Here is a 268,015-nt window from a genome sequence, read left to right as displayed (position 1 = left end):
TAAACCTCAATTTTAAAAGAACATTTGGGAGAAGTTTATTTTTTTTACACACTCTCCCACACCACCACAAGACCTGCAGGGCTGCAGGAGCATTCCCACTCATACAAAGCAGCCCTCTACTCTCACCAACACGGGCATCGCACAGCTCCTGGTGGCCAGGGCTGAACTCCCCCCACCCCACGCCATCCTGCTTCTGCCTCCAACATCCCCGCAGGAATCAGGCTGCATCCGTGGCCATATGGAAGCGGAAAAGCCAAAGAACACAAAGGGTGTCTTTGTGCTTCTCCTTGTCCCAGTACACAGGTAGCACACATCCACCCCTGCCCACCAGCATACCTGCTTGCTGGGGAAGCAGCCTGGCCACGGTGGCATCGGGGTGTTTTGCTTCTGCACCCTGCTCTTCCTCTTTCCTCCCCCCTTTCCAGCTGTTCAGGGCAGGCTGCAGCTCTCCTGTTCTGGCTCAATAGTGGATGAGAGCCTCCAGCCCTTGCCCTGACAGCTTTTATTACACCTAGCCCTTTCCTCAGGAAGGGGAGATCCCAGGAACCGCTGTGGAAAAGCCAAAGGAACACAAAGGGTGTTGAGTTCAGGGTTTGAACAAGCTGCAGCCCACTCATGGATTTAACTCAAAATTTTGACAATGGAACAAAAACATCATTGCAACGAGACAGCTGTTTTTACTATCAAAATCTCTCAGATCAGTTTGACTGCAAAGTGTGTTCCTACAGTCATAAGGAGACAAAGCTCCCAGCATCAGCGTGGAGCTGGCAAGCTTCCTAGCATGAGCTACCTCCTGCCGGCCTAGGAAAACCAAAGCTCTTTCAGTTGTTATTCCCCATCAGTTCTCAGCACTAACCCCGTGATTTCCCCATGGGTTCTCTGCAGCACTGAGCTTACACTGCTCTCACATTAAATGCTCAGGGATCATGGGTTCGGGGACCTCCTTGTTTCATTTTTTCTTGTAATCTTGTTGCTGGTGAGGAATCTCTGAGGCACAAGTGAGCATTCGGGTCTCTCAGGATCTGTCTTGGAAAAAAAAAATCTCTTCCTTTTCCCCCTGCCCTGCCCAGAAAACTGATTGCCACATTAGCTGCTTTTGTAGCTGGTCTTAACAAGTAAGTTCCTATATACTAATCATTTAAAAATGCCTTGCATGCAAAATTCACTCAACCTCTGATTTCACAACATATTTAAATATATGCTTAGTTTTATGCATGTGAATAGTCCTGTAACAATCAATACAATTATTTACTTAAGTGCTTAAAACCAGGCAGGTATTTAAGAGTTAGTATTGTTTGTGGTAATGCCACAGAAAGGCAGTCAGAGACCAGGACCTCATTGTTTGTACAGCACCCTGCACACAGAAAGACACTCCTTGTCCCTTTCAGCACAAGTAATTTTTGCAACTTGTGAATTGGTGCCAGAAACACCTTTTCTGAGCCTGTGGGCAAACATTATTTGTCTGTTCCAAAATCCCTTCTATTTACCAAAAACACTGTATGCAATATTTAGAAAAGCAGATAAGGGTGCAGTAGAAAAAGGGTGCGAAGAGGAAGATAAAGGATATACTTTCAATTAGGAATTTTAAGTATTTTCATCAGTGCTAGCAACCAGCAAAATGCCTGTAGTTCTTAAAGGTGGCAGAGAAAGGCTGGGAAACAAGCTGCTTTCTGCTCCATGGATGGGATTATGGATTGGGGTCCTCCTTGTGCTTCTTCCTATGTGCCATATAGTGAACAAATGAACGGAAATTGAAGAAAAGTCAGGTGTTCACCAAATGGAAGTGCTCCCAGTCACCGGGCTGGTACTACATAAAGTGTGTTCCTCCAAGTCATTCCACTTTTTGCTGTCCATCTCATAGTAGGATTGAACATGGTTGCATAAGAAGCAAGTTGGTATTTGGCCTACAGCAGGCTTTCTGACAGTTGAGATCTTGTGCCACTCTCTGGCACAAACCTAGGTGAGAAGTCCTCAAAAGGGTATAAAGGGTTTGCTGGGTATTGAATATTGGTAACCTCAAGCATAGAAACACCCCAAGTCAGACCTGGAGCATCACAAAGTTCTTCTACCAACTGTAAGACTGTAGAAGCAATGCATTCTGGGCTCTTGCTAATTGTTCTCTGGTCCATGGGATCATGTTTTCAATTTATCTTTGCAACCACAGTGCTGAGTAACTTACTTGTCTTCTCAAACTGAGCATCTTGCATCAAAACATGATGCCAGAGCTCAGGCTTTGTGAAGAGAAACCCTCACACTTAAGAAGACTTTCAACAAAATTGCAAAAGTTGGCAACCCCATTTCCTAACTCATTATTTTGTGGACTGCAGGGAATTTCATTCTCAGGCCTAATGGTCGTTTCCTTTCTGGTAAAGGCCCAGCACTGCTGCCACTGTTATGGCTAGAAGATTAATTTATGCACTGCTTTATAAACAGAGATGTACCCTGTCCTCATGTAAACGAGAGTGTAAATAACACAAGCTGGAGACTATTTTGATTCTTCTCTGTTACACAGATAAACAGAATTACTTTTAAAGAGCTATTTCATGTATTAGTGTTAAATCCTGCGAGGTGCTAAGGGTCTGACACTGGAAAGACTTGAATCATAATTTTAATACAGCTGGGCTGACCTCAGTATGATAAAGCACTTAACTGGGGACTGGCTGCTTAACAGGAGCTTTATGTGAGGAGGGGTAATGGTGCTCTGCTTGGCTGTGTTGGTGATGCCTAAAGGTTCTGCACCTAGTAGGGTGGATTCTTCTGGGAATGACACAAGAGCTGCATGAAGGCCCAGTGCTGACATCTTGGATTCTGTGCTGTCAGACAGTGTAAGATTTTCTTTTCTTTTTTTTTTTTCCTAAGAAATATTTATTTGCAAAGTCATAGGCCACAATGTTAAACAAATTGCTAGTTGGGTCCTTAGTACTGATGATGAACCAATATGTGTTGTTTAACCTCCTTTATCAAAATTCAGAACATTTGTAAGCAATAAACAAAGTGCAAGTTAGCTATTATAGCTCAAAATTAGGCAGGCAGTAAAAAGTAATCCGAGAGGACGACTGCAGCTACTGATACTATTGAAGCTGGTCTTAAACATATGGTTTCCAATCACTGACACAATGCACAAAAATATAACTCTGCAACTGAGGAGTGCCTGATCTTTTCACCACTAAATGATCAAATGCTCCTGTTTGTTTTTCAGTTTTATGTCCCCTTCCCCTTTCTGGTTTTTAAAAGTGGAAGCTTTCATTAGCTGAAGATTTGGCCCTTTGTACCACCTACAGATGGGCTTCATTAATCAATTTCCATTACTGGCTTGAAATGAAAAAAAAACAAAAACAAAAACAAAAACCACCACCAGATTTTTTGATTTTTTTACTTTTTTTTCTTTCTTTCTTTTTTTTTTTTTTTTTTTTTTTTTTTTTTCCTAAACCATCCCACTATTTTGCTTGGAATTTCTCCTGTAGAAACAAAAGATCTCTCTACTCTATCCTTCCTGCTTCCTCCCTGCTTTAACAGAAAAATGATTACCATTCTGAAGACAATGAACTGTCACAAGTAGCACACCTACTAATAAATATATGATCTGTTGCAGAGTGGGGTGCTGCCATTCCTTGCAGCAGACAGTCGTCCCTGAGAACAGGAATAAAAACAGCAGCATCTGTGATCACAATTAATTTTCATGGAAAGGTATTAAAATTGAACATTTTGGTGAACATTTTGGTCTTTTTCTCCACAAGCTCTTTAAATAGCAATGGGAGAGAAAATTTCAGAGTTGGGCTTCCTTACAAGCTGGTGATGGAGCATTATATGCAAGAACCGCTCGCTTCCTGCTGACTCACTGCGGCACATGCCGCTATGAACCTTGTTCTGACTGTGGGAAAAGGCCATGGCTCTGCTGGCAGGAGTTATGGTCTGCAGCAGAAATCTGAAAACCTGACTGGGACAGAGGTAGAGAAATATTTTGAAGATTTGATATGTTATTTCAATTACCACTAATAAAAAATCACTAGGAGTTTAGACATCGATCCGCTGGGAGAGGAGGTATACCAGTGTATTTTTTTGGTGCTAAAGCAGAGCTGGAAAATGGCCAGTTTTCAACCATAATCAATACGTGCATTGTGAGTCAGATCAAGAAAATTTGTATTACTTTTAAACAAAAGAATTTTCCCTTTGAAAAATAGGATGTGTTTGTGGCCCAAAAGGAAGACGCCTGGCTGATTGCCCTTTGACTGAACATGGAAGGTATTTGTCAGTTTTCTGCAGTTTTCTCAGTGGCTGCTAACTTCTTTTTTTTCTTATAACATTTCAAGAAAAGTACTTTGTAGACATCAGCTTCCTCCTCAGGGAGGACTGGTGAATTCCATGGGCTGGCAAACCTACTCGTAAATTTTTGTCTGTTTCTGTGCGATTAGAGCAGCACGCATGAGGCAAAATATAATTCAGGGACATCACCAGAATTACTTCTGTCCCCTATAATGTTTCATCTGCCTCCAGGTAGATGATATTTCAGTAAGCCAAAAAATGAATGTTGAGCAGGCACCAGGTTAGGCACTGGTTAGCTTCTGATGCAAAAGATCCAAGTCCCTCCTTGTGACAGCGGCACTGCTGGTACAGAGGGGCTGACCATCCTGCTAGGGGTCTTCCACTTAATGATTCCTCTAGAACTGCCAAACATTTTGGATTTTTGTTCACTCATGAGCCAGCAGCCATCCCGCTTCCAACTTTGCATCTGATTCTGACTGCAAGGAGGAGTTTGATTTTAGCAATCTGGATGGAAGCACTCTGGAACTTTCTTAATGTGCCTGCTTCTGCTTGGAATCAGAACTTATTATTATGCACACTAAAACTGATAATCAAAGACAAATACTTCAATGTTTTATTTTAAACTTGAAGAACGTTTACTTAAATTCAACCTACTTCTGTTCAAGAAGCTAACTTTTAAGTCACATTATACTTGATGGAAAAACTAGGGACAAATTCAGTTGTACTTTCAATGTAATTTAACTACACCATAGAAACAGGCTTTCAGACCTTTCATCGAACTGATTTACGAGCGGAACTAAGGCTTGCTTAGTACAACATTTTCACAGTAAGAGTTACATTCCCACCAAAGGGAATGCTGTCAGGTAGAATGACCATGAGTCAATTCTGCCAAACTAATTGCGTTGTTCAGATGGGCCAACCTACCTGCCTCAAAACTTTCTAATTGAAACAATTAATATTTAAATATTGCTCCAAAATTTGACTTAAATATTATAAACTGAGAATAGGTGCAGAAGGGTTTTTGCTGCTTTTCCCATCAATAGCATTGACTGGACTTCTAGATTTGTTTAACAAACTAATGTTAAATGCTGGAGGACTGGAAAGTAGGAAAGGAAATGTGCTTCTAATACACTACCTTACTACACTTACTGAATGCACATGACTGCAAACTGTAAAGATCCACCCCAAGTTAAAAGAACAAATGCTCTTTCTCACTGTCATGTAGATAAACAAATATAAAAAAATCATATCTAGTCTGATAATGCTAGGAAATAACTAACAGTCTATTCTCATGGGGTTTTTTGTTTGGTTGGTTTGGGGTTTTTGTGTGTGTGTGTCAAGAAGAAACACAATATTTCACTTGTTGATTATGGCTGAGATAATTTGCATTTTGTTAGTCCATGCTGAAGGAAGGAATAAGCCACATCCTCACTCAGTGAGACTGAGGGCTCCACGTACCCTTTCAATAACTCGTTGCTCACCCTTTGGAAGTGTAAAGCAAATAAATCAATATGATTTATAGTTTTGGGAGCAGACCAATTTACCTCAAATAATTCTTTTAAAAACTGACTCTGTTAAAATGTTTCCTATTCATTTTGTGCTCAAGAAGATAATTAGACTAAAGTGTTCCCTTATGCTCAAAAATGTGACCTTTTATGATCTAACTTTTACTTTCAGTCGGTGTGCACCTTTTTCTCACTACTGTGCAGTTGTGCAGCTGATGTTCAGGCAGGAGGCTGTCCTTTATGTCCTTAGGTAGAGGGCAGACAAGTGTCTGCTGTCAATGGCACAGCCCAGCATTCACCTAGGAGGACTTCTCATCTGCTGTGTAATAAGCAAAATAACTTGGGGCTTTTGTGAAGTTATTCCAAACTGTAGGAAGTAGTATGGTAAGATCTCCATCTGGCCTGTGGCAATTTGAGAACATCTACTGCCTTGTTTACACCACTTGAAAAATATAATGAATACAGTATGCTGTCTCAAAAATAATGTTGCATGTAAGGCCAGTAAATTTAGAATGAGAGATTTCATAAGAGTGTTTAGCACATCACCTCTCTGTAAATGTTAATTAAGTGTTCCTTGTAAAGCTTTGCTGAGATTCTATTACACCCAACAGGAGAAATGCAAGCAGCAGGGATGACAAAGCAGCAGCAGAGACTCAATCCAGTGGTGATTCAATCCAGTTGTCATACTTCCTCCCATGCATTTGTATTTTGATGATGGTTTTCCACTTCCCCCGAACTGTCATTATGGCTCATTTATTTCAGGGATCAGCAAATGCCAACAGCTTTCTAGGGACAGATGATGCAGGAAGCAAGTGTTACCCAGCACAGGCAGCAACAGGTACAAGTAGTGGAGCCTATTGCGTGTCCCAAACACAAGGGACCTTCCAGGGATCCCTATAAGGAGCAAACCAGAAGGGACCAGGGAGAAAACTGGAAGCGAGCTTGATCAGTACCTACCCAAGAGACGGGCTGGACAGGCATCTGCAGTCTAAGAATGAGATGAGTGTCCTGGAGCTGAGCTGAGCTAGAGGGTTCCATGTGGCTGCTCAGGGCAATTAAGGCTTCTTGATAAATTCAGGTCTGTACCAATAGTTGGAAAAAGGTGACTTGTAACTTTTTCAGTTTGTTTGTTTGAATATGGTGCAGGGCATGAGCAAACAAGCTGGGGCAAATGGGGAGCTCACTGACAACTTAGGCATAAGTCCAGCTCTTCAGAAGAAGGGTTTGCACACCTAAGCGCAGAGCTGGTTATCAGGTGTGCAGCAGCTGGAGCCTGGCTCTGTGCAGTCCAGACACCCTGCAGGAACCTGTGACACATTGGGTACCTGGTATCTTGTCACCGACATTTTATTGTGCTTCTCTGGACATTGTAGTCTGGGTGAAACTACAGATTCTTGATATCAAGCAAACCAGCTCTAAGGGTCACACTTATAGCTGAGACTTTACCTGAAAGGGGCAGAAGTATAGAGTAGTTCCTTTGGAGGGGATCTACAAAAGATAGTCAAGTCCACATGAGAAGGTCCATGTGGAGAAACTTGTTATATTAGGCTACCAAGGCTCCCTGTGCTGCATAAAGTCTCTGAGAAGAACTGGCACTTCTCTGATTCTCTACAAGTTGAGATCCTTTTTACAGCATGTGCTTGTACTGAGTGAGACGGATCATTTGCTGGTTTGTGCGATATCAGCATCCTTCAATATCTATTTATATGTATTTACACTCACTTATTTTTTGTCTCTTTGAGCTGATAGAAAATAATGTCTTTCTTTGGGTGAAAATGATTTCGCAGTCAGAATTCATGGGCCTTTTCTTATTCATTTCAAGGGCTGCCAGTTTTAACATCAGCTTCCAGAGGCCCTGTATACCCTGTACAATACAGACCAGAAATACTGAGTACATTACAAGTAGCAGGTTACACTTCAAAACACTTGGTTCACAGTGTTCAAGGCCATTAATCATTTTTATTACACTAAAGGACTGAAAGGGCTTAGAAACTTTGCCTAGGAAACAGTACGGATTCTGAACAGCTGCACTATGACTCCTGCTCACATTAGATTTTGGACAGACCACTGATTTTCAGTAAATGTTCTTGGCGGCCAGGAAGTGCTGAAACTGGCAAACTTTCTTTGCTTCTGAAATGAAAAACATGCTGGTTATTCTGATTTAGATCATCAGTATGGCCCAGATTTACCACTACATCACACCATCATAAAACTGGAGTATCAGGGGAATTTAGTTCCAGACCAGACACAAACCAAATCAATTGCAGGGAGCCTATATAATCTTTTTTTTTTTGTTGTGTGTTTTTGAGGCTTCATTAATTGGCATTGCATAAATAAACTTTGTTGTTGTTGTTGTTGTTGTTTTGTTGTGATGACAATTGTTAGTAAGGAAGATAGTTGATAGTATTTGTATGTGAATTAAATTTTCAGAATTGCAAAGCATTGCACTTCTCTGACAAACAAAAGGATTGGTGTCACCCACGCAATTGCACATAGGTTAAAACTACACTAATGTCTATATATGTTTTTGCGTACTTGGCTTGACAGACAAACACCATAAACAAAATTGGTTTGGACTTTTGAATGGGGAAATTAAATGCACGGGAATATTTCAGTTATATAAAAAGAGAAGAATCCTTACCCCCAAACAGCATTCAAATCAGATATTTTCAGCAGAGACAGGAGGAAGATAAATACCATTTTCCTTCTCTGCGTAAAGCAACTGTGTTATTAAGATCCAGAAGGATCTGTTTTGTAATTTGACTTTTCCTAAAAAAAAAGTTCTCACAAAGACAATTGTGTGTCCTCAAAAAGAGTAACACTGAGAAGTGCTTTATTGCAAAAAAAGCACTACAGGCTGCTTGCTGAAGTGCTGCAGCCAGAGAAATAGAAACATTCTCTGTATTTGGCATTTGCAGTTCTACGGAGATCTTTATGTAACAGATACATGGGGAAAAGTAAATTCAAGAGCATTTGATGCTATTTTTCAAATATTCAATATAAAAAGAAGCCCATTTCCTAGCTCTGTAAAAATAAATTTACTGTTTGTGGGTTTCTTTTTTGTTTCTGAGGAGAGGCCATTACACAAAAATCTGTTTTCTTTCTTTCCCTTTTCCCTCTTTCTTTTTAATGGTAGGGTAACTTTCCAGTTTCATTGCTTTTATAGCCCAGAACCCATGCATACTGAGTAGAATTCTCAAATCTCTCAACATTCATAACTTTAAAAATCTCATTATTAAATTAATGTTGCTGTTTTGCAATGGAGCAGAGGCCTACGCTCTTATGATTTATTGCACAGGCAGTTGACACAGCTGCAAGAGGGTATCAGACAGTAAGCCCCTCTGTCTTATTCATAGAGACCCACATCTATGGTTGGTGTTTCTGCTTCAGTAGCATTTGAGATCTCATTCTCCTGTATACTCACATGCGAAAATAGTGCCTTCCCAAAGAGCAAGATTTTAACAGACAGAAGTAGTAAGAGGAAATAGGAGGTTTCTCTGTTCTCTGCTCAGGTTCCCAACAGTAAAATTCATGTGTGTGATGCTGAGTCCTGTTGACTTCAAACTCCTTTCAGGCAGCAGTACTTCAAGATAGTACAGAAAAATAATTCAGCTCACAGTGTCACTTTGAAAGTAAGCTTGAGTCCTGACGATTTTCCACCAGAGCATGTCCAGCTTCCCAAACTGCTTTCTTTTGTTGATTTTGGGATGAACTTGACTTTCATCACAGAGAGCCCTCTCCTTTGTTTTCTAAGGCTTTTTCTGCCAAGCAGTGTAAGTGTATTTCTCATGCTCAGCTATCCGAAGGCACTGAAGCATGTTGAATACAGAAGAGTAATTTGTTCCCTCGGGCTGTATGTGTCTTGCTTTAAAAATTACAAGATGGGAATCTGTGGCAGTGCTGAGAGCACACACTGGATTTGTTGTATGGTGAGAAGAAAACAGGTTATGGCTTATCTTGTTCATTCACTGCAGATAAGAGAGGCACTGCCCTTTTCACTCTTTTGTTTCTTTGAGTTGGGATCAAATCCCCATCTGTCCATCAATGTGAACAATTGTGTCTGAGTCAAGAGCACTTTGATTTAAAATGATATGGTTGGAAACACCCTCTTTGCTAAGATGAAATGAACAAGGAAATGGCCCTCATGTAAGCTTCTGGGGGGAGACTGTCTGCTGAGCTCACAGGCCAGTCAAAATATGCTTTCTGGCAGGGAAAGTAATTAACAGAGCAGTTTCAATAGATGGAGATTCAAGGGCAAAAGACTAGTGTTGTTCTACTATTCTTTTGGGTTGAAACTTAAACCCAATTTTAATGAGGTCATAGGAGAAAATTAATTTATTTTCTATCTTCCAAACAATATCTTCTTTGTTAAACAAGAAGATTGGAGAGTTGTAGATTTTTTAATTTTTTTTTTTTTAATAATTATTGGTATATGCTTAAAAATCTGGAAATCTGGCCCCTTTCATTTCCTGAAGACAATCATGTGATAATCTTAAGTGGACCACATAAACGTATTAATCTCATAACCCCGTGTGCTATGGAGAATTCAGAAACCTCCACAGTTTGGATTTCCTCTGGGTGGGATGTCAATAATGATGTGAATGGAGTGGTACTGTAGTGAAAATACAAAACTGCTGAGTAACAGCAATGGGAGTACACAGTGTAATCCAGTGCATGTGGTGGAAACTCTGCTGTTCAAAACATCAGAACCCTATGAGTGCTGAGAGTCTCATAGTACCCAATGTTCTTCATAATCTCCAAGCATATTGAGAGTAACAAGCTATCCTTGTGCAGAACTTAGATGCGAGATTCTAAAAGATTCAAATATTAAGAAATATAAAGAAACAACAGTTCTGAGTTTAGCAGATCTGGCAGCTATAAAATTTGAACCTGCAAGTTTGTCAGTTCTGCAAATAAGGGCTTTGGCCAATGTAACTGCAGTGAGGAGGTGTCAGCTATGAGTGGTGGTGTGGGCATCCTGGGGTACTGACATCCTATAAACATCCCCTACTCCCCATCTGCCTGCACTCTTTGGCAGTGCCCAGGTATTTGGTGTATGTTTTTATGGATCTTGTGAGGCAGTGTGAGGTGCTGTCTGGGTGCCCAGTGTATACCAAACTGCCCTGGGATCCCCGTCTGGGGCTTGGCTTTGTGTCTGTCACAGCTGGGGTATGAATATCACCATTGTTCTTCATTACCATTTTTCTGAGTGCTTTGTATCATATCATAGTATCATAGTATCATAGTATCGTGCGAGTTGGAAGGGACCTTAGAGATCATCGAGTCCAACTCCCAGGTTTCGAGCCCCCTGTGTAGCGAAGCGGCACTTCTACCCCCTGCTCCACAGGGGGGATTCGAACCCGGGCCCTCCAGTGCCGCAAGCAGCAGCTTATACCACTGCGCCACTGGGGGCACACTATATGTTCTGTATGTTCTGTCTCTCACAAGAAGTGAACCTTAATGATTCTGTGCTTCTGTGAACTGATGGGAATGGAAGGCCTTGAGGCAGCCCATGTCTGATGGCTTCTCACTGTGCACAGGCAGGTAACACTTTATCACGTACATGGGTCTCATATGGATTTTGGAAGGAAATGAACTAAAGGGAAGGCAGATATTTGGATTAAGAGTGACATGATGGAAGTGCTGGTATAACAACAATGCATTAAATTATTCTACTGTGGTCAGGAAACAGTCTCTGTGTTCAGCAGTTTCAGATAAATCTCAGTGTGTGTCATTGCTTCAGACCCTACAGTGACTGATAATTTCCAGGAAAGGGAGAAACACGTTCTGCAGCTCTGTTACTATGAGTGCTTTTCAAGTGGCTGCAGTGATGCCTGGAGTTCATTTATGCACACCCTTCCATAAAATCCCTGCAGGATCTTGTGCCAGCAGCTTCATGGCCAGGGCACCATTAACAGTTTGGTGCTTGTGCAAATTGCTGCTATTGCACTGACAGCAAAGGGTGCATCCTCCTGGAGGACTTCGTGCAAATAAAAATGCACTTATAAGTAGACTGCTAAAATTTGATTTCCCAAAGGACTGAGGCAGTCCTGCTGGGTTATGAAGCTGTGATTCCTGACCAGGCTTCAAACCTGCTGTTTAGTTACTTAAGTCATCACATGGCAGTTGATGCCTGCACTAAATGGAAAAGTGTATTCTTTACATGCACATGCAGTTTAATGTCTTTGCCAAACTTTTTTCACCTCCTCTGCTACTCTAAGCCATCACCTGCTAGTGCTTGTGGCGTGCAAATTGGAGAGTTTTCTTTATGAGTTGCACATAAAATCCACACCTCTGGTCATGCATGAGAAACCACTGAAAGAGCTCGATACAGTCCTGAAACTTGTTCCATGTTTTATGGACAAGACCTTAAGGTTGTTTGCTTTTCAGAAATGCACCATGTGTCATGCCTGACCCTGCTGGCACTCACAGATACTAAATGACACACTCTTGGCAAGGAACCCAGCTGGCTAATTATGCATGCAGTTTACCTACGTACTGGCTTTAAAAGGAGCTCAATTAAATGATCCAAGGGGTCAGCAGGAAAATGAAGGCATTACTAGAGCAAAGAAACCATTTCTGCCTACCCAGGCAAGGCCAACTATATTCACAGTATTCAGGAAAAAAATAAAAGAAAGCAGATGTTTTTCCTTTAAAAAGAAGCATATCTTGCTCAGTATTGGCATTGAACGTTATCACTCTTGACATTCATTTTTATTATTACTGAAGAGATTTCCATATTATTTGGGTTTTATTTTACTGCTTATACTTTTCACATTCATTAGCTGTCCGTTTCCAGGGGGCCATTTTTAGAGAAGTGCTAGTTTAGTTGAACAAAGATAACAGAATCTCTCTCTTCTCTGCCTTCATAGTTGATAGTTTTATAGTTGGAATGGTATAACATTAGCATTATTTGTGGAATACAGTCGGCTTTCCAAATAAACCGGTCTCTTACTTAAATTGATCTATCCAAATTAAAGCTATTTGTCTAACAAAAGAACATATTGCTACGAATACTTATTACAAGTATTGTCAATGATAGGGTTCCAGGGTTTCTGTAAGACTTGCCAAGGGGCTTTGCCTGGGTTGCTGCCAGATGTGATACTAAAAGGTGCGCTGGTGCCCCACAGCAGTGTCCCATGTTTTGTAAATACCCGAGCATGGGCTGTAGTCCTGTCCCTGCAGGCCAGCAGCCACCAGCAAGCCCAGGAGCAAGGACTGTAGGGACATTTCCAGCATTAAAACATTCGGCATCTCACTTTTGCTCCACAGCAGTGATGAGTTTTCTCTGGAGGTTTGCCTGGCCTTTCTGTGGGATATACATCTTGCAAAAGAGGGCATGAACTTGAGTGTCTCTGGTTAAATCTTGTGGCATGCAGCCTTTGAGAGCTACCCAGCAAATGCCTCCTGCATTTGACAGTGGGAACTCAAAGGCAGATCATGCTGCTGCTGTCCATTTGAAGCATTTTTGCTTCTGGTGCCTATAAAATAACAGGGAAAACTTCTTGGGAGGGGGAGATTTTTGAAGTGAGATGAATTCCTGGAGTCATTACACTCGGTTAGTGTCTTTCACAACACTGCTAAGTTCTAGGTAATGGTATGCATAACCCTGAAAAGCAGAAACAGAAAGACAGGAAATTATGGCTGAACTTGTGTTTTTCTTAGGGTGTGTGTGCTCACTGTTGGAGCAGTCAGTGCCAAGTATTGTGAAACACAGTGAGAAGCCCCTTAACAGCTAAGTTGCTGTTTAAAACTCAACCAGATTGTAGTGAGATGTGGAAATCTCCAGAAGAGCTATCCTGTAAGGGCAGGCAGCTGCCTTGAGAAGTGCCACTTGCACCTCTGGGAGTCTCATGTACGCCCCAGCTGCAGCTCCAGCATCATAAGGAGGATCCTTGCATATGAGAAAATGTGAGCTGGTGTCTGAAGCAGAACTGATGTGCTCTTTCAGCCTTTAAGGGTTTATATCATCCTCCTAACTGTCATTTTCAGTATACTTGTATTTCAAATTAGATTATATCTCATTATCTACTGACATGATATTAGAAGTGTTTCTTTAAGGAGAACTTCAGATGTCACAACACTTGGGCAAAAACAGGGCATATTCCATCAGATAGTTGGCCTCAGCCCTATGTGTCTTATGAATCCCTCTTCAAAAGTGGTTCATGTGCATGAAAACTCACAGAAGTGTGAGTCTAACTGACAGACCTTGTTCCCACAAGTATGCATCCACCCTCTCCCCAGGACACCCAGAAGGTCTGGTGAGACCCTGGCTCACATTGATGGCTGATGTGCCCAGGGCTCTGGTATATGAGGTTTTGGTCCTGAGCCTTTCCTTGTGTATTCTGAAGCAGCCTGAATCACCTGCCATCAGTTTTCTGTGGGAGATAAAACACAGTGGGGTGCTATTTGCTGAAAGCTGTGTTAGGTGCAAGATGGATGGGCTGCTGATTTTCCTCTCTCTCTTATAGCACCCTCTGTGCCTTTCCTCTTCCTAGTATCTCCATTTGGCTTCTCTCTGCCTGAAATGTGTCTGTTTATGTGACTGGTCAGCCAACCCCTGATTTCTATGGCTTATTCAGGGCAGGAAAACAGCTCTTGCTTTGGATAGCAAGGATAGGGGAAGCAGCAGCAGCAGACTTCCAGTCCTTAAACCTTCACAAAGGGTGAGAAAATGAAAAGCAGCCGTTGGGCAGCCACGTGAAAGGGTTAGGTGAAAAAACAGTAAATTGCTCTGAAGTACGCATTGACAAATATGATCTCTAAACACTCTCCATTAGATGTAGCTTCTTCCAAATTCTGACAGAGAAATGGTGGCGTCTTACCATACCATTTGGCTCCAATTGTTCTGTAAGATCCTAATGTAGCATCCAAATCTTTTTATTACAGAACAGATGAGTCCTGAGTGGCCTCCAGAGCTGTGCAGACGAATACCTGACATAAAGTTTAGTGAGCACCATAAGGAACAGATCAAGCCCTGCTCACGCATGTTGTTCATTTACACCTTGCATCACAAGCAGCCCCACGTCTTCATCTAAGCTTTGTATTAAATCTGGACAATGAGCTTAATTCACCACCACATTCCTTTATTTTTACCTCAGGATAATTCCATTTAAATCAGAGTATGGACTGGACGAACACAGTGTTTTTTGTGCCAAAGAAATCAATGCTACAAGCCTTTGAGCTTCCTGACCTGCTGTTTTGCTTTAGCCTTCACTTTGGGGTTTTTTAAACCTACTTGGGGATCTTGATGGGTTCATATTTGTCAGAGGCTCCTCTGCTGTCTCAAGAGAGCCACTTAGGTGTTAGAATTAAATACCAAATGACAGATTTTTCATAGCATGGGAAGAGCGAAACAAAACAGCTGTCTGCATAAACCTGAAGGAGCAGGAACTGGGCTGCCCTTTAAAAATAAACCTGGCATTGGAGATGGTGACTGAGATAAAGTCATAGCCAAAAATGCTGAATATTTAGGATGCTCAAAAATATTCTTATGTTAGTGGTTTGCAAATGTGGAAACAATATATTCAAGCCTTATTTTCTTAAGCATGTTCTTTGGCTGAAAGTGAAGTTCGACATTCAAAATGACCATGTAATAATGGAACTCTTTTAGTCAATCCACTGTTTTCCTGTATTTGGTCGGATCCACTGCTTCTCGTGCCAAAAATAAGTTTTTACTGAGTTTTACTTCTGTTAGCCTGAATGAGTCAAAACAATGGAGAATGAACAAACTGAAGATTCAGTTATACATATCCAAGGTCACTAAATTCACCTGCTTAAACTTGCTAAGAGAGTGGAGTATTACAAACAATGATAAGATCTGACTTAGACCTACAGAATAATGTGAGATGAAGGTACATTACTGAAATAACTCACACGCAATACACAACAAACTTTAAAATTAGTAACTGGACTCTAATTAAGCTACATTTACTTGTAACATGCATACATTTTGATGCATGAAGGGATTCTAAGAGAGACTAAATACTGCAGGAAGGCCTTATCCCAAATCAGACTGACAATCTTTATGCAGTTTTGATTTCTGGTGCACTGCAGGTGTTAATTCCATATTGGAGATGATTTGAAAAAGATTCCATTTACTGCTCTTGTATTTCATTTCTTAGGATCTCCAGGAGTGTTTTCCAGTTCTTGTATGAGAGTGTCCCCTCTGATTATCACTCAGCTGCAGAGTACAGGGCCCAGATCCATAGGTTAAGCTTGGCTTAAGTTGCCATAATCAAATCACTGCGTGTCTAAACTGTCTGTTCCAGCCTTTGCTCAGTGGTGCAACACAAGAATGGACCATAGGTACACAAATCTTTCTGCAGGGTGGTGCTTGGATTGGAGGCCATGACAGAACACGAAACCAGATTAATTTCATACACTATCAAGTTTTCCTGCATGCATTTCATATGAGTGCATTTACCTGGGAAGCTGAATAAAACTGGAGAGCTGTTCAAGGTGAATTCTGAAGCAGATCTGAGACCTAAAGGTATTTCTCAAAACCACTGCTGATGCAAGAAATGGATGCACGTTTTTCTCTGTGTCTCACACATACCTCTGCTTTCTCTGATGTGTTCTAATATAGCTTAGATTAAAGTTTTAGGATAACAGATACTATCTAGTAGTAGCTGCATGCATATTCATTTAAGTCATTAAAGTATGCACAAAACTTAATTTACATTTCACTAATTTTGTTGAAATAGTTAATTAAAGATGAAGAACTCAGAAAGTGCAACAGTTGAGAATTAAGGTTGTAAGTTTAATACAACCCTCTTTTTTTCCTTACTTGATTCACTTAAATCATAATTATATTATACTGTAATGTCTCATCCACTGGATGCTCACTGGCTATTCAGCATCGTTATATCCCTTTTTAATATGAGGTCCCAGATGTTTTGTACTGCACATTATTCAAATGCTGCTGGAATATAAACTTAATTTACTTGTGTACATTTCCGCAGTAGCATCACCATCATATCTGAATGCTTCCTAAAGTCAATTACATCATCTTTGCATCAATGCTGCAATAGTCAATCATATTATTAGCTCCCTTTTACAACTAGGAAGAGAAGATAGCTGCTCAGCTTCCTCAAGTCTCCAGTGACTATTTGCAGACTAGGATTATTGAACTTCATGAGTTAGAGCTAGGCAAAGCATAATGTTAGGTGAAAGACCCAAACAGCACTGAGCTTCATTTTATTACTAAAAAGAGAATGGGGCAAGAACTTCCCAGTGAATGATATGTGAGATCTTCACAATATTCCTAAACTTCAGAGGCATCACCTATGTTGGTGAGCATGTCAGGATCTAAGTGGCAACACTTTTTGATCTGCCCGATGTGATGAAAAACTGTCACAGACCATAGTCCTGTGATCAGAAGAGCCTCAACTACCTCCTGAACCTGTACTGAAAGAGCAGGTGGAATTTATTCCAATATGTCTTCTCCAAACATAAAAGCAAACACTGAAGGATTCCACATCTGGTATTACTGTAGATGGTGCCCCATCTTTTCTTGTTGCCGTTGAAAACATGCTGAGCAGCGCTGACGAACACAGCTCATGTTCTGCTTTCTGCAGCTCTAGGGAGGAGGCACTCTGGCTTTCTGGATTAAAGCTATTTTCACCGCTCTGAGCAGAGTGTATTTCTTCTTGGGCAGCAGCCAGTTATGCAGCACATCTGCAAAATCAGGGGGATGCGTCGTTTGAAGCACTGTCACTGCTATATCATGTCCAAACTATTTGTGAATGGGAGCCGATGGTGGCACTTTCCAGGAAGAAATACCTTCTCTGAAGCTGCATGCTATAGCTAGACTTGTAGATTTCCAGAGGCTATTTAAGATTTTCAGTGTTTATGTGACTCTTATAACAGAATAAGAATGGCTTGGATTAGAAGGGATCTCAAAGATCATCTTGTTTAAACCTCTTAGCAAAAGAGAGATTTCTGACTCTTTAAGTAATACTAGTGCTATGCTATAGCATGCAAGTTGCATATAGATTAGCTGCAATAAATTATAAAAAATATTGAGAAGCCTGTTAGATTGTATTCTTTTGTCAGTATCTAATTGTCTCAAATAATGCTTTCTCCTATGTGATGACTTACTTCTACCCATGATTAGTATTAGTATCCTAATCAAGTATTAATATTAATCAAAGAAACATCCGGTCCTACTATGTACATGTCTAGATGACAGAGGAGCCAAACTGCTGACATATGTACCCCTTATTTGTAAAGGCATCCTTATTAGTAGATCCTACACCAAACATAGCAATAAGGGAGGAATTTTAGGAAAATAAGTTTAAAATAAACTTCAATAGACCTGAGCAAAATGGACTGACAGCCATTAGCCAGAGATTAATATGCCTGGTTATGAAGCTGAACTTCTGCTTTTGGGCAAATCAGATCACTGGTTTATTATGAAGTCACATTAAAAATCTATTTTCTCTTCTTTTGCCTTTGTGCCCCTTCACTGCTGATACAAATTCTGAGACACATTTAAGATTTGCTGACGCTGTGGTGCTGAAGGCACAAGCTATACTTCATCAGCAAGACCTACAAAGTGCCCTCCCAGCTTTTAAGTTTCTCAAGCACCTATATCTTGGCTGATAGAAATGGGAACATGTTATTTTTAACGGAACTGCTATGAATATAATAATGTCTGCAATAAATTAAATGAGAAGGAAGGACACCTGTGCTACCCCCTTGTTTGCTACAGGGCAGTGTCGGGAGGTGAGAGCAGGCATGGGGGAACATTTACGGTGCAGGAACAAAGACTCTGCTGACCCCTGACATCATTTAAAGCTACTTGATGCCAAGGACTTCCTCACTTTATACGGATATTGAAACAAATAAGTCATGGAAATGATGACTGACCCCAGCCATATGGGAACAGAGAGATTAGTTGCTAATATGGAAAGTTACCTGGCCAGCACTGAGATCAGTCCCAAGGGAAGTGGGAAGATCACAGGACGGGCTGCCGAAGCCGTGAGGTAATGTGGCCTCTGGTGAAGAGGAGCTGGAGGTTGAGACAGCTGAAAGACAAGAGGCAAAGGGTTTGCTTTGCTGCAGCCAACAGCGTTCGTAATAATGTGGCTGAATGACAGAGCTGCATGCAACATGCACATTTTAAATTTAGCAAATGATTATTGGTATGAATCACCTTGGAAAATAGTGAAACATGGTTGCAAGGAGGATCAAAGCATTAGAGATCTATAGCACTGGAAAAGCAATGAAAGCTTGAGAGAAAGAGAAAATAAAAAGCAAATCTAAAGTTAGTTCTCTACCTCTCACACTCGGGATAGACATGGTGTAACCCCACTAAAGATTCAACGTGTTTTCCTCTGACAAGGAATGAATGAAATGTGTGCACACTGGTGAAGGGTTGTGGCATACAAACCCAGATCCAGGAGGTGAGGAATAGCATGGAGCCATTCATGTGAATGATCAGAAAACACGTTGTGTGGTATAATATGTTGCAAGAGATTATACCTACTCTTTATGTGAATTATTTTAAGACATAAAGAGACTATGTCTATGTTTCTACCTGTCTGTCTGCACAGTGGGACTTCTGGTGAAACGGGAGACAGCTGCTGTATTTTTTTAGATAGTAAGTTCAGATGGATCTGTGATTTCTTCTCAAAAACATAATGAAAAATATGATTTTTGTTAGAATGAATCTTTGCCTTAGGACTGTTTCAAAGCCACTGTGTAGGTCACCGGGCAGCAAACTATCTAGATCTGTAAAGTAGATCGGCAGAGCAAAATGGTAAAGAACAGAAGCAGGTCTTAGACCTTTCACCTCTGCTGTTTTTCTTGTTTGCTTGCTCTTCAATTTTGATGATTCATGATTTTCTCTCCAAACACCGACTTATACAACATAAACTTTGTGCATCAATGTTAGCTTAAGTTTTTGGTAATCACAGAATTTTGTCACATTCTGAATTGCTTTCTGCTTCTATTCTTGTCTCTGACCTTGGTGGCTGATTTTTTTTTTTTTTTTTTTTTTGAATGTCATAAAGTTTAGGGTTGTAAAATTCATATTGTAACTTTAATAGCCACATCTGTTTTAAACATTCTTGTTTTAAGAACTCAATGTGAATTTAATGACAAGGCAATAAAAGTAAAAGTTGAAGGAAATTATCACAGATTTGTAAAGCCATAAGATATGTTTCTGTACTTCTGTGAGACTTCAAGTTACAAAGAAATAACCCAATTGCTTTTATTGTAGCAATTTTGCTCTTAAAACATTTCATAGCTTATTCTCTTAATAAGAATTAATGTTTCATTTACATTAGTATTAATAATGACAATTATACCCAGATGTAGGTAATTGTCATTAGCATTCAGACACCCATAACTTGCTTAGAATGAAAATACTTCTCTATAGTGCTGCCACTGTGTTTAACTGTTAGTAACTAATAATTTATCAGCATATTTTCTGTACCATCAGATGGATCTGGAGACTCAAGAATGTCACAAAAACCATTTCTATCTTCTGCCTTCAGTATCTTGCTACAATCCCTCCTTTCAAATGGAGTAAGTCAAAGTAACATGGCTATTTGCTGCTGCTAAGACCCCAACTGTATGACAGAATCATGAGACTGCGAGGTTAAAAGGGCTTTCTGGGCATTGTCTTGCTCAGACCTTGCTCAGACCTTGCTCAGACCTTGCTCAGAGCAGGCCACTCAAGGGCACATGCATTTGCATCTTGAGCATCTCCAAGGATGGAAACCCCATAGTTCTCTCTGGGAAACCTGGGCCAGTGTCTGGCCAATTGAAGTGCATTTTTTTTGGTATTTATTTCAACTTGTGCCCCTTACCTTTTGTTCTGCCACTGGATTCCACTGATCTGTTTGTTTGTCTACTTCTCCTTGGGCATTTGTACACACTATCGAAGTCCTTCAGGAGTCCTCTTTTTGCCATGACAAGCAGCCCCAACTGTCAGCTTCTCTTAGTACGTCAGATGTCCAGTCCCTCAATTGTATGTGTTGCCCTTTGCCAGATTTGTTCCAGTTGCCCATGCCTGTTGTACTGGGAAGCAGAGAAACCTTTAAGAAAAGGCTATCAGCAATTATAAACTGGATCTGATGTTCAGTACTTTTGACACTGGATCTCCTCGTCCTTCACTGTCTCTCCTTCTGGGCTTCTGTCTGATCTCTGACTCTGCTGATAAATGGGGAGCAAACGGAGACCTGTAAAAATCTTTCCTATGAATCCTTTTGCATTTCATGTAATGTTTATCAAATTGGAGTCATATAAACTCTTATGTAAATCAATTAGGAGCAAGGAGGCAGCATTCAGGATTGCTTTCGATATCACTTTCATACCTAAAACCTTTCTAGGCAGACCTGGTTAACACAGTCAATATGTTAAAAGCTGTTTCAGTGCCATCTTTTATGCTTATTTGCAAAACTCACTCTGGCAGAAGAAGCAAAGGGGTTTTAGAGCGGAAATGCAATGGCTAGAAGCATTGCATCAACCCATACTGTAAACAGAATTTCATCAGTGGCCTGGCACTCAGCCTCTGTTTGTGGCCGATCAGTTTGGAGGACTCTCCGTTTTCTATGGTATTTAATAAAGCCATTATAAAGACCTCTTTCTTAGATAAGATTTTGCAGAGAAACACGGCCTCTAACTCACTGACAGCTCTTTCAGATAAAGTGATTTACTAGGCATTTACTAGCAAGCTGTTGCTCCTGCTTTTCAGATCTCACCACCAGTTCAATTGCTAAAATTTTCTGAAACTAAGCTTGCTTGGGACAGATTTTAAATTGCTTTATACTGTAGATCAAAGATAGGAAAAGCAGCAGCAGTGTGCAGGTTTAGAGTGTACTATTGGAAATATAATCTCCATTTTTAGTCTTTATTTTATACAAAATCACAGGTCAAAACTTGCCCAATAGTGGGTCACAAAGTGCGGGAAAAAAATAGGACAATCAACTAAGTTTGTGCAAGATAGTGGAGTTACTCCAGCTCCCAAGAAAAGCGTTGTGAGCTCACTGGAGACAGCCACTGTTGTATAATGTTGTCATTCCTCATGCAGCAGTGTCATACTTAATGAAACAGAGAACTTATCCCTGATTAATATATTCTCCTTCAGAAATTACACTGAACAAAATAAGAGGCATACTGAAAGATTTCCTTTTTTTCCCTTGCTTTTAATGCTATTTTTTATCTTTAGAAAGCCTGGGATAATGCCTGCTGTATTTTAGGGGTGAAAAAGTGAAAATATGAATAGTGATGAAGTCAGGGCATTCAAAATAATTATTTTTGATTTATTTCATTGTTAAAGGAATACCCCAACGGCCACTCTTTCTGTTGCTGGCACTTGTATTTACCTCCTGACTTTAGGTTTTATTACAGTTTGAAACCAAGAAAAAAATTATTTTAATTGGAGAAAAAAAAAAAGTCAAAAAATTGCAGAAAGAAAAGACAAACTCTGTGACACGTGTTCAGGTTTTAGCAGTGGCAGAGGATTCATGCAGTATTAATGAGAAAAGAATTTGGATCTAAAAATATAATTTGGTTTCTTATTTCTCTCTTCTGTCACTTCCACTGAAGAAGCAGGCTTACAGTGCGTCTTTGCTTAATGCTATTGCTGATTGCCCAGCTGGGACTCTGAGAGACCATTAAGTGTCTATTGATTGTAATCAGTTTGCCTATGACAGATGAAGTTGGCTCTAGTGAGTTTTCCTCTTTTTTTTTAACCCTTTCTAGTACCACAAGCCAGGCTCTTCCTGCTCTTATCTACAGAATTACCGCTAATCCATCCAGTCTGTTTCTTAGCTAAATGTCAATTTGAAACTGTTCAGTCTTTAATTCATGTTTTTCCTGGAAAAAATAATGTTGCCTTCTCCCCACCCCTGGGGATAAGATATAAGGTCTGCTCAGCCTCCCCTCAGGTGGAAACCTAAGTCTTTGAGCAGTATTAACTACATTCTCCAACACCTAAAGAAATAAATGTGTTACAATAAAAATAGAATAGCTGAAGAATAGAAGTGTAAAGAATAGAAAAGCATAGAAGAGAAGAATAATAGAAAGTAGAGAAGAGTTAACTTTAAGTAAATCAAAATGGAGAAAAATTTCCTCTGGAGATAAAAACTGAGGCAGTAACAAACCCATCTGTGAAGAAGGAAGTCTGGAGTGACAAAATGATAAGAGTAGGTGCACTGGCAGGCTGTTTGGGACGAGAGCCTTTGGGATTGGGCTTTGTCTGGAGGAAGGCAAGGATGGGGGCTCAGTAACACACAGGGAGACCCGTTGACTGCAGTGTGACACCTGCAGATGTAAAATCTCCACAACTGGAAAATGTGTCCTGCTATCATTGCGCTCTGACCACTGTTGGTCAATGAACCAGCATGGTGTTTGTTGCTGCTCCCCACTCGCAACTGTTACTTTTTGGTCTCTTCCAAATGGTCTGTTCACATAATAGCTTGCTGATGCTGAACATGCCCTGTATAAACCTCATCCTTTTCTGGCTATTTCCTCAGGAGAGATGACTGCTTGCCCCGAAGCCCCTTGTTTTCAATGCAGTTGAAAAATTGTTGTAACACATTGAGCTGTGAGATCAGATTTCGTTCCAGTTCAGGGGCTGCACGGGCTCTCATGAGATGCCTTATTGATTCAAAGCACTTACAGTGACCTGCCGGACTCTGTGTAATGTAAGGTCTGTCTGTGTCAAGGAAATGTTCCATCTGTGTGTGCCGCCCTGGAAACATCTCAGTTGTGTCAAGGTCAATGGCAGTGGCTCAGCCTGCAAAGCTGTCGCTCATGGGTCTCTGTAGGTTGTTCCTGGAGATGCGTGTGGAGTGGGCACAACCAGCAGCTGAGTGACAACAGAATTTGGAGAGGAACCTGAATCTTTATAGCCATGATTCACACTTTGCTCTCAAGGACTTATCTTCACAGTGGCAGCAACTTAAAGCTGGATCTGATCTGAGATGCTCCATAGAGACCAAGTGTTGCATCGGGAATACAGTATGTAAAAATAATGGCCAGTGCTCAGCATGTACCTGACTGACCTGTGTATTGGTGCAACAGTCAGTTCTGAGCCACCGATGTTCTGACTCCCGACAGAGAACACCTTTTACAGAGCAAAGTGCAATAGGTCCCATTGGCTGCTCAGAGACGTTGGGCAGGGCATGGGCTCTGCCTCCTGCAGTGAGCTGCCCTGCTAGCCCCTCTCCTGAAGGGATTCCCAGGGTCTGACACAAACAGTAACATCACGCTCTCCTCCTCATCCACACCAGGCCCTCCCAATACCCTGAAGAGAAGGAGTGCATCAGCCATCTGCCCAGCACAGGTGTGGGTCCCCATGTCGGCACCCCACACAACCCAGCACCCTCACACACTGCCCCAATTGTTCCGCGGGCAGCCCCACTGCAATGCACAGCTGTGGGTCTGTGGCCATCTGCACGAGGAGGAGTGGCTGTGCATGCCATGGGCAGACCTCAGGCTTAAGTAGCAGCCATTCAAAAGCTGACACAAACTAATTTATGAGAAATTGCTTTTAGCAGGTGCTAACCTGTCTCGACCACGGATAATAGGGTGGTTGCTAGTGGGAATCAAACCAAAGAGCCATAAAAGCTTAATATTGTGCAGTTTGCCAGGCAGCACAGCTGTTGCACTGTCTATTTCTGTCCATTGAAGACACAGCAATTCCTGATGAATTCCAGCCAACCAAATGCCAGGAATTAGAGCCATGCAATTGCAGAATAGCACTTGCTGCTTCAATATTATTCAATTATATGTGTGTGCGTGTGCTTATCTGGCTACTGCATTGCTGCATGCTCCTGACACCCACTGCAAATCTGTTCCTTGCTTATCCATTCACTTCTATTTCTTTGCTAGAGTTAAAACAAGAAGTGAGCATTTTCCCCCTTCAATCTCACTATATATGTCAGTAATAAGACTTTTCAGAACTTCATCAGCCACCTTCTATAACAGCCTGAGGAATACTGTAGGGACATCTCTAGTAGCTGGATACAGGATATTGTATTTCTTAGTTTGTCCAGTTGAGTAATTACTTGCAGTAGCATTGTGGGCTTGTGCAACAGTTACTTGGAAGGAAGAGAAAAGCCAGTTGGGGAATCTAAATATTTCTAGGGTGACTTACAGAAGAATCAGGTTAAAATCAACTGGTCAGGGCTTGATTGAACATCATAAATTAGATCCCTGGAGGGAATTTCTTGGGTGGAACAATATTCAGCATTTTGAGTTCATTTCCACAAACATTGAATATTGATGCACTGTTTTTCACTATAAAAATCAAACACTGGTCCTGCTTTTTGCATCTCTTACATTTTACCTGCATGAAACTGTTGAAGGAAAGGTTGAGAATCAAAACTATGAAGCCCTCCCCAGGTTTTCTCAGTTATTCTAGAGAAGGCATTCCTGGAGGTGATACACTTTGACAGCCTTATAGTGTTGGATCAGTGAGCTCAATTCTCAGCCTGGAAATCATCTGTCTGCATGAAGGAGCAGCAGAGAGCTGAGACCGAGAGAAGTTTGCTTGGGCAAAAGTCTGTGCTGTGAGCGCTGAACTCTGCTCGTCAGTCTGGCATCTATCACTAACACCAAATTTGCTTAAAGGGTAAAAAAAATGAGGCTTGAATGTGGCTGAGAGCGAACATATGTTGGAAGTTCAGCTTAGGTAATGCAGTAAGCTCTTCTAGAGAGTGTTCTCTTTCTTCTCAGTGTAAATAAATACCCACGATAGCCCCAGACATATTCTTTTTCTTGTTATTCTCTCCCTTCCTTATCAGAGGTGGGGTCCTGTGTATTATTGACGCAAGCTCATTTGTAAGACTGTTCTTGTGTCCATATGAGCAAATCACTTAATAAGATGAGAAGCAATGTGTAAAATAACAGGAGTGTTGATGTAAAGTTCTCAAGTGGCCAGCACTGGGATTAATAGTTAATGGCCTATTGACACAGAATATTTATTGATGAGCAACATAAGAATGCCAGCATGGGCTTGTTTAGGAAGGCTGCACGCCTTATTCCAAGAAGAACAAAGAAGAAAAAAAGAAAGAGAAAAAAAAAATCATCATTTGATTGGAAACATGTATATTATTTTGTCTTCTATGAAGTCTCTTTCTACAGGTTCAGGGAAGTGTTCACTTTGAAACAAACAGTCTGAATTAAGGAAAGTCTTTCCATAATCACAGCAGAATTTTGAAAGTCCTGATGAGATCGTTACAGCTAATAACTCCTTTAGAATTGCTTGATGAGATCTTTACAAGGAAAATCAAATTTTGTGCTCTGGGGTATAAATTGTTTAACAAAAAAATCTTTCCCATGCACAGCTGTCTAGTTAAGTATTCAAAATGCAAATGCATGAGCATGGGAGTTAGTGTGATTTCCCTGTCCTTGGAAGCATTGCTAACAGCCAGCAGGAGCGGCAGAGTGGACCAATGCCATCCCTATGTGGTATCAACAGAGACAGGGGCACCTGGACCTGGAAAGTGGAGCAGCACCAGGCTGTGCTAAGGCTGTGCTGGCTGCCCAGAGGAGGAATGGGGATCCCTTCTGCCCAGGTTCCTCCTGCTCAGTCTGAATCTGGTCATTGGGAACATGCAGTGACCCTGTGTGTGTCCTGCGGGTCTTGATTTCTTTTTTGGAATAGCTGGAAAGTGATTCAAAGTCAGAATTTGACCCTTGTGAAAGGAAGTCAGCACCACGGCTTCTTCACTATTTTCTTTCTTTGTCCAGACTAGCTACTGTAAGAGCATAATTTTCAACAGAAGAAGCAGACTTGTAGCAGATGGAGAATATCTGCTGTAAGTTGCAGGAGACCTTAAAATGGGATAAATTTGTGGTACTTCTGTGTGCCTAAATTCAGGTATGAACTACTCATTGTTTTGCTTAGGAAATGAAAATGAAAAACTCTTTACCTCAACAACACGAGATCTGCTCTGCTGTGGCTGGTGGCATCCTACTGGTGTGTGCTCCCCGGCCCTGCAGCTCTCCTGGGCACCAACATCACCAGCGCTGAGGACATCATGTGAGTTAGCAACAACTAAGCACTATCCCCACTCCCAGACTGGAGATTAACTGTGTTTCTGTGGTGACTAAGAAAATTTGCACCAGCCTTGATGAAATGAGCTGGAGCAAATGGTTGAAGTTTTAGATGAACTCTTCCAAACTCAGCAGTTCCTTCAGGAAAGCATTCTCTAGAGTGGCTTTTTAAAGCAGTACACTTTACAAAAGTCTTTATGGCAAAATGCTCCCAGTACAGGTAGTTAACAGAGCCACTGACTCCAAAACTGCATCCATGTGACTAAGAGAGCAGGTCTGAAACAAAGGCTTCGTGCTCTGTAGGCGGCAGAAGGCTGATAGCGGCTGGGATGGGAAATGCAGTGAAAAGTCAGCTCCCCTTTCTCAAATTACTCTGGGAAGGCTGGTCAGGACTGCAGCAATGTGTACTTGGTAGTACTCTCTTCATCACTTACATAGATACAAATTAATTATCTTTACAGCACATGTGTATGTTTCCTGACCAATTCCTACAGGTTATATGCACCACTGTTTTAAGAAAAAAAAAAAAAGAAAAAAAGCAAAAGATTAGGAGAAAAGACTGACTCCTTTGCTGCAGTTAGAAGGGTGTGCTGGCACACTGAGGTGGGCAGGAATTATCAGGTATTATGTGGCTGCATGCAGGTAAAAGCACTTGACAGGCACAGATACATGAGTGCTAACAGAAACACACCTATACACAGACAGATTTTACAAATCTACAAGTGTCTACACACACCTATGTGCCCCTCTGTATTTAAAATGTGATACATGCATATTCTTGATTACAGACGTACTCAGGCCCTGGCACATATGCACAAACACATACGCAGATGCCATGTGTAATTTTAGACCACATAGCATATGCACACACACATCTGTTGGTGGGCTCTGAGCAAAGCAGGTATCAGCAAACTGACCCCTGAGGCTGGGCAACTGTGCTGAAACCCAGCAAGGCTGGGGCTTTTAGTGAAGTGAGTGGGAGAGGAAAAAAAAGAGAGCTTGAAAGTGCCTGGTGCTGTGATACATAATTGATGAGACTCCAAGCAGGGCTTTGGTGTCTAATAAATTATTAAACACTGACTCATTAGGGAAAGATTTCATTATAGGATAATTTAATTAAACGATAGGCAAAAAGAGGAAAGAGCTTTAAGGGACTTAAAGTCCGTCTGTTTTCCACTGTGACATCTATGATTTAAAGAGAGAGGAGGAGGTAAATGATTCTGGAGGTGGGAAAGTATTTACTGTGATTCTGAGCACGAGAGGTCTGATCCTCCATTTCCTCAGCGTTTCCATTTTTATTCATGGCATGTGTATGTGGGTTTTTCTTGCTCTGGTTTAAAGGCATTTTACAGACATTTCCTGGTGCAAAGGACTGGGCTCACGGTAGGGCAGCAAGCACTGACCGCAGCGATGTTGTCCCCACTAGGGACAGAAACAAGGAAGTCAAGTCCTTAATATCACTGTCAAGTACATCTGGAAGGCAGTGTGCAAGACTGCACAAGGTGTTGCTCAGATTGTGTCACACAGAGAATAACAGAAGGAGCAGGCAGGTTTGCAGTGTCCAGGTGTGTTTGGATCCAGTGGGCTTTTGTGTCTCTCTCAGCTTAAAGAGAATGAAGATAGCCTCTGGATCCCTGTAGGCAGACTGAAGGGACAGTGAGCCCTCCACTGAATGATGGGCATTTGCACTCACTGGGTTCTTCTCTCTCTTGTTTAAACAAGGTCTGAAACAAACACATCTCCAAACCTGTTGTGTTATTTCATTGCTTCACTCTGGATTGTGAGTCGGACAGTTGCCCAGCTGCTCTCCCCACACAAGGAGGTTTTAAAGATAGAACAGACAAGGTCAGGTGCATCCAAACTGATAAATAAAACAAGAACTTCCAATATGACAAGCATAGCAGAAGCAGAAAATTCTCATTTCCAAGCAGCTACATTCAGTATCTGTTTTACTTTGGACGGATGCACACAGCTGTCCAACATTTGCTCAAGCCCTCAATTTTGGGCCCCACTTCAATTCCATCAGGCTTTCCTAGAACCAGTATGTCTGAAAAGTCAGCTAAACTAAACTTAATTTTTGCAAAAAAAACCTGTTAGGGTACTGGTAAACCATATTAGCCTTATTTACCTCTTCTTGGTGCAGCACAAAGACAAAGAGGACATGAGAATATTTTTGATGGAAGGAATATGTTCATTTATTCACAGAGTAAACATGATGAGAGAAGGAAAGATGAATACAGAAGAGATGGGGCTGCATTAATGGAAGGGTAGCTGCCAGGCTGCAGAAAGTGATTATTTTGCTCTGCTCTGAGCTTCCTGGCTCCCCAGCTCAAGCCACTGGAGTGCACAGAGTAAAGGGCCCCCAAGGTGGGCAGGAAGCTGGAGCAAGTGGCTGAGGGAGAGCTGTGGAAGGCTAGTGGGCGTCTTCATTGCTTCCAATTGCCAAGCTCCTCACAGGGTCTGAAACAGGCAAATTTGTCCTTCCAAGGGTATTTCTGGCAACCAGGTTGCAATAAAATGCTCAGTTAGATGTGGTTCTTGAGTGTATGCTAAGTGGGAAAAATACCTTTGTCTTTTATCATGAGAAGAGGTAAATATAAGCTTATACTTAACTGCATTCATTCTCAAGCAGACTACCCACAGCTTTTCCCTAGAAGTGCTGATCTTCTGGGGGTGTTTGTTTGCTAGTTGTGGCAGAAAAAACAGGAAATGGCTGGGATTTAGTGCTGGAATGTGACCCTGCGGTGAGCATGGTCAGAAATTTGGGAAGTCACATAGAAATACCAACTTTTTCTTATTATTCAGAAAAGAGAAATCCAAGGGAAAAAAAAATAAAAAAGCCTTTCAGACAAAGGAGAAATCTGACAACATCTGTCTTTTTAAAATCACCTATAATTGCCTGAGAGAAAGGAAACCAGTCCAAAAAGCACTTACATGCACTGTGAGAAGAGATTATTCTGTCTGAGACTGACTGTGTCAGCCTTGGTTCAGAGTCTCATTAGATCCTGGCACAAAGCTGAGAATACGTATGAAAGAAAAAAGATTTAGAAAGGGCCTTTTCTGCAGAGAAAGTCAAAACCAGGCTATTTCATCTTAAAAAAATGCAAGAGATGATAGAAAGTATGAGCTGTTGGCTGTCTGGCAGAGCCTGCTCAGGTTATCATGGAGGCTGCTGCTCTGCAGGGCAGGGAGGCTCCAGGATGCTTGTGGCAGCCAGAAAGGCTGTCTGATGTGAAAAGTGAGGTTCTGCAATCGTACCCAAACCTGCCTTAATGATGGTTCAAAACTGAGGAACCTACTCATAACCCCAGAAAGTCCCTCTAACTGGAGGCATGGGAAATGAAGCTGGGATGCTTTAGTTCCACAAGTAAGTAAAAAACAATTAAACAAAAAGAAGGTGCATATTCCTTCCATTACTTGTGAGTGCAGTGGTGAACAGGTGAGGTGCCTGAGCTTGGCACCGGATGCTTTGCACAGGAAATTCACATCATATTTTCTTCACAAACTCTCCCTGAGTGAATTCAAAATTCTCTTTCTTCTGAGGTTCCTTGTGGGAAATTTCCCCTTCAGTGTTTCTTGCCAGTGTGTACAAAATACGTGTGATAAGAATGTGGATAGGTGCTACGGGCCGCATCTTCCTCTTGACAACAATAAGCATCAACCTCTTAATTTCAGGATGAGGTCAGATGCTCACCTCCCAGCTGACATCACAAGAACTACTTTTCTAGTTACTTTTACTGACTCTCAACAACAGCTCTGAAAGAAGACAGTCAATGAAGCTCAAGAAAACTGCCTTAATAACGCAAATAGATATTTTTGCATGGCTGCCCAAGTGCAGCACTTGCTCACTCTAGGAATTCAGTTACAGAACTACAAAGAGCTCCTTGAATCCCCCAGTTCTATGCTGTGATTTTTAAACTGCCAGAGAGGTGGATGTTTGACTCAGCCTATGTAGATGCTTGGAAGAAGATGCTCTCTTTGGACTGCAGAGGGAGCAGAAAATTGTCTGAGGAAAAGTGTTTCTGAGAAGAGCTTTGAGGAGATTTGATGTGTGGAATGCCTGTCTACCTTATGGACTACTAGGATAGTCCTCGGGCCTTAATGGAAACTAGGAGGGACGTTTAGCTGATGGAAGAAGTCATTTGAAGAGGTTTGGTTACCTAAGCCTCATTCCTGGCACTCCCTCAGTTCCACTGAGTGAACTTTAGAAAGCATATCCAATTCCTGCCTCAGTTTCTCCAAGTAGAGGATAGAAAAGTCTCTCATACATGCTGTGAAGTTCACTGATTGTCTAAAACTTACCTGGAAATGGGAATTCTGCCTTTTGTCTCATGCTCCAGCCAGGGAGGCCTCATGGTGCATGCGTCCCACTGCAGTGATCACACCATGTTAGTGATGTTCCCCCCCCCCCCAAGCTGAACTCTGATAAACTCCATAATGCCTTAAGAAACTTTCTGGGTGGAAGTCACGGTGGCAGGGTAGTCTTTAACGTTATTATTCTTCATTGTCATAATGATTGTTTTGAAAGATCGGGCTTGTTGTTTTTCAAAGAGATTTTCTCTCCGATATGCAGTCAGCCAGCCAGAGGGGGAGGAAGAGCCCTCCCAGTGACAGGCTCCCAGGCACAGCCCCAGGGCCGGGACAACTCACTTTTAATTTGCCAGCCTACCTGCTCTGTGGGCTGATGGCTCAGAGGGATTTAAAACCTCCCTGTCTCTCCATTTCAGAGGTGAAACATTGGGCTTTTTCTCTCACAGTGACCTCCAGGAAGCCTGGCACATTCTTTAAGTAAGATTGACCCCAAGTTCCTTTTTCTGCTGTTTTTGGATTAAGCCAGACTTGGCACTCACGTGGGCTGTGATACAGTCAGCGTTCCCCAGCTGCAGCACTTTGTCATGGGTCAGCACAAGCGAAAGTCTGTTCAGCAGAAGGTCGTGGTGCTGCAGCAGAGCTGACTGCAAATTAATGCTGAAATGTGTCAAAGAAAGAGAGGGGAGGCTGAAACCCTGTGAGTTCTGTGACACTTAAACGTATCCCGAAGTGTATTAAGCACTGGTTCATGAACACAGTACCCCATGAGTATTTCTGGCACCTTCACAGCCTGCACAGCCCCGCTGCTGCCTCATGCTGCATTGAATGGTGCATCTCTGTGACACAGATGGAGCTTCCAAAGGTGCTGAGTCCAGCCGCACACCTGCTGTTAATCACCCTACTTCTCACCTTGTTAGCCGTGGCTTTATTTCTGTCTGAATTCAGACAAGGAAAGCTGTTAAGTGCAGGAATAAATGCAGCCAGGAGTACAGCAGGAGGCACTGCTGTCTTGCTGTGGGATGAGCAGAGGTGGAGGATCTCATCCCCGTATTGGTTAGCCAGGTGTGGGGGCACAAGGTCCCCAGAGAACACTGCGCCATAGGCAGATATTAAGCCTAGACCTATGGATCTTAAGTGCTATTCAAGGAAGATTAGATTCTGCTTAGATGTATGTCACAGTGCTGGTGCATTCATGGCACCTTGTACTCTAGCTGACACAGGTTATGACTTCTACAGGTTATTGCTCAGTGATTGGCTTTATTTCTTTATTTTTCTTCTTACCCCTTTTTACTGTTAATTATGAAGCTACAAGAATTTTAGGGGTTTAATTTGTTTTGTGTCCGCTGTTATTTCTAAATTAAGAAACACAAAACAGTGGCATGAACGATCCTTTGTGGCTTAATGGTTAGTTTGGTAAAGCTTTTTTTATTTTTATTATAATTTATAGAGCTTGGAGTCCTTACATCTTAGTTGAGCAGTGGGAAATGCTGGATCTCTTTCTTCATTCACCACCAGAATTACTGTCATTTTGAGTTTGGAAATTCTGGGTAAAAGTCTCACTTATGATATACTTTCACTCTCCTTTTGTTGTAGCCTCTTCTTTCTGCACTCTTTCAGCACCTCCCACCCCAAAAGCACCTCAAAAGCAGAGGTATGTGTGTTGGTGAATGCAGAGCTTTGTTGACTCACTCTGGTCAGCACTTTATGTAGAAAGAGAAGCGCTTCCAGACCAGTTAATGCTTCAAGTGTAACTGCCAATACTAGGAAATATGGAGACTGGCACAGATATAGCACCTTAATCTCATTGCTGAGCAAAATTGAGAGCTCCAAACAGCAACTAAGGAGTTAAGAACTGAGTTTATTTTGCTATAGGCTCCTTGTGGCCAGGGGCAGCTGTGCAAGAAAGCACAGGTTCTGTATGGGATGGCTGGAAGAGTCTATGGCACTGAGGGAGAATCTTTCTGTCATCTGTGGAGACAGTTTGGGCAAAGGGTTGTCAGCTCCAGATGTGGAGACCTTGAAATAGTTTGGGTGAGGAAGGACCTGCTGGAAGAGGTGGAACAAAGAAACGAGTTCAGGTGCCTGTGAGCTGAAAGCTGGATATCCATAAATGAAACAATACAAAAACACGTAAAATGCAGCATGCAGATAAACTTAAGCACTCATTTGCTGTGACCAGAGCTATGGTTAACTACCTCTGGGTGACCCTGCCCTCCCAGGAGTTCTTCCTTTGCAGGCAGTGGGTTGACATCCTTGCTAGCTCTCTTGGTGGGGCTCACTCTGGCTCAACTGTTGCAAAGTGCCTTTTGTGACTTTTGATTGTTGTAAAATAAATGTGAATATGAAAGAAACAGAGCAAAAGGAGTGGAATCAGTGGAGAAGGGTGGGAAGAGGGCTCAAGAACTCCAGGGATTTTTCGGTTATTTTTCTCTGTCTTAAGAGGCACACAAGAAATAACTGTCACGAGCCCAGTTTCTCAGCCCTCTCTAAGTATTCCAGACCAGATGTATTTATTGATGGTGATTCTGCAGCTGAGTAAAATTTCACCATTTGTATCTCTTGGGTAGGTCAGTGAAAGAATAAATGCAAAGCTAAGGCTGGTAGACAGAGTGCAGTCCATAGCCAAGAAAGCTGCATTTCTGGCTCCAAATAGCATTTTCCAACCCTTTCCACAGTCAGAGACTTGCCAGATCCCCATTTAGCCTCTTAAATTATTGTATGCAACACCTGAAATCAAACGTAGACATGACTTTGTCTTTAAGCGGGGAGTCAGGTTTAAAATTATGGCACCTAGGAGCCAAGGGAAATTTTCTAGGTGCTAAGTTTGGCTCTGGAACTGCCATTTCCCAGCACAGCAGAATAGCTCGCCCCAATTCAGGAGGTCACAATAAAGCATGAATGAAGGTGTTAATGTAAAGCCCCAAATCCACAGACTTCTTGATTTATGGAGCTGACTTTGCTTTCTAGGAACTAAGAACAAGATTTGTTAGATATGAGGGTGGAAGAATAGCTTTCATGTTTTTCATACCACAAGGCTTAGATGTGCCACTTGTTGCCACCACTCCAGACACTGCAGGTGAGATGCTCTGTGGTGCTTTGTGAAAACTCCCTGGACTGTGGTCCTGGCAGGGCTGGAGAGGCTCTGCTGGGCACAGAGCAAGGAGAAAGAGGGAATAACAAGTCTATGAATGTGTATGCACACACAGATTAAGGCCTGCATTCGAATGATGGAAAGGAAGGTAAATAGGATTCTAAAGCATGCTTGCTATGGCACAGCGATGGGTCCCTCTGCATGGGTCTTCCCAGATAGAGCTGTGATGCTGAAATTTCCTGACTTTCTGACATCAACAACAACAGGAAAAAAACCTCCAAAAAGAGTTTTCCTGCCACAGATCCTCCTCTGCCCTTGGTATCTGTAAGCTATGGTGGCTGACCGCAGTGTGAAGGTAAACCTTGCATTGACATGGAGAGTGATGAATAGTTTCTATCCTGAAATCCAATCTCTGAAATTGATTGCACCATCACAGTAAATCCATTACCAGAGCAACCCATTTTACCAATACCACATTTCAATAATTTATTTCAGAATAAAAGGCTTTTTAAGTATCAGATGAAATTAAGACCAGTTCTATGATATCTGTAAATACTGGAAGCCCTACTTCAGATGGAGGCGTCATAGATACTTCCTGAAAGCAAAATTATATTTAATATGGCCAACTGAGGCTGGAAGAGGAGGTCATCTAGGTGAAAGGGGAGGAATCTCATTAAATGGGGAGGTCTAGATTGGATATTAGAAAAAACTTCTCTGAAGGAGTGGTGATGCTGTGGCACAGCTGCCCACAGAGGTGGGGAAGTCACCCTCCCTGGAGGTGTTCAAGAAGCATGGAGGTGTGGCACTGAGGAACATGGGTTAGTGGTATGCGGAGATGGGTTGATGGATGGACTTGGTGGTCTTTCCAGCCTTAATGGTTCTGTAATTCTATGAAACATTAGCAAGGATAACTGTGATTTGTATGAGCTTCCTGATTTTTAGTTTGTAACTATCTGTAGGACTGTTTACTTATCTCAGATGTAACCTGTGATAGCCCTTGGGAGTCTTATGTACTTCTCAGAAAAGTGCCATCTACAGATCTGCTAGATTTGCACAATCCAAATGTTGCTTTCTGATCCTGCATACATGCACGTTTGTTGGTCTGCATGGAGAAATATCTGCATCAGTTTTGAACAGCATGGATGAGCCCACAGGTCAGTGGCAAGACAGCAGGACATCTGTCCTCAATGTGGGTAGCGAACGGTGTCTTGTTGCCCTTCAGAACTTTGTGCTTATGTGAATACTTTCTGTTAGATGATAAAGCAAACATTTGTAGGGTTTTATGTCTTTTCCTGTAAGACTTAGTTTGAGACACAAAGCAGTCTGAAAGGAGCTGCAGCACCTTGCCTATGCACAAGCTTCTGCAAACACTGTTACAGACCAAATTTGCACTCTGCTGAGCCTGTCCTTTTTTCACAGTTGGTCCCTGGTTACACACTGACCTAAGGCTGTGTTGATAACAGTGGCCATTCCCTGTGCTATGGCACAGCTCCTCCAGGCAGAGCAGCACTGACCTGTTGTAATGAACTAAATCACTGCATGATGCTCTGCAACTATCGAGGTACTGAGTAAGGGGATCTGGATGTAGGAAGCTGAAAGAAGGGAGAATGCAGAATGAGATATGTATTCTCATACTTAATAAAGATGTAACATTTTATCCTCTTCCTTCTGCCTGTTTACAAATGAAATGAGCCCTTGGTGTGACATTCCTTGCATTTTTACATCAGCTTAACCCTGGAAAAGCCTAATCCTGGTTTAATGGTCTTTTAATAGAAGTGGTCAGTAGTTCAGTAAATGTTTAAGTGACAGTTTGACGGACGTGGAGCTAACACGTTAATCCTGGCTGCAGGCCAGGCGCTGCCAAGCAGGTTTGCCTCAGAGCCGAGCGGGGCGAACGTTTCCGGCTCAGCCTCAGCTGGGAGGAGGTGGTTGAGGCAGTAAGGTTTGTGCTCTGAGTGTTTGCAGGTGGAAAACGACTCTTGTCCCAGGCTGCCAAGAGGTACCTTTGGGTAGTGTGAGGCATTTCTATCCCCAGCCTTTGACAGACAATTTCCTTTTCCTTTGCGGAGTGTAATAACATTATTACAGGCAGTTTTGAGCTCTCTGTAGAGATTGTCTTTCTCTTGAACCCTACAGACTTTCTCTGTAGGTGATTGCTATAACATCAAGCAGAGCACTGTGTGGAAATCTCTCAGAAGGATCAGGAACTTACAGATGTCGTGCAGAATTGCATCTCCACCCACTGAGCATCCTGAATGCAGTTCTCGCTAAACCAAACACCCATTTAGAACTGTACCTTTCGGCAAAGCCTGAGCTGCACAGCCCTTGTCAGCCCACTGAGCTCCTGTCCCCACATCACCCCTCTGCATTCGTATCCACACGTTACCTATTTCCTAAGCCAGCTCCTGTCCCGTTCCCACACATCTCTCCCCACCAGGCTCTCCCAGCAGCACACAGCACAGGCAGCAGAGGACCAAAGTGAGGAGAGTTAAGCGAGACTGGTGCCCCAGCTGCCTTCACACTCTGCAGTTCTCTGCAGGGCCATCGGGCCTTTTCCCCTCTGCCCCACTACCTCAGTGCCCATGGGAATGCTGCAGCAAACCTGTAACCCCCGTCATGCCAACACTTGACTTAATGCAGTTCTTATGTCAGTAGTGTTCGGAGAAGGACTGGAATAATTTCTTTTATGCTCCAGACCATATTTTGCTTAGGTTGACCTGTTTAACAGCAAGCTGTAATTTTATGGGAACAGTATTTCTGCTTTCGGGGGGAAGAGGTTCAATAGATCCATTACTTGCTACTGGCTTACGTGGGCAGCAGACAGCTCGAGTGTATTTCAGCTGCTAGAAGAAACTTTATATTTCTTAAATTTACACACCATATTTTTTAGCGATGCTTTATTTTCCCCTTCATTTTGGAATTTACGCTGCTGTGATTTTTGTTATATGTTCAGCATCTGCGTGTGTGTGTTTTAATATACGTGTGTATATAAAGTATACGCAGCTTGGAATGACCTACTCGCAGAGGGACAGCTCTGAAAAAAGTTTCTCCCCGTGATTGACAGCTGCACTCAGACCGTGGGGATTATGGGGGATCAATGAGGATTATCTCATTTACTTTCATTAACCCTTGAGTTTACTTTGCTGGGTTTCCTCCACATGCCACTCACTGAATGTTAACGGTTTCTTTCAGCAGTCCTGGGTGTTGCCAAATCTGAAGGGTCTTTTTTAAAAGAGTGTTTTAAAGCTCTAAAGTGGTTACAGATAAAGAGATATTTAACGTTAAATGCCAGTAAGCACTGATGCACTGCACTGCTGTTAAAACCCCATTTCAGAATGTATCTATTTTACCTAATTAACACAACTCAGTGGAAACAGAATTTTAACTCCTATAACTTGTTTTTTTGTGTGTGTGTTCTTTTTTTTTCCCCTCCCTACCATCCCATGCTCTCTTAGTAGGAACTTTTGATATAAAATTAAACTGAAAATGTGATTCTGCAGCCCTGCAGCAAACAGCTCAACATTTACTTGGTTAGATTTGATACTTTCATCCTAAAAAATTCCTGTTCAAGCTACGCATCCAGTTTCTATTAGTGAGAGCTGAGAGGAAAAAGCCAAGCAGAGGGGATGGTTCTCAGAGGACCCATGTCCCAACCTTGTGAGCCTGCTGGTGGAAGCCAGGTGTATCCACAGGGTGGCTTTGTTTGTATTGATATCTATCCAGCATCAACAGCAAAAGAACCCTCCATAGTATCACCACTGCCAAAGCCAAATCCACTTTTGGCAGCATGGACCCAGAGGTCTGGGGAAGGAGCGGGTTCTGCACTTGGGGTCCTATTGGCAAGAGATATTCCTCCACACTGGTTTGAAGGATGAAGACTTAACAAAATGTTCTGATTCCAATTGTATGGAGTACAAATAACTTCCCACTTCTTTTCCATCCTTTCTCTCCTGAGAACAAAATCCAGGCAATACACGAAATGTGAAACTTTCTGGTGTCTTGGAAGAAATGAATTGCTTCGCTGAAGACTGTGCAGCACAGTTGCACATGTGACTGCATATTACATATATAATACTAATAACAAAACATTGAGAGAAAGCTGCTTAATCCCACTTCTGCTCCCATGTGACGCTGCTGGGGGAGCATCCAGTCTTGGAATAAGTGGAACTAAATGCAGAATGGATATGTATATCCACGGAGGCTGAGCTCAGCCCAGAATCCCCCGGATTAAAGGCTGGATATAATTTTCATTGTTCATGCTCTGCACAACTGTCTACTGTATTTTAAATCCTGTGTTATTCACTTGTAGATGTTGAGAGAAAGATATGGCTGGATGTGTCTGGACAGATGCTGACTGTACAGCGCTCCACTGAGAAAATGGCTTTGCACTACAAAAACCATTTGTATGCAAGTCAGCAGGAGCTTAGATTTTGGTGTGCAAAAAAAGTTCTAAAACACTCTTATAATGTACAAACAACATGCAGTATTAAAATTCATGTTGCTGTGTTATTTGATAAAATTGTTACAGCTGCTAATCTAAAATGATAAGGAAGATGGACAGGCCTTTTATTTTATTTTATTTTATTTTATTTTATTTTATTTTATTTTATTTTATTTTATTATTTTTTATTTTAATTTTAAGAAATTAATTAACTTTCAGGAATGTCTTTCACAGAACATCTTTTTATGAGCTAAGTGGCAGGATAGTTCCTGAAGCCAGTGAGGCGTCTTTGAAGCTAAGTGATGTTGAGTAATGTGTGCAGAATCACAGCTCTGACAGCTGTCCTGGTAAAACAGAGGAGATCCTTCCAGGCACACAGATGCTTTGTAATATTGCATAGGATTGTTTCTAAAACACAAGCCTGTCAAATATGCTTAAAAATAATGTCACTGGAAAATCCTAGTTAGTCACCTTTGGTATCATCTGCCTGTGTGGAGCTCTGCAGGCACACATGGAATTTCCAGGCTGCAGGAATTCTTGTGCCCCAGACAAACCTTGCTTTACAAATCAACTTTCTATTTCCAAACTCATCTCCAGTCTTCTTATTTTTAATTTTTTTTAATTATATTTGAAAGCAGTTGCTCTTTTTGGTGTTTCAAGTGCTTCCAACTGGAATTTGCAGCTACCTTTATCTAAGAACCTAGCTGCCATCTGTTAGGGCACGTCTTCTGCTTAAACAAATAAACCCAGGGATGTTTGGGAGTGAAGGAACTCCGGCTGTCACAGGCAGCTCCATGCTCTGGAGGAACTTTCAGTGTGGTGCTTGGAAAAGGACAGTGCCTGGCTGCTGGGAGAGGGTCAGCATTGCTCCTGATGAGTGCAGGTGTCTGCAGTGCCTCTGCGGTTAGGAAATTGAGAAACACAACAAAGCCGAACCATTTTCTGCCTTAGCAACTCATCCCAAGTGCAAGAAGTAGAGATTTCCTTCAGGTTACACAGTTACTTACACACCAGTCAACCAATTAGTGCCAGACAAGGCAGTGACATCTGGAGTTGGTTAGCAGAGCATTAGCTGTTCATTGGGATGTTTTGACTGGACTCTTCAATGGGATTTATTGTACTTTATAGTTGTTTATTTTCCAATCAGAGTCAGCCTTTAAGTCAAGATTGCTGCTTCAGCCCCTTCTGAGCAAAAAGAAACACAAAGAAAGAGTCTCCTCTGACTCTTAGGTAGAGAAGGTTCCTCAGCAATTATACATAGACTTAAAACACCGTAGTGCAGACAAATTAAACAGAGCGTGCTTGATGTGTGCTGATTAGCAAAGCAGGGGGATTGGGAGGGTGAGACACAGTCGTGGCCGGGCAGGTATGTCTGAAAATACATCTGGCACTTCTTGCTTCAAAACAAAGTTATTCATGTGAGGCTGGAAAAAATAAACACAAGAAATACTCTGATTTAAGGAGCAGCAGAAGCAAGCACAGTGTGCTCACACCTCTGCCCTGCAAAACCCCACATGAGGGAGAGTGTCTGCAAACTGCCCAGCTCTCCTCTGCACAGTGGCTGCCTGGGAGGTGAGCCATGCTGGGGAGATGGTGCTTCTGTGGTGGGGTCACCTCTTCGAGATTGCAGTGAATTCCAAGCAGCTTTCTTGCTGGTCGAGGCCGATGAGCAAGCAGAACCTGCAGCAACCACATACCCAGTGACCATGCATTGACTGAACACTGGCCCCATTCATCCGGCCCATTGTTTTGGTCACTCGACCCACAGCCAAAAACATGCAGTTCCAGATTCACCATGGCTACCTAGGATCCGCCAGGATAACAGAGCTCTCAACTTGTTTATGATTCAGCTCCACATATTCTGTCATTTTTATTTTTTCTTTTTTCATATGATCTGAACCAAGGTCCATCAAAATAGCATGTTTCTCTGCTGGCCTCATTTCAGTTCCTAATCCTCACTGTACAGAAAACCTTTTCCTGTCTTCTTTTTCCTTTTCCTTTATCCTTGTTTCCTTTGGGTCTGCATTGAGTTAGTTTGGTGATATCCGGACAAGATTAAATATTTTGCACTTAACATCATTTCTGCTACGTGTTTTCCTATAGGACTCAAACTGTACTTCAACAGCATCCTTGCTGGCCTTTTTCTATGTCCACTCTGAAATGAATATTACTGTAGTGTCACAAAGGGCAAAGCCCAACAGCATCTGAGAGCAGGTACTGAGACTTGACACACTACCAAATCCATTAAAAAAAATAGACTGAGAGTCCTGAGGGCATCTCGCTGGTACTCTAAATTGGGTAATAGATAGGACGTTTGTTGTTCACTCACCGCTGTGCTGGTAATTGTTGGTTTTATACCACAAATTTGATCGTGCGGAGCACACAGGGTTTGACCTCTCCCTTTCCTTGCTTCCAACCACTTGCACATGCTGCTCCATTGCGCTGGCACTGAGGGCTGATGTTAAGAGAGACCACATGGAGTGTTTTGGATTATAAGCAGCGGAGGTGATCCTAATTCGTTCTGATGTGCTTGTGCTTTCTATGTGTGTCTGCAATGTCATCAAGAGCTTCTGAGGGAAACTGCTAACCTTGCAACCTGTCATTTTTAATGGAGGGAATAACGAGTAAAATCACCTAATTTGCTATGAATGTGAAGTGGCAAATTAAAAATGCCTGTGTCATCACATTTGTCTGGAGGTATTTCCTGACCAAACAAAGACCCAAATAAAAAAGTGTATTCCAGATTTTTGCTAAATAATGTGGTTTGTTACATAATAAAGTCTCACTGCTTCTGGCCCCACTCGACTCTATAGGGAAACCTCTGGAGCTCAACTGTTTGGAGGAGCAGAAAGTACCTGGGTCTATTAGGCCACCATGCAGTGGAGGGGATCTATATATGGTGTAAATTTTATGGATTTGTCTTGGCCAGATTTATGCAGTGGCTTTGTCTTGCTCTTGGCTGCCAAGGGTTGGAAATCAGTGCAGTGCCTGCTACGAGGAAAAATGTTGTCCCTTGGATTCCCCCCCTCCATCCATATAGAAGCTGTAAGTCCTTATGTTTGAAATACCTAAATGCTCTGTTATTCAGACAGATGAGAACATGATCCTGGGCCTGAGCTGTGGAATTAATGTCAATACACTGGAATATTTCAACTGACCTAATGTGTGTTCGTTGGGATTATGCCAATTGTCAGGTATGTTTGCACATATAAGAAAATTCTTCGCTTTCACCAGAGTGGCTTGGAAATCTGCTGTTAAGACTACTGAAGGCTTTAGCTCTGAGCCTCTGATGGAGGGGTAGGACTCAGTTGGTGTTCAGCTGCACTTTGAAGATGCACTGGATATCCTTTGTCATGTCTTCCACGCTGCTGGTTATCAAAGCATTGTAAGCACAAGTTGTAAAAATGCTACCCCAAAAATAATTTGTGCTGTTTGATTATTTTTGCTTCTTATTTTCATTTCTGGAAAACCCCATCAACAATTACCCTAATGTGCCCACATTTACTTTGAATTAAATAATATATGTGCCTGCTGCAGGCTTCTGACAACTGCTCTCAGAGCTTGCTTGAAGAATGAAGAGAGAAACTGAAGCCATGAAAATAAGGTGTGTGGAGTTGTTGGCTGGTGGGCCCTTCTATTGAGGTGCAGCAGGGTTGGTAACCCTGTAAAGATCCCAGGGAGAAAAGGGTGTTAAGAAATTAGCACCTTGGTGCATAGTGATGGGAACATGTGCAAAGCATTGCAACTCAGCAAGTGTTTTGAAGCCTTGGTATGGAAGGAGGTTTCTCATGTAGAGCCTGGGGATCAGAACTCTCTGTGCTCTGTCAGGGTAACACCACTGACTTGAGAAGCAATAACTGCTGAGTGGCTGTGTGCAAATGGGGGCTTGGAAGGAAGATAAGGGGCTGTGAGAAATAAAATAAGGAAAAGAAGGGAAGAGAAGGAAAGGGAAGGGAAGGAGAAGGGGAAAAGAAGAGAATAGAAGCAAAGAGAGGATAAAAGAAAAGGAGAGAGGAGAAGAGAGGAGAGGAGAGGAGAGGAGAGGAGAGAAGAGGAGAGGAGAGGAGAGGAGAGGAGAGGAGAGGAGAGGAGAGGAGAGGAGAGGAGAGGAGAGGAGAGGAGAGGAGAGGAGAGGAGAGGAGAGGAGAGTAAATGAAAAATGAGATGGTAAAAATTTGTAAAATACACAGAAGTTCTCACTGAAATTATCTGTGTCACTGGGGACTTTGGACCACAGGGAAGTTCATTCCAGGGCGCTCTGAACAGTGTGAGAGCTATTGCTAACGGCAGCTTCACAACCACTGGAGTTTATCCATTGCCATCTGTCTTTATTTTGCACATCGTACTCGGAGAGACGCCACAAATCAAGCTGACCCGGTGCGTCATTCTGCTCCTCCCGCAGCCTGCAGGCTGTGTGGCTGGCAGTGCCCAGTGAGCTGCACAGCTGGGAATGGAGCTTCCTGAGTGGGATGGAGCCATGCTGTTGGCTCCACATCAGCTCCGTGGCTCTAAAGGTTACAGCAGATTGAGAATAGGAGCCCTGGTGAGTCGAGATGTTTAGACAGAATAGCTGGCTGCTTCTGACCTTTTCTGATTTTGTCCTTTTTTTTTTTTTTCTTTCCTGTGGTCTGGCAATGGGTTCCTAACTGTGAACTTCAGAACTTCAGCTGCAGGTGTGCTGTCACACCTCCTATGAGCAGCTGGCAATGAGCCTTCCCATCAGTCTGGCTGAAAAAACTCTATTTCGAATGAAGGATCTCTGATGGCTGAGGGAATGTGGCATACATTTTTCCCTTTGAAAAATCACTCTTGCACATGAGGTTGCCAGTGTAAATCCTCTTAGTCAGCATTTCTCCCGCTAAACATTAACTTTACTCTTTGAAAGAGTTGCTTTTCTTAAGATAACAAAATCAAAATGTTAAAAAATAGAAAGAAAAGCAGAGTAAGGCGGGGTGGAGGTTGTATCTAGAGCAAGCAGATGCAGCAGAAAAGAAATGGAATGCAGACTGTTCTGAACTGTTTGCTTGACAGAAGTTTGCAGATTTAAGGCAAATGATTTTGGGAGTTTCCATACAGCCACATTTCAGTATCTTTATTAGGTTGATTCTACTATAATTTCAGTGCACCTTTCCAGTCACAAAGGGTCACAAAGATTCAGTTTTTCAGAATCAGGAGGACTGACTGGTGGGATTGAGCTGGAACCTCAGCAGGGAAATGCTGAGGAAGATGTTACTGATGATGAAACCTTAGCTTCGAAGCCAACTGGTGTGCACATACCTACACAGCCAGCAGCTATACAGTCTCTTAAGGGTTCTCTGTTCACTAGCAGTGATTTGTCTTTTCTCTCAAGCATTAATTTTGTGCAACATAACTTGGGGAACAAACCCAATTGCTACATGCCAGTCCTTTTCCCCATCGCAAAATGACAAAAAGACTTTCTGAACTTGGAAGAATTCTTTTTCTGCTTCCTGGTTTCCTCTCCTATGGGCAGCAGGGTGGGGAAAAAGCACTCCTTCTTCTGTTGAAAACTGCACAGAAAGAACAATCTGCAGCCAGGTCCCAACAGGGGGAGATTGAACATGATGTTGCACTCCTGGCTACAGCAAAATGGCAAATTCCAGGGCAGATGCTGGGGGTGCCAGGCTGGACTGGGGAAAAGACCGACCCACAAACAGTCTGTGACCGCAGCCTGTGAGCACTCAGAGCCCCCAACTGCATGGAAAGGTCTGCTAGTGGGGATGAGGCAGAGTGCAGCAGGGCAGCTCCAGAGTGAGCCATGGGGCCGCCTGTGCAGCTCCGTGTGAGGAGTGGTCCTTCGTGCCTATCTTAATAAGTTTTAGCAAACCTGGAAATGTGAGCAGCTTCATAAATATCTCTCTTGCTTCCCTCCCAGATGTCTACTAAGCTTTTTAAAATAGTTTCCTGAGTAGCCTGGACAATAATTAAAGAATTCAGCATTATCACAAAGCTGACAATTGCTGGCTTGAGTTCCATTTTTTTTTTAATTTATTTATTTTTATTTTTTTCTTGAGTCTTCACCTTCTTTCTCCCTGCAAGAGCTTGTGCTCTGTCTGCATCACCCCTGCTGTCTCCATTTTGCGAATGTGCTGCCTTCACTACTTTTGCTAATTAGGCATCATGAACAGAAGCCTCTCAGACTAAGAACCTAGGAGAGTTTGTTGCCTACACAGGAACAAAAATATCCCTTCTGTCTTCGCAGTTGATGTTACTCCCATTGAATGATGCTCACAGGAGATGAGCAGCAGCCACCCTCCAGAGAAGAGGATCCCATGCAGCGCATGAGGAGCCTGCTAACCCTCACCCCTTCCTTTATATCCTATGGCTCTTTTTCCCCCTTACTCTTAAATTTCACATTAGCAGCAAATAATAATAATAATAATAAGCACTTCTAAACCAGGCTTCCAAATATTTAATTTACAAGAAGTGAATGCTTCAGCAAACTTCCTGAAGACAGGAGGAGCACCGATTGGTTGATATGTGCATACATGCATCAACACAAAGCAGAGAGAAAAGTAAAAAAGTACATAATGGCTGAGCCTCATCTTCTGCTCTTACTGAAGACTGTATTCAGCTGGAGGAGTGCATCCAAGTGCTGGTGTATGAGAGCATTAGAGAATGGAGTAATTCTTCCCCAAAGTCAGTTTGTCAGCCTGGATTAGTCAGCACTGAAGTAAAAAAGATCCTAAATGTTCTTAGACATGGAATAATACAGCAGTGCCAGCCAAAGAGCCTCCAGTTTGCTCTGCTGCCATTCAAGCATTATGAAAATACAGCCAGCTCAAAATAATGTTTCTAGCCCAGATTTAATTGTGCTGATCTGAAAGCCACACGGGTCCCTCCTGGCATTGCTGTCCCTGTGTCCTGTGGCAAGAGACCTTGCAGAACAGTTCCTAAAGTTTTTCTCTCCCTGCCTCTTATTGCAGCACCACAGGGACACTGCCGGGCCCTCTGCACAAACCATGAGCTCTGGAAGCTCAGCTCCTGAATCTTAGATAGGGAAGCTGAGTGCTCGAGTCAACACCTCAAATTTATTGAAGTCTTGCACAAATATTTACGGGGCCATTTCCTCCCCCTGTGGCAGGCAGAGAGCCAGCAAGTCTGCTAATTTATGGTGTATGGTATTTATTGATATAAATGTATAATTGCCTTAGCTTTATGGGGAAAACTGTGGGTGCTGTGGCATGGAGAAGGGATGCCCAAGCTGGGAGCTTGGTGAGAGAGGGAAGGAGAGAGAGGTCCTGCAGTCCTACATGGTTCTGCACTGTCCCTCTCCAGCAAGCAGTGCTGGATGGGGAAATAGGGGCTGGGTTTGCCCTGTAGAGCTCCAGAGATGCAAATCCCATTAGATCTGTGTAGGAACAGTGCCAGCCCCGTGTCAGGATATGGGTAGAATGGTGCCACGTCTCCCTGACGTTGGCACTGCCCAGCCAAATTGTTGCCTTCTTGCACGTGTCCAACCACAGGCAGAAAACAGTCACTGAAATGGTGTGTCATAATTCTATTAAAAAATGCAGTGATGTGGAAGTGTCCTTACAACGCCCCAGTTGAAGTAGATTCTTAACCAGCTTTGTTGCTGGCATGTAAAAAATAAAAGAAAAAAGCACAAGCATTGAATTGAAGCCGAAATAATATTACTGTAACTCTGCGTAGAGTGAGAGTTTCAATTTTAATTTTAGTTCATTATCTTTTTCCTTATTAAGAAAAGGTAAATCTGTTTTGCATTTTCATTATTTCATTAGCTCAAGAAACCTCATCAGTAACCATGAAATCTGCCAGCATCAATAGCGCAATTTTCATATGTGAGAAGGACTAATTTGCTTAACCACCTATTCAGCAGAGGCTGGAGCTAACAATTAGAGAGAGCAGCAGGGCTCAAAAAGAAGTTACAATTGATTGTGTTTCAGTGAAAACGAAGTTTGGAATGTGCTAATTGGATTTCACGTCCACATTGGAGCCGCAGTGAGCTGACGTGAGACGCGGGGCACCTCCCGAAAGAAGACTCTTCTTAGGAAATGTACAAGAATGGTTTAATGCAATATCTAAAACACAATTAAAGCAACGTGCTAATGACACCCTCACTTCTCAGAAGTGACTGCTGACATCGTCTGCTAAGATTAACTCCAAGGTGGAAAACTGAAGTGCTCTGCAGGAAGAGATGTTGTGTGCCCTGAAAGAGCTTATGAACAGATCTTCACAGTGAGTGATTCAGAGCACTCATAATTTTGGTACCTTTTGGGTCCTGATGCCCCTTTCCAACAACATGAGTTAGGCCCCCTCTGTCCCTGCCCTGTTCCTAGCAGGTGTGAGCCATCACGAGCCAGCAGCTCTCCTCCTTCACAAGCTGTCATCTACCCACTTTTTTTAGGCTTTTACAAAATATCTCTCATTATATTCTCTTTAACTTGTAATTATGGTCAGAAAAATGATACAGCACAGCCAGCTCCTGGGCCTGCAGGTGATCAGTGCTCTTTGGGGGTGGCCAGAGGTGATCTATTTGGGCTGCTGTGCTGCTGGGCTTCTCAGGGGATTGGCAGAGCTTCAGCACCAAACTCTTTGTTACCCTTTGCACTACGTGGTGGCATGAAGATGTCCTTACTGCAGAACAGCAGGGCCTACTGCATAACACAGGCAGTCAACCATCAGATACCAGCATCCTGCTCATGCAGCATAGAGCTCAGTGCAGTAATTCATCCTTGGCTGTCATTTCCACTTTCTCCTATGGCTGCATTTTGCTGCTCCCCTCCACCCTGTGAGTAGCACTGTCCTTTGGCCACAGGGCTCTCCCAGGGCTCTCTCAGTTAAAATGTAACTGAGAAGCTCAGGGTGAAATTTTGGGGCCATAGACTGACAAGGCTCTGCTTCGTGTCTGTGTGCGGTGCTGCTGTGACAGGCAGGACATGTCCAACCTGCTCTGCATGTGTCCATAGAGCAAAGGACAAGTCTTTTAGATGCTTTCTCAACCCTGTCCTGCCCTGGTCTGGTTTGGCTTCACCTGGAAAACTTAAAGTGATGTGAAAGAAGATGATGAGGTTGTTTTTCTCATTGCTTTATGGTAATAAATAGCCACAAGTAGCTGCCTTTGGAGTGGAGATACTGTTGGGCTCATTGGACTGCACAGGGAATCTACAGGCACAAATCCTGTGTGCATTAACTTTTTTTCCTATGCAGAGGATACTGAGACCAAGTCAAGGAGGTGTTTGTAGCTAATAGCTGTATGTGAAGCATAGAAACCCATCTGCTACCCAGAGGACCACCCACAGATCATTGTTTTGGACATTTAAACTGCAATTTTCTTTTATAGATGTCCTACGGTACAGACTCCACCAGGATTCTGGTCTCTGGCACATACATACATATTGAGCACACTGACAGAAACCTAATGACTTACATGGCTCAGCCATTAAGAAAATATTTCAGAGGTTTTTAAAGGAGAAGTCCTGAATTGTTGATGGAAACCTCCTTGGATCTACCCTTCCAGGAATGCATTATTTATTGTGCTGGTACCACGAAGGGGAGGGAGGGCACATGCCCTGAGGAGGAGTCTGAGCTCCTGTTGTGCTCACTGCCCTACAAAGCATGAGGGCCTGGTTCTGATCTTGTTCATGTCCATGTAAATCACAGCCTGTATGGGCTGCGGACATGTCCTCTTCTTGCTTAAGCGGTGCCAGGCCAGGTTGTAGCCTTCACTGGGATTCCCCAGAGATGCAGTGTTGGCAGCACACTGCCCAGACACACGTTTTGTTCAGGTGGGTTTTGATCAGCCACAGGAAGGTTTGTGCCCAGAGTTTGGGCCTCAATGGGTCTGTGCTGGCAGTCGGAACATGGGACCATGCATGAATTGGGGCTGCTTTTACCAACCACCCTCTGGGTACTGCTGAAGCTATGAACTGTCTGCTTTCATTTCCTCACTGCTTTCTGGCTGCCTGGGCTACAAATCTAATGCAGAAATAATGGCAACTGGACTGCAAGGTACTTCAGTCAAGAGCTCAGCTCACTTCTCCTGTCTTGCTGACCCGGGGGCAGTGTGTCAGCAGGAGAGACAAACGCTCATGGTGCAGTTCATGGGGTGAATGTGAATTTGTAGGAAATCTTGACATCCTTCCACCATATGCATTCATTGGCATTATGCAGATGTTGGGATGGGAGAGGTGACTGCCTACTGCCCATCATGCCTCAGCAGAAAGTCTGTGTCTGTGACACTACAGAGTCATGGAGATTAAAGAGCATTTGACTTCGTTGTTTTTTTTCTGCACGGCATTTTGTTTTTATAATGTCACTGCTAACTCCTTGAGGGCCCCGTTTCGTCACTACATTATTTCTTTTCTCTGCCAGTGTCACCTCGTTGGTTTCTGGATGTCAGGCCAGAGGGTTCAGTGCACCATGGAAACTCTGAGGTTGGCTTTGAAATGAAATCTGGGATTCAGCTCATTTGTTGTCTTGGGGAGCTTCCAGGCTGTGGTCACTCTGTGTGTGTTCGCGTATGCAGGGAATGAAAATTCTGCCAGTTGGAGGTTTCTTCCTGGACCAATGACAAATCTCACTGCCGAGCCAAGGCCCCGTGGCTCATCTCATGTCAGGTGCCTTCAGCATTAGCCAGACCAGATGTGGGTTTGTTAGGAAAAATGACTGCTTGTATTGATATTACTTCCAAAATTCTGTTTTTCTCCTCATTGTTTTGTGAAAAAGAACTGTCTCTGGCACCTCCTGCAGAAAACACAAAATAGGGAAAATGGGTTTGAAATTATGGCTTTGGTTCTGATTTTGGCTGTTTTTGTCTCCTTTCTTTCCTGCTATCTTGCTCCTCTGCTTTCCTCTCTTTCGTGCACTGAAGAAGTGGGGGGAGGCAGAGGGAAGGACCAAGTACTTGCTGCACAAAGTAGAACCAGTACATTCTAATTTCGAAAGAACCTTACTTTTCTCTTAATATAAATATATATATAAGGAAAATGGCTTTCTCAGAAAGAAAAATTGAGAAAATTTCCAAGCTGCTTAGCTGGAAATAAATGCTTGGAATACTAAACTCGCGGCATCACCAGGGTACGTTGTGCTGCTCTTTCCAAATTACCATCAGTGCTGCATAGAGAACCACACAACCCGGGATAAGGAGATCCCTCTTGTGGGGCAGCCTGTGTGGGAAGAGACCTTTGGCTTCCACCAGCTCAAGGGACAGGGACATGCTCTGCATGGGGACGGCACTGTGCTTGCACTGCAAATGCTGAGTAGTCTCCTGGCTAACTCCAATGGGGCCATGCTGTGGTCTGAATGTCTTATGGCTCAGTACTGGGGACACTGGGATACTGGTAGCTCCCAGGAAAGGACCAGTAAAGAAGAAAGGAAAATAAACTTCTTAGTTCCAACCACATTTCTGAGCATGAACCACATGTGTGCCATATGTCCGTGCGCTGTGTGAGTGCATGTTTGTATGTAACCCACGTGCTTGAATTCAGTTAGCATTAGCAAGCACTTGTGTACAGGGTGTGAATGTGCAGGCGCTGTGTGCTTTGGGCTGTGCTGCAGTTTGGGGCTTGGGCTGTGTGCTCTGGAAGCCCACGGAGTGAGTTCGTGGCTGCCTTTGTGGATGAGGTGAATAGATGGGAGTAAATGGATGGATGGGATAGTGTGAATGGGAGATGGGCAAAGCCTCATTCTGGCTTCATCTTCTGAGTTACATTGGGAGGTTATTCTTTGTAGCGTGCAAAGAAGGAAAAGAGGCAGCAGCTAATCCACGAATCCCTGCAGTTCTTTTACCTGTTGTGTAAGAATTGCCTTGTTGAAGGAAGTTTTCACCCCCAGTAGGTGAAGCATGTGCCGCTGTCTGAAGTTCACTAAGCCGAAGATGAAAGATAAAGGCTCTGAATTCAATTCAAAGTGTCAATATGTAACTTCGTAACAAATGAAACATTTTTCAATTAGTGGTAATATGAAACAAAAGAGTGGGAAATAGAAAAGGCAATCTTTTTAGGTAACCTGAAGGCCATTTCCAAGAGGCACTGTGCATTAACAAAACAGTGAACATTTTTACATCACTATTTTCCCCTGTGCCCATAATAGCATAAAATAAAAAGATTTTAGATAAGATTTCATTCAGTGAATCAATTGTGAAACCACACAGAGCCTTAGTGGGCATTCAGTCCTCAATCTAATGGAAATTTTTACGAGGATGTCAATGCTAAGTTGATTCCTATAGCGGAAAGCACATACAAAGGATCCAATTACAGCTGGAAACCTTTTGCTTTCTAAGAGATGTTATTAACCCCTCAAGCACTGAATATGCAAAGGGTTAGTGAAAAGTTTGCTGATGAACTGGATGCTGGCTTATGTTTCATCGCTTCCCCCCTGCCCCTGAAAGCTCTTTTTTCCTCTTCTCTTCTGTGAATAGAAAATAATGCCTGACGCTTGTGGTAATTAACAGTCATAGCAATGCATGCAGCAAGCATATTGGATCCTAGAGGGAAGCCAGAAGTTCTATTAACTGTAGGAAGTGTCTATCTATATGTTTGTAGCCTTAAAAGAGTATGGCGAATGTTAGGTCTTATGTCAGGGACTCCTCAGTGTCAGGGGAATTTGTAAGGTAGAAACAGAACCAGAAGCAGCAATAATTTAGGGAGAGAAGGAAGAGTCATAGCATCACTGCCTGGGAACTGTGCCAAAGCACCACAGGGCATACTGGGTTCCTGAGGTTCGTCCTTGGGGCCACATTCTGGAGCAGTTACTGCCAGGTCAGGGGTGTCCCCTGCTTACGGCTCTCCCCTCTGTTGTGTGAGCAGCAGAAAACTTCACAGTGGGTTTTAAAGCAATATGCTTGGAGCCTGGATGTGCAGGCTTCGAGTTCTACTGTTACAAGCCCACAGGCAGCTTTTCCTATTTTATATTAAAACGTTCATTACTTCACTGACAGTACAGAAGCAGTCTGCCTGCTGAAGTCTCAGACGTGTGCCTCCTGCTGTGAGTGACAAGCACAGCTCCAGAGCTGATCTACAGAAATGGGCTCACAAGAGAGAAGTCTGCAAGGTGTTCGTCCCAGGTCTGCACACACCGTGTACATAGAAATGAGCCCCTGTCCCTAAACGTGTATCTTACCCAGAAATGGAAAACCAAAACTAAGTGTCTGGTTCTATGAGCAAACTCAGTGCTATTCCCACTTGTGGTCAGGTCTAACTTTAACTTCATAGCAGTAAGTCTGATTCATGGCAAGGAGTGACCGTGGCAGAAGTGTTTATAAACTTATCTGCTATCTGAGATCCAAGAAATGGAAGACCAGCCACAAACTTCAGATCTGCATCCGGATCTCAGGTACTCCAAAGTCCAGGGAACATTTCTTTTCTAAAGAGTGGTGATGCAGTGGCACAGCTGCCCAGGGCAGTGGTGGGTCACTGTCCCTGGAGGCGTTCAAGAACTGTGGGGATGTGGCACTTGGGGATGTGGCCAGAGGGCATGGTGGGGGGGTTGGGATTGGACTTGGAGATCTTAGAGGTCTTTTCCAACCTTAATGATTCTATGAAGAATTTCCTGTGAGCAATACATGCCGAGCCAAAATGCAGCTCTAAGGCTGGCTTTGTCCTCATTAATCGTTGTGCTGGAGAGGAGGGAGGCTGGCATGTGAGCTCATTTGATTCCATGTGGACTTGATGACCTCCTGTTCCCTACCCTGCGTTTCTTTGCCTTGTCTGAGTCATGCTTTTTGGGTCCACTTACGCTTCTGTGACTGAAATGCAAAACAATCTTCAGTGTAGCACATACCTTTGAACCTCGTTTTTCTGTTCAAAATGACTTGCTGAGTTTTTATGCCAAGCCACTCTTCCAGCTTAATTTGGGCCAGCTTACATGGCCCAGTGTTGCTGTTTTAAGCTTTAACAGCGCTGTCCTTACTTGGGTGCACCAGCAGCATCAAAGTCTCTGTCAACACTCAATAAATAAGATAGCACACAGGCTGTAACTTTTAACGATAAATACTGCCCGTATCCTGTGATATGCTTTCTGGGGAGAGTGATGAAGCATATTGCCATTGTATCCAAGGTGTGACTATCCTGCAACTAAGAGCTGCTATATTTAGGAGGCAGCCAACTGCAGCAGCAGTGGGGAGTGCTGAGGTGGCTGTAACTGATACCCCAAAATGGGGGTCAGTAATTTGACCTTTCTGCTCAGCAGCCAAACAGCTGAGCCTTGCTGTTGTCTTCTTAGACTAATTACAAGAGCAGAAGAGCTGATGCCTGTTTAGAAATGCTCTAATCAAATTGCTATAAATTACTTGTTTTAGGGAAAAAGTATCGATAACAAAAATGCTGTGTTCCTCATGTGCAAGACAGACCTCAGTGTTTCTGCTGAGGGGTCATGCATGGCTGTTACTTTCTCCATGTTTTTACTTATTTTCATTTCATAGACAACTATATTGTGGGGAAAATGCTAAAAATGGAGATTTCCAAGCAAATATTGTCTTTCAGATATCCTTTGAATATTCTTGGTAACACCATGAAACAATCTACTTGAATTGAAATGTGTTTTATGAAGCCAAATGGCTTTGATTTTCCTGCCCAGTTTTAGATTGAGAGATGGGACACATTTGTTAGAATTTGGATTTTTCAAACGAAACATCAAAAGTAGTTCTGGTAATAATAATAATAAATAATAGGAAAATATCTTTTTGACATAACCCAGTCCTAGAATTTCTTTAAGTGATTGGAAGGGTCTTTGAGATCACAGCAGACATAAGAAGCAGTTAAACATCCCTAGAAAGCTCCTAATGAGGATGGTCTGCAGCTGTGCAGCCCTGGGGCTGCAGCTTATGGCAGCAGGGACAAAATGGTTGAGCAGCTTGCTCGCTGTCTAGGTGGCCTGTTCACTCCTTCAGTGTCCTTGCAAGAGGTGGTGGGGATATTTCTCAGTCCTTTGCTTTTGTGTGCAACTAAATGAATCCACTGCTGGAGTTTTCATCACTTAATTTCAGTAGTAGCTCTAGATATGATTTTGGGAACAAGAGAACCTCATACTTCGCTATTTTATCCTGCACCATCCTCAGCCTTGAGCGTGATTCAGGTACATGGACACAAGTAAGCAGAAATCACTGCCTATCCAAACAGGAAAACCCAAGGGTGATAGGTGTGCAAGAATCACACATGATTTCAGAAGAAATATCTGCTCTGCTTCCATCACGTGTTCAGTACATTGACTTTTCACACTGATGGATTTCTTACTGGACTTGTCTGTCCTGTGCTTTGAACGCACCTCGGCTCTAATATTGTACAGTGCACCTTGTGCAGCAGCTTCGCTGTCATTTAATTGCCCTGCGTGAGCATTGCTTTGTTTTGCTGCCAAGGTATGTAGGATATAACGCATTGAGCTTGTTTTCTTTTCCTACCCTCCTGGCCCTGAGCCAAAGAAATGCCTTCTCCTCATCACCTGCAGCTCTCCCTTCTAATATCTCTCATTTTAAATTAACCCTCGCATTTTCTCTCAGGCACGGCAGGAATTTTGCAGCTCTAACTCTTCAGAGAGATGGCTTTGTCAGTGCTAGGCAAGGACTTGTCCCTCCAGATGTCAGTGGTCTCTTAGCTTCCTTTCTGCTGCATGTGCATGGGTGAAAATCTGATTCCCGATGGGTTTTACAGGGACAAAATATGAACAGCACGTTCTGTTGGTGCCTGGATTCCTGTCCCATCCAGTGGGTCAGATGCTAAGAGCTGGGCTCTGCAATATTGCTAGCAGAGACCACACTCTGCTCCATCCTCGGGGATATTTCCCTCTGGTTCCAGGATTGTTGTGAGCCTGGGGTGGGCACAAATGGAGCCAGAGCTCAGTGTATCTCCTGTGTATACATGCTAGCACTTCATCTTCCTGCTTGATAATCCTGGCAAAAGTCTAGCAGTGAATGGAGAGTGTACTGGTGGCTACACTGAGTTAGAATTTTAATGCAGGCATCCAGAGCTGGGCTGGATCGAGCATGGGTTTGGAAAGTTTTTCTGTACCATGCTGGGCAGATATATGTTTGGATTCTCTTCTTGTTTATGTATTTTTCTTGGCCCCTGCAACCGCGTCTGCATTGTGATTAAAAAGTATTTAATTAACATACAAAAATAAAATTAAAAAGTGTAATAGTTATTGTAAAAATAAAACTGCACCAAGCCACTCAGGCAAACAGCGCCCTGGGGAGTTGGTAAGCTTGGAAAAGCTGGAAAAATACAACTACAACTGTAACAACTTCTCCTGAGAGGGGTACAACAGGCTAGAAAAATACAACCCACCATCAACTGCAGCCAACAGCCACCCTGAGGGCACAGCGGCAGGGAAAATGAACCACACACCCAATGCCAAAGCAAGAGAAGTGCCTTCCCCCTGCATACCTCTAAGCCTAGGAGCACAACCAGCCAGCAAAGCCAGTGTGGGGTTGTGATGTCAGGGGATGTGGGCCCTTCTGCTCTTTGTCTTGGTCACCCAGGTGCCAGAACAGCATAGTGGGCCCAGGATGCGGATCACAGCTCTGACATTCCAGAAGCTCTTCACTGCATTCTTATATTCTTCAGCTTTATTTTATTTTATTTTATTTTTTTTTTACACTGATAGTAGAAGTTCTTCCTTTTCAGTCCTGGCAGAAGGTGGGATTAAAATACTTTGAACAGAATTAGTGAATGAGAAACAGAGAAAGGCTTAGAGCAGGAAGCCCAGGTCAGGGAGATGGGCTTTGCAATTAGTCCTGCATGCTGTGAGTCCAGGCATTGTCATTATCTCTCAAAGACCATGGTCTTATCTTGAGTTCTTTGAAAGCCCATCCCAGGAGGAGCTGGGCCAGGAGGAGGGGGCTGAGTGTGGGTCAGGGACCCCCTTCTGTGGGCAGAAAAATCATAGAATCACTGAGGCTGGAAAAGACCCCTAAGATCATCTAGCCCAGCTGTCCACCTACCCCTAGTACTGCTTACTGACCATGTCTCTAAGTACCGCATCAGAGGACTCTGCTGTGTACAGAAATGCTTCTGTCATGTGATGTCTTCTGGCCCCTTGTGGTGCTCACTCATGCACCCGTGTGTCTTTCTCAACGGAGTGATTTAAACCTCTCTAAGTCCTGAATACATAAACTCTTCTAAATTGCTATAGTCACATTTTTACTCCCCTTAAAAAGCAAGTGTAAATTCCTCGTGGCCGGCCACTTTTTATGGATCCCTTCAGTGCTTTTCTGAGTTGCAAGGTCCTTGGACCCCAGCCATGAATATCAGGTTTGCAGCAACTGAATTATTTTCATGATTAAAGATAGTAAAGGGTTTACAGGCTCTTTTTCATACAATTCTCTCTTGGTTGCAGTTGTCTTGAGCTCTGCTGTATTTCACAGAAAATGAGATGGGAGTTCATGCCAAAGCTAAAGGTTCATTTCAAAACCACAGTAGAATTGTGAATGCAGTGATATAAATTAGGCTTTGTTTTTCTGCTGGTAGCTCTGGTAGCAGAGGGCCTATCTCCCACACCTGGGAGCAGACTGTAACATGAACGATTCTCCTTCTTCCAGAAGAACTAAATTTAATGCATCTTTTCTCTACAAAAAGAGACATCACTTCTCCGTGCCCACTCCTCCCCACCATGTGCACTGGGGATTGTTATATATATATATATTTTTTTTTCATAAAAGTCCTCAGACATTAGCTTATTTTACAGGCTTCTTCAGGCTGGGATGCTGCTGCTGGAAGAAGGCTCAAGGAGCATCTCCTTGGTGACTGAGTACAGAACAAATAAGAATGGATGAGCCTAAGGCCACTGACCAGAACAAGAAATCAGTTGTTTGTTGTGACAAAAAATCTTGGTGGTTTATCTTGTCCCTGACAACATTATTGTATTTATCCCTGCAGTGTTGGGTGTTTGCCGGTTCTGTTCCAGTCTGGAAGCTGGTCTACCAGATACTTGAGAGGAAACAGCCAAAGCCCTGTCATCCTCCGGGGTTTCCCCCTTGGCATCGCTCTTATAGGTACTGAGCTAGTTATGGAAGCCCTGGAAAATCATCCTTCAGATGGAGCTGCATCCTCTCCAGACAGGTGCTATATTTGGCCTTCCTACTCCATACTACTAGGAAGCAGAGATTTATGAGCCAACTCAGTGATATATGGCATTTGGTTCTGGTCCTGACGGCTTGCAGGATCCTGGACCTTAGATTGTTTCTGATCCCTTGGCCTAGCAATGCTGCTCTGGCATGGCTCCAGGGCAGAATTTAGCAAGTCCTGCAGCTCAGGTCAGTAGAACTTTTTAACTACTGACAAATGTGATCTTCCTCTGCTCCTTACCCTTGAGCTGTCTCCATTTATTTTCCTGTCTCTGAAATCCCTCTTTACTCCTGGTTCAAGCTGTTCACAAACCTTGCTGAATTTCTGAAGCCATTTCTTTTCTTCAGGCTGAAACTTTAGTCTGGCCCTATAATTATAACATTATTAATGTATTTTTATCATTGTTAATTATTTTTACATGCTGAAATTGATTCAATATGCCTGGAGCTGCCATGCTAGAACATGCCTTGATTCTCTTCCAAGCTGGAGCCCTTGCACACTGAACGTGGAGAGTTCCAATGGCTTTAAATCATTCCAAACCTCACCAAGTGATTTAAGTTATTGGAGTGCATTCAAGTTTTTATAAGCCCTCGAAAGTGAACCCTGCTTGGATTCTGGGTATGTACAGTGCAGCGGGATCGAAAATGATTTGAGTGCCTGACATATTTTCTAAGCCTTGTATGGCTGGGGAATAATCAAGCTTGTTGGGCAGTGCACTGTGCAGACCTTGTATGATGGTAACTCACATTTTAAAGATGCTTCTAATTCCTTTAAATTCAAACATTCCTACTTCATTTAAGGGACTTTGATTAGAGCTTGGAGGATCAGCAGTACAATGCATTTCATTCACCCCTGTGTTGATGAATTAACTCCTGCTGAAAGTGGATATTGAGGCAAGCCATCATCAGCAATGCTGTGGTCACAGGCCAGCAGTTGTGCTAGGAGCCAAGGTGCTGAGCAATGGGCTGAACCCAACTTGAATCTCCAGATGAGGTCTTACACCTAAATCAGACGGTGTCCATCTTGATCTTCCTGCAATATCATAGAATTGTTAAGGTTGGAAAAGACCTCTAAGATCCCCATGTCCAAACCCAGCCCACCCCACCATGCCCACTAGCCATGTCCTTCCTTGCTACATCTCCACAGCTCTTGGCACCTCCAGGGACAGTGACTCCACCTTCTCCCTGGGCAGCCTGTGCCAGTGCCTGATGACTCACTGAGAGAACATTTTCTTAATATTCAACTTGAACCTCTCCTGGTGCAACTTTAAGCCAACAACTCTTGTCCTATCACTGTTATATAGGAGAAGAGATCGATCTCCACCTTGCCACAACCTCTCTTCAGGTCATTGTAGAGGACAATAAGAGAACTCCCTTGAACCTCCTCTTCTCCAGGCAGAACCATTCCAGTTCCCTCAGCCACTCCTCATAAGACCCACAAGGGTTTGTGTTTCAGACCCCTCACAGATCCGTTGCCCTTCTCTGGTCACACTCAAGGGCCTCAAGGTCTTTTTGCAGTGAGGGGCCCAAATGCACCATGTCCATGCATCAGACCAAGCAGCCTTTGGGGGATATTTTCTCAGCAGGAGAACTGCAGAGACCAACAACTGGACATACTGAACCTTCATATTACTTTTATTTTAAAGTTTCCTAGGTCAGAAAGAAGGTGTAAGAAAGTGGGGAGGAGGCCAACATGGGCCTCTGAAAGTTCAGCAGACAAACCAATGCTTCTGGAGTAGACGAATCACTGCAGGGTGGTATGGGCTGCAGTACCAAGATGCTGACTGCAAGGCTGGGTAACAGCAGAACCCTGAGCCCTGCAACATATTTACTTGTTTCAGATTTCGGTTTTTATGGACAACTGCAAAGCATCCCCACTATAACTCCTCCACCTTGCAATCAAACAGCAAGCTTTTTATACTCACAAAGGCAGCTGCTGAGCACATTGCTGTAGATTGGATCTTGCCTTGATGAATTGTTTCATTTAGTTTGATATCATTAGGTGCACAGCATCTATATGTGAACCTGTGCAGTAAAACATCTAAGGTTTGTACCCCTAAGACTAATTTCTGTTGCTTTTACTCGGTAAATGACAGCCCTGAGACCTGTGAGTGCTGAGGACCTTAGAAAATTCAGATGCTTTCAGTTATGTGCCCACGCGTGGCTTTAATGATCTCATTTTATTTAAGAGTCAGTTTTTAATCCTAATGAACTCAATTCTGCCCCGATAAAATAAACACAAATCCAAAACAACTTTGAATAAAACAAAAAATCTGAGTCTAGCCACCCTATCAAGGAGGGCAGGATTTGGCCCATTATCCTGCCCACGTCCCATTTCAGCAGCAGGACATAATATTATCCATCATCTTAACAGTGACAGTGCAAAACACCAACCGCTGTACATTTGAGGAACAGGTTCTTATATTTTAAACAACACATAATTCTCCTGAAAACCTTCTTTTATTAAAAAGTTTTAAGAATAATATTAAATACATAAACAGCCATGTTAATTAGATTATATAGTTAATGTACATTGGAACTATGACTTATTGCAGAGTTACTGACCATGAAAGCACATTTTGATCATTCCAGTCTGTAATCCCCACTTAATCCACCCCCAGCCTGTCAATCACTGCAATACAATCAGGATATTTATGATCGCATCAGACCAGAGATCTGGAAGAATTTAGCAACTTTGCAGAGCTGAATCCAGAAAAGAAGAAGGGGAAAAAAAATGTTTCCACTGGCAAAATGAAACGTTGCCAGGAAAAACATTATTGTTGACTTGGCCCATGTAATTGAATTTTCTACTCAGAAGTAACTTACAAACCAGCAACTAGGAGAAATTATCAATACTGGGAACTCTCATAATAACAAAGCAGAGAGTTTTACCTGGCACAGCACTTCTTTATATCACTTTTTTTCCTTTTTTCTTTTCTTTTTTCTTTTTTTTTAATGTAGTGCTGTGGTTTTTTCCTCTCCTCGCCTTTGCCATCATGAAATAATTCAAATCACTGAAGCAGAAGGAAAAAGCATCCCTTTCTCAGGCCCCCTGCCTCACTCCATCCACCACAGCCCCCATTCCAGTGACTGAGCACCTCCCAGCATGAGCTGTGTCCCTGGGCACAGGGAAGACTTCTGGGTGTCGCTGGGGTGTCCAATTCCCTGCCCAGACTGGGGAAACCTTCAAGATCCAGATTGTTTTTAAATATCTGATTCATGTCTCAATATTTCTGAAAGAGATCTGAAATACAAGATCAAAGATATATGGCAGTAGGGACAGCATAGTGTAGGTCTGCAATAGGGGCTTGAGGATGGTCTCATTTCAGTGACTACAGTGGCTATCTTTTCATAGAAACATTAAAAGAATCATTGGAAAAGAGCTCAGAGACCCCCAAGCACAACTCCAAACCCAACCCATCCCACCATGCCCACTGCCCACGTCCCTCAGTGCCACATCCCCACAGTTCTTGAACACCTCCAGGGATGGTGACCCCACCCTGTGCCACTGCATCTCCGCACTTTCAGAGAAGTTTTTCCTAATATTCAATCTGAACAACCCCTGGCACAACTCGAGGCCACCACCTCTCATCCTGTTACTTGCTACGTGGGAGAGGATACCAACATTTGGACACACCCCAGGGCATTGCCGTCTTGCTTTGGACTTTCCTTCTTTCTTTCTTTCCTTCTTTCTTGGAATAAAATGAAGAAGCAGAAAAATTTAGAAAGGAAAATGTAAGATAAGTGAGAAAGCAGCTGCCTATGCAGCAGCACTATTCAGTTTGGGGTGCAGGAAGATCAAAGGAGCTGTAGAAACAGTCTAGAAATGTGTTCTCTCCATCAAAGAATAATTCTTGCATATCAACCTATGATCCCCCCATTGATGAGATGCAACCAATTACCTTCATAGCAGATGTTATTCTCCTGCATTCAAACAGGGAAAGAAACTGAGGCAGGAGGATGAGCTGTCCTTCTGCTCGTGCCTGTACATGGGGTATGTCTTCATCTGTTTTGACATGTGAATCTGGAATTTGGTTGCTCAGAACAGCCCATAACAACTTGATTCTGCACCAAGAACCATGAAGCAACAATGTTGTAAAGGCTTTTCTCCCCTCTCTGACAAGATGAGGATGAGCAAACATTGTGATCAAGCTCAGTCAGCGCCTTTTTCCTCCAAGGCTGAATGAATATAAGCATGTTCAACACTTGTCGCTTGGTCATGGCTTGGTCTCTTGCCTGGATGGCAAATGGCTGGATTCCTAAAAATGTTTCTTCTACACACACCGATGATGGGAGCTGTGCTGAGCTTGGGCAGACAATCCTCTGCTGAACTTTCCACATTCCCACTGGCTTTTTAACAAACTCCCCATCTTTATGCTCAGGGCCATTGGAGCTTGTGCTCAAAGAACAGGCTTGCTGGGCTCTTGATGTTGACTCCTCCAAGGCACGTTTCTCTCAGTTGCTACTTCATCGCCTGTGACTTAGAACACTCTCAGGAACATTCTCAGTATGAGAAATAGGCACAAATTTCTTGAACTGTTAAAGAAAAACACCAAATAGAAAACAGCAGGATAATCAATAATCCCTATGGTTGACCAGGATCCATCTGATAAAGGGATCCAGTAAATACCCCTTCCCTGCTCTGATAGCGACAAAGCCCTTGAAATGGAGCATTGTCATGGGATTAGTCTTCGGCTTGTAAAAGAAATGCCTTAGCAGCTAGCAGCATGATGCCATCGTCCTGCTGACAGTGCTCTGTGTCACTGATACTGCCTGACACAGCTTCTGTACGGCCACGGTTTGTTTTCATTAAGCTGTTATCCAAACCACCCCTTTTTAGGATGTTTTCCTCTATTTCTGTACAGGTGCTGGGTCACCTCTTTAACTGTATAAGCCAAAGCTGCATGGAGTGTCTTCAGTTTTAATTGGGCATTAAAAAGAAAAAATTCAGTAACTTCCAGCTCTGGATCCTGTGCTGCCCATAGTGCAACATGGCTGCTGCCTTGAGAACGCAAAACACATCAGTTGTAGTTTGTTTCTATCACAGTAATGTAGTTGTATATGTGCCACTTTCCCAGGAATGTAAATGCTTCGTTAGTTCTGTCCCTGTCCTGAAAAATCTAATATGGCACAAATAAAGTGCGGTAAATGGCTTCATGGAAAGCAGATGTGAGTGGAAGCCTAGACTCCTACCAAGGCTTTAGGAGACTTCAAAGACTGAAAGAAAGAGCTGAACAAAATATTAGACTGTGCCAAATTTTCACTGTTCTTGATGAAAGAGCAAAAGTGAGGAGGGGGAAAAAAAAAAGAATCTGGCTCCTTGTTTTAATTTTCTAGTAGCCTACGGCAAGACTTCTTGAAGGAATAAATTACAAGCAAGCAGGGAGAGAGACTGAATAGAGCAACTGACTGCTAGCGCTGAACAAAGGGCATTCTTGGAAGGATCTGGCTTTAGAGAACCTAGAAGTTGTCAGCTCAGTTATCAGGAGGCAGTCCCCTCCCTGCTGCTTTTGAGCAATGCCACAGCTCCCCGTGAGCTGACTGCATGCAAATCCTATCCCTGCGCGGCGGTCCTGAATGCTTGGAAAGTGTCCTCTGCTGAAGTGTTTTGTAGGACAGCCAAGGGAAGAAGGCTTTGAAAGCTTGGCACCAGATGGGAACGCGACATAAATGATTGCAAGCTTTAAAGTTGTTTTCCAGTACAAGATATTTGGGCTGGACTTGGAAACGGTGTAGAATATAGATGATGGCATTCAAGAGGCTAAAACGCGCCAACTCTTAAGAAGGAAAAAAAGGATAACGCGTTGCTGTTGTTTTGGGTGTCATGTAGTATATGAGGATGAAAAAAGCACACACAGAACAATCAGATTCTTTCTTCCTCGGATTCTGTGTGGGAGCAAAGGTTGTGGCTGAACAAAAGATGGAAATGGAGGGAAATATGAAAGAAATGGATCTACACTGCTTGTGTCCATTTTTTTGTGTTGCAGTCTTGCCAGTCTTGTTTCACCTAAGATCTCTTCTATCTCTAATCCCTTCCAAACTGTACCTGAAGGTTCTGTCCATGGTGAGTATGTGACTGGTACAGCTTCATGGTACATGCTGTCTAAAAAGTGAGTCTGTTACAGTGGTTCCTCTGGTGCTCAGTGCCCAACATCTGGAGGAGGCTCAGTTAGTACCAGTGGTCTCCTTGTCCCTGTTCAGGTCCAAACCTTGATCATAAATGCCAGACTGTCCTGGTATGGGCACACAGTTCTGAGTGGTCCCTGCACTGGGAACCCCTTTACTGTGGCTGTTCCTTAGACACAGGGCTGCCTTTCACCTTCAAGACCCAGCATCCCACCTGCAAGGGTCTGATCCTTTCTTCTGTAGGCCCAAACACAGGGAAACCCTTTCTGGGAAGGAGATGCCAGCCAGTGCCAGCCAGTAATGGGGGAGCGAGACCTCAGTTCCCAAAATCACAACATTTCTGTACTACCTGTGACAAATACTGTCCTCCCCATTCCCGCTTCCTCATTCTTCCCTCTCCACCTCCTAAAGGCAGATAATTTTCCAGCGGCGTTAACCCCCTCTTAGTTGCACAATACAAAGCGTAATTCATGTAGATGCTTATTGTGACTGAACATGACAATGAGCTAATGGTTTGCAGAAACCCTTCTGCAGATGGACGCAGGGTTGTAAATTAGCTGCAGGACCTCAAGGCAGATTTACCAAACACAATTGTGCTGCTGCGGCTGAAAATAATTATGTTTGCTTGAGTTTGGGCCAGGCTGCCTAAAGATCCCCCGCAGTGCAATGAGCTGTTGGTGACTTGACCTGTGTTTTTAGGTGCAATTCTGGATTTTTTCTAAACGTCGATGGCATTTTTCACGGTGGTTGTGTAGCAAATATGAGGGGGGAACAGAAAAGAAAACAGGGCAGCAGAAATGAGCAGTGGTGAAGAAGAAGGAAAACCCAGTAGGTGCCAACAGCGTCGCTGATTTCCCACTCATTTTGTGCAGTAGCCCAAATACCAGCCTGTATTTGTTCGCCGCTGAAGCCTTCGACCTCGGCCTGCCCTTCTCTCCCCCAGAGCTGACAGTAAGTGAAGAAATGCTGAATTCATTCATCTGCCTGAGATGCCTTTGAAGTCCACCACTAAAAGCTCTATTGTTTTATTAGCTGTTAATGTGGCACGGGGGAATTACGCTGCGCGCAGCAGAGCTGGGGTGCGGGGGGAGCCCTTCCTGGTAATTTGTCACCCTTCAGAAGTATGACACACTCTGCTCTGCAGGCAGGCCGGGAAGCTGAGGCTGGAGCTGCTCCGTGTGGAGTTCCACTGCAGCCAGTGGGATCTCTGGGGCTGAGGAACTGGGACAGCTGAGAGCTCACCTCCACAGCCTCTGTTGGACCCTGTGCTGGCCAAGGCCACGGGATTAATGGATCATGTGTTCTGGACAAGGCTGGTGCAAGTTGTGTGGGTGATTCTCAGTGGGGAAATGGGGGCAGGAATGGAAGAGATGGCAGCTGGAGCCCAGGAGTGGCTGCAGATGGTGGGGTCAGGGGTACATTGCCTCTTCCTACATTAAGATGGTTTGCTAACGAGTGCTTGAAGGCACTCCATCTAAATCCTTCTGCTGCCCTTTCCCTGTTGTGCTGCTTCTGTTAGGGGCTGCACAGTGAGTGGTGCTGCAGCGTTCTGCTGCCTTCTGCAGGCTCTTGAGCACCTTCAGCACTTGTCATGGGCTAGGGAGGTAAGCTGCAGTCTTCAAGAGGTGCTGCAATGCCCCTGCTTGTTAGCACAGCTTCCCAACCAAGTACAAGCATGTACTGGGAGTGCAGCTGAGCTGCAAGGTAAGGCCATTCTCACACATGCACTCTGCACAGGAAAATGGTCAGTGATCCTCAGTAACTGAAGAACTGTTGCCTTCTCCTCTTGACCTTCATCTCTTTGCATCTCACCTCTCTCCTGGGCTGTGAGATCTGCCTGGTGTGTACAGGCACACTCTGCAGCTGCAGGCTGGCTCATTACTGCAGTCATCAGGCGAATACTGAGACCTTTACGAGGACAGCACAGTGCTTTGCACGACTATGCTGCAAGGTGTGGTTTTTCTCATGAAGCTCGTGAGTTGGGCATTAAGAAAATTTCTTTCTGTGATGTAAAGCTGCTGCTGTTTGTTCCCGTAGCGGGGGGAAATGAGTCCCACAGCATTTTCCCATGGCAGAGAGGGGAAGGGTCATGACAAGCTTGTTCACTAACATCCATAGCACAGTGTGTGCAATCAATTTGGTCTGCTGTGCCCCCACCTCTGGGCTCAGGCAGATGCAGGCAGGGTGGTGGTGGAGCTGAAAGGGACAAGAGCTTATCAATAAAGAAGTCAGAATTCATTTTTAGTATGGTCACATTTTTATTACATGAGCATTTTTATTACATCACATTTTTGTTTACAGAACAACCATGCAGAGGTAGAAAATAGCTCCCAGTTCAAGGTCCAGATCCAGCAAGGTTTGTATGCATTCTGCACTGAACATACACCTCACTGAACTGGAGCCATTGGGTTTAAAATGCATATCTGCATCGAAGCATTTAAAGGTTTATTGTTGCTGGTCTCAGTTTGGCTGAGAAGTATCCCTGTGAGGTGGGAGTTACAGAACTGAACCCCATAGATAGCACAGATTAAGCTGCTCCTAAGTGGTTTAAATGTCGGTGGCCTTTATAGGTTTTCTCCTAGAGGGACTTTGATGTTCTTATCAATGTCTTTGCAACAAAGCTGGTCCAAGGTAAATATGTGTAAAAAGAAAAAAAAAAAAAAAAAAAAAAAAAAAAAACACAAACAAAAAACCCAACAAAATTATGGCCCAATGTTTACATGGGAATTTGGGGGCCGTCATGTTCCTACGCTCCCCAGTTGCCCAACTGGAAAGATACTCTTCTATGTGGAACAAACCCCTGTAGGCAGCACAGATGCACAATTCTAATGGCCCTGGGGGATTTCAGGCTCATTAACAGAGCAGGCCCAGGTCTCTGCTCCCCATCAGTGGAGGATTTGCTCCCCAGCAGCCCCAGCTCAGAGCCCTCAAGCCATGAACTGGAGCCTCTCCACAGCAGCTCAATAGATTGCTTCCTCACCACTCCTTGTCCAGAATTTTGAGAGACATTTGAACCCAATCCCAAATTTCCCTGCTACAATGCTTGGAAAATGCATTTAAAAGGAGGCATTTACTCAAAAAGCTACTCCACAGAAATAGTTCTTTCATCACGTTCCCATTAACCTTAGATTGCTTTTAAGCACTTTCTCTTCCGTGGGAATGAAGCTGAGGAATATTTCCAGCTACTCCAAAATTTTTATTTCAGCTCATGGGAATTAGTCAAACCCGGGATATCAAGTAGAATCCAAACCTGGCCGGCTCTTTGTCTTCCAAAAACACTCTCAGCCCCATTGTTATGTCTCTGAATTCAGAGCCCTGTTGCTGAGCATAAAGTAAGGATTTGGGGAAGCTCATCAGCACTTCTAGGGCCAGCAGGGAGCCTGCTCCTGGGGCACTGCTTTGTGAGCACTGTGTTGTCCCCTCTGCAGGACAAGGCCCTAAAGCTGGAGAAGGAGGGGATGTGGGATCTACGCCATCTGCTTGGTGGCATTCATGAAGGGTGCATGCTGCATATTGCATCTCCCTTCTGGGCAAGGGGAGCTTGCTGCCAAACCCCTGGCTGATAGCGGTACAATTCTCCCAGCTCTGATGGGAGGTGTCACAAGTTGGAGCCAAGCAGGGACTTTTCCATCCCCAGATCCTTGCAAGTGCCTGATGCTGTCACAGCCAGCCATGTTTCCAGATGGGTAAAATTCCAGGGGTCGATGATGGATTTGATGCATCTCAGATGATGACAGCGGAGGTGCTGACTCCCCCTTTAATTCCTTCCCTTAACAGACAAGGTCCCTGAACCTGACCCACACTGCCGACATGTGCAGTGCTTGTTTCTCTTTGCAGCCTGTCTGCTTGGCTTTGCTTCCTCCCCCTGCTCCCAGCTCCCCACTTCTTTCCTGCGGGAAAGATTAGGAAGGATAGGAAGTCATCTGTGCAGAAGGCACCACTGGCCAAAGTAAATACAGGTCACAAGATTAGGCTTCATCAGAACTTTAAGCCTGGCCCAAGCTAAACAAATGAGCTGTCACGGTCTGGTAAAAGATCCAGTATGAGCAAACCGGCATGACTGTGAAAATGGTAAAGCAGCTAATAGGTTTTGCAATATGGAAGTTTTAAGTTTTGTTTTTAATGCCGCATTCCTGAGAGTCAGGTCTTGCACTGATCTTCAAATGCCAGTAATTCTGTGTGCTGGCCCCACTTGCTACCAGGCAAATACCTCCCAAAGCACAGCAGAATGGCTCCTTGAGGCTGCTACCTCCCACAAACCCTTCCAGCAGAGGGATGAGTGCAATGGGGAAGAGCACTCATCTGAGCTCCAGCCCTGGGCTCTTGGTGGTTGTTGCTGTGAGCCTGAAGCTCCCCATCAATTTCAGGACTGTTTGAAAAAAAGCAAAGTGAAACCAACAGCCCTTGAGCCATTCAGGCATCTAACTCTTTAATGCCTACCTATCTACATAAAAACCACCAATGATGTGATGGCAATGGGCTCCACAGGGATTACGTAGTTGTTCACACAAAGAAAAGGTGATTTAAATGGGAAATGTTGCAATCTCCATTTGCACTGGTAGAAATATTTTCCCTTGCAGTGAGTACATCCTGTGCACATAGGCCTCAGGTGTTGCCCTGCAGTGCAGCCCTGGGCATGTGAACTCCTCCTGGAGCATTTTTGGCCCTGACTCCTGCATGGTAGGGCCACTTGTGGAGGGGAGCTGGTGTTGTAATGTGCACTGAGCTGCAGAAATCTGCTGCACTGCACTATGTTCAGTATTCACTGGTTGTAACCGTTGCAAGAAAAAAGGCAACAAGCATTAAATGTCTTGATGGAACAAAAGCCAGGCTTTTAATTTTGTTTTAATGTACTTGACAAAGCTTCAGCATAGAGCCAAGCCAATCTCCTGTAAGTGTGCAAGGGCTGAGACAATTTAAAAACCCAAATATTTATCCCAATAGAGACCTTGCAGCTTATCAGGTAACTGCAGGCTGTGTTTAGGCCATTTTTAACTGGGCATTAAAAGTCTTTTTGACACATGCTTTATTCCCCTACAATAGACCCTAACAGCCCCTCCGAGGCTTTCTACAGCCTTATGTGTAAAATGTAATGGGGATTGGTTTAAAGAGTGGAATTTGACCCGAGAGAGAGGTGAGTATTTGGGGACTACTTAGTCCTCAGTAGTACTTGGGGACTCTTTAGTTTGTGGAGCACTTTATTGCTCATTAGTGCTTGGGGACGCTGTGTTGTACTCATTAGCATGCAGCATGGGCTGTCTGGTGGCTCTCTCCATTTAAACATCTCTGTGGTGTGGGACAGCATGTAGACCTTCCTCCTCCACCAGGAAGGAGCTGCAGGACCAGGGGCTGCTTGGAGCAGTCGGGGAATCCCCAGAGGTGCTGGCAGCAGAAAAGGACTGCCAAGTCCTGTTGGACACCAACGTGACGCTGTGGTGCGTGAGAGCTTCTGTGTTTACACAACTGAGTACACACAGACAGGAGAATGAAGCATGCCTGCAGGGGAACCACTCATGCTAGGGGATGGTTATGTCACTCCAGGTACCAGTGTGGACTGGGAAGTCCTTCCTTCAGCCCTGGCCTTCTACATAGGACAGTGCTGTACTGCTGGCAGACCAGCTGTGATTTGCAGTGGCTGAGCAAAGAAACCGCCAAAAATCTTAGAATCATGGAATCATTAAGGTTGGAAAAGACCACTGAGATCACCAGGTCCAGCCAACAACCCATCACCATCATTGCCCACTGAACCATGTCCCCAGGTGCCACCTCTGGGCAGCCTGTGCTAATGCATCACCAGTCTGAGAAGAAATGTCTCCTGGTATCCAACCTGAACCTCCCATGGTGCAGCTTGAGGCCATCACCTCTCATCCTATCACTGTTACCTGGGAGCAGGGGCTGACCCCCACCTCTCCACAACTCCTTTCGGAGCATTGTAGGAAGCGAACAGGGTGGCTGAGGCTGGTGGCAGTTTTACTCACTTTTACTTTTCCCATTAGCTTAAATGATTCCCAGACTTGTGAACTCAGCAAACAGGGATCGAGTTTTCTCCAGCAGGCGAGGTTTACTCCAGGTCTGGAATAGTGCCCGAACTTCCCAGCGGTCAGGAAAAAGCTTGTGGGGAACAGATGAGTGACTCCTTTTGTATTTTCCACCCATCGGGAAAAGCTGCATCTGAGAAAATAATAGCTGAACTGGAAAATAAAATTAGACAAGTCTGAAAAAATATGGAAACCATCTCTGACCTGGTATTAGAAAAGAGTCTCAAATATGAGAAAGGAGAGAAGCCGAGAGAGGGAACGGACAAGTTTTGGCCTCTGTTGGGAATATGGAAGGAATTATTTCATTCTTTTTCCCCATCTATTTGTTCCCTCTATGGCACTCTGTGCGGCTTACCCTCTCTCTGTCATAAATGTGTGGCACAGACCAGTTTTTCAGAGGTCCCCACGAAGCCATCTGTTTTGCATCTGTGGTTATGCATATGTAAATATTATTATTAATAGTAGCAGAAGCAATCATAATGACAGCAGGAATAGAAACACTATTAATAGTGCGAGCGCTGACGCTGGTGTTTGTGCTGCTGCTGGCGGCCGTGCTGTGTGCTGGGATGGCTCTGCGTCTGGGGAGGACCAGGAGGAGGATGCTGCCATATGGAGCCATCAGTGGGCACAGCCACAGCCATATCACAATGGGGCTGTGCTGCCCAAGCACCACGATTCCCTGCAGACCCTCAACAAGAACCTTCCTGGGGGGAAATGGCTCCTGGCCGCCGCCAGCTCCATGCTGTTCCTGCTCCTACAATAAGGGGAGAAGGATTCACAGTGGAGTGAGCACATCCCAGTAGTTCTGAAGTACCTGGACACAGCTGGAAGAGCTCCATGAAAAAGGTAATTGCATCATTCCTGCTTATTCTGGGGCTGATTGGGTCCCATTCAGGTTGGGGCATAGAACTGGTTTCTGCACAGCCCAGTGCTATGATCCGGGTCTAACTCCCAGCCCAAGGAATCTCATCCCTGTGAGGATAGTGGGATTTTGGGGTGTGCAGCCTGTGCTGGGGGAGGTACAAGCCAAAGAACCACAGCTCAGCACAGAGTTCTGCCAGGTTCTTTCTCCCTGCATCGAGGCAGTACCTTTGTTCTAATGGGAGGAACGTTATTCTGTTCAGCTCTGGTTGTTTTGCTGGATCTGTAGCGCATTACACAGCCCAACCTCTGGTTTGTATTTTTTCCAGTTATCGTGTTTCATGCATCCTGGCCTCCCTCATCCAGCCCTACATCCCCCCACGCAGACAGAGCAGGATGTGGTCCTTGAGCTCACTGCCCTCAGGTGCACAGAGCACTGCGGGATGCTGCCCCGCATTCCCTGCTCAGGCACCCCCATCCCATTACCACAGCCAGGGCTCTGGGGCTGCACTGCTGCCCCTCAAACTTCACATCACCAAGTTTCTGAAGTTTGGCTGGAACCCACCATTTTTGGAATGGGAACAACCCATTTTTGGCCACGGCAGATCGCAGAAGCACAGACAAGTGGGCAAGTGTAGGTGCAGCTGCCATTGCTTTTTAGAAGCTCACTCTTTGGCAGAGCACTGTAACTTCTCTCAAACCTCCTGCAGCAGTGTTGTGCTGAGCCCCCCTGCGCCCATCTGTCTGCAGGTTCTGGGGCAGATGGAGTCCTCCTGTCTCTTAGGTAGCTTCATCCACAGGCATTTAAAACACAAGAAAACCACCTGTGAACTTCAGAAGTGCATTCCCCCACTTGTTCTACCTGCCTTCCTGCAATGACAGCAACTTCCCAGGGCACAAAGAAATCTTTGGGTAAATTCAGGGTTTACTTCTGGTTGTATCCCTGATGCCTTCAGCTGCTCAGCAGTGTCATTCCCCTGATGCTGGCCAGGTCTGAGAGAGGCTTCCACGTGAGCAGGTTGACCCATGAGGTGCACAGCTCTGAGTCCTCTTTCACAATCTCACACGGGTCAGTGGAATCACCAATCCTCACCCACACACTGTGTTTATTTGAGCTTTGCTCTGCTCAGCAGTACAGCCCCTGTCCTCATTGCCCACACTGCTGTGGGTGCCCCATTCCTGGGGTGTGCAAGGCCAGGCCGCATGGGGCCCTGGGCAGCTTGAGCTGGTGGGGTGCAGCCAGCCCACAGCAGGGGGTTGGAGCTCCATGATCTTTAAGGTCCCTTCCTACCCAATCACCCTCTGACTTTGAGGAGCCAGCGGTGCCTGTGGTTGGGCTGGCAGACCAGTTCTATTCCTCAACAGCTCCTCCAAGGGCAGGGAAGACCTTTTCCCATCCGTCCTCACACTGGATGGGTGCCTGCACCGTTTCAGCACAGCTTAATGCTAGTGCAATGCGCCCACCTCACAAAAGAGCTCATGGCACAGGCATCTGTCACCAAAACCTGTCTGCACGAAGGGCTGTCTGCACCACCAGGGGGAAAGAAAGGCATGACAGCACAATTAGTGAGAGCAAATGAAAGGCCGTTTGAAGAGGAGGAGGGAGGAAAGGGGAGAGCTGCATAAATCCCTGGTGGGGTTTTGGGCTTGACATCAAAACCCCTTAACAGTGTATTACTTCAGCCCCCAATGTGGACAGATGTTGAGCTGTGGCTCAAAGGAAGTCAGAAATCTTTCCTTAGAAAAAATTTGGCTAGGAAACTAAAGAAAATATTGTGAAAGAAAAGGAAATAAAAGCTCACTAAAGGAGATTTATCACTGCCCCAAGCATTTCTGTATCCTCCAGTCTTATGAGGTCCCGGCCTCAGGGGAGGGAAGAGGAGAAGGCGGACTGCTGCTGCTCTAATGGGCCACTCATTTAGAGCAGGCACATTTTTGTCCAGTTGGGTGATGGAGGAGGCTCACCCAGCCCACCCTGAGCTCTCCCAGACCCCAGTAGCCTCTGCATCAGTCTGCAGCCCTCCTTGGCACATCCATCTCACGTGGCCCTGTCCCTCTGGCACAGCCCTGGCTCTCACTGGGTGTAGGTGACACTAGGGTGGTTAGTGATGTCCCCCAGGACTCTTCCTGAACTTCAACCACCATCCCGTGGTCTGCACCAGGTGTTCAAGTTTTGTGTGCTGCCATATGTTTGTGTTTGTCTACAATTCAAGATCCTCAACCACGTTTTTTGCCCACTCAATTTTGCAAGGTTCTTCTGGTAAAACATTTCCAGAAGAGCTTGGTATCACCCACAAACATGGAGGTGTTGATGTCCATTCCCCTTCCAATGCCACAAATGAAGATGTTGAACAAAAGCAGATCCAACAGAGATCTTTTGGGAAACTCCATTGTTGAAAAAGAAGCTCTCATTTGTCCTCAGAAAGTGCCCATTAAACCCAGCACTTTGAGCCTGCGGTACAGGAACAGCTCTCACCAATGTTTTGATCCATAGTTGTGGGGATCTCCCACACACCCCAGCACTGAGGACCCCCACAAAGTCCCTGAGCTCCTCATCCTGCCTTGTCCTCCCAGGTTTCCTGCATTTTCCTTTGCCATTAAACAATCTCCCCATCCAGGTTCTCAGCTTTTTAAAACATATTTCCTGCACTGAGATCCTCATACCCTTTTTTAGCTCTTTTAATTTTCTGTCCACACTTTACTTGCTGTGTTTGATGGTTTTTCCTGTTCTCCTCATGTGGGAAACCTTTTCACTTTTTAAATGCTGACCTTCTCCATGTGAAACCTCCTTAACCTTCCCAGCGAGGCGGGCAGCGTGTTTTTTAGGACCTCTTAGTTCTCTTTGAGCCGTGGCACATGTTTTACTTGGGCTTTAATAGAGTATTTTTTAATCGCCGCCAGACTGCTCGCAGGCTCCTTGCTCTCTGTCTGCTCTTTCAAGCTCTGTTGTTACTATTGACTTATCACCTTATTTTTTCATAGTTCCTTTCCTTAAAATTGCAGAGCCACTCACTGGATTTATTTGCTGTGCTCCCTCCCGCTCCAGCACTAAACCGGCAGTGCTGTGGTCATCAGCAGGGAGCAGCCCTCCCACAAACACCTTGTGAGCAGGTCCTGTGCACAGCGCCTGCACAGACCCACAGCAGCAGCTTCCAGCACTGCTGGATCCCGAAAGTACTTTTCTCAATGGATCCCTGAGCAAACCCATGTGCAGATAGCTGCAATCTTCCACTATTACCACCCGACCTGAAATTCAACTTCTCTAATCTTATTTCATATTTTCTGATCATTGCACTTTATCCCAGTCAGGGTCAGTAACACAGACCTTGTTCTATCTACGTTGTTGGACGCTGGGATCTGTAATCTCAAGAGCTCTGTACTGACAGCCATTAACTATTCAATGGGCAGCTCATAGAATCATTCAGGTTGGAAAGGACCTTTTGTGGCCCTCTGGTCCAGCTCCCCTGCAACAGACAGGGACATCTACAGCTCGATTAAGGCACTCAGGTCACCACCATCCCTGCTATACTGCAGCTGTCAGTCAGGGCAATTAGAAAACTTGCCATTGTTTTATTTTGGTAAGCTTCTGGATAGAAATGGGAACGCCTCCCAATTTTACCTTTGTTTGGTGGCTGAACAGGGCTCCCGTGGGTCTGCCGGCAGCACGTGTGGCGATCCCATCTTTTTTATTGCAGCTGCCCCATAGATTTCCCCGCTGGTCTCACTGTGCACTGAACACAGCCTCCAGGGGGGCACGGGCCTGAATTTCTGCACCCCCTGACTTCCCTCCCGCTTCCCATTTGAGCACTCCCGTCTGCTTTTTGCCACTTTCAGTGCCACCAGCACTGCGACAGAGCGGGCAGCTTCGGTTCTGCTTCCCAGCTGCGAGCATCCCCGCACCCCGATGCTCCGGCAGCGGCAGGCGGTGCAGGCAGCGCCCCGAACCGCCCGGCTCAGCCCGGCTCGTTCCGCGGGTTCGGGATGGCCCCTGGCGGCGGCGGACCGCCCTGCAGCTGCGGCTCCGGAGCAGCAGGCAAGGCCGGCTGCAGCTCCTAGGGTAACACTGCCTCTGGCTCCCGATAAACCAGGGTTATCGCTGATAGGGCTCGGTGTGCGTGGGGTTTGGAATGGAGTAAGGGGAAGAGAGCGCGTATTTTATGTTTTGCAGGTATCCCTGTGTGCCTTGCGGTGACAGCATACGCACCAATGCCACTGCACAATGTCCCATCGAGCCCCGATGGCCGGCTGCAGAGGTCAAGCACTGAGCTGCAGCTGAGAGCAGAGGGTCATCTTCGTGAGCTCTCTTTGAGGCAGGGCTTTGGGTGACACAACCACGTGGCAATGGACAGCCTAAGACACATCCTATGTGTCACCATTATGCCAACCAGGTGGCCCAGCATGGTGGTTGCTGGTGCCCAAGGAGCTCCATTTTCAGGGGAGCATGTTAAGCTTTGGGATGTGGTTCCTGAGGGGTTTGGAAGAGGCAGAGCTGGCTGGTCAGCAAGGTGCCACTTCTCTCTCACAAGCTTTTGGGAGTGAGTGGGGTAATGTTTGTGTCAGGAGGAGAGGTGGCAGGGCTCACAAGGTTTATCAAAGAATGTACAATTGTAAGAGATAGAAAAACCACAGGAGGTATCAGAATATTGCAGTATTTTTGTACGTGCAAACCTTGGTTGTGAATATGGAGCATTCTCTGTGCACAAAAGCAAGCATCTTAATATCCACAGTGTGCTTCTACGTGTCTGTGGGCAGGGACCACGTGAGATGAGGTGGGTGAGCTGCTGGGGCATCAGCTCCTGCTCAGAGTGCAGGCCCTTGCACAGACATTATAAAGGGTGGTAGCAACAATGAATGCTGCTGAGTGCCTGGTGCATTGCCCTGTAATCCTGACCCCTCTGGAAAGCACCAAGTACTTCAAAGCAGTGGAATATAATATATCTTGCTCAGAAATGAACGGCATGGGTGGAAAGTGGTGTCAGCAAAAAATTGTGTTTTATTCCTGCGTACAAAACCATTCATCTCTTAAATGATAGCAGATACAAACCGTGAACAATAAAAGATGCCAGAGGAAGGACACGCTCCCTGCATGGGACCAGCAACTCTCCAAGGACACAAGGGACAGCTGTCAGCGTGTCCCAAGATCTAAGGCACTGCAGGGAGAGCTGTCTCTGCACAGAGGTCACAGGTTGTAAGGAGCAATGTCCCAAGGTCAGTTCCGCTCTGCAGGACAACACTGCTGTCAGGCACTGCTGGCACGTTCCACTCGCTGGTACAGCCTGTGTGCACAGCTCGCTCCTCTCGCACGCTTCTGCTTGCAGCCGCTCCCTTCCCGCAGCCTGGGGGTAATGCTGGGGGTCAGCTGGGGGTGCAGCTGCTCACACCAGGCTGAGAAAGGACTGGATTCAGAGCCACCCCTCCCAGCCACCTCCTGCCCATCCTTACCACAGCTGCAGAACCTCCCTCCATGGTCTGAGTTACACTGAGAGATGTCTCTTCCTCAAAGGACAAAGAGGAGTCCAGGATCCCAGAGGAAAGGACCAGAGCTTTGTTCCCTCCTGCAGTCTGGCCCTGACTATACCACACTCCATCCTGCTCTCTCCTGGCCCATAAGCTCTGCTTTCAGCCCTCTTCCTCCCAGCACCACCATCAGCCTCCAGCAGCACAGTGCTGCTCACACAGCCCGGCTGTGCCTCTGTGATGCTCTCAGTAGCACTGACCAGGCCAGGGCTGCCTGGTGCTATGGACCTTGGGTAATGCTGGTGGAAAACACCCAAAACCAGCACTTGGATTGGCACAACAGCACACATACCATTTCCTGGAGAACTGCTGGTCTATCTCCTCTAAGGACTGTCCTTTTGTTTCCGGAACAAAGAAATAAATGAATATAACAGCCATCACTCCCATCAGCCCATAGAGAAGAAACATCCACGAGAAACCAATGGCATCTGCAGAAAGATTCAAATGAAGGGTCTGTCAAAGGGAAGTCATATCTAACCCATCTGTGGGACATGGAGGGACGGGGATGGACACTTACCAATGAGGTCCAGGAAGGAGAGGCTGATCAGCAAATTGGCCGCCCAGTTAAAGCTGTTGCAGAAGGCGAAGGCTCTTCCTCGTATTCCAGCCGGGTAGATCTCACTGAGGACCAGCCAGGTCACTGCACAGGTTAGGAAAACAGTTGTATGGTTTAAGAAATGTATTTGGGAAATGGGGAAGGAAGATCTCAGCACCCACTGCTGCTGGTCATCGATCTCAGAGCCAGCTCACAGCAGAGCACTCTGAAGCTCCTGTGGTCAGCACTCTGCAGAGGATGAGATAGCGACGGGCAGGCCCAGTGTGTAGAAAGCAGAGTGGGAACCTGGCCACTGAGCAAAAGGGGGGAAAATGATCTATCTGCTATCAGGACATGCTCCTTGTAAAGAATGGTGAAAGAAGTAGAGAGATTGTATTTGGGTGAAAATCAGAGCTGAAAGCAGTACGTAACTTAGAGCAATCTCTCCTATCCTAGGGTTGTTTTGCTTGAAATGATTTATGGAGGCGCTGCCAAACTCATGGGACTTGCTGTGCACTTATGTTTTTCCTTCGGTTAGACACTGTTTTCTCCCATCAAAGCATTTAAAACAAGAAGTGCCGGAAAACACTAGAACTCAAGTGGAAGCAAGAACTAATCTCCATTCTCATCCGATGCAAAATGATTTCAGAAAATGTCCAACTGATAGCAAGAAACTTTCTAGGAGATTCCACTTCCAGCTCTGCTGCTGTCTTTCTGGAGGAGCCCCTCTATGTTCCTTCTTATCAGGATGCTGTGAGCACGAGGCAGTGCTTGTGGGACACTCCAATTTTGCAATGAACGAGACAGGAAAAAGAGAACATTACAAGGGTAGTGATAGCATGGAAGAGAAGGTGACCATGATGCTGTCCCAGCCACACAGCAGACAGAGCTGCAAGACCAGGAAATGATTCAGTAGGCTGACGGGGATACATTTCCAGTTTCCAGACACTCAGCTGCCTGGTAAAGCCGATGCATAATGAATGTTTCAAGCAGACTATAAAGATCAGCCCCAGTTTTATTCTCTGGGTTAGTGCAAGGATATATAAACACCATACTTACTTGGTCCAAATCCAATGGAGAATGCGCTCACAAAAGCCATCATGCTCAGCAGCGTAATCCAATTTAAAACCATATGTTCTGTCAGGGGAGCACTGCCGAAAGGAGGGTCTGTGCTTTCCTCCGTCTCTTTTTCGGACTGCCCCGCCAAGCCCATTTTCTGAGTGTGGGAAGAACGAGTAACAACCTCACTGCTCTGAGCACTGGCAAGAGCTTTTGTGAAGCTTTTGGTGGCAGCAGAACCAGGGCCTGTCTGCCCGTTGCCTTCTCCTAAGTCTGATGGAATGTGGGAGGACGGGGGCACCAGGGGGTGCTGGGGGAGGCTGTGGGACACGTTGGGCTGTGCAGCGGCTGTGCAGTCCCTGGCCATGGCCAGTGGGGTGATGCAGCTGGTGAGGCCAATGGTGGTGACAGAGATGGCCATCACCACGCCGCCAGCAAGGAGCAGCGCTCTGCGGCCAGCTTTGTCTGCAAAGGCCATCGCCACCAGCGTGGCCACTACCTTGATTGCCCCCAGCCCGACAGAGGCCAGGATGGCAGACGAGTTGCTCTGGAATCCCACCGAGTGGAAGATTTTGGAGGCATAGCCCAGCACATTGGGCTGCCCAGTGAACTGCTGGAAGAGCACCAGGCCCAGCCCCACCAGCGTTCGTCTCCTCATGTTGTCTCTGGTCCTGAAAAGATCAAGAAATGAGTAGTGCTTCTCCTTATAGGGCTCCCGCTTTGCTGCCTCTCTGTCCTCAGCAGTCTGCAATTGAATGAGACCCTTCTGGCAGTCCAAGTCCCACGTGTTTAGTTTAACAGGGTTCACTGGGAGAAAGAGGATGCTCAGGAACTGCATGGCTGCTGGGGCCATGGCCAGTCCAAACATGTACCTCCATCCCTCCTGCATATCTGCAAAGGCGTAATTCAGTGCATAGGACAACAGGATGCCTACAGTGATGCCTGCTTCATACAGAGACACCAGCAGCCCTCGCTGATGTGCAGCCACCATCTCTGAGACATAGATGCAGCAGGCCATGGATGAGAAGGAGATGGCAAAGCCCACTGTTATGCGCCCAATGACCAGCCCAATAAACGACCTCGTCAGTGTGAGAATAAGGCTGCCAAATAACAGGACCACACTGCTGACCAGAATTGCTCTCCTCCGTCCATGGCGGTCAATGAGGATTCCCCCGATCAGAGAGGCAAGGAAAGCTCCAACCAGGAGGGAGCTCACAAGAACCTCCTGCTTGAAGCAGCCAAGGCTGAAGTCTGCCTGCAGCTGCAGCAGTGCTCCAGAGATAATCCCCAGCTCGTATCCAAATATCAGCCCGCCCAGGAGAGAGACTGTTGCAGACAACAGGAGGACCAGCAGTGCACGACCTGGAAAACAAGCAAGCAAAGTGAGGTTCAGTTTTCTGGCTCTAGCAGAAAGCTATCAGCATGTACAGTCTGCAAAAAGCTCTTCCAGGACACACACAGTTTTCTACCTACAAAGCTACAATGATGAATTCCCCCTCAATTCATAGGTCATGTGCAAAGGCATGTGCACACACTCTCACCATTCACCAAGCCTGCACACATTGCCATGGATTGCAATGGCACTCATTTGGGTTCAGAACTGTAAAAATAGGGCTGTATTAACAGTTTTGTTGTTAAGACTTATATTTAAGTGGCAGACAGTGCTTTGCTTCTCTGTGCTGTACACAGGACCCTCCGAGGTCTCTATTTCTTGGTTCTGGTTACAAGAACTGTTCTGGGCAGGGAATGCAGCTTCTACTCGCTGGGTTTTAACTTGCTCTGCATAACCATTATAAACTTTAAGAACGTGATTTGCAGCTTAGAACACCTGTAGGAAAAGAAGCATCCCTTACCAGTGGGGAATTCCACAGGTCAGTCACTGGGACAGAACTGCCCTGGCTCATTCTCTCTTATCCTCCAGTTTCATACCTAATTCCTCCTTCAAGCTCTGCACAATTCTTGTTTCTGGACAGTACAGGTGCCAGTGCCCAGTGCCCTTCATGCAATGCATTTTCCCCTGAGATCATCCAAGAAGGCCCTGCTCTTTGCCAAGCAGTCCCTGCATCCTATGTTCACACACAGAAGCTGTTGCTTCTGAACTTTATTGTGTTGAAGAATTTATCACAGAAATACGAAGTTACTGAACAGCCCGAGGATCCACAGGGGGCAGCACTAGACTTAAGGCTTCACGAACCACCGTCTTTTGTTCCATTCCCCTACCTGAGCCCAGGCAAAGGGAGAAATAGTTGGCCAAGTTGGTAAGTTGTTAACAACCTTTCATCTCTTTTCCTTCCTCTGTGTCTTTCAGATAATGTATGGATGGCAGCAACCATGGCAGGAGTTTTCACTTTAACATTGCCTCATCAGTGAAGGGGTATTCTAGAGGTAGGGCTCTATTTATTATGTGATTATGTGGCCAGAAGAACTACTCCAGTGTGCAGATTCCCTCTGAACTGCAGCCCAGTAACAACTCCGGGCTCTAATATCTCACTAAAAATAAAATCTTCAGACCTCAGGACTGCAAGGTAAAGAGAGCAGGAATGCAAAGCCTGCAGTGAGAGCTGATGAATGCCACATGCACTTCAACCTCAGTTGGAAATATAAGGAAACTTAAAAAAAAAGAAAAAAAAAGAAAAAAAAAAGGTTTTTTTGTAAAGAAAATAGCAGCATTAACTGCTTCACTGCTCGGCAGTTCAGTGGAAGGCTGATGGCTGCTGCTCACAGCTCAGGGAGGAACAAATGCTGGGATGAGGCAGAGGGAGGTAGGAACTCTTTGCCAAACTTTGCTAAGGTGGTGATGGGGCTTGAAACTGTATTTCTTGATGTGTAAGAGGGAAACAACAGGGAGAAAGCCTTCTGCTGTCAGGAGCACAACCCTCAGCTCCTGCCTGGCTCCTGAGTGCTGTGTGTACCCTGAGCACGAGTGAGTGAATTCGGGCAGCTTTGGTGGAGTCGAGAGAAATCAAAGGAGTATGGAAAAAAACCTGACTTGTAGGAAATAAATGGGGGTGAATGAATGATGTAAATGAAAGTGCTGCTCACAAGAGTTTTGAGTCTCCTATCTAATCTTGCACTTCTGGCATTACTTTGTGGGAATGAACCTGATTTCCTCACCTCTCCTTCACCAGGGCTCGGTGCTCACAATCCCCCAAAGAGGCAAACTTTCTCAGGCTGATCCGGGTCTGCAGGATGTCTTCACGACCTGCAGAGCTCCCTGTTGTCTGCCCCAAACACAAGGGACGATTCCTTGACCTTGCCTTTCTCATTCAGCTGAGCATGCAACATTTGTAAGCATTTAAGCTTACTTAAAATAAGAAAAAAAAACAGCGGCAAAAGCAAACCAAACCAAACCCAAAGTGACCAACCCGCCCCTAACAAACCCTACAAAAACAAGGTGCTTGCTGCACATGTATCTCACCCTGTGGAGAGGATGAAAGGGCAAGTATGTGCGAGCCATGAGTCACATTGCTCAGCACGGCAGGGGGGAGCACACGCAGAGCCCTGCTGCCATGAGGATCCTGGGCCAAAAGCACTGACAGTGACCTTTTTCTCTGAAGGTACAGGTAGAGTACATTGACGTGCAAGTTTGTGCTGTAATAGACTGGTTTCCAGCATGTAATACTATCTGTATTCACACATTGGCTTTGTTTAATTAGAAATACTCACTGCTTCAGCAGACCATGTGTGGAAAGAATGTGGACACATCCACCAGACCATGGAAAACTTCCCTCACTGTTGCCTATGGGCTTTTTCCCCCCCACAAGCTGTGTTTAATAGGAAGTGTCTCTATTCAGCACACAGTCACAGCCGGCGATAAAGCTTATTTCTCAGGGATGGCCATGTTTGTATTGCTATTTGTTCCATATCCCCGTTTCCTTTGTGTTCCTTGTGCCCCTCCAGCCCCACGCCTGTCCCTCCCGCTATGCTCTGTGTGACTACCTGCCCTGTTTGCATTGCTCCTTGTACACGTATCACGCAGATAACCAGAAAAAATATTTGCTCAGTGAGAACAGAAGTATTTGCATGAAGTGAGCAAACCACTCGTTCCAAGCCATCAGCTTGCTTAGATCCATTCAGCCCCGCTGTAAATACCAGCGCTGATTCGATCAGACGCTGCAGCTAACTTAGTGGGCAGGCCATGAACGCTGGTCGGGATCCAACTTTGTACGGTCAACTCTGCAACAGTCGAGGTACCCCGGGGACTCAGAGCTCACCGGGACAGAAAGTTCGGCGGGTGCCACACAGGGCTGGGCCGGGCGATGCCTTGAGCTGCAGGACGGGGCGGTGCGCGGTACCGGGCTGAGCCCGAGCTGCCCCAAAGCACCGCGGACACTGCGGTGCGGTGCCGGCCCTGCCGCAACGCGATGCCCGGGGATGCGCTCCGACTCCCCGCCGCCGCACGGCCCCCTCGTCCCCGCCCGCGCTCCCGGCACGGCTTTAGGGGCCGTGTCACAGGAAACCGGGGCTGGAAGTGCTAAAAAAGAAATGGGAAACTTGGGCGGGAGAGAGAGAGAGGGAGGGAGATGCAGCCTGAGCGCTCGGGAAAGGTCGCAAAGCTGAAAACTTCCCCTCCTCCCGGGGAACGGCCGCCGCCCGCCGCGGGACTCTCCGCCCGCCGCCCCCTCCCCAGCGCGGCCCGCACCACTCACCCATGGCGCGGCGGCCGAACCCCGGGCGCGGAGCGGGGCGGAGCGGAGCGGGGTCCGGCGGCCGGAGCGGGGCCGAGCAGCGCCACGTCGCTCCCGCCCTGCCCCCGCACGGGCCTTGGGGAGGACTGGGGGGTCCCGGCTCGGAGCGGAGCAGCGGGGGGCGCGCGGCGGCCGTTGGGCTCCTTCTCCCGGGCCGGTGCTGCTGGGGATCTTTTACCGACGCGAGCTGCACGCGTGCGTCTCAGCGATCTAAAACCGGGACGGGGCGCTGGCAGACGGAATGACAGCGCTGTACCGGTCCCGCTGTCCCGGTCTCGTTTGCACAGCAGCAGGAATCTCATCTCCCCACTCTGCCGTGCAGAGCTTTGCTCCTCCGCACTGGAAGGCCTTTAGACAGCCCTCAGGAGATGGGGAGTCTGATCGAACTTTTAAGTTTCTGGGTTGGAAAGCCCAAAAAAATGGCTACTAGGAAAGGGCAGACCATTTCAAAGCTAAAAAAGAGCAGCACGGCTGACTCTGAACTCTTACCTTTCTCTTCTGTTGAAAAGAAAGGCTGCATCTCCTGAGCTTGTCTCCTTCCAGCAGCACAGTGCTCCATTAGTGATCTGGTGTTCAACTTTCTTGCAATTAACGTCCTCTTTCTGTTCCTTGGAACAGAATTCTTCCTACTGCATGCAAGGCAATGGGACTTGCGCTTGGAGGCAGGGTTTGTTTTCTGAATCTGAGGCTAAATTCATATCATACAAATTCCTGTTTGTAAAACGAGGACTTTACAAAGCTTTATATGCCTAGAAGAGGGAAACTCTTTAACGCAATGGAAACATTCTCCCTTGGTGCTGTTCACACAGCCCGTAGTCACTGGGTGTGTTGTGATGTGGTCAAGTATGTGTGTGTGCTGTGATGTGCGTGCAACGCTCATAAGCCTGCTGTCACCTAATGAGCGTGGGGAGCAGAGCAGGGCAATGTGCTGTCACGGGCTCTGAGACCTCACAGAGCTACGCAGCAGCGACTGTGCTGGAGGATGAGTGGGGATGAGCTGGTTTGTGACCACAGGAAACGATTTGTTTCGTCACACGGTTCTAATGGTGCCGGCACGCTGTGAGCCCACGCTGCCAAAGCTTTTTGCACAGTACCAGCTCAGCTGCATCTGCCATCACTGCACCTGTGGACGCAGTGCAGGCACGGCCCTCTGACACAGCCAGAAGCAAACAGGTTGGGTAAGGAGCGAAAAACACGTGGTGTTGTTAGAAGAGCTTCACAGCGGCCATTCCACATAGTAACTTCATGAGGAATTTAGAGAAACATGTCAGGAATCTTTGTTCCATCTTGTTGAAGGAATGCATGCCATGTCTCTGTCCTGGAGACCCACAGTACTCTTTTTTTTTTGCTCCAGTTCATAGTTTTGAGTTGTGTAAGATGGGCCATACTGGGTCACGTGCACCCTTTCACCCCGGACTGTCAGTATGGGCAGCAGTTTGATCAACTCTCATGGGGCTCAGCTCTCATTTCTTCTCAAAGCCACGGTGAATATTAAAAGCGTTTCAAATCATCATAAAGAAGTGCTTCCCATTCATATACTCTAATTGCAGCGGGAATACGGCATGCAGAAATACCTCATCTGCAGTGGTGTGTCTCGTGCAGTCTGACAGCTGCACGGGGATCATACGCTCAGTGAAGAATGGCTTCAAACATGAACACCAGCCTACAGAAACCAGCGGTGTTCACTGAAGGGACTCCACGAGGAGATTTGCAATTCCTATTAAAGCAGCTTAAATAGCTCTGAAATCATAGCTCAGATTGGAGGCCTGCAGTTTTCTCTCTTCCCCCAGACCCTGCAGTCCTCAGCATCCACTGGGTTAACACATCCTGGCTCCATGATCTACAACCTGCCCGAACAACTCCTGCATGTTTAACTGCACTCCTCCGATGAACTCAGCGTGAGAAGGAAGAAATTACATTTTCTCCTTGGTCACTCAGCATCTGTTTATCTGCCAGCATAAAACCACCCCTGACATCTTCTGGAGGCTTCCTGTTCTCTGGCAGGGCTATAAACATTATTAGCAAAGGCAGCAGGGAGGTGAGGTCCTGGGGAGCACAGCAGAGTTTTATGGTATGTTTGCAAAAGGCGTCCAAAAAGATGAGATCAGTATGTGCAGAAATCCAGCTGCAGCATCGGCACTGTGCGTTATGGTGCTCTGAAACCACACCATGAAAAACTGCCATGATGGATAGCGAGGATTACTTTGGTAAAAAAAAAACACCTTTCCTTGTGGGTTTTAAGATACCGTGCTTCTCATTGTAATGTTTGTAGTTCATGGGCATTGAGGGCCCGCTGAGGGCTGCTGCTGTGGTTCTGGAGCTGCATGTGAGAGGGGCCAGGAAGGGCTGGGAGGGTTGGATCCAGGGGGGCCCAGCATACCCTTGGCCACACGGCTGCTCCTGTCTCATGTTTCCAGCTTCGCTCTCTGCTGAGACGCTCTCCTCCTCATCTCGAGGTTGTGTGTCTTGGCAGTGCCATTTCTCCATCTGATCCTTATCATGCTCTTGGCTGCTGGATGTCAGGGCACTGAGGGTGCGTTCCTGCTTTGCAGCTGAATAACAAAACACCCGGCCTGAGTCACAAGTATGTGCAGCCCGATGTGCCTGGTGTTGGTGCCACAGCCAGGTGTCTGCAGCCAGCTTTGCATGGCTCTGATCTCTGGAACTGCTCTCTGTCCTGAGGGCAGGAGCTGAGAAAGCCCTCAGGATCACAATGAAAACAGCAGTGCAAGAGGAGAGTCCTGCCCTGGTGCAGAACCTCTCCTTAACCCCAGCATGGGAGAAGGTTGGCGAGGTCACCAACATAATGAATGGAGGGCATCTCACAGCTTGTGTACGTGTCTGTTGGGGCTGTGCAGGAGAGATCAGATAAAACATGCCCAAAATGCCAAGAAAACCTCATTTCTTTGGCTGCTCGCGGCTCTGGCAAGCTGTAAACACTGCAGCAACACATCTGCTGCCTTGGCCCAGCAGGTGGGATCCTGCAGGGTGAGGACAGCAGCGGGACGGCTCACCCGCATCGGGGACGGCTCGGGAATGTTGTTTAGGAACGGGCTGAAGCAGTGTCAATATTTGCTAAGCAGGATCCCACCGTGTGAGCAACGAGCACGGAAAGTGGTGACCAAATATCAATATTCTGAAGGAGAAACAAACGTCGTGGAGGAGAAAACAAGGACAAAATGGACTTGTGGCATCGCCAGGCGTGCCGCGGCAATGGGCGTTTTATTCACACGGTCTCTCGGAGCACAAGTTGTGCTACCTGCAAAGCAATGGGTGCTCGTTGTGCCACGAAGCCGTACCGGGACGGCCGTTCCCCCGGTTGAGGCGCCGCGGCGGATCCTGCTGCGGGCGGGGGAGCGCCGAGCTCGGCGTTTTCCGGCGGCGGCCACCGAAGATTGCCGAAGCGGCGAGCGACGCGCGTGCGCAGTGTGGCGGCGGGGCGCAGTAATGGCGGCGGCGGACAGCGCGGGCACGGCCGGGGCGGAGGACGGGGCCGGGACGGGCGCGGATGGCCCTGGGGCGGGCGAGGTGCCGCCGCCGCTGCCGGGGCTGCAGCTGGTGCAGCAGGGCGCCGAGGCGCGCGTTTACCGGGGCAGTTTCCTGGGCCGGCCGGCCGTGGCCAAGCTCCGCATCCCCAAGTTGTACCGACACCCCGCGCTGGAGGAGCGGCTCGGCCGGCGGCGCGCGGCGCAGGAGGCGCGATCCCTGCTGCGCTGCAGGCGGGCAGGTGGGCGCTGCCGGGAGCGGGGGTAACGCGGAGCCGGAGGCTGCCGTCGGCCTGAGGGCAGCGTGAGTTCGGTGCGTTGTGTTTTGAAACAGGGATCCCGGCTCCCGCGGTTTACTTCGTGGATTCCGTGTCCAACTGCATCTATCTAGAAGACATCGTGGGCGCCATCGCTGTTCAGGATCACATCTACGCCGTGCAGCGCAGCGGTGGCGATGCCAGCAGCCTGCTCGGCCTGGCAGAGAGGATGGGGCAGCTGCTGGCCAGGATGCACGACGAGGACCTCATCCACGGGGACCTCACGACGTCCAACGTGCTGCTGCGGCCGCCTGCGGAGCAGCTGGACTTGGTGCTGATCGACTTTGGGCTCAGCTTTATTTCGGGTCTCCCCGAGGATAAAGGGGTCGATCTGTATGTGCTGGAAAAGGCCTTCCTTAGTACCCACCCCGATACAGAAACCGTGTTTCAGGCTCTGCTGCAGAGCTATGCAGCTGCATCTAAGAAATCCGGCCCGGTGATCAAACGGCTGGACGAGGTGCGGCTCAGGGGGAGGAAGAGGTCCATGATTGGGTGACAGCAGGAGGCGATGGAGAAACGTTCCCTCGTGGTTCTGGCAGTGGGTTATTTATACAGCCAGTCACTTTATTGCGCCGATCACTATTTTGATAATAGCGTCTCGTATGAAATAAATTGGATCGGGTTTCTAACCGTTGTGAAGTTACCAAAGTAACGGTGGGCTGTGAGTGCTGAAGGTCCCTATTGGGCCTGTTGGAAGGCAGCTTCACTCCGTGTTCTCCGTGTGGGTACAACGACCGGTAAATCTTTGCAGCCCAGGGACTGCTGGGAGGTTGGGGGCGGGCGGGGGGAACCTACAGAGCATCAGCAAAAGGTAATTAAGGAAAACGAACATTCGGAGAAGCGAACGCCGTTCCTTCGTGCTGGAGCCGTGCGGGCTGTGACTCAGACTGGGCTGAGCGGAGGTTCCAGCCCTGCAGCCCGGCCGCGGGTGGCGCTGCGCCCGGAGCGGGGAGGCACGGAAAGAGGCCGCGAGCTCCGAGCCCGGAGCTTTTAGCGGTGGCGCAGCGGTGCCGTTGCCGCCCCGTAACTCTGAGTCTCGCGGTTCGCGGCCCGCGCGGTGCAAGTGTCCTAGCGCTGCGGGCTGCACCGTGCCCGGCGCGCATTCACTTCCTTGCCAGAGGAGGCACTGGGCGAGTGCTCGGCTCCAGCGTGGGGACCGGGTTCCACCGACTCAGGTACAGCTTTGCCGCCGGGTCACGTTTCCTGTTGTTTTCTTTTGTTTCTAACGCTCACGGGATGCCGCTTTGCTATCCTGCGCACCCCCGGCTCTGCCCCGCTCGCAGCCCTGCGGCAGTTGCGCAGAGAGCCAGTGCAGCAGCACGCGGTCACTGAGGCTCCTGCAGGGTGTTGGACCCGGGCCTTGCGACGCAGTGGGAGCAGGTGGATGTGAGCTAACGAGCCTCTGATCAGAGCCCCCCGCCCAGACCCCCAGCACGCCGCCTTCCCTGCCCACCGCCCCATCTGTACAAACACCGCTCTGCCTGCCTCCCGGTGATGCCAGGGCTGTGTTATGTTTGCAGAGCCCTTTGAAGCAGTCTGTTTCTAACTATGAGGATGTTTATTAAAATGCAGCTTTCTCTGCAGGAGCGTGGAGTAGAAACAAAGCTGATGGACTGCACGTTTTTATGGCCGGGATGCTGTAGTGAGTGCTGAGCTATCGGAGAGTGGAAAAATCCCAGCAGGTGCTGATTGTGGCGGTGTGCTCCCCCCATACACGCGCTTCTTCCCCCAGCTCCCTCCCTCGGCCCTTGCACAGGAAGACTGTGAGCAACAGCACTAGTAGCACTTGGGCTAAGGCAAGTTCATGGCCACAGGTCTGTCTCAAACTGGTGGCAGATACCTGCTTCAACAGCAGAGAGCCAGTGGGCTCATGGCTAAAAACAACATACGACCACAAATCCATCCTCTGACCACACAAATAGTGAGGGCCCCAAGTGCTCCTGTGCTTTCCTGCATGGCAGCATGACAAGATTTGCTCTGGAGGAGGGTTTCCCTGGAGGTTGTGCCTTACATGTTCATCAAGACGCCTTGCCAACACAGGTCCTCAGTAAGTGACCACTAGTTTGCTTTAGGCTTTGTTAGCTTTGCTAAGATCATGCCTTTGTGTACCTATAATCCCTTTAGGCATAAACTACTGACCAAGCATGGCATTAGGAGTGGATCCAGCTCCCTACCTCTGTGGTTCAAGCAGTTTAGAAAGCGAAGGGGTCCGCTCTGAACTGCATGACTCAATGGGAGGAGCTCCAATGTGTGAGGGTTTACCCTGCCCTTCATGCAGTAAGAAATCCAGTGTATCCAGCCATCTCAAATCTTGTTACATGGCATCCTTGTTTACAATCAAGCTTTGTTAAGCACTGTATCATTTCTATATTATATTGATAAATAATTCTAGCTTCTCTCTTATTAGTGTAGCATAGTGTCACTGTTTCCATCTGTGATGTATCCACAAAGAGGAGACTCCAGACCTACAGAATACCCACCTGCGCCTCCCTGCAGCCCCACCTGTGTCACTGCTGTAGCACCTTGGAGCTGATCCTTGGGTCACAGCTATGTGTGACACCCAGAGAACCAGTGATGTTCTGCCCCAGTTTACCCAGGTGAGCTGTTTGCACCAGCCCTGGGGGTGTGCTGGCTTTTACACCCCAAAGAGATCCTTTCTGCCACCTGAGAGGACACGGAGTGGTGGGATTGTGCAGGGTGATGGCTTGCACTGCACACAACCACTGGGTGTCTCCCTGCCATCGTCACCAGCACTGGAAAAGCTGGTCGGTCTGCTGCTTTCTACAGCTGAAATGTTGCAGGATACCAAGGGCAGAGTGCCACAAACAGCTTCATTTCCAGTGTTTCATTCCCATTGCTTTGGGAGCAGTCTGCCTTTGGCTTCTCCCAAAGTGGAAGGAATACTGGGGATGTGCAGGCAAGCAGGGGAAAAGGAAGAAAGGAAAGAGGGAATGGCAAAGGGAACAGAAATAGAGAAGCTTCATAGGAAGAATTTGCAGTGTTGAGAGTTGGAATGGGACTGCTGGTTATTGGTGAGATTGTGTTTCTGGTGTTTGATTGCTGCTGGTGATTTCTCTTATGGAAGAAGGCAGGCAGCCACCCAGCTCGAGTCCACCAGCCTGGTAGTGTTTTTTCAGTAATAACAATGAACTCTGCTTCGCCCACTAATGGCAGAAGTACAGAACTAAAATAAGGGGAGTTTTGGAGACCTGTGGGTTGTAGATCTCTGAGTCCACTAAGAAGAAAAACAATTGTGAGAGAAAATGCATGCTAGTACAGCAAGAAATAGGGATGAGAACACAGTTGCATAACCTGGGTATACTGTTGCATGACTTTTGAACAGTAGCTCTTCTGTGTGGCCAGTTGCTGTGTGCATATGTAAGAGCTGTGCATGTAGGTGATACAGTGTGGGGTTTTTTTACTCCGAGCCTTGATGTCTGCAGGAAATTGATATTTCCCAGTTTTGCAAGATGCAAAACACTGATAACCTTTTGCCACCCATCAGTGCTGATAGGAAACCAAGTCAGTGCCATAAAAGCATAAAAGCTCCTTTGTAGCCCAGAGTTCAGTGTGTGAGGGTCACTACAGGGAGATAAAAGCCTCCCCCTGGCCCAGGCACGAGCTGTGTCCCATCACCTTTCTTCCCATATGAGGAGCTGGGGGGCCGGGTGAGGCAGTATGCAGCCCACAGTGCTCTTGGCTGGGGAATGGACAGAGAAGGGTCCACCTGAGCAGCGATGTGACTCATGGCTCAGAGGGGAGATGTGCTCCTGCTCCTTCTGCACTGGCAGAAATCTGTATCATCATGATAGTAAGAGCAGGCTGTGGCACTGATGGCTTATTGCTCTTTTGAAGCTTTTTTTCACTTAGAACTTGATCCTGAGAGGTCCAGCATATGGCACACGCTCATACTCAGGCTCCCAAACTGGCTGATGGGCTGGGCTTGTTTTAAGCTGTCGCATCATTCTGATGGCCTGAATTTTGCTTTCAGTTCCCCAGCCATCCACCTGCCCATCCCCTCCATTCTGCACCGCTCTGCTAGGGATTGTGACAGCACCGAGGCAGCACAGGAACCTCCTTCTCATTTTCCTGTCCTAATACATGTTTATTCCTGGTGTTATGCAGGGAAAGGCTGGAGAAGAGTCCCCATAGCTTTCCCTTGGACAGCTCTGTGCTTTCTTCCGGGCCCCAAAAGGAGTGTTTGCCAGTGGGGCTGTATGGCTGCAGGGCTGGAGCCAGGCGGATGTTGGATCCTCACTGTGCCAGCAGCCCCGGCAGTGCCCAGCCAACCTTTTGTGTCTGTTCAGCTCCAAAAGCAGCCACAGTGACGATGCTTCAGTCCCTGCCTGGGGTGGGTGTGAGGATGGGCTCATTTGTTACCACTTGTGCAAAACTGTCTGTGTTCTGTTAAGGATGTGGAGGGGAACACACAGAGCTGTGGCTGTGCTGGGGGAGCAGCCCTGGCTCTGTGCTGTACCACCACGCTCTGCCTCTTAACTTCTTGTTCCTTCTGTGCCAGCGATTCAGGGCTTCTGTCAGCCAAGAGCTTTCCCCAGTGGCTGTCTGCCTTTTCATCTGATTCATTCACCTCTAATGCCTTCGATGCAGTAGGAGTGATGGACATGGGGGCAGCAGCTCTGCAGAGAGCTGATTATTTGCAGGAAGGGATGGGTCTCTGTGCTGAGCATGGTTTTTACACATCCTTTATGTATCTGGGCCCAACGCTCACAATATCTGAGTGTTTTTTAAAGCACTAAGAGGATGCTGCACTAAGGCAGAGAGTTATATTGCCTTCCCTTCTCTCTCCTCAGCTTCCTCTAAGCTCAACCTCGATTCAAAAAGCAGAGGACTCTCAGCTCCTCCAGCTCCGATCCATTTGTCAGAGCCTCAGCCCCGGGTGCTGCTGTGTGCGCCCCTCACTCAGCCCTGTGCACAGCAGTGCAGGCGGGTCCTGCTTCGGGCTGCAGCTCCTCTATTTCCTCTTCGTCTCGGACTGAAGCATCCTCTCCCATCAGGCTGCACCAGGGCCGGCCGGGCTGCAGTCATATGCTCCTCACTTGATTCTTGAGCCTCACTCTGGCGGCGGCCAAGACTTTGCCTTTCCGGTGTTTCCATGGTCCCGTCCCGCTCCGCACCGCTGCGCTTTTGTTCAACGTTCATTTATTTTTAACAAGAAAAGCGCTTCACGCGGCACCGCGAAACGAGCCGTCGAACATCCGAGCCCCCGCTTGGGCTGAAGAACAGAACCGCACAACCGTAGCGGAGCCGCTGTTGGACGGAGACCCGAGAGCGGGGCGGGGCGGGCAGCGTGCGCTCCTCCCGGCGGGCGGGGCGGCCTCGTTCCCCCTCCCGCATCCATCCCGCCCCGGGATAAAGCTGCGGAGCGGCGCGGGGCGCGGGATGCGGGATGGCGGCGCTGGGGGCGCTGGTAAAGAAGGCGTGGAGCGTGCGGCGTGCTTTGGTGCTGCTGGGAGCGCCGCTGGCGCTGCTGCCCGTGCTGCTCAGCCTGCCCGCAAAGGTACCGCGGGGCACCGCGCTGCTGCCGCCGGGGCTGTCAGACACGGAGCGGGGCGCGGAGCGGGGGGCGCGGACCCGAAGTGCGCGCCTGGTGCATCGAGGGACATCGTGGGGCCGCGCCGAGGTTTTACGGGTCGGACTAGGCGAACTGTGCTTGTGTAGGCGGTGGGGAGTTGTAAGGAGCCGATGGTGCTGTGTTCAGAAAGGCTTTGTGAGATACTGGCGTTCTGCAGGTGCGGGATAAATTCGCTTTTGGAAGGTTTGGGCTTTGGAACGTGAGGCTGAAGGGTTTTGCAGCTGTCCGTCGCACACCGGGAGCATCCTCGGGTGGAAGCATGAGGGACTGTGAGGTCACCGGGTAACTTGTGCCACTGACCTCAGTGTGTGGGGTTTTGTCTGATGTTCTGACTCAGATCCATCTGAGAATGACTTTGGTTGTATCAGAGGACAGGTGATGTTTGGTGCGTAGTGATTATGGAATGGTTCAGATGCAGCAAGGACACACAGGTGGCATTTGTTGAGTGTATTTCTCTGGGCAGCCTGATCTAGTGCATGGTTTGGTGGTTGGCAACCTTAACCGTGGTGCAGATGGTCTTTGAGGTCCCTTACATACCAACCAGTCTGGGATTTATTTCTGCTTGTGTAGTGCTTGTTGGTAAAACCTCTACATGCAGGACAGCAAAACGACTCTCTGAAGTTAAAACAATACCAATGTGACCATTGCTTTACCAGATGCTTGTGGAAGAGTGTGCTGATACCCAGCCTTCAAAGATTTGGGGAAGGAATGGAATAAAGGATCTCTGCTCATGTTCAGGGAGCAGTGATTCCTCTGTGCTTTCCCTGCGGAATTGCTCCTTGCTGTTCAGCACAGAGGGAATGTTGCTGTTGTGTCAACACGGGATTAGGGGCAGCCACCTGCAGCTGAACTGCAGGGCTGTAGGAAGCAAAGGGAAGGGCTTGCACTTCTTGCAGCAGTGTGAGGGCATGGGGAACGGGGAGTAGGAACAGCGGAAGGCATGGGAGCTGCCTCCAGCATTCAGTAAGCTCCATACAGTGGGAAATCAGCACACTGATCTGCTGCTGGTGTCACTGGGATGCTCCTCCAGACAGGCACCCACAGTAAGACTGGGGCAGGAGTTGCTCCTGAGTGAGGTGCAGCTGTTGGAGCAAGCTTTGTGCTACCGAGTTCTTGCACATCTGGAGCATGGGAGTTGGGTGAACTGGAGAGCCACATGCTCCCATTGAGTGGTCGTTGTGCTGTGTGGCGAGAGGAACATGTAGGGAATGAGAAGCACTGGGGCGCAGCCTTGGGATGAGGCTTTCCTTATGTGGGTGTCTGTTTAGAGGTATCTCTGTGGCATTTTCCTGCTCTGGAGATACTGAAATCTCACGTCAAGTGAGAATTTACCGTCTCCCCACTGAGATGCTCAGCAACTCTCGTCTCCCAAGAGACCATAGAAACATGGAATGTCCCAAGCTGGGAGAGACTCATAAGGAGCAGAGCCATAGGGAGCCACCTGAGGTCTGGCTTCAAGGGCAGCATCTCACTTGGATCTGGAGACTGAGGTATCATAACCTAAAGTTAATAGAACAGAGAACCACAAATAGGATGCAGATGTGCTCATGGGTGAAACCTCATGGTCTGTTTGCAATGGGTTTCCCAGTGAAACCTGCACTTCAGTTACCCCTCCCTGGGGATGAAACCTATTGAGGTAGAGGACACCTCAGATCTGGCCATGCTTATAGTGCTGAGCTCCAGTATCCATAGATGCAATACGTATCAGCTGTCACCTGTGCTGGGGACATTCCAGGCTGCTGTGTCCCACCTTTCAGAGGTAGTGTCAGAGTTGCACTGGTGCTGACATTATATTGGTAAACCTTGTTTTCATAGGATCACAGAATGGTTGGGTTGGAAGGAACCTTAATAATCACTGATCTCCAACCCCTGCTGTGGGATTGTTGTCCCCCACCAGATTTGGCTGCTCAGGGCCCATCCAGCCTGGCCTTGGGCACTCCAGGAATGGGGTGAGTTTGATGTAGGTTGAAGCCTTGGGAAGGAGACTCCAAGAAGTGATTTCTTCTGCAATCTCCTTTCTCTTCAATTGAGAAATGGAATTTCTCCTTTGTCAGCAGGTTACCTGAACCCCCAGATGTGCTCCCCAAACTGCATTTGGGACAGTGAGAAATGAGTCGTGCCCGTAACATAACCCAGCTCAGGGAATGCTTCATGTGCTCCCCACTAAGCACAAGGATCTGTGTCAGCTCCAGCTCTGGTGGCTGCTGAAATGGCAGAATGTTTGTCCTGGGTACGGAAGTGCCCACGACCCCCCGGCTCATGGAGCAGTGAATGATTGCCAGGAGCTCTGTGGGGTGGGGGCGGGGGGCTGGAAGAACTGCTGTGCTGAAAGGGGCGTGGGGGGCACTTTTAATGAGCTGTGCAAAGAGCTTGTTCCAACAGCTTCTAATGAACTCAATGTCTACGGCCTCTTGGCTTGGTAACAGCTGAGGCAGCCAAATCTGCTAAAAGGAGCTCTGAGCAGGCAAATGGGTCCCAGTGCCTTCAGAAAGCAGGCTTGACTTCCTCAGTGGACACAGAGCAATTTAAAATCGACTTAGACGTAATGAGTCCTCCTGATGAGAACAAGGAGACTTTAAGAACTTCCAGAAGAAAAATGACTTTGCTTGCGCTCAGAAGGGAGGAACGTGGGGCATCTCCATTGGAAGGCATTGGGAGGGAATGGGTGATGCAAATGGAGGCAACGTGGTGAGCTGGGGTCACAGTGTGCAGCGGGTGGGGGTCTGAGTAGTGCCCACTGAGCTGTAGGAACATGAATGGCTGCTGGTGGGAGAGCAGCCCGGCAGGGAAACGGTGGTGGTAGCACTGTTATGTGTTGTGCACAAAGTCCACCTCTGAGTTACTTATGTTCTTGGTGATTTAGAAAAGCCAATTTCACAAAACTGAATGCAAAGATAAGCTCTTCTTTTCATCTCTTTTAACTTCAATGAAGAAAGAAGAGTGATAACTGGAAGCTTTGTAACTATGTGCACTGCAAGCTTTGGCCAAGGCAAGCCTGGCTCTCAGCAAGCTGGCACAAAGAAGGTGAAAGCAGTCATGCTCAGGACAGGGAAAGGGAAGCTGGCAAAAATTAGCATTAATTGGAAGCTAAGGACCATAGAAAACATGAGAAGGGATGAGGAAGAAATCCCTCATCAGGGTGTTGAGGGTAATGAGCAATATCTCAGGACATGTGGCACAAAAGGAATCTGATAGGCTGCTGGGATTGCCAGGAATGCTGACCACAGGCTGGACTGAGCTGCAGCCCCCTGGGGAATCAGATTCCCCAAAAAGGGCTTGAGAGGTGGCACCGTGTAGTCAGCTGAACATGACTAGCAGACTGGGTACCCACAGCCAGGAGGCTCGATGTGATATTTGTATGTACAAGCCCTTGAAAGTTGAGCAGAGGCAATGAGAGCCCACAGGCTGCTGTTTGCTGAGGTGGTGGCTTGTAGCAGAATGCCCTTGCAGCCTCGCTTCCGTAGTTCAAAGATGACTTTGGAAAACTGGACAAGAGCATACGGTGGTGAAAGACTTCGTGAGGTTGGCCTGTTTCTTTCAAAGCACAAAGAGGTGTGAGAGAACATCCATCATAACCAGAGTTCAGAGCGGCCCAGGTAGTGCATGAAGTAAGATGCAAAGGATGGAAGCTTTCAGGTTACAGCAACATGATGCTAAGAGTGATCTTAATGGCTCATCATCATAGAAAATGTTTGGGGTTTTTTTTCTGTTTTAAATCATGGTGGATCTTTCCTCAAAATGATGCAGAAATGGAGCCGACTTCAGGCAGGGAGCACTGCTGCCCTTCCATGCTGTCAAACTGCCACTGGGCTGTTCCAGCTCTGCAGTCCGTCTGAAGCTGCAGGAGCTATTGCTGCCTCCAGGAGTGTGTGTGAGGCTCAGACCTGTGAGGCAGGGATGGCACTCTGGAAGATGCCCATTTCTGTCATTAGTTCCCTACGTGACTGTGGTCAGTTTGTCCACTTTCCTGAAGCCTCAGCTGTCACTTTTGTAAAGCAGAGAAAATTATTCTGTTTTTCTGCCTATTGCTTATACTTTTGGAAGTGTTTTGTGTTTCATAAGCTGTGTGTCTTTGGGATAACTCCAAAGCAAAAGTATCTTCACCAGCATTCACTGCAGCTCTATCAGCTCGTGCCCCTGTGTTAAGGGCCCCTTTCCAGCCACTCCGCAAATACCCAGAGCACAAGAACTCCACTAGCAGGAATGCTGGTAAACAGGGCTTGTTTTATGTCCAGATTACATAATGTTTGCAGGAGCTGTGTAGGTAGAAATCAGACTCAAATACCCATCCTATTGGACAACAGGCAGTGTGACTGGGGGCCTGTGACACCATCAGAGCTGAGCACTGGAGACAGTTTCTGAGCGAGATGCTGACAGCTGCTGGTGCTGTTAGCACTACGGAGCTCTAAGTGTCATGGATAGGAAGTTCCTTTGTGATGGCAGTGAGATCATGAGTCTTGAAAAGCTCCAGTTCTGGCCAAAGTATCTCTGGTATTAGGATCAAGATTCTGGAGGGACCTTTGTGTTCCTCATTTGCTCAGTCATAGGATAGGTGTTGGAGAGAGCCAGTGAGAGGTGGTGAAGCTGTGTTGGCCATGGAACATGCAGAGGTTGGTGGTGCAAACCCAAAGCCTGGCTGTGTCTTTAGGCAGAGCTCCTTCAAGCACCAGGTCTACCTAGGAGCTTGCTGGGCCTAGAGAGACTAGGTCCAGCTGAAGCTCCTTCTGTGCCCTCCAGCTTGGCAGTGGGACTGACAGCTCATCCCCGGGCCTTGGTGCTGTGCCTGGGTGAGCCATTCTCCTGATCTGACCCCCATTCTCTGCCAGCACCTCACCCCCATCTCCCTCCCAGCTTGCCCATGGGATCCATGGGGCTCTGCTTCTTGGGCTGCAGCTCAGCAGGTCCTGGTATGGAAAATCCCCGGTGCTTTCAGTGCAGCCAAGGCAGCATCTGCCTCGGGGTGGGCAGAGGTCGCTCCCAAGTGTCTTGTGCAACAGCAGGGAGAGCTGCTTCAGTCCACAGCTGTCAAGCGCTTCCCTGGAAATGATTAAATGGTTATAAAATTAACCCAATCACAAGACCCATCTAAAAGCCTCTATTTGCTACCATTTTCCCCTCTGAACTTTGATAGGCTTATTCTGCAAAAAAAAACAAAAAACCCACCAATACAAAATGAAGTTGTGTGGAGGTGAGAGAGGAGTAGAAGGGAGTCTGGTGGTGGCCCAGCATGAGGGCTGGGAGATGAGAAGTGGGGTGATGGTGCTGTACACACCAGGGCTGCGCTGGGGGCAGCTGGGGGTGTCTCCATCCCGCAGCTTTCTTTTTGGTGTGATTTGCTGTCAGTCCATGTGGGTTTCATCATTAGAGCAAAGCCCTCCATACAGCAGGGCTTTTTTTTTTGCCCTATTCAGTTTTACCCGTTGGCATTTGATCTTGCAGTGAACGTTACTTCTTGTATTCATGATGTATTTCATTGGGATGTTTCCCAGAATGCTTTGTGTACATCTTCATGCACCAGGAAAGAACTCTTCCTTAGTTCATAATTAACTTTCTGAATCAGACTTCATCTATTTAATGAAGCCAATTGCAATCTGCTGATCACTGATGGCTGCTCCTACCTCCAGGTGTTCAATACTTGCAGTTGCTGTCCCCATGGAAGAGGCAAAATATGTTTGTTTTGAAGTCCAGTGGTGCAACTTTCCAGAAAACCGAAGAACACTTTTCTGCTGGGAGACAAACTCATTTATGAGGCCATTAGAGAATGAATGGAAAATGACTTAATGAGAGTAGAACTATTTCTCTGGGATACAGAAAGAGGCAGAGCCAAGAGGCATTACCAGTTGCCGTGGGGGTGAAATCAGTCATAAACTTTTGCTAAGTTTAGTGCTGTTGGGTTTGAGGTCCTGGTCCCATTGGAGCAGATGGAGTGAAGCTATGGAGATCTCCTTGGGACTGCAGGGTGCCACATCTGAGCTCTGGGAACACAGAGGTTTTGTTTCACTGTATCTCATTTGCCATTTCACCGTAGTCTACATTTAAGACCATGAATGTTCTTTGGATCCAGCATTTACGAACCTGATATGAAATGGTGGCTTCTGTGTGATTCGTGCATTCAATGATAAAAGCAAATAGTTCTCAGTTCTTTAGTATTTACTTTTCCACGTGCGCAGAGCACTTGAGTTTTATTAGGAAAATTGCTTGTGAAATGTAAAACTGGAATGCCAAAGGCAAATTGCCTTTTCTGGCACTCTGGCCAATTTTCAGATGCATGCTGCAGGTGGACTGAATGATAAATCACTGTTATTTCGTGGTGATGTAATCTGATGGTGAACTAGCAGTTCTGCAGGTGGCCTGGCACCTTTTGGCTCAGCCCTACCTGCTCTCATGCCTTGCTGCAGGCTCAGCACATCCACCAGGCTGAGCTGGGTCCAAAAGGCCATTCACACATGGCGCTGCCCCAAAACCTGGCCCAGCCTTGAGCCTTCTAGGGGGCCCTGGCAGCCCCAACCCTGGGGCGGGGAATGGAGGTCCAAGTGAAGGTACAGAGGGGCCTTTGAGAAACAATCCAACCTGTTCGACAAGCTGGAAAAGAGTGGGGAAATAAATAGCTTTGGGGCTTCCAAAGGGCTCTCACTGGTTATTTATAGCTCTGTGGGCACCCTGCCTCCACTTGCTGCCAGTGACCCCTTCAGCCCCCCGTAGCTTTGTGCTGGGCTCCCAGTTCCCTCCCAGGCTCCTCTCCTCTGCTCGGGGCTGTTGTCCCAGCTCCTTTTTCTGGCTGTTCAGGACAAGCAGCTTTGCTCCCAGTTTGGTGAATGAATGGGCACTGGGAGCACTGGGTTTCCGCCAGCCGTGGGCAGCACTGCACTTGGGCAATCTCCTCAGGAAATGGTACTTCCTGATCAGAGTGCTTGATTTACTGATTTCTGCAGGGACGGGGTGACTTGGGAGGGCTTCTCACAGATCTCTCAGGAGGCTCTGAGCCTGCAAAAGAAACCTTTCTGTGTGCCTTCTGTTGCTAATGGGAGGGGGCTCGGCGCATCCATCTCTGAAAGCTGTTTTCTTGTAGCCATACAAAGTTGGAGGGGAAGCACAGATGTGTTGGTGTAGCAGCTGTTGGATAGTTGGACAAATAAGGGCATTAATAGCAGTGTGTCCTGAGCATTGGCACCACACTTCACATGGCAGGGCAGCTCCTTCCCTCCAGTGCCTCCTAGTTTGAAGTCTTTGTGCACTGTCATCTTCCAGCATAGGAGGCTCAGGAAACTGGGAAGGCTTTGGGGTTTTATTATGCAGTCTGGTGGGGGAAAGACATTGCTCTCAATGGAAATGATTTGAGGGGAAATAGGGTATCCTTGTAAGAAAAACTGACACATATTACTTGTCTTGGTACCTCCAAGTGAAAAGACTTCTCAGACACCACTTATGTTGCTTTCCCTCTCTGTTTCTCTTGCAGGAAGGAAGATGTCTCTACGTGATCCTACTGATGGCACTGTATTGGTGCACGGAGGCACTGCCCCTGGCTGTGACAGCTCTGCTGCCCATCGTCCTCTTTCCCTTCCTGGGCATCCTCCCATCTAACAAAGTTTGCCCGCAGTATTTCTTAGACACCAATTTCCTCTTTCTCAGTGGTTTGATCATGGCATCGGCCATCGAGGAGTGGAATTTGCACCGCAGGATCGCACTCCGGGTGCTGATGTGTGTGGGAGTGCAACCAGCCAGGTGACTGCTGGGGCAGGGGGTGTGCATGGGGGGACATGGGCTGCAGGCAGCTGAGGTGCAGCTCTGCTTTTCTTCCTGTAGCTAGAATGCGTTGGAATCTGACAAACTTCAATTCAGCTTCTTCTTTTTTTCCCCTCTTTTCCAGACTAATTTTAGGGATGATGTTGACAACGTCTTTCCTGTCTATGTGGTTAAGTAACACTGCCTCCACTGCTATGATGCTTCCAATTGCAAATGCAATTTTGAAAAGCCTCTTTGGGGAGAAAGACACATCTAAGGATATGAGCAGGGAAAATGAAGAAACACAAGGTAATTGAGACAGGGCAGAAGTATGAGCCAGCTGAGGTCTGCCCTGCTGCCATCAAACTTGCCCTGGTGCTGGTCCCAGTTTAGTATGCTTTTCGTTACTGTGGTGGATGGGTACTGACACACAACTCCCTCTCATCCTTCCTCATGTCACACCAACACGTTGGAAATATGTGGAAGGAGCACAAAGCAGTGATCCCCACTGCTCCCTAAACCCACCACTGGCACAAGCAGGAGGCCAGCTCTGCACGCCCTGTAGGATGTGGTGTGCTGATATCTACAGTGCTCATGGGCAGGTTCTTTCTTCTATTTCTCCCCTCATAAAATGGGAAAGAAAAGACAGATGAAGGGCAGGACACCCGTTTGAATACCTAGTTAAAAGTGCTTTGTGATTTCCCCTGATCCAGCCCTATGTTGCTGCTTGGCGTTGGCAGTGAGCAGGTAGGTGGTGGATGGGCTTGGGGAGGGTTATGTGCTCAGAGAAAGCCTTCCTCCAGCCCTGCTTTCACAGGTCATCCCCTGGGAGCCTGGGATTCTGGCAGGCAGGGGTGAGAGACAGAAGTGAAGCAGCGAAGTCCTCTTTGTAGCTCCTACTTGTAACTGGAGCAACAGCTGTAGGTTCTCTTTTTAGCACTAATCAGCTGGTCTCCCATCTGCAATTTAAAGACAATAGTGTTTTGGTTTCCACTGAGTCCTAAGGCAGGTTAATGAGAACAGAGAACTGAAGTATGCCTTCTCTAATAAAGATATAACTAATAATTCATCCTTAATGTCTAGCAATTGTGGGATGTTTGCAATCCAGGTTGCTCTGTCACATTTGCTTTATGAACTTTTGACCACACACATCTATTTTAATTAACGCCACTGACCTTCTTGCTATGATTTCTCCTTCTGCAGAGGCACTGTTTTACATGAACCTGTTTTTAACCTTTTTGACTCCATCCTCTAACACGATTTGAGCGCGTAGTTGGGACAGTAGTTTGAGAACATGGAAAATCAAGAGCTCTGTTTTCCTAGACATTGGCAAGCACAAAGTTAATGACCTTGGTCCAAAATGCTTAGGACTGTGAGAGAAGCCAGCAAAGGGGAGGGTCTGCGAGCAGATGAATGAATAAAATGACACTTTGCAACTATTATGTAACTGTGTGATGATGTATTTTTCTTTTGAGGTAGAAACTTATGGAAATAAGAAATACGAGGGAAGGAGCAGTGATCTGTAGAACACCCAGCATCAAAATGCAGATATGCTTGTAGACTTGTTATTTGAACCGCAGTATCTCAGGGTAGGCTCATCCTTTTCTGTAACTGTTCTGAATGGATGAGAAAAACGGTCCCTTGAAGATGCCCTGAGCCTGAAGCCAGATCAAACCAACGAGTCTCCTGTATGCCTGGGAGAGGAGAGGTGAAGGTGAGCTTTGTGCAAGGCTTTCCTGTCTGTCAGGTGTAGCCTGCAGTTAGGACTGGCTGCACCTCTTGCATGGGTAGTTGCACTTTGTTTTTTGTAGATCCGACCTGCTTCTATGTAAGAAGATGGTATAGTTATTTAGTAATCAGCTTGATTGTTATGATCTAAGAGAACTGTAATCTGAGGGCTGGCAGACAAGAAAGCTTTTTTTGCAGTGTAGGCTGTGTGTGGAAGTGAACTGCTATGATTATGTATGATAGCATTGGTCTGCATATCGGCTTGGATATGTTTTGATAACAAAGAAGTGGTGTGCAGGAGGCTAAAAAAGAAAATAAAGACATATAGGAAAGAAACACACTAAAGAATGTATCCTTTACAATGCCCATAAAGGCACTTGGTTCTCTCAGGGAATGTCGAGTGTATGAATCAGTGTGGTTGGTGCATTGCTTTGCTGACACGTTCCACTTGATCTCCTATCAATTGATCATATTTCTGTGCTGCTGAGAACCTCACGGTTGCCATCAGCTGTGCTTGTGCTCAACCATGTGGGCAAAATTTTGAAGATAAGCAAATATTTGCATGCTTGAGTTGTTGATAGCCAAAGTTTGGAGCCTTTTTCTGTGGTTTTTACACTACTTGATAGAAGAAATCAGTTCGATGACTTGGTGTATCTGAAATTCTGAGCTATAGATTCTGTACGGCTCTGTCTGACACCTCCATCCCTAACCCCAAACCATGTGCTGGTTGCCAAGCTGAAAACCACTGTCACTGTGAGCCTGACCACCTCTCCTGCTCTCTGCCCACTAACCCATCATTGGCAATATTTCACTTCTCTACGCAAATTAAATATTCCCGGATGAAAATAATGATTATTTTAATGATCTGTATATTTTTAAATAATCTTCTCCCCTGCATAGAGGAGTCCGAATCTTCTGCAGGTGCAGATAAACTGCAGGCCGTGTTCGTGATGTTTCCTAAGGTCACAGACCTGGAAACGATGTCTCTATAAGGGCAGGTAGGAAATGTGCATTGTTGGTCATTGCTGCCATGTCTGTGTGGGCAGGATGTGGCCCCAGCACTGCTGCCTGCACCCCTCAAAAGGTGGCAGTGCTCTTCTTTGGCCCTTTTCAGTCCTTTAGGAGCTGTAGAAATGTAATTAAGGCCATATTTCTCCAGGACAAACGTTTCTGCCTCCAAGGTATACAAGGTATTTGGATGAAATGGCCACTGAATCTCTCATACTGCTCTATGCAAGGTGGGCACAGCCAGGTCCCAGCTCAGTGTTTTTTTGACATCTTCTGGCATACAGACCTATAGAAACGTTCAGCCCCTTTCTCCAAGCTTCACAGGAGAAGATCGCCCTGCAGCAATTCTGCCTTGCCTTTGGCAGACCTTCCTTGCGAGGTAACCTACAGGTGCTCCTGGGGTGGAGTTGGGGCTTAGCAGGGAAAAAACCTGGAGAAATGTGAAGAGGTGGAATGAAATGTGTATCTTTGCAGAGCCAGCATTAGGCATCAATGGTAAGAGACCGGCTAAATCCAGTGGGAGATCAACAGTCAGCCACGGGTTAATGTTCTGCTAATTACATCCCTCCATCACAGTACCCTTGAGATGAAAGCTCAGCATGTGTGCATCCAAGCCAATTAACTCAATTTCGGTAAATTAGCCACGTGTAAAACACGAGAGTGCAAACTGCCTGGCTCACTGAGCTGGAATGAGCTGGCTTGTCATTGGTGAGCAAGTCCAGAGACTTTGACCACTGGCTCCTTCCATGCACGGCTTTCAGCACAAGCAGAGCAGAGAGGATTGAGTTGAGGATTGATTGAGTTTGAGGAAGTTTGGGGGCTGCTGGGGTGTCTGTGGTGGGAGGGGGATGTGGGTCTCAGGTCAGACATGGGCAGGGTCTGAGGGAAGGTGGCAGAGGCTGTGCTGACCTGGGCTGAAAGTGGTTAAAGGTCATAAGATCATAGAATATCCTTAGTTGGAAGGGACCCACAAGGATCATCGAGTCCAACTCCTGGTTCCAAACAGGCTCCAGTCCTACCAAGGGTATGGAAAATGGAGTTTAGCAGCACATCCCTGCTCCCACCCTCATTTGATCAAGGCACAAGCCTTAACTGTGAATGCTACAGACCTTACCATGAGATATGGTTTAAGAAAACCCACGTGATTGTATTTCTGGTCTGTCCTACAATCTCTGAGTTATACCCAATACATATGCCCATAGATGTACAGTAGCACAGTGTATGGCTCCCAGTTCACTGCCAAACAGAGCATGGGTCATTCTGATCCAAGCAGATCCTTTCCCTGCTCATCTTCAGTGGGGTGGGTGCCAAGCACACTGAGGCAAAGCCCGTGTGAAATATGCAGGAGGTTCCCTGAGAACTGGGTGTGCAAACACATCCCCCAGGTGGCCCCAAACTTGTGCTGAGGTCCAGGCTTTGAGGAGTGTGCCCTGGGGTTACAGCAGGCCCAGTAATCCTTGTTCCTATGAGTGAGCTTTGGTTAACTCCCCCAGAGAACCAAACCAACAACAGAGAAGTGACATCCTCAAGCTCCCATCAAACTGCAGTATCCCAGAGTCTGAAGCAGTAACAGGAGGGGTGCCTGTGGGGGTTGGAGGAGAAGCTGGGTGCTGTGTTGTCACCAGGCTTGTTCGTCCCCTCTGACCCCATCACAGCGGTGTGAGCTTTCCCTTTGTTTGCCCCATCCCTTCTCTGTAAGGGGCAATTTGCCCTTCTTTTTGTGAGCAGTTCCGCTGTTTGGTTCAAGGAGAATTTTCTAGATGCTTTGAACTGTTTTAAAGTCCTAATCTTTCTTTTTCAGCACCTTTACAGCAGAATAAACTTTACACTGTACCAACTGAGATGCAGTTTCTGGCAAGTACTGAGGAGTAAGTTAACCATAAAGTTTGTATTAGAGCACTGAGACACAGAATTATCCCCTGAGGAATCTGAAATTCAGTCACTGAACCTTTTTGATTACACCACAGCTCCCAGTTGCTAGCGGACTGACCATGGAGCTGAACCCCTTCTCTGTGTGTCTGGCACGTCCAAATCATTGCAGGGATTCTCCAGTCTCCCTGGAGCAGTAACCGGAGGTGTCTCCTGCTACGAAATTGTGCCTTGGCTTTCCCAGGAGCATGGAAAGTGGTGTAAAAACCACCAGGATTTACACAGCAGTGGTGGTCCTGCTTACATAACAACAGTGGGAATTAAACAGCATTTCAGGAATAGGATTTTCTTTCCTCTTGGTGCTATTTTTTTCTGGCTGGTCAGTCCTATGGACTCTGCTGATTTTTACAAGTGACTGGAGGGCTGAGCAAAGCACATGCACCTCAGGCCCTGTGAGCACTTGGCTGAGTCCTGCAGGGCAGCATTAGCTTGGCTTTCTAAAATCTGGGAATGTTCCTTCTGTCAAGGCTCTGAATTGCTTGCGCTGTATTTAAACCAGGGCTTTCACCGGATTCTCTTTTGGACTGTTTTAAAGCAAAGATCTGGCGGAGGAGAAGGAGATTACCAGCGATGTTCTCTCAGACTTAAAGAAGGAGGAAGAGTACAAAACAAATATATGGAAAGGCTTCCTCATCTCCATCCCGTATGCAGCCAGCATTGGGGGTACAGCAACGCTGACGGGAACCGCACCAAACCTCATCCTTCTGGGTCAGCTGAAGAGGTACGGGAGGTTCTCCTGGAGAGCCCTGCCTGCCTGTGAGGATAAATCCTGCACAGCCAAGAGATATTCCCCAGTCCTGTGGGAAATTCCTTTCTGTGCCAAGAACTGGCTTGGAAAATTCATGCCCTTCCTGAACCTTTTGGGAAACTTTGTGAGTGGATGAAGGCACAGAGCAGTTGTACCCCCAGCCTGATGTTGGGGAGCAGGTTCCTGGCATAGCCAGCAAACTGCCAGCCAGCCCAGTGCGTGTGTGCTTCACCCTCCTGCTCTTAGCCCTGCTGACTGTAATGAAGCCCAACCACATGCTTAAATCTAGCCTCGTAACTCCTGTGATGAAGCAGGCTGGGTAGTGTTCTGTGGCCAACTGTATTTAGGGCTGTATGGTAGCAAAGGAAAATAAGGAATCTGCTACTTCTGGGCTGTTTTCTTGGGCATAAAAAAATACCTCCTGTGTGCATAGGAGCACGGCCTTGTTCCATCCTAAGTGCCTCCAGGTATTCCTTAACATTGGTCTCCATAAGCAGCATGTTAAGCCTCTCCCAGCTGCTAGTACAAAGGGGAATGTTCCTAAATGCACAGCTGGTGACTTTGGGGGGTATTTTGGTACTAGTTTCAGATGTTTGCTTGCCCTTAAATTGGAGGCTGATTTTCCCAACTTGCATTAACTTGCTTTTTTCCCATTTGCTTAGTTATTTTCCAGAATGTGATGTGGTGAACTTTGGTTCTTGGTTTATGTTTGCATTTCCTTTAATGCTGATTTTTCTTCTCATGGGATGGCTATGGATCTCCATCCTGTACGGAGGAATTAATCTGAGGTATGTTTATATTCACTGCATGTATATGCTCATTGCCACAGCATTGTGAAATGCACCTTCATCATGATTCTCATACTAACTCTGTGGATAGCACCTAGAATCTTCATGGAGGGGGGGAGGCGGGGTTCATAGCTAACTTTAGGATGCTCATCCTCTGTTTCTAAGCAGCTGCCTGTGTGTCATCTTCAGCTCAAGTCCCTCAGTCCTGTAAATGTTTTCTGAACGTTGCTCCCACGACTGTCTTTTATCTTTCCTACTAAGAGCATCTGCTTTCTGCTTCCACCCTGCTCACTGCTGATAGCTGGCTGCTGCAGGAAGGGCTTGAACTGATGGGGGCTGTGCAGAAAGGGGCCGGGTGTGATTCAGGCTGGGAAGGGATTCAGAGATCCAGCATTCATGCAGATGCTTGCTATTAAAAGAGGCTTCTATGGATATATCAGAGTTAAGGCTGAATATTCCCTAAGAAGTCCCCATCTTTTCCTCTCTGGTTCCAAGCCGTTTTGAGCCTTAGGCTGCAAACAGTAAGCAGTTGCAGAAATGCACCAGGGGAATTGTAAAGGACTCTCGCAGTTGCATACACTTTTCCTGACTGAAATGCACGCAGGGGATGTGTTAATGCATTAATTCAGTGAAACATCATTTCTGTACATTGCTTTACTGCCTGAGCTGCGCTGGGAAGAGTCAGTGGCAGAATTACATTGGCAGAAGGGAAAGCAGAGCCAGACTTTGTAGGCCAGTGTGAAATCTCAATTGCCCTGGAATCAGTAGCAGAAATCTCCTGGAACACAACTGCTGAGATTTGCTTCTAAGGCTGAAACTTGGATTTGGAAGAGATTGCTTCACAGCAGGGCTTTGATTTATAATGACGTGTAAATCTATAATTGAGAGTAATGTGTTTTGCTGGTAAACCTTTGCTGGGTACATACAACCCTCAGTGCACGCTGCTTAGAACAATGGCAGCAGTGCCACACTGGCTAATTTGGAGCCCTTCTTCCCTCCTGTAGACTCTCATATGTGATAGAACCAAACTCACAGCCCTGCTTCCTCTGGGGACAATGCAGAATTGCTAATATTTAGAAAAGCCTTTAATTGTTATTTTGAGTTCAAAAAGCTGGGAGAAAAAAAGAGAGAAAGAAAGAGAGAGAGAGAGAGAGAGAACAGGTGTCCAAATATTTACATTTTCTCAGAGACAGGAAAAAAAAAATCAATGGGAAAGTTACAACCCAGAAAATGGCAAAGGCTGCTCCTTAAATTAAATGGGCTGGGGGATGCTCTGCCCTGTCGTCATGAGCCCAGGGCTCGCACCGTGCTGTGCCCCAATCCCTGTGTCCTGTGTGTAGGGCTGGGGCACGACACTGGTGCCTGCTCAGCAGGTGGGATAGGAGGGAGTTCTGCTGGCCAAACCCCCTGACAAAATGTCACACTGATACTTGGAGGACGTGATGCTTTTTGTTTGGTTTGGCCGTGCAAAGCCCAGCTTTATTGGGATAGCTGTGGCTGCACGGGGAACACTATTCCCCAGTGGCAGAGTGCCTCGGAAGGGACAATGCAGAGCTGCACAAGCACAGCCGTGTTTCTGCAGGAGTTTCCTTGGCTGCTCTGGGCAGGGAAGCACAGACAGATGGACGCCTCGCCAAGAGCAGGCTGGCACTGCTCGAATCTGAAAGGCTTTGCTGTAGGCTGACCGAGTGAAGATGAAGCTGCCATTCGTAACACCCCAAAACTCAAAGGACCAGGTACATCTATTTGAGATGCAGGGCTTTCCGAATAGCCAACCATTTGCTTGTATAGAAGACCCAGCCAGCATTTCCCTTTGAAACAGACCGAACAAAGGGGTCTGGTGGATGTACCTGAGGTAGAGCCTTGCGTGTCGTAGGTTTAATCAAGGTCACAGGCAGGACATGATGGCAGAGAAAGTGTGAGGTATGAATATGTCGTTTGTGCGTGCATACTACAAAGGAACAAACAGCGTGTGTGCCCACTCTGAGCTAAGAGGCTTAGCCAGGAGCACATTAACATTCCTGGCCATGCAGAAATTTCGTGCATTTGTTGATTCTTGACAGCATCCTGAGATTGCCCAGGAAATTGCAAGTGACTTGAGAAGGGAAGGGACAGGTTTGTTTTGCACGTCACCCACTTCCCAGTGTTCCACCCGAGTAGTTATCTGTCAGAGACTAACCCTGCAACACTGGGACTTTCTTTTGGCAATCACAGCCCATGCTGGAGGTGGTTTAGAATATAAATGAGAGAAAACTTCTACCCTCTGTGGGGCCTTCTTTGTGTGAGAGCAGAGAGAAAGCGGATCTAAAATGGGGCCTTGCTAACCTTCGGGACTGGACTGTAACCATGGATGCTACCAGACTCAGGGCTTTTCTGCTGGTATTCAGTCACACTCCTTCCTCCTGGGTTAGGACATTTAAAAGTGTAACTGTGTTTCTTGACAGGGGCTGGAGAGCAAAAAAATCAAATCTAAGAGTGGATGCAGAAGCCCGAGCCAGAGAAGTGATAAAGGAGGACTACCAGAAACTGGGGCCAACAAAGTGAGTTGTAAAGCTGGGACTGAGGTGAAAAGGAAATCCAGTGGGGTGGAAATGTCCTGTCCTGAGTGGTGGGCTGGGTTGTGTATTTTCAGAAGAAAGTGAAATAATGTTTCCATTCAGTATCTATGACCTGCTGAAGTTTGCTTTTTTTTCGCTCTCCAACCTCTTATTCGCTTACAGGAGTAACAGCAAATAGCAGCTTGCCCTCAGCTCTTACCAAGAACAAAGTTCATACTGCAATGTGGATTCATGCTAGGCTGCTTAATTACTGCTTGTAAATGTTCTGCTCCAGGAACCAAAGCTTTATGAGTGTTTTATGTAATTGACACGGGCAGGATTTGGGTGATTTCTGCATGTCTGCAGCTGTTCTGCAAAGCAGAAAGTGCTCACTGAGCAGACTGACGGATCGCATCATGAATAAAATGAATTGGGGATATACATTAAGAAATCTTAAGGGGTGCTCAAAGAAAATACATAGGAAGAAGTTAAATGCATTTTGTGGAGGAGAAATTTTTTTTCTTTTAATAACTCCTTTCAACTTCATTAATAATGTGAAGAAAGAACACGACGCTTTTAGTTGAAGTTTCTCAAAGGTTTTGTCTTCTGGAAGAGGTGTGCAAATTGATAGGGATCATATATTGCAGAAAGAAACACGAGGAACATAGAAGTTCCAAGGTAGAGAGAAAGAGGAAAGGTTGAGTATCTATAGGAATCAAACCCAAGGTATGTCCAGCCCACCCCTGGCAACCAGGGCTAGTGGAGATTTCTGAAACTCTAGGTCTTAACCTCACAATGTCAGAGGTTCTCCATCTCTAAAACGATATTCTTCTACTCGCAGTGGTGCCGTGAAGGTTTAGAGAGGTCTGTGTTGTGCTATTGACATTGTAATTGTTGCTCTTGTGTGGAAAATGGAGTGGTTCTTCAAAGACAATTGCCTGAGCCTGGGCTGTAAATAAAAGAAATTGGTTTAGCTGTTCCATCCGGAGCATTATGAAGCAGCCTGCAAAATGTCTCTGAAGAATCAAAGTCTCACTTTGAGTTCTAGGAGCGAGGAAGTCCATTAAGCCATGCTCGACCAATTTGATTAGCAGCCCTGTAACTTAAAATCGATGCAAGTGGTTTCTTCCCAACAGCTTGCCTGCCCTTCCTTGTGCTCTGAGAGGTTTTAAACAGTGTTTTGAGGCAGCCCCGACTGTGCCTTAAGGATATCTCAGAGGGCAGTAATGAGAGGAATGGCCAAAAGCAGCTCCTGGCCTTTCTCTGCCCCATCTGGATGGTCAGTTTTGCATATATGTGTTGTGATATCTGCCCTGGGCCTTCATGTCTTCTACTAAGAGATCATTGCTGCCAAATATCAACATCTGCTCATAGATGTGCAGCCTATTCCAGTGTTTCACTGTAGTTGATTGGAGAGATGCTGCTTCACTTCTCACCCAGCCGAAGCTCCTTACTGCCTGCCTTGGCTCCAGACCTTGAGCACAACAACATTTTAACTGCATTTCCTTTCATTTTAGGTTTGCAGAACAGGCAATTTTTTTCTTCTTCTGCATGTTTGCTGTCATGCTTTTCTCCAGGGATCCCAAATTCATTCCAGGCTGGGCCAGCTTGTTTGCACCAGGGTGAGATTTTATTTTCATTCCATTCTCACATTTTTCAATGGCATTTCAAAGTCTTTGAGATTCCTGGTTTCTGATTGCATTGCTGAACACTGTTACTCAGGTTTCCTGGAATAAATTAAGCTGAGCTTCAACTCCTAGAGCCAGCATTATTGTTTCTGTGTCCCAAAGGATATGTATGAAACCCAGGGGGAATTGGCACTGCAGATACTTACGTATGCCTATCTGAGGCCATCCCTGGGTGTAAGTGTTGGAGTGCTGATTGCACATATGTAGTACATTTACAGTGAGGTGCTGAATTCTTTATGTAACTCAGTGAATTCAGTGGATGTCTGGATAGTAAAGAGAGATGGCAGGAGCTGGCCTGCTGTGCTGTTCTGTTTTGCAAGTTTATCTCCCTTGTGACATCCATTCATACCTTGGGGGGACAAAGAGAGCAGTTGGGCAATGCTGAATCTCAGAGGGAATAATTTCTAAACAGAAGAGGTCGTCATACTTGATTTTGTCGTTTGTTTTAGTAGAGCGCTAGCTTAATAAGTGACAACAGAACAACATAGTTATGAACCCGTTTCTCATCAGTTAATAACTTCTTACAATCAAATACATGCTTAAGCTCTCTATTGGACGAAGTCTGCCCATCAATGCGCACTCTGAGCATTTTGCAAAGATCTCATGTGGGCTCTGCTCCTCCTGCTCCCTGCAAAGAGCTGGGGTACTCTGTCCCCACAGCCCTCGTGGACTGAGCACAGCTAATTGGAGCATCACTGTTGAAGAGGGATTCATTTGTGCTTTTTACACTTGCAGGGCCTTGGGGCAGTTTTTGTAGGGGGTTCACAGCTTGATAGGAATTAAAAAGAACCATAAATAACCACTGTTGTTCAAACCTGGTGGAAACTTGTAATCTTCTTTGGTAAATCCCTGTTCTCATAAACTTTGTACAGGTTTGTGCTTCTTACTGGTGTTTCTGCTGCTTTTGGGCAGGTTTATCTCCGATGCCGTTACGGGAATCACCATTGTGATCATACTGTTCTTCTTCCCATCACAAAAACCTTCCCTCAGGTGGTGGTTTGACTTCAAAGGTGAGTAGGAGACCCCCTTTTCCTCAGTGCCCAGAACGACTTAGCTTAACTCCTAAAGCTCAGACTCTCCAGTAAGTTTTGGTGCTGGAAGACTTTTGAGGTCCTGGGTTTGTCCCTTTGGGTAGCAAAGAGATAAAAGCTTCAATTCCTAAACCACTTGTAATGAGAGATGGCCTTCATGTGGAAATGCAGCTGGTGAGGCCCTGGGGGCTGGCTTGCCACATCCCTGGGAGGATGGGACAGCATCGCTAAGCTCTGTCTCACGTGTAGGTCGTGCTGTCCAGACTCCTCTGGATAAAATGTGTGCCCTGGTTCAACAGAAAATTGCAGCCCAATTAGTGCATCCTTTCATATGGCAGAATTCACTTCATCATGTGTCAAGGGATGGGTTGTAGGGGAGACATGCTGTTTTTGTTATAAAACTTTCATGCCTTAGTGGAAAACTACTAACATTTTCACAGTTCAGATGGTAGAAAACCTCCTCCTACCATGGACTTCTATCTGTTGAGGATAATGTTCATGTCTGTTACTGACAGGGAATTAACCTGATGTTGGAAGTCTCCTCTAGGAAGCCTCAACTTAACTTCTAGAGATTCTTTTCATTGTGTTAAGACTCCGTTCTTTATATTAAGTGAAACAATCTTTTAATTGTCTGGCTTGAGGGAATCCATGTGTACATTTTAATCATCAGCAACTCATGGTTGTGAGCTTCAGCGCTGACATCAGGCTGATAATGTCATCCTGTCAGATGATTACGGATGTGCTCCTCTTTGGGTGGGTGCTTGATATGGGGATTTTCTCCTTTTCTAGCACCAAACACTGAGACGCAGCCCTTGCTGACATGGAGGAAGGCACAGGAAACGGTGCCCTGGAACATCATCCTACTGCTCGGAGGGGGCTTCGCCATGGCAAAAGGCTGTGAGGTGCGACCAGCAGAGCTGTGATGTTTGGGGTTCTTGTTTGGCTCTGTCAATTTGCATCTGCAGCACTAACAAGACATGCTTCTCTACTGAAGACATGTTTCACAACCCCTCCTGAGACAGCAACAGCGGATAATTAAGGAGAGGCTAATAAATCTTGCAGCTCCTCTCAAACTGCTTGCTGTTAAATACCCTGATGGCACTGCACATAGGTGGTTGTGTGGGTGGGTGAGGGTCGTAGGCAGTTTGAGGATCTACAACAGGATCAACTCTCGTGCAGATATGCAGGAGCCGTGCTTTGCAGCTTGTTTGCTCTCCTTTCTGCAGGAGTCTGGTCTGTCTGTCTGGATAGGAGGCCGCCTGCACCCCCTGGAGGGCGTACCCCCACCTGTGGCTGTCATCCTCATCACGATTGTCATTGCCTTATTCACAGAGTTTGCCAGCAATACGGCCACTATTATCATCTTCCTGCCTGTCCTGGCAGAGCTGGTAAGCAGCCCAGTGCTCAGAGCTGCTCTGTGCAGGCACGTTTGTGGTGCTGGGGCTGGAGCTGGCACCGTTCAGTTCTCCTGCTGCTGGAGCAGGGCTGTAGGCACTCTGAAATCCTTGGAAGCCATAAAGCAGGTGCCTGTAGCATAAAATGAGTACTGATGGATAATACTCCTTCAAACACTGTTGGTGAGAGGCATGGTTATTGGTCACAGAGTGTAGGATATGGCTCTGCACAGTGCACTACTTGTATCCATCAGTATATCTGCCTTTCTCTCCTAACCCCAACTTACAGTTTCTGTTCCTTTCTGTTTTCCAAGGCCATTCGTCTGAAAGTCAATCCACTCTATTTAATGATACCAGGAACGATAGGATGCTCCTACGCATTCATGCTGCCAGTCTCAACACCTCCTAACTCAATTGCGTTTTCTTCTGGACACTTGATGGTCAAGGATATGGTAAGTTGCTTTGGATATACAATATGCTGAAAACAATCAGCTGGGGTGTTTAAGAAAGTAACTTTAGTGAGGCAGTGTTGGAAGGCACAGGGATATGGGAGAATCATAGAATCTTAGAATAACTCAGGTTGGAAAAGACCTCAAAGATCATCAAGTCCAACAGCAAAAGAAGCTTATGTAACATCTGACCCTGTGAGATTTGGAGCTGCTGTGGCTCCAAGTGATGACAAAAGTGGTCTTAATTGTGCTCAGCATCTTTCAGATCCTGCTCCTGTTCCAGCCAGTGTCAGCAGCTCAACCTTCAGAGGTTTCTGGGTGAAGGAAATGTTCCCCAGCTCAGTGTAATAAAGCTTATAAGCAAAATTAGGCCCAGTCTCAGTTTCTGCTCACATTCCTGTGGCTAAACAGGCACCAGTGTTTTTGATGGATCAAAGCTTGGCAAAGCATCTGCAGAATGGCCTTTGTGGCTTAAGAAAACCCACTTAGAAAATTGCTAGTATTAATGGCGATTAAACCTTCCATTTTATAACATTTGTGTTCACATAGCTTCGTGCTGTAGATGTCCAAGTTGAACTCAACAGTTGTATTTGTGTTTCTTTTGTAGGCGAGAACTGGTTTGCTCATGAATCTTATGGGAGTTCTCCTTCTTAGCTTGGCTATGAACACATGGGCCAAGAGTATCTTCCAGCTGGGGACCTTCCCTGCGTGGGCTAACATCCACGCAGAAAATGCCACGTCACTCTTGCCAGCTGTAGAAAATGTCACTTTAAGTGCACTAAATAAAATATGAACAAAGCTACCCCAGGGGAAGGACTCACTCACTTAGGAATCGGGCACTGGAATCGTCAGCATATGCACAGGAAGAAAGTCATGTGTCTGCCCACACCGTGTGAGACCCTTGGGTTTCAATTTATGTTTAGAAATACTGGTCAGTGTTGCAACATCCATTGGTTATTTTTTATGAAGATCCTTTCCCTGCCTTCCACAGGTACCTATCAGATACTCCCAGAGAATTTCATCTGTCCATCATAGGTGGTTGTTACCTGGACAACCCCGTAAGCATTGAGCATCTTTGGGGAGATGCATCTCCCCCCATGAAAGCAAGCAAGCTTTGCTGCTCCAGCTTCTGATACCCTTCCTCGTTTTGGAGAGCAGCTCAGGATGGATTTATGTGCAACCCAATGTGAGTGAGTGTATCAGAATCTGGCCCAAGGTGGAGGCAGTGTGAGCTTCTGGCAGGACCGTGGAGGCTGGGGGCTCTTTGTGATCTCATGAGTAATTCTCTCATGTAGGATGAAGACTATTTCTTCAGGCTTGTGCATGAAAGGGTGATTCAGGAGATGTGTCGATAGGACTCGGTGTGTTACTCCATGCTTTGGAAACAGGAAGGCAACAGTTTGTTTCCAAACATGTCCGATGGTTTGAAATCCTAGTTTTCGGCTGCTGCCTGGTTCTCGGCACTGAGTGCACAGATGGAGGTTTGGGGCCAATTTTGTTTCCGACGTAACTGTGTGGATATCAGTGGTGTTTCAACTTTGGTGAATGTGGCCAGTCTTAGGTCTGTGAGACTGACCCACTTGTGAGCGCCCGCTGAGGTCAGTGGGCAAGCTGCACTGCAGTGTCATTGACATGGCTGAGAAGTAGGCTTTGATTCTTAACATCTTTGTATTTCTGATTGCTTGGGTACTTTCAATGAAAGCATTGCAGATTGACTATGATTTTAATCATCATTTTATCCTTTAAAAAAAAAAAATCTCTAAGAATCTAAAAGTATTTAATTTTAAAGATCCATCATTGTCATAGATGGGTGGAAAGATAAAGGATCTGATTCCTGATTTAGGGCAGGTTGGTGACTGGATGGAAACTGGGCTCTGCTGGGTCCCTCTGATGGTGTGATCTTGCAGGGCTGGCACAGTGGGATCCAGCCCATCCCACCTTGTCCTGTGCTGCTCATAAAGCCTGGGGCCAGCTGGGGTCCGCCTTAAGGCTGCACTTAGGCAGGGATTTGGGACTGAACAAAACCACCAAAACCAACAGCATGTGGAACTTCCATCAGCCAAGTTCTGAAAAAAAAAATATTCCTTAACGTTCAACAGAATCCTTTACATTTAACAAAATCCTCAATGAGCGTGGAAAATGTACAATAAAGCACGTTTGTTAGCATGTCCCTTCGTCCTGTTTGCCTCCCTCTCCCCTGCTCACCCCACGGCTTTGGGTTTGTTCCCTGGAGGAGCAGGAGAGCCCTGCCAGCCTCCGTGACTCGATCCCTCTGCATCGCTGGTCCAGTGTTAGTGCTAAAATCCACTGAAAGAAGCTCTCTATTTTTACAGTAAGTCATCCTGGTTATTCTTGAGGGTTCTGTGATATGATCAGAGATATGAAAAAGCCCTGGAGAGGGCATTTCAACGCTGTAGCAACCTTCTGTAACTTAAGCCCTGTTGTTTCAGAGGGCCTTTGCCTGCACACCATTTCTATGTCAACACCGAAGCCATTCACATTAGCAGCCCGCCTGTGAATTTTAATTAAACAGGAAATGCCTCACTTGTGCATTGAAATTCAACATCCAGAATAGCTCGGCTTCACTCCTTTGATGTTCCCCATCGGATGAACATCCACATGTTCTCCTGAGACACTCGGAGGAAACTCGCTCTGGTTTATTTACAGTAGGGCAGTGTTATGTAGTGTCTTTTTATCCCAGAAGCATTCGAGTCGCTTTGTGAACTGTTCACACAGAGGTCCTCCTCGTGGCCCCGCAGCGGTGATGGGGCCGTGCAGAGCCAGCTGCCATCATAGAACCGCTGCATCAGTAAGGCTGGAAAACACCTCTAAGATCATTCAGCCCAGTCACCCACCAGCCACAGACAGTGCCCACTGTGTCCCTCAGCGCTCACCTCCCCTTTCCTTAACACCCCCAGGGATGGTGACTCCCCCACTCCCTGTCCAGCCCGTGCCAATGCATCACCACTCTTTCAGAGAAGAAATTCCAACGTGATGCACGAATTTCAGGACTGAAAAGATCCCGTTTCTCCTCCACTTCCTCTGTTTTCACCCATCCGCCGACATCCAACGTTGATGAGCTCAGATGCGCGCAGACAGGAGCACCGGAGCAGTCTGACCGCCAGATGTCACAGTTGCTTCGCAGAGATGCTGGATCCTGCCTTGTTCTGCACCCAGCCTGTGGGTAAACGCGCATCCTCCCTCGCTTGCATACATCTTTATTTTATTTGTTTGTTCGGTTGGTTTTGTTTTGTGTTGATACAAAGCAAACCTGTTCACCGTGTCCTGGGAAATATCAGGCAGAGAAAATGGCTCACTCACAAACTATGAGCACAGGGTTTGTATCCTTTTAACCCCCACCCATATAGCCCAGCATATAGGGAATGCTGAGGAGCCTTGGGAAGCTTTCCAGCCAGGTTTGGCTGTACTTAGTGCTGCCCAGAACCACCGCTCAAATTCAGCTTCCCCGCAGACTTTAGCTCCCCTCCACAGCAAACTCAGAGAACTCATTGCTCTGCTCCTCCTGCCCCAGAAAGCTACCTGCTCACCATGGAAGGAGTCCCAAGTGCTATAATCAGCTAACTCTGGATTACAGTGAGAAAGATGAGTCTTGGGGCAGCCACTATGAATTTTGCCTTTTAGCACACCCTTTTACAAACTGCAAAGTGAGATCAACACCTAAGTCACAGCCAGTGCAAGCAATTGCTGTTGATGCTCCAAACTAAAGCACTTTTCCTGGTGCCTGCCTCTTGATAGGACAAGGGAAGGTGGTTTCAAACCACAAGAGGTGAGATTTAGATTCAATATAAGAAAAAGCTCTTCACAATAAGAGCAGTGAGGCACTGGTGCAGCTTATCCAGAGAGGAGGGGGATGCCATGGAGACACCCAAGGTCAGGTTGGATAAGGCTCTGAGCTCCTGATGGAGCTGTGGGTGTCCCTGTGCATTGCAGGGGAGTTTGACCAGATGGCCTTTGAGGGTCCCTTCTAGATCAAACCATTCTATGCTTCCCTTGAAGGCTGGACCACTCAGAGTACCTCACTCAGCTCTCTGCACAGGTCCCTGGGCGCTGTGAATACTTTGGCTGCGCCATGCAGGAAGGGATGAGGGAGCAGACAGAGACAGGCTCACACTCAGCATTGCTCATCCTTCAATGGCTGCACTACTGTGAGGACCGGCCACATCCCTGGGGAAGGAGCTGAGTCCCAGCTGAGCCCCAGCCCTTCGCCCTCTCTTGCTGTAGGGAGCATGGGAACTGGCTGGGAGCCCCATATTCCCACCGGCAGGAGGGCTGGAGGCAGCAGCATCACTTGGGGAGGCCCCAGTGCAGGTTTGGTGGAGACAGGGAAGGCTACGTGACCTTCACTGTGCTCTGTGAGTGGAGGAAGGCAGGATTTGTGCACAGTTCTTCTATACAGTATCTTGGTGTTTCTGACTGGAGGAGGGAGATACATCTTCCCCCCTCTTATCTGGAAACATGTCTTGGAGCAGCCATCATAGCTGGTCCTTCCCTGAGGTTTGGGGTCTGGAGCTTTGGGAATCCCAGCTTGCTGCAGGATTCTTTACAGTGGATTTGTTGGCCATAGGGAATTAGGAAAGGTGCAGGTCTGCCTTTGCTAGGACAAGATGCCCAGATCCAGCTGTGCATGGCCATGGCCCCAAAGGCAATGCTGGGCCTGGAAGGCTCCAATGAATGCCCTGGTCACTGTTGGTCATTTCTGGCAGGCTGCATCTCCCTGTTGAAACCATGAACTCATGTGCTGGGTTCACAGTGCTTAAAGGGAGACTGTCTAACAACTCTCACTTCTGTACCCCGGTGGCATCTGGCTGCTTCATCCTACCTAACTCAGAAAGGTTTGCAGTTAGGAAACCTGACGAGGTTTTTACTGGGGCCAGCAGCCTCATGTAGGAGCTGTAGATGAGCATATTCTTGGGCCATGACTGATGCCTGCCAGAGGAAAGCCCCCTTCTCTCTAAGTGTTCTCCCTGCTGCTGGGATGAGACAGCTGATTTCCCAATGCAGGACAGTGACACCCCATCTCCCATGTGATCCTTCTTCCCCCCAGTCTTTCCATATAGTACTGACTCATTCCGTATGGTACTGACTCATTTCTCTCAGCAGCGTGTCATTGCACCAAGCCTCTGCACCTTCAGCAAGACTCAAGGGAGTCTGACAACGGGGTTGCTTCTGGGCTCCACATACCAGGTTTGTCCACTTAAAACAGGAATCTACAGCATCTGTTGACCCAAATTGCCTTATGAAGCCCATTTTTTGACTCCTGGCTGCCTGGTGGATTTCCCAGCATCTGGCTGCAGCATCCTCAACGGGAGTAGCAGGGCACTGGAACATGGGGAACCTACAGACAGGACTGGGACACATCGCATCATCCAGGTATGTAACACCTGTTTCAGTCCTATTGTCCCAATAGCTTTGAACTGCCTTTCCACTGGCAAACCACTGGCAACTGGCAAATGTATTAGCTAGGAACAATTCCTACTCTGGGGTTATTGCTGCTGCTGCTGCCAGGCTGGGGATGGGCTCTCCTGGCTGGTCTCATCCTGGGGAGGGGACTGAAAACTGCAGTGGGAGAATCCTTCTCCCCATCAGGTTTTCTGCTCTCTGGAGAGTCATTCCAGATCAGAAGCATGAGAAATAGTACTTCTTCCCAAACATTTGTTTCCATTAGGCATTTAAATAGCTCCCTGGGACATTTCATCCTGCCCGCAGTAGCCAAATTCTTAACCTTGGAGATTTCCTCCGGCACTGAAGCATCTGTGTGAAACAGTTCTCAGTTCTGTATTTGTCACCCACAGATTTGCTGAGTTTCTTGGTCTCCTATTAAGAAGCAGGGAGGCAGAAGCTCCTCCTCCTGCTCCTCTGATCCATTAAGTACCTTAATTACTGAGCTAACTATTTCCAGAGGAGCTGGGAGTCCTTTCTTCCCTTCTCTCTCTTCTAAGAAGCCACCAAACCTACTCATAAACACAGCTAAAGAGTTCAGCCTACTCTGAACGACATTATGATTTTGGTAGAGGAATATAATGCTTTCCTCTACTGATATTAGAGGAGGAAGAGTTGCTTAAAACTGGCATTTGATCTTTCATAGAATCATGGAATCACTGAGGCTGGAAAAGACCTCAGATTCCCAAGACCAGCCCCAGCCCACCCTGCCATGCCCACGAGCCTATTGCTGTTACCGGGGAGCAAAGGCCAACACTTACCTGGCCACAGCCTCTTTCCAGGGAGTTGTAGACAATGATTTCACCAACTGCTTTGAACTTCCCTGGCCTGCATGGTTGCATGGAAGACGAGTGCCAGAAACTTGGGTATCAAAGAGACAAAGAGGGAGACCAGAGAGGGACGTTACAAATTCCCCAAATCAGTGCATTTCTGTATTTCCCTTACTAAAACCTCAGTGCTTGTTCTTTGCACAGAGTGCGTGACAACCCCTGTTGTGAAGACTGCCTCTTCTCAAGAGTGCACAGGATCATGACAGAGCAATGGTCCATATACTCCAAACCAGTCCCAGCAGGCAACCGGGAGCTGTGGGTCCTATTTCTGCAGTGCTCCTGCATCACCGTGTTGCTCGGAGGCCTCTTCTACAACTGGCTCCTTGCATCCCTGGAGTACCCCCAGCACATCTCCACTGCAATGGCTGTTACCTTCAGCCTGCTCCTCCTCCTCTCCCTGTTCTTGGTGCATCCTGTGCGCTGCGCCTTCAGCATCACCATGCCAACGCTGGGCACCAAGCAGGGCCGCAAGCTTCTCTTGTCAGCCTGCATCATGATAGTGGTGGTTAACATCACCCCCAACATCATCAGCAACATCAAGACCTTACTGCAGGTCATCCTGTGCATCTCCAAGAATTCCTCTGAGAGCATTTTGAACTCCACTGATCTGCTGGAGAACGCTTCCTGGAGGCTGGGGGATGAAATCCAAAATTACGCTATTTTGAGGCCCATGGATGGACGCGTTCAGTTTTCAATGGTGAAGAACAATTCCTTGATTAACCAGGTGCACCTCGCTGGTGAGAAAGCCAGGAAGGATTTTTTGGCTGTTGAGGTGCTGGTCAAAGATTCCGTGCGAGCAGGCAACAAACTGGTCGCTGCCTTCTCCGTGCTCTACCTCTGCTTTGAGTCTGTCTGGTACTTGAAGAATTATCTCACCAACCTCCGCTTCGACAACGTTTACATCACCAAGAAGCTGCAGCGTTTGGCTGAGGATGGAGGAGCCTCCCATTTGCTGGTGGGCTCAGCCCAACACCTCATCCACCCCACGGGCCTCAGGCTGTCCCGCGAGGAGCTGACGCTGAGCCTGGTACAGGCGCTGCGCCTCTCGGTGGCCCTGCTGCTGGTGCTGGTGCTGGTGGCCCTGGAGCACCTCGTCTTTGGTGTAGCAGACGTGGCGGTGAGGAGGATGGCTCAGCTCTCTGCAGTGCCCGTCACGCTCAGCATCAAATACCAGGTGAGTGCTGCTTGGGGCACACAGATGGGTTGGCTTTCTGCAACTCCCTGAAGGAGGCTGTGTAAGGTGGGGTTCAGCCTCTGCTCCCCAGTAACTGCAATAGAACAAGAGGTGGTGACTTTAAGTTGTGCCAGGGGAGATTCAGGTTGGAAATAAGGAAGAATTTATTCTCAGAAAGAATGGTGATGTTTTGGCACAGGCTGCCAAGGGAAGTGGTGGGGTCACCATGCCTGGGGTGCTCAAGAACCATGAGGATATGGCACTGAAAGCTGTGGTTTAGTGGGAAGTTTTGGTGGTAGGTGGATGACTGAACTAGATGATCTTAGAGGTCTTTTTCAATCTTAATGTTTCTGTGATTCTATGATTCTCATTCTGCTTTTTAACTCCCCTATTCTACCTTTCCTTCTTCCTCCTGCCCCAGCCTGTGCACATCCTAGCTTAGATTACTGCTTACAGTGAAGCAATAAGGGCACACAAATCCAGGCTCATGCCTCATTTAACCTCTTACTCTCTTTATTTCAGGCTGGAATAGACTTCTTGAAAATCCCATTTGCTGTGAGGGACGTTAATAGGAGCTACCATCACTCCCTGACCTTCAGCTCTGCTAGCTGCAGAATCAGCCCCCCAGTACCTCCCAACCCCTCTGTGCTGCTGGTTGTGGGGCTGCTCTTCTGCATTATCTATGCCACCGTGTTCCTGGAAACCTACGCGCGCCGCCTGTGCAGGAAAATTGCTGCTTCCTTCTTTGAGAGCCAGGAGGACAAGCGGGTACATTACCTCTATGGCAAGCTGTCCCGGCAGCACAGGGAGACACAGTGTGGCTGAGAAATGAAGGGAATGACAAAGACCATGTGGCAATAACTGGGTGTGCAAAGAGATCACAGAATTCACTCTCCACAGTCAGAGAAGTGGTTGGAGTCTGGGAGCAATATACGCCAAATAAAGAGAGAAAAAGGCCCAAAGTGACATTTTGCATTAATCTACATTCACTTTCTACTCTTAATTCAATCTAGAACTCATCCAGGAATGATGGAAAAAGGAACCCAAGATAGCTCCTATGACTGTGAGGGTGTTGGCAGTGTTATGCAAGGCTAAGTGTGCATGGGAGGTGGGTGGAGGAAGTGCTCCTTCACCTCGTCACTGATGGAGGAAGTGCACCCTTCATCGATTCTTATCATCGTCAAGATTGGAAAGAAAAGACCTATGAGATCATCTCATCCAACCACTTCCTTTCTTCCTGTAGTGATCGCTACAGGCAGCAAGCAAAAAACCCCAACAATATTAGAGTTGATTAACAATCCGTTACAGAATCACAGGATCATTAAGGCTGGAAAGACCACAAAGACCATCCAGTCCAACCATCAGCCCATGCCTGTGACCGCTCTAGAACACGTCACTCAGTGCCACATCCACATCTACGCTTTTCTTGAAAATCTCCAGGAGTATTAATTAATTTATTATTATTTAGTTATTATTTAGAATATCTATTATTTATCATTTAAAGTGTTGTTTTAACCTGCTGAAATAAATTCACCACCTTGTGACCACGAGAAGCAGTTCCTGGGCATGGGAGGGAGAAGGAATCAGTGCGTGAGGACTTGCTGAAATCTCTTCACCAGGGCTCTCCAGAATAACAGATAGAGCAGCTGTAGGACTACAGAAGAGGAGGAGGGCAGCCAAGAAAAGGTCAGCTCAGGTCAATATCCAGGAGGATATAGAAGTGGTGGAGTGAAACCTGACATTGGAGCCAGCGCTCTGCAGGGAGCAGAACGGGGCAGGACGTGGAAAGCTGGGCTTTGCTAAAGCAATAGCTAGTTGTATGTGTTGGGTTGCTTCAAAGTCAGAAATGGTGATATTGTAACTAATATGCAGAAATCCATCACTGATGCATACCTTTTGAAAGAGGCAGATCAGAACCTGGATAAGGACAAGAATCACGAGGAGAGGGAGCTGAACCAGTGCCAGCTTCAAAACAAAGCAGCTTTGCAGCTTCATTTCTTCAAAGCATGTCTATTATTTCCCACTCTTCTCCCATTAGAGTCTTCATTAAGATAATTATTTGGCATAATGTACCTCAAAGAGATTAAATTACAGAAGTGAAGTGGCAGCTGCAAATACACAAAGTCACAAAGTTCTATCAGCTTCTGAGTAGCTTGAAACAAAGTGATCTGGATTATTTTTTGAGCACCTATCTAACAAAACCCTGGTATATTTATCTCCCCAGGTTTCTTAATTCCCTGCCATTAAGGTGATTAATACTAGCACCTTTCTCTCTCTGCAGCAGCTAGACTGCTTTGCCATAGAGTTATAGAGCTATTGAGGTTGGAAAGACCTCTAAGTTCACCAAGTCCAATTCCAACCCATCCACTGAACACAGTGCCACATCCCCACAGTTCTTGAACACCTCCGGGGATGGTGACCCCAATCACCTCCCTGGGCAGTTGTGCCACATCGTGTGGTTTCTGCAGCAAATGCTCTGTGGTGTTCTGGAGCACATGCAGAAGGTGATATGGGGAGATATAGGGTATGGGAAGAGGAGCCTGGAATAGTTGGGTCATCCCCATGGCTTTGCTCAGAGATGGGTACCCCGGGTTCAGAGGAGTTGGAGCAGAGAAGACCACAGATCTGGACTAAAAGGACTGAGTCCCATCCACAGGTGGGACCCACTGCATCCTTCACACTGGCAGTGCCTCACTCCCAGGGCATTTGAGCATCATGGGAGGAGGAACCCATGAAACATCCATTTTCAACCTGAAAATTCTCCTTTGCTAGACCAAGCTAACCTCGGTCCAGAGTGGTTCTTTCTTTTCCAGTTTCTTTCAGCTCACCCTAAATTTTAACTACTGAAGACTGATTCTGGAAAGTTTGTACTTCTAAACACTGAAGTTCAGCATGAAAGAAGCCTTGATAAGGGTAATTGCATCAGTTTGAAAGGATAATGATCAGTGTCAGGTGCTGCCATTCTGCCTATGCCTCCGGCATCACAGCTGTCATAAACCTGTGCCTGAAGCAGAGTGCTGCCATTGCCATTCTGCAGGTGGGTCTTCAAGGATTATAAAGAGATTCATATGAATGTTTTGCACACATTACACCAGTTTCTGTGTTTTCAGTGATGAGAGCAGTGGAAGAGTCTGGGCCTTGGAGGAACGTTGGAGAGTAGGTGATCGGTGAGCTCTGTCATGGCAATGCTGGGTTGCTCCCTCTTCTACACTGCACAGAGTGGTCCTCAGCTGCCAGAACCAGTAACCAATGACCAGGCACAGCATCTGTCACTCCTGCAGTGACCCCAGCTGCTGTCTGTGAGTAGCAGTCAGATGCACTGTGTATGGGAGATTGGTAATCACAGCCTGAACCTCTGATTAATCAGCTGAGGCAAGTATGGGGTCAGCTGTGGGAGCACAGCTGAGAGTGATGTAGCTGTGCTCCCGGAAGAGGTGGAGCTCGACTCCATCCCCTCTGAGACCTCATTTAAGGGCTGACTCCCACTGAGGCAGCATCTCTTGGAGATTGCTCACCAGTGAGGACTGTCCCAGCTTCTTCAGCCAAGGCACCACCACTGGTGAGTTTTCCTTTACTTATTCCTTCTGTACATTTGCTACCATCTGTATATTAACAACCAATACACACTGTGAATTGGGAACTGTCAGAAAACCATCCTTTTGGGAAGAGCTTTTAGAGATCTTTTTTGTTTGTTTGTTTTATTCACCAAGGAGGAACCAGAAGGTACAGAAATGAGCTCAAGACATGAGACAGCTGCAGAGATTCCACAAGTGACACGCAGCGCCCCACTGTTTTCCTCATTTTGGTTCTTTTGAACTGAAGACTGTGTGACGTTTCACTCTGACTCAATGCTTCACATTTTGCAATGGTGAATTTCCATATTAGTGCTTCATAACAAGCCTTCAGCCCACAGGAACAGAAGGAAAGGGGGAAGAAGCAGTGGCAGTCACTCCAGATGAGCGCTCACAGCCAGGATGGCCCAGGGGTCACATTTGTGTATGTTTTCTAGTTATAGGCTGCTCCAATCTTCAATTACTCCTCCCACTTGGAATCGGTGGCAAGATGCACTTCTATGTTCACAGAAGCCCCACAGTCCTGCATATGGAGCTGGGAGTAAAACTAACTTCCCTCTTGGGAAACACTGCTGCCATGTGACCACAATGCCACAGAGCTGGGGTCAGTGTTGTGCTTGGTGATACTGCTACAGTGGTTTGGGTTTTTGGCTATGGGTTGGGCTTGAAGATCTCTGCAGCCTAAAATTCCATAATCCAGTCCCAAACTCTCCCATTTGTGACCTTTTTTGTGCTGTATCTTCTCTACTTTCACCAGCACCGAGTGCTGGTACAGCCTCGGTGGCCCAGCTCTAATAGCAGAAGTTTTATGGGTGTTATACAGACTGTGAAGCACAATTCTCCAGAGAATGGAGAGGTGTTTTTCACAAAGGTGGCTGAGAGGATCATTTTTTTCCAAGCAGCGTCTACAAAATACGCTAAATCTTAAAGGTCTCTTTGTGTTTAGGACCAAATGAGCCCACAGCAGCCAAAGGAAAAGCGCGAGATTCACATTGCAGAAAGGTCAAGTTAGATGGAAGCCACAGTGGGGTCAGGAAGCAACATCAGAGAAGGATAATATACGGCAGCTCTGCTGAAAACACTGCACAGAGCAACCAGGATGCTGCAGTTGGAGCAGCCAAGCTGTGTTCCTGACTGAGGACAATGTTGGCTGATGAGCGTGGCAGTGCCTTTTGTCTGACAGCTCCCCAGCATCACAGGAAGGTGTGTGATGGACACCATCAGATTGGATCCAGCAGTGAGTGGTATCTGTGGGTGAAGAGCTGCTGTATGAGCTGCATCCTGCCTTTCTGTACACCTCAAACCAGCTCAGTAGGGGAATGAACTATAAACAGTGTCATGAAACAGTACCGTGAAATAGTGAATCTACTAAAAAAGCAAGGAAAGATAGAACAAAGTGCATCTTGAGGAGAGATGGGCACAGCAAGGACCTGCCACTGAATCCCCAGCCCAGGGCTGATCCAGAGAACAAAGTCCTGGGGCAGGATGCAGTGAGCCCAAAGAGAAGAAAAGGAAAGGGAAGAAGAGGGTATTTGCCCTTCACAACTGATCCAAAGCTGAACAAAATATCACAGAGGGGAGTGAAAAACTACAGTGACTGCACCCTGTAAAGCTGACTGGAGGTATACGCAGGGAAAAGGGGGAAGTCTTATTTGTCACAGCAAGGCAGAGCTTGGGGACAGGTTGCTACTTAGGCAGGAGAGCATGGAGCTGGGCAGGTGGTTTTTTATCCACACTGGGACTGTAGGATCCATGCTTGGAAACATGCCTTTAAAGCCGCAGACTGGAATCTCTCAGCATTGAAAATCCCTCACAATTTGGGGACAGGTGTCTGTGCCTGGGATTAATGGCGTGGCTCTGCTCCTAATTGCAATGTAATCTAATTGAAAAGTGAGATTTTCTCCTTGCCCTTTCCTCCACTCCATAGGTGAGGTATGATGAGCACTCTATCTTTGCAGTCACAGTTGCTCTTTCCATCTGAAAATACATTTTCTGAGAGGCTGCAGAGACATCAGGAGAGAGAACAGATCTGACAGCAGAGTAAGGCTGCTGCTGCATTAACCTGTTCTGGGGGGAAACATCTCAGCCTGGGATAGATATGGACAGTCCGGCCTGGCCAGCAGAACTCCCAGCACGGCGTGGGTAAGACTTTCCCCAGTGGAGTGGCTCCACTGTTTCTTTGAGATGGGGTGACTGTGGGACAGCTGATGGGAGGAGGTTTAAGACCCAAAGGGAAAGCACGGCTCTGCCCCAGCCCAAGGGAAATGGGTAAGGCATCACACTGGTCCCATCCTCCTGAGATGAGGAAGGAAGACAGGACTCCAGCTGGGCTCCTTCCTCTACCTCCTCCTGTTCCTTTTCCTCTCCTTGGCTCAGCAGTGCACCAGAACCCAACAAGTGTAGGTGGGGAGCAGGCATGTGAGGAGGTCTGGGGGGACTCTGGGGGTCCCCAGGGCTGGGAAGAAGGTTGCAGGGGTTGGGGTTTTCTGGATTATCCCTGCCCCTCCTAGCAGTGGTTCAGCGAGGGAGGCAGAAGGGGGAGCAGGGAGGGGGAGAGGGGGAGTGGAGGGGGGTGTTGCAGGAGAGGTGGGTGGAGAAGAAAGGGGAGGGGGAAAGAGTTGGGAAGGAGGGGAGCTCACCAGTGCTTGCAGAACCCGTGCAGCACCCATGGAGAACAGTTCAGCCAGCCCAGGAAACATGCTGGGCAACCAAACATTGGGCAGGATGCCTCGACAGCCCCTGGAGCTCCAGGTGGTCACCATCCTGCTGGTGCTGCTCATCTGCGGGGTGGGCATAGCAGGCAATGCCATGGTGGTGCTGGTGGTGCTGCGCACCAAGCACATGGTGACCCCCACCAACTGCTACCTGGTGAGCCTGGCTGTGGCCGACCTGCTGGTACTGCTGGTGGCTGGGCTGCCCAACATCTCTGACGTGGTGGCTTCCTGGGTGTACGGCTACGCCGGATGCCTCTGCATCACCTACCTGCAGTACCTGGGCATCAACATCTCCGCCTGGTCCATCACTGCCTTCACAGTGGAGCGCTACATCGCAATCTGCCATGCCATCAGGGCACAGCTCCTGTGCACTGTGGCCCGTGCCAAGCGCATCATCTTCTCACTGTGGATCTTCACCTCCCTCTATTGCCTCATGTGGTTCTTCTTAGTGGACACATCCCAGGTCACGTTCTCAGATGGGGAACAGGTCAGCTGCGGCTATCGTGTCTCCAGAAGCCTTTACATGCCCATTTATTTCTTGGATTTTGCTGTCTTCTACGTCATCCCGTTGGGACTTGCAGCTGTCCTCTATGGCCTCATTGCCCGCATTCTATACATGAGCCCCCTGTCTGCTGCACCACAGCATGCCCTCGGCTCAGCACATCGGGGTGGCTCCCTCCAGCAATCCTGCCAGGGCAGCAGAGGGACTCTGAGATCCCGCAAGCAGGTATGGGACCCTGGCGGGCTGCAGGTTCTGTGTCCATGGGACCAGTGCTTTGGGTGGGGGGAATGCTCCAATAACTTGTGTTTTTGTTTTTTGTTTTTGTTTTTTTTTTTTTTTTTTTTGTGGGGAAATTTTGCTGGAAAAATGGGCTCCCTCTGCCTTGTCTGAACTCTGCAGAGCTGCCTGCATCACTGGGAGTGGCTGAAGTGCAGGGGTTTGGGTGGACAATTAATACTCATCGCCTGCTAGGTCCTGGGATGAGTCAGTATCTAGGCATGGGACCTTGCATGAAGGCTGTCCCATTCATGTTTCAAGCTCTGAGACATTGTCTGTATCAAAGTCAAGGGCTGTAGCTTGGAAGGTGGCTGAAGCCTCTGAAATCAGCACTTCTGTTGCCTTTGAGCAAGCAAGATGTTATTTCCAGCCAGCTTGCAGTAGGTTTCAGCCCGCCTTGAAGTCCTCAATTCCCCAACTTGTTGCTTGACCTGCATAGGGTCTTCCACTGCCTAGGAGAAATGATTCAGAGTCACGGAAGGTGAGCGAGCATCTCAGGAGTGAATATTTCTTTAAGAACTTACGGGCTGGATGATGGCATTCCAGCCCCTGGGAGCATCCTATGCTCTTTTCTCTGGCAGTTTTCTTGATCTCCATTATCCCCTGCAATATCCCAGCAGACAAAACCTCCCCTGGCTGGCTCACACCTCAGAGCTGGGGTCACAGGAGTGGAAGGGAAACTGTTGGTCACAGCCTGAACTTCTGATTAACCATCTGAAGCGACGAGTCAGCAACAGGAGCACAGGTGAAGGTAATTCAGCTGTGCTCCCAGAAGGAGTGGAGTTCGGCTCCTCCTCACCTAGATCCCATTTAAGGGCTGACCACCACTAAGGTAGCATCTCCTTCTGGAGATTGTTCTTGTGTGGAGTTCTGGTGGTGAGCCTCAATACTGGTGAGCATCCATCTTGACTGAAGGCCTCGGAGTTGGTGAGTCTTTTCTTAGATACCCTCTGGCTGTTTATAATTACAACTATACACTTGTATTATTCCAACTACACACGGGAGTAAAGATGCCATTGCGTTTAATGATGTCATAATGTATACCCCTGTCTAGTAATTTGCAAGAGGTGATATGAGGGCCCAGCTTGAACCAGTAAGTGTGCATGGTGATGGGCTGGAGGTTGGACTAGATGACCATGGAGCTCTTTTCCATCCTTAATGATTCTATGAGTCCATGAATTAATCCATTGCTGGGGGAATGACCTACTGGAGGAGCAAGTTATCTGTGCCGTGCCTCACAGCCAAGTAAAACAACACAGGTACATTGATAATGGCTTGGGGCAGACTGAGCAGCAATGCAAAGCCGTGTCCTACAGAGCATCTTCCTTGGCTCTGCCTGAGATTGGCAGCTCACAGTGCGACGGGTGGAGGTGCAGGAGCTGTGGGGAGTCGTGGTTCTGCATCTGGCTGCGGCGAGGAAAAACAACGCCCTGAAATCAGGGAGGTGGGAGGTCCGGTGGGAGCCCCGCAGGGTCAGTGCCGAACTCCTGAGGCCGCACAGTGACTCTTCCAGGAGAAGCTGCGGTGTGTGGGAAGGCACAGGGCGTCGGAGGGACAGAGCGGGACAGGACAGAGCTCCGACAGCGGGGATTCGGTCTGCAGCAGGAGCAGCAAACCCTGCCCGGCTGCGGCAGAGCTTTTCTGATGAGCGGCTCTAACTGGCTTTCTTGGCACGTTAATTACTCGCGGCCGTGGTTGGAGGGAAGAGGCGGCGTGCCCGGTGATGGCACCTGTCTGTCACACTGCGGGGAAGTGCTGACAGCCCTTGAAAATGTCACCAGGAGCTGAAGGGTCCCGTCCTGAGCATCCGAAGTGAGGACAGTGTCGGAAACGGCTCTAATAGGAAACGCTCCAAACCGCGGGGGTGTGAAGGAGGACCTGCCGTCCGAGGCGGAGGCGGATAGGGTTGTCCATCCCCTGCAGAAGCAAAGCACGGACCGAGCTGCAGCCTCCTCCGTGCTCGGGACCGCTAGAGGGATTCCTAACAGCCGTGCAGGCATTTAGAGAGACGCAACGGCTGAGAAGCAAATGAACGACCAGTTGTGTTCAGTGCTCCATTGTGTTCAGCCTCAGAAAGGACTGCAACCAACTCACCACTCAACCCGAGGATGCGCTATGATGTGCTACCCCTGGCTTTGTCGCTGCTGCACAGAGCTCAGCTCACACTTCATGCTTTTCCCGTGATCCTGAACAAGGAGACTGACAGCAGCCAAAAAGTCAGAGCTGTCTCAGCCTCAGAGCTCAGAAGGCTCTGTCTGCATGGGATGGGCAAAGTGCAGAGCCTGCCCTCATCTCCCAGGAGGAGCACTGAACTGCTTGGTGTAGGGGCTTATGTCCTAAACAAAACTGCTCTTAGCATCACTTAACTGGATGAGCTGCTTGCATTTGGCTGTAGAGTTCAGTTTTTATCACGTTTTTGGATATAAAGACAAAAATATGACCAGCCAACCCATAAATGCTGAGACCAGCTTCTGGCACACCTTGTACCAACCCCTATCTTCCCTAAAGGCAGTGAGCATGCTGCAGTGTAAGCAACAGCCTGAGCATTCGTGGTATCGCTGTGAGATCTCACTCTGGGAAGCATCCTCACATCCCCATTAAATCACATGCAGCAAAACACTTCTATTTTGGCCTCAGCTCCAATAGCTCCTTTCTTCTAGGGAAAGTTCTGTTGCCACCATGTACAATTTCTACTCAAAGCATTACAGGAAGGCAATGCTGTTTGTAACTCAGTGGGGGAAAAAAAACAACAACAAAACACTCCAAGAAAAGCAGAAAACTGAGTGTGATCCAAGTGCTCATTTCCTTATAGAAAACCGGAGTCATTGCACAACCCCTTTTTGACATTTGAAACACCACTGCCTCAATATGATTGCAGCATTGATGCTTACTCATACTTTCCTCCTCGGGGACATGTGTATTCTGTGAGCATTTGCTGGAGGATGTTTGCCACCTACCAAAAAGGGCTGTCAAAGTTATTAAGATCATTGGAGTTCCAGTAGAGGGGGAAAAAAAAAGAAGAAATAACAAGACATTTTCTTCAGCAATTTGAGTCAAGCTGAGGGCGATTACTGCTCAGTGCTGAGTTCTCAGTACCTTCTTGTTCCTGATGTGCTGACGGAGTGCTTCCCTGCTGTTCTGTAAATTAAATTAACCCACACTGATGAGCTGCAACTCCCATATCAGCAAAGTCAGGAATTCATGTAGGACTCCAGGCAGTCTCATCTGCTCCCAGTGCTGTACCAGGAGCCCCGTCCATGGGAGGACACAATAAACAAGTATGCCCCAGGCAGGTGAGATTTACCCCTGGCAGCCCCAAAACTCAACATCGTACTTTTGCACAGTTTTATTTCCTCATTGATTTATTGCTATTTTCACTTTTTTTTTTCCCTGCCACAGAAATTCCCATGATTATTTCCAACTCATTTCCAGGCTGATGGCTGCTTGTCCTGAGGAACCATGGAATCATTAAGGTTGGAAAGGCCACTAAGATCACCCAGGCTACCCCACCATGCTCGTAAGCCTTGTCCTTCAATGACACATTTCCATGTTTCTTGAGCATCTCCAGGGACAATGATTCCCCCACCTCCCTGGGCAGCCTGTGCCAGTGCCTTGGATGGAAGGCCTTTGAATGGTATTGAAAACCTATCATTTAAAGGTTTTCCTTAGGCAAGACTGCATCACAAACAAGATGAATTCAAAGAGGAGTAGACAGTCCCTTGGTTTGTGATTCTCTTTGAAAGAGGTATGAGTGATATTATGAAATACCTGTCTGCAGTTCCTCCAGGTGGGAAGGCTCTGCTGGGGCTTTAGCTTCACCTGGCTCTTTCTCTTCTCCATCTCCCCACTCACCAGGTGACCAAGATGCTGGCCATCGTGGTGGTCCTCTTTGCCCTTCTATGGCTGCCATACCGCATGCTGGTGGTAGTGAACTCCTTCGTGGACCCCCCGTACCTCAACGTATGGTTCCTCCTCTTCTGCCGGATGTGCATCTACTTGAACAGTGCCATCAACCCCATCATCTACAGCCTGATGTCGCAGAGATTCAGAGCTGCCTTCAGGAAGCTCTGCAGGTGTGGATGGAAGAACATGGAGGTGCCCACACCACGCAGCATCCTGGTGCTCTATAGCAGAGCGAAGGACGGCTCTCAGGGCACCCACCAGGATTACCTGAATGGACCCCCTGCACCTGAGAAGAGAAGCAAGGCTGCCACACAGACACCAGGACCCTGACATAATGCAGGCAGTGGGAGCTGTGTGGCTGTGTGCACCACGCTGGGAAAGTGCCAACAGAAATTGCTTGGGCACTGAGGCAAGCTTAAGTTAATACCTCTCCAGGGCATTTAACAGAATGGATTCTTAGAGGCAAATTAATTTGCTTTTCCTTAATGCTAATTTATTCTTGTGTGTTGAAGCATTAGGCACAGGTCAATGTTCAGCATCTCTAAAGAATCTGTAGTTAAATATAGCAGTGCAACACCATTCTGTGTTAAGTGCAAGTGCAGCTGCTTGTCGAGTCAGGCCAGAGCATGGGAAGGAAATGCAGGAAGAGAAGGGCAGTCAAGGAAAATCTGCTGCCAGAGCAGGTTTCCTAGAGGGTAAGCTTCCCCCACCCAAATGCAGGAGATGCCTGATGTGAGCTGCTCCTCCAGGGCTCTGTTGGAGTTAGTGGGACAATGAGGCACTTTCTCCTCTCATTCCAGCTGAACACACTCCTCTGGTGTGTTATTTCCTTCCACCAACACCAAAAGGATCAGTGTGCCTCTCCGATGGAGACTCATGCATTACACGTGGCTGAAGCTGGGTATCACTATCACAAACCTCACCCTGTGCTGCTGGAAAGATTGCTGTGCCAACCAGCCCAAGGACACTTGCCCCAGACTCACAAGCAACTCTCTGGATTGGGAGTAAAATGTAAGAGATTACACACAAGGCAGATGCTAAGGCTCCTGCCAAGTAAAACAAGAGGCAGCCACCGGTAACCCTGAAGTGACTGCACACCATTCTTCAAACAGCCAGTTCAGCCTCAGCATCCACCACTGCTTCACAGCAAACCAGAGCGTTTAATCAGATCCTTACCTCTGCTTTGGAAAAGGTCTGCGAGATATTTTAAAGCAGACACGATTGAAAAACAAACCCACTATGTCTATGGAAAATAACTGGGCAAACAGACATCGCTCCATGCAGGGAAGGGTTTAGGGTCTATTTTGTTTCCGTGTGGGGTGGCTTTGCATGTGTGATTATTATATTGTGAATTATTAAATCATGTATTGTGGCCCAAAATTACTTGAGGATGAAGAAAGAGAGCACTGGTTTTGCAGATAATTACGAAACTGTTTATGTGGAAATGGAGGTTTCATATCGCATTATTTGGTCTATTTCTGAATATTGGATCTTCAGGAGTGAAGTTCCTCATCATTCATAAGGAAGCTCTGCACAGAAATTTCAGAGTTGCTTCATGAAGAGTAAGGAAATCCCTTTGCTGCAGTGCAAGAAGAGCACTTAGCACAAGAAACGAGAAGTGAGCAATTTACTGCTAACGGTCTTTTCTATTGCAGAGATGTCTTTTCCTCTTACTGCTGTAAATCGCTACCAGCTTGCAAGCACTGTGGGGTCAGAGAGAAGAAGCAGGCTGGGGATGTGTGCTCTGTGCAGAGTAGAAGGAAAGCCAGCCTCATCCTGCAGCCACTTGGGGTGTTGGCAGCCCAGACCTCTGCCAGCACAGCCCAGCACTGAAACATCTCTGCAAACTCATTTCTGTCTCCCCATCATGTTTCCAAGCTCTGAAATTTTTGTTCAGCAGACTAAAGGCTCAAGTAAGACTCACTTCTCTTTTCCCCTTTCTGCCCTTATCTGCCCTTATCTGCCCACATACTGCGTGACCCTGTTGCTATTTCTTGAGAAGTAATTGGCAGATAAATTCCCCTGGCACAATGAGACCTCTAGTAAATGCACTGCAGTGTTAAATTCTGCAGATGAGCTAAGAGCTCCTGATCCCTCTTGCACGTACACTGACACATTGGGACAGTTGGAGAGGGTTTTAGGTGGAGCAGTGTTCCGTGTTTCAGGTGAAGAACAGTGTTCAGCTTGCCAAGGAGATACTGGTGGAAGAGGGCAGGTAGCTGAATGCTGCTGGGAAATAAACCACCTGTGGGAAGGACTGACAAGAAATACCTTTGATGCTGCAGGCTGCAACTGATGGCTCCTGGGGGTGCTTTGGCTGGATGGAGGCTGAAGCCTCACCCCAACCCTCCTCATACAGAGCTGAAGGCCAAGAGGAGATTTTCCTGCTCCCTGCATAGATGGATGGTGGAGTATGACTGTGCTGTCCCTGGGCTGGACAGGTCACTCCCAAAGGCCAGCAAGGCTCAGATTGCATCTTCCACCTCCCACCAGTGCTGCCCTTCGGTTACAGGATCAGTGCCTCTGTCCCTGCTCTCACATGTTGAGGCTCCTCTCTCCTCTCACTCAGCTGGGAGCGGTGCAGGGCATGTTACCCCAAAAGCAGCAGCTCCTGAGGCAAAGCCCCAAGCACTGTTCCCTCCACCCAGGGGAAGGGCCATGCTCATCCTTTTGCCATTGCTAATATTTTTGAAGCAATATATCATTGCTCCAGCGAGAGACCCGCCTCCCTGATGCCTCCACACATGGCCAAGGATCTGCTCCATTCATCAGCTTAAGATTTATGAGGTGCAAAGGGCTCTGGTTACCCTGCTGCCCCCTCCCTTCTTCCCATGGCTGGGTGAATGAGTTGCTGCTGGCTCCTCTGATATCAGAAGTAAAGAAAGCCCAGGGGAGAGCAGAGCCCTCATTCCACCAAACTCATCTCCCTAAGTCCTTACCAGAGCAAAGATCTTTCATCATGAGTCTCCCTGCACCCCACAGAAGCAGGAGGGAGGCCCTATTGCCTGCAGAGGCTGAGCCTGTCTCAGCAGCCCCTCTGCACAGCCCAGCTTTGCTCATGTGAGACACTCCAGAAATAGAAAAGGGATTGAAGGTTTCAGCTATTCTGCATTCCTCCAGCCCTGATGGCTCTGCCTGGCACAGGGCTCTGTTCTCCCACCCTCCCCCTAAATCACACTTCCCCATCCCTCATGTCTGGCTTTCCCATTACTTTGTCCAATCACCACAAAATTTGGGGGGCTAATCTGGATGTAAGAGGCCATGACTTCAGGTTTACTAGGAGCAAGTGAGTTTTTGCACCAACAGGACAGATTGCTGACAAGCATTTGCATCCATCCATTTATGGGCTTATGGGGTTGATGCTGCACAGGGTCCCAGGGCCCTCCTGTGATTGCCTCCTCTCTGTGCACTCAGAAACAGTGCAGCATTGCTTCTTTCCCCTATTTGTGTCTTGACCACATCCACAGGCCTTTAAATCAGTGCAGGGGAAGAGAGGGTGGCAGGTTAGCAAGAAAGAATTACCCTATTTCCAAGCACGGAGGCACCTGGGGAGCAGGCAGCAATGTGTTGTCTGGAAGAAATCTGGCAGCAGCCCCAGGGGATGGCAGGCAGCACAGGGACCTGTTGAGGGAATGCTGATGGAGCTCTGACTGCTGCATGGACACAGCCCAGGTGGCTCGGTGCTGACACATGGCTCCCAGAGCATCACTGCGTTTGGGATGAGGCGTTAATGGCAGCACAACAGCACTGTCTGCAATCGGTTTCCTGCACAGTTCAAGAGAAGAAATGTGAGCTGAATGGCTGGGGAAGTTCGGGGGAGGAAAAGGCAGATGGGGCTGTTCTCCTCTTGGACCACGATGAGACCTCGTAACAAATTGTGGTATTTCATTGAGAAAAACAGGGAAGAAAATACTTTTAGTGCTGCAGTGTCCCATTTTGGTATTTTCTGAAGCCAGAAAAGGAGTTTGGAGGACCTGAGGAAACACTACTGTCATCCAGTACAAGGCACTCACAAAGATAAACATCGATACAGTGAGCAGATAACTGTTTATTATTGCACGTAATCCAGCAGAACAACTGACAGAAAACTCCGGACAGCAGTACACGGGTTGTAGTACACAGCTTGCAAAATCTGTGATGAAGGTATTTTTGTGTGAAGAGTGAAACATATCTGCATCTTCGTAAGACCTGAAAAGTATAACACAATATCCTACTCAGTTTTGAAAGCATGCAAATTGAGGTAAATCTGTTCTTTTGCATCTAAGAAAACGAAATCCCCAAGGGGCTATATACCTATGTGTATATATATCCATATCAGTGCAATATGGATATATTTGTATGTCACATAAAAGCAAATCTACCTACTGTTCTCAGAACGTTAATAGGAGGAAAGCACATTGTTGTGTGCACATCACATGCATAAAAAACAGGGGCATGAGCTGGGGGGGAGGGGGGGGATAATCTTAACATTCTTGAAAAAAGACCTTTCTTTGTGCTCAGTGATAAATAAAAGCCCCTCAGGTTTCTCAACGGGAATTGTCTTGGTAGCTAATAAAAGCAGCTGACATATTGAGAGGATGAACAAGGATAAAATGCCAACGGCAGCAGAGCGTGGGGTCTGCAGTACATTTATATTTCAGAAGAGAAAAAGAAATAAAAAGAAAAAGAAAAGAAAGAAGCAAATTGCTACTAAACTACGCTCTGTGGAAGTGTAGATGGTGCTGCACAGCTTTCTCAGGACTGGTACAGCCACATAGCTTTTAGGAAGGGATCACATTCACTTCTCCCACAGTGAACACCATGTACTTGCTACTGTGGCAACATTCCTGAGCTGAATAAGGTTAAAAAATACACTTGGTTCACAAAGAAAAGTACCGAATTATTCTCACTCTCTTATAACATAATTAGAGTACAGAAATTAGGCAGGTCTTGTCCTGTGTCTCCAGTCAGTGTAAACTCCTGCCTGTCTGCCATTCGCCTCTGCCATCCTTTCAGACTGACCTTTGGAGCAGACTGGCCATCTGTTTTTTCCCTCGACCATCGCTTCCACGTTCTTTCCAGTCTCTCAGGTTTTCCCACCCAGTCCTGTGCTGTGAGACTTCAGAATACACAGAGGTGCACAACCGACTATAAATAACATTTCCGATTAACTTAAAAATAGATACAAAATACATATTGCTCTTAAAAGAAGGAAGAAACACGTCCAAGCGCTCAGCCTCACACTAAACTGTAACTTCATCTGTGCCGACTTTCTAAGCTCGCACTGCTAAGGATCAGAGCAGATCACAGTGGCAACATCTCCTTCCAAAGGTCACTCTCTATCGCTGCAAACTGTCCGGGCCTCTAAGCCTGGCACACAAGAACAACAGCTCTATTGCCCCTCTATGCTCTACCATTGCTGAAAGGCTGGTTGCTGCGTAGTTTTGCGCCCAGTACCCAAACACACTGGAGTCACTCGGGTCTCTGCACCTTTCTCCCTTCAGGAATAACTTCACCTCTCCCACGACAGCCACCCTCGGTGCTCTGCTAGGAAAGGCTGCCTGCTCTATTTCAGTGAAAAAGCAGCACTGGAGCCTCCTCACAGCTCAGCGCTACAAGGAGGAGGAACCTGTGGGTTATACAGGGGTATTGTTCAGTAAGTACCTCCTTTTCATTGTAACTTGCACCATTTTCATAGGAAAATTAAAAAACAAGAAAAACAAAAAAACAAGGGGGGTAAAGGGGCAAATTCAGCACATTGATTTCCTTTCCCGTTACAGTGGGAAGTCACCCACTGCAAGACACTTTCGCACAGAGCATTGTTGGCGGCAGGAGAGCGCTCAGATAGTGCCCAGTCCTGAAATGGGCACTGTCTGCACCTGCAGCACCCCTGGGCACACCAGCAGCTTTGCACCAGCCAGCCCCTCACACCCCACCCCACAGCCCCGACCGCAGCTCGTCAGCAGGCAGGGGCAGGGCTCCGGTCACACTTCACCAAGCCCAATGTCAACATGCTCCCCCAATCAGTCCTCCATACATGGAAAATGACTCCAGATGATGGGGAAAGGAAAGACTTTTTGCTTGTCTCTTTGGATGACATACGAGCATGGAGGGAGATGCTGTCCAGCCCTAGCCGTGGCACGGCTCTCAGGAGTCATTTTGGTTGTTGCACAATGTTGCATTTTTCAGGCCATGGATAATATTCTTTGAGAAATCTCCAACATCAAGTTAACCAAGAGAATTACAAAACACATCACAGTGCGTGGATGAGACCTTCTCACTCATTTTCCTACAGCTAAAGATAAATTCCTCATCCCTGGCATGACAGGGCAGTTGATGGCTTTGGCAAGAATAATTTAATGCAACTGCTATTTTATACAAAGAAGAGAAGGAGGTTGAGTTGTAGAAATTCTGGCTTTGTCTTGGTAGATCACAGAGGCCAGCCACAGCCTGGGAGCAGGGAGACTGAACGGAGGATCTTCAGGTACTTTTACTTAAGGTTCATGTTTGCAGTGCAACCTTGGGATCTCAAGTCCTCCTCATAGGTGTTTCCAGATGACTGAGATTTAATCCCCACCAAGGTCCAAGGTCTCAGTGAGCAGCAACGCCTGTCCCAGACACAGATGAATGGGAGAGTTAAGGGGGAGCAAAACATGCAATCGACACATAACCACTGCTGTCTGTATAGCTTTCATCTCTGCAGGCTGGGTGGTGACTACTACACCAATGAAGGCAGTGCCCAGCAGTTTCATCCCTGAAGAAGAAAGCCTAATACCTGAGGCATGGGAGGAGCACCCTGCATTTGAGCGAGCTCCAGTTCAACTTTAGTCAGATACACACTGCAGCTCACACTGATCTCGAGTAACTCAAGTACGTAGCAACAGTGGTGGAACTAACACTATATTTGTATCACCAGAGCACTTGTCAATGAGCAACTAGTGTTGGCAATAAGGTTGGTCAACTGTTAAATGTCCACAGCGAGGTCTGCAAATTGAGGACAAAATCTCATCGCCTTTCTTACCTTGTCCAAGGGGGACCTCATGTCAAGAAGTGTACAAACAGGATGGCCAGACCAATGTTCAGTAAGATGACCATGCAGATCACAATTGTGTTAGGTCCCTGAAAGAAAAAACAATGACAGAGTATTACGTACCATAGTTCTAAGTGAGGAGACCTCACAGAGCTGCCTTGATTCTGCTGTTTGGAGATATGAAAACCACCTGTTCCCAGTGGACGTACATCTGGCCTGAATTTCAAACTAGTTGAATACCTACCACTACCTACCACTACTCTACTACTATTTCTCCTCTGCAAATGCCTTAAAGGAAACCCTGGCCATTTGCACAGAAAAAGCCAGGAGGAAATGACCTTCTGTGCCCCCCACAGGTCTCAAGGGACCCTCTGGACTGAGCAGTGTGGGAAAAGTTTCCAGAGGTATTTGTGAGGTCGCCGAGGCCCAGGGCTGACCCCCAGCATTTTGGTCTGCAAGCTTCCAAACCAAATGCTGGCCCCTGTTCGTGTTTAAAGTCCATACTAAGCCAGACCCAGCAGGTGAAAATGGAGAATCTCTTCCAAAAGGCTGTGGGGCCCAAAAGGAGCCCATAGACACCTGACTGTGCCCACCGCAGCCCTGAGACTCCAGGCTACTTTGGAGACAGAATCAACGGGGGAAAAACAAGGCTGAAGGAAAAGCAGTTCCTACAACAGAAAAGGAACAGAGTTGTCTCAGGAGCTCCCCTCCACGTCCCGCCTCATCCCAAACCGCCATCACACATCACCTCATCACCCTCCTCTGCGTCCTGCGCTGCTGCCACCGCCATCACCGGGGCCGGGCTCTGCTTGGCCCCCGCCTTGTGCTCCGTCCGACCCGGTGCCCGGCCCTCAGTCTTTCTGTCAGCAGCGGGCTCACTCCTGCTCACTGCCTTGTGCTCAGGGCTGAGTCGTTGCCGGGGTTGCTTGTGCTCCTTGGGATGCGGATGCTCCACATTGGCTTCTACCTGGGGCGTGTGCCTCTCCACGGCCTCCTGTACCGGCACTGGGGTGCCCCCGTGCCGCTGAGGCTCTCCTTGGGGCTCCGGGGATGGCGGCCCACGCTCAGAGAGTGGCTCCTCCTCATAGTCCGCAGCGGGGGAGACAGGGGATGTCCTGACGGCGTAGCTGTGGTAGCCCTTGTAGTGCTCGACGTCAGACCCGCGCGCCATGCGCTGCAGCGGCCCGATCTCCATCTGCTCGGCCGGCCGCGTTGAGCCCCGTGAGGCCGGCCGGCCTTCGCCATCGGAGGCCCCACCACCACCCGCCCCGGCCCAGCTGCCAGGCCGCAGGGCTCCATCCTGCTGGGCCTTGGCACGTTTGGCTTCCGGAGGGGTGGCAGCGGGACTGGGGGCTGGACTGCGGCGGCGGGGGGCCTCATCCTGCTCGTGCAACTGGGGGCTCTCGGGGGGCGTTGGGGGCGGCGGGGCGCCCTTGGGCTGAGGAGGTGTCGCTTCCTCCATGTTGACGGCGTGCTCTGCGTTCTCCATGATCTCCTGCAGCAGCCTCCGCTTCTGGTACTCGGGGCCTGCAGAGAGAGGGGCGGTGGGAAAGGGTCCAGGGGAGACAGCAGGGCTAGGGCAGGGGCTCAGCAAGGGCATGTCTCCCTGCTCTATGTGCCAGCACCCCATCAGAAAACAAAACACACCAGCCCAAACCCAGAGCTCACAGCACCTTGCTGTCACCTTCCCTGAGAAACAACCCTGGCTGTCTCAGGACATGTTTTTGTAGCTGCAAACTCACCCTGTGCTTTTCCCCTTTTGGGCTAGAATAAGCTCCCGAGAGAATGGAGTGAGGCTGCATTTTCCACTGCCTGCCCCAGACCAGAGCCTATTTCCATAAGGGATTTCCTGTAGATTCAGATCCCTGCTTTACACTGCCCTGTAGGGGGAACAGGCCAGGAGCTCCACATGAGACCCAAGAAGTAAAAATCTGCACCCCGGCTTTTTGTGGTTTGGAGTCACACAGAAGGATTATCCTGAGCCTAAAGGGATCAAGCTCTCATCCAAGCTTTTTCTTTTTTCTTTTTCCCAGCTGGAAAACTCTTCACTGTGGCTTCTTTGGTGTCTAACAGAGTGGGAACAAACAGTTACATGGGGACGCTCCCTGCCTCCTCAAGAAAGAGAGGTATCCCCAAGTGATCTATCTTCCATTGTGCTCTATGGGAAAAAACAGGTTTCTTATGCACAGACCGGGGCAGGCAATGAGGGCCAGCCCTCCTCTCTGCACTGACACAGGCACCAGCAAAATCAGCTGGCACCATCACACAAGGTGACTCAGGGCTTCGGATTTCGTTCTGGCCACATCTCACATGCTGACTTGTCAGCTCTTAGCAACGTTGCTGTCACTTCAGCTATTCGCCTATCATTAAATCTTTACTTCTTGTTAACCCTGGGCCAGGTCTGCAAAGCAAATCGTTGAGGGAATCAAGCAGAGCCTGACACTGAGGGCAGTCCATCATTCTCTGGTGCTGTCAGAGCAAAATCCACCAGGGAATGACGAGGAAAGTCTGAAAACCAACTGCACACAGTGCTCTGCATAATGGGACCTTGACAGGGGTCCTTGCATGTCCGTGCAGTGCTCGTAGCAAAGAGAACACAAGCACGTTCCCTATAGGCATCGTGGGGTTGCAAACCAGCACGTCCAAAAGAAAGCACCTGCTTTTGGAAATGGTGTTGGTCTCATTCTGCTGAATCCTAGTAATGCTGAGAAGTGCAGACGTACAGGGCTTGGCACGTGCTCCTTAATGGCACAGACCCTGGAGCCACACTGTCCCCAGCTGCTTCATGGTTCCTCCCCTCGTCTCCTCCACCCCAAGGACTAACGCAGACTTGACCCTACTCTGGAAATTGGAGATTGGTGCTTCATTCCCTCTAATAAATCATGGGTGTGATTTGCACGCTGCGAACTCCTGCCCACTCAGGGCAATGTCTCTGCTCCGAAGGGGTGGTGGGGAGAGAGGGCACTGATTTTAGCTGCTCTGCCCTGCCTACACGCTCCTGTCAATCAGCAGGCAACCCATTCAGGGCCATTTATTTCTGGCTGCAAATGGATTATTTGGAAGCCTTTTCAACAGTTGTTCAGACTCCTCAAAATAGGCTGCCTGCAGCTCTGGGCTCCTTGCTATCTCTTGGTGCTCTCTTCACCTCCTCAATAATTCACACCAAAACTCCCAGGTGCCTGGAAGGCACTGCACAGCCCAGTCATCCTCCCTTCCACAGCATCCACCTCACTCCCTTCACCTCCCCTCTATTTTACATTTTAGCAAGAACTTTGGCTTCCATCCCTCCCCTCTATGTCTATGACATCCTAAAGGAAACCCAGAGCTAAATACTTATTAAAGAAATGCAGCTGCCAAACACTGCCAGGCTCTCCTGGATGTGTGACCAGACATCACAAGTCCTAGCAAAATCTAAGGGTGGATTTCTGCCTTTTTGATCTTGGAAGGTGCAGCCCTGCAAGAAGATGCACCTCTCTTGTTATATTCCTGTCACTTAGTGAATGTAGAGATTAAAGAGAATTACAGAAGAAAAACACACCAGCCTCACACGTGGCCACAAGACCCATTGTGCAGAGACCATTTCATTTGTCTCATTCAGCTACAGGTGGAAGAAGCAATCCAGCTAGATGACAAAAACCTTCCAGCAGGAATTTCAGTTTCCCTTACTTCTGCACTATAAATACCCCAGTGTGCAAAGGGTGGACGTGTAGCCGTGAGTGGCAGCTGAGGGGCTTATGCCAGGATCAAGTGATGTTTAGCTATTGTTAAATGAAGTGTCACATGTTGGCTCATGCCTGTGCCCAGCCACTGTGGTGGTTCCCAGCCCAAAGGCAGCTCTGAGTTCCTGCAGTGCACTGGGAGGAAGGGGCAGCTCTCCACTGTTCCATGTCTTTAGCTAGTAGGTGCAGGACAAGGACCTGCAGGGAATTTCAGCCAATCTGTCAGTGTGTCTGTCTGGCTGTGTGCTGCTCCTGAGCTGAGGGACTGCTGCGCTGTGGAGGCACTGCAATCAGATCAGCAGTAAGCAGAGCTAAGTAGCAGGCAGTGCTTGGCTTCTATCCCCAGTTTGGTGCTGTGATGGATGCTGGGCATTTGATCCAGGTAACAAAATCACATAAAAAGAAAGACAGGTTATGAAAGATAGGCATTTGGATCTGGTTTTTTGCTCTGCTATTACCTCCCTTCTATGAAAATGAAAACTTCCCAGAAAGAACATAGGTCTATCTAGCCTGTCCTAGGGAAAGGTAATGGCACTGACAGTGCTGCTTTCAACATTGAGCTTCCTATCTACTAATCCCCAGTGCTTGCTCTTAGAGAAGGAACCGCTCCAATGTTTTCTCAGCCATGTAATTGATGGCGACACTAACAAATATATAGGAAATTAAGGAAATAATATTTTCCATGATCAACTTTCGTACAGGATATTACAGCTCCTAATTAGCAGAACCTGACTGCACCCTTGGTGCAGTTTGCAGCCCCACAGGATACGGGTTATGAGTCAGTGTGCAAAGCTGTCCTAAGAAAAAGCAACTGCAGCTCAAGGGATGTAGCCACAGGAGTGCTGCAGATGGCTCCCAGCTCTCTGCTGGCCCTGGCAGACACCGGGAGGGCTTCATAGTGGGGGGGAAAGAGGCAGGGAGCTTGGAGAGCTGCAGATTTCCTCCAGGCTATGGTAACACCTTGCAACAGATAGAACAGCAGTGTAAGGAGGTCAGCAAATAACCCATGTGTAGGGGGCTGGCTGAACTTGTGCTAAAGTGGATCTGAGATAGATAGAAGGGCAGACTCCTGAGTTACAAAGTGGGAGAAGCACTGGAACAGATTCCCAAGGAAATTGAAAAATCCCTCTTAGAAGAAGCCTCTTGTCTTACCTGGCTGGTAGAAGTCTGGGGAGAGCTCCCTGGCCATCATCCTGGCTATGCCTGACTCGTTGTTAGCTGCCTGAGCTGCCTGCTCAGAGCTTTCAGCCTTGGCTTTAGCATGAGTTGTCCTGCAGAGGGAAGAGGGGACAACAGTGAGCGCTGTCTAAGCTGACATTGGCTCAGAACTTCAGCAAGGGGCACGAAGTGTTTAAGACTGACCAGCAAATGGAGCAGGTATATTTGCAAACATGAGCATGTTCACATGTTGCATAGAGGCAGCTGATGCTGCAAAATGGACTTGCCACCATGCTGCAATTCACAAAGACGCCTGCTCTGAGGAATGCCCAAAGCACCTTTGCAGACATCACAGGAGCACAGAGGGACCTCACCAGCAGCAGCACGCCTCTTGTCAGTACCACTGACACGTTTCACCCCAATTTACACTCCTGTAGCTCTCCAGCAACAAACTCTGGCTTGTCCAAGGGACTTCTGTGCTTGCTGCAGTCTATGGACTGCTCTCACCAGGTGCTTGGAAAGGCAGAGTCATTGCTTTCCTCACAGCCTCGCTCCATGAGTCCTCTCTGCTCCTTCCCAGCACGCCTCCTGCTTGCTCCCTAGGGCCATCGGAGCTATTCTGCCAGCCGGCTGTTGTATTCCTCACATGCCTCCCGCTCGCGGCCCTATGATCTTTATGCTAAAAGCAGGGCAAGCTTTGCAGCCCAGCTGCTCACAGTCTGGGAGGGAACTGACTTCAAAGAGTAGGATCACACCTTAAAAATTAGGGAGGGTGAAGCACCGTATGCTCAGCTGCTCTGCTCCACCTGTGGCTCACGGAGTCTTTCCCCATGCCCTAATGCTTCCCAAGACTCCCTCTGTCTCCTGTGCTGCATGCAGCAGAGCATGCACTGGCAGCACCATTGCAAAACCACTTATTCTTGAGCAGATGTGCAGCTAGCAGCCCTTCAACACCAACTTATTATGAGTTTAATGAGGTCATACAATGTCTATCGAGCTATTTAAGTGATACCCAGACTTTTCAAACTCAGGCTGGAATTTCACTGGTCCTTTCCCATTAAACTCAGATGCAACATGCAGACAAGACTAGCTTTGCCCTGAAAACTTGACAGTTGCAATGAAGAGGTGATAGAAATGCTGTTCTGAGACCCTTGGAGAGTAGAAGATTATATATATATGCACATACAGACACACGTCATTTTGGATAGCGGTAGGGAAAGAATTAAAGGCAGGGCACTAATCCCAACTGATACAGGCACCGGTGTGACTTGACAGGGAGCCGAAATTGCTGCTCAGTGCCCTGAGATAGAGCAGAGGACGTGGAGCTGCTGTGCCTGGGATGGCATCTCTCTGGGATGTCATCCCACTGCCGCAGACGTGGCTCACCCCTGCCTGCACCCACACCTTATCTCCTGCTTTCTCTGCAGGCTGAGCTGCCTGGGATTGCTGCCATTCTTGGTCTTTTTATCCAAAATTCCTACAGCTCCTGAAACACCCAGGCTACGTGATGAGGGAGAAGACAGCAGTTTTAAGCCACTGCTCACAAGCAGGGGGTCTGAGGCAGCTCTGAACAGAGAAATCACCTCCTTTTTTGGTAGCATGTAATCAGTGTGATTAATTCCACTGAGGTCTGGCAGAGGCTGAGGGGATGGCTCTGTGCTCTCCATGCCCAGGGATAAGAGGGGGCTCAGCAAATCCCAGGGAGCACAAGCCTGCATGATGCCAGCCCCACAAACAAGCTCATTGAACAGGGAGCCCAGCTCTTCACCCCACAGGATGTGTTCCAGCCCCTGCCTTCATCCTGCTGCTCTGGGATGGGATTCAACACACAAGGATAAAACCTTCCTTTTCAGCCACTTGGTGAGCAGACAGAGGCTCTCCTGGCCACTTCTCAGACCCTGCAGGAAAGGGGCAGCACCAGGAAGCAGAGGGTTCCTAGAGGTAACTTCCAAATAAGTAGTTTGGCAGTGGACTGGATGTAGGGTCTGCTCCCTCTGCTAAAAGGAGCAGAGCTGCACTTGTGCTGATGTGGTACCGAAGGGGTGCAGATGGATCCTGGCATGCCTGGTGACAATGCATGGTGCCAGAGGTGACAGCACAGCTCTGGAGTACACTCTGCTCTGCTGGAACACTGTGACAATGCACAGCTTGCAGGGAATGGCCCAGCCATAACAATAACACCAAGCCCTCTGAGAGTATTTCTGAATGTATTATTTATCCTGGCAGGGCTGGGGAGGAGAAGCTCAATGCAGAATAATACTTGGCCACAGTGGCAGAGCAGCAGATAAATAGCAGGCACCCAGGGAGAGCCCAGGGCACAACCAGCAGCAGCATTCATAAGTCCATCTTCAAAGCAACGCCGACAGATGAGCAGTGAGCATTACATGTACCCAACTGGGGGCCAAGAATACAAAGAGGAGCCTTCAGAGACCAGTGCTGGTGCTCCCAAGAAAGGATGCACAGAGTGGGGACAAGCGATCCCTACTCCCACCCAGAGCAATCTAAGGGATCGCAGGGACTGCTGCAGGACGCTGGGAGCAGGGAGTTAAATGCTTCACTTCTCCCCTGGCACGGCTCTAATGCTCTAATCGTTTTTGTATTAGTGTGCAGACAGAACTCCACTCCCATCCTCCCTGGCCCTGTCCCAGCCACACTGCCCGCTTCATTCCTGACTGCTGTCGAAATCCCCTGCGGACACACGAGCCGCAGCTGAGCGCTGTGCTAACAGGTGAGACCCGGAGCCGTGCGGCAGGGCCGACTCTTCAGACAGTTTATGTGGTTTTGCACATCCACATTGGCTTAGCCTGTAAATGAAGCTGGAATTAGCAGAGAATGCTGCAAATACCAGAAGGGCTGGAGCATCTGCAGGTGTGGCAATGACCTTGTGGCCAGGAGCAGGGCAAGAGCTGAACTCTCTGCCCCAGCTACTGCACATCCATGTACTCAGAGAAACACAAACCCATCCAGCACTGTCCTTCCCTCTCCAGGGACTCCTTGTCCCATCAGTACAGCAAACTGCCCTCTGCTTGATTCAGGTCCTGTGGGGACAAGCGTGCAAATTGGGCTAAATGCCATGCTGTCAGCACGGCTGTGCCGAGCACAGGGAACACAGGCAAGTTCAGCACGCTTCTGTGGTCATGCTGGTGGCATTTTGTTCTTCTGAAGAACCTTCAGATAACAGTTTGTCTTGGCAGGGATGCTTGCAGCACTAAGAGATAGAGGGAAAGCCGTAGATGAGCTTTTGCTGACGGCAGTGTTGTCCCTTCTGTGCTTCTGTGTTCACATTGAGAGGGAAGAGGACAAACAAAGTGCCACAGAACAGACACTTTCTGGCTCCTCCATTTTCCACACCACCTCTGGCACTGATGCCATCCTTTGCTTTCTGCTTTCTCCCAGCCCATCTCCTTTGTACCTCTGTCTCTGCCTCCACACACACACAGATGCCATCACACCTCTGTTACCCACTATCCCCACTTGCATGTATCCAGCCCATGGGAACTGGAACCCCCTTTTTGTTTCATCTCTTGTGCCACATTCCCTGTGCTAGTGTCACCCATCTGTATGCACCCAGGGGCATCTTGCCCCAGCAGCCAGGCATGCATTTAGCTGTCCTATTGCTCTTCTTATTCTATCATCTGTGTGTACATACCTACTTAGTTTAGACTCTGACACTCCCAGACCTGAGACTATCCTGGTTTGTATCATGGTCTCTGTGCCTGCAGGGTGTGATCTGTGCATTAAGCAACACAAACTGCCTCCTATGGGAAACATTCACATCACTGTAAAGGAAATCCCCAAAGAGGAACCACCCTGCCTTGCAGCCTCCTTCCTGGCAAGCAGCTCATCAGATGCCCTGGGATTTCTGCTGGCTGAACCAGCACCCATACTGAAGCAGTGGCACAGTGAACTTTGCTTTGTGAACTTTCTGAACCTCTCCTCATTGCGTCCTGCATGAGGAGCACAAACAGTCCATTCGGTCTGGAGAGAAGCATCCTCCACTGTGCTTTGCTTCAGGAGTGCCTGGCAGAGCTCACTGCGACCTAACGAGCTCAGCAAGCATTAGCCTTTATGATTACTTGGTAAATTTTTAGAATACCGAAATGTTATCCTCGGCTCTAAATAGCTCAAAGCTACTTGCATCTTTCACCAAGGGATACTTCCCTTCAGAACAGTTAAAGTGACATTAATCTCACAGCAGACAGACCTGCAGCTGTCTGCAAGACGACAACCTACAGACCCCAGTCCTGGAGCAAGAGCACCTGCAGGGATGTCTGGGGGGAAAAAAGGGAGATCTGCTGCTGCTGACTGACCCCGCAGGTGTTAGGGCCATCCTGCATGGGCAGAGCAGGGCATGGATCCGGCCACATCACAGTGGGTTGTCCCATTGAAACAGGAGGGCTGCAGCGCTCACTTGTTTCAAGAGAGTCCAGCCTAACCCAAGAGCTCTGCCATATAGGTGGCACTGCAACCCGAGTGCCAGCACCAGGTTGGGTCAGGAGGTGGGCACTCTGACTGCGGCACTGCTGGCTTCTTCAATTGGAAGTCTGAACAACTTCTAATTCACATTTTCTATTCAGGTTTTAGTAATCTAAACCCAGAGAGTGAAGAAACACGGGCTACGTTTTGGCATTTCTTTTTCCCAGTCAAGAAAGGAATAACAGGAATTTTGGGGTGTTTTTTTTCTTTCCTTTTGTAATGTAATGAAAGCAGGCAGATCTCTTAAAATATTGTATTTGGTCAGAAGCCCAATTATTCATCAAGTCTAAAGCAGGAGCAACCTTCCACCAGCCTCTTTGTCACTCAAGTTGATATTCACAGGTCTGAACCCAGAAGAATGAAGAGATGAGGCTGTGAGCTCGGATAGCTCCTGCATACCTGCACCAGGGCTGCAGAGCACATGAGGGGATGGGGACATCTCAGGGTCCCGAAGGAGCAAAGCTGCAAAAACTGGAACCCAGACAACCAAAGGGCTCTGGCTGGGCACCAGCATAAACTAACCATATGCGCCAGGAGGAGAGAGGGGCTCTGTATCTCAGACTCCTTATTTGAATCAGACCTTTTACTCCCACATTTTTTACTGTTCAATATCAGAATACCACAGAAGTGATGATAAGCCTTGAGCAAAGCCTGCCTGAAGCCAACCATTTTCAGATCCGGCTCCTACCTGCCAGCTCCAACCTTTTGGAGGGGACTCAGATCCTGCTTGGATCAGTCCAGCATGAAGCTGCCATTTTCCAGCCATTTTCCAGATTGAAGTCTCACTTCATTTTTCCCTCCATATGTTCGCAAGCTGTTGAGATAAGCATTTCCCACTGGGTCAGGCCTGGCCGGGCCATACCCACTGTTGTCCAACCCTACTATCTCATGGGATCCCAGTAGGTCCCAAAGGCCCTTGAAAACCCAAGAAAGCACTCTGCCATCGACAGCTGCATTCTCCTTAGAGCTGCTGGAAGTGCATGGTCCCTGTTACCCTACTAGAGCATGAACGAGCCTTGGAAAATCCATGTGAGGTGGAGGAGAGCAAGACAAAGCCACACACACCCTGCGCTGAAGTCAAAGCACGTTTCAGCCCAATAGCCAAAAATGTGTCTGTCAGTGCTCATGGCTGCAGCCAGCCCAGCTGGAGAGGAGGCTGCTGCAGGGAGGGATGAAGGAAGGGTGAAGGTGCAGCAATTTGCAATGCCCTGCAGCTCTCCCAGACAAGCAGTGCTCAGCAGAGCACCTCACAGAGCAACATGCGGCTGAGCTGGGGCTGCTGCTGGCCATGGCTCCCAGCTGTCTCACACGGCAGCACTGATAAACCTCTGCTATGCACTCCCTTATTTAGTCAGGACGCTGTGCTGACTGCAGCGATTCCCAGACGTCATTTGCACCTTCCACGAGTGCTGCGGCTTGGGAAGGCTGGGAGCAGTGGGACGGCTGGCAGGGCAGCTTCGGGAAGAGATCCGGGGCCATGGATGTGAGTTGTGGGCTTATATATCCAAGTGGCAGGATTGCAGGGCAGCTGTACATTCAAAAAATGTTCAGAATGTGATAATTCCTAGTTATAGCCTCCAGTCACAGGACATCCAGCTGCTCAGACTTCATGGCCAGCATTTATAGATAACAGGTGAAGCACACCAGCATCCTTTGTCCCTTATCCCTCAGTTTCCCATTGGTCCTATGACTTCCGACAGACATACTTGGTGCTGTTAGCAGAACACAGACCCGTCAAGCTAGCTAGAGCCCAGCCAGGCCCACGCCGTGCAGGATGAGTGGCAAAGTCCCTATGTTGAATTTGGTCCAAGTCAGTGGAAGCACAACAGCATGCAGAGGAGATCACAGCAGGCACTGCTATGCTGGGACAGAGACACTGATTTTGTTCCCCAAAAGCCCCAGCAAGAAGGAAATACGTACTGTGAACTGTGCAGCTACTGAGTGCATGGCTTCAGGAATCAAACTTCAAAATGCAGCCAGCCCTGCCCCTCCTCTTGCATTCTATTCTATTCTATTCTATTCTATTCTATTCTATTCTATTCTATTCTATTCTATTCTATTCTATTCTATTCTATTCTATTCTATTCTATCCCACTCCATTCCAGCCATCAAATCAATTCCAGTTCCATCCTCAGCCCCTCACACAGGTGGAAAGCAGATGGATTTCCAACCAGAGGGTTCAGGAAGGACCCATGCAGGGTAAGACAGCATCAGAGTGGGTGGGAGCCACTCAGAACACCCGAGCCCAGCAGACATTGGGACCGGAGCTGCCTGCAGCCCTCTCATTGCACTCACACACCAGCACAGCTCGGTGCCTGGCTCTGCTCAGCACAAGTGCTGCCTGCCTGCGCATCCCAGTGTGGCCACATGCCTGAGATTCCTACTGCACAACCAACAGAGGCAGCCTCAGCACTCAGGCTTGTTTTCCTCCAAATTTCTACATCTTAAAGAGCCTTTTATGGTGTAAAAGAGTGAATTCTGCTCTACACTCCCCAGCAGCTGGATTGCTTGTTAGCTCAGCTCCGTGAGGGGATCCCAGAAGCAAACGGAACCCAAATACTGCACACAATGACAGGGGCACATGGAGGCAGACAGGTATGGTATAGCCCAGCTGTACCAGTCCTGGCAATTAGATCCTAGCAGTAACTGCATGGAAACATCATATCCTCCCCAAACAGCAATTCATGTGGCCTCAGAGACGTTTCTCATGTAAAGCACATGGCACCCTGCAAGGAATAATATAAACACTGAATCTAGGCAACTCCACCCCGTAGTTACGGGCTGGGGAGACATTAACAACAGCACAGCCCTTTATAAGCCGTAATAATTTATTTTCACAGCCCACATGCAATTATTTGCTGCTGTGGGTGTAGAAATGGAGGCAAAATTCAGAGCCAAAAGAAAGTTGGTGACAGAGCTGGGATTTCTACCTAGGACCCATTCTAGGTAAAACTACTTATGTTTACACTTGATCCCAGGGCTGAGGGGAACAGGAGGGAGAAGGAGCGCAGCATGAGGCGGGTGTTTACAAGGCAGCAGCGGAGCCAGAGCAGCATGCACCAGAAGTGAAGGTGGATGGAAAGGGTTGAGCTGCAGCCCACAGCAAGGAGGAGACGAGTGTTGGCTTTGAGGTGGGTTGAGGATCATTAGGACTGCAAGGGAAAGCTGTCCTGCACAGCACTGTGCTTCCATGAGCCCTGTGAAGGGAGGGCGTCCCGCAGCAGTGCAGTGCAGTGCAACCTCTCATTTCCTCCAGCTCCAAGGTTTCCTTAATAGGAAATTATCTCCCAGCCGTGCCGGGAGGGATGTGGTCCCCTGCAAGGGCAGCGGCTGCATTCCAGCCTCTGATGGAAAGCGCTGCACAGCCGCTTTTGATCCAACGTGTAAATAGTGTATAATAAAAAGAGGCTTATATAAACTGACTGGCTTCTCAGGGAGCGGCTTTTGCAGCCCCAGCCTCTTTATTTCTGGGTGCGAGCGCTGCTGCCGCACGCTGCTGCTGGGCACGGTGGGACCAGCATTGATGCAGCCTCCCCAGCAGGACAGGGTCTGTGACACTGCTGTCCCTGTGTGACTTCTCCTGCAATCTGGATGGTTTCTCTCTGCTGGTTGTTCCGGCAACCGGGCTTGGAGAAAAAACAATCAATTCCTTGCAAAACTTTGGAGCCAGGAACACAGGGGCGTCTATGGGCTGTGAGGGGGGCGGAGACAGGGTTTGAAAATAAAGAGCCCTCCCTGGGGCAGTTATTTCCTATGACCACATGGTGATTAAGCAACTTTGATAACCAAACCCTGAAAAGGCACAAAGTAGAACAGCACTGCAGCTACAGTCACCTCCCAGCAGCCCAAGTACAACGCAGGTGACACAGTATGGCCCCAAAACCACGGCAACAGAGAAGGACGGGTTCACCATCTGTGTCCTATGAGCCCAGAAGTCCTCATCACTGGGCAATGACAACCACAACCACAGAGACACAGTGCCACCGCTCAGACACACACAGTGATGGGGCAGGACTCTCCCCTGCCACCCCTAGAGCTGCTCCGTCTCATCCTGGCATGGACACAAGAGGCTATCAGCACTTTCCTCTGCAGCTAGTTACTAACACAGCTAATCCTGAGCACTGCCCACCTGTCTGGTCCCAAAGCATCTCTGCTGGTGCAATGGAAACCAAGGTGGCCATGAGCTGTTGCACACACCATGCTGCTCCTGCCCGTCGGATCTGCCCTGGCTCCACAGCTCCAGTTCAGAGACCAACAGGCTGACATGCATTGCCAACATGGAGGCAGTCTGGAACCTGCCCATCCTGCCATACCATGTGCTCCAGGGCAGAGCCATGCTTTGCTGCAAAGAGTGTTCCTTTGGGATGCTTATGGGCCTCTTGGAGCTACCACAGTCAGCATTCCCATTAACATCACCATGGAACTCTGGCAGCTTAGTGAGGCACCAGGTGATCCCATCTCACCGGATTCCCAACATCTCACCACATACCCCCACCTCACCAGCTCCTTGCCCCCCCACCAGTCCACACTGGTCATCAGCTCCTCCAGCCAAGGGGAGTGTGTGACAGGACTGGGCAGGGTGAGAAGAAGGAAAGAGTTTGGTAGGAGCCTAGTTTCACTGTGTGGGTGTTTGCCACAAGGACTCTCCAGAGGCTGAAAAAGCAAGAGTCAGGCTGAAAAAGGATCTGGAGACAGCAGAAAGCTGGAAGCTCTTCCCCACTTGGCAGCAGGTCCCAAACACCCACCGCTGGGCTGCCATAAGGGCAGTAAAATGAATTAAATGGAAATTGCAGAGAGCCACGTTTGACCCCATTGCTGCAGTCCAGAGGGACACATGGGGCACAGACCACCACCCCCAGGACCCCGCACACCCACCTGGATGCCGCGATCTCCGACTTCTGCCGGGCAATGGCTGCTGCCCTCTGGGCCCCCTCCACGCTCCGATCCACCTTCTGCCGGATCTTGGCGCTCTTCAGAGGTATGACGCGCTTCTTCATGCCCTTGACCAGGACATTGTGGCGGTATTTGCCCTCCTCCTTCTTGCCGTCGGGCAGCGTGGTGCAGCCGTAGCCATGCCGCAGGTTGTCCAGCCATTCACCCTCATACTTCAGCCCGCTGGAGCGCTCGCTGACTCCGTATCCCGAGCGCTTGTCGTTCTTCCACTCGCCCATGTAGGTCTCGGTGGTGGTGGCGTCGATGTCGGACTCAAAGGGGGGGTACTCCTCTCCTTCCGCTCCCTCGCCCAGGCTGGCGGTGGAGGTGGCATCGCTGGCGGCCGAGCTGATCCCGCTCTCGCTCTTGAGGAAGCTGACGCGGCTCTTCTGGCTGGCCAGCGACGACTTGGACTCCGACTTCTTCAGCTTCCCCAGCAAGGAGCCCCTGCGGAACAGCCCCCCCTTCTTCACCTTGCCAGCCTCGGCGTCGGCGTAGAGGCTGAGGGCAAAGCCGCCGCGGGTGATGGTGGGTGAGGAAGGCAGGCTCTCGGGGTGGGCAGCAGGGGAGTCCTGCTGCGGCAGCGTGCCATTGCTGTGCTCGCTGCGCAGGGAGGACAGGGAGGTGCGCAGCGGGGAGCGCACCACGGAAGCCATGCCGTAGGGCACGCTCTGCCGCACGCCGTAGCCGTGCCGCATGCCGTTGGTGAACTGGCCCTGGTAGGTTCCTGTGGGAGAGAAGAGGCAGGCGGTGAAGCAGCAGCACGAGGGCAAGGCAATGCGGGTTGGTGCCCGCCATGGGACAGGGAGGCTCGCTCTGCCCTCTGAGTCCAACATCCAGCAGCATTCGCCAACCTGCCAAAGCAGCCATGAGGGAGCAGGGATAGAGAACGAGGTGGTGCTGGCAGGGGACAGACCTCCCTCAGCATCTGCTTTGCCCCAGCACAGCTCGTCTGTGATCCTGCGATTGGACGCACACATACAGCAAAGCAAGGAGTAGAGGAGTATCTCTGTGAAAGGCTCCTCCAGCTCTGCTCCCTTCTCTGGGCCCAGCTCAGTATTTGCACGTGGTGTGTCATACAATGAGGAACATGAAGGAGGTTGTGATTGCCACAGCTGGGCTACACCTCAGGTCTGGGACTCTGCTGAGACCTAGCAGGACCTGGACGCCTCAGGGGAATGGGAAAAGTACACTGCTCCTTTGTCAGCCCGGTCCCTTCCCTCTCTGCACCTCTGCAGACTCCAGAATGGTAAATTGGAGACAGCAGCTCTGATTTCCTCCCCAGGATGCCAAAAGACTTAAATTAGCAGAACGGCTCTTGGGAAGAGCAGAAGAACCAGCACCAACACAGCCACCCTGCCAAGCACACTGTGAGCCCCGTGGCACCATCCAGGATGGGACAGCAGGAACACTCCCCAGCCCTGAGCCCTCCCTGCCCCACTGCTCTCCTCAATCCATAGATACAGTTGCCTCAGAAACCAGCAAAACCACCCAAAACAAAAGCAGCATTCAGCTCCGCTCTCATCCATCAGCCAGCATCTGGAAGGGGCCATCTGGCCCCAAAACACTGTGGGTGGAGGGCTCTGGGGAAAGCACAGACACTCTTGGAAAAGCACCCCCCCTGCTCTTTGCCCTTCCAGGCCTGGCTCCATGCATGGGCAGGGGACACGTTCACTATTTGTGTCCAAAAACGTCTGCTTTTCATTAAGCAGCAACAGAGAGCTGCCAGGAGGTACCAGCGTTTGGGGAGCGAGCCCTTTCTGACGTCTCAGAAGGAGGGGTGGCCTGGCTTGCAGGCATTCATTCCCACATTCAGACACTGTTACTGAGACCAGGGATGACCCTGGTCCCCAGGGAGCAAACGCAGCTCCTTCTTTGGTGATGGTGGGAGTGCATATTTTACGCTCTCCCAGGCCACTTCTGCAGCATAATCTCTACTCCCAAGCTTCAGGTTTCGTTGAAATCCTCTCTGGACCCGCCTGTGGGGTGTTAACTTACAGCATCAGGGGCCAGGAAAGGCAAGCAGTGCCCAGGCAGGCAGCAGCTGCTGCCCCGGCTGCCATCTGCACTCCCTGCCTGGGGCATGCAGGATTTCTGGCTGCTGCAGCGCTGCATCTCCCCACGTACCAAAGAGAGGGCTCACGCACCGCAGAGCATCTGCAGCAGCCATGGAAGCAGCCTTCCAGAGCAAGGTGCCTTTGCCAAGAGAAGCTGTGGGTGCCCCATCCCTGGAGGTGATCAAGGCCATGGTGAATGGAGCCATGGGCAACCTGATCTGGTGGGTGGTAACCAGCCCACAGCAGGGGGCTGGAAATAGTTGGACTCTAAGGTCCCTTCCAGCCCCACGTTTTGCTGTGTAAAACGGTAATGAATCTTAACACAGAGCCACCATGTGCTGCTCCGCTCTTGTCCCCATGAGGAGCCCCTGAACCCAGCACCCCATCCCTGCCTGTGTGGCAGCAAGCGGGTCTGACACTCGATAGGGCTGACACTGGAGACCTCCTTGGAGGACAGGCCAACCTTGCACATAGCAGGCTGCATCTGATATCAATGCTGAATTAACCACCTGGAAAAGGAATTCTGGGAAAGTCTCATGGGCTTAGAGGGGCTCAGCCCTCCAACAAGTCCCAGCTCCATCCTTTCTCCTGAGCAGCACCTACAGGTGGGGTGGGAGCTTGTGCAGAGGGCTCACTGGCACGTCCATGGTGCACTGTGATTTATGGTGCCTGACTGAGGCTTCATGCCTGGGTTCAGCCATCAGACTGGAGCACAGCCAGGAGGTCTGGGAGCAGCTCGATGTGCTGGGACAGGTCGCAGCCTCCTCGCATGGGTACCATGGCCAATGGGGACATGACTGGGATGGGCATGGGGAGGTACCGGGCAGCACCACCCCTCCCTGTGCCCATACTAATGACATCTGGGCACAGACTCACAGCCAATGGAGCCACAGCAACATGAAGCTGGCAGTGCTGTGGAAAAGCACCACGCTGGAGAGTTCATATTCCTGGGTTCCTGCTCCACTCTGTTGCCATCAACCCACAAGCAGCCTCAGCCAACGTATTTCATGTTTTTCTGACTCGGTTTCCCTCTGTGGGAAGAAACACCCTCTATTCCCACCAGCAGCACAGACATGGGGCTACTGCAGCACAGGAAAAATCACCGCCAAGATTTCTCTATAGCATAAAGCATCCTGAGGGCAGGATTGAAATCACATAATGGCTGTCAAAGTGGCGTGGCCACAGCATGCCAAAGCACAGAGGGACATTCAGGCACCACCACGATGCTCACAAGGGGCTGAGGATCTGTAAAATAACGTCCCTACACAGGGACAGCACCCCAGTGATGCCTCGTCGCCTGCATTTTCTCTTGCTGGAATGATAAAATGCTGCTTCCCCTGCATCGCCCAGGTATGAGGTGCACCACCTTCATCTGAGTGAAGCAGAGAGCAGCCGTGCCTGCATTCATAGGGAGGGAAGGACCGAGCTGTGGCACTGATGGGGGCTTCACTCCCCAAGCACACCCACCCTTTGGATGCATGGAACACATGGCAGCAGGATGATGCTGCCATCAGCACTGCGTCTCACCTGCCCAGCCTGCCTGAGGTGCTGGGATAACCAGCAGTGAATGTAAGTAACACACACAGGCAGGTAAATAACGCAGACAGCTCCAGCGGTATCACTGCCTTCCCATCATCTGCTGTTACGCAGATACGGTGATGACAGACATGTTAGAATGTGGTGCAAAAGGCCAGGAGCATCGTGGGGCCACGTGCAAGACAGAGCAGCGAAAACTGAGTGCTTCCCCTGGGTGCCAACATCAGCAGGGGAAGGACTCTGCCAGTGCTGCCTCAGGGCTTCTGTTGGGAAGGAACAGCAGAGAGAGAAACCGAGAGGGATAGAAAGACACAGCATTAACTCATGGGGCACATTTAGCTCTGTAGATGAATATGGAAAGCTGAATTATTTTGCAGCAGAAGCAGTCAGCAGGAAGCAGAGTGCTGGACCTGGAAACAGGGATTTGTGTCCTGCTCTCTTTCTGATGCCCCATGACCTTTGATGAACTACTTTACCAGCCCTGGCCACACAGAGGGAATGTTGTGTGTCCACAGACCTGCACATGGGCCATATGTGTATAGGCACACACTGAAACAGTTATTTGTGGAGCAAAGCAGAGCTCTGAGCAGCACCCCTCTATATTAAGCAGTAAGACTCTGCATTAGCGGTGACACTTCTTCCTGCAGCAAGTTTTGACAGAGTTGAGCAGTAGGAACCAAAGCGTGTACCCAGAAATGAGGGCATCCTTACGGGGGAGACAAAACTTGAAGTCAGACAGCCAAGCGTTTGCTCATAACCTGTGTTATAAAGCCACAGAATTGTTAAGGTTGGGAAGACCACTAAGTCTTAGGTGGACCACTAAGTCCAACCAGCAGCCCATCAAAATGACGAGTCCTTCACGCTCTGCCTTGCACAGTCCAACTCACTGCTCCCTTATCTGTCCTACCCTGCCCTACAAAGGGCTCCAAGCTCTTTCCTGCTAACAGAAGCAGACGCACACACATGCACTGAGCTGGGACTCTAAAGGAAACATCCCATAGAGATCCTCTGCCTGACCACGCACACTAGGAGCTCCTCATGGCTGACTTCAATCAGAATTACAGAAGGAGAGCCCTTTAAGCCATCAGGCTCCCACAGGTCATTGGTAGAGAAGAAGAAAGCAGCCTGGCCAGCTCTGAGCTTGGTAATATTGGGAGATTACTTCTTAACAGACATCAAAAATCGATGTGGGATTTCAATAAGCTTTGCTCCAGGTTTGGGCTTAATGCAGCCACAAGATACAAATCACAGACAAGCCTGTAAGTGCATTTTAAAAGCATGAAGTTTGTAATTTCATAAATATATATACTTGAGGTTTACATTGCATGTAATATCAAACACCAGCATCAGCTGCACCTCCCTGCAGCCTGCATACAGCTGTGAAGCTCCCAAGGAGCAGCCAAGCACTGCAGGTTCCCAGGGCCCTGTCCTTCCATGGCTGCACCCAGAGCTCACACGGCTCCAGGGCTGACAACTCCCAGAGGTGTCCAGATGTTGGCCATGGCAATCTCAGCTCAGATATGAGCAGGTCCCATCAGCAGCATGGCCTCAGCTGGGCCACGCAGATGGCTGCTGTGTGCGCAGGTGAGGAGACAACACAGGAGCAGCTGCTGCAGGTCATGGAGTCATAGAATACTCTGGGTTGGAAGTGACTCCAACTCCCAGCCACCTCCATCCACCTCCATGCAGCAGACATGGTGCTGGCCAGCATCAGCAGATTGGCTTTGCCTGCAGCCTTGTGCTCACCTTTCTTCTGCCCCAAGCTTTCAGAGCAAGATCTAATTCAAACTCCTACAGAAAGCTCGAATCCCATTCAAACTCCTCAGGCACCTCCTTACTTTGCCCTCCATCACATGAACCTGAAATGCAGCAGCCCTGCACTGCCAGGGAGGGATGTGCTTTAGTGAGGAACTGGTGATACTTTGAGATCTCGCTGCTGAGCCAAGATCTTCCACGCTGCTCACAGCCATCACTGCACCGCACCACAGTGACCTGTGCTAACAGCAACCCACAGTAACCTGCACCACCATGGCTATGCCCTCAATTGATCCCTTTTCTTAAGGGCTGTTAAGATTTCTGCCATTACTGCTGTTTTTCTTTACAAAGTAGCTCCATCGCATGTCCTGGATAAATATAGATGTAATTCTGATACATATTTTGCAGCCTATTTCTTCCAAATCACCCTCTCTATTTAGCTATCCTAAATATGGCAGCGTGGAACACTATAGTACTGAAGAGCTACAGAATTACTTGCACAGAGATTCTTGTGATGTTTCTAACCCCAAAATTGCTACTAAAGCAAAATCACAGCTCAGGCTGAGCCCACACGGAGCACAGCACACATCTGCACCGCGGGGGAATGAGAGTTTCAAAGGAACCAAGAGGGTTTATTTAAGGGAAAGACAAGTGGCTACGTATTTTAAATGGCTTTGATAACTCAAGCACAACGCTTCAGCAAAGCAGATGTCCAGGCACCCAGCCGGAGGCGTGCGAGCAGCACTTAATACATAGGGAAAGTGCACTATGATGCTGGAGGTGGCTTCTATCCAATGCACAAACATTCCCAGCTCGCTGCCCAATGAGGAGGGGACAGGCCGGCTGCAGGCGCGAACCTGTGGAGTTGGTGCCGGGGTGCAGCCATGAACGGGAATGATCTACTGGGAAGAGAAGCCAATGGCCACGTAACACAAGGTTTGCCGCTGGGATGCCAGGGGCAGCCGGCACCACGATGCCCGGCCCTCACCCATGGGGACAGCAGGAGCTCATCCCACAGCCATGGCCGCCCACCGCACGCAGCCCCCTCACCTCCATCCGCGTACGTCTCAGTGCCGTAGCCATCCTGCAGGCCGTTGTTCCAGGTACCCTCATACTTGGCTCCGCTGTTCATGCTCTGCCGCGCGCCGTACCGTCCCTTAAAGCCATGGGTCCACTCGCCCCTGTACACCCACCGTCCTTTGGTCTCGATCCCCAGGCCGTGCCTCTTGCCCTGGGACCAGTAGCCCTCGTAGGTGTTGCCGCTGGGCCACGTGTAGATGCCCACCACCTCGAAGCCGTAGTTCCAGGAGCCCGAGTACTCGCCCTGCCCCTTGGGGCCGGTGCAGATGCCATGCCCGTGGGCTTTGCCCCCTTCCCACCCACCGCAGTAGGCACCTCCATCATCGAAATCAAACCTGCCCCCACTCATGGTCCCCCCGTTCCCGGGCTGCTCCCCTCAGCCGGGCAGCAGCAGCAGGTGGGGGCACGGCTGCCCCATGGCAGAAGGCTCCGGGTGCTCCTCGCCCGCTCGAGGGGACTGCAATGGGAGGAAGGAGTAACTGGAAGGAAGGGAAGGGAGAGGAGAGGGGAGGGCAGGGGGTGGTGAGGGCCCCGGGGAGCCGAGCCTGACCAGAGGGAGGGGAGAGATGGGACGGGGCGGGGGGGGGTCCCGAGGCAGCCCCCGCCCCGCTGCTCTCCTCCCCGCCCGCAGAGAGGTCAGCGCTGCCCTAACAAGGCCATCGGATCCCAGGAGCTGCTCCCAAAAATAACCCCGTGGCCCGGCCCCCGCTTCGGGGCCCTTTTATGAAGGAGGAGGGAGAGTCAGCCCCCCCGGCTCCGGCCTCCCCACCTCCGGGCAGGCGGCCAGCAGAGGCTGGGAAAGTAAATGCCTGCCGAAAATAGCGGCTGGGAAGGGGCGCCTGGCTCCTCACGTCATCCCGTGGAGATGGCAGAGAGAGGACGAGGAACGAAAGCCCAGTGCACCGGGCTCACCAAACCCCTCCCAGTCACACCTGTCCTACCTGGGAGACACTGTCCAAGCAAGACCACAAGCAGACGGCACTCGTTCCCCTTACGGCCCACAGAGCCCCAGGCAGCTGCAGGAGCAATAGGACGGCAGCGTGCTGCCAGGTCCTGCTCACCTCCTTGGGGTGGGCTCCCAGCACTGTGTCTGCCTCTGGGCAAAGCTGCCCCAGCCCTCAGCAGGCTGCACGCTCACATCATACAGCTTCACACCTCAGACAACCTCCCAAGCTGTGCTTCTCAGGAGACGTATTAATAAACAAACAAACATATGGCTTTCCTTGCACTTACATGTGTACAAACAGCATGCAAGCTGCAAAATATCTGTCTATGTTTTTGCCTTGTGGCTCCTGGGTAGACCAAAACAGCTCGTAGTAACAGCACTGGAAGTGTTAAGGCAGCAGTTGCAGCTGCCCACGGCCGCCTATTTTGCAGCATTCTGGGATTTGCCAGCCCAAGTGTGTTGTAACTGCCCTAAGGAGATGCCAAGTTCAGGAGCACGTAATTATTGACTTAGCAACTCTTCCTAACTGCACAGCACACTTATGTGAACTGATAGACCGCTGTATGGACAACTTACGCACACGTTGCCATTCAGAGCCTACCCTGAGCGCTAAATTAGCCGTACAATCGAACTTCAGACAACGCTCAAACCTTGAGTGTGATCAGACACCACCCAGGTCTCGCCTGATTTCTTCATCTTGGCAGAAAAATCGGCGTCCTCCTGCCAAGGCTGGTGGGGATCCAGCTGCACCCAGCCCGGAGGAACGGAGGGACCTCTAGCGGCACAGCAGCGCTCGCTCCCTGCCCCAATCAGCACCGATCAGCCTTTAATCTCTACATCCCTTCCTGGGTTTCACTTTCTGCCAAGTGCTATTGAGCACCCGACACTGTAACCCTAAACCCTGCGAGTCTGCGGTGATTGTCTAAGAAACGGGAAAAAGCAATAGCGGATTGGAAATAGCTCTCATCCTCTGTCTTGAATTCAAAAGCTCAGTGGCAGAAACAGCTGAGCATGGAGGAACTGAAGGGAAATGCAAATATACAAGGGATGGATGTCAGAACTTTTGGTTGGTTGTTGTCATCCAAAGTACACCCGAGAGGCGTTTGCTTGTTTGCCACATCCTGCAGGCAGGAAAAGTTGAGGCACAGCAAACAAAGACAAACTTCATGCAGCTCAGCTCTCCTTCACCAAATAGCATCCAACAGGACACTCCTCTGCCATAGCCACGCTGACGTATCAGAGGCTGCACTAACTCATTAAGTACAGCAAGCTGTTATATCTGAAGTTCATTTCAGGAAGAACATGAGGCTCCACCAGTACTTTGGACTTGGACACGGCATCTGAAGTGACAGTGGTTGAGTAAAGGCTGGAGGGGGATGAAAATACAGAGCTCAAGTCTCCCCTAACTGCAGCCGACAACTGTTGGCTCCATGGGTCTTTATGCCCAGGTAGTGACATCTGGTGTTGTGCAGCAGGTTGTACAAAGCTGAAGAAGCACTGTGTAAGTTCAGAGCACTGAAGCCAACAAACACTGTTTGGGCCTTCCTGAAAACACACTGACCAGAGCTCTGAGTTTAACAGAGTAAAAACAAAGCGAAGCGACCCCCTAAAGAAAGCAGGTACTTCTGCTGCTGCAGATAAACCCCCAAGGCCTGATGGTCATCCAATAAAGAGGTACACTTGCTTTACATTTTCCACTAGTTTACACTCCATAGATCAGATAAACTCTTAAACCTAGGGACTAACTCAGTATCAGAGGGGTGAAGGAGAATGCCTGCTTAGGCGACCAGAAGTAAAGCCTCTCTTTAGGCACAAAGAAATAAGAATGCCTTCTCCCATGGAAAGCAGATTCTGCCTCCTGGATTTGCCGTGGGTACAAACTGTATCAAAGGGAAGACAGGAGATGGTCACGATCCTTCATGAAATAAAACCAGAGGCAGAAACACAGCCAGAAATACAAACCCAGGTACTGCAACCTGGGGTCAAAGCAATTTCAGAGAAGCTGAATTCCACCAAGTTGTCCAGCTCTAAGCACCGAGACACCCAGAGACTTGTCTTCCAACAGAGAGAAGGATTCTGAAAACAAAGTAGAGATTCCCATGCTGGGTCTCAAGCACAGACAGACAGATACCCTCAAAACATGTTCATTCTATTTACCTCATTATCTATTCCAAGTTTAAACTATCACGCTGAAACCAGCATTTGTCCAGCTGAAATAATGAACATCAGCTAGGGTGCGAAGAAAGGATTTTATTGCAAGCACAGTGAGCAGTGATCAGGTTCCATCTCACATGACTGTGACTAAGGACATGTACAAACCACCCGCCCTTCTGTTTTTAGCAGTCCTTGTTTTCAGGTGTACATCATTTCTGCCATGTGAGACATTTTCTTTGGAATATACAAGTAGTATTCCATGTATCCTGAAAGATCTTCGATAGTCACATCATCCACAAAGGCTCTGGCTTGCTCAGAGCAAGAGCGTGGGGAACTTGATGGAGTTCTCGATGGCAAAGTCTGGGAGTGATCCTCAGCAACTGTTCTTCTATCAGAAGCCAACGTGAAAGTGTTCTGCAAGCCTGAGAATTTATACACCTCCATATCTTGCCATCGTTTACACTGACAGGCTTTATCTACGCAGGCACATGGCTTATTCTTGTTCAGCTTGGACACAGATCGGAAGTCAGAGAGCTCTGCAGTCTTTAGGCTTGCTTCGGATACTAATGAAATGGCAGTGGGAGCGTTTTCTTGTGTGTTCACTGATGTGGACTGTGCAACAGAGGCTCCAGAAGAACCAACACCATCTCTTTTCTGACCAACGTCTGAGGCAATACTGCATCGTTCGTGTGCACAAGCTTCCTTTGGGACTAATATTCCAAATGCGCTGCCTTCAGCTGGGGCATCAATCTGGCCCTTGTGCACCAGTTGGTTGCACGTGGGTTGTGATTTTGTGCTGCAGTGGATAAATTTTGGAGGATGAAGAATTGGGGACTTGGAACGCCTGCGACGCTGAGTTCTCACAGCTCCTCTGGAAGGTTTCTTCACAGATCTAACATGGAAAGATACAAAAACGGAGTGAAGTTTCATCAAACAACTCACTGTTGGGCTAAGGATAACATCCAGTAAAATATCTAGTGCTGCATGCAAGAGCTTTAAGCTCAGAGTATTTGCTCAGGGTATTCTGCTATCTTGGAATCTGACACTGTTCTGGTCCAGCACCTGTAAAATGTATAAAAGAACATCTGAGAAATGAACCCTGAAGTGTGTGCTTCTAGGGTAAAAAAAATGGGTAAAGCATGTAAGATAACCTCCGAGATAAGGATGGAGCACAAGAAGATAGCACAAATCTACAAATCAAGGCAAGAGACCAGCTTTGTTTCAGTCAAAGATGTGTGAAGTTCTGCAAACACAACCAAGAATTATTTCATTTAGTATCTACAGCACAGTGACATCAGCAACAGGGTTGAACAGCTCATAACAGAGATGCATTCATGGCTGTCTGACTCAAAAACAGGAGTCCACAGTTACATTAAAAAACATCTACAATGTTTAGCAGAACAACATCTCCTTGGTGTAATTGTAAGTAAGAACACTTGTCATACGACAAGGGAGAAAAAGTACTGCAGGGTATTTTAAACAATCTCTTGAGTGAAACCAATGTGAACCTCTTACTTAGAGGCCCAATTACTGGAAGAACTGGCTATTTAAAATTCATTCTCAACGTAATCACATTTGAAGTAGCCTGACAATCCCAGACTTCTCTTACCCATGCCAGGTTTCCTTAGAAGTACAAGCATTCTTAGGTTTGGTTTCATCTGCTGCTGTTCTAACTAGTGCTGCTCTTGGACTCGTCCCTTCACCAATAGAAAGAGAAGCGGTAGAGCTGTGAAAAACGAACAATTAATAGCAAAGATTAGCTAGCATTAATGAGCAGGGAAATGCATGTGACCCTTCTTCCCCAGAGAATATTACCCAAATCACTTCTGACATGCCTCAAAAGAGCTGCCCACAAAGGCACCACAGATCTTCAGGCAATGTTTATGCGGTTCTCTGCCAGAAAACTGTATAACAAACTTGCACCAAAGTTGATGCCGTACAGAACAAGATTGCACATCCAAACTGCACACCTCAGCACGGAAGCACACAGAACAGCTAAACCTCACTTTCCCAGGAGAGGGGAAAAACCATCACTGAAGAGATGTGCCTCTTTTTCCAGAGACAAATACACCATTCTTTCCTAAAAATAAATGTTCTTTGGACATAAATAGACATTGTTTATCTGAAGAACACTTACGCCTTTGTCTAGGACAATGTAAGCTGAAACTCTTTAATACTACTGCAAGTTCACCCACTTGAGCAACAGAACTGTGACAAATGTTCAACTTTTATTCAAGTCAGACAGCACAGAAAATTTACTCCTTTCTCTGGTGCTACCAACCCACCCCAAGCTGAGGCTTTGGACGGTCTGCGACAACACCACAAACAAATCTGTCAAGCTGTGACTCCACATATTGACCTGGAATTGATAAGGATCAACTCATCTTACATTAAGTTGTTTTTGAAGCAGGACTGGCTTCCCAAGTAATGGAAACAAGTCTCCACATGCCATTGAAGGACAGCATTAACTGGTATTAAAAAGACTAACCTATTCTTCAAGCACCTGCTGTTTCCTATTTTAAAACTATGAACACGGTAGTAAATTGAAGGTCAGGAGTGAAAACCACCAGTGTTAAAGTCTGTCTGACCTGGCTTCCGGACTAGAGATGCTAAAGTAATGAAAGGCACTTGGGGTGGTGACAGATTTCTAATGAGCTTAATTACTTAGATGAAAGATCATATTAGAAGCCTCTCTACTTGCCACCTAGCTTCTAAGGGAACTCCAACCACCAGCTTGATATTTACATTCTGCCTTACAGCTGCACTCCACTCAGCAATGTAACTGCTTTACAGCCTGCAGCTTACTGAAATTCAGTACTACAAATGGAGTGATATCCATTCATCAGCAGCAAAAAATATAGAAACCATCTGTTTATTCCTAATAAAAATGACTTTTGCTAACAGAAGACACATGCTGCTTGTCTTCTGCCTGGGACAGTGAGGGTTAAGTACCACACGCTGGATCTTCTATGAAGCAAGACAAAAAAAGCATTCTTTCCCATTTAGCATTTTTAGCTATAAACAGAAAGTCTTGAAGTGACATCAGTGAAAAGAGTTTGTGTGGGAATCACGCACTGCATCTAATGCTCTCCTTCACTGACATGGAAAGAGTATTTCTCCTTTTGGGAAAAGGAGTTCATCTCAAGACAGCCTGTGTTGCAGTGCTCACACGTTGACTTCCAGACCCACAGACACAACCTGTGACAGCCAGAATCCTGCCAAACTTCATCTCAAGCAAGCTGTCAACTGCTGCTTATCATTAGGTTTGCTTCAAGCCTGCTGAGAGCTAACGATGATTTAACAAATCGCAATTCCTACAGCTAGTTCAACCTAACTAGAATGAAGGCTCTCAGCGCCCGACCTCTTGAGATTGCCTCACTCTTTCAGATCTAACAGTAAGGGTGTTCCCCTCTTAGTCCATTTGTAAGCTTAACTCTATACCTCCCCGTGCTGTTACTTACCCAGCTGCATCAACTCTCAGCTTTTTGAATGCTGTCTGCAGGCTTTCCTCCTCTCCATCTTTAGCTTCTGTTTTCATCATTAAGATGGTCAGAAGCTGTCAGTTACCATATACTGCTAAAAACAGAAAAGAAACAAGAAAATGAGAATGAATGCCACGTTAAAAACATTAGTTGCCCAGCAGCACCACGATAGATGAAAATAAACTCAAAATAGCAAACGGAGAGCACACAGCTGAGGTCATTCTAGTAGGATGTTTTCCAAAGTCGATTCAGAGCAAGCTTGGAATGGAACAAACAGTCTCTTCTTGTACACCTGCATTGGTGAAACAGCAGTTTAAAGTAAAATCTGGTGTTAACAGCATCCTGCACATCTATTAAAGTTTAGACAGACTCTTCCATTTGTCGTAGAGATGCTACCAGGATACCTCCCAAAATGGTGAGAAGGAACAACCTCATTAGAAACAGGCAGCTTTCTACAGCCGCTATTTCCAGCACTGAGGCCTGATATTACATATACATAGAGCAATGCCTAAAAAACACGCAAAAATAAACAGACTGCTCTGAAGACAAGACTGTTCAGCTAAGCATTTTATTGCTATCATCTCTAGAACCCAGCTAGTAAATTCTCCTCCTCCTCCATTACAAGTGGATGAAGCAATGCATTGCCTCATGTTAGACCCACAGCTTTTGGATGTGCTCTGTGACCTGCTGCAGTTACTGCCACCATGGAGCACTAAAGGAACAAGAACAGGCTGCTTTTAAAGCACATTAGCTTTTCATTTAAGCTGTTTAGATTTGGACAAACTATACTACATTTTAATTACATTCATGCTCTCCCAGAATATTCTTAGAGTGCAGCTGGTTTTGATTAATGCACCCTGAACTGCTGGAAGAAGAAACAGGAAAGCAGGACTCAGAAGAGATTGCTCTGCATGCTGCACTCAGTCTTTATAGGATCTTACATACTAAAAAAACCCAAATAAACCAACAGAACCCCACAGTGACAAATCCAACCAACTCACCCAACACATCTTATGGTTCTCCCTGCCTTTCTTTTTGGTTCACAAGATGTAGATGCACAATTTTGAGTTATGTAAATCAGAGGCAGTAAACTCACAACAGAAACAGATTGAAGTAGTGAAAGGATCTGACCTGCCAGTCCCAACTTTGCTTAAGCCATCCAAAAACCTTTCATCACCATCCCGGTAGCAAAGACTAATGCTTCATTTCATGGTTGAAACAAAAAAAAAACAACACCTCTTCATCAATGTAGCCTCCATTGCCACACATGACATTCTTTACACACAGGTGATTTGCTACCCTGGTCTCTGCAAAGCTACCTTCTAACAGGACACCAGTCCCAGTGACTGATTTGAGTACTTCAGGAAATAAGGGCAGTTTGGTGGCTGCCACACTGTGTGGGTTTGTGCGGGCTGTGAGCAGATCACCATCTCAGGCCTTTTGCTTCATTTCTTTATTTTAAATTTGCAAGTGGAAATTGTACTTGACCGACTTCTTCTATGAAGAAATAACTGGCTTGGCAGGCGAGAAGAAAGCAGTAGATATTTTAACTCTTGACTTCAGCAAGGCTTTTAAGCACCACCTCCCGTTAAGACCCTGGCAGAGAAACTGATGAGGCATGGGCTGGATGAGCCAAGGAGTTAGAGGTGAACAGCTGTGCGGGGTCAGGCTGGAGGCCAGTAACAAGTAACTTACCCCAGGAGTTAACAGTGGGTCCAGTCCTGCTTAACATCATTATTATGGATCCAAATGATGGCGTATACCCTCAGGTTGCTGATGTTATGAGTAGGAGGGGTAGATACATCTAAGGGTTGTGTTGCCATCCAGGGAGACCCTGACAGGCTGGAAAAAAATGGGCTGACAGCAACCTCACTGCAGCCCAGCTGTGGGAGCTGCAAAGTCCTGCCCCTGGGGAGCACCTCCAGGCACACAGCTGTAAAGCAGCTTGGCAGAAAAGTCCTGGTGGATATCAAAGGAAAAACCAGGCCACAGTGTGCCCCTTCTGTGAAGAAGCCTCACAATATTCTGGGCTACATTTAGCCCATGGGCAGCAGATTGAGGGAGGTGATTCTTCCCCTCTGCTCAGCACGGACCAGCTCACACTGAGCCCTATTCTGGGCTTCCCAGTACAAGAGAGACACAGAGGATGCAAACAACACAGTCAGGTTCTGATCAGCAGCATCCAGTGCCAGGACCAGATGTAATGGGCACCAACTGGAACACCAAGACTCTGAAAGATTAGAAAATACTCCTACTAAAACAAAGACAATAAGACATCGAGGTAAGGGAAGAGGAGCAATCAGCACCTTGATGGTTCAGTTGTTTAAGCAGATATAAGCTGGCAACCTGCGCTCCTGCACTGTCTCATTCCAGTTGGAAGCAGCTCCCCATGTTGCCGTTCCAGCTGCTTGCTCTGCTCACATTCCAGCTGGACAGGCCTTACTGCAGGCAGCCATTATGACACACGCAGGAGGATGACGTACCACAACAACACTGTCCTGTGACTCACACAGCAAATAAACACGGGGAAAAGAGGCAGGGACAGAGCCTGACTGCGTGCTGTGCGTTACCCAGACACTCACATAGGTAAGGGCACAAACACAGGTAAAGCACACGGTTCCCAATTCTCAAAGCTTCTTCCTTGGCCTAAAAACCGAAATCTACACAACTAGAAATTAATCTGTAACCTCTGATTTTGGAACACGGAAACTGGGTGTTACACAGAGCAAACAACACGGCAGGGAGACATAAGGATCATCAAGTCCAACTCCGGGCTCTGCACACCCCAAAATCAGACCCTGTGTCGGAGCTCCCGGTCCAGCTGCCCCTTGAACTGCAGCGGCTCAGTCTGTCCCGCACCCCCCGCCCTGCACCGCAGAGCCGGACCCTCTCCTTCACCACCAACACGGCGGCAGGAGGAGGTTTCAAACGGCACCACAGGTTGTAAAGCACGCCACAAGGTTTGCATTGCGGACCGCCTTCCAGCACACACACAGCGGTACCGCGGAACGACACCGAGCGCACGCAGCCGGAGTGAACGCCGCAGCGCAGCGCCATGCCGGGCCCTCAGCGGCAGCCGCGACCCCACGGCCCGGCCCGGCCGCCCCGCAGCGGCCCCAGCACCAGGCCGCGCCTCGAGGCACGGCGCCGTCCCGCCCGACCCCTCGCGGATCCCCGCGCGCACCGGACCGAACCCCCAGCGCCTGGCAACAGCGAGACGGACGCGGACGGCCCCCAACGAACGCTCACGGCTCTCGGTCTCGCCGCGCTCACCGCTCGGCTCTCGCCGCTCCAACGCGCTCCCTCCGCGCTCAGCGCTCGTCTCTCTCCGCCCGGATGCAGGCCCTCGGCCGGAAGCGGGCCCTGCCCGGCCCCACGCATGCGCACTCCTCCAGCGGGGCGCTCGCAGCGCTTCCCTCCGTGCTCGGCGCCCTCCGGCCCGCGGCCCGGCTGAGCGGCGGCCATTGGCTGCCTGCGGCTCCTCCCCGCGCCTCGGGCGGTGAGGGCACGGAAAGCCCCGGAGCCCGCAACGCCCGTGTGCGGGCCGCGCCATCGCCACGAACGGCCGTCCCCGCTCGGTGCGCTGCAGCCGGGAACGCGTGGCGCCGCGCTGACCGTCCGTCCGTAGAGCCGGCGGCGGAGCGGGAGCGGCGGTACGACGAGCGGAGCCTGCGGGCGGCGTTCAGGGGGCTGCGGCTGGACTCGGCCCGGTGAGTGCCGCGGGGCGGAGCGGGGCGGCTGGCGGTGGGCGCTCGCGTGCCGTTGTTAGGACAACAAATCCACCTTTCCCATCTGCTGACAGACAGAAGCGACAGGAGGCTGAGCTGACATCCCTCTCATGTCCTTTGGTTGCCCACAGGTGGCTCAAGGAGGAGGAGTGGCAGGATGATGAGGAGGAGCGGAACCTGCGGATGGCCTTCAAGAGGCTGCGGGTGGATGTGACACGGTGAGCGGCACGGAGCGGCACGTGGCTGTTGGTACCAGAGCAGCCTGACACATCTGTCAGCTCCCGTTTCTCACCCATCACATGAAGCCGTGGGGCCGAACCGGGATGCTGACGCCATGTGCTGAGGCAGCGCTGTAATGCGGCTCTCTGTCCTTTACCAGATGGATTGCGGTTCAGCCTGGTGGCATCGGGACAGATCTGACAGTGCCCAAGAGAACAGCTGTAGGTGGAGGCCAGCAGCCGTCTGTGCGCAGCCAGGAAGCACGGAAGAGGTAAATCACACCACCAGCTGCACCACACACATATTCCGCTTTCAGGCATTTAGGATGTACAGCTGCTTAAACACAACAGATCTGGGGGGAAGTACCATTACAGCAGCACTGTTGGCACGTATCTCTTTTTTGGGAGAGCCCCATTTTCTTCAGACTCTCCCACTGTTCCTGTCAGAGACCGTACACCAACAGTTGTCTCATTTTCCTAAGCAAACAAACCAAGAGCAAACACATTCTGTATCATTAGCTGTGCTACAGGGCTTTCTGAGCAATGGCACAGAGTCCGTATTTACCTACCCTGTTCACCTGTTATAACCCTGCAGGAGTGAGAAGACTTCAGGAGGACGGACCAGACAGCGCAGATGTTCCAGGTCTCCTATTCCGTATCCTTCCAAGTTTATACACTGCAGCACAAAACACAAAACACAGTCAGACACATCAGGGACTCACAGCAGTTCCAGTGTTTGTGCTACAGCAGAACACGGCTCAGAGGACATAAAATCTCACTCTGAGGCCAGTGATGGCAGAAGAGCCTGAACTGAACCTCTGGAAGCTTCCACCGCTGCAGGGCCTTTGGGGAAGTCACGGGAGAACAGCCTCACTCTGCCCCCATCATTGCACTCACACACAGGCCAAACCTCAGTTTTCCATTCCTTATCCATGCTTAACAGATCCCTGTACGAAACAGACTCGTGGGATCCTCCTGTATCCTGTGCTGAGGAGTATCCCACCTACGTGGATGATGTTACAGTGGAAGACATCACTGGATACATGGAACACTACTTTTGTCTTCCTAAGAAAATGTCTCCTATGGCTGAAATGATGTATTCGTGACTGAAAGCCGTAGATAACCACATAATCACTTAGTTTAGTTATCATTATCTATAGTTTCGTATATAGTATATATTGTATATAGTTTGTAAAATCAGTATGCAGTGTTGTCCCATAATCACTTAGATTAGTTATCTATTATATATGGTTTCATATAGTATATATTGTGTTTAGTTTCATAAAATCAATATGCAGTGTTGTCACATAATCACTTAGATTAGTTGTCATTATATATAGTTCATATATAGTATATATTGTATATAGTTTTGTAAAATCATAGTATGCAGCGTTGTCACATAATTACTTAGTTTAGTTATCTATTATATATAGTTTCATATATAGTATATATTGTGTTTAGTTTCATAAAATCAATATGCAGCTTCATCACATAATCACTTAGATTAGTTGTCATTATATATAGTTTCATATATAGTATATATTGTATAGTTTTGTAAAATCAGTATGCAGCGTTGTCACATAATCACTTAGTTTAGTTATGTTATATATAGTTTCATATATACTATATATTGTATATAGTTTTGTAAAATCGTAGTATGCAGCTTTGTCACATAATCACTTAGATTAGTTGTCATTATATATAGTTTCATATATAGTATATATTGTATATAGTTTTGTAAAATCTTAGTGTGCAGCTTTGTCACATAACCACTTAGATTAGTTATCTATTATATATAGTTTCGTATATAGTATATATTGTATAGTTTTGTAAAATCGTATGCAGCGTTGTCACATAATCAGTTTAGATATCTATTATATATAGTTTCATATATAGTATATATTGTATAGTTTTGTAAAATCAGTATGCAGCTTTGTCACATAATCACTTAGATTAGTTATCTGTTATATACCTGGAACTCTGTATATTCCTAATAAAATGTCTCCTATAGCTGATGTATTTGTAATTGAAAGCCATAGATAGTCACAAAGCTAAGCATTATCACTAATTTAAACAGTTCATTTGTGTTGTATTTTTACTGTTGTTGTGTTTCATCAAATGTTTTCTTACATGTTAAAGTTTAGTTTTCTAATAAAGATTTTATATAGTTTCATAAAATCACAGAATGGTTTCAGTTTGTTTCGGAAGGGACCTCTAAGATGATCTCCTTCCAACCCCCTGCTGCACGTAGGGACATCTCCCTCTAGACCAGGCTGCTCACAGCCCCATCCAGCCCAGCCTTGAAGGCTTCCAGGGAGGGGGCATCCACAGCCTCACGGGACAACCTGTCCCAGTGCCTCAGCAGCCTCACAATAAAGAATTTCTTCCCGATAGCTGTTCTAAACCTACACTCTTCCAGTTCAAAGCCATTTCCCCTCATCCTCTCACTACCGGCCCTTAGAACAAGTTCCCCCCTATCTTTCCTGTAGACCCCCTTCAGTACAGGAATGCTGCTATAAGGCCTCATCAAAGCCTTCACCAAGCTGAAGAGGCCCAGCTCCCCTCACTCTGTCCTATAAGGGAATCTCACCTGCTCTACGAGGAGGTGCTCCAGCCCTATGTCCATCTTCATGGCTCTCTGGACCTGCTCCAGCAGTTCCCTCTCCTTGTGTCTGCTGCATCACTCAGCTGCAAATCTGATGAGGGCGCACAGGATCCCACTGTCCGTGTTGCCTATAAAGATGTTAAATGGCACCGGTCCCATCACCAGATGGACGCTAGATGGAGCTTTGCGGACACGGATCCACGGGAGGAGACTGTTGCTGCTTCAATGTTATTACTCGTATCTCCTAACGTAGAGGTGCCCCTTCCCAGCTAAAGGAGCCCAAAAACCACTGCGTGGTGCTGGGGCCAGCTCTGTCCACTCACCGATCTGCTCAGCAGCAGTGAGTGCCACCAGCGTGGTTTTGCAGCCCTGGAGCATCATCCTTTCCCCATGGGCATCCCCAAGGCCACTGAACACATTTTTTTCCATGCTGTGCAGCTAGAGACGTGCCAGCTGCTGTGCAGGGGTGTGCAAACCTCTGCTGGAACACTGCCGTGCTCAGATGGCAAAGCTGCAGGCAGTGTGGCTCCCCGGGTACATACATGTGTCCCCACAACCCAACCTTCTGAAAATAACCCGGGTCCAATTCTGCTTTGGTGCACAGCACCCATCAGGCAGGAACCAACCTGCCCTCCCCCCAGATTGCATTGCATGTCCCTGAGGAACCAAAGCTGCTTTTCCTGTGCATCGTTCTAAGGCAGAAAGACACCCTCTGGATGCTTTAAAGCCAGCATCTATTGATGCAGCTCTTCATTACCTATCCACCACATCAAAAGCAGCACAAAACCTGAATGCCTGCAGCAAAATAATTCAGGCCAGGGCTGCCCTGGATTGCTGGGCAGGCAGTGGGAGCACCACCCTCCCATGGAAGCGATGCCACGAGCATGCCCGCTCCCCAGGGAGCCCCGCCAGGAGCCGTGGGGCCGCGCTCCCCCTTCCCAGCCCCGCGCCCGCTGCCCAGCCCCAGCACAGTGAGATGGAGCTGCCCCGGGAGTGATGCTGCTCGCCGAGCCCATGTGATGCTGGGCTAGCGCGGCTCCTCCATCGTCCCCCTCCGCTCGCAGGCTGTCATGGCGACTCCCAATAACGTTACTCCCACCAACTGCAGCTGGTGGCCCATCTCGGCGCTGGAGAACGACGCGGGGAAATCCAAGGAGGGGGAAGAAAATCAGGATCCGACGGACCCCGCTCTCAGATCCCAGGACAGGCTGGTTTTATACCACTGGACCCAATCCTTCAGCTCCCAAAAGGTAATGGCTCGGCCGGCTGCTCGGGAGGAATCACCTCTCCGGGCAGGGCGTACCCTCGGCTCGGGAGGACGGCTCCGCAAGCAGCAGTTTCCCAGGGTGGGCGAGGGGAGCAGCACGCACCCGGCTGGCCCTTTTGTACCCTCATTTCTGTGTTTTATCAGCATCTCCCCCGGGGGGGGGGAAGGGGGGAGCTCAGCCAAACCCTGCTTTTGCTTTCAGCCCGGGGTTTGCAGCGGGAGACGCCTCTGCTTTGTGCTCGCTCACAGCCAAAGGCAGGCAAAGCGCAGACAAAGGCTGAGCCGGAGACCACCCTGCAGCTGTGGGGACCCCAGGACACAGCCCTGTGCCGGGAGCAATTTGCACCAGCATTGCAGCAGGGCCCTGGAAATCCTACTCCAGAGGTGCTCCAGATCTGAGCAAGGCACGGGAGCCAGGCAGTCCCCAAATCACATTTTCCAGGCGATCCCCAATGCTCATTTTGCAGCATGGCAGCATTGCCATAAAGCCGACCTTCTGCCGGGCCCTCTGCCATCCCTGTGCCATCAATGTCAGGTGGGCAGTGAGCGGCCGAGAGGCCCTGGGGAGCACAAAGCCATCCCAACATGAGGTCCCTGGTGCCCCACAGCAAGCAGGGATGTCCCTGTCTATTCTCTGCACACAAAGGACCTGCAGGCGCCCGATGCAGCAGGGCCACCACACCGATCCCATTTGCCTATGCTGCCAGGGCTGCCATGGGGATGATTTCATTCTTGTGCTGCTGACACCCCCAGGGCTCCTCCTTGGGGCATCCTGGGAGCCCTCAGCCCCTGCCACCCCACTCCAAGGTACTGATAGTGAAAGGGGTTGGGGGCCGGGGGGAGATGTGGCAGCCCCTTGTTGGGCTCTGCTCCCACCCCTCCAAGGTACAATCTCCATGGAGGGAACCTGGATTTTCCTTGTTTGACTTTAAAAGAAAAGAAAATAATTGGTACCCCATTAAAAACTTAATGACTGATTCCCCCGGAACTTTGAAGTGCTCATAGAAATGCTCGTATTTGTGTTAAGGTGCATTTTTAGCTGCCATCAGCTGGAGGAAAACAGGCAATTTTCCTTCATCCAGCAGTCCTGTAAGACACAGCAGTCCAGTCTCCCCCCGAGGATATTTTGGCCTGTTTGGCACTCTTGGTTCACAATGGCTGGGTTATTGTAATAACCCAGAAGCCTGAAGTGGGATTCCTGAGTGCACATTCACAACAAGCACAGAGAAGAGCATCAAGAGGAGGATGCTGGGCTGCATGTGATGCCCCAAGGTGTCCAGGGCTGGAGCCAGCCTTCCCACCTGCACAATGGGCTGGTGCCAGCTCAGAGCTTCATAGAATCACTGAGGTTGGAAAAGACCTCTTAGATCATCAAGTCCAACTGTCAAGGATGGGTCTACGCAGAACAGGAGAAGGGCAGAGAGTGGGAGGAAACCAGGCACTGGGGCACCAAGGAGCACAGAGGGCTGTGCGATGTCCCTGGGTGGCTGCTGTATGTGGAAATGCATGGGGACAAAAGGGCAACGCATGGCTCCAGCAGGGACAAGGGGGACAAAATACCCCACAGAACTCTCCTTGCTGCCAAGGCTCCCTGGAACACAGCTATAGGGCTGAGCTGTCCCTCTGTGCTCTGCTGCAGGTGCGGTTGGTCATCGCTGAGAAGGGGCTGCCCTGCGAGGAGCGGGATGTCAGCATGCCGCTGCTGGAGCACAAGGAGCCCTGGTTCATGCGGCTCAACCTGGGCGAGGAGGTGCCTGTCATCATCCACCGGGAGAACATCATCAGTGACTACAACCAGATCATCGACTACATGGAGAGGAACTTCACGGGAGGTAACGGGGGGCAGAACTGCGTGTCAGGCTTCATCTCAGCAGAAGCGTAGGGCTGATTCAGTGTTGTTGGCCAAATGCACCCGTTTCTCCCCAGAAAGTTTTGACTCGCTCCCCTCAAATTTTCATGTTTTCCTGTCAAAATGAAGGATTTCCAGCAGAAATCCTCAGACATCCCTTGGAAATGCTACAAGGGGGATCTGGGAGAGCCGCAGCTGGGTTTGTCCTTCTGTCTTTGAGGCTATGCTCCCAAATTGACCCATTCCTTCCATCTCCGTGGCTGTGGAAGCCCACGGTATGTGGAGCCATCTCACCAGGGCCTGCACAACAGGGACAACGTGACAGAGAACCAGAGGAAGGGACAGCAAAGGGGGAACTCCTGTGTCCTCCTGGAGCAGGGCTGCAGTTGGGATGCTGAGCTCCAAGGCTGCTCCTCACACAGCCACTTTTGCAAGTAGCATCTCCAGCCCCTTAGTCCGTGTTTTCCCAAATCTGCGTGCTGCCATGCTGGGATGCTCTGCTAGGGAGACTTCAATGCCCAGCATGCAGCTTTGGCTGCGGCATCACGATGCTCGCCCCAGCATCCATCACCCTTGCAGCGGAGACATCAAAAGCATCTCAAAATAGCTCCCCATGCACAGGCAACACGCCAGCTCAGCTGTTGTCCTTGCCCGGCCCGGCCGCCATCGTGCTCAGCAGAGGCACGGCACTTCCTTGCCACTGGCATGGCAGACAGACAGACAGACAGCAGAGCCCCATGAAGGAGCCCTCACAGCACTGGCCTCAGGGATGGGGCAGCCTCGCATCCTTGGGGCACACTGCATCCACAGTCCTCACACTGTTCCATGCTGTAACCCAGTCTCTACAGAGAGCAGGTGACCCAGCATATGTTGGCAGCACGCTGTCCCCAGCAGGGGATGTGGGCTGACGTGGTGGCAGGGACCACAGCTCTGATGTGCAGCTCTGAGCATGGAGTAGATTTATGGCTCTACCAGGAAATACTGCACTCTGTTTTGTGGGGAACAAACAGTTGTGTCCCCTGCACTGGTGGCTGGAAGCCAGCAGAGATACTGGCTCGATTTCTCCTGCATCTTCCCTTGCCCTCCAAAACATTGCAAGTATTTCTCTTCAGGAGTTGGCAACAAAATCTTTCCGCTGTCACTTGCGTTTTGTTGCCACAGCAGAACACGGTGCTCCTTCCCTGCTGCTCTGCAAAAACTCCTGCCCTTGAGGTTTTGCTGCCAGGTGCACGTCCTCACCTTCCAGCTGAAAAGTGCCATGTGGGAAGACCTGGAAAGAGGAAGGATGGCCCAGAGCATCGCTCCCTTCTGCACCGACCTGTTCTTTTCTAGAGCCTTCACCCACCTGTGTTAAGTGGGAAGAGCATCCTTAGGCTGTCCCTGCATTGATCCAAGGAGGTAGCACCCACCTTGCAGCAATGCACAGAGCTTGGAAATGCTTGTATAAGGAAGTGTGCTCACACAGCTTTGCTCCCAGGACTGGAAGCACTGATTTTGTCTGCTGGTGACACCAAGGTCAGTCAACAGCAAAGGATGACTCTGCTGGGCCAGTCTTGCAGTGGGGCCACAGCCATCGTTTCAGCTCCTTAATTAAACAGCAGCATTGACCGCATCTGCAAAAGTCCATTTGCTGCTGTTCCCTTTGCTAGCCCCAGCTGCTGGCTCATGGAGAGCTCTGTGCTGCAGACAGCTCAGAGTCCCAGCAGTAAATTCACTCACTCTCTATTAACTATCCACAAAAGTCATAAACATTTACGATCCCATAAAGAAATGCTCCTGATGTTCTTGGGGGAGACAAGAGCAATGTTTCCCTCCTGGTGTCATCCGTTGTGTATTTTGAGCTGTAAACGTAATAAAAAAGATACAAACTGCCACCCTGCCGAGGTGAATAAAACCCAACTAAGCGAGGAGGTGCAGAGCCCTGGGGAGAGGGCAGTCCTGGCACTGAGGGAAGATACACTCAGCTCCTTGTTTTGCCATCCACTCCCTTGTTACCCACATCGAACAGCCTCTGCTATGGCCCCATGAGCACCTGTCCAAGTTCCAGCACCTCTAACACTTTTCCTATTTGCCCTTTTCAGAGAACGTCCCCCAGCTGATCCCTGAGCCCGGGACCCTGCTGCACTCGCGGGTGCTGCAATACAGGGAGCTGCTGGACTCGCTGCCCATGGATGCCTACACGCACGGCTGCATCCTGCACCCTGAGCTCACCACCGACTCCATGATCCCAAAGTACGCGACCGCTGAGATCCGCAGTAAGTCACCTCCGGGGCAGGGAGCCGGCAGGACTTCTGCCTGCACCGCCTGTCTGGTAGGCTCCGTCTGCAGGCAGCTCCCCTGTGAGTTATCAGCCAAGGACAGGAGGTTGGGAGGCTCAGAGTACTTGTAGGAGCAGAGAACCCCAACAGCCACTGCAGGTTTCTGGTGGAAAACAGGGAGTTTTGCTATTTTGTGGCTGCTGGCTGCACCCTGAGGTCTCCCACACCCACTCTGGCAGAGCCAAGCTCTGGTTGGAAGGAACAAGGATGGAGACAGATGGTGCCTGGCAGGAGGAGGTTTGCCCAGCTTCAGGCAATTTATCCCGGCCCTAAAGTGTTACTCTGTATTTTGTGTCCCATTTACCCTGCTCTCCTCCCTCCATTAGCTCCCTTGCAGGAGGCCCATCCCAACCTTCTGATGCCCCGATGGGGCCAAGGCAATGAAGTGCTGAATTTCCCTGCAGGGTAATGCTGGCAGCACAGGTATGATTTACAAAGGCAGCAAATGCACCCAATACAAACCCAAACCTGCTGGCATGGCCACTGCTCCACTCCCTGTCCAGGCACAGCCACCATCCTGTCCAGCTCTGCTCCTGCTCCGCAGCCCCAAAAGCTGTACCTGGGCAGGTGGGTGAGAGCAGCTGAGCCCAGGGACCCCCTTCATCGGAGTAGGGATGTACATGGAGACAGCATGGCTCTGATATCCAAGGCTGCAAACATAACATTAAAGCAGCCAGCTTGGCTCCCCAGTGCCTCTGCATGCAGCCAGAGCCTGCATCTGGGATCTGTGGGGTTAAACTGACACAGGACAGGACAGGACCCTGACTCAGACACAGGATGCCCATGGCCATCCTGCATCCTTGGCCTTCAGGCTCCTGTGCTGTGGGTTCCCTTCCAGACCCCTTCCATGGGGCTGACCAGTGCGCTGCCAGTGGGGCTGCACCCCACACATGGATGTGACTCCCCCTGGCTGTGCCACCAAGCAGGGGAAGGCAGGTGCTGATTTGCAGACCAGCTCTGCATCTTGCTGATGCTGTAATATAAAAAAATCAGAGTAAGAGGTGCAGGACAGGGAAAGAACAGCTTGGCAGCTCTGGGCAGTCAGAAGCAAACCCTCAAGGCTGACAATGGGCAGAGCAGAAGTGCTGGAAGACTCCCATCCATGGGGGCCGATTACCTTTTCCTCTCCCTCATGTCTTTTCCTACTGAATCCCTCCATCTGTGCACTGCAGAGGGAAAGGGGCTGCCCTGTGCAAGGAGCTCTTGCAGCAGGCGGTCTCTGTCGTTCTGGACTTGTGTGAACACATCTGCTGGCGTTCAGCAATTAGCAGCTGTTGCAATAAACCAAAGCCTAATCTCTGCTGCACACCCTGAACCTCAGCATCACCTCAGACCTCTGCTTCTCCCAACAGAGATGGGGAAAGCGGCTCCAGAGGAAGCTGAGCCACACAGTCTGTTCTTTTATCCTTTTTAACACAGAGGAGCAGCACTTCAAAGCTGTTTAATGCATCAAAAAGTCTCATTTTCAAACAAAACAGCAGGATTGTGCCTGCAAATCCCTCTTAATTAAGCTCTCTGAAGGGAGTTCGGCTGCTTCCCAGGCTAACCTGTGGGATGGGAGAACTCCAAAGCTGCACTTCCAGCCTGCTGAGCTCACCAAACGAACCGTTTTCCTGCTGTAAAAGATGGCAAGGCTGCAGCTTACCAGGGAACACTCCTGTGGGCTCAGCTCCTGTCTGCCCTCAGCTCATCCCTGCCCTCACACAGCAGCTCCCAGTGGGAGTACAGATCCCGCAGCCCCTCTGTCCATTTCTCCCCAGGGCATTTGGCTAATGCTGGCACGGAACTGATGAAGCTGGACCACGAGGAGGAGCCGCCGCTGACAGAGCCGTACCTCTCCAAGCAGAAGAAGCTAATGGTGAGTCGGCCAGAGCCGCATGGTGCTCTTTGGTGGTGGGGCATGGCTGTGGGGATGCACAGCCATCTGTCCGTCTGTCCGTCTCACCACACTGCTCTCCACCAGGCCAAGATCCTGGAGCACGACAACGTGAACTACTTGAAGAAAATACTGGGGGAGCTGGGAATGGTGTTGGACCAGATTGAGGCTGAGCTGGAGAAGAGGAAGCTGGAGTACCAAGGTAGGTGCTGGGCGGCACCCAGCTCACAGCACTGGGCCGTGGCACACAGTGGGAAGCCTGGTGGCATTGAGGGGGCCCAGCGAGGTGGCAGCTGTGCAGGTCGTGCGTCAGTCAGCAGCAGGAGGGCTGCAGAGGCTGTGTCCTGCCCTGACCTCAAACAAACACCGCCGAGCACCCGCTGAGAGCAGCCCACAGCCCTGGCAGCGCAGGCACGGCCGCGCATCGCTTGTCCCACCATCACCTCAGCGTCTGTCTGGAGCAGGGCCCCTAACCCCAGGACAGCTGGAGGTGCCAGGGATGGAGCACAGCCCAGAGGTGTTAATGAGGGGCAGCCCCACAGCTGGCCCCATGTGGGGGTCTGTGCGTCATGGGGCCCACGAGCACAGCACAGGGCTGTGGCGTACCCTGAGGCCTCAAAGAGGCACCACGCAGCGGCCTAATTGCATCCAGCAGACACCGTTACTAACTGACCTGAGAGCTGGGGGGATTCAGCTCATGAGGTGCCCTCTGGTGCCCGGATGCTCTTGCGGAGCTGCTTCAGTCCTCAGGAAGCACCCAGGGCCCCCAGCCAGGTGCGATGCCCCCCACTTCCAGGTCCTGCACCTGCCAGCCCCAAGGCCATGCAGCCCCAGCAGGCTCCAGCAGTACCCCCGCAATGTATTAGCTGCTGAAAATATGTATTGACTAATTAGGCCCAGGCAATCTGTCCACTCGGGCTGTGCCTCTGCCAGGATTAGGCGGGCTGCCAGGCTGGTACCAACGAGGCCTGCTAATTACCAATAACACCCTTGGCTTGGCCCTACAGGCAGCTCAGCTTCAGTTGTGCCTGAGCACAGGGCTGCCTCTCGCCATCCCCTGGCAGATCCCAGCTCATCTCAGCATTTTGAGGGTCTCCTTTTCATTTAGATCCAGCAAGGAAGGATAATGTTTCTCTGCAGCCTGGAGAGAGCAGGAACTGGATTTCTTACCACTTACCGTGCTTTACTTCTGAGATTTGCTGGGCATGTGCTGAGCAGCATCCCAGCTCCACTGCTTGCCTGCAAAATGCAACAAGCAGGGCAATGCAGGGCACAGCCCCATGCAGCGGGCATTCAGGTTTTGTGCCCCTTTTTCCTTTCCTGTACCTCTCTTTGTTTCCTGCTTGTTAACATCGAAAGGGCATTGGGAGGGCATTTACCCCTACCTTGACCTGAGCCATCTTCTTCCAGCATGCTTTCCAGGACATATCCTTGGTGAGGTTATTTCCAGGGTCACCACTACCAAGGGGGCTATGGTACCTTCTCTCATGCCCAGCATTCATAATGGGCTCTGTCTGCACCCAAAACGCAGCTGTTGTCACTGAAACAATTTGGTGTCCCAGTGCTAGAGATGGGATAGAGTCAGGACCACCCTCACAGCACGCAGGGAGAGCAGCCAGGCTGGGCCTGCAAATGTTTTGGTTCCCAAGGACTTGTCACATCCCTAAAATAGGACATGTTACCATGCCACCTCTCAAACAGCTCGCACTGCCCTGCAGCAGCCAAGGACAAATGCTGTTGTTCTCTCTGAGCATTAATGCAGCAAAAGCGTCACTGAACCACAACGCAGCCAGTTTGCAGATATTGATTTGTATCTTCATGCGGGTTATAAATGCCCATTGCGTGTTCCCAGCTTTGTGGCACCACGTGGCCTCCTGACAGATAAGGTCTGGTCTTCTGGGACATCACAGTGCTCAGAAAAGGATTTGTAGTCTAATCCAAAACCTATTGCCTTCGTGGAGCTTTTGAGCAAGCCTTTAAGCATCCACCTGAGGATCTATTCTCATCCTTCCTCTTCTGTCACTTGTTTCTCCAGGGCAGAAGTGTGAACTTTGGCTCTGCGGATGCGTCTTTACCTTGGCTGATATCTTGTTAGGAGCTACCCTGCATCGCCTCAAGTTTCTAGGACTCTCTAAGAAATACTGGGAAGATGGCAGCAGACCTAACCTACAGTCCTTCTTCGACAGGATACAAAAACGCTTTGCCTTCAGGAAAGTCTTGGGAGACATACACACCACACTGCTCTCTGCAGTGGTACCCAATGCCTTCAGGCTGGTCAAGCGGAAACCTCCCTCCTTCTTCGGAGCCTCCTTCCTGATGGGATCTCTGGGGGGAATGGGATATTTTGCTTACTGGTACTTAAAGAAAAAATACATCTAATGCTGGCAGCTTGGTGTTTAGTTTGGTGTCTCTGTGCTGTGTGAAATTATGACGAAGCCTCAGTAACTGTAATGAAATTTGAGGCAAAGTATGAATAATAATATTGTTTAATGTAACATTCCATAGTCTAGAAGTAGAAAAGTATACTGCAAGGAAATAACAACAACAAAATGCATCAACTTCTTTAAATGCCTTTGTTAGGTTTAAGTATTCCACTCCAGCGGGAGGCTCGGGGGCTGGCCTGGCTCCCCACACCCACTGGGAAGCGCTGCCAGGGCAGCTCCGGGGGGAGATGTGCACCTCGAGGAGCTCCCTACACCCAGGTTAACAGTGGGACTTGGATACTCAGCACTGTTTGTTTCCAGAACGTTCACCTTTCACACATACAAGTAGTGGGGACTTTCTTCTTCTAGAATCCAGTGTTGTGCTTGAAGGCTTTTCTTGGGGCTGCGTGCAGTAGCTGGTCATGGTCAAGGTGGATTTGCACTCTTCAATTGCCCTTTTTAATTATTTTCATCAAAAAGAATGTTTTTCACGGAGCTGCTCTTAGCCCACATCCACTTCCTACGTCTGGTTTTGGTGGGCTTTATTTACAAAAGAATCCGATGCCTGTCTTTAACTGCCACGTTTTTCTCCCGAAGACAAATGGTTTTGACTCCCACCCTGCGCCTTGGCACACGAAGGGGATCCTTGTTTTAGCCTTCTGCCTCCATCTTGAGTTTCCTTTCATGGTTTCACGAGGCTTCTTTCGCCGCCTGAGCACACCTGGACTCTGACAACGGACCACCATTTCCAGGACTGTCAGCACTTTGCAGCAGACCCTTTGGCTTTCTCTTCCGCTGGGGGCTCCTTTCTGTTGTTTCCTCGCCGTGTGTTTTCTTAGAGACACTTTGCACACAATCACGTTTGTGACTTCTTTTTTTGTGTGTGCCTTTTGCATGTTGGAAAGAATAACGGGCCTCACTGCTACTCATGCTTTGAAAACTGAGATCTTCAATAAAACCATATGGGAGGAGTAACTGCTTCACATTGCTAAATGTGTTCAGCAAACTTCCAGTCTCATTTCAAAGCATGCCCACGTGCAGCAGGACGCGCAGGTGGTTTGTGCTTGTCCTTTTGTGTTGTATTGGTATAAAATTCACATGGAAACAAAGCTTATTCCTCTTACAAGGCACTCATTTCAGTCAGCACTCCTCTGGCTGCTTTTCAGAGCATTCTGGTGATCCCTGCGAGTAACGCTGCATCTGTAGGCTTGGGGATGTATGCCAAGTGTGGCTGGAGCAATACGCGTGGCAATGCCTCCAACTCAAAAGAGATCTTTCTGTCTTGGAAAGCTGCAGCATTTCCCAGGAGCTTTGGTTCTTGATTCGAGCTGGCAGTCGTGGAATTGTGGATATGCTGAGCACGCAGGGAGGGATCAGACAAAAGCAAAACGCGCTGTGTTTGTCGTGATTGTATGGGCTGACATACATCTGGAACACAATCTGTGCAGCTGCAGAAGCACTGTGTTACACACATTACCCACAGTGATGAAGATCACACTATTGTGTGTGAGAACTCAAATCCACCACCTGTGCGGGCACCTGTAGCTATGGCTATTGAGTGGAACGTCAGGCATGCTCCCTCAAATGTGGTTACCAATTTGCTCCATGGTTCCAATGACTTCAGGGAAAAAACAGTTCTTTTGCTTCTTTTTGAAGAGGGAAGCAGGGGGTTCCACGAGGCCATCTCTTCTGCTCATCTGAAAGGTGTAAGAATATAATGATGTCCATGACACTACGTTCCCCAAAGTACATTGCATACACTGAAACAAAACCCTTACCATGGATTTCACCCCTTTCCTTTCGTAAGCTGCTCTGCAGACACATTCCCTGGTGATCTCCAAGAATTAAATATACACACCAAAGGTAGAAAAGAATAATAATTGGGGTAAAAAGCCACAGAACTCAGAGAGAACAGGGATAAACACTCCCATAGAGCAAATAAAAACACTGGACAAAATAGGTGCTTGTTTTGTTGCGGAGCACTCTGTTATAATGCAGCTGTTATAAGGAGCCAATATCTAGAGCAATGCACAGGTCAGCTCAGATCAAAATGTGACGGCTGGCTGTTATGTTGCTTCACACTTTGCTGGGAAGCCACAGATGCTGTGGTGATGAGTTTTGTACGGGCTGATCAGTGCTACTCACAAACAAGCCTTTGTTTTAGATCAAATAAAAGAAAAATCAGTGAAGACAGTGCAACTCTCTCTTGCTGAGCCTTGTTTCCCTACCTTGGTAATGAAAGAATACCACAAGCTTTCTCCAGGGAAAAGCAATTTCCAAGAGTGATAAAAGGCAATTACAGTGACAGCGGAGGCTGGATTGATGTTAAGGACCATGCTGAAATGAACCAGGAGATGAATGTCACCACCCCAATCGATCCAGATTAGTGACTTACTATGAAGTAGCCCTGTGGTGATTACAGGCTGTCATAATAAAAGGTTGCTTTCTCTCTAGCTGATCTAAGCCTCATCAATTCTTCTCCTTTCCATTAAAACTGGAGAATCTTTCTACACCCCCATAAGCCTGGAGCTGGCCCGATGGTCCCTGCCCGAGGCAATTTCTATACACAGAAACATGAAAATGACAGCACAAATTCATTTTCTCACTCCATAACTTTACGCTTTGCTCTCAGCAAGGGGTGGGCAGCAGCACCCAAAGGGTAAGGCTGGAAGCCGAGGCACCCTGAGATACAGGGTTTGTTTCCAGCAAACGCCTGCTTTGGATACCTTACAGTTTGCTGCTGACCAATTCTGTGGCAGCCTGCTATCACTGATGCACTGCCGTAGCTGCATGAGACAGAACAAACGGCTTGTGCTGTATCATCCTGCACCACATCGCTGTGCATCTGATCCAGCCCTGTTCACAGCCCTCCTTCCCTTTCACTCACCAAGTCCCAGCCTAGCACTGAGGAGCCTCTTATCATATCATATCATATCATAGTATCATAGTATTGTGCGAGTTGGAAGGGACCTTAGAGATCTTGAATGGGAAGATGTTCCTAGCCTTCAAGACCTCTTAGGTTTAAAAACGATCATGCTTTTAGGCACCTAAAGGCTGTAAAAACCTTAACATGTGCTAAGATGCTGAACTTGTAATTACAAGAGGGGAGAAGATAAGTTGCTATTCATCAAATCCAATCCCTTCTGAACACCTCAGATGGAGCTCCATGACACTGAGCAAACTGTGAGTACCCAGCACACAACGACCACTTCTTCTCTCCCAGGCTTCCTTTTCAATAGGCTCCCGGTGGTCATAATTGTAAAACTGTGGTTTCTGAAATGTTTTTACTCCTACAGGTTTTGCTCAAAAGAATCAATTACGAAAATTAAAATGTGGTCAGCACTGTGCCTGGATGACAGCTTCTCCTCTGCTTGACAAGGCACAAGGAAGACCTCTTCATGCAGAATAACAGTTTTCAAAACAAAGCTTGTCAGAGAGCAAGGAACAGAGCACACAGCCTAAGCCTGCCTGTCACAAGTTGCCAAAGAAACCAAGATCAATGGCTAAGGTTACCCGGTGACCAGCTTGTGGCCCTGTAGGAAACTGAATGCTGAGTCTTGCTGTGTTTCTGGATGAAAAAGTATGCTTACCACCCAACTGGAGGCCAGGAGCTTTCATCTCCCAGCTAAGGAGAAGAGAGGATGGTGTGAGAGCTGCTCCTTCATGCAAGAGGAAGGCTGCTGCTACAAGAAGTTAAGGACTTCTGCACCTGAGAATGACAAACAGAGAACAGCAGTTTGTGAAAACACTGATATATTCGCTGTCATCAAGATCAAAACCAAACCCATTCATTATGGTCCCATAATATCCTTAAACTATTTCTTAAAGCAAGGCCTCACTGATTAAATCCTAGTGGTGTCAGACAAAAGCCATTTCCAACACAGGATTGTAGGTTTTAAGTAGTAGCACAAAGCCTTGAATGTGCATTCTCAAATAAACCACATTCATGAGAAACAAATTTCCTTTTCTCCCCACTCATGCTGGTTTCTTAATGTGCCCAAATGACATTTACTACCATTATCTTTTATTCTCCATTTTACACGCTTTCCTCTGAAGGATTAAACAGAGAAAACAGTCTGCTTTAAATGCCTCAGCGAAACAAAGAATACCACATATGCCATAAATAATTCAGACGAACAATTGCTTTGTCAGAACACAGATGTCTATCACTGCAGCAAAGGCACGCAGCAGGAATGGGGCAAAGCAGAGGCTGCTTTGCAGAGATGCGAGTGCTGCAGGCAGAGCTGTATGTGCAGAGGACATTGCCACTGCCTAAGCAAATTATTTGCATTTGGCTACAGAGTTGAGCAGTATTGATGAGTAAAGCACCAACCACCCCTCACTGCTCAATGCTGTTTTTCTTGCCTTCCTCCTATGCACAACGACCTACTTTGAGTTCTCCTTTTCTCTGCTCTTCTCTACCACTCTACCCCTTTGCTTTCTTCTGGGCGTCCCATTTCCTTGCCCCTGGTGCCAACCTGGGGATAACCAACCACTTTCACAGGGGCAGTTCTGTAGTAGCCTGTAGGCTGTGGAACTGCACCAGCAGACAAAGCCCTTCCCACTGCCAGCTTCTGAGAAAGAGCAGCAGAGGAACAGAGAAGAAAATCTTGCTAAAACACTAACAGCCCAGATCACAGATCAACTGACAACTCTGAAAGCTTGCCGTTAAATATAATGCTGTCCATCCCCCTGCTTTCACTGCCTGCTGTCTCAGCCCTTTGCTAACAGTACCTTCTCTCTCCTGCAACCCAAATCCTTTTTAGCTGCAGTGGTTATCCAAATAAAGCTACTTTGCAATCAGAACAGAGTGTAACTGGGTTTGAGGCTGTGTATGAGATCTGCAGGCACTTCGCATAGGGTGAGCACTTCACATAGTTCAGAGCTGCTTTCACAGACACTCTTTACATCCCAAAGTAATGTCACGCCACTGCACGCCTCCTAGAACAGTCTTCTATTTTCACTTACCGAAAGCAATTTCCTTCCACTCCCTGACCTAAGAGCCAACCACTACAGAAGAGCAAAACGGAGGATGGTGCAGTACTGAGAAAAGCTGTGATCTAAAATAACACCCAACCGCTGAGTCTACCAAGCATATCTTAAATCACTGCTTGCTTCCATCATCTGCAAAACTACTCAGGGCAGATCCAGAGCGATGCTCAGAACCAGCACAATCCTGCCAGCTTTGAGTGCAACAATTGATGTATTTGGACAGAAACCCAGCAGGCATTTGTATCATCTTTATTTTCTATTAATTTTGCACGTTTTCTTTCTGCCACAGGCAACTATTTTGAGCCACAACCTACTTAGCTGACTTTCCTCCAGCACTGAGTCATGATCCCATAAGCCTGGCACCGTTACAGTTGCATCGTGTGCAACCTCTCGGCGCTGCGGCTCTTCCTCACACGACAGGGGATGGCTTAGAGAACAGAGCAGGATTCAGGAGGAGATTTCAGAAGAGAGCTGACATTTACAATAAGGATATGTCTATTTCTTGCTCTGACATCAGCAGCATTTCCTGCAGATTAAATGCATTAAATTGCATCACGGAAAGAATGTGACTTAAAACTGCAAAATGGACCTAGACTGAACAAAGAAAAATGCTTCAGAGATAGGAAAATGTCATTTGTATTTACTTTGATTTCAAGCTTTATTCAGCCTTACAATACCAGGAAGATGTGCTCTACAACTACAGACCTTCAGGAAACGCATGACTGAGTAAGGGCATTTTTATGAGTACTCCTTTCCCTTAATAGTCAGCTCTCCAGAAAGGCTCTTCATCTTAACCAATGTGCCATGTTAAAGCTCCGAAGCTTTACAGAAAAGTTGTTCAGGTTGTTCCAAGGCACACGATACTGCTTGTGTTTTGTGACAGCCAGAGGGTAAATTAGTACATCTTTCAGATCAAATGTTACAACACAGTTACCTGGAGTTTCAGGGACTGCAATCCATCCTGACGGTCAGTTGCATTTCTGGTCTTCCGACTCGTAATCTCTGTATTCTCACTGTATACTTAAAGCACTAAGGGGCTTTATTTCCTTCCACGAGTTCAAACGCATCAGGCAGTCCTGCTTCAATAAACGAGGCACGTTCTCTTTCCCAGCTAACCTCCGTGACATTGATTGACCGACTCCTTTTAACAACGGCGTACTATGAGTTGGGAATCGCAGCATCCTATTTCACCTTAAGCTTTGGCAAAACGGTTAAAGGAGGAGAAGACACAAGGAGGGAAAGCATGCTTTTAGCAGAGGTAAAGAGCTATTGCCATTCCTGCAGTCCAGGGGGGGAGATGAAGCTGTGAAAAGACAAAAATCCTAAGAAACAGGTTTGGGTGAACAGAGATAAGCAAAGAGCTGGGAAAGGCTGATTGCAGAGGAGCTGCAGGGACACGCTTTAAGCTCCAGCGTTACTGGGCGTTATTTCCTGAGGAAGGTGACCACAAATTTGTACTCAGAACTAACTGCTGGTTTTCCAAGGCATGTAATACATCACAGCATCCCCTACAGCTTTTCAATTAAACTGCGCCATAGGGTATAACTGGATGTTTCGCACATTGCCATAAATTACCACACATCAAAACAGAAAATGAGATTCTATTATCTCAGCTGCTCCACGACCTGAGTTTCAGTACCCCAGTCAAGAAGTCACAGAACAAGTCTGCTCTGAACAAATACTCTCCAGCCCTAGCAGAGAATGTCTAAGGCACCAAGAGCAGGAGCAGCCCCATGCACGTCAGTCAGGCCAAATGCCAGTTACATTTCAATGCGTACTTGCTAATTTTTCACTGTGTGTGTTTAAGTACTATGTCAGTAATATGTTGGAGAGAAAAATCCCCCTGCTAATTGTATGGGTATGGAAGGACAGCTCTGCGGAACAAGGGAAGCAGTGTCTGGAATTATCTACAATGCAGAAAAGCAATAGAATAAAATAAGCAAAACAAAGACCCAATCAAAACCAACACCCGTGTTTCACATGACTACAGTTGCTTACTTCTAGAATCCACTGCAGAACTCATCTACAGTTTAACAGTAACTGCTGGCAGCTGAAATAGAGGATCTGCCAGTTTGAGAGGAAGCACCAAATCCAGCTATTCGTACCGTTTCTCTTTTGCTGCAAGTCTGCTGTGATAGAGAGGCCACATTTTTATCTTAATGATAGAAGTTTATTTGGGGGAGGGAGGGAAATCAGGTAAAGGCAATAGGAAATGCATGAGCAGAAAATCAGCAGTTTTGATTTCCAGTTAACTGAAAGCCAAAAGACACCAAGAAGAGGCCTGGAGCACAAGGAAACCTTGTAAGCCAACAGCTGCCACGTGGCCTCTGTGAAACACATCGTACAAGACTTCCAAACTCATAAGGAACATTACTGCATGGGAACTTTTCCATCTATTCCAATGGATTAGGCTTTCACCTTGCTACAAAGAGCAACTGTTCACGTCTATGTAATCAACTGCATGACACACATCAGGAATCTTGCTTTTGTCAGGTGTTTTTGTTGGTTTTAAACCCTTTGTTTTTGAGAATTTGTGCCACGTTCATCTATTGAAATACATCGTGCTCAGACTGTCACTGACACTTCAGTATAATCTCAGATAAATCATTATAATCTTATATAAGTAAGAAAAAAACCTGAGAGGCCAGATCGTTCAGGGAAGTGAAGGTCAGCAAAAGTACCTTTGCAGACTCCAGAAACACCCACAAAGACACAACCATATCATAGCTTAAATACAGTTTGAGGTGGCCCACGTTAATTCCACAATAAACAGTTCGTATGACACTAATCTGAAGCACAGAGAAACACTGATGCAGTGATTGCATAAAACATCTGTGGAACTGAAGATAATATCAGCAAGCCTGCTGGTTTAAATAAACTGCATTTTCCCATAGCAGGCCTAGTCTATGTAGCAAAGTTACATAAAGATAACCTAAAATAGAAACTTAAATCTAATGAAATGAATCAGAAAACCTTCTGGGTACATAATCCTTTTTCACGATGAAAGTGGCTTGCAGCCTAGCTTAAGTCAAGAGGGAGCAGGCTTACGGTACATCAAAAGGACTGCAAATGAATCTGCATTGTTCAAATATATTTTTAGTTAAACCCAATATGAGTTGATCAGTGCAAATTTCCCAGAGTCAGCTTAAAGGCAATTCATTGCAAAAGACAAAAGAAGGAACTTGATAGAAAATACATCGACTCCTGAAAAAGCTTCTTTCTGCGAGGCGATCTGTACTTTCTGAGGCTGCAAAACAACTCGGGTTTGGCACTGAATGGAGTGGGAAGTCAAAGGAATCCAGCTTTCCTCAGAGGCAAGCCATGAACATGGAATTAACAGTGCTGTAACTACTGCAAATACTTCCATGCATTTGCTGAAAAAGAGCCGTAGAGATGGTTAAAAAAAAAAACACAACAAAAACGTGCCAAGGTTGATTGTGCTGCATCACACCCTATTCAACTGAACAATCAACTTGGAGCCAAACACTGCACACAGATTGTGCCCTCTCACATGACAGCTGTTCCTACAAACCTCTTCGACTTTCTCTTTCAACACTGCAACCATCACACAAGTTTTGCACAACTGTAACATGAGCAAACCTTTATGAAACAATAAAAGGCTCTGCAAGATAAAATCTATGCTAAATGCTTGATACAATGAGTAAACCCATCCAATTTCATACCTATTCATTACACAACATTAGTGTTTTATTCAGTAGTGGGTTTCCAGACGTATCAGAAGCAGCCACAACTATGTGTGCAATCAAAATTAAGTAGCTTATTGACATTCACTGATAAGCAAAATAAATACTGCTTCAAGCAAACTGCTTTGCAGCTCTCAGGATAACAGTAAGTTTCATTCAATACCAGGCAGGCTATTAAGCAAGTTAAGCTAACATGTCCATAACACCAGAATTCCATTGTTCTGGAAGAAACACACCAGAAAGAACTCAGTTTTATGGTGCTAAATGCATTAGATTAAAAAAATAAAAGTAAACACCCAACTCTCTCAATAGACTTGGGATTTTTTTTGTGTCTAAAGTTGCAAAACATGGTTATAGCTACTTCATGTAAGGAGAAAGATAAGACTTGTTATTGAAGAGTTTCCTTTCCAAACACGGATATCAGTTTCAAGTCACAGACTGCTTAAGCTATTACATCTCGGATTCATTCTCTTTGCTGCAGAACACGTGTACACCAACTTGGCACAAGCCCTTGTTAGGTGTATTTAACACCACATGAGATGTTAGCATTTCACAGTCGAGCTTCATACTGCTTTACCAAATGAACACTGATGGCTGGAGTCTTCTGCAGTAGCTATCAGCAGTGTCATTAGGGGAGATCTCCTCTAAGGACAAACAAGTTAAAAAAATAAAAAGACATTTGGATCATGCCTGGTGCTTTAATAAAAATAGATAGAGGGAGAATTAACTTAAGGTCAGTTAAGGTCTTAAAGTGCAAAGGCCTCTGTCAGTTTTGGAAGATCTGTTCCTCTATTTCTTAATGCGAGAAACAAATCCAACTTTGTATTTCTTTACCAACCAGTAACTCCCAGCCAAGAGCAGACCTTTTCCAGTACCAAGTTTTTATGAACAAAGTTTCTCGTCACCTCCCAGCCATCAGCTGGTAAAGGCTGTCCAGCCCGTTACCTTCTTCCTTGTGGTGGAAAGCCTATATTGCCTACATAGGCAATATAGGCTTTATATATGCCTATATATATGCCTATATTTAACTAGTCTGTCACTGAAAGAAAAATCCAAAATTAAGGGATATTATCGGCTATAACCATATTTCTTTGAACTTAAAGGTATATTTGGGAGAGGCAGTCCAGGAGAAAAAGGTTTCAAGTACCAAACTCTGTATGTTGCATACCAAGCTGCCAAACCTATCAGCGCACCAAGAAGTTTTTGACTGAAGTCGTGGAAATACACAGTAGTGCATAGAAACATGAACACCCAGATCATGGTGAGAAAACACAAGGACACAAACAGGCCGTTGATAACAACACGCAGTCTTGAGTTCCGGTCTATGGACAAGCCTTCCAGCACAGCCATTTCCTCCACAATCATAAGAGTACAATATGAGAGCAGAAAGCAGTGCCCCGAGATATCAAAACCATTCCATATCCCGTTGTTCCGATGGCACTCCTGCTTGGTGGCGTAGAGCTGGTGAGGCTCACTGAGTTTACTCGACGTAGAGCACGTGCCGGTGAGATTCTCGATGTACATGAAGAGTTCAGTGCAGACATACCAGACGGCAGTGCCCACCAGCAGCGTGCTGAGACGCCGCAGAGCTGCCAGAATGCTCCTCGTGGGGCCGTAAAGGAACTTGCTCTTGGCAAACAGGTAGGCGGTGACTGCGATGAAAGGCAGCAGAAGCCAGAACGTCCATGCCCAAGCCACCTTGACAAAATATCTGCCAGAGAAAAGCCAAGAGAGAAACGTGCACGTGTGAAATTTCATAGGAGCCTGGAGGAGGGAGCTGGGGGCACGCGGCTGTAATTGAACTAGCAGCCTTTCAAGGTCATCACGCAGAGCTGTCTAAATTAGGCATATGATTCCCACCCTAGAAGTCAAGCATAGATAAAATCTTAACCCTTTCCCCATTATTTCTCTAGGGTCTCAGACCTGACTAATTCCTTCACTAGGTTCTTCAACTGTTTGCCAAGCAGCATTCCCTCAGACTTATAGACTCATTTAGACTCTCAGCTGACTCACAGTACAGCTACTGCAATTGCCTTTACCCTACAAACCCAGTCAACTCTGGCTTTCTCAAACAACAGCTGCAAATAAAATATACTTGGCTTGCCACCCTGACCCCTGGTCTTCCCCTCCTCCTCCATCTCAAATCAACTTTGCTTTACAACCTTTCACAACCTTACCCTCTTCATACTAAACTAGACACCCCAGAAAAAGGATTATTCTTTCCCCTAATCAGCTTAAGACATTTTTCCTCCGTTATCACCTCATAAGATCAATGAAGTAACATAACCTCACAGCAGCATCCACTCCTTCGCTGTCTGCTCAGCCCTCCTTTGGCACACACAAACCCCCACACCTCAAAACACACTCTCTGCCTTCACCGTTTTTGTTGTGACATCTATAAAATCTTGGAAACAAGCTGACGACGCGCAGCTATCCTGTTTAGCAAGATATTGCCTAATTAGTTCTGCCACTATTGCCCAACTATTTCTCTTCTCAGATCTTACAACACAGCAGGTATAAATGAGCAAAGAGACCAACGCCTCCAACCTTCTGTCTCCCACCAGCACCTTCCAGCTCAGCCTGCTTCCTTCCTATGGTGGCAGAGGGGAACAGTGCAGCCCCCCCCCCCCCCCCCCCCCATCCACAGCCTTCTTGTTTCTTGAACAATAAAGAAAACAAAGACAGAGGAATTCCAGTCTGTGACCAAGCTACAGACAGACAGACTCAATTTACTACCTCTGCATCCAAGGTGAGAACAAGCACTAACAAAGCTATGCATTTTCATTAGGCTCCCAATAAAAGCCACCAGGGCCTTGCCCAGGGCTTTGAGGAGTGCCGTCCTCACTTCACAAGGGCACCTACGCAGTAATTACAGCTGCCAGCACGGAACAGCAACGGGAAATAAAAGCTCTTGTTTGGCTGAGAAACTTCAGAAGCCAGAAGGCTGCTGACAGGACTGCTGGAAGCAAAGGGAGGCACAAAGGCAACAGACGGCGGCGTTGGGAGCTGCTGTACAGCGTCCAGCACACCCGCGTGCTGCCGTGCCTGCCGGTACCCAGCGGTCAGAGCTGCGGGGAAACACTGAGTGGAACGGCCCGCGGAGCACACAGCGGTAACGGGGCAGCTTTCATAGAGCAGCCGCAGAAGGTCCCGGCTCTGAGCTTGTTTTTGGGCCAGCAGCTCAGATCACCCGACAAGGAGCCGAGGAAGGCGCCGTCCGCCCCGTCCCGACCCGCACAAGGCCCGGCCCAGCACCCCCCACCCCGCACAGAGCGCCCGCTCCCACGGCCCCCGGCCCTGCTCACACGTTGAGCGCGTTGCGTTTGTTCTGCATGGGCGTCTCCGGCACCAGATCGCCGTCCTTCAGCGCCGACCCGACCAAGACGAGGCCGAGCAGCAACCACGGCAGCCGGCGGCGCACGGCCGCGTCCACCAGCCGTGCCCGCAAGCAGCGGGCGCACCGCTCCAAGCGCTCCATCGCGGCCGCCGCCCGTCCCGCCGCTCCCCGCGGCCCCTCACGGCCACCGTACGCGCCGCGCTCAGCCCCGCCCACCGCCACAGCGCCCCCGCGCGGCGACCGCCGGGCCCTGAGCCTGACCGAGAGGGGAAACGGCGGCTGTGCGCATGCGCGAGGCAGATGAGGGCGTGAGGGCGCCCCCTGCCGGATCGCGGCGTTAAAGCATTCGGCTCCGGGTCGGGGAAAGGACGGGCAAGGTCAGCGAGCGCGGCCATGGTGCCGAGCAAAGCACGGCCTGCGGTGCCGGGTGAGCGTCCCCAGGGACTGCGACTCCCCCACCTCCCCGGGCAGGCTGTGCCAATGCAGCACCGCTCTGTCTGAGAATGCATTCTTATTTCCAACCTGAACCTCCCCTGGCACAGCTTAAAGCCATCACCTCTCTTATGTTGCTGTTAGCTGGGAGCAGAGGCCGACCCCCACCTCACACAGCCTCCTTCAGGGAGCTGCAGACAGCAATAAGGTCTCCCCTGAACCTCCTCCAGGCTCAACCATCCCAGTTCCCTCAGCCTCTCCCCATAAGACCCCGCAGTGCTCAGACCCCTCACAGCCCCACTGCCCCTCTCTGGACACACTCCAGGTCTGCAAATCTATGACAGCATCTGGGCTGAAAGAGCAAAAGGATACATCAAAGTCTACTGACGCACAAGCAGCTCTAGTAGATGCAGAGCATTTCAGCTAAGAGGGTTATCCAGGGTAAATGGCATTTGGCGATTTCTTATATGTTGTTTTTAATAGGACTGCCATGACCGTGGCCAGCACTTCTAGCCACAGCACTGTACCCCTGAATGAGAAAAGACAGGCAGCTGCGTTCACTCAGATGAGTCAGGATAACAAGGTCTGAGAGCAGGTTTTACAGAGTCCAGCATTGTCTGCCTAAATCCCCTCCTGCGGGAGCCCAGCTGCATTTCAACCTTTTCCTTCTTTGCTTCCCAGGTTTGAGTCTCTGATCTCCAGATTGTTTTCAGTGCCTGTGAGCTAGAGATGGCAAGTTGCTTGGTTGGTTGCTAATGAAGCATACCGTGGTGTCTACCACATTGCAGGAGGATTTTGTAAGCTTGGCACCTGTTCCAGATGAAGGGAATTGATGGCATGGGCTGGAAATTTGTCTGTCTTCAGCTCAGCTTGAAATGTCTGAGGATTATCTCTATAAATCATGTATTCCAGCAAACGCAGTGAGCAAAGCTCAACTGGCTTCCAGGTGTCCTGCAGATTTAGAGTGAATCTCTAGTTTCATGCCATGTATTTGCTGCCACATGCACCAGCCAAGGCCAACAGTCCTTTTTGAGGAGCCGATTTGTAGCTCCCTTATTAAAAACACAGAAAAGTAGGATTTAGGCCTTTTTAAAGCTGTAGAAAATGCTTTTACACAGAACCGGGGAAGAAGATTTAATCTAGAAGGATCACAGAAGGTTCCCAAAGAGTCCTCACAAACAACGGGTTAATTTGTGTCAGGTATAAACAACACTAAATGGGGTTAGTTGTTTAGGTACAACAGGTCTGGCCGTCTTTCTCTTCCCTCATACCTCTTTCCTTAAGCTCACCAGGTGCCAGACTCAAGCTGAAATCTTCCAGCCTATTTGATGAAGATAAAACGGTGGGGGGTTTTGTTATTGTTCTCTAGTTGAACAAGAAGTTTAATCTGAACCAAAGCTCCAAACAGTTTCTTTTTCACTGAAAAGTTACATTTTGCTGAAGAGTGGTTGGTAAGCATTGCCCCTGCATGCACCATCATCCAAAGCTTAGGGTGCTCACTTGGACGTGCGACACAGACATCACAGCAGCCTGAGCAGAGATTTAAAGTGAATTTCAAAATGCCTTGGAAGAACACCTTTACTCCTGAGCTGTGGAAACTCTGGGAAGGAATCTTTCCTGGTCATAAAGTTCCATGATTTATCCAGTGTTTCAGTATTCATCGGAGCAAGAACACAAAGCTGTTCTTCAATAAAACGATTTATTACTTAGAAGACTCATCTAATTCCAGCTATTCTGTTAATCATCTATTTCACTTGACTGCAAGCAAATCTGGCTTGCTGATGCAAGGCTACAGCATGGATACCTTCTACAGAATTGAGAACCCTTGTCGGGAAGCAGACACCCTAATCTCAATAAGCAGTCAGTGGAAAGAGACTGTGACCTATAGGAGCTGAGGGTACATATACACCAAATACAAGTACTTAAAATAAGATGTGGAGAAATTCAGACCTTCTTGCAAGTCTGTGACATTTCCCTCAGACTCTTGCTATAGCACCGTGACTTGCTGTCAGTTAGATACTAAGTGGATCTCAGTATGCCACAGTAGTATTACAGCCTTACAGATACATGGATGAGGCCCCCCATTCACAAGCATTTCCTGCCCACATTGGGTTTGCATGTTACAAGAAGGCAAGATTGTTAGTGAGAAGTTAATTACACCTTCAAGCCATCCATGCAGCAAGTTAATGGGGTTTAGTTTTCCAGCCATTTGATAAAGCCCAATGGGAGCTTCAGCTGTCACAAGTGTCCTTGTGGTTTCATCTGAGCTGTTCAACACTGAGGTATAAACTGTTAAAGGTTTGGCAGTTTGATGTGGAGAAATACCAAGAAGTCTGAACTAACTTCTCAACAACAGCTCAGTCAGTTTAAGTCTCTTGAATTTGGTAAATAGGACCTCTAGGCATCTTTCTATGGCAGTGACTCTTTAGCAACAACTAAAAAGTTGCTTAGAGGAGAAGGAAAGGAAAGTTATGCCTCAAAATGAATAATCAAACAAATAAATAAAGAGGTAAGGTAGATTTGGCTAATGTCATTCAGGGAGGATGTGCTCCAAGGAGCACTCCCCAGGCGTCTGCACCAGGGGTCACGTTGGTGCTCACCACAACAACTCACCTGTGCACATGGCTGAGTCTCTTCACATATCCAGCACCATCTGCCTGCTCTGGTATCTGCCACCATCCCCACACCACTTTGTGTGCACACAAATACAAACCATTTGGAAGCCATGTGCTTTCAGTGGTTGTGCCACTCATTCTTTCCAAGCCTTGCTTGCTCTGTTTTCCTTGGTGAACACTGCTCACATCTCCATGATTGATTGTGTTTGAATTTGATTGTTAAGCGTGCTGGGATGTTTGCATGAGAGGTGCTACATAAGCATAATTTGTGCTGTATTTTCTTTGCCTAATAGAAGATTAAGCTTGAAGTTGAAGATAGTTTTGGCCCTTTGCTGAGACACCATCCTTCATCTCCAGTGCTTTGAACTCTTCAGCCTCCTCTATTCACTGTCAGCTTTAAAAAGTATGCTTTGTTCCCTTGTGTGTCAGTGATGCCTTTGAAAGACAGCCAGGACGGGGCTGCAGCAGCCTTCCCATCACAATGACCTGGACCCTGCCTGCCTCTGGTGGCAAGGGATGCTCTTCACATGAGAGCATCCCATCACTGTTCTGCAGAACCAAAGGCTGCTCACCTGTGGGCAGGTGCTGCATTATGTACTGCAGAAAAGCTAAATCAAGAAAAAGTTGAATCAAGAGACAGAAGAGAAAAAAAAAATGGTCATTCACAACCCGTGTGGCTGCTCAGATAAATGGGAAAGGTCTTCCCCAGCCTTGAAACCCCAGACGTTTTGGAAAAAGTTATGGAAATCAGCCCCAGGTAATTTCCATACAGACTTCACTACCTCCAGCCCCAGCATGAAAGCTTCCACAGGTCACACATCTCCCTTCAAACAAATAGAAAGGGAATGATCTTAGCTGAAGGGAATTTTCAGCACAGTTGGTGGTTATATCCAAAGATCAAAATATTTGGGGATACGGGGCAAAACGTAATAAAGAACCAATTCAGTTTGCAGTGGCACCAACTCGACTAGTGCTACAAATTAATACCTACTGCTAAAAATATTTGTATTTCTTTCTCTGCACAGACGGATTTCAACAGAGCAGACTAATGACAGGGTTGAATTTATGGAAGAGAATGGTCTGGTGACCACGGCCCTGAGCGTGGATTCAGAAGATCTGGTTTTAATTTGTGGCTCTGACGACCTCCCTCCACAGCCATGGGCAAGTTCCTTAACCTCTATATTTCCATATCCTGTGTAGGAAATGGAAGCAGATACATTTTCCTGCTTCCTGAATGTCTTTTAGAGATGTCACAGAAAGGGACAGTAACTGCCCAAAGAGCTTAAAAATAACCAGAGTTTCACATGTGCATTTGTGCGTAACATGCTCTTTGTCATCCTTATCTGTGATTACCCACTTGGTAGCGCAGTGGTGATATTTGACCCAGACCACATTCACCTTTCTGCACAGCACATGATGCTCCTCTTTAGTGTTTGCTCCCAAACACCTGCGTACATGAGTTAATTTGGTTCTCACTGCATCAGCTTTCGGTGGTAGATGTTGTGCAGTTTTTTACCCCAGCACATTTGATGGGTGGCACTCAAAGAAAACAGTTACTGTTAAGCAACTCCCATCCAGTCAGGTTAATATTTCTGGTTGTCACATGGGAGAATTATTATTGTTTCCATATATTTGCTTCCTGTAATTATCAATCATAGATTAAACATCATGGAAAACTCACAACACCTTTCATGAAGTCCTTTGAGGGTGGCCCCTGAGCTACTGAGCGAGGCCAGCTGCATTTTATTATTGCTTTTTTAAAGGAAGAAGCTATAGTTTACTGGAACTGGTCAAATACAGGAAGAAAATGGCTTATACTTATTCAAATTCACAAACATGAACTTCTCAGACTTGACCGGTGCATTTTTAGCTCATGTATTTACATTCAGATGTAAAATTTAGAGCTGGCTTTGTGTTGATTAACTGCAAGGACCACAGTTCCCAGTTCAACTCTCTTGACTGGATAACTGGCACAGCAAACCACATAACACAAGCTGTGGCTATTTTAGTCAGATACATAATTTCAGATATCAAAGGCAAAGCTAAAAAATACATATACATAGTATTTAATCTGTGCTTTACTGGCTTGGTTAATTATATAAGTGTCAGCTGGAAACGTGCCCTGAAAATGATCACTTCAGTAGTGCCCTATAGATAAAAGTAATTATAAACAGAAAATCAAAGCGTATGTTGGCAAGTCAGTGGACTGAGGGTTGTCATAATCTCAGTTAAGATATTTGCATTATATGTGTGTATATATATAGCACATTATTGGTTTGGTTCCTTACCTATTCCCTGTGCTCAGCAAACTGAGCACCTCCTGCTCATCTCATCCATGCTCTCACACAGCGGGCTGTCCCACATCCCAGCCTTCATCAGAAGGGGAATTGACTTTGCTCAAATCTATGGGGTTTGTGCGACAATCAGCCACAGGTGCTGTCCAAAAGACAAGAGAGTAGAAGGACAGTAAGCATTAACACGAAGCACTGAGTAATCCTTGGGATTGGGACAGTACTGACATCACACAGGATGCACTTGCCTGATGGAGAAACCAGAGCTGTACCAGTATCCAGACACCAAGTTCATCTCCCAGAGCACTGGGACCCAATTTGCTCCACAACAGGATGGGGTGAAGGTGTGGAAGGTGCTCAGCCCCGCTGAGAGGTGACCTCCTGCATGCAGGGAGGAGCTGCTGGGACTCAGCCTGTTCTCAGAATAAACAGCTTTCCAGCATGTTTTTCCTCCTAGCTTTAAGTCCTGTAAAAAATAAGATTAAAGCCAAATCCCGGTGCTTTAAATCCAAGTGTTTACCAGCTTCACTTAAAGCAGTAGGATTCTCTTCAGAAGTGTTTGTTTGTACAGTTCAAAGAAGCTACATTTCTTAAACATGAACCCAGCACAGAAGTGCAACTCAACCCAATCTCTATTGACACAATTCAGAACTAGGAATAAACACACAAGAAGTGCATCCAGCCTTAAAAACACCCCTTCTATGGACCATTTCTTTAACACAGGCTCCAAAGAACTGCTATAACCATTCTTACTGCGGTGTTGCAAAGGAAGCAGGACGCAGGCAGAGGATGCAGGATGCCAGCACTGTGCTGAGTGCCACGAGCAGCATAGGTCCCATCTTGCAGCAACGTTCCCTTGTGCCCATCCCCAGGGACATCAGCATCACTGCAGCTTTGAGTCCTGCTTCAAAGCTGTGGCTGGAATGAGGTTTCTGTAAACTTAGGAAAACAGGTAAATATTTGTCAGAGGCAATTAGGGTTCCTCATCACCTCAACAGTCATCTGTGTGGGACAGCCAGAGCAACCAGTGGGCACAGAGCCTTGGTGGTTTGCTGAACCACTTCAGGAGGTGGACAGACACAAAGCCCTCTGCACACACTAAATTCACACAGACATCTCCTTCAGCTGCTGAACTGGGCAAAGAGAGGTCCTGTCTTTGCATACAGAGCAGAGAAGAAGAGCAGACCTGCTCCTAGTGCTGCTGGTGTTGTTTGTAGCCTCTTAGCCTGTTTACTCCAGATTAGCATCAGCTGCTGCTCACAGATGCTGAGAGCACATCATGTTTCTCACCTGCAGGTTTTGGTGGTGGGCTCTGCAAGCCCTTGGTGTCATAAGACAGAAAATCATACAAAACTTGCATGAACTGGTGAAGTTCTACTTTCTGATGTCTTGAGGTGTCAGGTTTGGAGGCAGGGCTCTGCTGCAAGCACCGCACAGGTGCTCCTAGATTGATCAGTACAGCACTAAAATAGCAGCTTAAATAGGAACAAAGAGAAGGGAGAAACAAAAATGAGAGGAGTGGCAGATAATGAAGCTGCAGAGGGATGTGGTGAGGCTCCTTCCTGCAGTCCAAACCCAGGTGCTGGTCACTGAGTCCCATACTCTGCCACAGCCCAGGGGCAATGCCACACTTCTGTCCTTGAGCTGTAATGGAGACAAGGTGGGAACCTCAGGGTGCCTTTCCCTCAGCTCCATTCCCACCTGCACCGCCACCCTTGTGTTTGTCCCGGGTTGCAGAGCAGCGCAAACACCTGTGTGGGGACACGTTTGGCTCTGAGCTTTGTGCCCTGATGTGACAGAGAGCCATCTCAGCAGCACTACATGAGCAGCAGAGCTGGCTGTACCATAGTCACTTGCATGTGGTTTTGTTCAAGAGGGAGAACGAAGCTGCACAGAGTCCGGGACCCAGGAGCCTTCCCAGCTCCTGGCACAGACAAGGCCACACAGCACGGGTGTGTTGGCATAAGGCACAGACCTTTGTTCCACAGCCTGAGTGACACCCAGAGCAGCTGATGAATGGTAGGAATCTGCCCATGTGCAGCCCTTTGTACTTCAAAGCCTGATGCTGGGAGTCAGGGATCAGCGCAGCTGCCAGTGCCCAGGGCATCCCGTGCAAGGTATTTATCCTCAGTATCGAGGTTTTCTGGGGTTTCTATGTCCATGCATCCCCTTATCAGAGGAGAAGAGACCCCAAGGAGTGTAGGTCCATGCTGCGAGAGACGTGGAATGCATCCTTCCTATTTGGGATGTGTTTAGTTATAGCTCATGCCACTTAGAGCTCCTGTCTTCGCATCTCCCCACAAATGCTTTGGATGAGAGCTCTGATTTCCATTCCTGTATACCTCACATATGTGCTTGGCTCAGCCTTGGGTTATTACACAGCAATCCAAAAAGCAGGAGGTTGCTTTTTGGTCAGCCAAGCGCACACAAGCCCCCAGTGTGCATGTTTTCTTAATAAACTGAAGCCCAAAAGAAAGGAGGAGCAGCTGATACCTGGGCCGTCCCATCACTGCTATCACAGTCCTGGCTGCCAGGGCAGGAGCTGCCCAAGCTGTATTTGCAAGCAGCTTCAGTTGGTGAGGACTGAGGAAATAAAGCAGAAAGGATCGTTTCCATCCTCATTTTCTGCTTTCCCAACCATTGTTCTGCTCTGAGCAAAACGGTCCTTGCGAACATCTACGCCTCTGCAGCTGAACCTGAGAAATCTCTTGCCTAGGCAGGCAGAAATCTGATGGCTCAGCTCCAGCCATCTGGACGTGGGAAAGCTTGGAAGCCCCATGAGAAAAGGGAGATTTCTTGGCAAAGATTCACAGTCGGTCTTTATGGGAGAGTGGAGGGCTGGCAATAGCAGGTGGCCGTCAGGCTGCACCCATCCTGCTGGCACAAGCCAGGGAGCCTCCAGGTGCTCAGGTACAGCAACAGTAAGCAAAAATTGCTGGGAGGGGGTTCTTCTTCAGTGCCAGAAGCAGGCAGATATTGTAGCAATCCCACTGCCCTGGGAGCAGCTTGATCTCAATGTATGGGCAGGGGTGGTGGGTGCAAGGGCCACCAGGGCACAGGGACAACACAGCAGAGGAGCAATAACAAGATTTCCCTGTGCAGCCCCAAGAAACTCACCTGTGGGTCAGTGCCAGGTGCTCTGTTTCTGTCTTAATTTTGGTCTTGGAGAGAAAAAATTGCACAAGCTGAGTACACAGGGGCTTCAATCAAGCTGTGGCATACACCTGTCCAAGCAAGAAAATTACACAGTGAGGCTGCCAGGGTGTCCTGACTTCACCGGGTGTGGGCCTTGGGGGCTGTGTTGCTGTAGCCCCCAACAGCAGCTCTGCTGGCACTAGGAGCTGCTGCTCAGCCTGTACTTCCATGGCCAGCATGGGTGCAATAGCTGCAGGCAGTGGGTCACCAGATACTGGGGGGAAAATAGCAGAAAATGGTCATGCTGTGGAGGATCTGATAGTGGCAGGGCATGGGGAGCTGCCACCAGGACTCTTGCACCAGCATCATGGGACAGAGGCTGAACATTGTGGCTATTCAAAGGACCGATGTGTTTGACTGATGTGTTTCCTGCCACTGAGCCCAACAGCTGAGCATGCAGACACCGAGCAACAAGCGCACTGAAACATCACACAGAAACACTCCCTGCTGCGTTTGTGAGACTGATGGCATCCACAGCAAATTAACTGTCTTTTGCGTGGTGCTGAGAGCAGTATCCCCACGGTCTGGTAAGTGGATTTCTAAACTTAGCCCAGTTACTGTAAACTACACCTTTGCAAGAAACTACCGTCCGCAGCATCCAACTTCAGAGACATTTATTTCTAGAGCCTGCGGAAACATTTCTCACCTTTCAAAGGCCTCAATTATTCCCTGGGGCTGGCAGAGCTCCTCAGCGCCATCCTCGTGGCATGGGGGTACCTTGGCTTCAGGCACGCTTGGAGAGGTGGTTTCTGTAACCTCCCTATTTAGGGAAGAGATCACTTCAGATCCTGTTAGCCTAAGGGTGTGCGCTTTGATGGAGGGCACGGGGACACCACTGCCTCAATGCCCCAAACAAGTGGTTTGCACTTCACTCCACAAAAGATCCTGAGCTGTTAATACATCACCCCACAAGCTCCGGTAAGTGCACACAGACTGTCTTGCTTCAGGCTTTCTCTGGTTCCTGTAAATGGCATTGCAAGGAGTCTGCGTCCCTTTGTGGGGCCTTCCTGCCCTCAGGCAGATCAAATCTTCCCCCCATGATGGGGCCACCTGCACCTCTTTACTGAAGGTACTCTCAATTCCCTCATCCAGATCATCAGTAAAGATATCAAAGAGGGCTGGCTACAATACCAGCCCTTGGGGAGCTCCATTCATGACTGGCCACCTGTTGGATTGAACTCCATTCACCACCACTCTCTTGGCCCATCCCTCCAGCCAGTTTTCTACCCAGCAAAGAATGTAGCTGTGCCGGGCATGGGCTGCCAGCTTCCCCAGGAGAATGTATTGGGAGACAGTGTCAAAAACTTTGCTGAAGTCTAAGTAGACCACATCAACAGCCTTTCCTTCATCTGCCAGGTGGAAGCCCATCCCAATGCCATGTGCCTGTGTTTTGGCCATGAAGGGCAGCTGGGAATTCACCCCACAGCTCAATTGTTGCCTTCTGCATCCCTCCTTCAGGGTTCAGCCCAGTTCAAAAGGGCCTAACATTCCACAGAGATGCTCCTAATTAACCATAAGGACAGTTTTGAAGTCCTCAGGCTTTGGGATCCATCTCTGTCTTGGGTAATGGGCACACTGTCCAATTCAGAATGAAATCTTGGCTTCATTATAGCCTGGAGGAGTTGAGGAGCATGGTCTGGGCATTACCAGGATGCTGACATCTCCCTGCCATAGGAAATGACAATTGGGATGCTTTGGAGGAGTCATTTGAAAAATGTCAGTCCTGAAGAAAATGCTCAGGTGACAGTTTATCTGTGTGTTCCCTTCCAAAGTACACAAATAAAAGTGTGAGAGGTCAGCTTGGGTTTTCTTATCATGTAAAATATGGAGATCAAATCTTCCAACCTCTAAGTCAGGAGGAGAACTCCCTCCTGTGATCCAGGAGGAGAAAGCAGGCTTCTGATGTGTTTGACCACTGCATGGCTTTGGAAATGCAAAGTGTCACAGTCTCCCTTCCTGCCCTGCCAGGGTCAGCACCAGGGCAGCCTTGCTTTGTTGCACCTGGTGAAGGGCAGAACCACCTCTGAGCCCAGGGGTGCCAGTCAGGTCTCAGCCCCAGCCTCACCCCACTCCATCCTGCATGTGGACGGCCCCACTTCTACCTCTATGTGTGGCTGCTGGAGGACACATGGACGTGCCTGAGGAGCCCTGCAATGTGCATCAGCCCTAAAAGCACTGGTCTGCATCCTTGCCGAGACTGCAAACCCAGTGATTTATCTCTTTTCTTTCCACTGATGCACATTAAAACGAGTTTGCCGGCACTGCTGCTGCCTCCAGCTGAATGCGTGTGCTTCTTGGCTCCCTGCACACTGCTCTCTGCAGATGCCGTGTGCTTTGGCAGCCAGGCCAGTCTGGGCTGCAGGATATTACGCCTGGCAGGGACACAAGCCCCTCCAGTTCCTGGAATTCGGATTGTCTCGCAGAGTGCTGATTAAGCAGCACTTTCTCTCTACACCCAGGGCAAACCCCCTGTTGTCCCCAAGCAGGGCTGCTTGCAGATCGGCTCCTGCACAACAGCAGGAGTGCAGCAGGTCCACCTCCCCAGGCCATCACACCAATGCACATCAAACCAGGCAAACAAGAGCTCAAATGCACAGCTTTGCAGCCCATGGCACTGGATGAGCATTCACTATGCAGGGCTCTGTCTTTTGTGAAGTAATAAATAACCAAAAAAGCCTCCCAATAAAGCAGCCTTGATGCCCTTCCTAGGCTAGCTGCTATGTCAGATGCAGAGGCTGGCTCCACGGGGTGCAGCCTGGAACATCCCTCCAGCACATATCTCCCGCCACCCTCAAGAGCAGCTCTACAGGAGAGCAAATTCCACAAAAGCTTGAGCACGGCCAAAAATGTGCACAGGGGAATATTCCAGCAGAGCCCCAGGGCAAGGAGAGGCTGCAGTGGCATGCACACCTCTGCACTGGGCTGCTATTCCCACTCCACATGTGGGTGTGGTGCTCCTCGAGCCCCTTTGTCCCACTGTGTTGCACTGTGGTTTGCTGGTGATGCTCAGCCTGTGCCAGGCTTCTTGCCTTGCAGCCCTGCCACTGTGGTTACAAATGGTGTGCATCTGTGTTGGGAAGGCTTAGAGCATCCCCAGTTGCAGGTTGCTATGAACAAGCACAGCAGCCACCAAACTATGGTCCCTGCAGCATCTTATCCTTTTCTCCTGCCTGAGCAGCAGCTTCCCCCCAGTACGCAGTGTTCACAGTGCTAGAAATGGCTGCAGCAGCCCCAGGGTCGCTCCCACACAGCACTGGGGTGAGGAGTCACTTTGGCAGCAGTAATCACTCTGCCAGCCTTTGGGAACAACGCTCGGGATGCTATAGGGACACACACCTGCTGCTGCAGCACGGTCCATGCAGGACAGCTGCCATGCACCCCAGTGACAGGGTCACCAGCATCCCACCCTGGGAAGGCACATTGCTGCCATCAGCTTGCACAGCACCAGGGTCCCCCCACGTCCCCTCATTGCTCCGCTGGGGCAAAACCCCTCTGTGCCTGCGGGGTTTCCAGTCCATCGCTCCCCATCCAGACCCAATGGGGGATGTGAGCACAGGGACACATCCCGGGGAATCTTTCCTTGTAGATATCTCATAAAAACAACAACAAACATCACTGAAACAAACAGCTTTCCTGCTTGCCGGAGCGCCACACAGAGCTCTGCTGGCTTCTCCCTCCAGCAGCGCGTGGGGCTCAACAGCAGCTGCGTGTGCAAGAGGCGTGCACCGAGAGCCGGCTATAAACCGCCCGGCAGAGCTCTCCCCAAACCTCAGCACGTTCCCGGGGGGACGAGTTAGGATGCAGTTTGTGCGTCACGCTGCCGCGGGCTGCCCGCCTCGCCGGGGTTAAATCTCTGGCACACGCGTCCAGCACAGGTTGTTTGCCCAACCAGGTTGGCCCCGCGCGGTGCCGGGCTCGGCTGCGCTCTGCTCAGTGCTTTCAGGTATGTGGGCTGCGAGCGGGAGCGCTCAGGGATGCGATGGCTGAAGGATGAGCAGATTCCAGCATTTCCCTTTGTATTTTTTTATCCTGCTTTTGTGGTGGTTTATTTTGCTTCCCCCCAAGGGAAGGACTCAATAAGGATTTCTTGCTCTTTTAAAACTTATTGTTTGGGGTGTTTTCCGTTTTGTTCCGGTTGTTTTCTCACCATACAGATGTTGCAGGGGATGGGGCAGGCTCTCACTGTGCCCCTTGGGAGCCCCGTGCAGCAGGTAGGTGGGATGGATGAAAACTGGGGCAGATCCTGCACTGCTATCTCTTAAAAGAGACGAGAGAAGGAATTCCGCAGACAGCTCCCTGCTGCTCACAGTGTTACTGTGCCAAGCGAGCGGGAGCTGCAGGTTATCAGAGCTTCACTTAAAACGCTTCTTTTGAAAAGGACAAAGGAAAGGAAAGGAGCTGGACCTGATGATCCTTAAGGGTCCCCTCCAACTTGGAATATTCTACGGTTCTATGAGTACCCATTTACTTGGAGCAATGGGATTTGCATGAGCAAATGCAAAGTGAAGCGGTGCAGGTCATGTTTTCTCTTCCAGCAGCACACTCCAGGAGCGGGGACGAGAGATCCACGCTGCAATGCCGCTGCTGCACTTGCACCTCTGCTTCACCAGCATGCTCTGCTGGCTGGCCCAAGAGTCCAGCTCCTTGGTGCTGCCCAACGCCACCGAGCTCCTGTCCCCTCCAAGCAGCACAAGGACGGGTCCAGCTCCAGGTGCAGGGATGCCCCGGAGCCGCCGCCGCCGGTATCTGTCCCCCCGTGACATGAATGCCATCCTGGACTACCACAACCAGGTGCGGGCGCAGGTGTCCCCCCCCGCTGCCAACATGGAGTACATGGTGAGTGTGCATCGCCTGTGCCTGTTGTGTTGTGGCTCTGTGCCTGTCCTGGGGATATTATGGATCCCAGGTGTGGGGCAGAGCGCTGTATGACCAGAGATTTCCCCCAGGAGAGAGGTGGGAGTGGATACTGGGTGCGACTGCTGCATGCCATGCTAGAGCTGGGGCATATGTGTGTCCTTATCTCCCTGTCCCAGGGCTGGAAGTGGGGTTTTCCCACTGTCCCAGCAGTGCAGGGAGCTGCCATCCTCACTCGTGTCTGCAGGTGTTCTGGGAGGCACTGAACTGCTGGCAACACTGCAGTGCCCTCAGGCACCTGGGTGGGTATGGACCAGCTCCTAGCAGCCTGAAGCACTCCAGCATGCCCACCCTGTGCATGGGCCACAAGCGGTCAGGAGTTCCTGACATCTCCTGGAGTTTCCATGCCTCCAGGATGTGCTTCAGGTGCCTCTGACCTGCAAAGCTGGCACAGCTGCTGGTCCAGGGACGCATGCACTCCAGTGACAGGGTCACCAGCATCCCACCCCAGGAAGGGACACCTCCATCATCAGGCTGTCCCCCTTGGTCTCCCCACTGTGCAGCTGGGGCAAAACCCTTCTGTGCCTGAGGGGTTTGCTGCCCACAGTTTGCCATCCAGACCTTTTGACAGATATAAGCAGGGGGACACGTCCCTGTGAATCTCTCCTTGTAGCATCTCATTAAAAAAAAACAACCCACAAAACAACCAGCAGCCACAGAGAGGCATTCCTGCCTGCAAACTCTGTGCCAGACACCCAGGGCATCCTAAAAGCCTGCCTGCCAAATAACTCTCCAAGGCATTGGCTGAGGCTCATTCCCCACGTACTTCAGGATGGGTGAGGAAGCTTTAAATAATGCATGAAGGAAGCAGCTGTCCCAGCAGCAGAGCAGGAGCAGCTCCTCGGTGCCTCTCTGAACATAAGGAGCGGGTTTCTCCTCTTGCCTCCCCCCCCAGCAGCCCAACCCCCCCCCTGTCCTTCCCCTTTCCCCTGCCAGGTGTGGGATGAACGTCTGGCCAGGGCAGCAGAGGCGTGGGCTGCACGGTGCGTGTGGGAGCACGGCCCCCCCCAGCTGATGAAGTATGTGGGGCAGAACCTCTCCATCCACTCGGGCAGGTAAGGGAGGGTGGGGAGCTGTGTGGCCCCACGTTCAGCTTTTAGGCTCTTGCGTAGCGTTGATGCAATGGGATGCCCGCTGACACCACCGCCTTCCCGTGGCAGGTACCGCTCCGTGGTGGACATGGTGAGGTCGTGGCACCAGGAGCAGCAGCATTACTCCTTCCCACATCCCCGCGAGTGCAACCCTCGCTGTCCCTCCAAGTGCAGCAGCTCTGTCTGCAGCCACTACACTCAGGTGAGAGCCCTGTCTCCCCACTGAGCAGGGGGTCTGGGTCCCCAATTAGGATGGGTGGGCAGCAGCACTGCAGCACTGCAGTCCTGTGGGAGAGGATGGGGTTCCCCAGGACAAATGCATGCCAGGGTTCTCACTGCACTTGGGGCTGCAGCTCTGCTCCCTGCATACACTCAGGACCCAAATCTTGCTTCCCTCTGGGTTGAGTTTGGTCTCCCGGCAGTTTGGTCCAAGAGCATTTTTCCCTGTTTCTCCTCATTATCCCACTAACACCTCAGAGGCTGCAAAGAGAAAAAAACAAACAGCCCCTTCCCGCCTTGGCCGGCCATGAATCATCTCCTGAGTGACAGAGTGGCTTTTTAGCACTGCCTGGCCCCATGAATGCCCCCCTTCATCCCATAGCACTTCCAGCCAGAGCTGGAAACCTCCTGCTGCCCCTCTGCCTTGGGCCGACCCCTCCGGTGTTTGCACGAGTGTCTGGAGCACAGCTGTACCCGGGGCTGTCTGGGCCACAAAATGCATGTTTATAGGGAGAAACTCAGCCTCCAGCGGCTTTAGGAGGGGCCTTTCTTCTTCGGGTCTCCCCGGGAGGGGTTTCGCCTCCCTCTGTCCAGGCTGGCAGCGCTTCAGGGACAGCTCTGGGGAGGCATTTGGGTCAGCTGGAGGCATGACCTGGACTTGGCTGCTCCTTTAACTCAGGCGGTGCATCACAGCATCAGAGCAGGCTGAGGGCAGAGGAAAGGGATGCTGAGAAGTGTGTGTTTGAGCAGCGCTGGGGTGGGCATGGCACCACACACAGGCAGCCTGGTACTGTTTGAGTTTGCCTCCCAGACCCAGAAGGACTGACCATGCTGTGTCCCATGCAGATGGTGTGGGCATCCTCCAACAGGCTGGGCTGCGCCCTGCAGGCCTGCAGCAACGTGCATGTTTGGGGCAGCACGTGGCGCCGCACCGTCCTGCTCGTCTGCAACTACGCCATCAAGTAAGTGGGTGCGAGCAGCCAGCCGTACTTGGTGCTGTGCAGGGGGTGATGCTTTTTCTCCTCTCCTCTCTTCCCAGGGGCAATTGGATCGGGGAAGCACCATACAAGATAGGGAGGCCATGCTCAGCCTGCCCGCCTGCCTATGGAGGGGTCTGCTCCAACAACATGTGCTTCACAGGACTCAAATCCAACCAAGTGAGCTGGTTTTAGGATGGTGGCAGCACTCCACGTCCCCCTGATGCACCCCATGGGGACAGGGGCAGTAGGATTATTTATGGCACCACGATGCTTCTGTCCCCCCCAGCCCAGCCCTCCCTGTGCTGCTTTAGGCTTTAGTCAGGACACAAAGTGGCAGAGTCCTGCCACTCTGGGGGCTCTTTTTGGACACCCCCTGGGACCGCTGCCATCTCCAGCTGCTTCACATCTGGGGGGCACAGCGGGTGCTGGGGTACACGGGGCTGGCAGGGCCCTGCTGCGCAGGGCTGGGTTGGGAGCCATGCAGTGACCAAACTGTCCCTTCAGGACAAGCAACTGGAACCCAGCGTGCCACCTCTGCACGTGACCCCCCAGATGTGCCCCCCCACCCAATAAAGCAGTCTGGAGATCCAAGTGCTCATGTCTGTCCTTCCTTGCTAAGCCCTTGTGACATGGAGCCATGTGCTATGTGTTGGGGTAACCCCAAATAGCAGAAAGGTGCAGGAGCCCTCAGCAGGGCTGTGAGCATGTGAGACGCTGAGCGCTTTGCTCCATCGTGTGGGAGAAGCCAGCAGTGCTGGGACACTGGGCACTGCAGGGACAACAGTGGTAAAATGCTAGAGGGTCACGGCTCAGGACCATGCCCTGCCCACAGTGCTGGGGCTGGCAAGAGATGGGGCATGCAGGGTCCCCCGAGGTGCCACCACCTATCACCATCTGCCAGTGGCTTCGATTTCTTCCAAACTTGCCTTTCCCACACTGCTGTGAAGGGATGTAGTCTGGTCTGAAGGAAACAATGGGGCTCAGACACAGCCTGGGCTGCTGGGGGCAGAGCAACGCCTCCAGACTGGCAGGGACAGCTCAGGGTGGGCACTCTGGTGAGCTCAGACAGCCCTGCTCCTGCAGTGTGCATCTCAGGAGGAAAGACACCAAGCAATGTGCTCCCCCACAGAAGCCCCTCAAACCTCTCCACAGGGCTCTGCCCCAGTATGGGGTCTGCATCTACTCACCTGGTGTGCAGGAGGTCCTCAGCGTCCTCCCGGTTGTGCAGCCCAGCAGAGAACACAGATGTCCATGGGTCACCACGGACCATTGCAGGTCCCCCCACAAACCCCACAAACACAGCCAGCTTGCCCCGCTGCTCCCTGAGCACAAGCAGATTGTCACACAAAGACACCAGCAGAAACAGGGGGTGTTGGGGGAGGAATTCAGGGAGTGGAGATGGAGAGAGAGCTGCAAATGTCCCACACCAGCCGAGTGCTCTGGGTATCACCCTGCATCCCACTGCTACCCATCCCCAGGGAGAGGACAAGCCCTGAGCCCCATCTCTTGGCTGGGCTGTACCCCAGCATGCACCAGCCCAGCTCAGATCATCCCCAGCCTGGGGCCACGTGGTTTCACCCTTGCCTGCCTTTCTTTTCCATCGCATTCAGTGCCCACAATCCTCTCAGTGCCCAGGCACAGCAATGCCACAGCTCATCCCGTCCTTCCCACAGCAAACCCCTGCCTCCTCTACCCCAGCCTTAGCACCGGCTGGAAGCAGGAGCCCTGAAAGAGTACAGTAAAAGCCATGTTTGAGTTTCTAGCTTGGCAGCAGTTACTATAGCTACAGCGACAGCACCTTGCAGATTGGTTTCCATAAGAGCTTGGTTACTATTTAACATCTCCACCCACATTAGCCCTGATTAAGCGAATCAATAAGATAACAAGAGAGGCAGGTTTTCTCGCCCTGCCTCTCCACACTCTCTCCTGCCTTCACCCAGTTCCTCAGAAATACATTTTCATTTACTTGTTTTATTTTATTTTATTACTCCTACACTTGCTCTGCTTTCTGCCCCAAGTCCCCATAGTGGTACCCGGCGAGACATGGTCAATGTAAGCACCCAGCTAAGCGCTAAGATGGAGGCTCCATATGGTGAGTACAGCGATCCCACCGCCCGCGCTGCTGCCCGGCTGCTCACGGGGAGAGGGGCTGCCAGGGGACGGCGGCACCCGGCCCCATTGCCCCACCACCCACTGCTCCGCCACGTGCAAAGTCTGAGACGGAGGCAGGAAAAGAGGTCCTTTTTTTCTTGTTTGTGTGTATAGAGATATATATATTTTCTTTCACTCTGCTGGGCTTGAAGAAGGAAGGTGCTTGGAGTGAGCGGAGCGAGGCTGACTTACTTGTGGAGGGGCTGCTTGCCCTGGATAGGGAGAGGGTTCTCAGCACAAGTCATGCAGTCTGCAAGCAGTTGTTGTGCTGCCCCAGGTCACAAAGCCAGCCTGGAGGCAAAGGCTGTGTGTTCTGCAGTGTGCCCTGGCTGTGGGAGCAGGGATGGTGCCCACCAGTGCTACTGGCCGGTGCAAAGGGATGGGGCGATGCTGAGGAGGGCTCCCAGAGGGGATTTTAGTGCCTGAGCAAATGGCAGCTTTGAGGCTCTGTGGTGCAAGGCACCAGGCAGCACGCTCTGCCCCAGGTACCAGGGCAGCCCCTGGCTGCTGCTCTCAATTGCTGGGCTGGATGCCAACAAATGCACATTGGCATTTGAGAGAACCCCCTGCCAAGGTTGTCATCCCCCTGCTGTTACCCACTGCATTCAAAAGCACCTGTGCTGCAGCTTCCCTGGGAGCTGAGGGGCCAGGGCTGGTACAGATCTGTGTGACCTGTGAATCCCACAACCCAGGGTGCAGAGCAAGAGCCCAGCAGATGAGGTCTCATAGTTACAGTGCTCTCTGTTGCATCCCCAGTGTTCTCTTATCACGTCTCTGTGGCTCTCTTAGCACTTCCTCGTGGCTCTCTACCACATCCCCACAACTTTCCATCACGTCTCTATGCCTTTCCATCACACCACCTTGCCTCTCTTTGCTCTACTTTGGCATTCTGCTCCTCTTCTCCCTTGCCCCATGCCCTTCCCAAGCACACAGCCCCACCAGCCTTTGGCTGCTCACGGCCATGTTTTGGGTGCTGGTGCCTCTGGTCCCAGGCCTGAGGATGCTTAGCCTCGCTCCCTGCATCTCCAAAGAGAAGACTGGGGATATCCCTGCTTCAGGGACAGCCCTAACTCAGCCCCGTGCTGGAGCCCATGCAGGGGTAGGGGGGGGTGAAGGGGGGGAGCTTTGTTTTTTGGCTCAGAATGCTCCCATCTTGCCACACAGCTCCATGGTGGCCATTGATCATCAGCAGTCCATGGTCCATCTCAATGGAAATGTGTAGGAATTGCACAGGATATGCAATAGCAGCCCTGGGTTGAACTGGGCTGAGCACGGTGCGCAGAGCTACAGAGAACAGGAGAAACGTAACAGCTGCGAAGCCCTTTGGTTTACTCCTTTTTGCCATGCTGCTCATTTCTTTGTAAGTCCTCAGCATGCAGAAGCTCTGGGGCTGCTGCCATCCCACAGGAGCCAGCAGCAGGCTGGGAGCTCTCACATAAAAGCAGGCTCAGAGAAATGCTCAGCTTTCTGTCTGGTTGGTGCAGCTGGTGATGGTGTGTCCAGCTGGCACTGCTTTGGCAGCATGCGAGGAGACATGCAATGAAGGCTGTGAGTGAGCAAAATGAAGGCTGGGTGCCCATGGGAGAGGAAGGGCTCTGCCCCTGGGGTCACAGTGGAACGGGATGCTCATGCCCATTTCAGCAGAAGGGGAGGCACAAAGGATATAGATGTCACAGCCAGGGGATGCGACAGCACAGAGTGAGGTGCCAGGTCTGGGTGTCCCCAAACCAGAGTGTCATCTGCCCTGCAGTACAGAGCCATCCACATTTCTGCAGCGAGAGACAGCCCCTGCAGACTGCTGATCCTCAAGGAGCTGAACAAGCTGTTGGATCGCTTACAGTTAAGTTGTGACATCAGTTTGCTTCTGGCTCTGGGTAAGCTGCTGTTTGCCAGCCCTGGTACACTGGCCATCTCAAGCACAGGCAGGTACACATTGACAGTGTGAATTGTGCAGGGGAGTGGACTGAGGGATGGCCATGGGGTGAGCCAGGTGCTGTGGGGCAGCTTGGGAAGGATTGCTGCACATCCCACCTGTGCCCTCTCCCCATCTGTTTCGGTGTGCAAACAAAGGCGCGCTCCATGCAGACACAGCTCGCACGTCTGTCCTGGGGCCGGGCTGCCGAGATGGGGCCTCACCAGGGGGAGATAGAAAAATAATAATAAAAGAGAAAGACAGGCCTCCCAGGCTGCAGCAAGAGGAGACTCAGACTGTTGGCAGAAGGAGGGGAGTCCTCATAAACTAAAGGGGTGAAAAAGTTATCCAAATAGAGGTGGAGAAAGGGCTGGTGGGGCTGGGGCATGTTCAGCATCCTCAACAGCACCTGCCAGGGGCTGCAGGACAGAGAGGGGTGTGGGCATGCTCAGGATGCAGCAACTCTTCTCTCTGCTTTTATCCTTCTCCTGATGAGACTGCAGCAACCAGGGCAATAGCCCTGTGTTGTAGGCGTTAACCCCAGCACAGCCAGCACCGCTCCAACTTACTTTGGTAGCAGCTTGCAGCTCCAGGGATGCCTTGCCCTAGTGGTTTCAGCAGGCAGCAGTGCACAATTGGGGCGAGCTCAGCAAAGCAGCTTTGGAAACCAGCTGAAAAATGCAAGACGTCAGAGCTGCTCAGGCATTTCGGTCAGACGTGGTGAACAGCTTCTGCTGGAGAACAGAAAAGCAGGCAGAAAATGCTAAACGTTTTTGCTTTTCCCTGTGAAGTAACGACTTTTCTTTGCAAAATGGATTTTGTTTTTCATAAGCTTCCATTAGATATGACCCAAACTGAGCGTCTTCCCCCTTGAACTCACATCAGCTACTTCTTAATACCTCTGTTTATTCTTTGTCCATTGCACGAGGGCTGCAGGGTCTGCCTTGTGCTGGGTCTGCTTTTGGCTCATGGTGGTTATAATGTCAGTGCTGGGGGGGGGGAGTCGGCGTTTACAGGGACCGGGAGCAGCTGAGCAGGATCTGACAGGCAGCACTGGTAGGAAGCAAAAGGGATGATCTGGTGTGACAAGCAGCCTTGGTTGGAACTGGATTGCTGTTTGCTGGAGCCTGGTGGAGGTTGTTCTGGGCATGGCAGAGCTGGGGATGCTCCCAGCACACTGAGAAGTGCCTCTTCCTCTGCTCCAGGGCAGTAGCACACCTTGTACTCAGCTTTGCTTGAGAACGTGATGATGTTTTCTATGGGGCAAGGAGAACAGAAGCACTGCTGTATGGTGCTATTTGCAGGGCCAGAGGCACTGAGGTAGTTCATAGGGCAGAGAGCGTCTGAAGTGTCAGGGTTAGAACATGGCAAAATGCTGCAAAAAAAAAAAACACACCCTCGACAACTGTGTTTGGGCTCCTTCTCTGTTTGCTCTCCTCAAATATTCAAGCAAACAAGTTTCCTGGCAGAAATATTTGTGGAAACAACAAATGTTGCAGGATTTTCATAGAAGGCAAACTTCAAACTTCAAACTTCAAGGCAGTGGCTGCATCGTGAACCCAGACCTGACGGCTCAGCTCACCAGCACCGGGCAGAGGCACCACATTCCCTCTGGGGCTCCTGAGCTCAGCCAGGTCCCAGGAGCAATCACTGCCAGCAATGGCTCGTGTCCATCTCTAGGCTGAGCATGAATAGAAATCACCCAGGAAATCCCCTCAGGAGAAGTAAGCTGGAGAAAAAATAATGGTGTGCTCCAGAAGATGCTCCAAAGCTTCACAAGAAGCAGATTCCTGTGGAACTGCGTCTATGGAGAGGCACCAGCTGAGGAGTGGAACCTCCAAAAAGCCGTGGCTTCGCATGGCCAGAACAGTTCCCGTCTCAAAATGCTGCAGCCACTAGAGGGACTCCAGCTGCATCCCATAGGGCCAGGAGCCCCAGGGTCAGAGTGGGTGGGGACCATTGCCTTGGGCCCTCAGAGCCCCCAACACACAGCAGGGGGCACAGCCAGTGCCGGCATCTCCCATGGGATGAGGATTGGAGGTGGGGAACGTGTGACAGCACAGGTCACCATGCGTAGGACATCTCCATGGCAGTGCTCCGGGAGCTCCGACACCTCTTCCAGACATCCAAGCTGCTTTTCACACCAGTTGTCATCACAGCCCTGCCAGGTCCCTCCCCTCACCTTGCTCATCCCACCCCAGCCGGCCAGGGCGCAGCTCTCCCAGCATCTTCCTCACAGCTTTGACCACATATACCCCAAAACTCACCTGTAGGCTGCATGGCTCATTGCCCGGCACCGAGCACAGGCACCCAAACCCCTCAGCACAGGACCAGTGGGTACCTTTCACCTGGCTCTACACAGCAAAGCCGTCCCAGCCATGGGTGTGTGCTAGATTTTATAGGTGATAACCCCTGGGAAAGTGGGAAAGTGGGGAGAGTTGTACACTCAGCTTCCTGGCATGGCTCAACGCTCTGCTTAAGAGAGCCAATGTCAACAGGTAGCTGTGAAGGAAGGAGCAAAACCAAATACATGGGCACTTCTCAGAACAAGAGCTGTAAAACCTGCGCAAACCTGAACAAGTGGCACGACGCTCTTTTTATGTGGTCAGAATCAATAGTCGAGCCCACTCAACATGTTTGCTGACACACACAACAGCCACCGCGCCGCATTTATGGCCCCAGAGCCGCAACGGAGCCCGCGGGGCTCAGCTCCGTGTGCCTCACTCAGCATCTCTCTCCCTTTCTGCTCTGATGGGATGCTCAGAATTCCGCCCCACGGCAGAACCCTCATCCCAGCTGTGCTCAGGGGGCGTTGGGGGGAGGCTTTGCTACACAAGGACAGAAGCTGAGGTGGGTGCTGCCCTGGGTGTGTGCTGGGTCTGGGAGAAACCTCTGTGTACCCGGGTGTGTCCCTGTTCCAGGCGTGGAAACCCATGGGTGAAGGGAGGTGTCACAGGGTTACGCGCAGTTCAGCCCCAGGCAGCTGAGGATGGGAGCAGAGGTGGGACATGGACAATCTAGTAAGGATTTTTGCTCACCTGGACTTGTACCTTTCAGATGGCACCGACTGGGGTTAGAGATTGGGTTTTCATGTCATCTGGCAGTGGGGAAATCCCTTTTATCCCGGTGGGCTCAGCCATGGCGCAAGGCATGAGCAGGGGTTGTGCTTGCTGAAAGCTCAGGTTGTCTGGGACATGCAGTCCTTGGTTCCCCATCAAGGGGAGCTGGGTGAACCAATCTGCAAGGCTTCTCACCAGACCTCAGCCCCGAGAGCCTTCCAGGTCACAGCTCTTTAGGAGAGGACCGGGGCAGCACAGGGCAGCAGAGCTCCTGCAGTGCTGACACCAGGGTAGTCTGAATCTTAGGACTCAGTGCTCTGCAAGCACAAAGCTGAAGGCTGCCCAGAGATGGGGCACTCCACATGCAGCCCCCACTTGCCAGCCCGCTCTGCCTCCACACCTCCCCTCGTAACGCCATGCCCATGCAGCTGGGAGCTGACACGGAGGTTGTTTCTCAAGGATATCGGGTTATGGGTATTTATATAGAAACGTTTTAAAGTGAAAGCTCCCAGCCTCTCCCCTCAAGGCCAGACCCACTGCTGTTGTGAAACACACTCAGGCGCATTTTCAATCCAGCCTCCAAAGCTGCACGCAGGATCAGGCAGCCCTGCACACAGAGACGCTGCAACAGGCCAGAGCCCGGGGCGAGGGCACCTCTGCAAGGTGGCCCAGGGAGCCCCGAGCACTGCTGTGGGCACCAGGAACGGGGCACAGACCCAGAGCCACCTTATAATTCCCCTCCGGGCAGCGGCCAGAACCCTTTAAAACCTGCAGCTCTGCGGCACAAACTCCTGCTCCCCATCAAATCTCATTGTGACCAGCATTAAGGGATTAGCTGATCGCACACCAGCTCACACTCGGGCATGGCTCTCTCCCCGCAGCCCGCCGGGGGCTCTCCAGCTGCACGGCCCTGCGTGAGGCCGAGACTCTCTAGCTCTGCCCATGGAGCTGAGCACTGGAAGATGAATGGCAGCAGATGCCACCCGCTCCAGGCAACACCAGGTACCCACCTGCACGCTGGCCTTGTGCTTTGTACCCCACCATCCAGGGGGACGTTGGTGCTGAGGAGTGGGGGGAGTGCAGAGGTGGCGAGCAGGCTGCCTGCAGCTTATTTTGGGGTGCTGTTATTTGGGCAGTTCTTGCAAGCAGGGTTTGCGCTCATAGCAGCTGCATGTCCTGAGCCACCGTGCCATGAGATGGGCTCCCCATGTTGGGGGAGGCGTGTGGTGGGAGCTGCTCCTGGCACATACCTGCACCCTGCATCAGCTGGTGATTGATTTAAAAGAGCTTATGACTTTGGCATCCATGATACGTTTACTAGAAATGGTTCATTTCCTCAAACGATGTCGTTTATGGTCATAATATATTTTAATTTCTTTATGGCTGAAGAGGCCAATGGCACTGGGCCATGCAGGAGTGCTAAGGGACAAATAATAACGTTATTCTCTCTTGGAGACATAGGTCAAATACTTAAAGCGGAATTAGCAGTTGGTTGTGCTGCTCGTTAGCAGTGGGGGCTGTGATGTCCTGGCTGAGTGGCTTTGGGGATGTTGAGATGAGCGGTCCCCTCCCCTGGCTGCCCCCCATGCAGCACAGCTTGCACACACTGCATTCAGACACAGCCGTACCTTGTGTGCTGCTGCAGCCTTTCATTTCCGTGGCAGTAAGCCGGGTTGTTGCAGAGGTGACTGCCGTGGTGTCCATGGGCTGCAGGTGCCACCAGTGAGCTCCTGGTGTGGCTGCTCCTGTTTGCTCCTCTGGGTTGTTTCGTCAGATTGAGGACATCATGGACAGCCCATGTTATCCAGTCACACTCCTGTAGAGAGAAAAGCGTTTTGCACCAACTTGTTTCCTTTTGACTCCAGAATCTTGAAGCTCTCAACTTTTAACTCACCACCGCCTGTATTTCTTCTAACTCAGATCCAACCACTGCTCCCACCTCTGGCAGCCCTCGCCCTTCCAGCACTGCCTCCCTTCACACACACGGCCCCTTCCTTACGTGCTCCCCTAGAAGGAGGGCAGCTCGAGCACTCAGGTCCATTGGGTTCACCACGATGCTTCTCACCCTGTGGAGCTCTGAGCTGGGACTGCCCGTCCACTGAGGACACGGGTTCAGAGCTCCCCTGCATTGCCCTGCTGCTGCCTGCAGCTCTCCTGTCAGACCCAGAGCAGCTCTGCAGTTATTTGCCCTAATTCCATGAGCTACAAAGGGCCGATCCTGTGAGCCCCAGAGGTGCCCGGAGGTCACCAGCAGGTGATGATGAAATTCACTTTTGCAAAAAGATTTAAAACAAAAAAAATTAAAAAAAAATCCAAAAAACAAAAAAAAAAAAAAAAGAAAAAAGGAAGGTAAAATTTGCTGTGTAACCTTTGTTGATTTTGGCTGTTCTCAGCCTATTTCTCCACCAACTGGAACGACCCCGAGCTGTTAGATGTGTATAAAGAACATCAGGTATCAAGTCAATGAAACAGAGGGCCATGGCTGCCCATTGCTCCCTACAGAGCACAGAGCCCTGCAGGAAACCTGGCAGCAAGTCTGCTCTCCAGCACCGCTGCTTCTTCCTCACACCTTCTGTTTCCCTGCAGTCTGGGGCTGAAAGTGCCAGATTTGAGCTGAGCATCTGCAGTCTGCAGTGTGGTGGATGTAATAATCCCTATTCCTTGCTTGCTCTCATGGTGCGATTTTGCTTAAGAACACAGCAGCCAGATTTTCAGAGTCATGAGCACACACTTGTGGCTCCCAGCACTCCGATGCTGTTCTCAAGGGCTGCAATATAGCCACAGTGACTGCAAATACAAACCAGCTCGGCAAATGCTCCAATGTTTCTGAGAGCGGCTGCCATCCTGAGAGCAGCTCAAACTTTCTTTGTTTCTACTGTCCTTGCAGAACAACAGCTCCCAGGAGTAGCAGCAATTACTTCCTCAAGTTAGTCAGCACAATAAACCCTTTCCCAATCACGGGATGAAAGGCACGCACAGTGTTATCGCTGAAGCAGAGTATGCTGAAATGTTCTGTCTGTCCCCATGTTCATAGCAGCTGTTTATTTCAGCTCCATTAATGGCCTCCAGCTCCAACATCCATCGCAGCTCCAGCTGAAGCACATGTCACTTTGGGAAAGGGTTTTGAATGGAACCATCTGCCTCCTTTGAGGTGTTTGTTCCTCACATCCAAACATTGCCCTGATTCACTGCGTGGTGATCACAGAATCATAGAACAGCTTGGGTTAGAAGGGACCTCAAGGATCACCAAGTTCCAGCCCCCTGCCCTGGGTGATTTTATGGCCTGTGTTGTTCTGGTTGCTTTGGGCACTTCCAATTTTGGCACTGGTGAGGAATGTCCTGAGGTTGTCTCCATCCATCTCCATCCTCCAGAGCAGTGCTGATCTCCACCCAGTGTCTATCCCAGCCACAGCCAACACAGCTTCAGTGCTAGGGAAAAGAAAGCACGACAAATCACGTGCTGTAGAGCAGAGGGATAAAATGCTGCAGCCCCCTGCACGCTTATGAACACACAGATGCTGCCCCGTGAGTCACAAAGCTCCAAGGCAGAAAGCAAAGAGGTTTGACAGTGTGGCCTAAGTAGCCCTGTTTACAGAAAGTCTGACAAAACACGAGCCCTTGGCTTTATCTTTTCCATTTGGAAATAGCCACAGAGCAAATATACCTAAGGCATGAAGGGAGGGGGATCCATATTGACTTTAGAAAAAGCCGTGCTTTAAAAACAGGAACAAACCCTCATCCCTGAGGTGTGTGCATGGCTGCTGGATCCAAAAGTGCTGCGTGGGGTTACAGCCTGCCTGCTAATCTGTGCCACCTCTGTGTGAACAAGTCATGCAGTAAACTGCTCTCTGTTAATTTTTTAATGCAGAATAAACAGGTCAAGAAATGATTAGCATGAGAATAAGTTGAGCTTAATCAGGAGAATCGGAAAAGATGAGAGGGAAGAGGCAAACTGGAGTTATCAGTTAACCATACGGAGCGGTTCTGCCTCCAAGAGTGTCCTCCTTCTGAAGCTGCCTACCTTTCCCTTCTCTAATTTAAAGGATGAGCTAAAATTGCTGGTATAAGCACAACGGAAGCCCTTGTTCCACCTTCTCGTTTCCTATGGCTGCCCAAACGGGTTGCAGGTGATAAGGCTCCTACCTGGTCGCTACAGATGGCCGTTCCCATTCCGCCTTCAGGAAGGAAGCTGCTGAAGCGAGGGCTGAAAGGCACAAAATCCACGTCCAGCACATTGGAGTGCACTGCTGTGGGGCAGAAATGGTGGGGCGATCCCGGCAGAGCAGAGACACGCGTGGGCAAGGGGAAGGAACGCAGCCCTCGGGACTGCTTGGAATGGAGTTTGGTCAGTGGTCGGAGATCTATATTGTCAGATAGGCAGGACTTTGTCCACAAACTGGAATTTGAAATTTCAAAGGGGAGTTTAAAAAAAAAAAAAAAAAAAAGCAAGCAGAAGGGACCTTTGCATGTGTGGGGCTGGGTGTGCTGGTGACGTCCTGCTGGGACTGTCATTCCTTGTCTGCTTCCTCAGCTCCGTGCTTCCCTACCTGCTTGCTTGGTGGAAGGGCTCAAAGGGCTGCCTGCAAAGCCCTGGCCTTCCTCACAGTTTCCTGCACTAGGGATGCTCAAGATCCAATGGGATGAAGCCCTGAGCAGCCCGTGCTGCTCTCAGCAGGCCCTGGGTGGTACAGGAGGTTGGGTAGAGACTCCTGAGGTCCCCTTTAACCTGAATTGTCCTTCGGTCACACAGCACTCTGTTGTGGAGGAGCCCTGTGAGAGGCTCACCCATCTGAGACCAGGAGCTAGCAAGCACAATATACCCAATGGTATCCTTACCATAAACGCTTCATTAAATATTCTATTCCTGATCCTCATCTACTGATAAGTACAGATCTTATTTTCAGGGAATTCCCTTCTGCTTTGGATTAGTTTGCCAAAGATATAAAGTGGAATTTGTGTCATGAGGTGCTATAGTGGAAAAAGACAGAAGGATTTATTGCTCAGCTGATAAAAATCAAATACTCACTTAGCACAGAAGGCTGCACGTCCTGGGGCTGTAATGGCTCCTCTGCAGCCACCTCCTGGTGTAGCTGGAGGATACAGAAAACATCTCCATCCCAAAGCAGCTGCAGCACATCGTGATCCTATTAACTACTATAGGGTGCGGTGACATTGGCAAGCTGATCCCAAAAGCCACCATGTGGGGATGTGGGACAGACACAAAGGCTCCCAGCAGCTCAGTTTCCAGGCAGGGTCTCTGTGCCACGAGCCCATCCCCAGGGCAAAGGAAGTGCGTAGTGTCCTTCACCCCAGTGCTGAGACAAGGGTTTTGTGAGGGGGCACCAGTAGCAAGAAAATGATAACCCACATAAACTCACAGATGGAAAACTCTGCATCCCTGCCTCGTGAGCCACTAATGCTTCCCAAACTTCCCCGCTCCTTATCTGCCTCTCTTGCACACAGTGCCTCTCCGTCTTCTGTTCCTGGCCCTCTTAATCCTTCCCACCCTAGGAGCAAATGGCCTTATTTTGTCAGCAGGCTATTGAAGCAAAAGGGTTGTTTTGCTGAATGGAGCAAAATGGGCCATGCTTTTATGGTATTTTACTAGACACTGTGGCAAATCCTGCACATATTTGACCAAGTGTCTGTAGCATTTATCTAATCAAAGGGATCACTGTGGCCCGAGCAGGGCTGGGACGGAGGTCCCTGGGATGAGGCCACCTCGGGGCTGTGCTCTGTCTCACCACCTCCACCCTGGTGCACATCATTACTACAGTTTTGACTCAGGGCTGTTGCTGCCACAGGGGAGAACCACCAACTGCATGAGCATAGAGGGGCTATTTTCCCTGCAGAAAAGGATCACTTACTGCCAACCCCAAATAAGATATCAGGAGCTTTTCCTTGCTCTCTGTTTTGCTCCTTGGCCTTAAGGTAAAAGCACTCCTTAGAAGTGGTCCATGATGGGAGGCAAGGACTGCTTGAATAATCCTCAGTGCTCCGAAACGTGATCAGAAAATCACTGCACCAACAGCACGTATCACTGCGGGGCCAGGGACCTCAGGGCCACACTGTGGCTAGGAGGGCTTGGGGAGCCAGGGCTGTGCTGGTGCACTGAGAAGCACAAACACAAGCAAGTTTGGAACCCAAATTGGCAGCATGTGGACTCGGTCACCTGGTGCCGATTGTGAAATCAAGGGGATGTTTTCAATGCAGAGCGAGCTGATGCTGAATCATTAATTGCTTGTTTTCCCGTGCCATCCAGACGACGCCGTTGGGTAATCAATTAAATCTTGCATTGTCATGTGGTGCAAATTGCACTGAAACTTGTCGGCCCTGCAGAGGAAAAGCAGGGGGCCCAGAGAGCTCCTGGGGTGGGCAGGAGGGAAGCAGGAGCCCTGCTGCTCACTGCTGCTCAGTGGGGTTCTGACACAACGCCCTGGTGAGGCCAGCAGGCGCGATGCAGCAGAGAGCTCTGCTTGGCTGAATTCATAGAAGGAAAAATCATGCTGCAGAGTCAAGCCCTGCTGCGCCATAAAACACCCAATGAAACTTTTAAGAGGCTAAAGCCAGGCCAGGGTGTGCCTGACAGCGGGCAGCCCATTGCCAGGACAGGGCAGCCCGGCTGTGCCCAGTGCACCCCACCAGCCCCGCTCATCCCTTCACTGTCCCTTCCGTTGCGTGCCTGGCACTCAGGCAAACCCTCACCCCAAAGGTTGTTTGGGCACAGCTCAGGAGCGGGACCTGTTTATAGGGCATTCAGCCCCTGTAAAACTGGGTTTATAGGGAAGTAAAATGAGTCCTGCGTTGTTACTTTGCATAGCAACGTGTAAATCGCAATGCGAGCGCTGACCTTCCCTGGGAGGGAAAGGGAGAGGAAGGGAAATGCTTCGGGAGGGAGGGAGGGAGAGAGAGAAGGTGGGATCGGGAGCGAAGGCAAAGAGGGGAATGCAGAGGTAGGAGTGGGGCACAGCCTCGTTCCCCAGGCAGGGATTTTTCCAGCCTTCCCACCACCGGTGCAGCCCAGCACCAAGGTCAACAGCCCTGCAAAGGTGTTCCCTGTGCGCCGAGTGCTTCTCCCCGTGTGCTCCTGGGAGCTGGGATCAGCACAGCGCCTCGAGATGCAACCATAAACAGTCAACAAGAATCACTGCAGCTCCACCAAAAAGAAAAAAAACAGAAAGAAAAAAAAAAAAGCCAAGTCAACAGCCACGCAGCGTTAGCAGTGGGTGAGATGATTAAAGATTAACCCCCTGCCTCCACCCCTCTGAGGAGTATAGGCCTTGAGGCTCAGCAAATCCTTTCAGAGAAATATTTGAAATAAAAGACAACAGATAGGGGACGCAGTGAAGGCAGAGAGAAGCAGTAGGGCCAATAGCCTCGGACAAGGGAATCGGCACGATCTGGCCCGTGTTTGCCGATGATAATGCGCCTTTCCAAAGCCCTGATAGACATGGAGATGGCCGATTATAGCGCGGCGCTGGACCCGGCGTACACCACCCTGGAGTTTGAGAACATGCAGGTGCTGGCCATGGGCAGCGGTAAGTCCCCTCCGGCGGCGATGGGATGAGCCGGGCTGCAGGGGGACGCGTCCCCAGGGTGGTCACTGAATGGCTTGGGGAGGGTGGGGGGCATGGCGGGGGTCCTGCTGCCCCCAGAGGGAAAGCAAGGTGTCAGAGAGGTGCTGTGGAGCCTCGGGGATGGGATTTGTGGTCCTCAGCAGCCTTGAGACTGAGCTGAGTACAGAGGGGTCTCACCAGTCCCGGGCTCCCGTGGAAAAGAAAAAAAGAACCGAAAAGTGCCAACAAAATGCTACCTGTGGCTCAGCAGAAAGCCAGCCCTGTTCCTGTAAGAGCAGCTGGAGCTGGATCTTCCCAACAGCAGAAAGCTGTTTGGTGCCTGGCCAGGGTGCACATCATCCCAAAATGCCGCCCCAGGGCTGCTCTGAGGCCACGGCCCCGCAGTGCTGCTGGGCAGGGGGAGCACGGGGCCTGCAGTGCTTCAGGGATGGGGGGGGTCCTCGGCTGGAAGGGAGACAGCAGCCCTGGTTAAGGGGAGATGGGCTCCCGCAGCAAGGTGGGATCAGATTGAACCCGCTAGAATTTGCAATAGTGGCCCATCCGTTTGGGGACCAAGGATTCCGCTTGATCAAATGCCCAGAAATAAGAGGAGATTCCTCTCCAAGTCCCCCTAAAGTCTCTCTAAATACACAGTTAATGACTAGACTAAGCATGCTGCAGAAAGTGACCCCCGGGCTCTTTTTCCCCCTGTATGTCACCCCTTTCTCGCAGGGCGGCACAGGCAGTGCAGCTTTCCCTGGGATGAAACTCTGCTCCCCACGAAACTGAAGCTGCACATCCCCCTGCCCAGGGCTGGCCCTACATGCCCCAAAGCAGCAGAACATTTGGGACAAGGCACAGCTCTGCTCCCAGCATGGAGAAGCCAGGGGACCTGCCCTGCACAGGGGCTGTGAGCTGGGGGTCCTACAGGACTGGCCCAGGCACAGTGTCACATCCCACAGCCTATGGGCAGATGAGCCAGCTGGGTTATGGGGCACTGACTCTGTGCTGTATGTGCCCAGCGCCTGGCAGGGGGCAGGTCCCACACAAATTAACTATAACTCCAAATGAATGGCCATTAAACTCACTTCACCACAGCAGCCAGGAGTCCACGTTTCTGGCATTATAAAAGTAAGCTTAATTGGAAAGTTATCCATTAAGAAATCATTCTATTTTTGGTCAGCTCTTAGATCAAGAGGAAGTGATTTCTTTGGTAACTTCCTTACCTGTTTGCAGCATGATACACACACTGCTAGGGGAGATTTATGTGCACCACCACAGATGAGCATAGTGACTGGATATGGATTAGCTCTGTTTTCCTCTCTGTTGCAAAGTTCCATGTCTAGATGGAACTGAAAACCTACCTTTCTTCCTGGAAGAAGCATCATCCAGCATCACCCAGCTGAGCCCTCAGGATGCAGTCAGAGGAAGGACCTGGGAGGAAGGCTGCTCGCTCTGCCCTGCAGGACTGAGGGACACTGAGGAGCAGAGAAAGGAGCCTCCTGAGCTGGCACAGGAACACAGCTCCTCAGCTCTGCAGTACAGCAGGGTGTGCCGGGCCTGGAGAGAGCAAACTGTGACTCAGGAGAGCAATAGAGGAGGGATGTGAGGAATTAGAAAGAAAGCAGGCAGGGAAATGAAAGCTGCTGTGAGAGCTGGTGGAGATGCCCTGCATGAGCTCACTGCTGGGATCACAGCAGGCACTCCAGGTCACTTGTACCCACACATCTGCATCAAGGGGCAGCGTGAGGAGGCTGTGTACCTCCTGCTGCAGAGCCCACTACAACCCATTTCCTGCTAAACAGAAACTAAAGTTGAAGCCCTACACCTGATGTGCTACCTTAGCCCTCTCCAACACACAGGCCCCAGCCAGCAAAGACAACCCCATATTCTGGGACCAGCCCTCTCAGAGCATTTATCCTTCTGCAGCCCCTCTCTGATGGGAGCCAGGTGGGAGCAGTTGCAGACCTCCTGGGTAAGCGTTAATTGCATCCCTGCCAAACCCAATGGGGGTGTGGAGAAGGAGAGAGGGGAGGTGAGGAGCACTGAGCTGTTCCCCATAGCCCTGGGGAGGTCAGTGCTCACCCCTCAAAGTGACTGCCAGGCCCTCAGAAATGCAAGGTGAATGTTCTCTGGGAGCCCTGTTGGTTGTGCAATGCCCACCTCTGTGCTATGGGATGCAGGCTGGGTCACAAGCAGTGCCTGTGAGGTCCTTCTCACTATTCTGTCATGCTCTGAGCCTCTGTAGGCCTGCTGATCTCCACTACTGTCCTCTGAGGGGTCTGTTGGGATTGACATACTCCAGTGTTAAAGTCTCTGAAGGTTTCTATGGCTTTGTAGATCCTAGGTGTATCATTTGCAAATGGGATTTCCTCTGAGTCCCATGCTGATACAAGAAAATGTGCTTGGGAGGGGACAATTAGATCAACTGAATAACGAGCTGATCCCTTCAGCCTTGAGGTTTGTTTGGCTTGCTGGAGGGATTTTAGTGTAGGGCTTGTATGGTTTTGAGCCTTTCAGGTGTTCTCTCCTATACAGGCTGCTGCAATTCCCCGCCCTCCCAAAAACACACTACACATACCACATAGCAGTCCCCTTACAGCTTGTAAGGACTGCAGGGTGCATCTCACGTCCCATACTCTGGAAGGTACCCAGCATACAGCCTTCTCCATGTTATAGTGCTGTCCTTTCTTTCTGGGTTGTCCCAGTCAGTCCCTCCTCACACGGTAGGTATTCATCCATGAGTTCTCCAGCTGAAGCCATATGCAATTATTGTGCACTGATAGCCTCTTGAAGCTTCTGTCAGCGCAGTAACACCAACACTTCGCTATCAAACCAACAGCTCACCCCAAGCTGTAAAACCTCAGCTCAAACTGCACCAACTCGTTCTCTGGCCGTGCTGCAGAGGCCCAAAACATCTGCAAATCCCCCAGGAATTTTGGCTGTGCTTTGTGACAGCTGCAAAGGGATTTCTGTGTAGCCTGAAGGCATTGCTGGAGTCGGGCCTTTGGGAAGAGCTGCTCACCCTGGCACACCAGCAGCATTAGCACATTTGAGATGCAAAGACTTGGGACACCCAGAGCACCCACCACTTCTTACGAACTGCTGCCCGGTTCTTTGGAAAATCACTGGAAAAGCAGTTAGGAGATGTTAGCTGCCTGTCTCACTGTGTTCTCGCTGTGTCCTTTCCCAAGCAGACACATCTCCATCAGAAGCAGCCAACCTCAACACCTCCAACAGCATTGGGGTGAGCGCACTGTGTGCCATCTGCGGGGACCGCGCCACGGGGAAGCACTACGGGGCTTCCAGCTGCGATGGCTGCAAAGGCTTCTTCAGGAGGAGCGTGAGGAAGAACCACATGTACTCCTGCAGGTAAGGGCAGAGGGGCACAAAACAGCACCCAGCAGCTGTGCAGCAAAGCTGAGTGCTGCAGCATGGCCCTTCATCTCCTCTGTATCCTCCAGTGTTTTCCCTGACCTCATCCTCTGGCTGGAAAGAGTCAGACGCACGGAACAGCTCTTGCTCTGACACTTCTCTAGCAACAAGTTGGCAATGCAGCGTGCTCATCTCTGCATGTCCCATGACAAGCATGTTGCTCATACCACTCTCACACTGTACCTTGTGCTGCCAGCTCTGCCAGCAGCTGTAACATGCTGCTTGCTGCTCTGAGCAGCTGAGACTGACAGCTTCGCAGTGGAAATCAAGAATCCTCAGCTCAGGGTGTCAGAATCACTCTGACTTTTTGTGTGATCCACTCCTGGCAGCCACTTGGTGAGTGTGAGCAGCAAGATCACTCTAAAAATCTGAGCGATAAGCTCTGGACTTAGCAGTGCACGTGAAGCACACGGCTGCTTGCAAGGCAGGGCTGTTTAGGCTGTCTGCCCAAGAAGCCCCCTCCCCACAGCTCCAGTGGGAAAAGCCAAGGCTCCCAGTTCTCCTGACACCAAATCTTTTATGACAGTTCTTAAAGATGTGCTTTCTGGCATCCATTTGGGCAAATCTTAGCTTGGGGCTCTCAAAAGTGTGTTACAAACAGGCCTTTCCAGAGCTACAGAACTCTGCATGGCTGGGTGCCCTTTCATAGATCTGTATGCCTTTGTCTTTGCAAGCTTGATCAATCAGCAGCAAATTAGAGCATATTTGCAAGTGAAATTCCTGCTGCAAATGGCTACCAGGCTTATGCTGCATACGGGAGATCATTGTAATGCACCGTCATCTGCAATCAATGTGGTGATACAAGTGGGTAGGGAAGGAGCTGGGTGCTTGCCATCTCCTCTCTGAAGCACGGGCAGCTCAGAGCTGCTTGTGTGCCAGCAATGCTGTCCACAGGTCAGCAAGAACCTCCTGGAGCCAACACTGACTTGGAGAGACGTGGGGACTTCAGTCCACTTCTGCCCCTCTCCTCTCCTCTCCTCTCCTCTCCTCTCCTCTCCTCTCCTCTCCTCTCCTCTCCTCTCCTCTCCTCTCCTCTCCTCTCCTCTCCTCTCCTCTCCTCTCCTCTCCTCTCCTCTCCTCTCCTCTCCTCTCCTCTCCTCTCCTCTCCTCTCCTCTCCTCTCCTCTCCTCTCCTCTCCTCTCCTCTCCTCTCCTCTCCTCTCCTCTCCTCTCCTCTCCTCTCCTCTCCCCCTTTTCACAGGCTCAGTCTCACTGCTCCTCACTCCTCTGTTTCTCCCCAGGTTTAACAGGCAGTGTGTGGTAGACAAAGACAAAAGAAACCAGTGCCGATACTGCAGGCTTAAGAAGTGCTTCCGAGCAGGGATGAAGAAGGAAGGTGGGTGCCTTCCCCTCCCTGCCCTCAGCACAGACCAGCCCTCCCTCATGGCAGGGCATGGAGATGCTGGCTGTTGCCATGAGCCCCAAGCAGGTCCAGCTGCCCACTTCAAGCCATACAGAGCCCTTGCACTCGGTTAAACTTCCCAGCAAAGCATGCAGGCCTTGTGTGCTCTCAAACTCAGTTCCAGGGACCCTATTCAGATACCAAGAGAGAGCCACCAGCTCATGCCCATGTCCCAGAACTGACCTCCCCCCCCACACCTTGTACCCACAAGTCATATCCGCAGCTTTCAGCTTCTCACACTGAGATGCACGAAGCTCAGAAGAGGCCTGAGTCATTCAGGAGCACTTTGGGAAAATTGCTGTGTCACCTACAAATCCATGTCTGGACAGGTGGCTCCAGCAAAGCGTGCAGCAACCCTTTTGCCTCTCAGTTTGCTCACGAGGATGTAGGTCCTTTAGAGCCCTATGCAGAGAGCTGAGTTGTATCGGATACATCAGCCATAGCAGAAAGGACCCAGGGCAAGGTGGAGCATTTCAGTTATAACTCTACCTGGGCTTGCATGGCCCAGGTGACCCCACAGACCTCCCTGCATCTCTGCTTCTGCAGTCTTCCAGGTCCCTGCAACCCAGACACGGTGGAGCTAAGTTCAGTCCCTGTTCAGCTCGCAGCAGCACTCAGCAGGGACACCTGGGGCTGCCGGTGGTGTCAGCAGCCATGCTGGTGGCCCCACTGCTGGCCCTGCTGGAGGAGAAACAAAAGTCCTGCCCCAAGGATGCCAGCCTGCGGGAAGGCCTCTGAACAGGAACACTTCTTCCCTATTACAGTAGATGAGGTGTTGCAAGGAACTGGGCTTGACTTTCCTTTAGAACACAGGAATCCTCCTCTCCCCGCAGAGCCAGCTCATCCCATGCCCGAAGCTTTGCTGCTGTCTGTTAATATTCAATAGAAGTTACATTAGGTGCATGACCAGCTAATACTGAGCAAACATTTGGAAAACATCATGGCGTGACTGAACTCGGGGGCCTGCTACTGATAACAAGCAGCATAACCTTGAGAGCTCCTATTTACAGCCGCTGACTGCAGGGCTTTGCTTCTGGCCCAGCCTCATTATTGCTTTTTATCAGGCAGATTTATACATTGAGAACGTATCAATCCAGAGATCCGCCGGCCGAAGGCAGAGACTGTTCTGTTTCCCCTGCCATCAATCAATACCTTGTTTGAGCAGATGGCTTTGGGTGACTGCCTTGGCTGTGGTGAGTTACGGCCAACCCACAGCCCCGTGGCACAGAGAGACTCACGGCCCAGGCCCTTCTCTAGGGCACACCAAGCAGGGAGGCATGCTGGGCTCATACCTGCCTGGGGCTTTCTCTACATTAAGGTATAAGGGCGCTCTGTGGCTCTGCATAGATGCAATGGAGCTATTCTGCATTTCCTTCCTTATTGAAGCTGAGAGATAAGTTTGCAAACTGCACCTGTGCAGCACAAGAGCTTCCTAAATGCAGCTCGCAGATGTTGCACGGACAGATAAAATAGCTGTGCACATACCTGGCTGCTTGATTTCACACATAAGCTATGGGCCGCCTGCATGAGCACGGCCACACTCTCAGACATTCCCTTAAGAAACAGATCCTATACTTTGAAATCAAGACACTGAGAAACAGATCCCTTGAGATGAAACTCTCCCATTGAGCTCAGCAGGTTTTGAGCCAAGTGCTGGGGTTCTGAAACACCCCACAAAGCCAAGTATAGACAGTGTGAAAAAACAATGACCAAATGTAGTCAGCTCCTGCAGGCATCACGTCACAAACCAGACACAGCTGCACCTTTGCCTTGGCAGGCAGGGAAGCTGGGAAACTGCAGCTCAGGAAGTGGTTCAAAGCCTTGCGAAAGGGAACGCTGTGAGGCTCTGATAGCTTTTGCTGTGTGTTTCCATGAACAACCTGCAGCTGTGCCAAAATCCTCTCTTGCAGCTGTACAAAATGAACGGGACCGAATCAGCACCCGAAGATCAAGTTATGAAGACAGCAGCTTGCCCTCCATCAATGTCTTACTGCAGGCAGAAGTCCTGGCACAACAGGTACCTGTTCTTTCCTCTTTGGCCAATACAAAGCATCAGACACTAGGGCTGCTGGTTAGTTAACAGCAGAGTCTTCAAATTACCACCTCCTTTCTAAGCAACTTATCTGCCAACTCAACACTGGTTTCTCAAAGGCGTCCGTTACCTGAAACCAGCCCTTCAATGCTCCTGGAACTGGGCTGCAATAATAGCCAATGGTCTGTTCTGCTCTGATTTCTGCTGGAAGAGAACTGGGCAGTGACTGCAATCCAAGGAGCTATGGCCTTGAACAGGCAGCCTCCCTTCCCCAGTGCCTGTCAGGAACTCCTGGTTTCTGGTTGCCCACTCAGTTCTATGAGCAATCAGTTTTGTGCTTCTTTTTCTTTAATGTAGATATTCCTTGCAGTGTTTGCTTGAAGCTCCTGATTTCCACAAACATACTGCCAAAGCTCACATCCTGGAGCATTCACCGAATGGAAAACAACTATTTAAAAATCCATCCCCTTGTTCTCATGAAAACAAAGATGGGTTCAAGCTGGAGTGGCGGTCTGTGTTCACATGGCCCTGCAGATGGTCCCCAGGACAGGGCTCCATGCTAGGGATGGCTGTAAGGACACCCCCTTCAAGGGGGGATATGCCAGAAGGGCTGTGGGCCAAACCTCTACAGCAGTAGCACATCCGAGCTCATCCCGTGTCTCACTTCATCCTACACAGGTCCTAATGTATTTACATACCCTCTGAAAATAACATTGGTGCTGCTCCCAGAGAGGTGAGATCATGGGGTCTCGAGTCACCAGACCTACAAGGGACGGGCATTCCTGGGGCCCTGAGTCCTGTAGTGACACGAGGTGGAAGGTTCGAGTGGGGTCTGCTGATAAAACTACAGCTATTGACAAATCTAGGGGAGCTGTCGCTCTCCCACAGAGCACATATATTCATTAAACAAGGCAGACTCCAGCATGCTAACTTCTATATGCCTGGCTAATTAGAACAAGATACTGCTGAGGAGCTGTTTTCTCCAAGATCTTGGGTCACTCACTCAGAAGGTTTTATTTGCTAAGCCTTCCGGGGCTCACTGATTAGGGTAATACATGGTGAGATTTTTACAATCTTATTTATTCAATAATAGCTGTAGAGCTGGAGGAGGAGTTACTTCCAGGTAACGCAACCTGAACAAAACCTGGGGTGGCATTTGGACTCCATTTCCTTAGGGAGGTGGCAGGGTCTGAGCGGGCAGGAAGAGGACAGGAAGAGCTGATGTTGTACATGAGCAGAGAGGGCAGGCGGAGGGCAGCGACGGGGTTGAGTTAATTGCTTACAGAAGCATGAGGATGAAGTAGTGACGAAGGGCAAGTTGTCAGATGAGCTGGGTGACCAGCTAAGCGTGGGAACAGGGCAGGAAGCTGGTGCCTGGGCTGGAGATGTTCTTCCTTGGAGTGATGGTACTTGCAGAGCTCTTAGTGTATGAAATGTCCTGGTTTGCCTCTGCAATCACAAATCATTCTCAGTGCAAAAACATGGTAATCTCACTGCTGGGGTCTGCTAAACACAGCACCCAAACCTTCCCCGGCCTGGGATTTGTCTGTGCTCCTGCTGAAGGATCCTTTCTCTCTTCCCAGATATCATCCCCAGTCCTTGTGATGAATGGAGACATCCGAGGGAAGAAGATCGCCAACATTGCCGACGTGTGTGAGTCCATGAAGCAGCAGCTGCTGGTGCTGGTGGAGTGGGCCAAGTACATCCCTGCGTTCTGTGAGCTGCCCCTGGATGACCAGGTGAGCCCCGTCCCCCCACCTCGCTCTGCCCCGGTGATGGCATCCAAAAGCAAAACGAGGGCTGAGACCTTCAAAGAAAATGAGCATTGTTTGCTCCGCTGTCGTGACCGCCGGGCTGATTGGGAGCAGCATCCATACAATGCCACTGCAGGCCATCTGATGTGCGATAATCAGCCCATGAGCACAGTGGTGATAACAGCGAGCTCAAGTTAGGTACACAATCAGGTGTGCATTTTGTATGGATCTGCCAGTCAGTTGTTTATTAATTATGGCTCGTGCAGCGCTTTGAAGACCTAGAGGTTTTTGCTATGCAAAATGATTAGGGTAGTCAGACTTAGCAGGAATTCTCACCTAATGTCTGCTTAAAATCAAACCTGGTCCATCGTTCTTTCTGTTTCTTGCCAGGGGACACGTTTCTACCCACTCTCCTACTGTGGAATTATTGAAACTAAACACTATTTTGCTCCCAAGGCGATAAGAAAATCTCTCTTCTGAGTTAAAAAGCAGAAATATCTCTGCATTTAACACAAATGATAGAACGACATTTGCTAGTTTCCTAACCAGGGTAAGCAGCGTGGGTTTGAATCCCTCTGTAAAGTAACACTGCAAGACCTGAGGCAGCCTCAGAGAGATACAGAGAGGTGTTTCCTGCTAAACCCAAACGTCAGAGGTCTGCAGCCGATGTTACAGGACATGGCTGTGCCCTGGTGTGTGAGGGGGGTGGGCAGGGACATCACTTCTGGAGGCAGCCAGCGTGGTTCATGTCCCACATAGGAAGGGATTCAGGGATTCCCACTTAGCCACTGTGCAGTCAAAAAATCAGCCTGGATCAGACTCTGGTCCTGTTACAGAAAGTGAGAGCATCCAGCTGGTCACAAAACCCCATTTGCTCCCATTTGCACAGCAAAGAGGCTGCAGCCCAGCAGAGACTCAGGGCAGCGCTGCGTAACCTCCTGCATCCTTCTGCCATTTGGAACAGAGGCAGTAAACCCGGTTAACAGCTCTGCAAACGACAGCAATTTCCACATGAGCTCATTTTACAATCGTGGGGCTGTCAGACTTTTCAACAGAAGAAAAGTTTGGCAGCCCCGCCATTGTAAAATCAAAACCTAATGAGGACATCCCAGCCCTTCCCACAGGGGAGGAGGCGCTCAGCTCCACGACTGAAGGAGGTCTTCTGCTATGGTTATCCTGAGCCGTTGTCCTACAACAGGCAGTTCCCAAAGGGCTTTGGAGGGAAAACGTGATGCATCAAAAGGAATTAATGACATCCACGCTTTCAAGGGACACAGTGTGAGAACAGAGACAGCAAATACCCAGGGGGATGCAGGGAGGACGGAAATGCCAGCGAGCAGGAGTGAACAAAAACACACAAGCCCATTGCCCAAGGGGCACGAGAGCTGGTCAGTGCATGTCCATTGGGAACATTTAACGCTGGGAAACGCTGGTACATTGCCACTGAAATACTGCCTGAGAATGAATCATCTCTGCCAGCACTTTCATACAAAAGGTCACACCCAACTCATTTTTCCTCTGCACCAAAATGTCGAGGCGCTGGGCTTGGTGGGGCAAAGCCATTTCATTGCAAAGTTAAAGTTCTACTTTGTTGTGTTACAACTTTTATATTTATCGTTAAAGTTCTACTTTGATGTGTTACAACTTCTGTGTTTACCCTGGCTGAGAACGGGACGATGTACCTCAGGCTGATCACCGAGAGAACAAATATCACTTAAGAGGGTTTTGCCACGTTGAAGTAAATTACATGAACTCTGCTCAAAGAAAAAGAAAAAAAAAACACAGATTTTATGGAAACAAAGCAGTATTTCTGCTTCCTGAGCTTTCCTTCAATTCCTAACAGGCAGGAGAACTCCCCATGAGGCCCCGTTCCCCATTGGGAAGTGCAGTCTTTTCAGCCTCCTCAGATTTTCAGCAGATGGGGAAGCTCAGTTTTGAGCAGCTCTGCTCATTAGCAGCAGCGCAGCGAACACATCCACCCATGTTTGGATAGCGATAGAGGCTAGATTTTGGCATGCAGATAAAGGCTCCCCAGCATCGTGCCTGCATAGCCTTTTTGCAAGGACCTTCACTCTGTTTATTTTGCATAACTCTTTTACACCCTCTGAAAAAAAAAACAAGCCCTCTCTCAGACATCAGCATCTTTTCTAATCAGTGCTTTCTTCCCCAGGTGACACACGCTCCGGACATTTCGAGCAGGGTAGGGCTTTGCTTGGCTTTGTCAGATGCTGAGAGATAACACAGTGAGGAAGGGAATCATCCCCAACAGGACACACTTTTCAGAATCTCTCCTTTAATGTTTAATGATTGTTTTCTTCAGCAGAGGATCCTGGCTGGATATTAAGAGGCCTCTGTGTCAGGCTGTCCAATTGTTAACTTCTGTTTCTGCCTAAATCTCTGAAATTTTTAACTGAAGGAGAGCAAAAGATTCAGAACATTCTCAGGAGCCAATGGAGGGTATAAAATGAAACACTTCAATCATTAACGCTGGGGCAGAAAAACATCCCCTTGGCTTCCCTGGCCCAAATGCCCATTGCTGCAATGGGAGCAGGTGACCAGAGAGTGACCCCAGCAGCCAGCAGACCTGGCTCTCCACAAGTGGGATTTCAGCAGGACGTGGGCACTGCTGAGAGATAAAGAGCAAGCAAAACATCATCTCCACTCACACAGGCACTTAGGGAAGAATCATTCCTGGCCCTCTGATGCTGAGCCGCTGGGCCACTCAGCCTCGTGTCTGTCTCTGCATCACACAAGTAACGCAGCCCTACTCTTACAGGTGGCACTGCTGCGGGCACACGCAGGTGAACATCTGTTACTGGGAGTTGCCAAGAGGTCCATGGTGTTCAAGGATGTCTTGCTGCTAGGTAAAGAGTGCACTTCTGCTCCCCACCAACTGCTTCTGCTAAGCTTCCCTGCCAGGCTGAAGGGGTGGGTGGCTCAGTGTCTGTGGGCATCCCTTCTGCAGGGTGGTGGGTTGAGCCCTTCTCTGTTTTAGGGAGCCAAGCACAGGCTTTAGGTGTAGCTAGGCCTGGCTCACACTCACATCAATGACATGTTGCCGTGGCAAACATGGGGGAGAGTGGACATCTACATCGCCCCCTCAGGTCAGCATGAGCAGGCAGTGGTATGGCTGAGAAAACAGCTCTTGCTCCTCAGGCAGCTTCTTCTTGCTTGAGTGATTCTCCAGAGGCCACTCTGGCTACTTGGATCAGCATTTCTGGTGGGCCATGCTAGGGATGGGGTAGAAACAGAAACTTCTTAAGGCTTCCATTGTACAATTATCTCAACATTAGTCCCCTGGATTTTGAGCTCCTTGCTACCCTTATGAAGGCTTGGGCAGTGCCAAGGTGATGGTCTCTGTGCTGCTTGTCCAAAGGGAATGACCACATCGTCCCACGGAACTGCCCTGAGCTGGTAGAGGTGAGCCGCGTGGCCATCCGCATCCTAGATGAGCTGGTCCTCCCCTTCCAGGAGCTGCAGATAGACGACAATGAATACGCCTGCTTGAAAGCCATCATCTTCTTCGACCCAGGTATGAGCCAGATTGCAGCAGGCAAGGGTCACCAGCACAGGGAACAGTCTGTAATGCCCACTAATACCAGCTGGGAGTTGTGGGAATGCTGCCTGATCTCCTCTCAAGCCCAAACTGTTCTTAAAGGGAGGAGTGAAGTCAGCCCAAGAGGAAAAATACCTGCTGCTATGCTACAGGCAATAGAGTATCACTGAGCACACCCCAGCCTGCGCCCAGAGCTCATGCTATTGCTAAAGGTCACTAGGGGAGCAGCCTGGATGGCTTTACTCTGTGTATTGTTTCAGATGCCAAAGGACTGAGCGATCCCTCTAAGATCAAGCGGATGCGGTACCAGGTGCAGGTCAGCCTGGAGGACTACATCAATGACAGGCAATACGACTCACGGGGCCGCTTTGGGGAGCTGCTGCTGCTGCTGCCTGTGCTGCAGAGCATCACCTGGCAGATGATAGAGCAGATCCAGTTTGTCAAGCTCTTTGGCATGGCTAAGATCGACAACCTGCTGCAGGAGATGCTGCTGGGAGGTGAGTATGTGAGGGTCCTGCAAGAGGACTCTCAGTGCTCCCCAATCACCTTCCCCTTGGGAACCACATAGCCATTGTTTTCCACCTGAAAGAGGTGGAGACTCAGCCCATAAGCAGGTCAGCGCCTTGACCCGCATGAAAATATCTCCCCCTGTCAATTGCAGTGATAATGCAGAGTACTCCATTTCTATTCCCCTGCTGCTTCACTTTGCAACACCCAAACTCCTACCAGCAGCTGTTTCACTATTCCTCCTCTGTCAGAAGGGAGCCAGCAAAACTAAAGGGTCTGAAAGATCAGCTTGATAGTGTGTATCTGCCCACTGAGCTGTCTCTGTCTGTCACCGTGGCAACAAAAGCGATATGCATGTTTTTAGGTTCATCAAGTGAAACGCCACATGCTCACCACCCCTTGCATCCTCATCTGATCCAGGAGAACCTGGGAACAAACGTCATTGTGGCCAACACAATGCCTCCGCAGATGCACAACGGGCAGATGTGTGAGTATCACCAGGGAGATGGGAGCCCTCCAGTGTGTGTGGAGGCAGTTTCTACCTCGCAAGGAAATTTCAATGCAAGATAGAGTCTCTGATCAAGTGTGTGAGAAATTCCTATGCACAAAGGAGGGAAAGACAAACAGAGTTAGATTAGATTAGACTAAATTAACTGATTCAACAAGATGTTCCCTGCCAGACTGCAACTTTTACATAGCCCTTAAATTCAGGGATGAATGATCCCCTCCAGTGCCTAATGAAATCAGAGGAAAGGCTCCCCTTCCCCTGAAAGCCTCAAACACAGGCTACTCCCACTGCAAAAACACAGGAGAATCTGATCCACCACTCAGGGCTCCCACATGGGAACTTGGACTGAATTCAACTCCACTCAGCTGACCAAAGAGTGTGATTAAAAGGTTAGAAGGCAGCAAATCCCTTCATCCACTGCTCGTTGCTGTGGCTCTTCCAGGACACATGCTCAGGTCTGCATGTCAAGGCTGCCATGCAGCCAACACTCAAGCCATTAGGAGATAGGGTTTAGCTATAGAGCCTCATGCTTACACCTGGACCTCACACAGACAAATCCCGGTGCCATCAGGCCTTCTAATTTTGCTTTTCTCTCTGTAGCTACTCCAGAAACTCCTCAGCCATCTCCACCTGCGGGCTCAGGGCCAGAGCAGTACAAGCTGCTGCCCGGAGCCATCGCAACCATGGCAAAACAGCCCAGCTCCATCCCACAGCCTGCCATCACAAAGCAGGAGGTCATCTAGCAGCCTGCAGAGCAGCTGGCCACATTTAGAAGGCCGTGTGGGAGAAAAGCCCGAGCAGACTCCGTCACTGTGAAAAAAGCCATCCCGAGGTCCTCGGGCACCAACACACGGACTTGCTTATCGGACTAGCCCACCACTACAAAAGCTGTCTTCCTGCAGCTACAGACAGCATGCACCATGGAGAGCCTCGAGTCATGGAACTAAGACTGAAGCCTTAGTGAAACCCACGTTCCTTGGAAGAAGGGCCAGACTGCTGCCTTTCCCCATCAGGAGGCTGCAGTGCCTGGCTGGGGACGCTGCAGTTAGCTGTTTCGCCATTGCTACCTCTCAGCATCCATTCATTGTACACCAGACCCTGTGAACAAGTGATCCTCCAAACCAGGAGGCTGTGCTGGGTGAAAGGAAAGGCTTCATTCCCACAGCTGTGCCAGTTCCCCAAGAGGCCCCTGGTGCAGCCAAGCTTCATTGAGGTGGGAGCTGCCCCAGGAGCACCGCTGCATCAAAGTACGCTGGGGTTTGCCCGGCAGCACTGTCAGATCTGCTCCTCAGGCTCAGCCCATCCCAGACCTTTCCTTGGTCACTCTCCAGCAACCCTCGGCCAGGTCTAACAAATCTTTCCAGCTGATGCTGGGGCAAAGTCTGTTCCACCAAGAGTCTCCACTGTTTGGACCCTTCTGCCTTTGGATGGGTTTTGCTGTTTCCTCACCGTGGCTGCCCCCCCACCTCAGGTCTCAGAGGCAGCCACTGCCAAACCCTTCACACTGCTGCCTTCTCACCACCCATATAGGGCAGCTGGGGATTCAGAAGTCACCTAGTGGGATGGGGCCAGCCCTGCAGCCCCTGAGCAGCCAGAGGACCATGTGGTGCTGGTTCAGAAGCAGCACGGGCAGGACATGGGAAGGGGAGAGAGCCTCACACACGGGCTGCCCAATGCCAGGGGATTTGTGACCCAGTAGTTCAGTTCAGAGCCAGCTTAACGCTGAGGTACGTGTCCAGTTCAGTGCCACTCCCTTTGCGTAGAGTGAGTGGCTGATAACAGATTTATAGGGCTTCGTAACTGGATAAGAATTCCTTATGGCTCCTGCAGATCTCAGAGGGTTTGGGAGTGTTCACCTCAAAGCAGAGCACTTGGAGTCCTGCTGAGGATTGACACAGGTCAGGGCCAGATCCCTGCAGCCTGCACCATCAGTGCTGCCCCAGCCATGTCCTGGTCTCCTGCTGCCCAGTGCTTCTGCCCACTGAAGCCTTCCAGGGCCGCAGCCACACCGATACGACCTTTGGTTTACAGCCGAAATCAGGCCAGCAGCCTTCCTGCTGCCTCCCTGGAGCTCACGCAGCAACTTCAGGCTTCCCTTCTCACTCATTGCTGGCAGCACCAAGGCAGAGGCACCAAGAAAACCTGGAACGAGAGCTTTTCATCAGAAGAGACTCAACAGCAGATGCCCAACACCTGTGATCTGGGAAACACAGCATGGAAGAAAACAACCCTGGTTTAGCGCTGGGGCAGCAGCAGGTCTAACCATCCATAGACCATGTTCCTGAGGGTCCCAGCCCTATGGCTGGATGCCCACAGATGCCAAGGGGCCCAGAGAGGTCCCTGAGATGGATGTGAGCTGAGCCAGAGGAGCTGCAGATCCCTCCCTTGATCACCAATGCAAAAAGGAACCGCCTCGCCTTGCGCTGGTGGCATCCCGAGTATTGTATTGTCTCTCAGAGCTGGTGGCATTATACCCAGTAATTTATTGCAATGATGAAGCCAATCATTTTCTGTAAATTATTTTGTAAATCACATTGATTATTTATAATTGGGAAATTAAATGCAAAAAACAAAAAAACCACCAACCTTCACAACCAGGCTGTCTTTTCCAACCCCATTTCCTGCATGCAGAGCTACTCTGTGGGGAACCCTTTTGGTCCATTTGCACCAAGCATTCCTCAGTACTGTACATCCATTTTTGCTGCTTACTGCCTTCCAATGGAAACAGAGGAATATTTCTTCACTAGAGTTTGTATTCATTAAAAAATAATAATAATGAGGAGAAAAAAATAATAAGAAATAAATGCCAAACTATTTTCTAACTTTTCCCAGACAGCTGGATTTCTTTCTTCTGGGAGGATTTCTTTTAAACCAAGGCGCTCACCTCCCTGCTGCTATGAGCACAAAGCGTGTGTGCATTGAGGAAACAACCCAAACAAGTGTTTGATGCTGCTGCCAGCTGCTCCTGCTTCATAGCAATCCTAATGTTAGCTGGAGTCTGAGGCCTTCAGGCCACATGTGCCAGAACCATAAGACTGAATGGCAAGCTCAATTTTCATTAAAAAACAAACAAACAAACACACATGAAGAATAAATATTTACCTTCCATGATTCCAGAGAGCTTAAAAAAATTAACCACACTCTGAGTGCCAAGCAATGGAAGCCAAAATATGTTATTAGCGTTCTGAACCCATGCATTGTGAAGTCCTTGTTGCATTTTAAAGGCCATTTTGGAGCAGTTTGGGTGATGATTCTGCTTTGGCTAACACACAGCCAGCTACTGCTGGCAGCAGGTGCAGCCAAAAGCAGGCTAAGCCTACAGGGCACAACGAGACAATAAAGTGAAAGTCAGCCTGTCACCAGTCATAAAGGTGAAGAAATACACCAACAATTAGAGAAGGCTCTTAATGACCTGCTCTCCTGATCACAAGAGTCTGTTCTCAGCTGCAGCATGCCCAGGAAGATAACGGGAAGACAAGAGAGAGGACCAGAGTGCTACACAGATTAGGTCAGCGGCAGAAGCACCATCCAGCTCTGATCCCCAGGAGATGCCCTGCATGTCCCCTACCCCCAGTGCAAAATGAGGGCAGTCCTGCCCTGGGGGGAGCTGCAGCCTATACCATGCACTGACCTTTAGTGACAGCTGTGTCAGTGAATGCTGCCAGCAGGTATGAGATAAAAAGCTCTGCTTGAGGACTACGTGGAGACAACACTTCACTCTGAGGCCCCAGAGTAGGGCAGACCTTGAATAACACTCCCTCAACACTTGTGTTCCCTTCCCTGGCTGAGCTGCAGAGCCCCAGTGCCATGGCTGAACATGTGAACACAGTGGCTGAGTGGCTGGGCCAGGCAGAAGAAGGAAGAGGTAGCAGATCTTTGCCATGAATGTGAAATTAAACCCAGGGCTCCCCTGCCTGCCACAGGAACCCTGTGAACCACAGTTGGGTATATGCCCTAATAACACCATATAAGCAATATCAAATCTTTGAAGCAATAAATTCTCCTGGATCCCTTTGTGAACTACTCTATCAAGGTCGCCCTTTACCTGGTTAATCTTAAATCAGTGCAGTCCCTACAGAAGGTTTCTCGTTGCTGGTTTCAACTCACTTGAAAATAAACCCACAATATGCCCCAGAGACAACCTTGTCCTTACGTGGCATCCTCAGCCAGAGCCCTCACCCCACCTGTCACTCCAACCCAAATTCACACCATGGCCTTGCCACACATGGGCTGTGTTTTATCCTCCACAAAGGCAGTGTCCCATGTCACAGGAGATGGCCTCCATAAGGACAGCTGCACTGGCCTTTAAGACAACTATTTGACATTGCTTTTAGTGAGGAGAGCTTTTTACTGTCCTCTTCGGTGCTGCTATGTGAACTGAGGACATTATCCCAGGGATCAGAATCTCCAGCTGCAAGATATTTTCATGATGTCCAAGCAAAGATCTGCAGAAGTGGTATTTTTAGGTACCCTGGCCACTAAGAAATGCATTCTTTTCATATTCCTTATATAACCCTCATCTGAAATAGCCAACAGGCTTTGGAGCCTTTTCCGCAGCTTTCGTATCTCGGTGGAAAGAAACAAACAACAGAATAAATAAATAAATAAGGCAAATGAGTTTTATGGCCCGCATATCATCTCTGACAAAAGCAACTATTGCTGCTATTAAACTCGCAAGTGCACACACAGCCACAGATAGCCATGAAAAACAAGAGGCAGGAAAGACAGCTCAGCAACGTGGCACTGCTGAGCCAGGCAATTCCGCCTGCCAGGCTGTGCTTCTTTCAAGGCTGAGCGCAACAAACACCAACCAGTTTGGGGATGTGGGCCAGGCACTGCACAACCCCCTTCCACCCCAAGAGGCCGGAGGAGGAAGGGTAAGCTGTGGGTACGTTTAAAATCCCTCACCCCATTCCTAATTAAGGTGTGACCCTGACAGCCATAAACACACCTAGCACCTGAAAAATTGCCAGCCAGGCCAATAAACACAGCAATATAGTGTCAGCTTCGCTACGTGCGGATCGAGCAGCACAGCTCAGCACAAACAAGACTGCAGCCACTTCCTTCAGCTCACTGCCTTGTGTAAGGGGCTGCTGGCGTGAACGGTGTGTGCTCTGAGTTAAAGAGGTGAAGAGCTCTTGGTCTTGGGAAGAAGGGTGGTTTGGGAATTGTATTTCTGATGTTAGATATTAGGGAAATTTTCTCCTCCAAAAGAGTGCTGATGCAGTGGTACAGCCGCCCAGGGAGTGCTGGGTTCACCATCCCTGGAGGTGATCAGGAACTGGGGATGTGGCACTGGGGGACGTGGTTAGGGGGCACAGCAGGGCGGGATGGGGTTGGACTTGGTGGTCTTACTGGTCTTTTCCAACCCTAATGACTCTATGATGGCAAGGCCTCTGGCTTTGGACTTGAAGCACTGCCAGGTGTGTTGTGGCTGCTGTCAGCTCTGAGGCCAGAGACCAGCCCTGCCATAGGACATCAGCTGTGGGAGAAGACACGGGTACTCAAACTGCCTCGCTCCGTCCTGCTGACCTATGATGGCTACCAGGCTGAAAACCCCAACAGAAAAGCACTGGTCCAATCCAGTGAGAAGCACTGCAAATGGAAAGCAGTGCTTCCTTCATCTGGCCCCCACCATTTTCAGACTGGATTTTGCAGGATCAAACCCAAGTGCTCCTGCTGCTCTCACCTGTGCAGCACAGGTCCTTCAGCAGCACTCAGAGCCCCCACAAGCACAGGTCCCTTCCAGGCACACATCCTTGTGCAGAGACAGCTGCTGTCCTTCCTGCATGCAAAGGTACTGGGAAACACAACAGAGGATCACATAAATGCTGCTTCAGCTCAGAATAAAATTAAACTACAGAAATCCCACAATATTTAAAACACTCAGAGGCCCCACCAAGCACATTCCTCAGCAAGGCTTCGCAAGATCATCGTTAGTCTCAAAGCTAGTAAAGCCAAGGAGGAAAGCAGCCTTCTCAAGTCCTGTGTAACGCTGCATGCCTGCGTCTGACCACCACGTGCCCCCACAAGGTCTGGGTGCGAGGTGTCTGCCTGCACACAGCTGCTCCTATGGCAGATGTGACAGATTTGTATGCATTTGCATAGTGCTGCCTGCTTCCATCGCTTTGCATGCACCTCTGGCCTGCCACACGCGTGGGCAGAACACGTGCAGAGCTCTGCAGGGGGTGCTGCTGCAACAGCAGGCAGTGCCTGCACCCCAGGAACCAGAGCCCCTGTTGGCCCAACCTGCTCACAGATTATCTTTATTACCAGACTGTTATGTTTGCTCAGTTTAGAGATCTAATATCAGTTTAAAGCCTTCTCTGCTAGCAATGCTGTTTGAAGTCATGCTCACTTTTGGGCCTCAGCTCGCCAAGACTGTAAAATGTTTATTGCTAATGGTGGAAAAGCTCAAAGAAGCCAAGATAACTTTCCCAGGCTGAGCATTAAGACTGTTTGGATAAGTAAATGAGTGAAGAGTACTACATGGACTTCATTAAATATCAACCAACACCAACAACCACCCATTTATAACACAACATCAGGGCAGGAGCACCCAGCAGCAGCAGAGTTGAGAAAGAGACCAACCAGACAATAGGGAAGAGGAAGGCTGGGATCCCCACGGGGCTCAGACATGGCTCCAAGGCCAGGCAGCACAACTCCTGGGCAAAGTTCCTACTAAGTGTGGCAGAATTGGAGCAGACGAGGCAGGAACTGAGTGCAGAGCAGCCCCTGTCATGCAGGGAGCTGTGCATACACACAGTGCAGTGCATCCTGCCTCCTGCAGCCACAGGTAAGGACAGGAGCCCGCAGTTACGGGAGGGCTACCTGGATGCCTGCTTCCATTTTTTAAGCTCTTACTTCCTTATAGACGTGTTTCACATTTACTGGCTTCCAATCACAGCACAGCACTCAGTAAACTACAGAAACTCTCACCAACACCCTGCGGTGTCACAGCCACTACGTTAACAACTCCCCCCAGGACTCGGCTCTGGATTCAGATCTTCCTTCCCATTCACCACCTGCTGCTCCCTTCGAGTTCAATGCTCTCCACATGAGGAGAGTTCAAACCAGAGCTGCTGTGTTTGAGCACCAACCCGGAGTTACATTCCATCTCCAGCCCTTCACTACACGGTGTTCTCAACTGCTGCTTTCCTTCCTTATTCTCTTTGCCTTATGCTAGCCTGTCCCTACCCATCCCATCAGCCACCTACACCCCACTACAGCAATTAACCAGCTCCAATAGGACCAACCGATCTCCCCTCTTTCTTTGGGACACAAATTCCACCCCGCTCTGCACCCTACAGCACAACCCCCGGCTCACAACCCCACCGTTCTCCCATCTGGTGTTTTTAAGCCCCTCCTCAGCCCAGCCGGACCTGCCGCTAATCACAGCACGGAGCCAGGATCCAACACAGCTGCGGACATCCCTCATTCCGCCGCACAAAGCACCGACACGTGGCCCTAAATGACAGCACCCCATGCGGAGCGCCGGCACGACGGCTGCGGGCTCCGCACTCGGGCTCCCTCTGCTGGCTGAAGGAGAAGCGGGCAGCGCCGGCAGCGCTTCGTGTTACGGGGGTGATGGATGTGGGAGAGCCCGAGGGAGAACCGCAGGGCCGGGGAAGGGGCTGATCGCGCTGGGTGTGCTCGGGGGGGGGGCAGGGGAAGGTTCAGCACGGAGCCCAGCACGGAGCCCAGCACGGAGCCCAGCACGCGGCTCCAGCACGCTGCCCGCAGGCCGGAGGACCGCACAGCGGCGTTGCGTGCGCAGCGCGGCGGGGCGGCGCTTCCTGGCGGCCGCTCTGGTTCCGGGGCGCCGCTGCCTGGAGACGGCGCTGCCGCGCGGGGCCGCTCCGGTACGGCCGGGAATGGGGCCGGGGAGCTGCCGCTGGGCGGGGGCTGCGGGGCGGAGCGGGGCGGGAGGCGAGAGGGAGCGGAGCCGGGAGGGCCGCAGAGCTGCCTGGGTGCAGGCGGGGGTCCGGCCCCGAGCCCGCAGGTGAGCGCTCCGGCGGCCTGCTCGGATACGTGCCGGCCCTGAGCGAACCGCGCTCGGGGATGGAACTGCGTTGTTCCCCTCCCAGCCCGGGCTGCATCTCCCACTTGTCCCCTCGTTGTTGGGTTTGGGAGCGTCCCTCACCGGGATGCGCTCCTTTGGCTGTAGTTTCCAGTTGGCCGCTGTCAGAAATACGTGTTAAGACCAGCCCCGCGCTGTGCAGCAAAGCTGTGTAATTCTCGTGCAACCTGTATTCTTGTATAACTTCTCCGTCTGGCTGGGTGGCACCCAAGGGCGCTCCGTGCCTGCTGTGCGGGATAAGCAGATCGGAGACGCTGCACTTCTAATGCCAAGAACAGAACGGCAGTGCATGAGCTGCTCCAACCTGTAGCGCCGGTTCCTCTGCAGGGACACGGCGCATCCCGAATGCAGACGTGACAAAGGGCCCTCCCTCCTCGAACAGTGCTTTATGCAGTAGCGGTCTGTGGGATTGCCCGTCACTTACGAGCTTGCTTTTTCACAGACTGCTGCACACCATGTCAGGGGACAGCGACTGCACCAGGACGAGTCCATCCGCGGGGTCTCCGTCGGACACCGAGTTGCCGCTGGATCGGCCGAAGTATGTTTGCTCGTTGTCTCCTGATCTGGTTACCAAAGCCCGGGAGGAGCTCCAGGAGAAACCTGAATGGCGGCTCCGAGACGTGCAGGCGCTCCGAGACATGGTGTGCAAAGACTACCCCTCCCTGGGGACCTGCCTGGACGATGCCTTTCTGCTCAGGTTCCTCAGAGCCAGGAAATTCGATTACGACCGAGCGCTGCAGCTCCTGGTCAACTACCACAGCTGTCGGAGGAGCTGGCCCGAGGTCTTCAACAACTTGAAGCCTTCTGCAATAAAGCCTGTCCTGGAGTCTGGTTTTGTCACTGTGCTGCCCCATCAGGACCCGGAGGGACGCCACGTTGTCTGCATCCGTCCAGGTACTGACATGCATGAGTAGCTTCTCTAACCCCGAGGCGTTTCTGGGCCCAGAATCTGTCCTGCTCTCCTGTGAACGCTGGCTAATTCAGCAGGGTACGTGGGTACTGTCTGAAATGGGAACAGCCAGCTCGTGCAGGGACTTTTGTCATTAGCCAACGTTCTGCCGGCTCCTTTTCCTGTCTCAGCAATAGCTGCAGTTGAGTAAAAACCAAGCAGCAGCGCGGTGTGCTGATGAAATGGTAGGCGATGCCAGGAGATTTACTGGCTGGTAACTCAGAATAAAACAGGCCTGCTGGCTTACAGAAGCTTGTAATTTGCTTTGATAATAAGTGGAGAGGAGCCTGGGACTTGGATTCCAGTGTAAACAATCAGGTTTCAGTGTGCTTTTGGCACTGCCAGGCTTGCTCTGAGTTTGACTTCATTCGTTCTCCTCTTTTCCATTTACCTGCCTTCTTTCTGAGCTGAAGCTGCTTTAATCAGCTGCGCTGGGTGGAGATCGGGGTTCCTAACACCACTGCCTTTGCTTCTTGCAGTAAACACCAATTGCTATTGATCTCTTGCTTAAGAAAAGCTGTTCTTAACTAGAACTTTGGCTATTAAAGACCTTTGAAGTCCAGGAAAATAGAAAATCAGTTTTTGGAATGTGTATTGTTAGCTCATATTTACTTTTCAACTTACCATCCATGTCTTGTAACCTCAGACAGATGGACACCCAGTAATTATCCGATTACTGAGAACATTCGTGCCATATACTTAACATTAGAAAAACTCATTCAGTCCGAAGAGACCCAGGTGAATGGAATTGTAATCCTGGCAGACTACAAAGGAGTCAGCTTATCTAAGGCGTCTCATTTTGGTCCTTTTGTAGCCAAAAAAGTGATTGGAATTCTTCAGGTAAGACCTGAACCGGTGGGAAAATAAGTTTGTTCATTGTAAATGAATGCTTCTGTGTCTTTAAAAGAGTTCTTGATGTATTACCAGAAACTTAAGCATCTCAGATTTTACTGGGAGAATTAAGACATGTCCTTACCCGAGCAGTTTCTCAGACCTGTTCCAGCTTCACTTCCTGTTTTGACCTCTGCATCCCTAAGACTAAACTTGCATTAGAGCTGGAACAGAAAAGACCTGAAACTGCATGTTTGGATGGAAAGCAACAAAGAGCAGTTTAGAGCAAGAATACGAGCACAGGCCGGGGCGTACCACATAGGAAGGTGAAAGCATCGAAGTGGTGGGAAGCTCTAATGAGTTTTGTTTGCATTCAGCTCTGCTAGCTGAAGGACTGAGATGAGGAAAACTTGAATGGGTTCGGGTCCTCATTGCTTTTATTGTAGTCTGAGCTGGTTCTGTTCTTTGCTGCATCTACAAGGGAATAAGGAAGAAGAGTTATCTTAGGTGGAAGTTTGGAAGGCAGGGGGTTGTGCTGACAGGCAGTCTCAGGGCGTATAAAGAAAAGAGGAAAATAACGAATGGTTTTTAAACTGCACTATAAAAATCTTCTTTCCCCTTCAGGATGGATTTCCCATTCGAATAAAAGCTGTTAACATAATAAACGAACCTCGTATATTCAAAGGCATTTTTGCCATCATCAAGCCTTTTCTGAAGGAAAAGATAGCAAACCGGGTAAGGATTTGTGTCATTGTAACATTAATGCTGATGTTTGGAAGTCCCTTGCTCAGCCCCCTCAAGTAAAACCTGCTGAAAAACCTTGGTGCCATTTACTTGATTGAACTGATCCCGTCTACATTAACCTTTACAAATTCTTCAGGCTCTGAAGACTTTCCTATTGGTATAACAAGAGTAACGATGCTTTGTATATCTGCTGTATGTTCAGGACTCCATCCCTGGGGCTGCATTATCCTGGCGAGTAACACTGTGTGGTTTATAAGGTGGTGTCATAGGAAGGCATTGTCCTCCCCTTGCTTTTCTCCCTTACCCAAGTGTCCAGCATGGCCCTGGGTGGGTGCTGTATGACTGGATGTAACTGCAAAAGATCATGCCCTTTTCCATGATGATGCCCTTTTCTATGAAGGAAAAACACTGTAAGTCCCACAAATGAACTTAAGGATAAGTTGAACCAGAATGCCTGCAGAGACTGACACATCCAAAGCCTTTCTTGCTGGGCTTTATGCTGCACTAGACTTAGTTCACCTCAGTCCTTCTCACAAGCGTGTCTAACAGCAGCTGCCCACTGCTGTGTGCTGACACCTGCACGTAAAGCCATCCCTTCTACAGTTTGCTCTGTAATTCAAAGCAAGCTCTTTAGCTGACAAGTAATATGCCACAAAGAATTTGGTATGCGTTAGTAACATTATTTCTGGCTTTTCTTCTTTAGTTTTTTCTTCATGGCTCTGACCTGAATTCTCTTCATCAAAACATTCCCCCAGTGATTCTCCCTGAAGAATACGGGGGTACTGCAGGGAAGCTGGACATCTCAGCATGGAATGAGCTGCTGTTGGCCTCCGAAGAGGATTTCCTGCATGATTTCTCACAGCTGGTTCTCCCGTGTGACAGCTCTCCCCATGACGTGCTAGTGAGTGGAGATGCTGATGAAAAGCAATGTGATGATTCCTTGAGAGGCATGAAACCTCAGCTCTATTACTGCTACTAACAAACTGGTGAATAAGAAGCTTTATAGCAGTGAAGACCTCTTCTGTTCTCATAGGCGATGTTGTGAACTCTGCCTTACTCCTAAACCTGCAGTTTAGGAACAGACTGCTGAGGCACTTTACACTGTAGAACCAAAGGAAGCTGAAGAGGGCACAGTGGGGGCAGGGCAGAGTTTGCAGAGGGTAATGAGAAAGAGCATATCGTTAGCAAGTTAAGTAGAATACCTACAGCTAGTCAACCTCTGGGGAAGATGCAAACTTGCCTATTCCTTTGAATTATCAAAACAGAAATGCAGGATGGCAAGTTTGATAGTTTCTTCTCCCCACCCCAGTTAAAAGTGACAGTTTGCTAGCTTTTTATGGCTGTCCATTCCCTTCTCCTTCTGAAAACACCCATAACCCAAGAAAAGCAACTGTCAGTTGCTTCTGAACCTTGTGAAATGTAGTTCTGTCAGTGGAGACTGCTTCCAACCATAGGCATTTAACTTGGCCTGTCCCCTGTCACTGCGTTCAGATTGCATTTCTGGAATATCTGAGTGAATATTTGGCTCAAATTAACACAAAAAGCTTTCTTATCAATGAATACCAGTATGGAAATTCTCTGAAACTTACTCACAGAAAGAAGTTAGGTATTAAAACAGCAATATCAAGGCTTAATGTAAACAGAAGCAATCTTCATAGTCAGAACACAGTGAGTTTCTCCAGTCAGGTAATGAGACATTTGATTAGATTCAAGTTCAGATACTGAGGTTTGGGAACCAAATGAGACTCACCCACCTTTCCACGTCACTAGTTGTTCTTTTCTTCAGCTGGTTGCAACAAGGAAGTTGGTAAGTAACTCATAGGCAACTTCATAGCAGCTGGCATGATGTATAGAAGGCAGTACTTCATGCAGGAAAGCAAGGTGCTTCTTAAGCTTGTTATGCTGGCCAGCATTTAAGTCTTTGTGAAACCAAATGCAGTCGGGCTGTTTGAAAGCACATTCTTAAATTTTCTGGTATTGTAGCATTTTAATTTATTATTATTTTTTTTTTACTGTGCTTGTCTGCACTTTTGTGAAATGTTACAACGCTGGTTTCTGCTTTGTTGATCTCTTTTGTCTTTGGTTGTCATGTTCTTTATGAAGATCGACTTGAATCTCATCTCTGTAATATTTACCCATAACTTGTATGCTTGTGCTTAGAGGTCTTTGTCTAGAAACAGAACTAAGACTCCAGTGTCACATCAGGGTAAGGTATCCTACGTTTAAATTAACTGTTCCACTCCCTAAGTTCCATCTGGTTAAATGGTCTAGAATTAGAGCTTAACCATCAGCACACTCTTTGCACATGTTCTTCTGCACTGCAGTGGTGTAGAGGTGGGTAACCTCGCTAGAAACAAGAAAGCACACCTGATTATTTCAAGGTGAAATATTTCACTGCTTGGTGAAAAAGAACATCCCTTCTACCAGGAGACTTATCTCTCGAGAGCTTCCTCTGGCTGAAAACCTTATTTAGTGCCAAGTATAGGAAAAAAAAAAAACAACCCTAATATCTTGAGAATTTCACACATTCATTTTTCAAAGTGCCAAATTCTGTCTTGAATGTCTTTTTCCCTCTCAGACCCCCTACAGCGTGACTGCTCTGCCAGAAACCTCCTCTGCCACCACGGTAATGGCTTGCTGACCTGGCAGCAGATATCATCCAGGACCTTGGGGGTGCCAAATGCCAGACCTCTCATCTAAGCACTATAAAAGATCAGGTTTTGAGAAGGGGTGAGCCACAAGGCTTATTCCTGAGTGGCAATCCAGAATGTCAGTGTAAGGAACTCATCACTTGACCTGCTTTAGAACAAAGATATAAAGAAATTAATTTCCCTTGTTTATAGCTTTTTGTTTTTCCCCTTACCTTTATAAGTCTTACTCCTCTTTGACAGCCATGACCTTAAACACAGGCTTAAAAAAAATAACACCACTTCCTGCTACATAAAATAAGGTTAAAAATTACTGCTAGGCACTTTCTCTTCATTTTTGACCAAAATGAGGTACATGTTTTGCAGAGATTTCTTTGTGTCATGTAGCAAGATGTTAGTATGCAGGCCATGACTTAAGTGGCTGCCCACACTCTTTACCTGACAGAACGTAGAGGCTGGTCTGGTCTTTTCTGCCTTTGAGTGCCTCTTAATTCCAGCCACAATATACAACCTTTAAAAATAAAAGCATTTTGACAGCTCCGTTAGAACAGCTGCTTGGATCCACTTATTTAATTACTAGAGAAGGAAGCTGAACATTCAAAATTCAGCATAATATCCATCACATGAAGAAGAGCCATTCTGGCTGTACCTGAGGAACATTAAAGGAACCAATGCCTTTTTCAGACTCATACATTCTCTTGCACGGTAAGTAAAACAAATCCATCTAACCTTCCCCTTTTCTCCTGTGCTTACAGAGAAACTACATCATTTCCTTTTATCTTTAACGTAATAGGAAATGATATATTATCTAAGCTGAAAACAACTTGTGTTACACCTCCAAACCTTCTTAAAGCTGCATCGTTAATGTCAGGATACATCACTTAAGCCACACTTAATCTGTACTTATCTGTATCTTATGTTGTTCCTTGGCTTTAGAACTTAAGCTACATCTCTATCCCTTTCTAGGTTTGAAGCCAGTGCTCAGGGAGCACAGCTGTTCTAGGTGCACCCAACTACAAAGCTGAGAGCATTCTTTGAGCTTTAGCACTTGCTAGCAAAGAAAGAAAATTGTTCTCAAAACTTACCACGTCAGCTCTTTGTTTTAAGTCTCCTTATCCACAGGTTGAGAATAGGTAGGAAAAACTATTCAACTTAGCAGGTTTGGTTTCTCTTCCCCCTGCCCACCTTTTCACAGCACTAAAACTGATCAGAGATTTTACTATACTTGACAGAACTTTGTTTTCAGAGGTTGTATGCCTCTGGAAAGCCATCCCTGCCAAATCCAACACGTGACAAGGAATTGTACTCAGACTGCATGGGGGTAGCCACGGCTTTGAGCATTACGTGGGATGAGAGTTAGCTGCATACTGTACATAAAGATACTTGAATTTATACTCTTGCAATGGGTATTATAAACCCTGAGGTATTTTCAGGATATGGGTTGATGTTTCAGTTGTTCGTTTTTTGTTAAATCTCATTTTGGCATGAGTTAATCACAGTGTTACTCAAATTAATCATTTTGCCTTTTGTCATATGTGGGCCTAGAGGTGTTGGGTGGTTAAGTGTACATGTTATTTTGACAAAATCTTATTTTTATATTGCATTTTATAAAACGGAGTGCTCAAAATATGTAATTTTATGATGCATGACTGGGTGATTAAATACATTACCGTAACAGCTGCTCATTTTGTACTTTCCATATAGCTGCCTTGAGTCATTTAGGGGTATGTTATGGTAAAAAGGAACAGCAATGTATACTTAAGTCCACACTAAAACATGGCTGCAACTAAGCATCACTGCCATGGCATTATATTACAAGAGGAGTTGGTTTTTACTGCAGCTTTTGCTTGAATGATAAACTGAGCAATTTCAAGGCACAGGATGTGTTCCGAAAAGTCTCATGGAAGATGCAATTTGTTCCAAAAGAAATACATTGTAATTTACTATTTGCTGCACAGAGAAAGTGTCCAGTCACAACCACATGGTGACTGCAGCAGCCAAACAGCCAATTAACATTTTCATCATATTATATATAATAATACTTTGCCTTAGAGAGTAACTGCTTCAATCCTTAACACTTCTCAATAGAGCTGGGAGAGTTCCAGTAGTTAGTCCTTTTTATTCAACGAGTTTACAGTGCAAATACCGTAGTGCCAATAATATTCATTTCATATACACTTTTATAAGCATGTTAGACAAGTGAAAATTAATTAGAAGCTCTGTTTTTCCACCATAATCATGAAGTTGTTTGAACTAGTCTTACACTTACTGCTTACTATTTGGCAAACATACTACCAAAGAGGTTATCGTAGAAATTGCCCCTTAGAAAGGGCAAGTTTGTGCTTAAAAGAATAACGAGTTAACAGCTTTTCAGCCACAAAGGCCTGTTGTTTTGATGGGCAGTGAGGGGTTTCTGCCACACCATAGGAAGGTAAACATCATTTAAATAAACTACTTGACATAAACTTTACTAGTGGAATGTAGAAATTAAACAGTGTGGCTTACGCCTCAAGGAAGAAGTGTCAGCAGCAGTGCAATATGCCGAACATAATTTGTTCTTTAAAATATATTACTTCATATTTAGATAAAATTTATTTTGTTTAACACTAAGGCTGGGGCTACTGGACGTCAATTTTCCTTTGTGCTTTGGCAGCACTGCAGTAGTGAGTTTTATAAATGCAGTAATAAGATAACCATGACTTAAGGTTAAAATAAAAAGGTAACTGAGAATTTTGATCCTGCAACAAGCATTGTGCAATACTTAACTGTGCATCCACCTGCATGTTAATATTGACATAAGAAAAGACAGTATTTGCCTTAATAACTAAAGCAATACATAAACATTTTGGCTTTTAGCAAAGAATTCCCAACTTCTGTAAGCTCAGACAGATGTAGCCATTTAACTGAAGTCCCTGTTAGTAAGAACAAGGGGAGCCACCAGGGTCCAAACGTAGAAAAGGAGGCAAACCCAGCTGGAAGTTATCTTCACCCACACAGCTGGCCACTTACTTGTCATTGTTTTAAAATCCGCATCAGGGCTGAAAAGCAAAGAAAGAAGTTACCAGATTTAGTACATGCTTTCCCCTAATCCTTCCACTTCCCAAATCAATTTGAAATTCAGAGAATTCCTGGACACTCCAAATACCAGGGCCTTTGTGCCAGACTGGTGAGACAGCCAGCAGTTTCCCCATGGCTCCCACTTTCCCCTTTTGCTCTCCACTTTCAAACTAGATCTGCTTGCATACGTTGATGTGCTGCTCTTCAAAGAAGTCTTCCAGTGAGCTATGCAATAGACTCCTGCTAGCTGCTGCTCCACAAGCATATTTGTTAATTAACACAATGTTGCAGTTATGGGAAGAGCTGCTGTAAGCTGCAGAAGCTGAACTATGTCCAAGCATTCCCAGCAGATCGAGGGAAACATCTCTTTAAGCAACATATCCCTGCACAGCTTTCCCAGGCTGACAGAGCCAGTAAGTTTGGCTTAAGGTTGGCCTCAGATGGGCATCCCAAGAGACCACTTATCTTATATGTATCCTTCCTGCTGCTTGCATTGCAGAGTTTGGTAGCTCCACTAGGAGTATACTGATTTTGCGTCTTTTTGTGCAAGTTTTTGTATTGGTTTTTGTTGGTTTTTTTTATATCCTTAATTCAGCAACTCAAAAAACGACAAGTCACAACTAATGCAACTGGCATAGGGACAGCACCTTAAACAGCCTGTCAGGAATAACCTGAGCAGGAGCTTCCCATCCTCTAGAAATGCTGGCAAAGGTATGCAACCTATCAATTTCTGTCTTGCTCTTACCTGTACCAGTTTGTGAGTGTCATCATGATGTAAAGAGAGGCAAGAGAGAGCATGAAGTGAAAGAAGGCATAGTTGTACTGAACTCCATCTTTCTCGTTATCCATTACACGGCGCACATCTCCATCCTCTGCAGCCCCGCTGCCTGTTCCCCCAGCCTCCTCCAGAATGGCACTGTCACTCACAGACAGCGTCAGTTTGTTCACTTGGCTGTTACTTGAAGAGCGAATGCTGCAATGTAACCCAAAGAAAAACAGGGCTAAGAACTTCCTTTTCAAGTAGCTATGATTGCTAATGAAACACGAAACAGATCACAGTGAAAGTCAGGACTAGCAAATAACATTGGTGAAGCCCATCTGAAAAACATAAGATCACTTCTTACATCTGTTTGCACTTGAGCTTTTGTTAACATAAACAAACTAGCAGCTCTAATCCAAGCCCTGCACTACACTGTGCTACATTACTGGAGTTGGGCTAATAAAGTTTATGATCACCCACAAAACAGAATGCCATTTTATTAGTTGTATTTGGCTTGGGCCAGAGATCACAGCTGGATATGAACAAAAAGCAGGTACACTGATTTTTAAAAATCAAATGAAAAAGGCAGACAAATCCCAATTGTTTACTATTTGATAGCAGTGCAGATCCTACCTGGAATACAGAAGGCAAAAGACAAATATAACCAATCCAACAATACTCTGGGCATCCCACCACTGCAGAGACTTGGGCGGAGCTGGAGTAGCAGGTATGACAGTGGTATTTGCTGGAGCAATTGTAGGCGTAGCCATCTGAGTAATGATGCTCAGCAAACTTGGGTTACAGTTCCGTTCTGAAAGGAATTTTGAGGCAGATTAAGGTTAGATGAGCTTCAACAGTTTCAGTTAATGCAGAAGTTTATAATTTACCATTCCCCTTCACTGCTCATCTCTGATTCCCTATAGATAACAGCAGCATGCAATGTTTTTCCTTCTTGTGAGTTAGGCAATGTTGTAGTATTTAAATAAATAAATCAGAATATGCTGACACTATTTCCCTTCTCCTCACAGATACACCAGTTTAGTGCTAGAAAGAGACAAACTGACAGTTTCACAGTTAAGTTAGCTGTACTTTTTCATTGGATTTTATCTAGACAGAAGATCGGCAGTCCTCATGCGGTGACCTGCACTGAGTCACACCAACTATTTCACACCAATATACATTACTCAGAACTAATCTCTTGCTTACCAGGCTCGATGGACATGGCTGACCAAGTGAGATACATGGTGTAAAGAGTAATAATGGAGGACTGGAGGAGGCCAGATCGAGGTTCATGTTCCTGTTGAATAACAAACCAGCATGAAAAGGGCAGCTTCTATCTATAGTTAAATGAACAGCTACTGAATTTCAGTCTTCAGAAAGGCATTGGGCTTCATACTGTTTGAAAAACAGGAGTAATAAAACTGACAATAATATAAGTTCACACAACAAGCAACTCAAACACAGAAGGACTAAGGAAACCAAAGCCAGTTCTTCTGTGCTCAAGAGTCAGTTAAAGATTCTTCCTGAACTTGCTTAGCAGTTTTGTGAATATGAATCTAGTATGTGGTTTGGAGGAATACCAGTTTGGAATCAACTAACGTGAAAGCTTCCTACTGATATTAAACACTCTTACCCATGATTACAAAGCCAGACTATTACAATAATAAATTCCATTCTTATGTTACTTTTTCCCTTACGGGTTCTTTGTTCTGCCAGAACCTTCACCACCAAAGCCATGCCAGCAGCGACACCCACGGAAACTCAACTTCAAAACAATGTTGCAAAAAACATAAAAAAGCCTATCCTCAGGAAATGCATCACTACAATGCATTGCTCTCAGAGCTTTTTTTTCTTTTTAAACAATTATTTTTTCCTTAAATATTCCCAGCTAGCATTGTAATGACAGCCAAGCATTAGAACTCTTCTGCCTGGCTGCATTGGTATGACACCCTTCTTACTTTCTTGCTTTGTATGCCAGAACAAAATAGCAAAGAAAAACAGTACCTGAACTTTTGGAAGGATGGAAACAATAGATACAGCAATGCACAGGATCATATTAAAGCTTATGAAGAATTTGTTTTCAGTGCAGTCCTCAGGTGTTGTATAGAAAACATAAAAGAGCACAATAAAAACCACTGACAAGCCATAGAACAAGCTTGTACAGGACAGCAGAGCTGCAGAGAGGAAAAATAACTATTAGAATAAGGACATAAAACTTTAACAGTCCATCTAGAGTGATTTAAAGGTTGACTAGCAGTGTAAAGGGACCATTCCTCTTCCTCATTTCTAAACCTGATTAAGCAAGCTAGACTAGCTGAAGGCATTGTTATTAAATGTGGCCAACGTGGCCAGATGTCTGCTTTGGTTCTCTAGGCAGTGTGGCTCAAAGGGAAACCAATGCTTCCATCAGGGGAACAAGATCTGTCTTCTGGATACAGTTTAACTGGTTTTACTGTGCTGTCAAGCCTGAGCATCAAAAAGGACAGCACTTTTTGCACACTTCCAGGGAGCTGAAGGTTACTGTTTACATTTTCATTCTCATATGTTTTTGATATGAAGCTAGAAAATCCTGTTGCAGCATTTACATCTATGAACAAAGAACCACAACTATTAGCACTAACTTCAGTAGAGAAGTTAGCAACATGCCAAGGCATGCTGCTGTAGTGCAGCCACCATCACTGACATAACTGACTTTCTGAGGGTGTCAATCAACAAGTTGATAAAACAAAGTTAGAACTGAAGATAAGCATGCTGCCAGCTCTGCACTCACACTGCAGACTGGACAAGTTAAGCATTGTTTATTATGACTGTCAGACCTGCTAGTCACAAGCCTAGAATATTTTGCATTTTATTTAATGATAAAAAGGCAACTCCAGTTATTAATTCCGAATGTTTATAGTAGTGACTCACAAAGACTGTACAGTATAACACTAGGATATGTTTGCAGACTAGTACGTGATATTCTGCAGACTCCTGGATAGCCAAAACAAACCCCTGCCAGTTTAAGATTCCTACCTGCATACCAACACTTAGAATTTCCCTCCTCCATTCTCTCAACCCAGCTCTCATTCCAGGAGTGAGCAAAGTCCACAAGAAACACCAGCTGGATAATGATGAAGCAGAAGGCTCCACAAACACCGATAACAAACCAGACTAGAAAAAGGAGTAAGAAAACAAGTTTAATTTTCATCATTTACATACTAATGCAGGAAAAAGGATAAAAGCTACTTCTACTGCAGACAATTAACAAAAAAAACAAACAAAACCAAAACTATATGCATAACTGTTATTCACTCTGGCTTCTGTCCTGCAGAAGCATGCAAGGAGACTGCTATATTAAGTATGACTACAGTCGTTGATGAGCATGGAAATGTTTAGCCCAAGGTATTTTCAGAATGAATTTAAGATCTAACACAAGACATGTTTGTGTACACTATAATGTCACGTTCATCTGAGGCTCAACAACCCTCTTGAGGTTCCTGTAATGTGGCCAGACAGTAAAATTATCTTGCAGAGATTTTTCAGAGACTCCAGGGCATTATTTTGCATTCATCACAGTCAGCATTCTGAGATGCCTCCAATCAAAACAGCATTAGAAGTCTCTTCCCAGTAGTTGACATAACAGAGTACTGTACTAGTAATACGCAACACGTATGCACTTGAAAAAGATTGCTTACAGCCATTAATTCAGTTGATCAGCATAACATTATTAAGAAGTAGGACAGAAACTGTGTTTTCTACAAGGTAACTTCCACTATCACAACCAGAGCCCAGTAAGTCTGTGGTAAAGTCTGGGTTTACTAAACAGAATTTTATGATTTTGATTTAAGTGTACCTCTTGTGAAATGCCCTTCAGGAATGTAAAATGCTCCGACCATGATGCCCACAATGGCAGCTATTTTGAAGAACCAGAACCTTTAGAAGAAGAAAGTTGAAAGCATGAGCATTACTCTGCATGCAACATTCAAGTTCTTCAACATCTGCAAGCAGCCCGCTGTGCACAGATGAATGTCTAAGAAATAAAGCAAAAAGTTTGGGTAGCAGAATTACAAGTAAATAAGTTCACTAAATTGGGGAAAAAAGGGTAAATGCAGCATTGCAACTAGGGCAACAGGATGGGCTGGAAGCCCACAGACTAAAGGGTGCTGGAACAGGAGCTCCTGCCCCAACCAAACAGACATGAGTCAGCAGCACACCCTCACAGGAAGGAAGTCTAACTCTGCACCATTCAGTTTGGAAAAGGGAAAAGCAGGATCTACTTACTGTGTTTGACTGTCTAAGGAAAGGTGTTAAGGCTTTACACTGCATGCAGACTCTTCTGACTGAGTCAGACTGGCCCAGAGAATGACCCACAACAAATGCCAGACAGCACAAGGAATGGGATATAAAATAAATAGTATCAGCATCTCTGCTGAAACACAGAGATGACCAAAGCACCTCCTTTCTGTGTTAGTAGTGATGTTTAGCTTCCCACTACATTGATTATAGGACACAAATGGGAAGCCTTTTAGAAGATTTAAGTATTATTCCTTATTCAGTTCCAAGGAAGCCTCAAACCATCAACGTATACTCAAACCATTTCCCTGTTGAACACAATGGCAAACTCGAGAAGAGAAACAGAGGAAAGAAGTTAGAAGACCAGATGGCCAGCTTACAGACATACCCATTGTGCACTGCAGCTCTCGGATCATTACTTGTTTTCACTGCTATCATGAGCAGAGAGAAGACAAAGAAAAACACCGCCATGGCAAAGCTGATTCGGTAGACAGCTCTGTATCCAACAAATACATCACAGCTGACAAAGCCATTCAGATGTGGTATCCGAGTATGAAGCCCCTCATCACAAAATCCAGGTACCTGAGTAAACGAGTAAAAACAAATTTAGCCATGAACTCACTTCTGTATTTGCAATTACATTCTTCAAGCATTCAAACAGCTATGGTTCCCAGTCAGCTCTCCTCTGGGAAACCTGTTAACAGAAGACCTTATGCTCAGTCAGCCTGCAAAGACCTTTTTTCTTTCTCCAGGTCATCAGTACAAGCATTCAAAGCATTCAGAAAGATTAAGGTAGAAAGCTGCAGATGTTGGCAGTAACACCTGGAAGACGTAATGCCTAGTTGAGTTTCAGTTTCATAAATCAAGGGACTCTCCCACCCCAGGAAGCACATTTGTGCCCTTCGTATTCCATTCCAAGTAAAACCAACCAACAGCCATTTGCACGAGCTCTGAATATGCAAACAGGAAACAGCAGATTTTCTCCTCCATACCTTCTTCAGCTGTTCCTCCATCCCCGGTGCCAGCATAACGCAGGCAACAGCCGTGCTGAGGAAGAGAAGGAGGGCATAGATGAGGCGCGTCACGGTGGAGTTCTTGCTGTTGGGACAACATCGGCACAGCAGGCAGGAGGCACCGCCGCACAAACAGGGAATCTGAAGAAACACAAACGCTGAGATCGCTGCCTGGGAGGTGCCGACGGCTGCGTAACCACAGCGGCACGAGAACAGCTCCGCTCAGTCCCCGTGTTCGGCACAGCCCCACACGACACGGCCCGGCTCTCTCTGCCCCACAGCCCTGCGGGTTCGCTACCCCCGGCGCCCGCTCCACCCCAGGGAGCAAAATGCAGGCCGCGGTCCTTGCCAAGGCCCGACCTCCGTCCACCAGACCCGCCCCGCAAACCCTCTTCACCTCGAGGCCCCCGCCACCATAGCGTGCAGGTGGGGGGAGGAAAACTAATCGGAAGGGACCCGGGGTGAGCAGCCCCGCCGCCACTCACCCAGCTCGCCAAGGAGCAAACCCCCAGCACCGCCCCCATGGCGCCGCCACCACCGGACCCCACCGACCACTTCCTGCTTCCGCCCGCGGCGTCAAGTGACCGCCCACTGCGCCTCCGCCGCCTCTCATTGGCTACGCCCTCCATGCCGCCCGCCAATACGAAGGCAGGATGGAGCGCGGGCGGATCAGAAGGGCCAGCCAAAGGCTAAGAGGGGGGGGGGGTGAGTTTGAACTGATCGTTCTTGAGAGCTTACAAGAAGCAGGGCGCTGATTGGTCGAAAAGCTCAGGATGCGAGCCGTTCTGTTAGCAAAACAACCAATGAGAGATACTGATCATCCGGAGGGCGGTGATTGGCATTTATCGTAGCCATTCAGTAACTTTCTCTCCCTGAGGCCGCAGGGGGCTCTCGGGCTCGCATGGGTTGCCATAGCAACCGCTGGGGCCCCCACTCCGGGCGCTGGGCCTGGACTGGGCCCTGAGTCCTCGGGGCGGAAATAGGCGGGTGTGGGAGCAAAGCACGTGGCTGAGAGGTGGCTGTGAGGGGAGAACAGCAGGAAGGCCACAAAAGTTTTCGCTCTCAAGCTTAGGAAAGCGCTCGGGAAGTACTTAATTAGCGTCAGTGTTGCGGAATGCCGGAGGTCGGGGTGAGGAGCGAGCAGCTGGGGCTGCAGGATGTGTGTAATTCCAGCTGCGGCACAACGTCCTGCTCAGCAAAACCTGCTGCCACCTCAGTGACACAGTGAGGAGCACGGCTTTATCACTGCCTGAAACGCCAAGGCTGAGAGCAGGCAGTAAAACTGACGCTTGTTTTCCATCTGAGATCTCCCACTGGATTGTGCAAAGAAAAGACAAAGAATACAGACAGAAGGAAGGCTTTCTCCTAGGGCTGTCAGTGTAACAAGGTTTCCAAGCGCTCATTTCGCCTCCCCACACATTACCCCTCTGATTCTGTGTAACATCATCTCAAAGCACACACTTGTAACAGGAGATAAGGACGAAGTCAGCCTGGTTGCTGTCAGCTATGGGAATGAGACAAGATATGGCAGGAGGTTATCCTTGCCTTACAAAAATACCCCGCTCTGCTGCATTCATCAGTTTTGACAACAGAATAAATGGCGCATTCCTTACATATGTTGTATCTCATTAATACCCCTATGTTTGTTGTTTGAAGAGCCTAGACTTATTTCTTTTCCTTCCAACACTCCAAATTAGGTGGTATTTTAAAGTATTGTGTCAGATAGAGTCATTTGAAAGCACTTCTCTGCATTTCTTTGTGCGGCTGAGCTAATAAGAGAATGTCACTCAAGCTTGTGCGTTAGTGCTATTCTCGTTAATCTCAAGGGTCTCCCTTTCATGATAACAAAAATGCTGAACTTTCCCTGATGCTCCTTGGAGTATTCGAGGGTTCCTGCTCTGCATGGGATGTGTTTTTGCAGGCAGCAGATCCGGGTTATAATTAAATGATCCTTTGACTGGCCAGAATCCATCAGGCGGAGTTCAACCGAGTGAGCTGAAATTAGAACGTCTGGGTCAAATCATCTGTAAGATTTTCAAAGAGATGTATTTAAGCTGTGTTTCTGTGGTAGTGCTGCTTTGACCTGCATAGAGGTTTAAATGTCTTCCTGCACACTGGCCTGCATAAACTTCAGAATGTTGAGATATTGGTGTCGGCTTTCTAATGAAACCCTCCTAATTATTGCACTTCTGTGGAGAGTTTAAATGATGCTTTTAACTGTTCCATGATTGGATCTTCAGAGCAAGAAGGGTTTCAGAATAATTTCTGGGGGGAACTGTTTTTGCAGCCCTTTAGTTCAGACTTTGGTTGAGCTGTATTCCACAGTACTGATCTTAAGCTGCACCTTCCAAGTAGCCCTCAGAGTCCCCCATGCATGAGAAAGTCAGTGATTAGATAACGGTGCAGCACTGAGAACCACTCGCGGGTTAAGTTAGTCTTTACTTGGATAAAGTTAATAGCTCTAGAAAGTCATTGCACTCCAGCAAGGTAGAAAGCCCTCCCAGGTATAAATATCATTAAGTTTATGGAGCTTTGAGACCACTTTCAATGGGGCATATTCTTATCACACGCCACTGATGCAGGTATGTATTCACCACAAACACACAGAGGCCATCAAGTGTTATCTGCTGCAGTTGCCCCTGCAATGGCAGACCAGCAAATTCAACCTAGTCCACGCTCTTGAGCTTTCAAATAGGCAGGCTTCTTTTCTCCTCAGTCCTTTGCTCACGATTTTATAGCTTTCATCTTCTCCTGACTGAATGCATTGTGACTGCATCAACACCTGCCTCTGCTCTTCTTAGACTATTTTCCTATCATGTCATGGACACATGAGTCATCTTATTTGTGATCTGCTGAGCTGACTGAGAGTCATAGTAACGCTGTGTGCTTTAAGGCCATTAGTAACGCTGCTAAAACTTGCATAATATATCCTTCTGTGTCTAAATCCCTCAGAGATTGAACAACTGTTTTCTTTATCACCCCAAGTGACTATGAGACTGTATGAGTCACTCCTGTTACGATACAGGAACTGTAAGATGTGCCTTTCCAGTTTTCTTTGGCCAGAAATTTATTTTATAGGACACCTCTGTTCAATCTGTTCCAGGTCCTCATATGTGGCCAGAAGTATTTTCACTGACTGGTTCTCTTCAGATCATGCGCTTTGGCTTGGAAAGTGCTTTAAGTTATTGGTAAAACAGATGGAGAAACGTTCGTCTTTATCCAGTGATATTAGTGAGCTATTTCATTACTTATGAAAACATTAGCAAAACTTAAATCTATTGAGAAGCGTTTAAATAACAGCAACAATCAAAAAGAAAGGTTATAGTAATTGTTAAATATATATATATATATATATATATATATGCCAGAGGGAATATTTTGTACAAAAGATCTGCAGTGACAGCTGTGAATGAACCATGAGAAGAACTAGCAACAGATGGCTGGTGAAAAGGAGGACGGAGTGAAAGGTGTCCTTTTGTAATGGGTGAACATGATATCCCTGCAAGCAGCACGGGATGTTGCCCTTTGGGGAACAGGATCTTGCACAGAAGGGCCACTGCAGCTCTTGCAAGCCCTCTGGGACAGCCAGAGCCCCGCTCCGACACTGCTGCTAGCAGCTGTCCCAGGAGGAGCCTTGCAGCCAGAGAGCAGCTGCTGGAGCTGGGCACATTTCCCATCCCTGCAAGAGAGACTGTGTTAGCACAGAGCCAGGTGTCAGCTCCCTGCTCCTCAGCAAGGCTGAGCTGGGCTTGGCTTTGCTGGTAGAGCACCTCGAGCTGTGCAGGGCATCAAAGGTCCTGCTTTCAAGTAGCTAGTTCAAAAGTGGATGGACACGAAGCAAGCTGATCTCCTACTTGAGCATTGCACAAACAGGCTTGCCAACATTGCCAGATTTATTGCTTCAGATATTTCTATGATGTTTCTTTTCCTGATATATATTTTTCATTAAACCAAGACTTCCCTCTCTCTGCTATCCCCTCTCCCCATGAAGCCCACACTGAGGTCCAGCTGTGCAGCCCGGTCAGGTCACCGTGGCACAACATGCAGTGAAACACCAGGGGAAGGAAAAGTTGGGAATTTCTGAGCTTAATCCTGCCTATAGCAGCAATGAGCTGTGCAGCTTCAGGTGAGCCACAGGACCATGGGAGTCAGTGTGTGAGAAACAGGCCAACCCCAGCACCGTGCCTGCTCATTTTCCCAGAGAGGGAATGCAGAGCCCAAATGAGCAGCTGCTGCTGGGACATTACTTGGGGCACAGCCTCACAGTGTGAGCAGCTGCACGGCGGGGCTGGGAGCCAGCAGCATGCAGAAGCATACAGCCTAACCAGGGCTGTCCTCAGCACGGTCTGAACTGACTTAACCACCTGAGCGTTGCCTTTAAAGTCTGATGAGTGCCTGACCCAGTCTCTTCTCACAATAAAGGGCAGTGTGGGATCATGCTGGCCGTAGGCATTTCTTTTAGCTGGTGTTTGCCCTCCTTTTCCATTGTGCCCCACACCGGTGCTTCTGCTTTCCAAGAAGAGATCCTGAAAGTGGCGAGATGTTGTTTTATCATCAATCTTGGACGTCATGTGAATTCTCCCAGCATACCAGCTGACATTTCAGGGGTTGCATTTTTGCACTAGAGCCAGGAAGCCGTTAGCGTGTAACAGTGGCTTCTTATGATGTTGTATTTTTGTATTATTCTTTTCTAAGAAGAGAAAAAACTTCCTTCCTCTCGAGCCTCCAGCAGAGACTGTTTCTCCTTGGGGAAGGAGTTCACATGATCATATAGATGCGTCAGATAAATCCCTTCCCACGTTTGATATTTGCTAAGTTGAATGATTGTTATTCTAAGCCAATAGCTGGAATGGCTGTGATTTAACATCCAAAGCCTTTTTTTTTGTCCCCCTCCCCTTTGGTTCACAAGCATTAAAAAATGAAACACAAAAATGAAATCCTTCAGCTTGGACTCATTAACCAAACACCACTTTATCTACGCAAATACTTCTCCCTGTTTGTTTGTTTAAAGCTGGCTAAGAGTCAGGCTGTGAGTTCCAGAAATACTGTTAAGATAACAGAAATGGGCACCAGAATCTAAAAGGAATTCTGTATTTAGAAGTTCTGGAATACTACAGAGGGTGGCTGTGCTGTTAACTATTTTCTGGTTGCTCTGAATCTCCATGGCTTTGGAAAGTGAGTCATGACATTCTTCTTTACATAAATGTTTTTCCCATCCTAGATGATTTAAAAAAATACATACCCAAGGGGAATCTAACAGTACAATACCCATCTCTAAGTCACATTGTTTCTTTCAGTACCGCTTTGCTTGAGGGAGGCTATATCGAGCCATTTCCCACGGGCAGCACTGGGCTAGAGCTGTCAAGGCTCAGCTCTCACGGAGCCCAGATGCACTCGGTGCAGAAGCAGCACCCAGACTAATGCTTGGGACAACAGGAACCAAGAGGTGTGTGTTGGCTTGACAAGGCATCCCACACACTGACCTCCTGCTGCAGAGGAGGAGGGATTTGGGATTGGCTTAATTCTTAATTTCATCCAACAGCCAACAAAGCAAAACAGAAGGGGATGTGCTGCTGTCGGTGTGGACGTGGAGATCTCTGTGGCTGTGGTGAACTCTGCTCATTACCTGCAGGGACTGAAATTTGGTTTGGTTTTTTTATGCTTAGGAGCCAGAGAAAGCTAAGATATTGCTTAACTGAAGAGCCATTATTTACTGTTAATAAAATTGACATCACAACACGTTCCGTATGGCACAGACATGCTATCACATCTTGGCATCAGTAACAGGAGGAATTATTCTGCCTGGCTTGCAGTCTTTTCTTCATTGTAAAAAGGCAGTAATTACCCAGCTTGGAACTAAATGAACCCAACTGAAAAAGCTGATTGATGATAAATGACTCCTGACTGCTTCCCAAACAGTCTGGTTTGGATGCCATCACTGACAGCTGATGCCAGCACCAAATAGTGGCTCTGGCTGGGCAGTATCCATAGCCAGGAGTCAGTGTTCAGTGGTTTGGTCTCTGGTAGAGTCCCAGCTTGAAGGAGTGATGAATAAACAGAGATAAGCACGCCGTAAACCCTGCCAAAATTACCCATTTACATGCAAAGCTGGTATGTTGTAAATTATGATGGCTCCAGAGCATGCATGACACTCCACATTAATTCATGGGGTAAAGATCATGCGGTGGCTTACTCCAGATTCGGAATTACTTTGCATGAGGTTTCTCCATACAGTGTGGCTATCAGGCAGTGTGTGATAACTCCCATTACAGCCCCAAATACACCAAATTCTCCACATCTACATGTCTTTGGGTCAGGCTGTCATCATGCAGCAAGCTGTCATTCCCAGGGCCAAAAAGATCACATGTTGCTCCCTCCAGCTTTTCCATATCAAGTTCATGAAGCTTCTCTAACTGTGCATTTTAAATTTATCTGGCAAACTGCAAATTGTTGCTTTTGTTGTTTTGTCGTTGTTGTTTCATCGCTTCCTGCAAATGAAGCGTGGGATCTGTTACTCCATTCATCCTATTTCTCAGCACCACACAATTTATCATTAGCCAGTGATGCAACAGTTTGCAAACTTGCTTGTGGCCTTCCAGCTCAGGAGCAGCGTGTGCAGAGCTGCTGCAGAGCTGAGGATGAACTTCCCATGGTGATGAAGAGGCACAAAGGAATGTTTCTAGGTGCCCAGCTGCCTGCATTCTCATTTAGCTCATCGCTGTAAGACTGCTGAGATGTGATTGTATTAGTAATGATATGTTACAGTGCCTAGAGACCTGGGTAAATAACTAATGAGGCATCTTAGTCAAAATAAAAAAGATATTCCCTTCTGATTCCTCTGTTTGAACACTCATTTCTGCAGGAAGGCATGCAGTGCATCTGGAAGACACACACCTCCTGTCCAAACACCAGGATGCCTGCATGTTGCCATAGCAATGAGCAGAGCTGAGGCCATTTGGGGCTGTAATTCTGCAATGCACACAGCAGTGAGGTGCCACATCCCCGTGCTCAGTGCTGGTCAGGCTCCAGCAGCCACATCCAGCCTGAGAAGGGTGTTTCACAGACACTGAGACTGTTGTGCGGACTGAATGTGCCTTCACAGCACGGCCAAATAGTGCCTAGATAACACCATGGCATGGCTGTCACACCGGTGGGTCGCAACGTACCCGGCTGGTCACAAATGGAGATAGAGTTTGAGTGTACGGCTTGAGAAAGCTGATGTCTATTTACACATCACTGCTAGACTATACTTGCAGTGGGCAGTCTAAATAAAGATACTCAATTCTTTATCAGGCCAAGTTTTACAAAGCAGAAAACCACTACTTGAGAGTTGGCACGAAAGGAAATGATTTAATCCCCAGAAGTGAATGACAGCTGGGAACTGCATGAAAACAGCAAACGCTGTGCCCAAAAAGCTGCAGTCCTGCATAAAAACAGGGAAAACTTCACCCCAGTGGAATAAAACCAAACAGCCCAACTCTGGGAGAGGGAAAAGATCTGAAACAGATACAGAGAATGTAGCCAGAGCTGATGGTAAGGAACTAGAAGGCACGTTTTCTCCTTAAAGTGCAGCATCCTTGTAAGACTAGAAGAAATACCTGTGCATCGTACTTCGCTGCAACATTAAGACAAGATCAATGCTTAGATTTTTTCCTATCTCTCTTCATACTACATGTTTAAAAGATGACATAGCACAGACGGAATATTTTGTTCCCTGGCCGGAACACGGAGCCCTCTTAAAGCAAATCGCAGGGACACTGCGCCTCCTGCTCTCAGCCCTGGAGGCCTCCAGAGGAGCTAAGCTCAGGACATGGGAATGGCTTTGCTGAGCTCATCCTGCCATCAGCATCACGTGCTGCTCAACAAGAAGGCATCCAGCCCCTGCACAGCTTCTCCATTTGACACAGAAAGCAGGGACCTGTGTCAGGAGGGCAGGCTGAAGCTTTTCCTGCCCTTAGGTGCGGTGTGGGTGCACAGGGCAAAGCCTGAAGTCTGCAGTCCTTTGCCTCACAACAGGACCAGCCAACACCCCTTTCTGAGCCCTGCAACAAAACCATGTGAAAGCGCAAGTAAGGATCAAAACATTTACAGGCCTTCTGCACATCTGCAGCAGGAATCCTCATCTGGCTGCCAAACACTGCGAAACAACGTGATGGTTGGGTGCCTTTAACAAATCTTGTTCGAAGCTGGCAGAGGTGAGTTCTCACCTATTAGCACACCTTTTTGCTCTCCAGAAGTGAGAAGCACAGGTGCCAACCCAGCCTGCTGCCTGTGCTCCTCCAGCTGTGCTCCCATCCAGCAGGAACAGAGAGACAAAAGGAAGGAGCACCTCTGAGGGACACCTGCTTCCCATGCAGTATCACCTGGGCTGTTGTACCTGTTCATCCCACCAGTTGTTTTTAGCCCTTTCTGTGTATCCACAATCTCTGGGCAAGCAGAATGAGCCCTATTTAATACTTGTGTATTTCCCCATCCCTGCACTGCTATCCACTCCCATCACAAACAAGAAGGCTTTGGCCAGGGGGATGACTTTCTGGTGAAGCATGTGCTGGATGCATGACCTTTGTGGGTTTATACTGAAGTAGGTTCTGGATTCTTTTAGACAAACAAATCCCTTAGCAAGCAGGATTTATGCTTGTTTTGTAGTCCGCTACAGCTGCCATGGTTTCTCCTGCTAGCAGCAGGTAAAGTGCTTCTTATATAGAGCATACAGGGGAGATTGCAACGGGCTGGGGGAACCTTGTGGGTAAAATGTGGTATGGGATGGTGCTATCATTGCATAGTCTGACTTTGAGACCTACTTGTATTTGTTGTTGCTGCATAGAAGTAACCATCCAGTGACTTATTTTGCAAGAGCCTTTGGTTGGAAGGAATTGTGCAGAAATGAGTGGTTCAAGGCTCCCGGCCAAGATCTGCTTTCTGAAAAGGCTTTTAAGCAAACTTTGGAGACTAGGGAAAAAAAGGAAGTTGTTTTTTTTTTCACTTTCCAAACTGAATGCATTCCCCAGGGGGAAAAAATGTAATCTGAGGCTGTGGGTCCAATCTGTGATCCCATTGGGGTGAGCCCTCAGAGGAGCCTGGCTGAGCAGGC

General features: G+C 48.4%; 14 protein-coding genes across 21 annotated transcripts; 9 read left to right on the top strand and 5 right to left on the bottom strand.

Moving 5' to 3' along the window:
• Window positions 1-74,606: 74,606 nt before the first annotated feature.
• On the bottom strand, window positions 74,607-82,104 carry SLC2A10 (solute carrier family 2 member 10). Of its 2 annotated transcripts, none has more exons than XM_072350590.1 (5): window positions 81,980-82,104; window positions 76,803-78,164; window positions 75,726-75,848; window positions 75,501-75,636; window positions 74,607-75,027 (listed from the first exon to the last, which is right to left on the bottom strand). In XM_072350590.1, the coding sequence occupies exons 1-5, from the start codon at window positions 82,047-82,049 to the stop codon at window positions 74,931-74,933; spliced, it is 1,788 nt and encodes a 595-aa protein (XP_072206691.1). In that variant the 5' UTR covers window positions 82,050-82,104; the 3' UTR covers window positions 74,607-74,930. The 2 variants fall into 2 exon arrangements, with proteins under 2 accessions (XP_072206691.1, XP_072206692.1); XM_072350591.1 differs by lacking the exon at window positions 81,980-82,104 and adding an exon at window positions 81,452-81,682.
• Window positions 82,105-84,703: 2,599 nt separating this feature from the next.
• Window positions 84,704-86,039, top strand: TP53RK (TP53 regulating kinase). Its single transcript, XM_072350579.1, has 2 exons — window positions 84,704-85,217; window positions 85,310-86,039. Exons 1-2 carry the CDS (start codon window positions 84,704-84,706, stop codon window positions 85,786-85,788), a joined length of 993 nt encoding a protein of 330 aa, XP_072206680.1. The 3' UTR covers window positions 85,789-86,039.
• A 4,618-nt stretch (window positions 86,040-90,657) lies between these two features.
• SLC13A3 (solute carrier family 13 member 3) lies at window positions 90,658-114,075 on the top strand. Its single transcript, XM_072349987.1, has 13 exons — window positions 90,658-90,810; window positions 98,342-98,607; window positions 98,753-98,916; window positions 103,145-103,211; window positions 103,808-103,993; window positions 104,683-104,808; window positions 107,253-107,348; window positions 108,863-108,967; window positions 109,946-110,043; window positions 110,854-110,966; window positions 111,291-111,452; window positions 111,773-111,910; window positions 112,515-114,075. Exons 1-13 carry the CDS (start codon window positions 90,700-90,702, stop codon window positions 112,698-112,700), a joined length of 1,818 nt encoding a protein of 605 aa, XP_072206088.1. The 5' UTR covers window positions 90,658-90,699; the 3' UTR covers window positions 112,701-114,075.
• A 2,934-nt stretch (window positions 114,076-117,009) lies between these two features.
• Window positions 117,010-120,914, top strand: OCSTAMP (osteoclast stimulatory transmembrane protein). Its single transcript, XM_072350413.1, has 3 exons — window positions 117,010-117,298; window positions 118,342-119,371; window positions 119,894-120,914. The coding sequence occupies exons 1-3, from the start codon at window positions 117,255-117,257 to the stop codon at window positions 120,194-120,196; spliced, it is 1,377 nt and encodes a 458-aa protein (XP_072206514.1). The 5' UTR covers window positions 117,010-117,254; the 3' UTR covers window positions 120,197-120,914.
• A 4,696-nt stretch (window positions 120,915-125,610) lies between these two features.
• On the top strand, window positions 125,611-130,944 carry LOC140259272 (thyrotropin-releasing hormone receptor-like). Its single transcript, XM_072350416.1, has 2 exons — window positions 125,611-126,384; window positions 130,291-130,944. The coding sequence occupies exons 1-2, from the start codon at window positions 125,611-125,613 to the stop codon at window positions 130,666-130,668; spliced, it is 1,152 nt and encodes a 383-aa protein (XP_072206517.1). The 3' UTR covers window positions 130,669-130,944.
• Window positions 130,945-133,649: 2,705 nt separating this feature from the next.
• JPH2 (junctophilin 2) lies at window positions 133,650-158,648 on the bottom strand. Its single transcript, XM_072350119.1, has 6 exons — window positions 158,031-158,648; window positions 151,576-152,359; window positions 142,219-142,337; window positions 138,096-138,874; window positions 137,339-137,436; window positions 133,650-136,925 (listed from the first exon to the last, which is right to left on the bottom strand). The coding sequence occupies exons 1-5, from the start codon at window positions 158,407-158,409 to the stop codon at window positions 137,356-137,358; spliced, it is 2,142 nt and encodes a 713-aa protein (XP_072206220.1). The 5' UTR covers window positions 158,410-158,648; the 3' UTR covers window positions 133,650-136,925; window positions 137,339-137,355.
• Window positions 158,649-161,236: 2,588 nt separating this feature from the next.
• LOC140259039 (oxidative stress-responsive serine-rich protein 1-like) lies at window positions 161,237-168,052 on the bottom strand. Of its 3 annotated transcripts, none has more exons than XM_072349983.1 (4): window positions 167,916-168,052; window positions 164,622-164,736; window positions 162,770-162,886; window positions 161,237-162,052 (listed from the first exon to the last, which is right to left on the bottom strand). In XM_072349983.1, exons 2-4 carry the CDS (start codon window positions 164,699-164,701, stop codon window positions 161,359-161,361), a joined length of 891 nt encoding a protein of 296 aa, XP_072206084.1. In that variant the 5' UTR covers window positions 164,702-164,736; window positions 167,916-168,052; the 3' UTR covers window positions 161,237-161,358. The 3 variants fall into 3 exon arrangements, with proteins under 3 accessions (XP_072206084.1, XP_072206085.1, XP_072206086.1); XM_072349984.1 differs by having other exon boundaries at window positions 164,622-164,733; window positions 167,916-167,989; XM_072349985.1 differs by having other exon boundaries at window positions 164,622-164,733; window positions 167,892-167,948.
• LOC140259041 (uncharacterized) lies at window positions 167,964-170,707 on the top strand. Its single transcript, XM_072349986.1, has 5 exons — window positions 167,964-168,352; window positions 168,502-168,588; window positions 168,750-168,860; window positions 169,184-169,243; window positions 169,532-170,707. The coding sequence occupies exons 1-5, from the start codon at window positions 167,979-167,981 to the stop codon at window positions 169,692-169,694; spliced, it is 795 nt and encodes a 264-aa protein (XP_072206087.1). The 5' UTR covers window positions 167,964-167,978; the 3' UTR covers window positions 169,695-170,707.
• A 1,168-nt stretch (window positions 170,708-171,875) lies between these two features.
• On the top strand, window positions 171,876-181,901 carry GDAP1L1 (ganglioside induced differentiation associated protein 1 like 1). The gene is made up of 6 exons (XM_072349982.1): window positions 171,876-172,443; window positions 174,100-174,292; window positions 176,391-176,564; window positions 178,388-178,485; window positions 178,591-178,705; window positions 180,539-181,901. The coding sequence occupies exons 1-6, from the start codon at window positions 172,264-172,266 to the stop codon at window positions 180,880-180,882; spliced, it is 1,104 nt and encodes a 367-aa protein (XP_072206083.1). The 5' UTR covers window positions 171,876-172,263; the 3' UTR covers window positions 180,883-181,901.
• Window positions 181,902-188,071: 6,170 nt separating this feature from the next.
• On the bottom strand, window positions 188,072-193,134 carry FITM2 (fat storage inducing transmembrane protein 2). The gene is made up of 2 exons (XM_072350166.1): window positions 192,928-193,134; window positions 188,072-191,333 (listed from the first exon to the last, which is right to left on the bottom strand). Exons 1-2 carry the CDS (start codon window positions 193,098-193,100, stop codon window positions 190,691-190,693), a joined length of 816 nt encoding a protein of 271 aa, XP_072206267.1. The 5' UTR covers window positions 193,101-193,134; the 3' UTR covers window positions 188,072-190,690.
• A 12,129-nt stretch (window positions 193,135-205,263) lies between these two features.
• R3HDML (R3H domain containing like) lies at window positions 205,264-209,285 on the top strand. 2 transcript variants are annotated; one of them, XM_072350415.1, is made up of 6 exons: window positions 205,264-205,435; window positions 206,028-206,328; window positions 207,343-207,461; window positions 207,567-207,699; window positions 208,563-208,678; window positions 208,756-209,285. In XM_072350415.1, exons 2-6 carry the CDS (start codon window positions 206,068-206,070, stop codon window positions 208,886-208,888), a joined length of 762 nt encoding a protein of 253 aa, XP_072206516.1. In that variant the 5' UTR covers window positions 205,264-205,435; window positions 206,028-206,067; the 3' UTR covers window positions 208,889-209,285. The 2 variants fall into 2 exon arrangements, with proteins under 2 accessions (XP_072206516.1, XP_072206515.1); XM_072350414.1 differs by having other exon boundaries at window positions 205,337-205,435; window positions 206,031-206,328.
• Window positions 209,286-210,560: 1,275 nt separating this feature from the next.
• HNF4A (hepatocyte nuclear factor 4 alpha) lies at window positions 210,561-239,388 on the top strand. 3 transcript variants are annotated; one of them, XM_072350155.1, is made up of 10 exons: window positions 210,561-210,788; window positions 226,572-226,746; window positions 228,050-228,144; window positions 230,121-230,227; window positions 231,826-231,981; window positions 234,773-234,860; window positions 235,373-235,528; window positions 235,813-236,049; window positions 236,424-236,546; window positions 237,168-239,388. In XM_072350155.1, the coding sequence occupies exons 1-10, from the start codon at window positions 210,740-210,742 to the stop codon at window positions 237,308-237,310; spliced, it is 1,329 nt and encodes a 442-aa protein (XP_072206256.1). In that variant the 5' UTR covers window positions 210,561-210,739; the 3' UTR covers window positions 237,311-239,388. The 3 variants fall into 3 exon arrangements, with proteins under 3 accessions (XP_072206256.1, XP_072206255.1, XP_072206257.1); XM_072350154.1 differs by having other exon boundaries at window positions 210,615-210,788; window positions 226,569-226,746; window positions 237,168-239,382; XM_072350156.1 differs by lacking the exon at window positions 210,561-210,788 and adding an exon at window positions 223,236-223,356 and having other exon boundaries at window positions 226,569-226,746; window positions 237,168-239,382.
• Window positions 239,389-244,324: 4,936 nt separating this feature from the next.
• On the top strand, window positions 244,325-251,499 carry TTPAL (alpha tocopherol transfer protein like). 2 transcript variants are annotated; one of them, XM_072350091.1, is made up of 5 exons: window positions 244,325-244,429; window positions 245,090-245,541; window positions 246,243-246,436; window positions 247,052-247,162; window positions 247,875-251,499. In XM_072350091.1, exons 2-5 carry the CDS (start codon window positions 245,103-245,105, stop codon window positions 248,148-248,150), a joined length of 1,020 nt encoding a protein of 339 aa, XP_072206192.1. In that variant the 5' UTR covers window positions 244,325-244,429; window positions 245,090-245,102; the 3' UTR covers window positions 248,151-251,499. The 2 variants fall into 2 exon arrangements, with proteins under 2 accessions (XP_072206192.1, XP_072206193.1); XM_072350092.1 differs by lacking the exon at window positions 244,325-244,429 and adding an exon at window positions 244,564-244,569.
• A 419-nt stretch (window positions 251,500-251,918) lies between these two features.
• Window positions 251,919-259,546, bottom strand: SERINC3 (serine incorporator 3). Its single transcript, XM_072350090.1, has 10 exons — window positions 259,410-259,546; window positions 258,904-259,065; window positions 258,300-258,493; window positions 257,472-257,551; window positions 256,652-256,789; window positions 255,641-255,810; window positions 254,843-254,933; window positions 254,270-254,447; window positions 253,622-253,849; window positions 251,919-252,857 (listed from the first exon to the last, which is right to left on the bottom strand). The coding sequence occupies exons 1-10, from the start codon at window positions 259,446-259,448 to the stop codon at window positions 252,719-252,721; spliced, it is 1,419 nt and encodes a 472-aa protein (XP_072206191.1). The 5' UTR covers window positions 259,449-259,546; the 3' UTR covers window positions 251,919-252,718.
• Between the last annotated feature and the right edge of the window lie 8,469 nt (window positions 259,547-268,015).

The sequence above is a fragment of the Excalfactoria chinensis genome, chromosome 15 (assembly GCF_039878825.1).
Source record: "Excalfactoria chinensis isolate bCotChi1 chromosome 15, bCotChi1.hap2, whole genome shotgun sequence".
Taxonomy (NCBI): Eukaryota; Metazoa; Chordata; class Aves; order Galliformes; family Phasianidae; genus Excalfactoria; species Excalfactoria chinensis.
The sequence above is the reverse complement of the archived record's forward strand: the minus strand, read 5'-3'. Positions and strand labels throughout refer to the sequence as shown.

Coding starts and splice junctions, on each gene's coding strand:
- SLC2A10 (XM_072350590.1), bottom strand. CDS start 82,049: ATGGAGCACTGTGCTGCTGGAAGGAGACAAGCTCAGGAGATGCAGCCT. Junction 75,637..75,725: donor CTCCTTCCTGGACCTCATTG/GTAAGTGTCCAT, acceptor ATCTTTCTGCAG/ATGCCATTGGTTTCTCGTGG. Junction 75,028..75,500: donor CAGCAGTTCTCCAGGAAATG/GTATGTGTGCTG, acceptor CATTACCCCCAG/GCTGCGGGAAGGGAGCGGCT.
- TTPAL (XM_072350091.1), top strand. CDS start 245,103: ATGTCAGGGGACAGCGACTGCACCAGGACGAGTCCATCCGCGGGGTCT. Junction 245,542..246,242: donor CGTTGTCTGCATCCGTCCAG/GTACTGACATGC, acceptor TTGTAACCTCAG/ACAGATGGACACCCAGTAAT. Junction 246,437..247,051: donor AAGTGATTGGAATTCTTCAG/GTAAGACCTGAA, acceptor TTTCCCCTTCAG/GATGGATTTCCCATTCGAAT.
- LOC140259041 (XM_072349986.1), top strand. CDS start 167,979: ATGCAGGCCCTCGGCCGGAAGCGGGCCCTGCCCGGCCCCACGCATGCG. Junction 168,353..168,501: donor CTGCGGCTGGACTCGGCCCG/GTGAGTGCCGCG, acceptor GGTTGCCCACAG/GTGGCTCAAGGAGGAGGAGT. Junction 168,589..168,749: donor CTGCGGGTGGATGTGACACG/GTGAGCGGCACG, acceptor GTCCTTTACCAG/ATGGATTGCGGTTCAGCCTG.
- LOC140259272 (XM_072350416.1), top strand. CDS start 125,611: ATGGAGAACAGTTCAGCCAGCCCAGGAAACATGCTGGGCAACCAAACA. Junction 126,385..130,290: donor CTCTGAGATCCCGCAAGCAG/GTATGGGACCCT, acceptor CCCACTCACCAG/GTGACCAAGATGCTGGCCAT.
- LOC140259039 (XM_072349983.1), bottom strand. CDS start 164,701: ATGATGAAAACAGAAGCTAAAGATGGAGAGGAGGAAAGCCTGCAGACA. Junction 162,887..164,621: donor CTGAGAGTTGATGCAGCTGG/GTAAGTAACAGC, acceptor CGTTTTTCACAG/CTCTACCGCTTCTCTTTCTA. Junction 162,053..162,769: donor TCTAAGGAAACCTGGCATGG/GTAAGAGAAGTC, acceptor TTTCCATGTTAG/ATCTGTGAAGAAACCTTCCA.
- R3HDML (XM_072350415.1), top strand. CDS start 206,068: ATGCCGCTGCTGCACTTGCACCTCTGCTTCACCAGCATGCTCTGCTGG. Junction 206,329..207,342: donor CTGCCAACATGGAGTACATG/GTGAGTGTGCAT, acceptor TTCCCCTGCCAG/GTGTGGGATGAACGTCTGGC. Junction 207,700..208,562: donor TCTGCAGCCACTACACTCAG/GTGAGAGCCCTG, acceptor TGTCCCATGCAG/ATGGTGTGGGCATCCTCCAA.
- JPH2 (XM_072350119.1), bottom strand. CDS start 158,409: ATGAGTGGGGGCAGGTTTGATTTCGATGATGGAGGTGCCTACTGCGGT. Junction 142,338..151,575: donor TCGGAGATCGCGGCATCCAG/GTGGGTGTGCGG, acceptor TTCCCTCTGCAG/GACAACTCATGCTAAAGCCA. Junction 137,437..138,095: donor ACGCAGAGGAGGGTGATGAG/GTGATGTGTGAT, acceptor TTTTTCTTTCAG/GGACCTAACACAATTGTGAT.
- GDAP1L1 (XM_072349982.1), top strand. CDS start 172,264: ATGGCGACTCCCAATAACGTTACTCCCACCAACTGCAGCTGGTGGCCC. Junction 174,293..176,390: donor GGAGAGGAACTTCACGGGAG/GTAACGGGGGGC, acceptor TGCCCTTTTCAG/AGAACGTCCCCCAGCTGATC. Junction 178,706..180,538: donor GAGGAAGCTGGAGTACCAAG/GTAGGTGCTGGG, acceptor TTGTTTCTCCAG/GGCAGAAGTGTGAACTTTGG.
- HNF4A (XM_072350156.1), top strand. CDS start 223,236: ATGATAATGCGCCTTTCCAAAGCCCTGATAGACATGGAGATGGCCGAT. Junction 235,529..235,812: donor CATCATCTTCTTCGACCCAG/GTATGAGCCAGA, acceptor GTATTGTTTCAG/ATGCCAAAGGACTGAGCGAT. Junction 236,547..237,167: donor GATGCACAACGGGCAGATGT/GTGAGTATCACC, acceptor TTCTCTCTGTAG/CTACTCCAGAAACTCCTCAG.
- FITM2 (XM_072350166.1), bottom strand. CDS start 193,100: ATGGAGCGCTTGGAGCGGTGCGCCCGCTGCTTGCGGGCACGGCTGGTG. Junction 191,334..192,927: donor AAACGCAACGCGCTCAACGT/GTGAGCAGGGCC, acceptor TTTCTCTGGCAG/ATATTTTGTCAAGGTGGCTT.
- SERINC3 (XM_072350090.1), bottom strand. CDS start 259,448: ATGGGGGCGGTGCTGGGGGTTTGCTCCTTGGCGAGCTGG. Junction 255,811..256,651: donor TTCTAAGTGTTGGTATGCAG/GTAGGAATCTTA, acceptor TCCTCTCTGCAG/CTCTGCTGTCCTGTACAAGC. Junction 254,448..254,842: donor AGCCATGTCCATCGAGCCTG/GTAAGCAAGAGA, acceptor AATTCCTTTCAG/AACGGAACTGTAACCCAAGT.
- OCSTAMP (XM_072350413.1), top strand. CDS start 117,255: ATGGGGAACCTACAGACAGGACTGGGACACATCGCATCATCCAG. Junction 117,299..118,341: donor GGACACATCGCATCATCCAG/GTATGTAACACC, acceptor TTCTTTGCACAG/AGTGCGTGACAACCCCTGTT. Junction 119,372..119,893: donor CGCTCAGCATCAAATACCAG/GTGAGTGCTGCT, acceptor TCTTTATTTCAG/GCTGGAATAGACTTCTTGAA.
- TP53RK (XM_072350579.1), top strand. CDS start 84,704: ATGGGCGTTTTATTCACACGGTCTCTCGGAGCACAAGTTGTGCTACCT. Junction 85,218..85,309: donor GCTGCGCTGCAGGCGGGCAG/GTGGGCGCTGCC, acceptor GTTTTGAAACAG/GGATCCCGGCTCCCGCGGTT.
- SLC13A3 (XM_072349987.1), top strand. CDS start 90,700: ATGGCGGCGCTGGGGGCGCTGGTAAAGAAGGCGTGGAGCGTGCGGCGT. Junction 98,608..98,752: donor GTGGGAGTGCAACCAGCCAG/GTGACTGCTGGG, acceptor CCTCTTTTCCAG/ACTAATTTTAGGGATGATGT. Junction 104,809..107,252: donor TACGGAGGAATTAATCTGAG/GTATGTTTATAT, acceptor GTTTCTTGACAG/GGGCTGGAGAGCAAAAAAAT.